The sequence below is a fragment of the Peromyscus californicus genome, unplaced genomic scaffold, assembly GCF_007827085.1.
Source record: "Peromyscus californicus insignis strain IS unplaced genomic scaffold, ASM782708v3 Scaffold_11__1_contigs__length_118956290, whole genome shotgun sequence".
NCBI classification, from domain to species: Eukaryota; Metazoa; Chordata; class Mammalia; order Rodentia; family Cricetidae; genus Peromyscus; species Peromyscus californicus.
Genome location: NW_026294402.1, coordinates 73,593,324 through 73,881,681, shown reverse-complemented (window position 1 = coordinate 73,881,681; position 288,358 = coordinate 73,593,324). Strand labels below are relative to the sequence as shown.

The following is a 288,358-nucleotide window of genomic DNA, read 5'->3' as shown; positions in this document are numbered from 1 at the left end:
CACCACAGAGAGCTAATCCTGTATGTAAAAGCAAAGTGCCTTTATTTTCAAGCTCAGAGCTTGGACTCTGTCCGAATGCAGTCATGAGAGCAGAGAGCCTAGAGCACAGACAGGGAGGGGTTTTTCATCTTATCAGAGGTTGAGGTGAGGGAATTTCCAGGGTTCAGGACTCTGATTGGCTGACATTTGTCTAGGTGGTATAGGGAATGTTTGGAATGTCAGGTATTTCCCCTTAGATGCAGATGTCTCTGAGTAACATCAGCATATGGCTTTTCCTGGGTCCAGGTATTGCCTGCCAGAAGCTGTGTCTGGGCTTCTAAGCCTACCATGGCAGATGTGTGGTCACCTTAATTCTTCACAGAAATTTAAAAAAAAAAATCAACCTTCAATTTCATCTAGAAACACACATAGACACACACACACACACACACACACACACACACACACACACACACAAACAAAAAAAAATCAAACAGGCTAGCTAAAACAATCATGAATAATAAAAGTACTGCTGGAGGTTTCACAATCCCAGATTTCAAGTTATACTGCAGAATTATAATTATAAAAATAGCATGGAATTGGCCTGAAAACATATACACTGATCAACGGACTAGAACTAAAGACCTAGATATAATTCCAGACAAATGATTTTTAACAAAGAAGCCAAAACAAAACAAAAAAACGCACTAGAGAAAAGACAGCATCTTCAACCAGTGGTCAATGGTGCTGGTCCAAGTTGATAGCTTCAAGTAAAAGAATGCAAACAGGTCCATATTTATCAGCCTGCAGAAAACTCAACTCCAAATGGATCAAGCAGCCCTCTTTTTAAATCTTTTAGACCATCAGTTTTTAAATTCTTTTGACAAGTATTTCCAGTACTTTTTTTAAATCAGCTTATCTTTTCAATTCCTTCTGTCATTTTTGATATTCTAAACAGAATTCTAAACATCTGAACTTGCAATCCTCGGAATAACCCCATCCACAAGTTCTATGAACCGCTATGATCCTCTGTGACAACAAGGAATGCACAGCTGAAGAACATGAAATGACTAGCCTGAGAGAAAGGAACAGATATTCACTGAAGACTTAGTCTCAGGACTCTGCAGGGCACTTTTTAAGTCAGTCATCTCCTGTAGTGAATGAAGATAGACACTACATAACATCCTGGATATAGAAGAGGAAATGACAGTTCCCTGTGGCTCAGCAGCCAGAGCAGAACTCAGGTTTGTCCACTTCCATTTTTTAGCAATTACTCACTGAGTGCCTTTGACCTTGGGCCAAGCATCATGCTAGCTACTGCACTTGAAAAAGCAAGATGAAGAAAAATGGATAAAACAGAACTTGGCTCCAGAGAACATCTTATTCTCATGTTCAGTAGAGCGATGTTGCATTCTGCGGGCTATGTTCATCCACAGGCCCGTGCATATATATGGACAATGGGATGAGAACCAGAGCCGACTCCAACTGTCCTTACTTAAGAGACTCTCAACCTTTAGAAAAAGGACAGGAAGGACAAGTGGGCTCAAGTGGAACAAGTACTGAACATAGAATAGAGTTGGTGCTGAGAAAACAGAAGGAACTGAGCCGATGGGATAAGTGTTGCAAAAAGAACTGCCTTTCTTTTTGGAGAAGGGACTTGGAATGTATCTAAAGAATTGTTTTCCTTCCTCATTCTCTTCTTCACTAGTCTTCATTCTCCCAAATAGCTATCTTTAGAATTTATCTCTGGAAAATGTTACATCCTAAAAATTCCAACAATTAATGTTGTCCTGACAAAACCATGAAAGCCTTCTAAATAGTCTGCTCATGATTTATAGTGAATTTGCCTTCTCTCTGGAAAAGCAAGAAGTGAAGTATTTGCACAGTAGCTGCTTTTCTCTTCATGTGGTTTGAATCAAACTAATCCGCTTTTGGATCAAAGTTATCATGGATTTGATGTTTATGATGCACAGTGGTATTTACTAGATATTACAAAACTTCATTCATCTCTGCTTTTGGCTATTTCTGCTCCTTTAAAATCAAAATAATATAAGAGTATTTCTGTCTATGAGGGGGAGAATTATAATAAATGAGTAAAGAGATAAGTAATTTCTGAACGGTAGCAGCCATTTCCTGCAAAGGGTGACCTCAACAGATGGATGACTGTCAATCCAAGGCTGCTGTGAGCTTCCCTTCCAGGGTGAGCCTGAGACTGCACAGAGCATCCTGTGTGCCTGCAGAAGCAGCTTCCAACTTCCACCTGCCAGGACTCATTCCTAACCCCACCAGTGCTGCTTCCTGGGCTTCATGAGCAATCAGAAGCCTGAACTTCCTACAGCACTCTCAGCGAATGTCTTTCTTAGGTACATCTTTTCTTAATCTATCCACACAATCAAACAATATTTTTTAAAAACTTGGAAAATGACAGAAACTGATAACCATCCACTAATGTCTTTATATGCATATATATATATATATATATATATATATATATATATATATATATATCCACACTGTTTCATGCTGTCTTCAAACAGAGATTTATAGCTATAGATATGGATCATAGTATTCTGTGTTTAAATATGAAGCAGTAGTGGCTACTAACCAAAGAAAATACTTTAGACAGAAAGATAATGCAATAATTCTTTCCTAAAATATTGAGTTCATTATTTATTGGTTCTGGTAAAGGCATGAAGCCAGGAAAAAGGATTTGTCAGCATCCTGCTTGGGACCTCAGATAAATATGGTCAGAACTGAGATGCAGCCCAGGCTGGATGTGATCTCAGCTGTTTTTGTTTTTCTTTTTGTTTTCTCTGCATTTTTGCTCCCTTATTCCTCTCTCAGTGAGATTATATCCAGAGGAAAATGAAACAAGGACAAGAACAGCATCAATTTAAAGTTCCTTCTCTAATTTCATCAATTTATTTTAAAATATACCATTTATTTCCAGGAATTCTATCGCTTTAAAGTTAAAAAAATTTACCTACTCTTCCTGCTGTTGCTCAAGAGTTCTGAAATTGTCAGTCATAATGAAAGTTGTTTATTTAAGCAAACCATCAAGCAAATGAAACAAAAACAAACAAACAAACAAAAAATACGATTCTGTTCTATGGACGTCACAGAAAACTGACAGCCTAAAATTGATCAGTCAAAAAGACTGACGGGGGCCTGAGGGTGTAGCAAAGTTCATAGAGTGTTTGTCTAGCATGCACAAAGCTGGGCTTGATCCCCAGCATCACATAAAAATATGGTGGTGCATGCCTATAATGGCATCATTTGGGAGATGGAGGCAGGAAGGTCAAAAGTTCATGATCATTCTTGTCTACACAGCAAACTTGAGAGTAGGTTGGGCTACATGAGACCCTGTATCCAAAAAAACAGTGACAGGGACCATTAAGAAATAAAATTCTTCATTTCTCTTTTCTTGTATTGAAATGAAAACATAAACACATAGAAAATTAATCATATTGCTATAATTCCTTACTTTCATTCTGCTGTATTCTTTGTATAATATTTCTGAGCTACTTTAAAACAGGTTTTTGTTTTTTGTTTTTTTTCCCTTTGTAGAAACACAAAAGTTGACAGGAGGAGACAAGGGTAGAACTATAAGTGCATACTGACCTCCATCTGCCACCCTGGGTAAAAGTAATCATGCTGTCTGGCTCCTGGCACTCCCGTCTTCCTGTCTAATGCCTGGCTTACCGGAATGCCAGGCTGCCTGCTTGTCACTCCTTGAGAACCCCTTCTGGTCTATGCTCCGGGCTGTATTGAACTTCATGATCTGGGCCACATCCTTTTTATTCAACCTCGGTTACTCATACTCTCCATTCTGAAAAGAATGAAGGACCTGATGTAGTAATCATCTCTTGCCACAGGTTACAGATCATCAGATTTGAATCCCGGCGCCCATCCACTAAGCTGCTGGTTTAACTTAATACGATGCTATCCTTTTGCCTCCACTTGACCCCCACAGCTGTGCTTATGAGAACTTGGGTTTATCTACAGACATAGGTTTGCTTCCAACTCAGTTCCTGGGTCACACTTTCTGTTCAAGAGTCACAGATGTTGCTCTGGATCTACACTGCTAGAGTCAGAGCCTCATCATCAATCCAAGCTCCATAACTCTGGCCCAACAACTAGACTTTCAGGTCAATATTCAACAAGTCATTGCTGAATCATGTCTAGAACCTCTGTCAATGATAACAGCTGTGAAGAAATATCTGTGATGGCCATTATTCTTTAATGGATGATCACAAAAATAACTGGTACATTAAATTAGGGAACTGACCAACAATAAAGAATAAAACTCACAATGTATGTAGTATTGCAGTAGAAAATGAGAAAAGTGCCTTAGAGAGCAATATGACCCAGCATGTGGTAATCGATCCCAGAATAGGGTACAGAGGACATCTATACAGTAGTGGCTTTGAAAGACTGCCTACATGCAGGAAATTTGCTGAATAATAAATATACTCAAGGTAATGATAGATTTCTTTCACTATGGGACAGGAGGGTGAAAATTGGGGAAGGGTGAAGGACAGGCTGAACTTTGTGTTGCTTGATGGCAATTGATGTGTCAGTGTAGAGGTACACATTTAAACATATCTGTAGGAGACGTAAGCGTAAATACTCCTCCAGCCACTAAGAGAGCCTGTAACTCTAACCCTAATCCAAACAGGAAGCTCACTCTCACAGCTCCATGTATAACCTCGACTCCTCAATGAAAGGAACCTTGGGGAAATGGCCAACTTCGTATTCAGCAAGAAAACACAAGACAGAGCATGTTGAACCTATAACTTACATAAGCAATAAGAATAATGTTATTGTGGTCAAAAGGAAAGAAAGTATTCAAAGAATGAACAAGATATGCTTAATTTTAATGTTTCACAGATGCCATTGATGACTTGAGCAATCAACGTAAATCAATACCAGTAATACCGAGCAAAATGGAAAAACATGAGCTCCTGCTGCTACAACAAAAAAGACTCACAGATTCATGAGGACTGGGATATTTGCAAGTTTTAAAGAATCTTCTGTAGAAATAACCAACCATCTTATTAAATAAGAAACACAGAGCCAATACAGAGATAAAAGCCAAGAGGTCAGAGCAATAGCTAAGAGCTAAAAACCTTACCCTTCACTATCTCGGTGTTCCTACCTCTCCGAAGGAGACCTACTTCCTGTGTGTTTGTCTTTATAAAGACTTTCTGTTCTGCCTTCTCATTGGTTGTAAACCCAACCACATGACTGCCTCATCACTGCCTGTCTGTACAGACCTCCAGGTCTTCTATGGTTGGTATTGAGATTAAAGGCGTGTGTCTCCATGCTGGCTGTATCCTTGAACACACAGAGATCCGCCTAGCTCTGCCTCCCAAGAGCTGGGATTAAAGGCATGTACCACCACCGCCCAGCTTCTGCGATGGCTTGCTATTAGCTCTGACCCCAGGCAACTTTATTTATTAACATACAAATAACATCACATTTCAGTACAAATAAAATATCACCATATTTCCCCTTTTCTATTTTAATAAAAAGAAAAAAGGAAAAAGGTTATAACTAACATAAGAAAAACTATATACAAAAGTACAATAACTATATACAATATATACAAGTAATAAATACCTAAACAATGTCTAGTCCATTTGTATTTGACAAATTCAGAGAAAATAATTCCATTGTCTATCCTATTTTGGTAAGTCCAAAATATACCTAATTCACTTTCTATCCTAACTAGTCTTCAACTATAACTAACTAATCTTCAACTATAACTAATTAATCTTCAATCTTCTTATAAAATGTTTATTAATTATGAAAATAGTAACTTTGTAGTAGGGAAGCCTGGCAGACACTACGTTAGTCAAGCAAAATTAATAGGATATTTTAAACTGTGGGTCCCATGACAGGATGCAGGAATAACATAACATCTGTCTTACACACACACACACACACACACACACACACACACACACACACATCACTGAAACATCTGGGAAACAGAAGAGTTCCAGAATTAGATGGCAGCAAAGCATCAATATTAAGTTTCCCACATCAATTTTTTTTGTTTTGTTTCTGAAACAGGGTCTCATGTAGCCCAGACTGGCATCAAACTCACTATGTAGCTAAAGCTGGCTTTGAATTCCAGATCTTCTTGACTCAACCTCCCAAGTATTGACACAAAATATTGTATGTGATAAGTTTTTCTGGAAAAAAATATGGAGTAAATTATTCAGAAGGAGGATAATAAAGAAATATCATATTCTTAATTAACAAATGACACTATAGAGACAGAAGATCTTTTCATGTTATACTTTTCTGTTTGAGGTTGTTCAAAAATTTTAAACTTTCTTAATTCTCTGTCTTTATCTAATTTAAATAAAGATTAGCAAATATGACAATTAAATACTAAAGGTAAATTTATTTTGTCCTTTAGAATTATTAAATTTTACCCATAAAATTACAAGAGCAAATAATGCCTATCTTTCTCAGCATATTTAGAATTTCCTCTCTAATAAATTAAACATGGTGCTAGGGTCATGCTGGATTGGACTAGCATGACATTTATCTCTTATTATGTCTCTGATGGCATGGTGTGCTTATTTTACTGTTGTCCACCTTTCATTCACAAATTAAAATACAGTAGACTTTTCTTCAAAATTCACTAAATACACAGAATGCAAAATGTAATGCATCTATAATGCAATGGATGAAGACGTTTCATCTTAAGAGTGAGCCACATATAGATATTAGGAAAACACAGAAATTGACACATCACAGCTTTCTTGTGTAAGAAAGAACAATTAATAACTTTTCCTGTTAGAAATAAGAAGTGGATTATTTGATAATACTCCCATTGTTCTCAGGAATTCTTGATCTGAGGTTAATGTAGAGTTCGCTCATTTGAACTGTTCAGCTGCATATATATTATGTAAGTACAGGATTTTCTTAAAAAATAAGAGTTCTTTGCTGACTGGGATGTCTGAAATGTAAAACTTAAACACATGAAAGACAGAATTATGATTCCACTAAAGGCAAAAGATGTGAGCTAATGTGAAGTTAGCACCAGCTTACTAGAGACTACATGTCACTTCTAGAAAGACAGTACACAGCTGAAGTACACAGTCACCAAGAGAATATTACAAATAGAGTTTCTTACTTGTGGGTAGGTTGTAGTCATTGAATCTTCTTTTAAAAATATATCCATTGTAGACGTTTCTTTAAACTTACGTCTTTGTTTTCAGCCTGTCAAGAATGGAACTGCTACTCTTCCTCTTCTCTTCCCATGAGGTTGAGGTCACATCTGCACCTCCCCTCTTCCACCCTTTCCTGTCTCTTCTCTCCCTTCTCTCCTCAGCCCCCCCCCCACCCACTTTCTCTCCCCTCCCCCAATAAAACTCTCCACAAAAAAAAAAAAGAAACTGCCAAATAATGGGGAGATAGAGTCCCATCTGATCATCTCTTGTCATCAAATGAAGCCTCTAGTTAGGGGAATAGGTTACATCTAATCAAGTTATTAGCCAAAACAGCCCCATGGGAACTCCCAAACAACTCAGACTGTTGCCGAAGCTATCGGCTGCTCTCCACAAACTGATGGTAAAGCTCTATTGCTGAAGATAACACCTACACAACTCATTAAACACGGAGAAGTTGAGCTGGTGCCTACCTGGAGCCTTGGCCCTTATGGACTAGTGTTAATGGTACTGGAAGCTATGCTGCACACTACCAAAGAAGAAAGAAAGGTGAGCACTAACCTAGCTACAAACTCTTAGGTCTACAATGGCAACCTGCCAGCAGATGTGCTAGTGCAATAGTGACACAAACTTGTGGGACTAACCAACCAATGTCTGATTGGATTTTAGGCCCACTCCATGAGATACACCTCATCCCTGACACTTCTTAGGTGGCTAAGAATCTGAGGATAGATAGGCCAGTGACCTAAGGGAAAACCAAATACTATTGTTCTACTTAAGGGACATAGAAATAAAATGGCTCCTAAGGACATCATTGATCAGTCTCTTGCTCATTCGCTTTCAGAGAAGCTTCCCCCTGCAGTAGATGGGAACTAGCACAGCGACCCACAACTGGACATTATGCAGAGAGTGAGAGACATCGGAACACCCAGTCCTAAACAGAATGTCTCTATTCTCTCCCCATCAAGGCTCAGAGAAGAACCCTGTAGAAGAGAAGGAGGAAAGATTGTAAGAGCCAAAGGGGATGGAGCACACCAGGGAAACAAGGTCTTCTAAGCACAGCAGGACCTATGAACAGATGAACTCACAGGACCTGCATTCACAGGGCCTACACAGGACTGGGCCTGATGAGGTCTCAGTGCTAAGCGAGGAAGTGAACCATAGCTAACCCAGAAGCAACGTCCATTTGATAACTGCTCGCAAATGAAACATTAGTTTTCTCCAGTGGTGTCTCAATGATTATACAAACCACTCTTAAGGCCGGGCCCCGTACCCAGCACTAGATGGCCAACACAAAATGAAGTCGCTGCCACTTTAGGAGGTTCTTTGTCTCGTAATGCTCTGCCAGGGCTTTATCTTTTCCTTACAAGTCCTTTGTGTGTGTGTGTGTGTGTGTGTGTGTGTGTGTGTGTGTGTGTGTGTGTGTGTGTGTGTATACATATATATATAGGCTTCTGGTTTTGTGTTTTCATGGGATTTCTGTATTGGCGAATGCATGTGTCTCTGTGTATATATGCCTTTCTTGAGCTTTTACTTTGGCTCTTTTTCTCCTGCTTGTTTGTTTTGTCCTATTCTGGTTTGCTTACTTTTATTTTTATCTCATGTTATTTTATTTTTATTTTCATTATTATTATTAATTATTTTAGATGACTATTTGTATTCTAATATATGAGAGAAAAGAAGGGGTGTGGATTTGGATGGGTGGGAAGGTAGGGAGGATCTGAAAGGAGTTAGGGGAGAGGAACCATAATCAGAATATATATTGTATTAAAAACCTATTTTCAATTTTTAAAAAATGAATAGGTCCTAAATTTAGACATTTGATTAGAAGAGAGATAAAATCTTGACTTCTATACTGAAAAAAAAAAGTGAAACTGCTTAGTCCAGACAGTTTCCCTAGAATTCTAGAATTCTTAGAGCTGGAGGCAGCTGCTATGGTTTGCAGGAAGGGTTGACTCTGGGAGATGGTTTGGAGGAGGGTACCTCTAGTTTTGTTTTAGCTACAACCTACTGACTGCAGTCTCTAAGACAGTTGATTGCCAAGGCGGGCCTGGAGTCCACTGAGTGCAGGAGGATGGCCCCAAAGGGTTGGTGTAAATCCATCACTGCTGTTGGACAAGCAGCCCCAAGGTCAGCCTCAGCGCAGCTGTGCATCAGCAGTGACATTTACCCAAAAGGAAACTGGGAGGAAAAAATAAATGCATTAACTTCTGTCCTGTTTTGTTCTAAATGAGCAAGAGAGAATATAAAAATAGGAAATTGGTTTCATGGAAAGTTTTAATTTTTTATTTTCTTTAGAGAATAGGAAAAATGCATGACTGACTAAGAAACTTTATGAAGTCAGATTTCAAAGTATTTTCAGATTTTTTTTCCTTTGAACTTCATATGGATCAAGGTATGTGTATTAACTATTATCTCAATAGTAACTCAATGTCTCTAATAATGGAATAGATGATATGCTAGATAATTATTTCTGAAGTATTCTTTAACTGAATTTTCCAGGTGAGTGTTTCTCTTTTAGTTTAGCTTAGTTTTTAAATGTTCACATGGTTGCTCTAATATACCTGTTTTTGTTGTATGTACTTAGACTTTCAGAAATAAATACATTACTCCTAATTCTACTTATTCTTATATAGCTTTCATGAGATAGGCACTCCTGTCCCAGTGTCTCCACAAGAAAGTGCCTGACTGTTTTAGCATTCTGTGCCCTGGCATGGGCTTGTCTAGGCTTTTGAAGTGATAATATCTTTTGATTATGAAGCATCATGTGCCCCTCAACTTCATGTACTTCAGTGCAATTCTAAATTTAAGTTGCATATACAACAGGAAATTTCCTTTTCTATGTGTTATGGCCTTATCAAGTTAACAGAATGAAATATATCTATACTGTGAAAGAGTGAAAATGAGAACCACAAAAAATCAAGTAATCACTAGCATACTTTATCAATCTATTATAATTTTAGCCATAATCTTATGCTGCTCATAAGTATTGCTATTTTAGGAGTGAGAAATTTGGAGCCATGGGAGTCTAAAAAAAATCTTACTAAAGAATTAGTAATTAAAATTAATGTATCATGTTAATTCTAAATAAGCATGTTTCCCACTAAATAAACTCACACACCAGGAGTTATAATTATCTTTGCAAGATATAAATATGATCTTCTATATTACAAATTGATATTGAAACACATTATACACCAGCAACTCTCTGAAAATCCCAGTGAAGACAACTGTAAAGACAAGGCCTGTCCCGATCTATGAATATAGCAGGATAATTGCCCAGCCTTGATGTGAGGGCTTTTGCCTTGTCTTATTGTATCTTGTTTTGTTGTATTTGGTTGTCATCTGTTGGAAGCCTGCTCTTTTCTGAAGGGAAAGGGGGCGTGAATCTGGAAAGAGGAGAGGTAGGGAGAGCTGGGAGGAGTGGAGGGAGGGGAAATTGTGGTCAGGATATATTGTATGAGAGAAGAATCAATTTTCAATTTAAAAAAAACAGAAAAAGAAAAAAAAGATAGAGCTTATAGTTTTAAATAAGTATCAAGCATACAGAATACCATATTTTCAGGACCTCAACTATGTGTCCATTTAGAAACCCAAAATAAGTTTAGTAGGAAAATAAATTCTGAGAGTTTATTGAATTCTTAACATGAGCCAAAAAAAAGCCTAGTGCACACACCAGAGCACTCATGGGACAGATTTGAAGAGACTAGGCATCTTTTTTACTAGAACACAACTATTTTCTTTATTTAAAATTGTTCCCACTGTTGGAGACTTTACTGATTTTGTTGCAATATATATTTAAGTTCCATTTTATTACTTAAATAACTTACATTCTTATTATTCTCACTTTAGATATTAAACACTTTTTCTAGATACCCAGAGAAGGTAAAACTATTGATCATTGTCTAAATAGATACAAGTATGAACCCCAAAGGAAATACTTTAATGACCCTTTGAAAGACTAAAACATATTAGAGTCTCCTTGTGTTTTTCTTAAGTCTGTTAGTACAAAGCAATTTATGCAGAACAGATAAAAATGTGTGGGCGGCTGGTGGCTTGCTCTTATGGTTTAATCCAGATCCTGCATTTCTCTACTTCTGGTCTCTAGGATACTGCGTGGACCTTGGCGAAATTGTACAATTCATGCTGTAGCAATACTCAACAAACGATTGAGAGGAACAAATGAACAATTAAGACTTTACTTTCTCAACTAGTTTCTGTCGACAAGGACCTTTTCCTCACCAACACTTCAGTTCTTGTGCGGCCATGTTTGTTGGCACCTAAGAGCACAGTGGAAGCTCTCCTGAGGGGCTGTGTATAAATTAAAGCTTAACCCTGCTATAATATCATTGCCAGAGGATAAGACCGGAAGAACCAGAGGGTGCTCCTATCTGCCAAGCAAAGCAGAGAAGCGCTAGGGCATTCCAGGGGAGATGAGAGAGTCCCACACATATTAACACACTTGCTAGTCCCCTGCTACCAATGTGAAGCCCAGATGACGCTCCAGAAAAGACAGGCTACTATGACTGTGCTGCTTAGCTTCAGCTCTGAAAAATCAAGCATGTCCCAATAAAGATGTAAGAAATCAGGTCCATTTCCACATGTAACAATGATTCCTATGTGTGAGAAGGTTTTGTTTTGTTTGGGGGGGGGGGGGGGTGGAGACATACTAAGTAAGCCCAAAATGTTGTTTCATTTGGAGTGTGAATTTGTGGGAGAGTCATTTAATCATTGGGTTACTGAGCCTTCCTCCTTTCGCTTTTGTAAGAGAGCCTGGGGATGAAGAAGAGGTGAAAACTGGTAACACTTGGTAAAAGCCTTGGGTAAGGTAGCCATAACTTAGGAGTGGGAATTCAGGCATGAGTAAGCATCCCCGCAGTAGAATTACCTTGTCTGACAGTAGTACATTTGTAAATGAAGGGCTCCTACCCAGGACTAATACTTCTATAATCCTGAGCACAAATATTTTTAAGTTCTTTAAGATATTTGTTTTAGAGGTGAAACATGTTCGAATGGCAGAATGGATGTATCTAAATGTCAAATAAAAATATTAATGAAACACATAAATGTAAGTCTTTTAAAGTTTTCTTAGGCTATCAGCTCAAGAGAGCATATTTTTTCTTGCTTTTTTTTAAAACCTATCTTCGAATACATCTTGAGTAATGGCATGAGTTTAATATTTTAATTTCTGAGTAAAAGGGTCAATGGGTTATTTTTTATCTTTATAAAAAAAAGCATACCAGATATTTTAATAATGGAAATAGCTTCTTCCTATAAAAAGCTTTAAAAATCTGCCTTGAGCAATAAAGGAAAAGGCTTCTTAGACCACATCTGGAGACAGACTTAATTTGAGGCAGACTTGGGCACTTTCTCACTTCTAGTCACCTGACCAGCCTCTGGAAAATTATTTGGGGTTTTTTTTTCATGTTTTAACAGTAAATAACCCCATGCTGTTAAGAAAACATTGCAAAAGTTTTATTCAAAGTGTGACCATTTCCCCAAACGCTCACTTGTCTGCATTAAATCAATCCGTTCTCCTCATGAAGCTTTTACAAAACACACATTGTAACGGTCACCAACTAGTAAATGTTCTTTTCATACCATAGACTGGTATATTTCTTTTTGGTACTATAAATCAAGAGAAATTTAATCAGCAGCCTATACACTGACTAGAACTCAAGAGCTTGCTAAAACTGATATTTGTGGGAATTTTCATTCTCACATTTGGCATGAACATTTGGATAGCTGTAACTTCACCCTGCTTGTTAGAAAGTCTACAATTTGAAAATTAATATGTTGGTCTCTATTTGAACTTACAGTTGGCTGGTTTCTACATCATTTTCCCTTAAACAAAAGGTTTTTCTGGAGGTGAGGAGAATTTTTATTTGAAAAACATGTTCAGTATTAATGACAAGATCAAATATTCAGTCATTTTTAAGTTTTGAGAAGGAGACACTGAACGTTTTAAAATTTTCACTTTTCTTTTATAGGTAAGTGGAACTTACTTCATATTCTGTTCAGAACAACAGTCATCTATATTCAATTTCATACCTAGAATCTCAGGCTGCACTATTAACTGCACTTGCTATTTTTGAAGCATTTAATATTTTAACCATTCACCCCTACATACTTCACCATTTTTGTCTTTAGACTCTCAGACACTTTGTTCCTCTTTGGGGCAGCCACAGACTTCCCCCAGGCTTCAGGGAAGTTAGCAATGTTCCCTGCTGGAAGACGAAATCCAAATGTCTGACAGCGCTGTGGAGGCAGACGGGAAATGACAAATCCAACTGTAAGATCTCAAGTCATATCTGTATTAGTCCTCTGCCGTCTTTCCAAGGTCTGAATTGTGGAGTCTCCCTTTCAAAGGCTGAGTGAAATTTTTATAGAATGTTTATGTCTGAAAAACTCAAAGCTAGACAATAGTAGATATTGCAAGTCTAAAAAGCTAACATCTCATAATTTTTTTTCTGTGTGTGCATGATAGCATGCCCACCTGTTTGTTGAAAAGTGAATGGAAATTAGTATTGATCTAATGAATGTTTTACAAGTAGAAAGACTGTTGACAAAACACAAGTCAACCTTGAAACTTTCTACTGCTTCTAATTACTATTAGATAAAGACTAAAATCCTAGCCCAAAGACCAAAAGTCAGCGGAATTCTTATCTCCTAATGTTCAGGTGCCACGCCCCAGCTCTTTTTCTGCTCATGAGCTGCTGCGTCTACTGGAGCAATACTCCATGCTCTTTACACTAGCCGACTCCAGCCAGTCATTGTCTCTTCAAGAAAACTGTTCCTTCATCACCTCCCCACATACACATTGATATAATCAAACTACCCGTTGGGTTATTCTGTAATGTCATTGAACTTCCTCTGGAAGCATCTACTACAATTGCAATGTACATCATTTATCTGAGTCTCTGCCTAATGCTACTTCCCCAACTAGACTGTAAATCCTGTGAAAGCGTGAACAGTGTCTGATGTTGACTTAGGTCAGTACCTGCTATGGGTTGAATTATCTAGTCCCCAAAGTCCATATGTAGCTGGACATCAGAATGTGACTATAAATGGGTAATTAATTTAAAATCAAGCCACTTGGGTGAGCAGGGGGGTGGTTCATGGCCTTCTAAGAAGTGGTTAGAACACAGACATGCACACGTGCTGAAGGAGCCTCAGAGGACATCACTTCCCCTGGAATCTTGATCCCAGACTTTTAGCCTCCAGAATTGTCACACAGAAACAAAAGTTCTGTTTTTTAAGTTATATGGTCTAATCTTCTTTGTTATAGTATCCCTAGAAAACTAGTATAATTACTAAGTTTATATAGCCTGATATATAGTAAGTAAACATTTCGAGGTGAATCAGTCAGTAAAGTAAACTTGGATTTGAATTCTAATTCTATCTGTTTTGTTGTACTATCTCAGTTACATTGGAAAGAAATTCTGTAATCCCAGTGTTCTTCAGCCATGACTCTCACACAGTAAAACATAGTTTAAAGCTTTGCTGAGAAACATTGAGGTGGAAAACGCCTAGCACTGTCTGCATCAGGACCATGTGTTTCCTTCCTTGAACTGCTTTCTTCTTGTCAGAGAAGGAGTACGATAAGACAGTCTCTTGACAAAATTAATGTAAATCAACCATCAATGCATAATGATAGTGCAAGCAACTTTATGTACAATTTTGCCTTCCAGACTCCAAATGTTTAAAAACTAATCAAATGTTCAAAGCCGTTTCATCCTTTATACCTGAGACAAGTCCATTTTGTTCAATTTCTCTGCTGATTGCAGCAATCAAACCATCACCAAAATTCAGAACAAACCTAACAGAATTTTTTTGTTTGTATGAACACATATTAATTGTACCACATGATGGGGCTTGTGGCCTTTTCACTCCTACATATGAAGAAGGACTTCGGTCATCTTCACTGTCTTACTACCCCCTCATTTCCTCCTCTCATTTGTACAGTTCCTCTTCCCTTCTTGGCAGTCCCTTCTATTTTCATGCCATCTTTTCCTCTTTTTTTTCTTTTCTAAGCTCTACAGAGGCAAGAAAACATGATACTTGTGTTTATGAGTTTGGTTTATTTCACTAAAAATGATGATCTGTAATTCTCATCATTTTCTTGCACATAACAATTTTGTTCTTCTTTGCGGCTAAATAACAGTCTATACTGTCTTCATCAGTTCATTCTGTCAGACATGTAGCTGATTAGTGTTGTGACCACTGTGGGCATACAAGTGTCTCTATTATATGGTCACTGAGTTCTTTGGGTATACATATGGGAGTAATGCAGCTTTTTCTAACATAGACCACATTCTAAACCACAAAACAAATATTAAGGTATACAAAAGAAGCAAAATAATTTATTGCATCTCATAAGATCATCGTGAAATAAATTAGGAATCAATAGCAAGAGAAACTACAAAAAATTATACAAAATACCCTCTTGGATAACAAGAAAGCCGAAAAGAAATCAGGAGGGAGATTAAATATTCATAGAATCAAATAAAAATTAAAAAGCCCTCAGGGTACAGCTAAAACAGTTTTGAGGAAAGTTTCTAGCTATGAGTTTTCACTTTTAAAATTCAGAAAGATCTTGAATAAATAATGTAACAGTGCACCTCAAACAAGGAGAACAAATGCTTGACAAATACTTAGGAAAAAATGTGTAACATTTTTATCCATTGTAGACATGTAAATTAAACTGAGATTCCATTCACCCAGATAGAATGGCTGTCATCAAGTAAATAAATGACAATTCATGTATATGAATTGTTAGCCAAGGAGGTCCCATTGGAATCCCCAAACAACAAGGCTGCTGTCAAGATAACAGGCTGCTCTCCACAAAATTACAGAAAGGCCCCATTGCTGAAGACAATGACTACACAACTCGTTGAACATGAAGAAGTTGAGCTGGTGCCTGTAATAGAGGCTTCACCCCTATGTTATCGGATCTTTGGTACAGGAAAATACTCAATACTCAGCACACTACCAAAGGAGAAATGTAAACACCAAGTCAGCAACAAACCCTTTTGATATGCAACAGTATCCTGCCTACAAACTAGCTAGGGCAGCGGTGCCACAAAGCTTGTGGGAGTAGCCAATCAACGTCTGATTTGACTTAAGGCCCACTCCATGAGATCAAACGTATACCCATCAATGCTTGACTGACCAAGTACTGGAGACTAGATAGCACAGAGATTTAGGTTAAATCCAAATACTACTGGTCTTAAAAAAAAAAAGTAATCATAATCATAAAATGACTCCAAATGATATTCTGCTACACTCATAGTAGTACCTTGTTCAGCTATCATCAGAGAAGCTTTCTCCTGCAGCAGATGGGAACAAGTATAGAGACCCATAGCCAGACATTATGCAGAAAGAGAGGGAGAGAGACCTTGGAACACTCAGCCCCAAATGGGATATCTCTATCAAATCCATTCCCTTCGATCCCTGGAAGGGGAGGAAGAAAGAATGCAAAGAGCCAGAGGGGATAGAGGACACCAAGAAAACAAGACCCTCTAAATCAAAATGATCGATGCTCATATGAACTCACAAAGACTGAGGCAGTATGCACAGGGCCTGCACAGATCTACATCAGGTCCTCAGTGTATGAAATATGGCTTCAAGTTTAATGTTTTTATGGAATTCCTGAGTGTGCAAACAAGTAGATCTCTGATTTTTGTGCCTTCTCTTGGGTTCTTTTCCTTCTGTTGGCTTGGCTTGTCCAACTTTGATGTGACAGTTTTGTCTTATCTTCTTATATTTTGTTTTGTTATATTTTCTTATCTCTTAGAAAGCTGGTTTTTTTTCTAATTTGAAACAGAAAAGTAATGTATTCAGATGGGAGGGAAGGTGGGGAGGACCTGGGAGGGGTCGAGGGAGGGGAAACTGTAATCAGGGTATATTATGTGAGAAAATAATCTATTTTTAATAAAAGGAAAAAAAAGAAAGTCAGACTTTCATGATGCCGATTTATGAATTGATTTAATACTTATGATAGCAAAGGGATTTACAATTTTTTCACATAAGTCAACACATGTAACAACAAACAAACAAAATATATCAAACACCTTAATGTAAAGGCAGACTTAGAGAAAAACACTTCCAAATAATAGCATAGGGAAGGACATTCTGAAGAGGATGCCAATTTCAAGGGAACTAATCAAAACGAGATTACAGGTGACTAAAAAGCTTCTGCCCAGTTAAAGAGATAATCATCAAGTGAGGAGACAACTGAGAAAAACATCTTTTTTTTTTTTTTTTTTGTTGGTTGGTTGGTTTTTTGGGGTTTTTTTTTGTTGTTGTTTTATTTTTTTTTAATATCTTCCTGGCCTTTCCTTTTCTCTAGAAATTAACTTCTCCCACATATTGAAGCTCTCTATCATGTTTATAGTTGATTATCCTTCCCCACTTGCTTATAGGCATGGGTTGGGAACCACTGTGAAAATCCAGAGTAGCTTTCAATATCAAACAAGCTAATTAATCTTAAGGGTTGAATTAGAAGCTCCATTTGTGACCATGTGACTAACAAAGCAAAGAGAAGGTTCAGAAGCAAACACAACAGAAAATTTTAAAAGAGAGAACATGAGGAATAAGGAAGGACCAGAAGAGAAGAAGCAGCTCTCTGGATACTGACTATTTCCAGTCCCAGTATCCGTGATTCATGAAGCCAAGCTTTGCTCTCCATTCTTGGTTTTCACACCAGAGTTAGTGTGTATGCATTTGACCATGTGTGTTAGCATATGTGTGCACATGTGCATGAGTGCACATTTATGAATATGTATATTCAAGTGTGTGGGCACACGTGTGTATATATGTGAGTCTGAGTGTGTATGCAGGGTCACTTGGCTCAGCCTGGGAGAAGGGGACTGGACCTGCCTGGACTGAGTCTACCAGGTTGATCTCAGTCAGCGGGGGAGGCTTTGCCCTGGAGGAGGTGGGAATAGGGGGTGGGCTGGGGAGAAGGTGAGGGGGGCGGAAGGGGGGAGAACAAGGGAATCCATGGCTGATATATAGAACTGAACTGTATTGCAAAGAGAAAAACATCTTTCCCAGCATATTTCAGACAGGGAATTAAGAACTGTAATCTGTCAAGAACAGTAAAAACCAACAAAACAAATATTCTCAAACAAGAAAAACAAATGCTTGACAAGTACTTAGGGAAAAAAATGTATAACATTCTTATCCATTGTGGACATGTAAATGAAAACTGCTTGAGATTCCTTTCACCAAGATAGAAAGGCTGTCATCAAGTGAATAAATGACAACTAATTCTGGTGAGGATATGGGGTGGGGTAGCTATTCTTGTGGAAGGTAGCCTGTATAGTAGCTATGGAGCTCAGCGTCAAAGTTCCTCAAAAACCAGAAGCTAAACTACCTTACAGCAGGCTAAATAACTCACAAATGTGCAGTAAAAGGACTCAAGTCAGCAATCCATAGAGATACTTCCACACCCATGTCTACTCGGGCTCATGTGCACAAAAGCTAAGAAATGGGACCAGCCTAGATGCCTATCAACAAATGAAAGGATAAAGAACATGTTACATATACAGAATTTTATTTAGGCAGAAAGAAAATCATGGAACGATGGCATCTATAGGAAAATGAACAGAACCTGAGCTCACTATGTTACATGAAATAGGCCAGATTCAGAAGACAAATGCTACAGTTGCCCTCATATGTGGAACTGAGAGTTCACTGTGTGTGTGTGTGTGTGTGTGTGTGTGTGTGTGTGTGTGTGTGTGTATGAGCACGTGTGTGTGTGTGTGTGTGTGTGTACATGCGCATGTGTGTGTGTGTGTGTGTACATGCGCATGTGTGTGTGTGTGTGTGTGTGCATGAGCACGTGTGTGTGTGTCTGTACATGCGCATGTGTGTGTGTGTGTGTGTGCATGAGCACGTGTGTGTGTGTGTGTGTGTGTGTGTGTGTGTCTGTACATGCGCATGTGTGTGTGTGTGTGTGTGTGTGTGTGTGTGTGTGTGTGTGTGCATGATGAAGACAGAAATGGGAGGAGTTCTTAAGAGAGTCCAGAGGGGAGGAAAAGAAAACCTAACAGAAAAAAAATGTGACATAAAAGCAGAAGAATGGACTGTTTGGGGTAAGAAGAAAAGCAGGAGGCAGGATGATGAAAGGGACAAAGTACAACAAAACCCAATGGTGTTGTGGCTCATATGCATGGGTATGCCTCAGTGAGACCCATTATTCTGTATGCTGACACCAAAATTAATTTGAACAAGACATGTAAGTGAGAACTTTATTATGTGTAGTTTTCTCTTCCCCACTCACATAGATCTGAAGTGACAAAATACTCTAAATATGTAACATGTAACTCCAAACAACAACAACAAAAATCAACTTAGCTCCTCCTTGCACCATCAGAATGTCAGTTCCTTGGAATGAGCATGGACCCCCATGGTGAACAAAGCTCTAATTGGAGCCCAAATTTTGTAATACACAAGATGCTGTCAGAATAATCACCACATGGGGAGCCTGACTAATTAGTTGAGGATGTTTTCTGATCTGGTCATCCCTTGGCAAAAAGAACAAAGAGAGTTAGTGAGGTCCATGGCCAGAACACAGAAGCATGGAGCTCTAGATCTGCCCACCATTTGTTGTAGGTCTCTAGGCAATTCTGAAACTTTACTATGTTGTATTTCTCTATAAATGTAACTATGACTCTGTGTACTTCCCTAAGATGCTTCCAGAAAATATTGTAAACATTATAAAGGTAAAACAGAAAACCTTAGAAAGAGAAACCCTTCTATATTGAAGTATCCTCTTCTGCAAAAGATTTGGTTAATTTGTTCCCATTTCCTTTCTAGTTGGCATGCAGAGTTACACACTGGTGTTTCCACTGAGATAAAAACCTTTTTTGGATTAAACAATTACTGCCAATCAAAATTTACAAACCAATGTATACAGCAGAGAGCATCCTCAGCTCTACTGCACACACTCAACACGCTATTTCCTCTCACTGATGCACAAGGTTGAAATGAAGTGAATATCTCGGAGTACAGACAGAACCACATTAGAACCCATGCTTGTGTGGGTTTTTCTAAAGTAACCAACACATCCATGAGTGTGTATGTGTTTTTTTTTTAAGTAACCAACAATAAAACTAGACAGAGATTTTCAACTTTTTTAAATATTTAAAATTAAACTTAAAAGGGACTAATTCTCTAATTGATGAGAGTCTGACATTATCATTAGTCTGTGAGCTCTATGGTGAATACATATCACCTGCCCTCCAAGCTTCTTCATTTCTAACATTGTTCACAGTGATCCAACTCTAGCTAGGGAAGAGGTCAACAGGTAGAAGTGAAGAGATGCAAATTGGAGCAGGCAGAAATCATGACTGTGTAACAGGAATACAGAGAAAAGATACAACCAGAGTCTGGAGAGAGCGGCAGAAGTATCACAAAATACTCATCTTTTTGGACCAGAAAAGAGGACTTAGTGACCACACAGAAATCAAGCATGGTGTGAGAAGTAGATGAAGTGGAAATGGATGCAATGGCAAGCACGCATATGATTACATCATGTCAGAGGTCTAGGGGAAAGTGTTCTGCTGAAGATCCTAGCAAGGTGCTTTTATAAGCCAAGTCCAGATTCCCAGTCCAGTTATTCCTGCTTCTTCAAACAATGTGGCTTATTCTTGCTAATGTGCAACTTAAATTATTTCAGCTACATTTTTAATGAGAGAAACCAAATAATCTGTCACAGCTGAGCAGGTTGTGGCTGGCCAAGGACAAAGGACACAAAGCAGCTAGTCAAAGGTGGGTACCAACTTTGAAAGAATCTCTGCCCAAAGTAGAGCTTGGAGAGCTTGGGCTGTTGTTGGATGATACTGACACCAGCAGCCTCATAGCCTTGTCCTCTCCTGAGCAGGTCCCTGTCCCACCTTACAGGTACAAATCAGTTTTAGAAGGAGAAAAGATTTTGTAGCAAAGCTATGATTTCTTGCTCTAGCCTAGAGGTCAATCTTTCAAAGCTCAATAAAAGTATATTAATTTCAAAATCTATTATACACACAAATATATATATATATATATATATATATATATATATATATATATATATATATATATAATTTAAGGTAAAATCTACCTCTTTATAAAAATGACTAAACTTTTTGGATGGTCCTTAAATCAAAATGTATACCTATATATCCTGTGCTATAGTAAATAGAAGATACATTTGATATGCTTCTGTCTGAATCTCTTGTATCTGTTTGCTTCCAAATAACATGGTATTATTAATAATCCCATCTCCCACATCAGAGAAAAACAAAATTAATCTACTTTTCAATGGATTTACATGATGTAACCAAGCCATGCTTTTAGCTGATGACTAATTCCATGACTAAAGTTACTTGAGAGCTGCTTGCTTCTCATCAAAATTTGGCCTTAAGAGGGATGGTAAGTGTCTTCTACAGGAAACAGTAGGTCAATGGACAAATGCCATTGGAGACAAACAGATGTTGCAATTACCCAAGTAAGAAGAGGGATATGTGAATTTAGTCCAGAATCTTATTGCTAGAAGTGCTATGAAGAGAAAAATCCGTAGTTGATCCTATTTGATGGAAAATATTCAGATGTATCTGTCTGGGTTCCTCAAAGAACCATGGCAACTGAGTCCTTTCAACAAATATAAACCAAAAAGAAACATAAATACTAATCCCTTTATCCATCCTCTTCACTATGCTGTTATAAAAATGTGTGTGAAAATGAAGGTAAATCTGACACATAAATAAAATTTTACCTTATAACCATATATAAGGGCATTCAAAAGAAGGGAGGAATCACTACATACCACTTGCTCTTCTGCAAGCCCATTCCAGACCATATAAGATGTGTGCTATACCTGGAAACACAATGGTCAAGTGATGAATATTAATTTAGTGAGTGTTTTTATCTATGCTTGAGAATTCTATCAGTGCATATTTCTGCACAAATTTCCAAGCCAGTGATCTTCATGAGAGTAGAAGATGTGAGCACATCATTTTAAGCTCCAGGGAAGTGAAGCCTCCATATCTTCCATGGATCTTGATTTGGAATTCAGTATAAGAATGAAGAACAGATGAGAATATTGAGCCTGGAATACTGGCACCATATGCAACAAGCCAAAATGACCAAGATGCCTATTTCCCAAAGAACTTCTAAGCTGAAAGTATAAATAAACTGATATAAAAATGGAGGGTATAACAAGGCAAACCAGAGCTCCCAACTGCAATTCAGAAGACAAGTTTCCTTGATATTTACAACCCTTCAGAATGCAAGTTGCAGTGGCTAGAATGTATTTGGATGTGTGGCAGGAAAAGTAGAAGGTAACTGCCCCTCGATGGTCCATAGTCTTGTAAACTCTCTCCTTGAATGTGAGCAGAGCCAGTAAGTAAGAGCAGACAACACTCCATGCCTGATCTAATAAGGTGGTCCTTTTCTGAGTAAAGCTGTGTCTGGATGGTTTGTCAGGAGAGTATGTCAGAGATTTGAAGAAATAAAGTCCATCTTCAACCAATAAGCATGAAAGAGAGCACTGAGCTCTACAAGTGAACTACAGCCATGGGCAATGCCTTGACTTTGTCTAGAGTCCCAGAGTTGATAATCCCATGACACTGCCGAGTTTCTTAGCCTACCCAGCTGTGACATAATGAATGGGTGCTGTGGCAGCTACCTAATGTTGTGACAATCTGTTACACAACAAAATAAAATTAAGACAAATCTATTACATACCTGCTGAATCAATTATGACTGGTAGAGCCTCCTAAGACACTAACTGCAAACCTCCTTAGAGCTTTTGAGCTCTTCCTGTTTCCTTAGCAGGCATCTCTGATAAGGTTTCATGTTTGAGCAGCCAGGAAAACTTGCATAAGAATCACCGTGTGAGTTAAGCCATGTCATATTTCACTATTTGTGAGGAGTTTCTCCCTAGAAACTGTTTAATTCATGAAAGAGATTCCAAAATTCTCTTTTAGTAAACAGTTTTTCTGTCTATAGGGAGATTGTGTTTAATTTTAGCAAATTTACAGTCTTTTACGGGAAACATTTTGACTTTGCTTATCCAAACCTGTGTCAAATTGTGGGTTGGTCAGATCACATGCTCGCTTAATGTCACCTCAGAGCATGCCCAACATGGGGATCTGATCCAATGTCCATAATTTCAAATGACATAAATCTGGTAAGCATAAAATCGCAATCCAACAAAGTCAAGTGTAAAACCATGTGCCGCAGAACACGCATGCTTTCATTTGGTCTATTTTTTTCATTCTTGAGAAAGTCTATTCCTTGCCCCCAAACAAATTCCTTTCCCCCCCTCATTTGCTTGTGCCTGCTTTATGGACTACACACAGTAAACTGCCACACGTGCTAATGAAGAGTCTATCAGTTACAAGCCATCTCCTGCTATAGAGCATTTTTAACTGAAGCAAATGAGTCAACTGACAATCCAGATAGCATCTACTGTGGGTAACAGTCCCTCAAATACATAAAAGAAGCTGATGGGTAAAGGGTTGTGCTCAGCAGAAACTCTTAGAAAATATCCTATAATTTCCCTAAGAAATGAGCTTAGAGGGCACTTGCTTTGAATAGGCTTCAGTCTTAGTTTTAGTGCAAATTGCAAGTATTATCAAAGATGACAATTCAAAAATATAGTTAGAAAAACCATACACTTCGAAAAGTAATGTAGTCCTCTAATAATGGCTACTTGCTAATTAAGTTAAATATGCACAGAACATTTTTACATGTTTAAATAAAACCAGATATGTTTAAATTTTGAGGAAATCTTTAATTCTACTAAGGCTAAGTAAATATAATCCAGTGAATGAATTAGCATATATAAACAGACTGGTGTGCTGTCTGTCTGTTGTGCTGAGGGCCACTAAAATGCTTTTAAAACTCAAACAATTATGGTTATATTTTCATCACCTTTTGGCTTTAGTCCATTATTTATCTATAAAGCTGGTTCCAGTTGGCATTTGAAATGCTGTGCATTTATGACAGGACACTGAAGGAATTGACAGAGTCTAGATAGTTTCTAAGCAGTGAATCGGAAATAGCCACAGTGCACCCACCATGGTCCCTAGCATCACTGCATGAACCACCTGCTTCCCCACTCCAACAACCTCTGCAAGATAAGACCTAACAAAGGATCTAGGAAAGGTCTAACGTGCCAGGACATCAGTTTCAAGACACTGTCCAAGAAACTTGCAAGCAACCTATAATACTGAGTGAGCATTCAAAGAGTATAAGAATGTATGTAACCTTTTTTATATCTTCTGCCAAACCTGTTCCATCATATTTTCTTTCCTTTGCCTCTCAGCCATATGTAAGACAGATTCCATAACCTTCTGACAACTTTAAAGCTTAACAACAATCTCTCCCATCGCCTTTCAGCTTAGGGTAAATCAAAGCATTCTATTCTCACTCAATTTCAGGTTTGTCTTCTCCAGCTCATGCAGATTTGACATCCAGTTTCACAGTCATTGGGAGCAAAAATGTGTCTCAATCTTTCATTCTTCCTGGTTCTTCCATTTCCAGCTCTCACTCACTGTGCTTCTCTGGATTCCTCCAGACTGTGATCAGGAAGAAGGATGGACTTTTAAAACCACTGCCTATGGCTAGGCCAATCATAGACCCTAGGAGAGAACTCACTGCTATTATTATATTAAATGGAGTTACACCATGACCAAGGAAATTTATGAATAAAAGCAATTAATCTAGGGTTCATGGTCCAGAGGATGGTAAACTCCATGACCATCATGGCAGGGAGCATGAGAACAGGCAGGCAGGAATGGCAGTGGAGCAGTAGCTAAGAGCTTACATATTATCTGTAACCACAAGAAAGAGGCCTAAGTGGCATTTATTTGGGCTTTTGAAATCTCAAGGCCCACCCCCAGTTACATACCTCCTCCAAGACCACACCTTCTAGTCCTTCCCAAGCTGTTCCACCAACCGGGGACCAAATATTCAACTATATGAGTCTATGGGGTCCATTCTCATTTAAAACACCACATAGACATAGAATTAAACTGACTCCTAAAGACTTATCATTATACCCATAGACTAGTGCACCACTCAACTCTCAACAAACAAGCTTCTTTTTGAAGTAGATAGTGCTTAACACAAAGACCCATAACTGGCCAAGGTGAAAAGAATAAGAAACTGCAAAATGATCAGCCCTAAATGGAACATATATCTGCACCCCATCACCTGAAGACTCAGAGATGATTGCAGAAGGCAGGCAAAAAGAGTATAAGAGTTAGAGGTGGCGGGTGACTGTAAGGAAACAATATCTTCTGCACGCAGCAGGACAGCTGCCCATATGAACTCATAGCAGTTATGATAGCATGCACCAAACCCATGAAAGCCAAAGCCATAACAAATCCCAGCACAGAGAGGAAAGGGAGTCAGACATGAAGTTCCGTCCCCTGTTGAGAAGCTATTAGCTGTTGTTGTCTGCTAGGAGAGGAAGAGATAGTTTTCTTTAAGAATATAGCCCCTGGAAAGTTGTCCGCACTCCAGTGGAAGGCCACACATCCAAAAGTATTTCAATAGTACAAACTGGCCTTGGTGAGGGAAAAAAAGGACACAAAGTTGGGTGGTAAGGGAAAGGGGGTCAGTTCTGGAAAGAGTTGGGGGTAGGTGGGTAAATATGATCAAAATACATTATACAAAATTCTCAAACAACTAATAAAAATATTTTAATCTATTTTAAATTATTTCATGTCTTCTTTGGCTCTTGCTTGGCTGCTGAAAGACCTGTCATGGAAGATGCCCAAATGTCAGCTCTTGTGCATATCCATATTTTGAGAGGAACATCTCTGGAGACTTCCCCAACAGAAATCCTCAATGCTATGCCATTTACCAATTTGGACAACATTCTTTCTTGATGACATTCTCAGTCCCCATTTTTATAAGTACTATTCACAATTTCCATTGGCTGGGTCACCTTGCTAAATTGGAATCCTCTCTAAAGGGTTCTATTTTGTTTATTTAAAGTGCCATCTCTAAATCTGAGCATGGTGTAGTAGACCCTTAATTCTGACACTCTGGAGGCAGCATCAGGGCAGAGATATATATATATGAGTTCAAGGCCAGCCTGGTCTACATAGGGAGTTCCTAGCCAGCCAAGGCTGCATAGGGAGACCTTGTATCAAACCTTAATAATTCACTTCAGTCTGGTTATAGCTATGAACAGAGACCTCTTATAAAACACTGCCAAGCTAAGGAGGTAACTTAGAAATTAATCTTACAATCCCAATCAAGTCTTCAGATAACTGTAGTCTGAGAAAGAAGACTTCTATACCAGAACCGCAGCTACTCTCAAAAATCAGTACCTGGCTGTAACTAGGATTTATTTTTGTTCTTCTAAGTCACCAGGTTTTAGAATTATTTGTGCTATAGCAACAGGAAAGAAATACAGTATTGTGTATCTTTGAACATTCAGTTAAATTTACAATTCCATTTCAAGTAGAGCCTGAAGATATCCATAATTAAAAGTATGCTTTTACACAAAATCAGATGTGAAGATGAACGGTGTAACAATGTACCTGAATGTGATTGCCAAATGTTCAAATGGATCAGCTAATAATCTCCTCTTACTCTTGGTGAAATCACTAGTTCTAACAAGTTATTTAGATGATGTACACAGGTTAGTATAATACTAATTATCCTTTTGAAGAAACATAATGAGTCCATGCCCAAATAGTCCACGTAGGTAATGATGAAAGTACCTCTGCCATTAATATTTGAAATACAAATAATACATCTTGCTCTTATTTGTTTGAGATAAGCACAGATGTTAAAATACAACTTATTTCATTAAAGATAGACTTTCATGTGTTTCTTTGAAGATGAATGGTGTGAGCCAACAAGGAAAACATACAGAAATGGAACCTGGAGAAATAGCCCAATGGTTAAGAGAGCATACTGCTTTTGCTGAGGACCCAGTTTCCTAGTACCCACATCAAGTGCATACCAATCTTGCAGAGAACCTGAGAGCCCACATCCCACTACCTATAACTCCATCTCCAGAGAACTTGATATTTCTAGCCTCTGAGGGTACCTGAACTCACATGCGCATATCCCCTCACACGACAGAGAAAGACACACAGACATACACATGCATGCAATTAAAAATAATACAAATTATTTTTAAAAGAAAGCAAGTAAAGAAATAAAATAAAAAGTAGCTTTCCAGATGCATATTAAGTAGCCCTGTATCTTTCCAAGCTCTATGAATTAACATTATCCCCCAGAAGGCAGAGACCAGGGTGTGTATTTGTGATGGATATCATCTAGCACAATGTAGTTAGTGGAGTTCTTAACCACAGCAGTCATGAGGCACCAGATAGTCATCTGTCTATCATAACAAGCATCTGCTAACCTTGGAACTGTCAACATTACACACAACCTTCTGGACAGCCTCATAAGGGTCACCTAGGAACCACATCAACAATAATAACAAGACAAAAATTTATCCAAAGAACAATGTCAGATGTTTGGAGTACACTAGTCCCAAGGCAATGCTTGCTGCCACTTGGCTAATCTGTTATATATATGTGACAGAGAGGGGACAGCTGAACCCTGAAGCAATTCAAACTGAAAAACCAAAGAGGGGAGCCACAAACAGAACAATCAGAAAAAAAACATCACTGCTGGATCTAAACAGTATCGCTGCTGGATGAGCAGCATCAAAGGACATCCATTTCCTATTGAAAACAAAGGTCAAGACCAAGGAGAACCTACATCAGTCAAAACATGGGGGTGTCTCCGAATGCAATGTCAGCGATAAACAGAGAAGGGATTGTGAGGAATAAACCCTTCTCAAACAAAGAGAATCCTCATCAATAATTTTAAAAAATCTCTGTTAAATATCTTGTCATGCACGTTTTCAAACAAGGAATTCAAGTCTTGTGTACTCCTATAGTCATCAGCTACCCCCACCTTAGAATCCAGATGTTGAGTAAATTGTCCACTGAGTTAGACCCCAAGGAATACAAGGATCTATTTCCTGTCAAACTATAACTGAAATTTTATATTATATTACTGCTAAAGCCTTCGTGGCTCTGAGATTTTCACATAAAGAACATTTGAGACCACATGAAAACAAAATATCATCATAAATTAAATTTAAAAAAAAACAAATTCCACCAAAGCTGTGTTCACTGTGAGAACACAAAACATTTAGAAACATGAGATGCATATTATTCTGACACTCCAGACTTTCTTTATAAACCAGATTGAAAGTTGGTACTATTGAAGAGTGGAGAAAGCCATTAAAGTTGATTTTTGTCAACTTTATGTTCAGTCACAGATGTTAGCATGACACTTAATATTTCTGGTTTATGGAAGAAATTAGAATAGAATGCTAACAATTCAAATGATATATAACCTGTCTGTAAAATTACTTCATTTCACTTGAAAACAATGTCAAGAATGACTTGGATAATTGTGAATACTCCAAAATAGATTATCTGACTCAGTAGCTTGACAGGCTGGGATTTTAAAATCAAAATTATTAAAATGTGAATTTATTGCTTTAAAGCTCAAATTATGTTCCCAACTTGGCATTATTCTTCTATGTGCATCCTATAAATTTAATTTGAATTTAGATTCAAATAAGGGAGGATACATAGTAACTCTTAAATTGTATACATAGAGTACGATCATCTAGGCAAGATGCTTTCTTGATCTTCTAAAATCACAAGGAAAAATGCTTTTATTACTCTAAATAAAAGCATCCTCAAATAATTGTAACATGAAACTCTAATCTTGTTTGAGTTTGTTAAACAAAGAGAATGTTAAATATGTTATAATGTAAAGTCTATTTTACAAAGAGAATGTTAAAAATGTGTTATAATATAAAATCTATTTTACAAAGACAGTGTTAAAACATGTTATAATGTAGAACCTATTTTCAGATTCACACATAAAGAACTGTTGTTTGCATGTAGTTCTAGAAACTAAATTTCAATAGAAGAAAAAAACAATTCTAATGTGGCAACAGCTTTAGACTGTAACTTTTATTTCTTTTATTGGGCATAATAATACTTGCAATACCATTAATTCCAGAAATAAAGTGTCCAACATATTGAAGCCATATTCATGAATCCATCACTGTCAAACCTCCTCTATTCAGCATGAGTCTAAACCCATATAGTCAGTCTAAACATACATATTTGAAATTCCCCTCACTCTGCTGGAACATAAAAGGTTATGGTGATACAGGACCCAAAGTAAAACTATTGAATAAGACATAAATAAACAAAACAGATCTGCGTGTAAGGAAACCTTGACTATAATGTATCATTCCCGAAATGAGTCTTGTTCTGTTGCCTTTAAAGAAATCATTGTTTGAGTATTCAAGACTATCTCATAATATCAACAACTTGAGTTACAATTCAATAAACTCTGGCAAATATTTATTTGCTTGTTTTTAACTTTTTATCTTATCTCTGACAATTTCAAACATGTAAGAAATGTACTGTGAAAATACACACCTCCATTACACTCTACTACCCACTCATACACCTGCAGAACACCTCCATTTTCTTCCAATCCCCTGCTACTTGTATGTCAGTTTCTGTAACGCTTTGAGCAGGCACCCACAGCTGCTATTTGTTCTGATTCCATCAGTCATGTCATATCCAGAAGCTAGCGTTTCACAGCACTCCTGCCTAGCCTCCAGATTGTACATTCTTTTACCCCCTTTTCTGCGATGTTTCCTGGACCTTGAAGGGGTGAACGTAGATGTCGTATTTAGGGCTGAGCAGCCACCAGTCACTTATCCTCAGTATTCTGTCTGATTATGAGTCTGTGTATCAAATTTAGCCCAATTCCAAAAGAAGCTTCTCTGGCCAAGGCTGAGACCAACACTAGTCTAAGGGTAAACACACAAATATTTAGAAGGTAGTGTGACTACATATTCATTTTGCATAGCATCAATAGTAAGCATCACCACCAGAGCCCATGACCCTCCCAATCAGAGACTTTGAACCATGTTATAGTACCAGGTATGTATTCCTTTCAGTGGACAGAGCCTCAAATACAAGCAGAAAGAGGTGAGCTGCCTTCAAAACATTCATGCCACTGTTGCATCAGTGAGCACATCTAGGTTTATTACATTTCACAGCTATTGTGAATAGAGCAGCAATGAGCATAGATATTCAGCTATCTCTGTCATGGGGTATGGCATCCTTGGGCATATGTCTAGGTGGCACGGGTAGGTCATATGGTAGTTCTATGTTTAGCTTTTTGAGAAAACTCCACACTAGTTTCCATAGTGGCTACACCAAGTTCTATCTATTTCATAGTGAATGAGGGTGCCCCTTGCCCTGAAATTCTCACCAGGGATGGTCCTCAACTGTTTTCTTGATGGTAGCCATTCTGGGGTAAGATGGAATTTCAAAGTCATTTAAATTTGCATTTCCGTAATGGCTAAGAATGTCGAATACTTTGCAAAGTCTTTATTGCTCTTATGTATTTCCCCTTTTCTTTACTTATTTATTACTATTTATTTTCTATTTTGAGGTTATAATACAATTATATCCTTTACCTTTTCCCTTTCCTTCTTCCAAGCCTTCCCATATACCACTCTCTTTCAAATTTATGCCCTTTTTTAAATTAACTGTTGTTAGTATCTGTTTGTAATATGTGTGTATTCCTAATACATAAATACAACCTAAGTCCCTATAATGGGCTGACCATTTGGTATTAGACAATCAATTGGTGTACTCTTCTCTGTGGAAGACTGTTTCTCTTGCTCCCAGCATTCCCTAGTTACCTGTGGTTTTTGTTTGTTTTTTGGGTTTTTTTTTTTTTTGAGGAGGGTTGAAATCTCATGAGTTTTCCCCCATACAAGTCAACATGCCTATTGGTGCCATCTTTGTTCAGCTCATGCTCAGGCAGCCATGTTGGTGAGACTTTCATAGATGTGGTTTCTGACATTCCGAAGAGTCTCACAGTGAACTCTTGGTTCCTCTGGCTCTTACAATATTTTTGCCTACTCTTCCAAAATGGTCTCTGAGCCTTAGGTTCAGTAGCCATGTTGCATATGTATCAGTTGAGGCTGGGGGTCACATCTCTGCATTTTGATTATGTATTTCTGTAATGGTCTCTGTCTGTTGCAAAAAAAAAAAAAGTTTCCTTGATGAGGGATGATGGCTACACTTATCTGTGGGCATAAGGACAAGTATTGAGAATGCAGTCATGAATTATGTTGATTTAGTAAATTGGTGCTTGTAGGTTCTCCTCCAAGATCCATGATTTCACTCTCCCTGGGTAGTTGCCTAGCAACAGGCCTGATTTTCCTCTTGTTGAGTGGTCTTAAGTACAATTAGAGATCTGGTAGTTATGTAGGCAGGGTATGTATTCAGCTACTGAACACTTAGGGTTATCTTGTCATGCTGGTGGTCATTGTTGTGATTCAGAGGTGTCATAGCTGTGTAGGACTTCTAGTTGCTTCCCTTCTTTAGAAGCTTATATGTCACTTCTTTGGGAAGAAGGCTTACAGGTCAGTTCCAGATCATGAGCTTCTGGGCCCTGTGTCTGAATCACATGGTGTCTTACCTTCTTCCTCTGGGAAGCAGCCCAGGGCAATAGCAATAACATATAATGCTTTGAAAATCTCTTAGATAAACCTGACCAAAAACTCAAAAGAGGGCTTCTCATGTCTAGCATTCAGGTTTTTGTTAGATGGTGTTTGGGTCCTACAGGAAGCTTTGTTAGCCCAGGTGAAATATGAATGTGTGTATTAACTTTGTGCCACTTTTCTGAAAGTGTTTATCAGCTCTGAGAGTTTTCTGGTAGAGTCTTCAATTTCTCTTGTGCATAGAATCAGGTCATCTGCAAGTGAGGATATTTTGATATCTTCCTTTCCTATTTATATCTTTTTGATTTTCTTTTTGTTTTATTGCCCTAACTAAGACTTTAAGCACTATATTTAAAAGGAGTGGAGAATGTGTTCCCAATTTTAGTTAAAATGTTCTGAGTTTTCTCTATTTAGTATAATGTTGGCCATGGATTTATTGAATAAACTCTTTAGCATATTGAGATGTGTTCTCTGTATCCCTAGGCTCTATATAGTTTATAACATGAAGGAATGGTGAATTTTGTTTGTTTGGTTTTTTATCATCTGTTGAAATGATGATAGGATTTTTGCCTTTGAGTCTATTTGTGTGGCAGATTCTTGTTGATTGATTTTTTACTCTTTTGGCTTTTGGGGAGGCCTGCCACCCAGCTCCCAAATAAATCATACATGAAGTCTTATTCTTACTTATAAATGTCCAGCCTTTGTTTGGCTTATTTCTTGCCAGCTTTTCTTAAATTATCCTGCCTACCTTTTGCCTCTTGGTTTTTACCTTTCTCATTTCTGTATATCTTTTCTTTCCTTCTTATTCCACATCTGGCTATGTGGCTAGGTGGCCTTCTTTTCTCTCTTCTCAGATTTCTCCTCCCATTTATTGTCTCTGTCTGCCAGCCCTGCCTATCCTTTCCTGATAAGCTATTAGCCATTCAGCTCTTTATTAGATCAATCAGGTGTTTTACACAGGCAAAGTAACACAGCTTCACAGAGTTAAACAAATGCAACATAAAAGAATGCAACACATCTTTTCATCATTAAAGCAAATGTTCCACAGCATAAACAAATATAATATATCTTAAAATAATAGTCTACAACAGCAGATTAAATTTATTAACTTATGTACATTAAACCATTCCTGCATATATGGAATGAAGGCAACTTGATCAAAGTAGATGATCTTTTCATGTGTTCTTGAATTTAGTTTGCAAGTATTTTATTAAGAATTTTTGTATCTCTATCAGAGATAAAAGCCTACAGTTTTCTCTTTTGTTCTTCTTACTGTTATGTCTCTACTGGATTTTGAAATCTATAAAATTATGGTGTCATAGAATAAGTAATATTACCCTGTGTATATCTGTCACTCATTCCAGGGCCTACCACAGGAATATATCCTTGACTCTTACTTCTCCAGCTCATTTTTTCTGAACTGTTTTAATGCTAATATTTTACTTCAGGGAGACACAACCAGCTTGAGATATTCTTTTACTTATTATGAAGGGACAGATCCCAGACAGCTTAGGCTGACCTGGAACTCCCAAAGCAACTGAGGATACCCTTGAACGCCTGATCCTCCTGCCTCTATCTGTCAAGTGCTAGGATTATAGACAAGTGCTACCACAGCCAGGCTTTTATCTATTTATCTATTTATTTATTTATTTATTTATTTATTTATTTATTTATTTATTTTTTATTTTTTACAATAAATGAATTTACTTTTTTACAACTTAACAGTTAGCAAGAAGTTGTGTCCAATAATCTTCCTCAGAATACTGACCAAATAAAAGATCTTGTATTATATAGGGTATAGTATTATTAGAAGGAGAATTTATTTGTAACAGGTTTATGTTGTTGTTGTTGTTTTGATTTTGTGTTTGTTTTTTAACTCTAAAATGTCTTTTAGAAGCAGAATGAGCTCAGTTCTGGTTTTGTGGTCGGTGAAAACTTCACTCCCTGAAAGAGTGGCATAAAACAGCCTAGGCTCAACTAGAAGGCTTGAAGGCCAAGATCTGGAATCACATGTGTGGCAGCTGATCTGAGCCGTCAGCTGAGGGGTCGGCAGTATGTGTTTAGCAGACGCAAGGCTCCATACACCATCCTCAACACCACAGGGAAAAGAAAGCAAACACAAGCTGCCAAGGCTGGATTCCAGCGAGAATGTCACGCATCAAAGAGAATCATTGCTAGGAAACAACAATATTTAACTAATATCAACAGGCTTACAGTAACAGTGTGATAAACATATATAAAGAAGATCAGCATCATTCTTGGCATTTCAAATATCATTTTTGCCATGCCCACAGTGGAAAAATGCATAATTACACAGTTTCACGTGGATAGTAAGTGAAAATAAAATTTGAAATAAAAATAATCCCAATTTGAAGAGGACATTCCAATAAGCCATTGTGTACACAAGCAAATAAACAGCTGCCCCTGTTGAGCTTGAGCAATAAACACTGAGATCACCATAGGGACGTGGAAGGGTGGGAGCTTCTGTTCCCAATTACCAAAACGAGGGATGTTCCTCAAGTGCAAGTGGGGCTTATTATAGACTCACATATGAAGGCAGCAAAGCATTTGTTAACATTTAAATGAACCACTGTATTCAGAAAACCACTGGATTGAAAGGATTCCAGTATTTTCTGCTTTACAAAAAAAATCACAGAAATTGATTTCATAGAAATTTGATCTTTTTTGTTTAACTTTGTTATGGTTAGGCACTAAAAATAATCCATAAAAATTAAAACTTTTTTCAAGTATGAAACAATTATTCTTTCCTCTAATGATACAGAATTTGTATAGGTGATTAAATACACAATACAGTTTGCTCCTGATACTAACTCAGATTACAGTGGAGAATGATTGCTTCAGGCTATCTTTTCCCTGGGTGCTTCTCTGAAAGTTTCACAGGTCCTTCATTCATCTATATGGTTTTTCTGGGAACTATGAAACTCTTAAAAGATTTCAAGACTCAGGCCAAACAACAGAAACCAACCTAAGGGATTTAGGAACCTGAATGGTTTTGGTTTTTGCTTTTAAATCTGGCTATGGAAAAAGGGACCCTTGAGAGCAACAGAGGCTCTCTTGCCTTAGGTGTATGTAGCTTGTAGAGTTCAGGTGCTGTACAAACCAATGGACACCAGAACAAACCCAAGTCAGTAGCTTCCAGTGGCTTTGTTCCATAAGCCCAAAGAATGAATTTTATAGATCTCAAAACCCAATAGAAATACAACAAGAACAAAAAAAGAAAACTATATCTCTGGTAAACAGAAATATAAAAATTTTCGATAAAACACTTGCAAACTAAATTCAAGAACACACGAGAGAAAGAAGGAAGACAGAGCAGAGCAGGAGTCTGTCCCAGAAATAGAGTACCATGGTGCCGCTAGTCTATGGTTTTGCCTAGGGTTTGTTGAAGGATGCTGTGGTGAAGTATGGAGGGATGAGGCCAATCAGTCAGTAGGTCTGAAGTTTTTTCCTAAGACCAGCTTTTATCTGCCCTTGATTCTGTAAAGAAAAGAAAGTATGTACATGAGTGTGTTTCCCGGTATGGTCAACATCTGTTCCCTGTAATGGCAGAAGAGAAGGATATGCTTGTGAGGAAACACTGGGGGTCTTGGCAGGCTATGAATCCTCAGAGTAATGAGGAAAAGGCTCAGCATCAACTCTTGGTTCCTGGCCACATACACAACAGAAAGGAAAGACCAAAGGATGAGCACTTACCTACGTATAAGGTCAAAAGGACAAGTTAGAACATCTTGTCCCTCCCTTCCACCAGGAAGTCCCCCGACTACTTTCCTGTTGCCCCCCTTCTGTGTGATTTCCAAGGGGAAGGGAGGCCTGATGGACTAGTCCACACTCACTGACATGGCTTTTAGCTCCCTGGGCTGTGATCTGGATGCATTTTTGCCTGGTTAACTTTTAATCCATGGTAGAAAAGGGTGGGATCTTTCTGAGGAAAATCAATCAGTCTGAGACTCAACAGTAGCATGCGCTGCTCAATTATGGAGTTAATTTGGTTGGTATAAACCAAAAGCATACTGGGAACTAGGGTAGCATGCTCAGTCCAATTCCAGAGACACCAGAGACAGTGGGGACTAAGTTTTCTGACCCATCGACCTTGAAAAAGAAATGCCTGATTGAGAGTTTTCAGCACTCAAGCCTGGCCTGAAAACAAACTAAAGAATGAAAAAAGATGGTCTCCATTTTAAACTACTAGTCTGAATGCCACTTTACAAGCACATTTGCTTTGCAGACAGAAAAATGAATGGTCTGAGATACCCTGTATGCAGGTCTCCTGCATGCTAAGAGACAGCTCAAACCTACTCAGGAGGTGCTGAATCGATACCGCTGGTCACCCTCACTCAGGGAGCCACTAAAAATTGTCTCCTATGCAGCCACCTCAGTACATAAAAGGGTATCTCAGCTGCTGGTCTGGAGGCTTCCCTAGGAGTTATCACAGAGAGACTGGGGTAGGCACAGAAGAGGTAGAATCAGTCCAGCTGACCTACCAGGACAGCATCGCAATTTGAGCCTTCCAGGTAGGGCTCACTTATGTTGTCTAAAAGAGAAAAAGGGTAAGAAGAAATCAGAGCCGAAATCACAGCCCCATTCTGGTATTTCTGGCCACTGGCCAGGGCAGAACCAAGGACATTCCTAGCTAAGGACAAGGGTCAAGGTCTCTGTCCTAAACTGCCTGACCCTTTTCTATCTTCTGTTTGCATCCGCTGCCAGAGCTGCTCACCACAAAGCTGGCAGGAGGGAGCCGCCATGTTTTCAATCACTGTTACCCCGCTGCAAGTGGAGAATGACACATGGACAGAGAGGATCCTGATTTCATTCGTCTCTTGATTTTCCTTGAAAACTGTTCTCATAATTGCTCTTAGATTAAAAATTACCCAGTAAGCTGCATAGAAAAGAAAAAAAAACTAGTAGTATTAGATTCTTTACAGGTTTTTGGTGGTGGCAGTGGCTTTGGTTTGGGTTCTGGTTGGATTGTTGTAGTGCTGGTCTGTTTATTCTTTTCTCTGTTCCAGTTGACATTTTGTTCAGATGACATGAAGTCCAGGAAAGGAGAAAGATGCCATCATATATGCAGGTTCCCTCTACCTTCCCAGAATCACCATGTCTATATCAGAGACTTTGCCATAAAGAGACCAGGCACCTCTTAGTTTGGTTAAGATTCTGTCAAGTGTCTGATTTTATACAGAGTGAAAAATAGGTATAGGCAAGGTTTAAAATCTTCTCCTTTTAATGTGAAGAGCTTTCTTGAGACTGTGCCTGGAACCTATGGTCACATCCAGTTCCAAAGAAACTGAGATTTCTCCTCCTCCTCCTCCTCCTCCTCCTCCTCCTCCTCCTCCTCCTCCTCCTCCTCCCTCTTCTTCTTTTTCTTTTCTAAATTTTTCATACAATGTATTTTGGTCATATTCTCTCTCCTAATTCTTCCCAGAGCCTGCACACCTCCCAGCTCCCTACCTATCCAGCTTCCCGTGTTCTCTCTCTCTTTCTCTTTCTCAAAAGCAAACAGGAAAAATAGCAAAACAAACTAAAAAGAGAAAATTAGAAAAATTACCAAAACAAAAAGCACACTCTTGTATGGACACACACACACACCAGATAAGAATAGAAGATATTCTCAGACCCCCTATGTCAGGAGGGATCCAGGCCTGCTAATTTCTGACAGTGTGTCCCCAGGTCATAGATACATAAATCTGCCCGCAAATGTAGAATGCATTCCAAAGTGAAAGGAGTGGGGTCCAACTGTGTCCTGTTGAGCTGCTGCATTCCTGACCTCACCCAGTAGTGACAATCACTGTTAGCAGAGAGTAGAAAGTGAACATGGATGTAAGGAAACAAATGGTCTAAGGAGCATACCCCCCTCTTTTTTTTTAATTTCATAGAGGACATAATCTTTCCCAAAATACTCACTTAGCAATGTTGGGACTTCTAGTCATTTATTGACTCATCACAGGTTGATTACCATTGTGTAAATTAAAAGCTAATTAAATAGAGTCTCTGGATTCTTTATAATGACAGAAAGACAGCTTTATGCTTCTGAAGAGGTGGGTCCTTGAAACTGGAGGTGGGCAGGGTCTCTGGCAGCAATGGAAGTCACTCCTGTGACAGCTGAGGGAAAACAGCAAAAGCAAAGACCATAAACAGCCCGTCCCATGTGCTGGACTCTGGCCTTCCTCTACCCCAGGAGAAGTCTGAGCGGTGAGTGACTGAGAGCCAAGAGCTGCTAGGTGGAGATGGTCCTGCAGTGCCAGAACATCTGCTTGGGAGACAGTCACAGCAAAAGGAATAAGGACAACTGAGCCAAAAGGACGCTAAATTTACCACAGCTGGGGGATCCAGGTATTAGTAAACAGAACTGCCCCCAGTGGCTTGTCTCAGGTCAGGAAACAATATGCATCCTTCCAGATTCTCTTTCATTTATTTTCTCTTAGGATGAAAAGTCAGTGTTGCACCCATGGGAACTGTTAAAAAAAAAAACCTAACTTGCCCTGAAAATGAACCTCGTGATGCACATACACTCACACACACAAAAGCATTTTGTGTCATTTAAATTAAAGTAAACTTTAATATTGACTGTCCATAAATGCTATTAGGAACATGCTCTTCCTTATTCTATCTCCCTGCCTGTTTTAAACTGACTAAAGAAAAAAACGTGTGAAGCATTGGGAGAAGGGACACAATCACTGAATTGAGAAAGCGAAGGCAGATTTCCCTTTTTCCCTTCTTGTGTCTCAGAAGGTCTTATTCATGTCAACAGTGAACATATTTAACAGCACAAGGAGGCCATGAGCAAAGCCACAACTCACAACACTAAAAACTCTCATCAGTCAGAATTATTTAGATTCGGTTGTTCAACTGAGAACAAGACTGTGTTTCTAATCAAAAGTGGAAGTTTGATAAAGAAGTCAAGGCGAGTAACCACATGATGTAATCTATCTCACCCATCAAGCTGTGTGCTTTGTATGTTTGTATGATCTGCTTCAGTTAAAGGCTAAAGAATAAACACCATGATGTTACAAAATACAGGAAGGCAGAGAAGGAGGTAAGAGTGAGGGAAGGGAAAGAAATTATGGGGAAAAGGAGAAGATTTTTGTCTCAACAAGGCTACTGGCAAAATTAACACACTTCCAGATTTTTGAGTAAAGATCAACAGTTCCATTGGAATACTAACAATGCTAACATTTTTGGGAAGTGGAGGTGGTAAGGACAAACTAGAGAGGAAGATAGAATTCCATAATATTACTTCAAAGATAAAACTACACACCGTTTGGAACACTTGTTAAGTCCATGTGGACCAGTACACAATGCCCATGGTGTGGAGTTTGGGACATGACAAAAAAAAAAAATGAGGCCATATCCAACATCATATCCTCACTCTTTAAAGGAGATCATCAAATATCACTTCTATTTCAGCTCTTTGACACGAAGACTAGACTTGCTGAGAGACACAATCTACACAATGGAAGGTGTTGAAAGGACTCTGGGAAGGCTAAAGAAAGACCTGTAATGTGACCATCGAAGGCAACAGGGAGGGTGGCCTTACCATGTTTAAAATTTTATTTCATTTTGCAGATTGTTGTGGTTTGACTAAAAAAGGCCCCCCATAGGCATGTGTCTGAACAGTGGCACTACTTTAAGTAACAGGACCTTTAGAAGGTGAGCAGGGCTTTGAGGTTCCTTAGACCGGCTCTACTTTCTGTTGTCTTATTCTGCTTCCGATAAAAAGAATGAAGTATGACCAATCTGCTTCCCGACCCCAAGCCAGCCCCACACATACAGGATGCCATGTCTTCCCGCCATAACACTGCATTCCCTGTGGAACTGTAAGCCAAAACAAGCCCTTTCATCCCTATGTTGCCTTTTGTCAAGGTGTTTTACCACAGCAACAAAATTTTTTTAAAAAAATGTAACCAACACAAAGACTAATTGTAGCAGTGCTTTGAGCCTCTGGCTGTGAACAGCTTCTAGCATGTCTAAGGGAAAGTAGGATGACTTTTTTTAAAAAAATTATAAAAAATTTCATGTCATTGCCAAATTTTAAAAACTGGAGGGTGCTTATGAAGTGCTTGAGAGACCACTAGACACAACTTTGTTACTCTTGTGGTTATGGCAACAGAGAAGAAGTCAGTAATTAATTTAGGGAGGCCCCAACAAGAGAGCCTTTCTGTGCAAATCTCTCTATATACAGAGTTGCACTTTTGTACTTTCCCGACTTTGCAAGACAACAACTGGGAAAGATGAGGAAATGGAGGCACATTAATTAGATCAAATGCTGCAACCCCAGGCTGATGTCATTACAGGCCTCACAGTGGCTCATCCAACAAGCCAGCATCAAGGTCAAGCCTAGAAACCAAATTCCTGATTCTAGATCTGAGTGCACTTTCCATAATATTACTTCAAAGTAATTTGATCTGTTAAGGGAAAACCAGCTTAAGAAGAAAAAATTTATAAATACGTATACATAAGTGTGTGTGTGTGTGTGTGTGTGTGTGTGTGTGTACAAATATACATCTGTGTGTATGTGTGTGTGTCTATCTGTGTGTGTACAAATATACATCTGTGTGGGGGGGGGGGGGCACCAGTATAAGCAGGATTATTATCTCTGAGTCTAGGATAAACCAACCAAGCTGCCACCATCCCTCCAACTCTGAGCATCAACTACACAATAAATTATGAAAGTGTAAAAGAAAACTCTATAAAATGGAGTGTTGCTGTACACCTTCTATATGCCAATCACAGTGTTTGGGATCACCACCATCAGGCCAATTATGGTTCCCAGGCTGCTAAAGACCAGTAAAGACAGAGTTTGACCTATGTAGAATCCACTTTGCAGTCACATTCCTACAGTGTCGTCTCTGCCTATGATAAGAACTCTCTGTCTTGAGTGTATTATGCGTCAGAACTAACACAGGTCATCAAGTGAAAGACAAGCTATGAAATCCTTAAGTAAATGTTTTATGAAAACTCTATTTTGTTGTTTGCTACAAATATAATTATATACATGGACTATAACTTAAATATACCTAGCAACTCATCATTTTGCAGATCAGATGACACAGTTGTCAAGTTGGGACAGTTCATGTAGAACTAGTCTTATTCTGTGATCATATTGCTTGCCCATCACATTTCTCAATGCAAACGTCCACTAAGTAACATGTACTTAGAAACCAAATGTCTGTGACAGCCCTGAAGCCACTGGAATGAGAACACATATAAGTTTCCTGTATTATCATCTCCTCAGCATCTCATTTTAATACCATGTTTCCCCCAAATAAATATTGATTTCTTTTAAAACTACAAAATGACTAGCTGGTGATTATTTTTTAAAAAACATACTTGGGCACCAGGAAAAACCAATCTAGTAATTTTCCATCAGGCAACTTTTTCCAAAGCTCTATTTGCTTTCAGATAACACAGTATGTTTTAGATTTTAAACTTCAGACTTGGCATGCCTGTTCCTCAATGAGAAACACATTCTTTAGGAAGAGAAAATTTTTTTTAAGAATGTGAACAAGAAGTATAACAAGGATGAGAAATTGTGTCCTCTTTCAGATACAGGCTGTGCTAAACTATAGTGCCCTTGAACGCATCCCACAGATGCCACTGGCCCTCACTGCATTAGATAAAAGGCAATTGTCAGACTCCAGAGTTGCCTTTGAGGGAAACAGTAGCTGCCAGAAACTAAGGCATTACAGGCGGCAATGCTGTCTCAGTAACCCACATGAGCAAAACATGTAGGATTTTGGAATCCTGGGGGAGGGATAACAGTGGCCATTGATGCCCTGATGCCTGGAAGCATAGTGAATCAATAAGCTGAAGAGAGTAAATTCTAACAGAAGAGGCTTAAAGGAAGTTCTGGCTGATGATTGCTGACTCCATTTTCAGTTATTCGTACCTTCACATGGCAGCCCAAATACCCTGTGAGGTCTTAACCAGAAGTCAATATTCAAAAAGAAAAATGCTCACAAGATAGCATAGTCTTTCTTATACCAATGGCTTTGCTACTAAGTTTATAATAGATTATTTGTGAATAAGTTTATAATAATCTTTGTTGGTTTAAATGTATGTCCTTCAAGACAAATGGTGAGTTAGGAATACTGACCGCACCCTGCCCCTTTGCCTGAACCTGCAAAGTCACAGTGCAGCACTCAAGATGAAGGGAATTCAGGATGGGCAGTCATGCTGATCCTGCCTCAGCCCTTTCTGTGGAGAACCTGATGGCCTGATCATTTTATAAGAATGGATGATTCTAGCATCAGAAAAGCAGTATGTCTTTTTTGAGAGTCAGAATTTCTTGGTAGAGCTATATTCTTAGGACACCAGCAAGACTTCAGAGCTCTTTCTGTGTTTGGTTGCTAATGAACTAGTCTTTAATGGGCACAGTTTTCTCATATCATACCATGACAGGAACTGGGTATCTTTACATCAATGTTTCATGTTATGATTAGCAGTGCGTTTGTAGCTTTCACCCTCTGTACTCAATAAAATCCTTGAGCATCTTATAAAAATGGCATCTCGGATCTGTAACACTTCACATTTCACATGATCTACTCTGAGAGCTCCATTCTGCATCATCTGGACACAGAGTTAATAGAAGGAAAAACGCATCATTCAACAACTTATAACTGCTAGAAGACCACCAGTATTTCCCCAGAGAGGTTTGCTGAATGTCCTAACTGGCTTTAGGTAACTTTGCACCATGATAAACTTTGGCATACTTTGGAAATTGTATCTAGAGACTACAACTAAATATGAAGCTCCTAGAAAGGTTTAAGTCCATGACTGAGTTTTGGAACTATCACTCTAGTTAAAGTTTTCGATGAAAGATACTAACAAGCAAGTTTCCTGACTTGACCAAGAGTACGCTGCAAATTCAATGGTACTTTGTGCTTATTGTATTCACATCTTTTCTGCTGTGCCTTCTACTGCTAGGTGATTTAAAAAAAAAACAGCACTTAGTCATTTTAAACAGTATCAAATCTCAGATCTGTGCATTGGGATTGCAGCTACAGCTTAACTCGATGTCTCTGCTCAGGATCTTTCAGAAAGTTGCACCCAGGCAACTACCAAGGGTGAGAGTTCATTTGAATGCTTGACTGAAGGAGAAAGCCAGTTTCCAAGATCACTCATGTAATTGTTGAAAAGAGTTATACAATATTGCAGACATTCCCAAAACCTAAGTATTTTTCAATGGCATTTAGTCTTGCTTACAATAGGCACTTGGTAACATTTCAGAATATGTTGATTTTTCTCAAATCAGGGACACAGACAAAATTATGGAAGGATGGAAATTATACATACTGCAGAATGTAAAATACATATGTAGGAAACACACAAAAGGACAACATACTCTTGCTTTGATTAATAAAACTACAAAAGTTTTCTTCTTTATCATATTCTAGTTGTATAATTTTCTATAAGTGAGTAAAATGCAAATTATTGTAATAAGTGAACTTTTAATTTTTGAAAACATTTTAGTAATTTAAAGTAAGTTGTGCTTTCATATTTTCTTTTTTTAAAAAAAAAAGCATTGCTGGCTGTATTTAGGACTTTTTTTTCATTTTAAATTCAGAATTATAGCTCCTTGGATTTTATTTTTCTTCCTGGCTATGTCTAAAACCAAAAAAAAAATTTTTTAAGTCTACTCCAAATTCACAACTCATGACAATTTGCAGAAGTAGGGGGAAAAATGTGGAAGACAAGGCCAAGTACCTCTGGTCTCTCAGACAGAATTGGTCAGAAGGGTCAGATGAAAATGTTTTTGAACCTCTGCCATTCAGAAGGGCTAGATCAATTTACAGTTCCTTGCTCTGTCTAGCCACTTCACATAGAAAAATAGGTGCTATCTAAAGTAATCCCTGTGAGGTGAGAGCACGTTGCTGTATCTCCAAAAGCAGCCGTTCGGATGCCCAGGTTCTCACTCCTGCCCGGCCTCTGGCACAGTGTCCGGTGTCTGGCTTCAGATGCTTTCTTTCCCCCACTGTGCTTCAGCCTCACTAGTCCCCAGGGTCCCACCAGTCTAAAGAAGAAGTCCTACTCCTTCAAGAGAAGCTCCAGGGCCAGAATCAACATAAACAAGAAGAGGAACTAGAAATGGTGCTGATTTAGCCGAGAGAGACTTTTGGGTGGAATGTAATTATCGACACTGAGACAGTAAAACAAATGTACACGTTTTCTCCTCTTTCTGAGAAAACACTGGGCCATGACCCCACACAAAGAACCTGATCATTTCGTCCCCAGCATATGATTTATTTTCATCAAATCAAGATGGTTTACTTTATTAACAGATCAGCAAAGCTTAATTTTGTCTTAAATGTTTCCAGAGAGTGATTCTTTCAGAGGATCCCACTGCAGTAATATAAACTGTGCATATGGTCACACACAATTATAAGCTTAGAAGAGACTGTAATTCCATGACTTCATCACAGTGGCTTTTGGGGCTGGAATAGTAATTACAGCTGTGCTCACTGCACTCATTATGCTCCTTCATATGAAATAATAGTCTCCTTCAAATTTTTTTGAGAAATGGGGTTTTCAGAAATAGGGGATCTCAGTCATCATTTGTGTTTATGTTATAATGAATTATTCTTATCAATTTATGATCATTTCCTTCCTTTCATTTAGCATTACCTAATAAAAATTAAAATCTTTATGGAAGGCATGGTAAAAGTCATTTCATATCATCAAATATAGACTTCAAGGAACCAGGAAAGCTAATTTTCATAATGAATTTAAGTAAATAGAAAAAAAAATGAGAGAACACATCAAGTACTTTACAGCTTGATAACTAGTATTATATATTACAAGTTCCCTTAAGATCTTGAAAATTTTCCAATGCATTTTCCATCCCTAAAATATTTTATATACAAAAAAAGGTGACTAAAACTGTCAAGAAGTGGTCTAACTAAACAGATTACAAATAAAAGTCAATCTTGATTTCTCCTTATTTCCCCAAAGCCACTTCTATGAAATCACACATTTAGCAAAATATGAGTATCATGATCACTATAACCAATATAAAAGAAAAGGTTAGTATGTTAGATTCTAATGCCTACTAACTAAGAAAAGTAAGAGAGGAATGTAGCAGGGAAATCCACAAATGCAGCAAAATTTACAAGCAGCTAGGAACTTCATAACTTGAAACTTCAGTTTATTTAAAAATATAAGGGGCCCATTACACATTCTTTCCAAGGAAGGGCTGAGGGGCACTGTGACATGAGCAAGGCAGCCGTTTCCTGAGAGCTTCCCTCAGGGTGGTCGATATGCATCACCATCAGCTTCCAGCTCAGAGTGACATGAGTATTAAATGGCAAGCCACTGCCATGCCCTCGTTCCCCAAATAAAACGTTACTAAAATCTATCTTCTATGAGTCTTTGCTTTCTTCACCTAAGAAATGGTTACTACCCCAGGGAGAGCTAAACCATTAGATTCTCCAAGAAAAAAATGTATATCATACTTACCCACTCTAAGCATTAAAACTGCCTGAAAAGGAACCCTAGTGCCTATATTTATTAGTGAAGACACCCAGAGGAATTACTACCAAAGAGTATTTATGGAGGTAACCATGGACTATCTCAAGAACAGCACTGTACATTGTAGTAAAAGTCCTCTTTGGTTCACAATACATATTGATGACTAGTTGTACATGAAAATAAGTTGGTTTTCATATCTTATGACCAAACTAGATATAGGTCTTCAATTGTCCCAAGGAAAGCAGAATCTAATCACAATCAAGACGAAAATTTCAGAAATGTATTCATAGTTCAGCAATATAGGAGAAATGTTTTTAAAAGAGTGTTATCACACATTTTTATCATGTCCTTCTGCTACAAACTAGACCCTTAGAGCCTAGACCATGGAGGAAATGTTCTCCTCAAGCTTTCTGTGAAGGTCTAGAATAGTAGGGGGATTTGCTTATACAGAACACAGGAGAAAGAAGATTGAAAGAGTTCCTTTGGCCTCCGTAGTAAACTAGAAGGCAGGCTGCCAGGGCCCTGAGCCCCAGTGGGCTTACATTCTAGAAGGAGGAGGAGGAAAAGAAGAGGAGGAGGAGGAGGAGGAGGAGGAGGAGGAGGAGGAGGAGGAGGAGGAGGAGGAGGAGGAAAAGGAAGAGGAAGAGGAAGAAGAAGAAGAAGAAGAAGAAGAAGAAGAAGAAGAAGAAGAAGAAGAAGAAGAAGAAGAAGAAGAAGAAGAAGAAGAAGAAGAAGAAGAAGAAGAAGTAGTCTCCCTGGAAAATGGAAATGGAAAGCAGGATAGCAACAGAGCCTGGTGTGAGCTGAGACAGGATCAGTAGATGTGGAGATGATACACAGCCAAAAGAAGCAGAATTCAAATAGAAGCAAACAAGGCATCTCAAATGCCCTTGACGGTCAGACAGTTCTCTCAAAACTGGAGATTAGATGATTTCTGAAGAAAGAGTTGGAGATACAGAGACACCTGAGTTAATTTGGAGAAACTCTTGAAGATATCTGAGGTAATCTGGAATTGTGTAATGTTTCTTACCATCAAGTGGACTGAATGTTAAGGAAGTGAGGTTAAAATTACTTGCAAGACAGAGTTACATTTGGACATACCTTTGTGAAAACAGGACCTACTAAACACTGGTATGCATAATATGTTCAGTAAGTTCTGAAATCACTCCCAAGTTCTTCTTCCAAGAAAACTGAACAGGGTCACCAAGACAAAGGACCTGGCCTCCTCAAGAACTTCTCTATCCATCTTACTCCCTGCAGTCAGCATGGATATGGCTGCTTCTGCATTTTCATTCCTAAGCAATCATCTTTCCCTGTTCTAAATTTAGTTGTAACTGTTCAGTCATCAACTGATCCCTATGAAAGCTAGAGCTGCCTTCCAATTTACTCAATAAAATACTGGCTACAAGCAGGCAAGGTTAAAAGTCTTCTCATCTAACTTCAAACAGTAATCTGTGTCTGTGAGTCTGGGGACTGTTTTCTATTCCCGTAGATACTTTGTGGATACAAAACAGACAGAAGTTGGAAAGGCCATTTATAGTGGGAAGAACCAGGTGCTCTCTGTCATGTCAGCACACTCAGCGAGTACTTTCGGGAGGCAAGGAGGAGTCTGGGGAACAAATAAAAGAATCTGAGCTGAAAAGTAGACCTTCCATTGCATACTTCCATGATCACTAAAATTTGTATGCAGAAATCTTTAACCCCAGAGGCAGAAGCTGAGAAACATCTAATACCAAACAGATCACACCAACTGCTAAAGATTATTACCACATTATCCTGTGATCAGAGATGACCTTGTGTTCTTTCTAAATAAGATTATGGTCTCCTTGAAAGCAAGAGTTAACATCTGTTCCCTGCTGTCATTACCAACCCCACAATGATGCCTGGCTCTAATATGTAGTAAATGCTGATGGAGGGAGATAAAGTATTGAAATAAATTTATAAGTATGACATTCATCCATCTGTCCAGTTTTGTGAAATATACAACCAAACCAGAGTTAATTATTCTTTCTCCTATCCTGCTCTATGTTTAAATGAGATCATTTCACCAAGAACTGCAATGTACTCCAGTCATTAGGAAAAAAAAAAAAAAAAAAAAAAAAAACCACAACCTCCAATTCAAGGTAAACAGGAAATCATGTCCTGGGATGTTGGTCAGCTAAGGAAATCTTTCCTTAGAAGGAAGATGCTCCCATAAAGACACAAGGTCACCAGTTTAAATTGAAACTAAGCTCTGACTCTATATTCAGTCAGTGATGTCACTACCAACTTTTAGATATTAAGTACCCTGCGCTTGGTGTTCACATATTAACTACTAACTGAAAGGAGGGGTCCTACAGGGTCTTTCTGTTTCTGGTAGACCACAACACTAAGTCCTTGTTTGCATAGCTATATAATGTTGGAAGGCTTTTTATTTGTACTCTATAATTTAGTCTTTACAAAATTCATATGCACTCTATGACTTACAGATTACCTATTCCTATTTAATATATGAGTACAGAGTAGCTAAGGAGCTAGTCAAGGTCATGTGGCTTTTTCTTTCTTTTTTTTTTCCCTTGAGCTCAGGATTCCCTGCTTCTACCCAACTTCCCCTTTGCCAGGATTACAGTCTACATCACCACGCCTGGTCTTCAGGTAGCTTTTAGAAGGCAAATCCGGGGCTTCTGACTCTATAGTGCCCTAGCTCTCTTCCATGTCATCTTGCTCTCTTTTTCTATAGAAAATTGGGTTGTTTGGTACTGCTTTTTCAGGAAAGTATGCAGGGAGGTATTTTGTCTCATGTAAAAGTATATAGGACAGTCTTAACTATGATTGTGAATCAGTGACACTACAGAAGAAGAGGAACCATGTACAACTGCTGTATGTCTACTAGAATATCTAGGACGTCTAGCGCCTAAACACAGATCTTAGGGTTATATATTTTCCTGAGGAGATAAATGAATTTGGAGATGCATTATCTCATTTCCTGTGGCAAAGCTTTCTTGTCCTGGCTCTGAGAGCAGTCTCAGACAAGGAGCCAGTTTAACTACTGATGGAATCCTGGCCCAAGGGTCCTGGCTCCACTACAGCTTCCTGTCACCCAGAGCCTTTGGGGAATACGCAAATGCTCCCTACAGAGCTGGCCTGAGAGGAGGATTCAATCATAAATACTTAATCTTTTTTTCTTTAATCACGCTACACTGACTTCCATTCCATGCATAACCTTGGCTTCCTACTAACTCTTCTACATAATTTGACTATAAATGCCCAAGGAAGAGGAAGGAGACACTGCCAGTTAACTGTTCCGGAGCATAGCTTAATGCCTGGTACAGAGTGTTTCACAGAGCATGATTTCCGTGAGTTGCACGTGTTAAGACGCTGATTAGGAAAAAGAAATGTTCTGCTTTCTTGCTTGCTTTCCTTCTAGGAAAAGTAGATTGATTATCAGTGTGGTTGATATAGAAATGCAAAAACAACAAAGAAAGGCAAATGTTTACGTAAAACCTCAGCAGAGTTGTTCAGCTGTTTCAGCTAGCTCCTTGTTTACTGGGTCTTTGTGTGTATGTGTTCATGGGCTTTTAGAATGAGAAGAAGCCTCCAATTTTCATCTAAACCTCTCTCTTCACAGAAGAGGGACCAAGCCCAGAGAAAGTAACCAACTTCATTTCCTTCTGCTTGACCAGACTTAGGTACCACTGTGAGATGCAACGTATTTTATACATTTCTAAGAAAGAAAACTGAGTGCTATAAATTAAACCTAGACACAATTTTTATCATTTAGAATTTAATGGCAATTCCATTATGAAACAAAACTCCTTTTTATCAAAAAAAGTAGCATTAGGAAGGAATTATCTATTATAGATAAAACAAATGGAAGGCATAGTCACTGAATACAACATGCAGATCTGTTGAAACCTGATTTCCACAAACCAACTCTGAAATTAACTTTTTTCAAACAAATAAAGTGAATATGAGTAGGGAACTGACTTCTACTGATGAACTATTATTAACAAGACTGAGTCTACTAGACATATTTTCAAAGTATTATAAGAAAAAAAGGAGGGGGTATTCAGACTGTTAAGGAGACTCGGCTAAAGTACCTGCTGAGGGCCCGAGTTCAGATTCCAGGACTCATATAAAAATCTGAGTATGGTGACACACACATTTTATCCCAGCACTAAGGTGATAGAGACAAGCAGACCTAAAGGACTCCCTAGCAAGCCAGTCAAGCAGAAATAGCAAATTCCAAGTTCATTAAAAGTCCTTGTCTTAAAAAGAAATTAGAGGAAAGCCATCTGATGTCAACCTGTGGCTTCCACATAAGCACATACGCAGACCCTCCTCCCACACACAAAGTGTTCAAAAGGTTTTCAACTTATTTATATTTGAGTTTTGTTATAATTATACATTGCAGTGGTTAGAATGAGATGACCCTTATAAGTCTCTCAAGCATTTGAAAACTTGGTCCCCAGTGGTAGACCTGTTTAGGAAGGATTAAGAGGTGTAGGCTTCTTGGAGGCCTGTTGTTAGAGGTGGGCGTTGAGGTTTCAAAAGACTCATGCCATTCCCAGTGTCCTATTGGCTTCCTGCTTGTGGATCAAGATCTGAGCTCTCAGCTGCTGCACCAGCTGCCTGATGCCTTTGTCCTGCCACCGTAAACTCTAACCCTCGGAACCCTAAGCCAAATTAAAGTCATTCTTTTATAAATTGCCATGATCACAGTCTTGCCACAGCAGCGAAAAAGAAACTAAGACATAAATTAAAGTATATATTCAGTATAAGAAAAATAGATTTTTAACATTTTCCTTGGATTCAAAGTCAAACCCTTTTGACCCCCATTTTGAAAATAAATTAAGTAATTTAGCATAACACCAAGTTCAGAGAGAAGGTGCAAAAATAGTAAGTACAGAATTTCCATATAGCCCACATGACTTTTCCCTTTCCTTCCATTAACACCTTTACATTAACATGGCATATTTGTAACCATGGTGTCTTGGCTAGGGTTAGTATTGCCAAGATGAAACACCATCACCAAAAGGATTGGAGAGGAAAGGGTTTGTTTGGCTTACAGGTTGCAGTCCACCTTTGAGGGAAACCAAGGCAGAAACATAAGGCAGTAATCTGGAGGCAGGAACTGAAGCAGAAATGAAAGAATGCTGCTTACTGGCTTGCTTCTAAGCTCAATTTTAGCTGTCTTTATTTTTTTAATTTACTTATTCTTTCTCATATATTATATTCTGACCACATTTTCTCCTTCCTCCTTTCCTCCCAGCCTCCCTACTTCCCTCTCTCCCAAATCCGTTCCTCCTCCTTTTCCTTTCAGAAAAGAGCAGGCTTCCCAGGGATATCAACCAAACATGGTATAATAAGTTACAATAAGACTAGGCACAAACTCTCATATCAAGGCTGGACTAGGCAACCCAGTAGGAGGAAAGGGGTTCCAAGAGCAGGCAAAAGAGTCAGAGATAAGCCACATTCCTACTGTCAGGATTCTCAAAAGAACACCAAGTTACACAGCCACAACATACGTGCACAGAATCTAGCTCAGACCTATAGAAACTCCTTGATTGTCACTTCAGTCTCTGAGAGCCCCTGTGAGCCTTGCTTTGTTGATTCTGTAGGCCATGTTCTTATGGTGGCCTTGACCTCTCTAGCTACTACAATCCTTCCTCCCCATCTTCCAAATGATGGGAGCAGATGCAGAGACCCACAGCCAAGCATTAGCCATCTCTATTATACAGTCCAATCCTACTTGCCCATGGATAGCACTGCCCAGAGTTGGCTGGGCCTTTTTGTATCAATTAACAATAAAGAAAAACCAAAAAAAAAAAAATTCTCATTAGACATGCCCACAGGCCAATCCAATCGGGGTAATTTTTCAGTTAGGGTTCTGACATATGAAATCCAAAAAAGGCTGAACTTGGAGCAAAGGAGAATGAGGTTCGGATATAATAAAATAGGGAATTCTGAAATGTTGATCATGGAACATAAACCAGATCAACAGGGGAGATAACTACAAAAGCTCTATTGTACAAAATGGTTATTATACTTAATAACAATGTGTTCTGTTTTATCTTCTGTAAGAAAGAAGATTTTACATGTTCTCATTTTTTTAAAATTATAAATACATGATAGAATGTATATGCTTAAGTGGCTCATTGAGGCATTTTAGAAAATAAACCTGTTTCACATCACTCTGTACATGGTAAGTAAATACAACTTAATTGTCAATTTAAGTAATTTGACTTAATTTTTAAAATACAAATAATAGATTACTAAGCTGGCAAATATACCTGTAGCAGACTGAACTCTGTAATGAATAAAATAAGGAAAAGCAGACAGAAGATAAATGAAGGCCTGCAGTCACAAGAAACTATTTGAATGCTGAATCACTTGGTAGTATTTGGATAGGGTTAATGCAAGTCTGATTTCTTCCTGAGCATGATGCCTGTGGTAATTGTTTTCAGTTTACTTTTCATACACAGACAGATGTAGAAATATACTTTAACCCCCTAAGAGTTCTCCAAGTTAAGAAACATACTTCACAACCAAAAATATATGTCAATGACTCCAGTCTTCTGATTTAGCATACCTCTCCCCCTGGAATACATTTAAATTCGTTCAGAAAACTTAGGTGTGTGAATAAAGCAACTATAGTATTTCCTGTTCTTTAGTAGCACAGGATCCAACCACTGAACTTGTCCTATCTTGTGAAACTGAGCTTATATGATGAGGCAATATAGAAAGAAAGATGAAATAGGAAGATAAAGGAGCAGTTTATCTGGTCTGGTTAAGGGTCTTTCAAAAACTGGGTCAATAATTTAATTCTCATGATATGAACATATATTCAAATAACAATGTTAAAAATAGCAATGCATTAAAACCTAAGCACGTATGCCCTTACTCCTTTCCCAAAAGTCATGCTGAAATCTTCTGGGAAATTCAAGAACATGTGTATAAATTTTTATTTACAGTAAAAACATCTGGACTCAAGTAGAAGACCCAAGAGAGTTGTAACAACCATGCAGAGTCTCTAGCAGAGGCAGTTGTAACATCCATGCAGAGTCTGCAGCAGAGGCAGTTGTAACATCCATGCAGGGTTTACAGCAGAGGCAGTTGTTACACCCATGCAGGGTTTTCAGCAGAGGCAGTTGCAACACCCATGCAGGGTCTGCAGCAGAGGCAGATCTAACAACCATGCATGGTCTGCAGCAGTGGCAGAAGATACCAGGAAAACTTTTTCCCCCAGGGCCCTTCACTAGAACAAAGGTAAAACATTATTTTTAAAAGACCTTTCTCCAGAATCAGTGGCTTGATAATGATAGACCCTTGATGGATGACACTCTCACAATACTAATCGTGTGTTGTACTAATAGATGTCATGGGACTGTACACTGAAACCTGATGACAAAATACCTCTAGACAGTCGGTAAGAAATTTTGAATGAGAACTGGGCAATGTGCACTTAGGAGGGAACCTGGTCAGAGACAGAGTCTTCAGTGAATCATAAACTAAAGATCCAGGTGGGATACCCTGTACCAGAAAGATAGCACAGGAGAGAGGCCAGCATTCATACCCAGACTGAAGTATCATTCAGAGATAGGACAAACATTTACGACTTATCCATGAAAGATCACCCACTGATGGGACGAGCATCTGTGACCCTGACTTTGACCTTGAAAAGGACATCAAAAGATAAGAACAACTTCTGAAGGACCATCCAGAGGTCAAATAGTGGCCTGGTCCTTGAAGAACTGCCCTCTGATGTGGCCAGCATGTGTGACCTGACCTTGCAAAGGACACCACAGAAAGGGGGTAGGTTCTGGGTTTCTAGGAAGAAATATTAAAGCTATAATGAGAAATAGGGTGAGACTGATCTCAAACAATATATCCGATCAAGGTTCTCTCTCTTCTTCAGGTATATTTATATATGACATGTCTGTTTATTTAACAGCTATAAATAAATAAAATTAAATATGCATGACATTATAAGAAGGAAAAACTCGTGTTAAAGGCATAGAAAACCTATTTTTTAAAAATAAATCAATGGAAAAAAATCACAAATCAATGGAGAGATATGATCATCATATAGAGGAGGCATTTAGAAGACCAAACAGGGAGAGCAATGAATGTCTCTGAGCCATATGATAGTGAGAATATTACATATATGAAAAAAAGAAAGTGTATTGAAGGTTGCAAGAAAAAAATTATCAAGTCACATACAAAGGCAGGCACTATAGAATAACACAAGATATCTAGAGAAACTTTAAAACATGGAGATAGGACTTGGAATAATATTTGCCAAGTAAAACTGTCATTATTAGACAAAAAGAAAAAAGTAATTGAATGATAAAAACATGGTAAAGAAATTCATGCCCATAGAGTCAACTCTACAGAAAATGCTTCAAGGAATCCTTCGGACTGGAGAAAGAGATAAACACATTCATAAAGCTACAGGAAAGAAATAGCCACACTAAAACAGTAGTACAACAAATGAAATATAGAAGCATACAAACCACATTTCAAAAACACTTTAAAAATAGACAGAATTGTGACCAGATGACTCAGTAGAAGCCTGAGGACCTGAGTTTGATACCCAGGACCCACACAGTAAAAGGAGAAACCCAGTCCCAAAAATAATCCTCTGACCTCCACATTCCAGCTTTGGCATGCATGCACATAACCACATATGCACAAAAAAATGGATATGATAAATAAATAGACAAGAATTAATATATGGCTTCTAATAGTAACTCTTACTATTAGTGTTCTCAGTACTCCAGTCAAATACATAGACAAGTAGATTGGTTAAGAAGAAAGATGTTTGGTTTCTAGTGATTTATTGCCTACTAGGAATGTACCTCACCATAAATGGCACAGCTTTAGCGTAAAAAGATTGAACAATGTACTACAAGAACATGGAACCAGGAAACAAGCAAGTGTTATTACCCTAATATCTGGTAAAATTTATTTCAAACTAAAATTAGTCAAAGAAACAAAGAAGGATAACTCATACTAGCTAAAGGAACAACGTACAGAAAATGGATGGACCCAATCTCATAAAACAAATATGACTAGCTATTAAGACAGAGATTAACTTCAACACAATAAAAGTTCATGACACCATAAATACAATCTCACCAAACAGACATGTCATCCTGACTAAATAAATAAATAAATAAATAAATAAATAAACATCCAAGTTAAGTGACAGTATAGGTCAAATGGAGCTAACAACCATTTGTAAAAAATTCCATCCAGACACTGCAAAACACAGTCTTCTCATCATCCATGGAACTTCCTCAAAAAGAGATGATAATATAATAGGACACAAAGCAAGTCTTAATAAATAGAATATTTGGAATCATTTCTTATATTTGACTGTTATAGAACAAAACTAGAGCTCAATAGCAAGAGAAATTATAGAGCATACACAAATTCTTGGAGATTGAACATCACACTGTTGCATAATGAATAGCTTATCATATAAATTAAGATGGAAATACAATCTTAGAAAAGACATTAATGTAAGAATTAAAAACTGATATTGTTAGAAAAAAGATATGAAAACCACTTTAAGATAGAGATTATATGCAGGACTGTCTGAATGGGATTCTATTAACTCAGGAAATAATGCCAACATTTTGGGACCTCATGAATTATATGGTTTTTACAGCAAAAGAAACAGTTGACTAAAGAGATATCCCACAGAAAATCTTTGCTATCTATAAAACTGGGAGAAGATCAATACCTAGACCATATCGGGAACTCAAACACCTAAACAAGAAATCAAACAACTCAAGCAATATGTAGACTAGTGAAATAGCTTTTAAATGACAAAATGCAAATGGTCAATAAACATGAAAACGTTTATTGACTTCACTAGCCATCAGAAAAATGCAAAATAAAACCCCACTGAAATTCTCTCTCACCTTAATTTCAATGACAGTGATTAAGAAAACAGATAATACCAAATGCTGGCATGGATGCATGTAGCTAGAGTTTTCCTGCCTGGCCCACAGTCAGGACAAATCTCTCTCACCTGCCAGTCCCACAGACGCTCAAACCCGACCAAGTAAACACAGAGACTTATACTGGTTACAAACTGTATGGCCGTGGCAGGCTTCTTGCTAACTGTTCTTATAGCTTAAATTAATCCATTTCCATTAATCTATACCTTGCCACATGGCTCGTGGCTTACCGGCATCTTCACATGCTGTTTGTCATCGTGGCGGCTGGCAGTGTCTCTGACTCAACCTTCCACTTCCCAGCTTTATTCTCCTCCTTGTCCCGCCTATACTTCCTGCCTAGCCACTGGCCAATCAGTGATTTATTTATTGACCAATCAGCAACACTCTTGACATACAGACCATCCCACAGCAGATGCATGCAAAACCTCTCATATACTGTTCAAAGGAATGTGCACTAGCACACTGTAACAGACAGCAAGACCTTGGCATGATGGATGCCATGTTAGAGGCACCATTCTGACCTTAAAACCCAGCACGTAGGTCCAACACCTGCAAAACGAGAACAAACACCTAGTCCATAGTTTCAGGGAATTCCCTGAGTAAAAAGTCCCTAAATATACTAACCCTGCTTTTTTTTTCTTTTTCTTATCTTCCATAGTTCCACTTCTTGCTAACTGAAGTGTGCCAACCAGGATATGGTTTTTGTGCATAAAGACAAAGAACTGTAAGTCTGGGGCTCCAGAATTTGGGTAAGTTCTCTGTGCAGCTGCTGGCCAGCAATAAAGATTTTCTTTTAGGCTTTAAGAATACCTATGTTGTGGTCTCTGGTGGGCTTGCCTCACAACATGCCACTATGGATATCAGTTTGAATATTTCTCAAAAAAAAAAAAAAAAACAGAAATGTATCTACTGTATTACTCAGGAAAGCTATTCCTGGCTATTTACCTGAGGGCCTCCAAGTCAGCATCTCAGTATTTGTACATTAGAGTTATTGTAACACTATTTAAAACAGCTAAACTATTGTTCAACCAAGGTGTCTAACAACAGAGGAATTGATAAATAAAATTATATATTTTTCATCATAAATAATAATAAAATTATCATTTGAAGAAAAATGGATTCAGCTAAACATTATCATGCTAAATGAATTAAACTAGTCTCAGAAAGACAAATATAACATGTTTTGCTCATTTATGGTTCCTAGAGGTTTTTATATAAAAGCATAAAATCACATGTGTTTGTATAAATGATATAAAAGTAGAAATTAAACTATATAGATGAGGAACAAAGGGTCTAATAGAAGGGATGGAAAATGAGGGGATGAATGGGGGAATATGCTGAGCATATAATAATACATGAAAATATCCTCATGTAACACAGTGCCATGTATAATGAATAAATACAATGACAAATAAAATTAATAAATAAAGATGTTCTCTTTCAATGTATCTCTTGTGACCTGATGTTTTACCTCAAAACTGAGAATTCTCTCCAATGCATCTCATGAACCTGAATATGATCTCATGTAAGTTTCTTAGTAATCCTTTGAAATGTGACTTCACGGGCCACCCAAATCCTAAGTAGAGCTTGTAAAGAAACCTGAGTTCCACTTTGTCTTGAAAAAGCTACATCCATACTTGGGCAAGACTGATCATTTTTCCCTGAGATCCTCTTTACCTATCAATCCCTGTGTATGAAAACTCAATAAAATCCACTCTGCGTCATACTGACTTGCCCTGAAATTCTTTTCTAAAATGAAATCAGGTATACCATATTTGTCTGAATAGAGGACTTTGAAAGGAATTCCTCAGGCTGTGGCACTGTGCAGCATCAGAGTGTGTTGTGTCTCTATTCTGTGCCTCCCTCTGGATGATGATGTTGATGATGATGATGATGATGATGATGAAGAAGAAGAAGATACAACTGGACAGCAGCAGAGTTTATGTTCTCTTTGAAATCTATTTTAAGTGTGACTTAGAGCTTATTTTAAAGAAGTTATTCTCTCCGAAATGGTTGTCAAATTTTGAATTTCATTTCTTTTTCTACATTAACCACCAACAGCTAATTAAAATCCATTCTTGAAAGTATTTCTGGCATTGAGTGGCAGCAAACTACATAATTATCATGTTTTAATAATTTTTGGTGAATATTTAGTAATGTGCATCTACATGCTTTTATATTCTGTATGCATGTTCATATCACTTACCTTTGGATGCCTTTCTTTTAATATTTTAATGTTTCTTTTAATATTTTTAATAGGTTAATATTAATATTTAATATCTTGTGAGAGTCGTCCAAAGGCGTTAATGCTATTGCCAGGCTAACTGTTAAGAGGTGGAATATCCCTACAGACTTGAAGTCTTTTTGTGCTATTGTATCTTACACTCTCAGAACGCATGCCAAAGGACTAGGCTGTTTACAGGCATGGTATACCTATACGAACTCAGCTGAGTAATTTTCTCCACAGATTGTATACTCAGAACAAGTACTGTATGTATAAAAACTCTCATTGGTTATAACACTAAACTAGTGAAAGAGGTTCAAACCCAAGTATTATAGTTAGCTTTTTCCTGAAACATGTATGTAAGCAGCAGCCCTTAATTCTGGACAGCTTGTCAGTGAATCTTGGCAAGAGTTGTGACTGAATCATTGTGAATCCATTCCCACAGTCAGCAAAGTTCAGAACATGTGCCCCCCAGATGGTGGTTCAGTGCCATATGCACATGTAAAATAGGACATATTTAAAATTATCTCCTCTACTTCAGAGAACTACATCCTAGAAGCCTACAAGTTTTATACCACATCTATCAGTTAGTGCCTGCTGATATCCAAACACAAGACCTAACCAGGGGAAAGATTATGTGGACTTCTAAAATGTCAGTAAAGAATTTAGTAAAGGAAATGTTAGATATACCTTATTCTTCACTATATAAACCTTTATGTTTTCATTCTAGAAGTTTAATAATTATTATAGATAGCTTATGATCGCTTTAAAGTGTTACATTTTAAAGTGACTATGTAAAAACTTTGTGAGCTGAATTATTATTGAATACACTTACTAGCATTTCTGAAATTTTCTCCTTATTTAACATAGAATAATTTTATTGCTTATGTAATTGCACTGAGACTACTGTGTATATTTTTACAGTGTCAAACTTAGTAGTGGCCATATGATTTTAAGTAAGATTGAATTAAGATAAAGTGGCTTATACTTAAATAGTTCAAATCCAAATTAATGGGAAGATTGCCAGTAAAATCAGTGACTCTCTTTCCTATATGTTCTAGAAAAACATGTTCTAATATTCTAGCACTCTATCAAAAATAAAGTATTTTATTTTCTATGTCTTCAAAACTGCTACTTTGCCAATATCATATTGGCATATTACATAAAGCAGAATATAAAAATACGTCATGTATTTGTTTTAAAGCTGGATATCAACAACAATGGAAACAACAGAAAGTCTAAAAATGAATGGAAACTAAAAAACTCCCTACTGAACAACTAACTACTGTGTCAAGGAAGGAATAAAGAAAGAAATTAAAGACTTTATAGAATTGAATGAAAATAAATGTACAGTATACCAAACTTATGGGACACAATGAAAGTGGTGCTAAGAGGAAAGTTCATAGCACAAAGCACCTTCATAAGAACTTGCAGAGATCTCAACTTAACAGCACACATGAGTGCTCTAGAAAAAAAAAAGAGGCAAACACACCCAAGAGGAATAAACAGCAGTAAACAATCAAGCTCAGGGTTGAAATAAAAAGATAGAAACAGAACAATACAAAGAATCAATGAAACACAGAATTGATTCTTTCAGAAAATCAACAAGCTAGACAAATCCTTGTCCAAACTAACTAAATGGCAGAGAGAAAATACCCAAATTAATGAAGTCAGAAATGAAAAGGGGGACATAATGACAGACACTGAGGATATCCAAAGAATCATTAGGTCATATTTCAAAAACCTGTACTCTAAAAAAATTGGTGAAGCTAAAGTAAATGAACAATTTTCTTGGTGGATACCACTTGCCAAAGTTAAATCAAGATCAGATAAACAATCAAAATAGAACTATAACCCCTAAGAAAACAGAGGCAGACATAAAAGTCTCCCAACCCAAAAAAAAGTCCAGGGCCAGAGGGTTTTAGTGCATAATTCTAACAGACATTCAAAGAAGACCTAATACCAATGCTCCTCAAATTATCCACAAAATAGAAACAGAAGGAACATTGTACAATTCATTTTATGAAGTCATAGTCACACTGATACTCAAGCCACATAAAGATTCAACAAAGAAAGAGAATTACAGACCAGTTTCCCTCATGAACATTGATGCAAAAATATTCAATAAAATATTCACAAACTGAAGCCAAGAACACATCAAAAAGATTATCTACCATGATTGAGTAGGCTTCATCCCAAATATGCAGGGATGGTTAAACATACAAAAATCTGTCAGTGTAACCTACCATATAAACAAACGGAAAAAAAAAACATGATCATTTCATTAGATGCTCAAAAAAACCATTGACAAGATCCAACACCCCTTCATGATAAAAGAGATCAGGAATAAAAAGGGACATACCTAATAACAGCAATATATGACAAGCTGATTGACAACATCAAATTAAATGGAGAAAAACTCAAAGCAATTCTACTAAAATTAGGAACAAGATAAGGCTGTCTATTCTCCTCACATATATTCAATATAGTACTTGAAGTTCTAGCTTGAGCAATAGGACAACTAAAGGAGATGTAGAGGATACAAATTGGAAAAGGAAAAGTCAAAGTATCACTATTTGCAGGTGATATGATAGTATACATGAGTGGCCCAAAAATCTACCAGGGAACTCCTACAACTGATAAACACCTTCATCAAAGTGGCTGGATACAAGATTCACACACACACACACACACACACACACACACACACACACACACACACGCACACACACACACATACACACACACACACACACACACAAAAAAAAAAAAAAAAAAAAAAAAAAAAAAAAAAACACCTCTGTAGACCTCCTGTATACAAACGACAAACTGGCTGAGAAAGAAATCAGGGAAACAATACCCTTCACAAGAGCCACAAATAATATAAAATATCTTGGGGTAACTCTAACCAAGCAAGTGAAAGAACTGTATTACAAGAACTTCAAGTCTTTGAAGAAGAAGATTGAAGAAGATATCAGAAAATGAAAAGAGCTCCCATGCTCATGGATCATTAGGATTAGCATAGTAAAAATGGCCATCTTACCAGAAGCAATCTACAGATTCAGTGCAATTCTCATCAAAATCTCAACACAATTCTTTACAGATCTTTAAAGAACAATACTCAACTTCAAATGGAAAAACAAAAAACCCATGGTAACTAAAACAACCCTATACAATAAAAGAATTTCCAGAGGTATCACCATCTCTGGTTTCAAGCTGTACTACAGAGCTGTAGTAATAAAAATGCATGGTACTGGCATAAAAACATTGATCAATGGAATTGAATCGAAGACCCAATCCACACACTTATGGACATTTTACTTTTTGATAAAGAAGCCAAAAACATATCCTGGAAGAAAGAAAGCATCTTCAACAAATGGCACTGATCTGCCTCAGTGTTGGCATATAGAAGAATGTAAATAGATCCATATTTATCACCCTGTGCAAAACCAAGTGGATCAAAGACCTCAATGTAAAACCAGTTACACTGAACCTGATAGAAGAGAAAGTGGGGAATAGCACTGAACGCATTGGCCCAGGAGACCACTTCCTGAACAGAACACCAATAGTGCAGGCACTGCGATTGACAATTAATAAATGGAACCTCATGAAACTGAAAAGCTTCTGTAAGGCAAAGGACACCTTCAATAGGACAAAAAAGGCAATCTACAGAATGAGAAAAGATCTTCATCAACTCCACATCTGACAGAGGGCTAATTTCCAAAATACATAAAAACTTTTAAGAAACTAGGCATCAACAAACTAAGTGATCCAAATAAAAAATGAAGTACAGATCTAAACAGAGAATTCTCAACAGAGGAAACTCAAATGGTAGAGAAACACTTAAAGAAATATTCAACATTCTTAGCCATCAGGAAAATGCAAATCAAAACAACTTTGAGATTCCCTCTTACATCTGTCAGAATGACTAAGATCAAAAACACAAGTAAGTAACAGCTCATGCTGGTAAGGATATGGAGAAGGGGAGCACTCCTCCACTCCTGGTAGAAATGCAAACTTGTACAGGCACTTTCAAAAACAATATGGCAGTTTCTCAGAAAATTAGGAACCAATCTACTTCAAGACCCAGCTATACCACTCCTGGGCATATACCCAAAGGATGTTCCATTCACAAGGACACTTGCTCAGCTATGCTCATAACAGCTTTAATCATAATAACCAGAACATGTAAACAACCTAGATGCCCCTTAACTGAAGAATGGATAAAGAAAATATGGCACGTTTACACAATGAAGTATTACTCATCTGTTAAAAACAATGACATCATGAAATTTGTAGGCAAATGAGTGGAACTTGAAAAAAATCATCTTGAGTGAGGTAACCCAGACTAAGAAAGACAAACATGGTATGTATTCACTTATAAGGGGATATCAGCTGTAAGGTAAAAGATAATCATACTACAGCCCACAGACCCAGAGAGGATAAACAACAAGGAAGGCTTAAGGGGGCATGAAAGGATCTCCCTGAGGAGAGGGAATAGAATAGATTTTGCTGGTGGACTGTGGTAGATGGGGTTGGAAGCAGGGGGGATCAACTAATGGGGAGGTAGAAAATACTGGGAGAAATTATTGGAATTGGCAGTCATTTCAGGAGCAAGGTAGATACCTAGTGCAATGGAAATTCCATGGAACCTATGAGAGTAGCCCTAGCAAATACTCCTAGTAATGCAGGACACAGAACCTGAATAGGCCATCTTCTGTAACCCGGCAAGGCCTCAAGTTGAGGGACTGGGATACCAACCCAGCCACCAAACCTTCAATCTACAGTTTGTCCTGCCTGCAGAATGTTCTGGGATAGGAGCCTATCAGAATCTTCATCAAAGAGATTTCATCCAGCAATCAATGGGAGCAGATGCAGAGTCCCACAGCCAAACATTAGGCAGAGTTCAGGGAGTCCTGTGAAGGAAGGGAAGGATTGGAGGAACCAGAGGGGTTATAGATACCGAGAGACCATGACCTACAGAATCAATTGACAGGGATTCATAGGGGCTCACAGAGATCAAGGAGCCTGTAGGGGTCTGGCCTGTGACCCTCTCTATATGTGTTATGGCTGAGTAGCTTGATGTTATTGTGGGATTCGTAAAAGTGGGAGCAAGGGCAATTGCTGACTCCTTTCCCTACAAATGGCACCCTTTTCTTCTTACTGTGTTGTGTGGTATATTCCTTTACTGTGTGAATATATGTCATTGTGATTGGGTTAATGAAGAAGCTGACTGTCCAGGAGTTGGACAGATAGCAGTTAGACAAGACTGGCAGACAAAAAGGGAGCACAAAGAAGAGGAGTCTCAGGAGTTGGAAGAGATGGAGAGGAAACAGGAGATGAACTTGCTGTACTGAGACAAGGTTCTGAGCCACATGGCAGAGCATAATTAAGAAATACTGGTTAATTTAAAATGTAAGAGTTAACTAGTAACAAGCCTGAACTATTGGCCAAGCATTTATAATTAATAAGTCTCTGTGTGGTTATTTGGGAATTGGCTGGTGGGACAAAAATCTCTGCTTATGCCAGGCGGTGGTGGTGCACGCCTTTAATCCCAGCACTCGGGAGGCAGAGGCAGGTGGATCTTTGTGAGTTCAAGGCCAGCCTGATCTACAGAGCGAGATCCAGGACAGGCACAAAGCTACACAGAGAAACCCTGTCTTGAAAAACCAAAAAAAAAAAAAAACCAAAAAAAAACCCTCTGCCTACAAGGTTGCCCTGTCCAGCCTTTGATGTAATGGTATGTGTCTGGTCTTATTGTAGCATATTATGATATGCCATGTTTGGTTGATGTCCCTGGAAGGCCTACTTTTTAATGAGGCGAGATAGAGGAGGGTGGATCTGGGGGAGAGGTGATATATAGGGAAGAGACTTGGGGGAAGCAGGGAGGGGAAACTGTGGTTGAAATGTATATATGGAAGAAGAAGAAAATTTTTAAAAGTACACAATATGTAATTCCATTTGGATGAAACTTTAGACCAAGAAAAACAGACTTAACAGTCTACAGTTCAGTAGGTATCCATAGCCAAAGGTCAGGGTGAAAAGAATAATTGCAAAGGCTGACAAGAAAATTTAGGGTCTCTTTGGTGCTATTTCCACAATTGTATACCACTAACAAAACCCAAGCAATTGTGAACTTAAAACAGATTAATTTAAATGGTTGTAAATTATTTTTCAATTAAGCTGAGACAAGTAGGTAGGAGAGAAATAGATGATAGACAGAGAGATAGTAGATATAGATGAGAGAGACAGAGAGAGGGAGAGATCAGAGAGAGAGAGAGAGAGAGAGAGATGAGAGAGACAGAGAGAGGGAGAGATCATAGATGAGAGATCATAGATGATCATAGAGATCATAGATGAGAGAGACAGAGAGAGGGGGAGATCATAGAGAGAGAGAAAGATAGAGAGATAGATAGATAGATAGATAGATAGATAGAGAGATAGAGAGATAGAGAGATAGAGAGATAGAGAGATAGAGAGATAGAGAGATAGAGAGATAGAGAGATAGATAGATAGATAGATAGATAGATAGATAGATAGATAGATAGATAGATAGATAGATAGATAGATAGATAGCAGACAGACAGACAGACAGACAGACATAATAGGAAATCAGAAGCTATGATGGCTATTTTTGGTTGTCAACTTGACTGTATCTGGAATGAATTACAAAGCCAGAAATGGAGGGCACACTTGAGATCCTGATCTTGAGGCAGGAAGACAACATGCCTTTTGATCTGGACCTTGAGGCTGGAAGACACATCTTTAATCTGGGCCACGCCTTCTGCTGGAAGCTTATATAGGGACAATGGAAGAAGGAAGAGTTCATTCTTCTCCTCCGTGCCCTCACCTTGTCAGCACATCCATTCCTTCACTGGCATTGGTAGAGCCTACTTCTTCAGGATTCCAGCATATACAGAAGATGAACTAAGATACCCAGCTTCATGGGAATGGGCAACTACTATATTCTTGGACTTTACATTCACAACTAGCCATTGTTGGACTGCAGCCTGTAAGTCATTCTAATAAATTCACATATATAATATATTTATATACATACATATGAGAGAGAGAGATTGATTCTGTAAGTTCTGTGAGAACCCTGACAAACTCCATTTAAGTGTTTTCTAATACTACTCTGATTTACAATCAGTAGTGGTTTATTCAAATGGGAGGCTTTTGTCAACCCTTTCCTTCTAGGTTGGCATCACCATGCCACCAAGTTTATACATGAAGCTGTTTGGTTGTGATCTATTCCCAACATGACAACATGTAACTTTCCGAAAACATCTCTCAAGTCAGTTGGGGTGTTGGGTGAATTCAGTCGAGCAGTTCTGTGCTTTTTCACTTTCACTGTGAGTCCTACTGCATAAAGACTGTTTTGTTATTCTGGTACCTTTGCGGACACTATAAAAACATAATACTTTCCATAGAAGGAGCTGAAATGTGCATCTGGTTTCTTTCTTTGTCTTTCTCTTGTTTGCTTCTTAAGTCTTTGATGATGTGTGGAACTTCTGACTCACATCTCTTTGCAAAGGCTGACTTTCTATTATCTTCATTTATTTGAATCTTGCAAGTACTTTAATTCATACGTGTGTGTACATATATATATATATATATATATATATATATATATGGATTTTTCCTATATTTTGAGTGATTTTTCTATTTTCACAGCTGTTAACACAAAGTGTTATCTTTAATTGGATGAGAAACTTCTGGTGGAAGTAAAGGTAATTCAAGGATATTTTACTCTCTAAATGACTACTTTGAATTAGGGTCATAATCATTATAAAATAAATAATGACATACAATTGTTAACAAAATTTTTAAATGCAAATGTAGAAAATGAAAAAGAAAAATTATTAGTGGTATATGTTGCAGATGACAAGTAGCATATGACCCAATAATTAGTAATTATGAGGCATTATGATGCACTTGGGAAACACTCCCCAGCTAAAAACAGGAAGGGTTTCTCATACCTGACCATGATTTTTAAAAACTCATGTGATTTCTGAACATCTTCCTGTCATTCAGAGCAAAAAACATTAGGGAAAAATTATAAACATCTGCCAAAAATAATTTTCATTCTGTTTAGCTTTCTTTTTCTTTTTGGTGTTGAAATTTTGGGATAACAAAACAGCACGAGGCATTTTGATCTCTGAATTTGTTTGTTAAAGGAAGCAAAATAAATAAATTAAAAGTTTACTACCAAATGAATTCCACTAGTAGATAAGTAGATATAACTATATATGCAAAAAACAGCCCTCATCTCTAAATGAATAAGAGATAGTTCATTCTAGAGTCACTTAGAGTGCCATTGCCCAGGAACACAGATTTGGGTTACTCCCAAATTCCATGGCCCAGTGTGGAAGCAGTTTCATGGAGCTTTATAGTGTAACAGAACAAAGAAAGTCATAAATCAAGGCAAGTTTAAAATGCATTTGGTCACTACACCAGAGAGGTGGCTACAGCAAGTTGAGGGAAGCTTTTCTATGAGCCTCAGATGTTATCTGATGACATTCTTAGCTTAGCTTTGGGGTTTGGGGAAGCTATCGGTCTGATAAATTATTAGATTTCAAAAAATTTTTATCTCTTAGTCACAGGATATTAGTTCAGACATGGAGATGGGCAAGGATTGGCTATTCAGGGGGCTAAAGCTAGCCCAAATAGGGTAATTAGGTTCTAGATCTGCAACATTCCAACCTCTCCATATCGCTGAAATTTTAATCAGCCAATCAGTCTTTGTAGACACAGCTTCTTTCCAGGATTTTAATTCACAAAACTAACCAATGTTAAGAAGATAATGAACTAGAGGCAACTCTGTGTGAGCCACTGAAGGAGAGAATTAAATAAGGAAAAAGGACTCTGTTATACATGCATCTGAGGTCAACTAGAGAACAGTCATGTGTCAGTGAGTCTTAGTTTCGTCTATCACAGCCCCTAGGAGGGGCAGTGGTGGAAGAAAAAGGTCAGACACTGGCAAGCCAGAAGTATAGATGGCAGGGGGCTTAGCTCAGGCTGGGAGGATATGGGATGGTAGGAACAGATCTTACCAACTGACAACAACCCTGAATTTTGATAGTACTGAGTATGACTCCTGCTGGTGGGTCAAATTCTGGAGCCCATCATGTTGAATCCTGTAGATCCTGACAACTCAGGAGTTTCAGGAATGTACTTGATACCCACAGGAGCATCCATACAGAAGACCGACCTTTAAAGGGCCTTGAAAGTACGACACAGGATCTCCAGCAGCACCCATCTCCTTGCCGAGGTGTGTCTCATCGTGCCTGGGAGACACTCTTTAGCTAAAGCATTAGACCACCTCAGGGCCATGATGAAACAAGTCTGATCAGGATGAGAAAACATTTCCAGCCTACGAACTGCAAAGCTCTATGTGGCCAGCAGAGGCCCCTCTGGCAGACATCAAATGCTTTCCCAATAGAGATTCAGCAACTAGAAACTCAGCAGAAGCAAGAGTCCATACATTTGACATACCCACCATCCTCTACATTTACATTTATATTTTTACTTTATCTCATTGCTTTTATCTTAAATGCTTATCTTTAAAAAGTATATTTTAATTTACCCTTCTTAATTTTATCTGATATAGTTTTGAACTTTATCATTATTGAGAAATCTTTTTTCTTTTGTTCTTCCTTTTGTCCTTGTCTCTGTCTTTTCTTTTGTAAACTCTTGATCCTTTCTCTTTGACTTCATAATATTCCTCTCCACCCCTCTTCCTCTTTTTCCCTTTTCATTTACTTGTATTTCTCCACTATTCTCGGCATCCTTCATTTATCTCATTTGTTTACATTTCCACATTTACCCAAACAACTTGGAACTTCATAGCACATTCTATATACAATAGTTTTAACTTTTTCACTGTCGTGATCAATGATGATCTATTATTGGGCTTCTCTCGATTTTGACTGTATTTCTGTATTTTGTATAATTTGATGCCTTTTTAATAAAGGTATCTGTTTTCTTTTTGTTGAGTGGTGCTGGAAACTGAGCTGTCAAGAGTAGACTGCATAGTAAATTCTAAAAACTGAAAAGATATCTAAGCCAACCGATACACAAATCAAACAGAAAATTAAGAAACATGAAAAACCAGAGCTCCTCAAATATTTTGAAACTCATCAACTAATGAATTCAAACATACTGGAGTAAGCAAAATGCAACATGAGAATTTTTAGTTTTCTGGTAAAAATGGGTCAATGACCTGAAAGAATATACAACCAGAAGAATTTGTTCCGGGATCTAGAAAGGAAAGTAGGTAACATAGAGGAAAACAAATCAGTTAAGAGGATGAGAAAATCATCAATAAAAATAAAACAGTAACATGAAAGAGAAATTTAGGAAGGAAATTGAGATGCGCCTTAAGAGCATAGACTCTGGTAGGTTGTTCATGCTCCAAAAGTCAACCCCCCACCCATGTGCATACAGACAGCACTAAATTGACTCAGTGGGTTACATTAAAAAGAAATAAGCAAATAAAAATGAAGGAAGGAAAGAAGGAAGAAAGAAAAGAGAGAGAGAGAGAGAGAGAGAGAGAGAGAGAGAGAGAGAGAGAGAGAGAAAGGATATGAAGTTGGAAGGGCATGGTTGGAGTTGAAGGGGGAGATTAGGGAGGATATAACCAAAACTTAGTGCATTCATATATAAAAATTTAAAAGAATAAAATTTTGAAAAGAAAACAAACATATAAAACATTAGAAAATGAAGAAACTCAATGAATCAAATGAAAAACATAGTGACACAACCTTGCAAGAGGAAAGAATTCAGAGATGGAGGATATAGTTGGTGAAATACTACATTTAAACTATAGTAAAGGAGAACAAGATAGTATGACCCCCAATATCCAAGAATTTTATATTAGAAGGATCCTAAACCTAAAACTCCATGAAGCAGAAGGATCTCAGCTAAACAGGAGAGGATCAGAGATTATGTCCATGACAGACTAGAACATTTTTCAAATATAGACAAAGAAACAGACATTAAAGAACACAAGAGGCATTTAGAATGCTAAATAAGTGCAGCTCAATAAGAACCTCTCTAAGATGTCAAATACACAAATCAAAGAAAAAATATTGAAAATTGTAAAGTCAATACTCCAATTCATCCACAAAGGCAGAAACATCCAGATAACATCAACTTTCTCCTCAACAATTTTAAAAGCCTCTGGCGAGCAAACATGGAATGACATATTTCAACATACAAAACGAATAACTGCTCACTCAGATTGCTGTAAACATCAAAGCTATATTTTTAATATAGAGGAGAAATAAAGGAAACACAAGACAAGCATAGACTATGCAGCGCATAACCAACAAGCCAGCATTGCAGAAGATAAGGGAAAATTAGAAACTAGAGATAAAGACAGTCTCAATCACAAGAGTATGAGGAAGACTAAATTTCATAAGAGGAATAAATAAACACAGCGGAGTTATGAAGGAATCCATTATATTCAGCACAATAAATGAGCAACTCCCATGGCTGTTATGGGGAAAGTGAATAACAAATATTAATCCAACAAGCAGAAAAACAACCAACAAAATTACAGGAATTAGTAAACATTGCCAATAATCACCATAAGGCAAATTAGTTTAACTCACCAATAAAGACAAACAGAAAGGTTCACTGGGCTAGAAAACAAGATATAACTACCTTTGCCTCTAAGAAAAACACCTCAGTGACTAAACAAACAAAAATTTCACCCATAAACTGAGAGTCAATCAGTGAAACACAGTCTATCATATGAATGGGAACCAAAGTCAAGCTGGCATAACTATTCTAATAACTGATAAAAGTTGTCTTCAAGAAAAGCACAGTGAACACTGTTTGCTCATAAAAGAAACTTCCCATCAAAAGACAGAACAATTGTAAATATATATGCACCAAACACTGTGGCTCCTGATTTTATTTTTTAAAAAATGCTAATAAACACAAAAGGTCAGGTAGGTACTGATAATAATGAAAGTGGACAATTTTAATGCCCCAGTTTCACTTCTGGTTAGGCCATCCAAACTAAAACAAAGAAAAATCAAGAGTTAAATCGAAGCATGGATCAAATGAATTTAACAGATAAATGCAAAATATTCCACCTGACAAAAACAGGATTTGTATTCTGCTCAGTAGCCCATGGAAGCTTCATAAAATAGAGCACTTTCTGGGCCACAAATCAGGGTAATCAAACAAAGAGAATTGAAATAATTTCCTATATCTATCAGATGACAGAGCAAAGAAACTATAATGTGGTGATATTGTGTCCCCCAATATATTTTGCACCTTAAAAACTTATCTGGGGTCAGAGAACAGAACAGCCACTAGATAGACATACAGGCCAGAAAATGGTGGCACACACACCTTTAATCCTAGCATTCCAAATGCAGAGATCTGTCTGGGTCTCTGTGAGTTCAAAGCCACACTGGAAATAGCCAGGCATGGTGACACACACCTTTAATCCCAGGAAGTGGTGGCAGGAAGCAGAAAGGTATAAAAGGCATGAGGACCAAGAACTAGAGCCTGGTTAACATTTTAGGCTTTTGAGCAGCTGAGATCCATTCAGATGAGGACACAGGCTTCCAGTTTGAGGAAATGAGATCAGCTGAGGAATTGTCAAGGTGAGGTTAGCTGTGGCTGGTTCTGTTTCTCTGATCTTTCAGCATTCACCCCAATACCTGGCTCCGGGTTTGTTTTTATTAATAAGATCTTTAGAGATTCATGCTACAACTATAAGTCAATGCACTGAAAACAGAAACTACACAAATACATGAATACTGACCAATATAATCTTGAACAATCAGACCACTGCCATTGAAAAAATGAGGGAGGAAATTAATGAGGGGAGAAAAGAGGGGATAAGGAAGGACATATGGGAAGAACAGCAAAAACCAAGCGCCATTTGAGGGTCATATGGTAATCTACTATAGTAGAAGCTTCTTAAAATATATACTTACATGAAAAATCTAAACTGGAAACACCGAACAGCAGGGCAGGCAAAGCCTCAGCTAGACATCCTTTATTCTCAATTAAAAACTTTAGTTCCAGGAATGGGTTATAGCTACTCAAGTTGTTGGCCAAAGAGGCCCCATGGAAACCCCCAAACAACCAAACAATAGGCTATTTCCAAGACTATTGGTGATCCTTCACAAACTGATGGTAAAGTCCTATCACCAAAGACAACACCTACATAACTCACTGAACATAGAGAAGTTGAGCTGGTGCCTATTTTATCCTACAGACTAGTAGTGTTCATGGTGCTGGAAGGTACTCTGTGTACTACCAAAAGAGAAAGGTATGTACCAACCTAGCTACAAACCCTGCTGTCTACAATGGTGACCTGCCTGCCAGATATGCTGGTGCAAGAGTGGTACAAATGTTGTAGGAGTAATCAACCATTATCAGAATGAAATTAAGACCCACTCCATGAGACGGAATGCATGCCCAGCACTGTTTAGATGGTCAACAACCTGAGACTAGATAGGCCACGAACCTAAGGAATGTAGCAATAAAAGGACTCCTGACCTCAGATCTATACTCACATATCAGTGTCTCACTCAGTCATCATCAGAGCAGCTTCCTCCTGCAGTAAATGGGAACAAATACAGAGAGCCATAGTTGGCCAATGTGCAGAAATTGAGAGACCTTGGGGCACTCAGTCCTAAATGTGATGTCTCCGTCAAATCCTTCCCCTCGGGGCTCAGGAAACTCTGAGGAAGAGGGGGTGGAAAGATTTTAAGAGAAAACGGTATTGTTTTACCGTGGTCCAACAGCTGCACCTGAATCTACTTCTGTTTCAGTCCCTGACTGTGGCTCTGCAGTCACTGCCCCACTGCTCAGTCCAAGGTCAGGCAGGACTCGTGCATTCTGCCTGAACCACCTCTGATGCTGCTGCTAAGTATAGTTTTTAACTAAGTCTCTATCATTCTATTTGCCAATAAAGACTCAGGAGTCAGATGCTGGGGTGAAAACCTGCTAGCTCAGAGAAGCTGAGGAGCAACCACCTGACCTTTCTCCTTAGCCATCGACCCAGAAAGGACTCTCTTCTGCTGCCCCAAACCAAAAAGATCAACACACTCAAAGTCCATCCCTATTACTTCCTGTGTGTTTCTCTATCCTGTTTTCTAGACTCCATTGAACTCTCTATGACTGCTTCCTATCAGCTAGTTGCTGGCTCTGCCTCTTGACCCAAGGTTTTATTTAATTAATGCAAACTCGGGGTTCACAGTGTGATCAAATATTCCACAACACAATGGAGATGGAAGACACCAAGGAAGCAAGGCTTTCTAGACACAGCACATGTAAACTTACAGACAGGGCCTGTGCAGGTCTGTGATAGAGGGGACTCTAGTGATGAGAGGAGTAGACACGAGCCCCCATCCCTCACCCAGAAGCTGTCTTCAGGTGATAAGCACTCACAAATGAAAAATTAGTTTTCTCCAAGGGAGTCTCACTGAGTATACAAACCAATCTTAAGGGTAGGCAACATGTTCAGAAAGTAGACGGCCAACATAAAATGAACTAAATGGTATTTGGGGAGGGTTTGTTTTTTCTCTCTTTCACGATGTTTTGTCTGGGGTTTTTTTGTTGTTGTTGTTGTTGTTTTGGTTTTTTGTCTTGTTTTGTCCTGGTTTGTCTGTTTCATTTTGTTTCTTATAGGTCTTTGTATCTATATCATAGTTTCTGATTTTTTTTTAATGGGCTTTCCGGTGGGGGGTGATGGATGTGTGTGTGTCTCAGCATCTGTGTTTCATGTGTCATTTCTTTGTTTTTTATTCCTGTTTGTCTGTTTTGTCCTATTCTGGTTTATTTGTTTTTATTTTATCTTATTTTATTTTATTAGATACCTGTTTATTTCTAATGAAAGAGAAAAAGATGGGTGTGGATTTGGGTGGGTGAGGATGTGGGGAAGAGGAGTTGAGGGAGGGAAAACTATAACCTGAACATATTGTATGAAAACAATCTATTTTCAATTTTAATGAAAGAGTGCAAAAAAAAAAGAGACAAACAGAAGTATCCTGACTAAATAATTTAATGAGCATCCCAAGGTCCTTTTATGGAAGGGGAAAGGGAATGAGCAGGATGGAAAGGGGGTCACAAGAGAGAACAGTGGCAGAAAGTAAGTTCCACAAGGACTTTGTACGTTGACATGTACATGTGAAAATGTCGCGATCAAATCCATTACTTTGTATTCTAGGCAAAAAATAGTAGTTTTAAAATAATACAAAAGGACTGTCTGGATAGCATATACAATAAATAATGACACAATCCATGCATAATAAGCATTTACACATCAGAGAAATTTACATTTTACTTTTGTTATAGGTGGTCCCAAAAATAGTACATAAAGGATAAATCATACCAAATGACTACAAGCAACAGAAAATGAGTCCTGGTTTAGTAGAGAAACAGCAAATCTTCCTTAAGCTCTCTTTGGATGTGGGGGAGCAGAAGTCACGCACAGCTCTGGCAAGGCCTGAGTTACAGAGGAGGAGGGGTGAGTCCGTGCTGCTGTGAACCTGTCGGATGACTTCGTTTGATCAGTCACCCTTGAAGTATGGTTGCTGTTCTTAAACTTTCAGAAAAGCTGCTATTGCTGTTCCCATTTGGTATGGGCCTTCATTCCATCTCCTCTGCGCTTGCGTGGGTACGCGGTTTGCTTTGGAAGCAGATTGACAGACAGCCGTCACCACCAGCAGGTCTCAGTGAGACACAGACAGAGGCCTCATCCAAAAAGTAATAAAGACCACATTTGTTAAAGTAAATGAGAAAAGGAGACTGAAGGAATGACAAGAAATCTCATTTCCTATTGCAAACTTTAGAAGCACTTTCCGAATTTCTAGGCGGGATGGAACTGGTTTTAGAAAACAATAAAAATAAAGAATAACTGGAAATATCTAGCTTATATCATAACAACCTGCCAAGAGAATCTTCCAAGTTCCTTAGATGGAAAGCCATCCTTCATTCTGGAAACTGCAAGCTGTGGTCCCGTCTAAGAAACAGCTGGAATCCACATGTCTTATTAACCACGCACAGCCTCAAAGAGAATTTGAGTCCTTTTCCTTCCTTTCCTCCTGGCTTGTTGGCCTCCTGCACTGTTTCTCGGGCTCACCTAGGAATCCCGTGACCCCATTTCTTTCCTTAATAAGCCTTTTGTCCCGAGAGATTAAAAGTCCCTTTCTTGAGTGTATGCGGAGAAGGAGGTGGGGGGAGGGGAGCGCTCTGCAGCCGCTTCAGGGGATGCACTTCAATCTGAAAGGCAAAATGAAAGCAGCTGGCACGCCCCAGAGGGCTCTTGGCCCAGAACACAAACATGTCACCCTGGGAAGCGGAAAGCCCTAGTTAGGTTAAAACGTTCTGTGTGCCTGTTTGACGGTCACCCACAGGCCACACGCTCCTCTGCCCCTCTGCACTTTCTCTAAATCATGGTTGTGCTCTGAGGCAGAAAAAAACAAAATTTTCCCATGCAACATTGAGTTTCCAAGAATCAGCCATTTGGACAGGAGGGAAATTTACAATGTTCTGTTTTATTTGATTTAGACGCTTATTTATACAAGGAAGGCACAGTCCACATTTCTAGCTGTGTAGAAATCCATAGAGTCCTGATCGCCATTACCCCAACAATGACCCAAATATGACTCTCACTGAATTACTACTACCTTATTGATAGAAGAAGTTGTGATTGAGTAGGAAGCATACTAAACTAAGGAACCTTGTCTCACATTGTCCCCAAGAGTTGCTGTTGTGACTTAAAATATTACATTAACTGTGCTCAAGTTTACAAAATAAAGCATGAGTGGTGTTCAGGGGTTTCTAACATTTCATTATATACACATTTCATCATTTTTACATAAACAAATTTAAGCAATAGAGAAATTAGAATGGAAGCTAATTTAGGCCATCTAAACAGAACTCACCTTCACCTTCACTGAAGCACTGGACTGAATCTCAGGTTCTACATGTCTAAGAAGGTTAAGAGCTAGATATGGCATCAATCCAAACACCACACTGTTGCTGTATCAAATTACATTTGGAAATAAAAGTTAGAACAATTAAGAAAATATATAGAATTCCAATATCATTCTTTTTTAAATGTAAAAAAATAAATAAATAAAGACAAAAGCCGAGTGTGGTAGTTACATGCCTTTAATCCTAGCACTTAGTAGGCAGAAGCAGGCAGAGTTCGGTGAGTTTGAGGCCAGCCTGGTCTAAATAGTGAGTTTTAAGACAACCAGGACTAAATAGAGAAACTGGCAGGTGGACTTTTCTTTCCCACCCACCAGTTCCCAAATAAAGAACATGGAAACTAAATATTAATTATAAATACTTGGCCAATAGCTCAGGCTTATTACTAAGTAGCTCTTATGTTTTAAATTAACCCATATTCCTTATTTATGCTCTGCCATGTGATGGTACCTTTATTCGCATGGCACATTCATCTCCTGCTCCCTCTGCATCTGGCTGGCAACTCCTCTGACTCCACCCTCCTTCCCTTCAGTGTCCAGTTTGGTTGTCCCATCTGTACTTCCTGCCTGGTTACCAGCCAATCAGCTTTTCATTAAACCAATCCAAGTGACAAATCTTCACAGTGTACAAAAGGATTATTCCACAGCAGAGATCTTGTCTCAAAAACAAACAAACAGTCTTAGGGTTTTTATTGCTGTGAAGAGACACCATGATCACAGCAACTCCTGTAAAGTAAAATGTTTAATTGAGGTAGTAGCTTATAATTTTAAAGGTCTAGTCCATTATCATCAAGGCAAGGAACATAGCAGCATACAGGCAAACACGGTGCTGGAGGAATAGCTGAGAGTCTTACATCTTGTAGGCAACAGGAATTCGACCAAGACACTGGCTAGTATCCTGAGCATAAGAAACCTCAAAGCCCACTCCCATAGTAACACACCTCCTCCAACAAGGCCATTCCTACTCCAACAAAGCCACACCTCCCAATAGTGCCACTCCCTATGAGATTATGGGGGAAAATTATATTCAAACTACCACATAAACAAACAACAAAAAGCAGGTTTGTAAGTAGGAAAAACACAAAGAAGCAGAAAAGGAGAAACAAAAACAGAATAGAGAAAATGAAACACTTAGGTCAATTATCAAACTACAGTGTGATTCAAATATTCTAGACTAGTAGCAGCTTTAAAATGTAGTTTTTCAACAAGCATCACCTAGCAATTTGTTAGAAGTGTGCATGTTTAGGGGATCTACAAGATGCCTCAGCGGGTAAAGGTTTTGGTCCCTGAGCCTGATGAGCTATGTTTAATGCCCAGGACCTACGTGATAAAAGGAAATAATTGACTCTTCCAAGTTGTACTCCAACCTCCACATCCATGCTGTGGCATGTGCGCGCACACACACACACACACACACACACACACACACACACACACACACACACACACGAACACACTCATGTGTACACATAGTTGCACAGATACACATAAATAAATGAATTTTACATTTTATATAAAAGAGAAATGTGCATTTTCAGATCCTGTTTTCTACCTGCAGTTTCAGAAGCTCTGACTGTGGAGCTGGATATCTGCCCTAACACAACACGGCATACAAAAGTCTAAGTATTCCTTTAGATAGCCTGGAATTGACTGCAGAGTCCCCAGCCCAGCTTGCAGCTGGTGGCATCTCCTCAAAAAGGATGTTTGGACTTCAGTAAAGCATTTATGGTTGGAAACAGGATTGGTCATCAAAATACACTGTAAATGCATGTAACAAAATAGTTGCAAACCTCAGACCAACAAATACATAGTGGGTAGACAGCGTTCCTGGAACATTGTAGACTGTATCCTTCCTGAAGACTGGGGAAATGGAGCACTTTCTAAAACAAGAAAGAGAAAAGGAAAGAAGAGAAATGTTTGCCTTGTTGGAGCTAACAGGAGACATAAACATGGACATAACTGCATGTGCCTTTATAAAAAAGATACAATCTGTGGAGCTGGGGATCAGTCTCAGTGAATAAAGCATTTGCTGTGCAAGCTCCAGCATGTGAGTTCAGAGTCTCAGAACCTACATAAAAGACAGATGCAAGGACTTGCATTTGCAGTCTCAGTAACTGTGGAGAAATGAAAGGTGGAGACATGAGGGACTCAGCAAGCTCATAGACCAGCTAGCCTGGCACACAGCAACTGATCAAATGTGACCTCAGATTGTGAACGTTGAGAAGCAACATCCAAGATTATCTTTTTCTGACCTCCACACATTCACCCATGGCACTAGTGTTCCTCACCCACCCCCGTGTGTGTGTGTGTGTGTGTGTGTGTGTGTGTGTGTGTGTGTGTGTGAATGTATGTCTGCCTGTTTTCTCTCTCTCTGTTTCTCTCTCTGTCTCTGCCTGTCTCTCACATGTACATACACACACCCTCCCTCAAAAAAAAAAAGAGAGAGAGAGAAAGGAATGATCTGTTGATCTGGAAATAAACCCTTGACAACACAGATCACTAGTTACAGACTGGGTTCTATGACAGGAGCATTTACTTATCTTGTCGTTAAACCCTTATAAGAAAGCCAACCAACTGGTCTCAGGACAAACTAACTGGTAGTAACATCTCAAATTGAATGTTTTCTGAAGAACCACAAACACATAGATGAAATAAATTTGCTAGAAGCATGTTATGTTTCAAATTTTTTTAGCAAAACATTTAATTGGCAAAATCCTCTTTGATGTTCATCATATATACATAAATAGCCATTACTCAAGTTCTTGGGAAATCTTGATAGATCCCCTGCCATCTTCATCACTCAGAGTCTGGAGGACTTAATCCTGTCTGTAAGCAGTTGGTATTCCCACTCTTTAGTCCATATCAGTTTAGAGCTAAATATGTGCAGAAATGACTACCTCCAACACCTCAGAGGAATGTGGTCTCAGTGTCTGTAGCCCCAGTGTGCAGGAGGCTGAGGCAGGAAAAGCAGAAGTTTGAAGCCAGTGCCATAGTGAGTTTTAGGCCAGCCTGAGTTAAATACTGAGACCTAATCTAAATTATGAAGAAAGTGGGTGAGTGAAAGAACTGTCAGAGACCTTAACTTTTCACAAACCCCAAAAGAAACTTTAAGAACTAAGTAAATAGAAATGCATATTTAAGTCTTTAGCTTTACATAAAACTACTTGTTTAAGTACTAATCTCTAATGTTGAATTCAGTCAAAACTAAGATTAAAATGATTCTGTTGTCTATATAAGGGAAGGGCCATGTCTTAAAACATTTAGAACTGTAAATTGTGTACAGATATTCTCCAAAAATAACTTGAATGGAAAACAGCATGATGCTTACTCAAAGCTCAGGACAAATCCTGGCGTAAATCATGCCTTGAATAAAAGTGAGTCCTGTTCATTGTAAATGCCAAGGCAAGCAGACAGGGCCTTTTCTTAAATGGAATCCATATTTACTTCATCCCTGACCTCAAGTTCATCAGAAAGTTAACTCATTTGTAATAAAAATAATCCATATGATTTTCTGGATGTTTTTAATTTCTATTTTTCAAACACCAATATATTGTATTTTTAAAGTCAATAGAGTTAAATATTTTGGATTTTTTTCTGTGTGCATTATGTATGTGTGCCTATGTGTGTGTGGTGTATGTGCTCATATGGGTATGTGCACAGGTGCACACGGATGTGCGTGGGTGCCTGTGTACACGTGAATAGAGGCCAAAGGTTAACATCAAATGTCTTTCTCTAATACTCGCCACCTTATTTTTTTGAGACAGAATATCTTACTAAGCAAATAGATTCAGCGAGGCTGGCAAATCAGTGAATCCAGGGATCCTTCTGACTCTTCCTGCTCCCGGCACTGGGTCACAAGAAGCGCACCGCCACTCTGGCTTTGAAACGGAAGCCAGGGTCTGAATTCACATTCTCATATTTGCACCGCAGGCATTTTACCCACTGAGCCATTTTCTCAGGCCCTAGACTGTTTCAAAGTCAATCCCGTCACCTTCTATGATCAGACCATGAAGACCAAAGAGACAAACGCTGCAACCAGCTTTGCAGACGTCAACGGTTCGGGGCTTACAAGAACGGTAGCCATGTCAACCTTATGTACTCCCTTAAGTCATAATAATCATGTTGCTAAATGGGCATTGTTGTGTTATTTATGTTACATTCTTAAGACAATAGCTAAAAAATAATAATAATGGTCTATTGCCTAGGAAATCTGGACTAGAGAGATGGCTCAGCCATTAAAGGCTAGGCTCACAATAAAAAATATAAGAAATCCACAATATCTACCTACTTGAATATATCAGAAAGGAGATCTTAAGTTCCACATGGAATTATAAATATTAAGAATTTGAATCAATGTAAGTATTTCATTAGTAACAAAAGATTTCATCAGTAACAAAAGATTTCATCAGTAAAATCAAATTACAACTATAAATACCCCTTTTTAAAAATTGAATCACCAATTAATGTAATTTGATGGATTAAGTAGCCTACAAGGAAAGTTTGAGCCATTTTGCCATGTCAGGAGGTTAACTAATACAAACCCACTTCCTGTTAAAACAGGGTATCTATTTGATGTAACATTCAGTATGAAGTTATTACTCCAATTAAATTGATGATTTTGTGATTAAATAAAAAAAACTCAAGGAAATTCTTCAATTCTGAGTATTTGGGTCTAATATTTTAGTCTTTTACTGATAGTTGTTTGAAATGTATCTGTTACTGTTACAACTCTAAGTCCATAAAGTGTCTCTCACAGACTTGCTCCAGGGCTGTTGGTACTGTTTGAGGGTCTGTGGAACCTTTAAAGTTGAGGGTGCTGGAGGAAGGTGGATATAGTCAAGCCCAGCTCCTATCCCACTCTCTTGCTTCCCGGTTGGTGACTGTGTGAACATGCCTCTGCCACATGCTTCCACTGCGATGCCTTCTCCACCATGATGGGCTGAAATCTCTCTGAAACCATGAGCCAAAATAAGTGTTTCCTTCCTAGGGGCTGTTTCTGCCTGGCATGGTAGCCTGGACAATGCAAAGTAACTCTACTAAAATGTATTGTAGCAGTGAGCCTGCACTTAAAGCCAGATTATTGTTATCAAAACACTTCATAGAGTAAACAACTTAGACACCGCAATCCAACAAAGCATGTCTACATTTTAAATAGGCTCCTTCAATTCCAGCATGGTATTCTCCTCTCTGGTCTCTCACATTAACTCATTCAGCAAGTGCTTGCCAGGCACTACACTTTGTACTCAGCAGACTGAAAGATAAATAGCACTACCCTGAAGTTGGTCCTGATTTGTGAGACTTAACACAGTACCTAAGGAAATAGTAACATTTAGAGTGAAAGGGGTAGCCTTAGTAGAAAAGCATCTTCATATGTAAATGGGTTGAGAGGCATTCTCAGGGAAAGGTATGGTTCATAATTTAACTAAACAAACATTTTAAAGGTATTATGATCAGAAACATCTGTGTTACATTGTACACTTTCCTTCAAAAACGTATCACAGTACACCAGAATTACAAATTTTCACAGATGTTTTTCCTAGGACACTAAATTATTTTGTTATTTTGCAATTCTTATCTGTTAATAAATTTTAGAAAGTATTTGCTGGGTGATACTTTTCATTATTGAGGGAGCTGTCAAAATGGTACTAATTCTTCCTTTTTAAATTTTCAATTACAGTCATATTTCTTTATTGTGTGTATGTGTGCATATATGTCACAAAGCACCCTTGAGGTCAGAGGACAACTGGCAGGAGCCAGTTCTCTCCTTCCACCTTATGAGTCCTGGGGATTAAACTGGTGCCACTGGGCTTGGCACCAAGCACCTTTATCTGCTGAGTCATCTCATCAGCACAGCGCTAATTCTTACAACAGAGTTGCTAAATTTTAATGAAGTTTGCTACTTAAACATTGCTCTTTTTCTATTCTTTGGTCCAAAATCACAAATAGAAAATAATCTTATAAATTAGATAATCACCATTATGATGAGACGGAGGTCACTGGAAATAAATATTTATGTTTTACAAAATGTCTGGAATTTGGAAATAATGCCAAAGCTTCTGTCATAGAAAAGGGGTGCTTCAAAATTTTCTAGTCTCTCTCTCCCTCTCTCTCTCCCTCTCCCTCTCCCTCTCCCCCTCTCTCTCTCCCTCCCTCTTGCCATTTAATTATATCTTTTTGAGAAAATCACTTACTCTCCCCTCCCTGTTTGTCTCCCCCCACAAATCCATTGAGTTTTTTTCCTCCTTTGCTCCCTGTTGTTGTGATAAAACACTGACAGCAGCAAGCTGGGGTGATAAGGATTATTGGCTTACAGTTTGTAGTTTGTAGTCCATTATCTAGGGAAACCAAATAAGAACTCAAACAGGAACCCAAGAAGCAGACACTGAAGCAGAGGCCATGGAGGAATGCCATTGACTGGCTTGCTCTCCCTGGCTTGCTCAGCTACCTTTCTTATACCAACCAGGGCCACTTGCTAAGGGATAACACCTCCCACAGTGGTCTGGGCCCTTCATCAATCCAGAAAATTCCCAATAGATGTGTCCACAATCCAGTATTATGGAGGCAATTTCTCAGTTGAGGTTCTCTCTTCCCAGTGTGTCTATGTTTATGTCAAGTTGACAAAATCTAACTAGGACAGTCCCTGAATGATGTCTTGGGACACTTGAACAAATGTCTGTGGAATAAGATTTGAGAAATTTAGTTTATCATCTGCCTTAGTTTATCATTTGCCATTTGCCTTGAAATCTATTTGTTTTTCTTATCCTTCACTCTTTATATGAAAACCAGAAGTTCTAAAATATCCTTGTCAGTCATTGAAAATTGAACCTGTTGTTTGTACTTGAGACACTCAGCGCTAGTCTGTGTTGTATTTGAGGGGCTGGCATTGGTCCATGCTGTATTTAAGGAACTCAGCATTTGTCTTTGTTGTGTTTGGGGTCTTGAACATTGTCTGTCTTGTATTTGAGGGCCTCGGTTTTGATCTGTGTTGTGTTAAAGGGCTCAGCATTGGTCTGTGTTGTATTTAGGGTCTTCATCATTGGTCTGTGTTGTATTTGAGAGACTTAGCATCAATCTGCATTGTGCCTGAGGGGCTCAGCACTGGTCTCTGTTGAAATTAAGGTGCTTAACATTGGTCTGTGTTGTGTTTGAGGGGCTCAGCATCGGTCTGTGTTGTACTGGTAGGAGTGACTTTGGCCTGTGTTGTATTTAGGGGACTCAGCACTGTATTTTAGGGCTTCACCGTTGGTCTGTGTTGTATTAGGAGGGTAGTGTTGGTCTGTGTTATATTAAAGGGGCCCAGCATTGATCTGTTGTACTTGGGGGCTTCTGCATTAGTCTATGTTGCATTGGGGGAAGGCTCAGTATTGGCCTATTTTGTCCCCATGCCCCCTAACACACAGGCTGTTTAGAATTAGTGAAGTACTATCAGTATCTTCTACAATCAGGAAAGTAATGCTTGGGTTCTAATCAGCTCACTGTTATGGCTCTTTATTGTTTCAAGGGTGTCAATGGTCTAAGCTAGGCCTTCTGGCAAAATGGATGCTACTAAGTTTTAAATGTGCTCTACTGTGTGGCTTTCTACTTCTATCACAGGCTTTTACTGTTCCCTTGGAGACAACAACCCATTCCTTTGCAGTCAGGGAAGTTGACCTCACATGGGTTCCAAGTCAGAACTCTTTTGTTATCTTTTAATTATTCTTGTGTAATCTTTTTCTGGGATCCAGCCATACCACAGTTAGTATCTTTGCCCCTTTCTATGGGGAACACATCCCTGCTAGATATTGGGCAATTTTCCCTCTTTCCTTTTCAAAGTTCCTTATACATCATTTTTAATACCATGCCTCGCCTTTGAGGATAGTTACCCAAATTATATTCAAGAGTGCTACATCTTGTTACATCTGTTTGAAATTTTCTTTTCTTCCTCTTTTTCTTCTGTTTTGATTTATGAGCTAGAGGTTCTCTGCTAGACTCTGTAGTTCTACACTGCTCAATCCTGTTCGTTTTCAAAAGTTCTCCAGGAAAGTGATCCTTTATGAAATATATAGATTGGATATGTTTGCCCTCTAGCTCTTTTTTAGCTGACCAATAGAAGGTATGACAACCTTTAAAATGTACCTATTGAAACTCCAGTGGCAGGAAATGTGATTTTCAGACAGCTCCCAGTTGGTACAATCTAAAATACATCACAACATCTCTGTTAATGCCACACTTCCACTGGACTACCCCCAGGCAGTCACTGAGTTCAGCAGGGAAGATCTAAGCCTTTTCTGGCAGATGGAAAGACTTAACATTTCTAAAATTCATTGAAACTGCACCACAGCTGGGCCTGTCCTGCCAAATCTTCTTTCCTCCTTTCCCTCCAGAAATGAGCCAGTAGTTGGCTGGTTCATGAAGACTCCACAGACCTCACTAATTTATATATCAAGTATTTCCAGAGTAGGTCCACTCCATGCCAGTGTGGGTATCTGCTTCTTAGAATGTCTTGTCTAACATGCAGGGTGAGAGAGAATAGTCTGGAAGGTCTTCCCGTCTGTCACGTGTTGTCCAAGCCCGAGTGCCTCTCTCTGTAGCTACAGTACTGTGGGGTTACCCTCTTTCCGAGTGCCTCTCTCTGTAGCTACAGTACTGTGGGGTTACCTCTTTCCAAGTGCCTCTCTCTGTAGCTACAGTACTGTGGGGTTACCCTCTTTAACGGTATTGCTTGGCTCTTGTGGCCTCTCAATCAACTTGTTCTCTCAAGTACAGGATTGGTAGGCCCTCCCTTCTATCACCATCACTTTTGCTTGTGCCAGGGACTCTTTTTAAAAACAAATAAACTTTTGCATGACCTTTTGCTACTGTAGTTTTTATTTTTAAATATTATAAATATATATAAAAGAAACGAAAACTATACAAAGAACTCTTCTAAGCTTTGTTCTTAATGCTGGACTTTTTACAACATTCTCTGTCTCTCTCTGTGTCTCTCTCTCTCTCTCTCTCTCTCTCTCTCTCTCTCTCTCTCTCTCTCTGTGTGTGTGTGTGTGTGTGTGTGTGTGTGTGTATAATTATGGATATTTTTCCTAAGTTATTTGGGAAATATTTATGCCAAATGCCTCTTACACATGAGTTAGTATATTTTTCCTAAACACAAGGACCAAGTGCACTCTCTAAAATGTCCTTGGCATTGGTTTGAAGATAAGAAAAACGATCATCAACACTATTACCCAATCCACAGATCTTACTTAACATTTCTCTAATAATGTCTTCTATAGACAACATTGCTCTAGTCTAGCTGCCAATCCAGAATAGCATACTGCATTTCATTCTAAAAATGATGTCATTGTCACCAGACCACACCCACAGAACGAAACTCAATGAGATTGCTACATATTTAATGATTACATAAATAACTTTACAACTTAGTTCAAGAGAGGATGGGACAATGGTAATCAATGGCATCCACTAGCATCATAATCATTAAAATTATCAGTGCATCACGAAAAGAATACAGGTGGAAAGTAAGACACTGAGAGGTCAAAGGACTGTGCTTTTTAATTGCTATAACAACTGTCATATAAATTTTATTATAGCAAAGCTTCTTCTGACAATCCTATAGAGAGCATTAGTACATAGATAGTGTGCATGTGTGTGTGCGTGTGTGCGTGTGTGCCTATGTGTGTGTGTGTGTGTGTGTGTGTGTGTGTGTGTGTGTGTGTGTGTGTATGAAAGCCTCAAATGCACAACACAGACAAGAGGAAAATCAGAGGACTATATAACAACTTTGAAAGACTCCTTTATTGCCAACCATCTCCCCCCCACACCCACAAGAGACAACACAGCCAGCCATCAAGCACAGGGATGCAACACTAATAAATGTGTAACCTTGTCATATCAGGCAAGAGTCTGCTGTACCAGAACTCTGAGACATTAGATGAGAACACAGAGAAGACAAGGTAAAGTTGGAAACTTTGAGTCTATGATGCCCTTAACTTTTCCTACCAGCAGAAGCAGCCCCCTACTACCACATCTGGCAGAGGAGAATGAACCTTTTGCTGTTACATCAGGGGCAGCTCACTAACAATACCTACTCCCTGACAACCTATCCCAACCATCCTCAGAGTCTCCAGCTCCTCAAAGAAAGTTGGATCCCAGCACAACCCAGTCAAAGAGAAGAAGAAAGCCTGGCCCAGGGAAAACAGCCCAAAAATCTAAACCATACTGCAGAACTTGGCAATAGGACTCGGGGACATGCATAAAGATGGATACGCTTTGATACTGGAGTACAATAGAGCAAATAAACTAACAGAGAATAACAACCTAGAATTCACAATTTAATGTTCTGCTTTAAGCAAATGTCAGTAATAATCTGCTAGTAGTTCCAATGAAGCTTGAATTTGACCATGGCTTCTAATCATTCATATTTAAATGAAAGAACTTAAATCCCTGTAAGACGAATTGCTAAATGGTATTATTAATAAAAAAAAAAAAAAACCTGGAGCAGGATATTGGGGTGAAAACTGAGAGACCAGAGGAATAGGACAAGCCACAGCCAACCTCATCTTATCAACTCCTCAGCCTCCAGAGAGACCTACTTCCCGTATACCCACGCCTATATGCCTTTCTGTCCCTGCCATCTCACTTCCTCTTTCTGCCCAGCTACATCATTTCCTCTTTCTGCCCAACTCTATCACTTCCTATCAGACCTCCAGACCTTTATGGTTAACTAGCGTTAGAATTAAAGGCATGTGCCACCATGCCTGGCTCTGTGTTCAGTGTGGCCTTGAATTCACAGAGATCCAGATGGATCTCTGCCTCCCAAATGCTAGAATTAAAGGCATGTGCTATCATTACCTGATTTCTATGTTTACTATGGTGGCTGGCTTTTTCCTCTGATCCTCAGATAAGTTTTATTGGGGTACACAGATAAAATATGATCACAAATCCCTTCTTCCATAGAGGAAGTTCAGATTCTCAGCAGCATGAGAATTTTAGTCTGCATTTACTATGCACAGCATACCCCTCTGTTCCCTAACAATCCCTGATAGCTTCAAGAGACACTTTTGTACAAGTAGTTGTTGATATACTAGTTAGTGAGGAGACAGTGGTAGGGTTGGAGAGTGCTGTGAAGTCTGTCTTCTGTAGACCACAGGAGATGTAGAACATTCTGCATCGTAAGGCTCTCTGATTTTAATGACAACCATGAGATCTCAGTGTACTAGAGGCCAGAAGGAACTGTCTGTCGAGTCATATAGGCTGTAAGCACAGGACTATAGTAATAATGCTTTTACCTACAAAAATTTGTGCTAATAGTTGGTTATTGTGCAACAACTAGTAATAAAATAGGTGCTGCTAAATATATACAAATGAGAATAAACAGAATCTAGTGCAGTAAACTGAGTCCAATCACTATAGTACTTGGAATTCTCAGACTCATTTTTAGTCAAGCTTGAACCAGGTCATTGGGATTCTTAAATGAGGACAGATCACATTGAGAAAGCATATCACAAATTAGACATAATAAGAATTATTATTCTAACCAACGACTTTCTACTTGGACTGTACTAGGATAACTTAGATTATATAGATAGAGAGATGATAGATAGACAGGTAGATTATAGATATAATTTGCATATTATAGATAGAGATGTAATATACATAGAAAAGTGTAGTCATCACCCCTCATCAAGGAACCTTCTCTGTGCAACACACAGAGACCAGTAAAGAAAACCACAACCAATCAAAACACAGAGCTGTAAAGCCTAGTCCCGATGGACACATCTACAAAACACTCCCACACCTAAAGCTCAGGGAACATTGCAGGAGAGGGAGCAGAAAGATTGTAAGAGCCAGAGGAGCAGAGAGTTGCTGTGAGACTGTGTCTCCTACTCACATCGGAAGCTACACCCATAAAGTCTCACCAACATAACTACACAAACGTGAGCTGAACAAAATGACGCCAATGAACACCCCAAACTGGACAGAGAAAAGCCTATGAGGCCTCGACCCGACACAAAGAACTATAGGCAACTGAGTAAAGCTGGGAGCAGAAGACATGATCCTCTGCATGGAATATTATACCAATTGGTTGTCCAATGCCCTGAAAACATACATACAAGTAACATTGTATGGACTAAGTAGGTTAAGTTTCAATATATATATATATATATATATATATATATATATATATGTGTGTGTGTGTGTGTGTGTGTGTGTGTGTGTGTGTGTGTGTGTGTGCATGTGTGTGTATATACATATATATACATATATAGATATATGTTATATGTGAACAATTAATGAAAAAAAGCTCATGGATTTGAAGGAGAGTAGGGCGGGGCATATGGGAGGATTTGGAGGGAGGAAAGAGAGGGAAGAAATGTTGTAATTATACAATAATTTCAAAAATGTGTTTTAAAGGCCTTGCTTTCCTACCTTACTATAGATGTGTATGCCACCTAAGGAATTGATGAGGGGCAGATTAAAATTGAAAGAAATAGAAGTAGAATTCAAAATCATCAGCTAAATCAGAAGTTACTAACACAATGCTCAATACAATAAAATCCTCAATTTCTCCTTTCTCTATAAGGAGCAGCATCCAGAAAATAAGAAGTAGGAAATGTAAATAAAAGCCTGAAAATATTAGCTCAACAGAAAAGAAGTGGGAAGAGCTAGAAACCAATTATTAGAGTCAATGTTGTGATTGCTACAAAATTTTTGTATTTAATAACTATAAATAAAGTGACAGAAGAATTTCCAAAATGGATATTCATAAGTTCTTATAATCCTGTAAATCATATTTCAAAATCATAAATGTGCTAAAGATTTAGGATAATAAAACAATTTTGAAAATACAATCTATAAAATATTATAATGGAAAAACATGCTAAACTTTCCAAATCTGTTTATTGCTCTTAAGATACGCTTGAATGGGTCTTAAGTACATTTATAATAGATTAAAATGTATTATAATTTGAGTTTTGTTAAGCTCAAAGTTTACTAATGCTATTATAAAAGTCAATTAAATTCCACAGAAATAAGAACTAACTTTGAATATCACCCCATAATTCAATAATAAAAGTCCTAGAGGATATAAGAATAGGGGGGACATACCTTAACATAATAGAGACTATATATGAGAAATCAATAGCCAACTTCATCCTAAATGGAGAAAACCTTGAAGCAATTCTGCTGAATCCCTATTTGCAGATGAAATGATATCATACATTCGAGATTCCCAAAATCTTGTCAGAAAAAATCCAAAGATGATAAATTCAGCAATGTAGCAGAACACAAAATCAACTTGCACAAATCAATAGCTTTTCCATACACCAACAACGAACATACAAAGAAAGAGATCATAGACACACTCCCATTCATAATAACCTCAATGAAAATAAAATATATAGAAATAAACCTAACCAAAGAGGTTAAGGACATTTGTAATGAAAGCTTTAAACCTCTGAGGAAAAAAAATAAAGATACTAGAAAGTGGAGAGACATGCTCATGAATTCATAGAATTACTATTGTGAAAATGACCATTTTACTAAAAGCTAGTTACAGATTCAATGCAATTCTAATCAAAATCTCCATCTCATTCCTCACAGAAACAGAAATAACTATCTGAAGATTCATATGGAAACACAAAAGACCCAGGATAGTCATAATAATCCTGATCAAAAAGAACAATGCTGCAAAGATTATCATTCCAGATGCTGTGGGATGTCATTCTGTATGCTGTGATTGGTTGATAAATAAAACACTGATTGGCCAGTAGCCAGGCAGGAAGTATAGGCAGGGCACCAGACAAGGAGAATTCTGGGAAGAGGAAGGGCTGAGTCAGGAGTCGCCAGCCAGACACAGAGGAACAAGATGACAAGGCAGAACTGAGAAAAGATACCAAGCCATGTGGCTAAACATAGATAAGAATTATGGGTTAATTTAAGTGTAAGAGCTAGTCAGTAAAAAGCTGAGCTAATGACCAAGCAGTTATAATCAATATAAGTTTCTGAGTGATTATTTTATAAGTGGGCCATGGGACTATGGGGGCCTGGTGGAACTGGAGAAATATCCAACTACATTCCAGATCTTAAGATATATTACAGAGACATGGAAATAAAAACAATATGGTACTGGCAAAAATAAAGAAAAATTCAAATGATTTCAAAAAATAAATATTTTTAAAATAGATTTACAAATTTTGTGACTTCAAATAGCACTAGCTAGTCTAAGCTTGTCACATGGAGATATTATCATTACTTATAACCTCAGGGTTTCCTTCATTCTATGATGTATTAGGCTGTGTTTAATAAGAGTAAATATTTCTAGGTATGTTATGGAAATAACTGTTCAACTCTGTTAAACTAATTCACAGTTACCTTTTAAACAATGTGCAGGGATTCCATACTTTCAGCCAAATGTTTTTATTCACACAGCATAGATGCAGTCAAGCCTATTTCTAAGTTCTGAGTATAATACTCATAGGTGGATAAGGATATAACAAAAAAAATGAGGAAGAAAGCAAAATATGGAATAGGCAAAGAGAATGTATATATGTTTGCTTATCCACATTGTGTTGACTCAACTCTATTAGCTATGTAAAACATAGGGAAAAAACTTGTTTTTCAAACAAGGAGCTAAAACTAAATAGATTTGACTTACCAAATACAGCAGGAAAACAATAGCAAAGTCAGAATTAAAAGAAGTAATGACAGAATTGAATGTGTGTGTGTGTGTGTGTGTGTGTGTGTGTGTGTGTGTGTGTGTGACCTTATAAACAATATTTTTTTACTATGAATGAGATTTAGGAATAAAAATTCATCTTAACCTTCCTGTGGAATATTGAAATTATAAAAACTTGAGAATTTATTTTTTTTAAATTCACTATTATCTATAATTATAGACTTTACAAATTCCATTTTTACAATACTCTGAATACATGCCACCCTTGGATATGTATGGAGTCAGCACAGAAGAGCCTGAGTCATGGTGCCTGAGTCAGAGTCCTTATCCCACTGTGCATAGGATGAGCTAATTGGCCTCTCTGAGTCTATTTCTCTGGATAGGTAAATGATCATAATTTCAATATCACAGGCTGTTTTACAGTTAAATGAGTTGTTCATATAAGTAATTCAGTATTTGCTTCAACACACAAGTGTTCTGAATGGCTGTGCATTCATCCCCATTAAAATATTTTTATCACATTCATTTGGTGTGGAGGAGGCATGCACCTGCCACGGTGAACCTGTGGAGGTCAGAAGACAACTTAAAGCAAGAGTCTGTTTTTCTCCTTCCAACAAACCTGGTTGTCACGCTGAGCCATCTTACCTGTCCCTACTTCTTCAAAAGCTACATGTTTTCATGGGTTTTGACTAGAAGAGACATTAAAAATTTCAGTAAACTGTAATTCCAAGGTATACCCTATTAACAGTCAGATTTCAGAGTCCAAAGTGCTCTGAAAACAAATAGGTGAGTTTTCCATCCTTCCTGTATCACAGTGGACCCCGCTCACACACATGGAGCATATTACCCGGGGCTATATTGGATTAGAGGCCTTGTGTTGTGCAAGCTCGTTTGTGTGTGTAGTTATAGACATTCCTTTGCTCTAATTCCATCTGCATTATAGTCTGGACAGTGTCATCAATGACATTGCTAAAACCGGATCCAGATGGAAATGAAAGCATTTACTAGCCTAGTACAGGAAATGCCACAACAGAAACTTGGAAGGTGACAGACGGCAGATAGGAGAGGGCCCCTGACACCAGGCCAGGCTTGCATGTCTTGCAGCATAGGTTCCACTGCTCTCTGCTTTATGCTCCACCTTTCCTGTTGTTGCAAAGCATCTCCTTGCTGGGCCTTACAATGACAGTATTGTCAAAAATAAATAAGGGGCAACTCTACATTATCATCTATGTCTCCAGCAACAGGACAGAAAAAGAAAGTAAATAGTTCTTAGGATGCTGTCTGTAAAAGCCCAAACTGGGTTAGGAATTTAGCTCAGTGGTAGAGTGCTTGCCTAGCAAGCACAAGGCCCTGGGTTCAGTCCTCAGCTCTGGGGAAAAAAAAAAAAAAAAAAAAAAAAAAAGCTCACAGTGAAACCAAATGCTCTGTAGGCTAATTTAAAAAAAAAAAAGAAATTAAAAAAAAAAAGCCCAAACTGGGATTTTATAAAGAAAAGCATACCATGAAAAGTAGGAAACCAATAAAAACATAGACCAATATTTTAAAGCATAAGAATATTTTACATAAAGAAGCAGTATGGCGGTTTCTCAGAAAATTGGGAATCAGTCTACCTCAAAACCCAGCAATACCACTCTTGGGCATATACCCAAAGGATGTTCAATCATACCACGAGGACACTTGCTCAACTATGTTCATAGCAGCATTATTTGTAATAACCAGAACCTGGGAACAACCTAGATGTCCTTCAACAGAAGAATGGATAAAGAAAATGGGGTACATTTACACAATGGAGTACTACTCAGCAGTAAAAAAACAATGACATAATGAAATTTGCAGGCAAATGGATGAAACTAGAAAATATCATCCTGAGTGAGGTAACGCAGACTCAGAAGGACAAACATGGTATGTACTCACTCATAGATAGATATTAGATGTAAAGCAAACAATAATCAGGCTATAATCCACAACCCCAGGGAAACTAGATAACAAGGAGGACCCTAAGAGGGACACACATGAAATGCCCCAGGAGGAGGAAATGGATAAGATCTCCTGGGTAAACTAAGAGGGGGCTGGGGGAGCGGAGGGGCTGGGTAATGAGAACATGAGGTAATTGGATGATTGAGTAGGGGGAGGGAGGGAGAGCAATGAAAGGGATATCTTAATAGAAAAAGCCATTATGGGATTAGGAAGAAACCTGGTACTAGGGAATTTCCAAGGAATCCACAAGGATGACTCCAGCTAAGACTCCTAGCAATAGTGGGTGCCTGACATGGGCCTTCCCCTGTAATCAGATCGATGACTACCCTAACTGTCATCATAGAACCTTCATCCGGTGACTGATTGAAGCAAATGCAGAGATCCACAGCTAGGCATGGGCCTGAGCACCTGGAGTCCAGTTAAAGAGAGGGAGGAGGGATCATATCAGCAACGTAGGGGGGGGGGGGTGTCAAGATCATGATGAGGGAAACCACAGAGACAGCTGACTTGAGCTAGTTTGAGCTCACGGACTCTGTACTGACAGCTGGGGAGCCTGCAGGGGACAAAACCAGGCCCTCTGAATGTGGGTGACAGTTACATGGCTTGGTCTGCTTGTGGGGCTCCTGGCAGTGGGGCCTGGATTATTCCCTGGTGCATGAACTGGCTTTTTGGAGCCCATTCCCTATGGTGGGACACCTTGCTCAGCCTTGATGCAGGCAGGAGGGGCTTGGGCCTGCCTCAGCTTGATGTACCAGACCTTGTTGACTCCCCATGGGAGGCCTTACCCTCTCTGAGGAGTAGAGGTGGAGGGGGGGTTGTGAGGGGAGGGGAGGGAAGGGGAACTGTGGTTGGTATGTAAAATGAAAAAAAATTTTAAATGAAAAAGAATATTTTATAAAACTTCACATTTTTATGTATTTTTGTTTTAAAGTATAACATTTTATTAATTTTTGGAAATTCTATACATGTATACAATGTGTTTTAACCATGTCCATCTCCCACTTTCCCCCAACTCCTGTCATATATTCTCCCACTCCTGTGTCCTCCTAACTCCACATCATCTGTTTTTAATAGCGCACTGATTTCAATTTGTCATATGTTTCTGGCTTCGAGGCCATCCCCAGGACCGTGGCTCACCTACCAGGATCCATACCTTAGGAAAAATTGCTTCTCCTTCCCCAAGAAGCTACTGACTGTTAACAGCTCCTCGGTGAGGATTCAGGACTCAGGAGCCTCTCTGTGCTGGAATGTTGATGGTTTGATCTTAAGCGGGACTTGTGCACGCAACCACAACTTCTGAGAGTTTATGAGTATAATGGGTTCTGTCATTGCCAAAAGATACTATTTCCTCCAGGTCCTCCCATACCTCTGGCTCTCACCATCGTCCTACCCCCCCTTTTTTTCTCCACCAGTCATTGAGCCTTGTGGGAACAAATGTAGTGTAGATAGATATCCCATTTATGGCTGAGCATTCCACAGACACTTGTTCTCTGAGCTTTGACCAGTTGTGAGTTTCTGCACTGACCACCATCTATGGCACAAAGAAATGTCTCTGGTGAGGTCTGAGAGCTGCACTAACCTATGAGTATAAAATAGGAATTTAGAGGGCAGTTTGACATTATGTCCATTTAGCAATATAATAATAGTAGGCCTATCCTGGGGCCTATTAGCTCCCCAACCATGGGGTTTGGGGCCATACCCAACAGAACGGGAAAGATATTTTTATCCTGCAGCATAGGCCTTAAATCCGATCATAAAGCTGTTAATTACTCCATGTCTTAGTTATTATTTTATTGCCTGAAGAGACAGTGTGACCAAGACATAGCCTTAAAAGAAAATATTTAATTAGGGGCTTGCTCACAGTTTTAGAGGGTTAGTCCATGATCATCATGGCAGGAAGCAGACAGTCACAGTGTGAGAGCAGTAGCTGAAATCTTTACACCCTGGTCCCCGGGCAACAAGCAGAAAGAAAGACATTGGTCCTGCCTGGCATGGGCACTGAAAACTTGCAACCCCACCCTCAGTGACACACCTCCTCCAACAAGGACACCCCTCCTAATCCTTTCAAACAGTTCATCATCTGGGGATCAAGTAGCCAAATAGATGAGCCTATGAGAGCCATTCTCATTCAAACCACCACACACCAGTAACATCTGTGACACTATTACAACCATGGATATATCTTACACTGTGATTATCGACTGTAATGCAGACTCCCAGAGTCCACAGCTGGGTAAGACTGTTGATGACTTTGTCCCCCAGTAGCCAGCATCGTGCATGGCACCCTCTAGTACTACAATAACCAACCAGTAGGAAAGAAGCTTCCTGATAAGTACCAGCTTGATTTCTCCATGTCCTGTGGCAAGAAAGTATGGTGTCCTCAGCAATAGAGGGATCCTACTATTAAGGGGGGCAACCTATGTATGGCTTCTTGAAGCAGCATTATCTACTGGGTAGAGTAATTGATTAAACTCTCTTATATAAATGTGCGTGTGTGTGTGTGTGTGTGTGTGTGTGTGTGTGTGTGTGTGTTTAGGAAGCCTATACAATAGTAAGTTTTCCATATAGCTTTTTGTTTGTTTGTTCATTTGTTTTTGTTGTTTGAGGCAGGATTTCTACCTCTTGCTGTCCCAGAACTCCCCTTGTAGCCCAGGCTGGCCTCAGACTCACAGAGATCTACCTGCCTGTGCCTCCCGAGTGCTGGGATTAAAGGCATGTGCCACCACTGCCTGGCCATATGGCTTTTTAAAATAACTTTACTGTTAATTTTTCCTCTTCTACCCCATCTTCCACCCTTCCTTCCCATCCCTCTCCCCACTTAAGCTTCCTTCCCAATTATTCCCCTCTTCTCCATATCACCTGTGTTCTGCTATACTTCAAAAGTACAAAAATATTTTAAAGTTTATTCTATAAGTAATATTACTTAATTTCAACTGCTCCTGAATGACAACTATGGCTTACCATTCTTCCTGAGTTCATGGAAGAAAACATGTGCTAGCACCCTACTAATTATTCACAGTCGTGGAACTATTCTGGCTAGTCAGTTGTAAACAGACGTGCTTCAAACCTTGACCAAAGCATTGAGTTGCAGGTGCAAGACTCTCTGTCCCTCTCTTCTTCATGAGTTTTGGAGGGGTCAGCTAAATTCTGGTGAGACAGTTAGCCCATCTCTCTGAGGTGGGGCCTCCAGAAAATGAAAAAGAGAATGCAGCATCCAGTTATAGTGAATCACTGAGATTTGAGGATCACAGTCACAGTACAACCCAAATATTCCTGCTCAGCACAGGCTAAAACCAATACATTTGCCAGATTATTGAAATGACCTATGACTTCTTCTCATTTTAGTATTTAGTTAGGAGTGAAGTGATTTAAGCTGAATCATCTGCTATCTTCAGTAATATGATATTATTCTTGGGTTCTCTTCATCAGGATGATGTTACTATCCCAGGAAATGTTTGCCTGAAGGGAAAAGGTACAAATAGCTGTATTCTTATATTGCCTTTTGGAGGCTTCCTCATAATTCATTTAAATATCAAAGTGCTCACTTCAATTGATGCTGCTGAGTCACTACTTACTTCCCAAGGCATTCTACACCCTTGCTTCAAAATCTTCTTTCTCCTTGCGATGACTGTCATTCCTAACCATCACATCCCTAACCTGGTCCAAGAAGAGCATTCATCAATGTAATTCTGGAAAGAACTGATGTGCCACCCAAATGGTAAGGCTGACATCCTAGTCCTGGTGTGGAAGGCTAAGGAAGTACATAGTTTGGGGTGTATTTTAAGACTACAAAGGCAGGACTAGCAATCTCAGGATGGGTTGGAAGCCACCAAGAAGAAAGCAACACCTAGATTGTCTCATTCAACTCTATGAGCAGGATTCTTCTCTGGAGACTTTGCAGAGTGGGCCATTTCTAGATATCTGGAACATTTCCTTTCTTAAATAATGTGTGGAAAAATGGGCCGTGGCAGTTCATGTTCCTGGAGTTGTATCCATGCCAGTGGATGCCCACACGATCCAGAAGAGAATTTGACATCGCTGCTGCCATTGTTGCTGTTATAGCAGTGGCGGCCACCGCTGCTACTGTTTCTGGGATTACCATTTCATAATTGGTTACTACAGCTAGCACAGTGGAGACCCTGGCAGCAAAAGTAGCTACCACAGTTAATTAATTTTTCATTCTATTGGGAATGATAAATTTAATTCAATAGTTATATACATTTCAATTGGCTTTGAAAGTTATAAATTAATAAACTCAAATTCCATTTGCTTTTGGGATACCATCTTACAAGGACTCCAATTTGCAGTAAGGCTTGTTAAGGAAGGGAATGGCTCAGTTTCCTTTAGCCCACTGGCTATGGGTGGGTTAGAATGTCTGTTGGTCTTTTCTGTGTTGAACACACAGATTGCAAGCCCAGCGCCACTTCGAGATCTTTGGCAACAGTTAACTCTGCAGCTCACACACGATTGAGCCTGTATGATAATGAATATTCAAAGATGGGTAATGCCTGGGGGGAGCTCACCAGCCTAAGACAGAGCACCTGTGTGGCCTGGGCAGGCATCTCCATGATGGGTAAGGTGACCTGCTGACGTCCCATGCAACCTAAGTCAGAAGCTCATTTATTAGTAAAAGGGGGACCTGTAGGTCCCTGGCCCCCATTTTGGTTAACTGTTGCCTTGCTTACTGACCATGACCTTGATATCCTCCCTATGCTAATTCCCTCCCAGGTTTCAACCTCCTGAATGCTTAAGGGAAGTTCCTTGTCTGTGTATCCTACATAATGGGTGTTAACAGCTTAGATGCAAGATTGCAAAACATTGATAGCAAACTTCTGCCTCCGGGGTTCTTCCATTGTGCTGTAAGCCTGTATTTAAGACCTCCTCCCAGCCAGACGGTGGTGGCGCACGCCTTTAATCCCAGCACTCGGGAGGCAGAGGCAGGTGGATCTCTGTGAGTTCGAGGCCAGCCTGGGCTACAGAGTGAGTTCCAGGAAAGGCACAAAGCTACACAGCGAAACCCTGTCTCAAAAAATAAATAAATAAATAAATAAATAAATAAATAAATAAATAAATAAATAAATAAATAAAAAGATTTACAGAAAAAAATACAAAAAAAAATAATGTGTGGAATTCTGGCAAAAAAGGATAATAGGGGTACGTGTGTGTGTGTGTGTGTGTGTGTGTGTGTGTGTGTGTGTGTGTGTGTATTAGAGAGAGAAAGAGAATTGAGAATACCTATAAAAAGAGAAATGAAAAGATGCACAGCACTTGTTACTGGCCAAGAGGAAAAAAAAAAGGCAGTTCAATGCTTATCAAACTCCTTATACTTTTAATTTAAAAGGTTTAAGCAACCCAGAATAAGAGCCTAAAGCTTGGGGAGATTCATTAAATTGTTCAGGAGCATATATCCAGTTTGTAGTTTAAAAACAGAATAATAACTTATCAGCTGCAGTGTCAACAGCAATGGATTTGAAGTTTTTCATCACATGCATACATGCCCTAAAATAAATATAATTTATGCACATATGTAATTCCACAAAAATGAACCACAGAATTGATCTTCTGATGACTGTGGTTAACTGATGACATAGCGCTCTTTCTACATCACTTTTATTGTGCCTGTTGTTCAGTGGTTTCAAAATCAATCTTTCTTTTTAATTGTATAATTCAATTTAATTTTACATATCAGCCACAGATTCCCCTGTCCTCCCTCCTCCCGCCCCCCCCTCTACTCCCAACCCACCCCCCATTCCCATCTCCTCCAGGGCAAGGACTCCCCTGGGGATTCAGCTCAGCCTGGTAGATTCAGTCCAGGCAGGTCCAGTCCCCTCGTCCCTACACCAAGGCTGAGTAAAGTGTCTCAGCATAGGCCCTAGGTTCCAAACAGCCAGCTCATGCACTAAGAACAGGTCCCTATCCCACTGCCTGGGTGGCTCCCAAACAGTTCAAGCTAATCAACTGTCTCACTTATCCAGAGGGCCTGATCCAGTTGGGGGCTCCTCAGCTATTGGTTCATAGTTCATGTGTTTTCACTAGTTTGGCTATTTGTCCCTGTGCTTTTTCCAGTCATGGTCTCAACAATTCCCACTCATATAATCCCTCCTCTTTCTCACCGATTGGACCCCTGGAGCTCCACCTGGGGCTTGGCAGTGGATCTCTGCATCCGCTTCCATCAGTCATTGGATGAGAGTTCTACCATGACAGTTAGGGTGTTTGGCTATCCGATCATCAGAGTAGGTCAGTTCAGGCTTTCTCTCAACCATTGCCAGTAGTCTATTGTGGAGGTATCTTTGTGGATTTCTGGGGACCTCTCTAGCACTTTGCTTCTTCCTATTCCCTTGGGGTCTTCATTTATCATGGTATCTCTTTCCTTGTTCTCCCTCTCTGTTCTTAATCCAGCTGGGATCTCCCGCTCTCCTAAGCTCTCTTTCCCCCGACCCTTGCCCTTCATTACCCCCCCTCACGTTCAGTTTGCTCATGTAGATCTCACACAATCAATCTTTCTCTGAAACTTATTCAAAATCTAGAACTGAGTGAGGAGAAAAGCAGACATATATGGACTCATCAATAAATAAGGGAAGTTATGAGCTCCCGGTGAATCGATAGATTAAAGCACAACCCAGTTACTTAGAAATCATAGACTTAGATTGAGAAGTGGAACAATTGGGTAAGTTCTTATGAGTTCAGTATCCTGTTACACCCCAGGTTGTGCTAACAATGCACCCTGCCTAAGCCACAAACCTGCACATTAAAAGAGCATGCACATAAGCCACAAACATGCTCATCCCTTGTTCACTCCATCTACTCAAAATGTATAAGGAACCATATCTAAATCCTCGTGTGCATACACAAGCCTCTCATTGGGGAAAATGTGACCTAGTGTTTGCAACTAGAAAGTCTAGCTCTTAAGGTGCTGTTTTTGGTTTTTTTGGTTTTAGTTTTTTTGTTTTAGCCTTTCATAAGCTTCTCTGTGACAGAATTCCATCTAGTCTGTTCTGAAGTAAAGAAAAAGGTGCTTAAATTTTCAAAGTCTTCAAACAGAAGTAGCCCTCTGATGCTACATAACAGTTACTGGTTTGTATCACAATATATTTCAGAGGCTGGATTTTCCTCCCCAGAGTATCATTTTAATGTGTCATGTTATGATGAAGAAGAAATCAGTGAAAAATATAATTCCATACAATTATGTTGCATCACTTTTTCATATGATAAATGTAACTTGTTTTTTATTAAAGGTTTTAATTTTTATGGTAGGAGCTTTGGCTTCATTGGAAAACACTCCACACTAATTTCTGGCAAATCAAGATGGAAATTTCAGCTGTTATGGATAATTTAGCCACTTTGAACGGTTTTTGAGACAAACAGACTGTATCCAAAGCATACAATAAGGCTAACATTAAAAATTTCCATTCTAGGGAAGGTGGAGTGCATGGCAGGAGCAGAGTCGGCTACAAATAAGCAGCGGAAGGGTGTGGAGCTGGTGAAGGTGCATAAGGTTACGGAGGGGCAGGAGGTGGCTAGCCCCTGAGCAGCTAAAGAATAGTTGACCACAAGCTGACCAAAAGCACCAGGTCGTGGAATGTGTCAAAGAAAGATGATTGCTCCATAAATCTCATGCCTCCCTATCTGTGTACTTCAGACACCTGATTGATGGGAATGGAAGGTGACCTTGTTGATGGGTGATGTCGTTCTGTATGCTGTGAATGTGTTGCTCTGATTGGTTGATAAATAAAGCTGTTTGGCCAATAGTGAGGTAAAATAAGGTTAGGCGGGACATTCTAACTAGAGAGAGAGGAAGGAGAAAAAGGGAACAGAGAAGAGGCTGCTGGCCACCGCCAGGAGAAGCAAGATGTAAAGTACCGGTAAGCCACAAGCCACGTGGTAAAGTATAGATTTATAGAAATGGGTTAATTTAAGATATAAAAGCTAACTAGCAAGAAGTCTGCCATGGCCATAGTTTAAAAATAGTATAAACCTGTGTATGTTTATTTGGGACCAAGCAGCTGCAGGATGGGTGGGAGAGATTCCACAGGACCGGAGAAAACTTCTGGCTACACCCTGTGAAGGTCTTGTAAGAGTTTGGACCCATCTGTTATGCAGCGGTGATGCCTAAGGAAAGACAAACCTTGGGGGAGTTTGAAGATATGTTGGACTGTGGTGCAGTAAACCAAGCATCCACCCACCTAATTTCCATTGCCTGCCACCAGCTCTTGTCAGTGGCTCTGTCAGATGGACTATCACCTGCCCTGGGACTCTGGTGACTCCAGAGACTACAGCAATGCTTCTAGGAACATCCTGAAACCTGTCTAGTCTATAACCATGGATGCCCTAGACACTATCTGCAATTCTTGTGGCTCTGGTCATGGTGGAACCAGACTCTGGAAAAAGCGCCCAGTGGGCCCAGGCCTCACTTGCTGAGGAAAGCCTCTATGCTGGCCGAAGACTGAATATAGAATCCTAGGAGGCTGTTTGTATTCAAGAATGAGCAGGATACTTGGAAGTACAGAAACCCCAATCTCAGTAAACCCTAACTGACAATAATCCCAACAAATGATAAAGGCAGCTTCCTCTCATGATATCCTCGGGGTAGGTACCAAGACCATCATTACCATGAAGGACACAAGCCTCCACCTCACTATGAAATGAGAAAGATGAGTCCATCTGTGGAAGGGTCACCATGGGGGGGGGGGGGGGATCTAAGCCATGATGATCCCCAGTATAACCATTCCTCTTCCTGAAATGTGTGACCACCGACCCCAATGTCCACAATCCTGTCCTTATTGTCCTCATGGTCTATGGCATGGATTGAGGCTTCAGAGTCTCCTGCTTTTATGTCAATGTGGCAAAGGTGAAGTTCTTAGAAAGCAAGCCTACCGTATGCCACCTTGGAAGATAGCTAACAGCTACACTTAGAACCTGGCCATGACTCATCTCAACAAACACAATATCTTCCAGAAAATGAATGCTTGTGTCTTCAAGAAGCTGACATGATGCCTGGCCAGCAATGTCAGAAAGAAGACAAATCCTGCAGGTGTGATGACCTCAAAGAGTCAAGGAGCAGGCAGCCAAGAACCACATCCAGCACCCCAGAAACTGACTGCACTTCAAAGCCCTTCAAGTTTACCCAGGAGAATTTCTCGGAAATCAGCCTGAGCTGGGAGTCAAGCCACCAACCTCTGTGAAAGTATTCACATGCAAGAGTAAGCATAGCATCCTCAGCTATTGAAGTGGAATCCAGGAGTGACGCTCTAGAGACTCTGGGCTTCCTGAAGCATTACCAGGTGAAAAACATAGTGTCAGGGTCCCCAATGACACTTACTACCTAGGTGCTGGGAAGGACCCGGTCCCTACTAGTAGGGAAACATTTCTCTTTCCTTTGTGCAGTTGGCTTTTGTTTGGCTTGGTTAGTTTGTTGGTTACCTATCTGCAAAACATCTTGAGTTCCCTCTGCATGCTCAGCAGAGGCTTAGGCCTGATGGAAGTGCTGGGAGTCTCAAGGGAAAGGAAGGGGGAACAGATAGCTTCCAAGATAAAATCTTCACTTGAAAAAAAAAAAGTGTACCTGTGGTTTCTTTCTTGTATATGCATTTATGCTGCTAGTGTTTAGAAAAAAAATTAACTATTCTAATTTTATTCCAAATATGCTAATTAACAAATTTGATCTTATTTAAATTTTTGCCAATAAAAAAGACTTTGAAAGACATAGCTACTCTTTCCTTCTCTATTTATAAGCATACTGTGACACACTTTCTTTGCAGACATGACTCACTACCAAACCCCACTGGAGCATTGAATAAATACTCAGTGGTAACATAGCAACAGCTGGCAGCAACACTGACCCATCAGATGGTGACCTCTCCTCTGTTCTGGATCCTCAGAGAGACTAGTCAACTTTGACTTTGATTCTGTGTGTGTATATTTTCTACTCTTGCTTTTGGAGTGATGCTAGAGAACACAGATATATCAATAGGCATAGCTCTGTATTGACCTCCATGTTTTAATTCCTGCAGATCTGGAAAGATGATTTACTAGTTTTGATAATTACTTGATAGACTTTTTCAGAATTTAGAAATGTACACCAAGAACCACAAGGAAGACATTTCCATGTGGAGGCACTCCCTAAGCCTGGCCTCAAGACTGACCTGGCCTGCTGTTCAGGCAGTGTGACATGACAGAGTTATCTGGAAGATCAGAAGCCCTCAGTTCTCCAGATGAGTATCCCCCAACCGTTATTAAGTTTCAGCTCACTCCCTAACTTTCCAGGTATTCTCCTTGCACAGCTTTAAAATTAGGGCTCTCTCTCAATTTAAACGAAGCTGAAGGTTTTTATCTGCATTTTACAGTTTTTACTATACCACTCCTGGATAAATTCACTTCATTTTATTAAACTTATTCCAAAAACTGTGCTCTCTCTCTCTTCTGATTATGGTGTTGTGAATCAAACTGCTTTCTTTTTACTGAAAATAGATTCTCCTCTCATATAATACATCCTAACCACAGTTTCCCCTCCCTCCACTCCTCCTAGCTCTCCGACCTACCTCCCCTCTCCCCCAGATCCACTGGGAAAGCTCCTTGTTAGTATACAGAAATGCATCTTAATTTTTAAAAATTGAGGCTTTTGAACAAGTGCTGGATGTTCCACACTATCCCCCTCGTACCTCCCACTCTCCTTCCTCTGACCTCTCTCCCTTTCTGCTTAGTCCCCTGCATCCTATGGAACAGCTTGACTCCTACTTTCGTGTCCTATACACATACATAATTCTATGTATCTGTATAAAATGGAGGGTTCACAAATAAGAGAAAACCTACAAAATTTATCTTTATGAGACTGACTTAATTCATTTAACATGATTATGTCCAGTTGCATGCAATTTCCTGCAAATGGCATGACTTCGTTTTCTTTATGGTAGGAAAAAATCCCATTGTGTATATACACTACATTTTCCCTGTCCATTCCCCTCTTGTTGGATACCTGTGTTGGTTTCATAACAACCGTTGTGAATAGTGCTGCAATAAACACTGATGAGCAATCATCTCTGTGATAGTTTAACTTGGAGTCTTTCGGATAAATACACAAAACCGACACAGCTGTGTTGCATAGTACGTGGACTACTTAGCAATCCCACCAGCAGTGTGTGAAGTTCCATTTTCATTTTTGTTCACATCCTTGCACCATTTATTGTTATTTGTTTTCTTAAAAACTGACATTCTGACTGGGGTGAGATAGAATCATAACGTAGTTTCGTATGTTATAGTGTGTGGGGAAGTGCACGAATGTGAGTGTGCAGGTAGGTGCACCCATGCACTCACATGCAGAGGACAGCAGTGTGTCAGATGTCTTCTTCCATCAGTCTCTGTTTTTTGTTTGTTTGCTTAATTGTTGAGTCATTTTTGCTCTTGCAAAGAACCCATATTTGACTCTCAGCACCCGTATGGGGACCCATAGCCATCTATAATCTATTATTGTAGTTTTTCTGTAGTCTTGTGGATTCCTTTCAGTATTTTCTAGCTTAGTGATCATGAATACTTTTAGCTGGTTTCTACCACAGAAAGCTTTTCATTCTTCAATTATGCCAGGTAGTTTTTCTGAATATAGTAGTCTGAGTTAGTGTTTGTTGTTTTTCAGAGCTTGAATTATGTGTAAAAGTATCTGCTGTTAACACGATGGGCCTACCTTTATGTGTGACTTGCTGTTTCTCCTGCAGCTTTCAATACTCTTTGTTCTGTAGTGTTTGTGCTTTAACTATAATATGACATAGGGAGTTTCTTGTACTGTCTTCTCTACTTAGTACTAAATGCCTCCTGTACTTGCACAGACATCTCTTCCTCTAGAAATGGGAAGTTGTCTACTATGATTTTATTGAAAATGTTTTCTAAAAAAGAAAGAAACCGGAAAAAGAAAGCAAGAAAGAAAATGTTTTCTATGCTTCTACCATGAAATTATTCTCCTTTTATGACAATGATTCATGGTTTTGTTCTTTTCAGGGTGATCCATAGGTCTAATGTGTTCCATTCATATACTTTAATTAATTATCATTTTCACTGACTGTTCCAATTTTTCTACCTCATCTTTACTCTGATAGTCAGTGCTTTCTGTATTCTACTCTGTTGGTGAGACTTTTCACAGAGCTTTGTATTTTACTTATTGAATTTTTATCTCCCTTATTTCTAGATGCTTTCCTATATTTCTATATCTTCATTGAATTCAATTTCCACATCCTGTGCTGATATCTGTATTTCTATCAGCTATTTGGATTCTTCTACAATTCATGAAATTTGGGTCTCTAATTTCTTTGAACATAGTCAGTGAAGACTGGTGAAAAAGCTCTGAGTTTCCCAATAGTGGCATCGTGGGATACGGAGACACTGAGATCACAGGTATCTTTCTGAAATCCCATCTTGCTGATGCTCCTTTGAATGTCATGTGCTAATGAGGAGTGCCAGTCTCCCAGCACCATGAAAAGAGGGTTTTCCCGGTGTCTCCTTCGGCCAATGCCGCTACTGCACTGACTCTGCCCTCGTTTTCCGTCTTTTAAAATATTTGTTATTGAACTTAGAGTGAAGATTTTTCTGAGCCTCTCTAGATCATACCAGGTGCTGCTGGCACTCCCTCTCACAGGTAATAAGGGTCATGTCCCCTATTTCACTTATCTATTTAAGCTAGAAGTATCCATGTCTCCCATATCTTCTTATAGCATTATCTAGCTTTGCCCAGTTTATTTCTTGAAGATTCTGGCAGATCATATCTAAGTGTCAGCCACCATCTTCCTAGAGTGGTAGTTATTATTTCTCCAGGGTACCATTTAATATGCTAAGGCAAGACGACTAAACTACGTGGATTGCTTGGTTTTCTGTTGCTGTGATAAAATACAATGATCAGTGCAACTTATAGAAGAAAAGAGATTGGTTTTGCTCATGGTTCCAGAGGGTTAGAGTCCATAATAGCAGGGCAGGGGCAGCAGGAGCAGGAAGCTGGGTGCTCAAATTTTGAACCACAAGAATGAATCAGAGAGAGAAACTGGAATAGTAACGGTCTTTAAACTCTCGAAGCCCTGCTCCAGTGACATACTTCTTCCAACAAGGCCATACCTCCCAAACCTCCTCAATCAATTCCACCAACTGGGAACCAAATGTTCAAAACCATGAGCCTATGGGAGAAATTATCATTCAAACCACAGAACTAAAGAAAAAAAAGGAATGTGTATAAAGTAGAAATACAGAGTTTAGAGGTAATTGTCATCTTAGGAAATAGTGTGTAAGAATTGGCTTTATCTAAATGATTTAAAACTTGGAATTTCATAATTTGTGGAGACATTCTCAGTGTTGTTAAGATAATACTGGCAATACATATGCTCTGTATGATGGAATGTTTTCAAAATGAGAAGTAACAGGTTTGTTCTTTATGAAGTTTATCAAGGCTGACATCAAGGGACAGACCATCTCCCAGGACTTATGGCAAAAAGAACAAATGACATGGCAGGTATGTTCACATAGTAGCCAACATTTCAGAACTGTAATATACAGGTATAGTTGTGAACGTTGTCAAAATCTGCAATAAAGTCAGTGCTCAGGGGAATGTAGCCATTAATTATTCAACTTGTCAGTAATTCATCAGATTAACACTGTCAAGTATGGTAGAACCAAATCACCAAGTGGATAGTGCTCTGCATCTGAATGTTCAGTCCAGGAAATGTAGAAAATGGAAGTCAATTTTTACAGTCATTCTATTGAATCAGACTAGATTAGGCTGCAGTAACAAATAATCTTCAACTCTCAGAGGAGTAAAGAAATAAATGGTATTTCTCTCTAAACCCATTAAATAGAAAAGCAATCCAAAGATCTGCCACAAAGATAGAGGCTATAAGTCATAATACCAGAAGGGGACAGAGAGTTCTGGGGTCTTTGCACTGACAATTAAATATTGCTTAGCAGAAGTGGCATGGTCAGTTTTGTTCCCCATGCACTGTGTACATTTGTCACATGACCAACTTACATGAAATGGGCCATTTTATAACTGCACAGTATCTTACCATATCATTGCAGTTTTTTTTTATAGTTCCCTAGTAATTAAAGGTTGTCAGCATATTTTTCAGCAAGTTTGTTGACCATTTGATAAATCTTTCCTGATGAATTGTTCAAATTTTTATACACTTCACTTTGATTATTGTGTTCTATATATTGTGATATTGTATACTACTATATATTCTGAACACAAGTTCCTTGTGGGAAAATATGTTCTATCAATACCTTATCCCAACCCCATTTGCCTTTCCATTTTCCTACAATGTGTTTTGGTAAGAAGGTGTCTTTTTCAGTTTGAAGAAGTGTAATTATTTCTGGATTTAATCACTGAGAATGGTTTGCCAGACTTAGATTACATAAATAATCTATTTATTTCTTTTTTAAAAAATTAGACATGCACAAACCTGTATTAGATCAAGCCAGCTGAAATCACACATGCGTGGGGGAGGGGCTCATGAAGTCACATCCCTATTGAGTAGCTGTTGGCAACTGATGGCTGCTGGCAGAGGAGGGGTCAGTTTACTTCAGCTCCCTGTTCCAGTAGATGGTCTTACAGCCATGCACACACAGGCAGCACTAGATGGGCTCTGTGTTTACCCGGGGGCAAATAAAGCACATGAAATTGGGAGGGAAGAGTAGTAAGGAATAAGGAAGGGATTGCAAGGGAAGGGATGGATTTTGTCGCAATACATATGCATGTACGAAATTCTCAAACAATAGAAACAGTCACATGTAGTTTTTATTTTGATATCTACTTCTATTCCCCATCAAGAATAAAACTATCCTAACTAAAGTTAGATTCATTTTGATTGAAAGTGTCCTCATTTTACCTTCCCTTTTCAAGGGTGGTTTCACCGGACACAAAACACCATGTTAACGAGCTTCTTGTCATTTGGTTTGCTTTGAACATGCTTCCTTTGTGATCAGCTATTGTCCCTTGCTTCTGATAGCAATTAAATATAAATGCCTCATTGTTACCCATACATATTGAGTGAATTTTCTCAAGTTGCCTTAGAAGGTTTCTCTCCATCCTTGATTTCAGCAGTTTGCAGTTTGCCTATGATATCCCTAGGTGTGGGTTCCCCCTCTCCATCTTTTTCCTGTTTGAGATGGGATGTCACTATGTTATCCAAGCTTGTCTCAAACGTATAGAAAAGTGATCCTCCTGCCTCAGTACAAGAGGCCACATATGCCAATCACTGTATGTGACTAAAACATGTTTCTCCTTGGAAATTTCTCAGTTTCTTGAACTCACAGTTTTTGTCTTTTACAATTTTAGAGAGGAAAAGCAATCAAATGGTCTCAAATACTTTTCTTCTTCATTTTTTTGTTTTTGCAACACCAGTTATGTGCACGGTGCAATGGTAAACTCTTCACTACCTCCCTACAGCCCACTAAGGCTGTCAGGTTTTTTGTGAGGTTGTTTGTAAATTATTTCCCTGCTCTGTTGATTTCTGCTCACTTAACCGACTCCTTCTTTTGTAGGTTATAATCCTACATTAAGCATATCCATTTCAAATAATTTATATCAGACAAAAAAAGTTCATATTTACAGGTTCTATTTGTTCCTTTTTTCCAGTCTCCATTTCTCTTCTGAGATTACTCATCTGTTCATTCATGATGAAACCTACTTCTTTTACTCATGAAAATAGGAAAAATAACTTCAAAATATTTTTCTGTTTATTCAGACATCTGAGTCATCGTATTGTCTTGTTCTCCCAAGCATCTTCAATTGGTTCTTGACCTGTGGACATTGTTTATAATAATCATCTTTTTCTTTTTCTTCCCACTGTGAAGAAATTAGAGTTGAATTCTCAGCCACCTCCAGCCAGTCTTTCTGGCCATCAACCTTGGTGCTGGTTTACTCATTCCTGGCCATGCTGTTCCCCTTGTCCAAATTTGTTCAATTATTTATGGGTTTTGATATCCACATATTTGTTGTATTAAAATCTTTTATACAATGGTCTGTACTGTTGATTAAGACCAATTTAAAAGAGAGAAGAAAAGAGCAAAAACCACTCTACCTAATACTTCTGCGTTGACGGCTTCATTTGTATTCTTGGCTGACTCTGGTCATAAGAAACTTGTTTTCCTGACCTCTGTCAGTCAGCTCTTCTGGGGGTATGTTCAGGCAGGCATTGCATGATGATTGAAAATGTTCCCCAAGTCCCACCACTGCAGACAAAGCCATATGAAGACATTTCCTGCATGACCAGAAAGCTGCTGTTGAAGACACTGCCTGTTATGTTCTTCAATAATAAAGTCAGAGAACTCAGTGTTTTCTTTTCATTGCTACCTGGGGAGTTTCTGTGAGAGTCTATTTCAAAAAAAAAAAAAAAAAAAAACCAGACTTCATCAAGTAGAAACTGTGTTTTCCTTGCCAGGAATCTTAATGCATACATCACCGAAATTGGATCTAAAGATAAGTGCAGGGCCCAGCTCCACAAGCCTCAATCTAAACATTCCCTATCTATCATAGGCTTCCAGTGTTGCTGCAAAGCCATTTTGGCAGCTCCAAAGTATGATCTGGGAATCGAACTCAACTTTTAAGAGAACTAATATATGGAAAGTCTTAGCTTTGTAGAAATTCAGCCTTCAAAATGATCATCACACAATGAAACCATAGAACTAAGAGAAATGTGCACACAACAAAAATTGATTTATAAACCCTTAGCTGGAACTTGGAAGCTGAATGTTACCATTGGATAAATAATCAAGAATGAGGTAATGAAGTTTCCTGTCTAGTGAGAAAAAAAAATTAACAAATCTACTCATGTGAATATCTACTAAAAAAAATGAGAATTCATCAAGTAGAAAAGCATAAAATATAAATACAATAGGCTACTTAATACAACATTAAGACATAATAGCAAATAAACTTCCTCTGTAATTGCAATATTTAAAATATTTAATTTAATTAATTATGAAATTAGTGGCTTTGGTAAATAAAGGACATGACCTTCAATGTGGACTCTGTCATTTACTAGGTATGTGAACTTGAACACATTTTTAGAGCAGCTTCTCTGTCTGGCATTTGTACTGACTACTACTGATACATGGTAGAATGGTTAGAATTTTAAATGACATAATGAGTGAAATTGCTTAGTCCAATGGCTAGAATTTGACATGTGCTTAATAAATGGTATTGTGAAAGCATTATATCTATCACTAAAAGATCACTATGGAATTTCAGGCTATTTATTTTCTTCTTAAACCCATAACTTCTTCTGTTTGGTAACTGGGCCAGAAATGGATATTGTTTCCATATTTCAAGCCACTCAAATGTGAGTCATAAAATCATGGACCACTGGAATTGAATATTGCAGAAAGTGAATACTCATGTAAGAGAAAAATGTCATAAAACACCTGTTTGGAGAAAAAAAAGAGGCAAGAAAAATCATGAGGACATAACAGATATTTACATAATACTTTGGTAGTATGTGATTATTTTATAAACATTTGAAAGGCACATGGGATTCCGTAACACTATGTACTTCAGCTGCCTGTGCAGTTTAGATATTCTTTGAAAATGGAAGATATGAGCTTTTATTTCCATACCACATGTTACTTTTCTCCTCATTTTGGGCAACATATCATTGCCAACACACACACACACACACACACACACACACACACATGCACACTCACACATGCACTCATACATACACACACATGCACACATACACCCACATATTCACACATACAACCACACTCTCACAAATGTACACATACACACTCACACACACACAAATGGCAATTTGTATCATGGGAGCTCAAGATGTTTGGGGCTGTTGGTAAAATTACCTAATCTAAGAGGTACTACAATGGCTGTAATTTTTCTTACATAATTGTGGCTTAGCAGGACCTCCAATTTCATCAATATTTTTTCTGAACAAGGATAATGTTATTCACTAAGAATGACAAAACTGAGTAGAAGAAGAAGTATCAATGTTAATCACAAATTCTGGATGTTGCTTTGAATAGATGTAGGAGATCCTCCTGCTTATCAGCCACATGAATCTCTCACTTGGGCAATTGTACACAGGCCCTACAGGCAGGTGAAAGGTCTGGGCAAGAGACAATAATTTTATAACTTTCAGAATATCATATTACCTAACATTTACTAAGTGCCTAGGACAAACAACACAGTATAATAGTATAATCCTCACAGTAACTCTACAAGAAAATCACCATTCCCTTCCTTCTATATATAAAGAAATAAACATAGAGGTCGAGTAAGCTGTTCAAGATTTCACGGAGAATAAGTGGCAGAGCCAAGATTTTATGCAGGAAGTCAGGCTTCCTGGGTCATGCTTCCCCCATCTTGCACTTTGTATGGATGCTTATACTCTCAGGCTTTTATACAGGTGCTTATACTCTCAGGCTTTTATACAGGTGCTTATATTCTCAGGCTTTTATACAGGTGCTTATATTCTCAGGCTTTTATACAGGTGCTTATACTCTAAGGCTTTTATACAGGTACTTATACTCTCAGGCTTTTGTACAGGTGCTTATACTCTCAGGCTTTTATACAGGTGCTTACATTCTCAGGCTTTTTATACAGGTACTTATATTCTCAGGCTTTTCATACAGGTACTTATATGCTTAGGCTTTTTATATAGGTACTTATATTCTCAGGCTTTTTATACAGGTACTTATATGCTCAGGCTTTTATGCAGGTACTTATATTCTCAGGCCTCTAATGAATGGTGTAAAGATAAACTCTGAATACATAAGTTAATACTGAATCCAAGGAGCTCTGAGTCACATAATTAAAACAGAAAATACTCCGAGAAGAGGGGCATGGCTTGCTCAGATTGAAGCCACGGACTCTGATAAGATGGCAAGGTGTGGGGCACTGAGTAGGGCCTGGGGACACACTGACTTGTTCAGAGTGATCTTGTTGTGATAAGTGATTTTGGTGGAGCTTCTGAACCAGATAAGAGGTCAGAAAGAGCTTCAAGCAAATGGGTAACAGCTATGAGGAGACAGTAATAGAGGAGTGCCATTTTAGTTTTACCATGGCTGAGACAGAGAGGGAGTTTTAAGGAGTTGTGTTCACCAGGGCTTTTGTTAGTGTGTTAATTCAATGGGAGGCCAAGCAGAGACCAAGAAAATATTAGATATGATGATGAAGAACCAAAGGATGGACTGTCATCCAAAGAAAGCCATTCCTCAATGAAACTAAAAAGGAGAGAGAGTGCAGATGCGCTGGGCGGAAATGATTTGGAAGGAAAGAAGAGAGCACTTCCAAGTCCATCTGTTTCATCTCAGTTAAGCGTGAGCCAAGATCACTTGCTCAGAGTGTCACCTTGAAAGGTGAGGACTGTAGGAGAGAAAGATAGTACAAGTAGATCAACTCTGCCCCAGAAGGGAGCAGTGCTGATTTCTGGGCAGGACTGAGGGTCAGTTCAGAGTATTCCAAATTCAAAGGAAACCAATTGTCCTGGCTGTGAGGTTTCCCCCAGCACTGTCTCCTTCCTCTGGTGAAAGCAGAAAAAAAAAAATAAACAGTGCCAAAGATGCCAATGCCCATCAGGGATTTAACATGTGCAAGTCTCCTTTTTTCTTCACATGATGATCTTAAACAACCCCAGACTAGAAGTGTTGTGCCCAGATCTCGACCCCCAGAGAGACCACCAAAGACGAGCATGCTGGAATGCAAAAGCAAGGTTTAATTTGGGGTATCCAAAAGCAATACAAGCCTAGGCAGGGACTTCGTCCAATACATCCAACCTAGTGGAGGCTGGAGGAAGTGCCCGCCTCTCTGCAAGCTCAGTTTTTAAAGGCAAAAGCCACAAGGTTACATCATTTAGGGGTGCTAGTACGGGTACAATTCTGATTGGCTCACTTCTAGGGACTTTCTAGAAATCATGGTCTCATTGGCTGCCCTCAGGTGGGGACATTTTTTTGGTCAGATGCCTAGGGAACCAGGGAGAGGACGTTCCATAGTCTGGCAGTCATTACCTCATGACTACCTTGTGACTCTGTACTTTTACACTTCCTGGTTTCTGGAATCTGGACTGACTGGTTTCAGCAACTCATGGCCTATTCCAGTAACTCATGGCCTGTACCTGAAAGAAGAAATCTTAGGCCTTAGTTTTAGGATGAAAGCATTTTGGTCTAATTTCTAAGATGGCTCATTTTGGTCTCACAGAAGGGTGAATCTCAGTTCTTAAAGGGCAGGGTGGGGGAAGTTGGATGGTCCCGAAACTAGATGGCTATGATTGTAAGTCAGCAGTGAGATGGGGAGGGCTATTGGCAGATAACAATCACTTCAAGAACCTAGAGGAATGACTTGAAGACCGCTGTGGGACAATGGACACCAAGGAAAGCACTGAGGTCCATGGCTCCAGAAGAGACAATTTCATTGAGGACAGCCAGGGGAGACGTTGAACACAGTAGAGCATGCTGGACTTGGCTGGAGAGTTGTAGAGAGTGCATAATGAGCTTAGGAGGAAGAAGGGAAAGAGGTTAAATTCAGTTTAATGATAGCCAGAGGAACGTAGGAAGGGAATCCTGGGTAATAATGTTCAGGAAGGATGCTTGGCAATTTGGGAAAAACTAAGCCAATATAAAGTACAATTCAGCAAAATCAGCTAAGTCTCTTACAAGACTCCTAGTAAAATTAAGAACTAGCATACTGGAATGTTCAGCTTGGTGGCTATAAGTCAGATTCCATAAGGAAAATAAGAATAATTTTAGGTATTTTGATCAGAAAAAGAATTTTGTATCATTTAATGACTAAAAAAAATCTTGCAAAGTATAGGAAGTAAAGAAATTACAGACCGACAAGGAATAATTCTTATGACTTAATTTCAAGAAACCCATCACCTATCACTTCCCCAGTCAAAAAAATCCCTTTGCCCTCCTGGACTTCTTGGTCTTGTCAATGTCTCTCACTGACTGAGTTAAAATAGGAACCTTGCGGGTGGGGAGTCTAGGAGATGTAGTCTAGGATGAGAGTGAATTAGCACCAATTCATAGTATCTATCTATCTACCTCCCTATCTCTCTCCCTTCTCCACTGGCCATAATCCTAATTTATTTTTCAGCATCCTATTCTCACATTCTCTTAGGTGATATCTCTAACTCAATCTCACACTTGATACCTCTGTCTTCTTAAGTCATCAGCCTCTTCTAGAGCTTTCCCTTGTGTCCCCTCAAGGGGCCAAGTTGTGACCACCCATAGCATCTCTTCATTAAAATTTGTGTGGCTCTTCATTAGTTTGCCAGCTTTGCTATCTCTATTCTCAAGTCTAGGACATTTTTAAAACACAGACTATCTGGAAATGTGTGTGTGTATGTGTGTGTGTGTGTGTGTGTGTGTGTGTGTGTGTGTGAGAGAGAGAGAGAGAGAGAGAGAGAGAGAGAGAGAGAGAGAGAGAGAGAGAGAGCTTCAGAACCTTCCATTCTATAAGTCCCCAATAGTTATGTTTGAAATGAAGGAAGGAGAGGAATGGAGGAAGGGGAAGACTATGAGAAATATAATGGTAAGACTTTAGTTTTATTTTGTAATTAGAGTTTGATTGACATCTAGAACAAGTCTTTTTCTCATTTGCAAAGAATTCTTGGTATATTTATTTAAACTGCTTTGTTTATATATCTACTAATGTAAAACTAAGCTGAGAAAATATACTGCCTGGAAGAAAAACTGGCATCTGTTTCCCCTCCGTGGAAAAGAAGTTTACAAAATTTTTTAAACCTTTGAAAGTTGAGGTATCCAATGAGTAGGATAAAATTAATTGCCTGTTTGAGTCTCCTTGTTTCCCTATCTATGGTGATATTTTATTTGTGCTGAAATGTCATTTTCTTTGTATGTTAATAAATAAAGTTGCCTAGGGATCAGAGCTAAAAGCAAGCCATTTAGCAGAAGTCCGGCAGTGGTGGCACATGTCCTTAATCCGATCACATGGCAGGCAGAGTCTCTGCGTAGTCAAGGACACAGCCAAGCAGTGACCCTAACCTTTAATCCCAGTACAATCCATAGAGACCTGCAGGTCTGTATAGATAGGCAGTGATGAGGAAATCATATGGTTGGGTTTAGAGCCAATGAGAAGGTAGAACAGAAAGGCAATAAAAAGACAGGTCACATAGGAGAAGGTCTCTCTCTCAGGGGAAGAGACGGCAGAGACTGGTAAGCTAAAGGTAGTCTTGGGCTTCGCTAGTGCTCTGATCTCTTAGGCTTTAACTCTGTATTTGGCTCTGAGTTTCTTATTTACTAAGACTGTTTAGAATTTCACCTATACCTGTCTATGTCAAAAGAGAAGTCATATTATCAAATACAATGCATCTGTGTTCTTCTCAACCCAAGTTTAAATATTCAAAGAAAAAGCATTTATACCTGATAGTAAAATTTGATGAGACTGGTTTCCAGAGACTGCCAAAGCATACTGTGCTCAAACAGCACAATATTTAATTATTTCTCAGTCTAAAAGTTGAAGCCAAAGCTTGGGTACCAGTAAAGTCAGGCTCTGGTGAGGGATCTCTTCCTGCCCTTCATGCATTACATTTTCGTCTTGACCTCACAGCACCTTTCCTCTCCCATTTTTTTTTTAAGGTCACCAATTTCATCCTGAACACCCCCCTCATCTCCAAGCAGCACCAAATTGAGGCTCGGGGTTTCAACAGATGAATTTTGAAGGAAGATATTCAAGCCACAGCAATCAATGTGCTAGTATTCTCTGTAATCTGTGTGTATACTACTAACTACAAGACACTACTTAAATTTAACCTTAAAGTGATTTTTAAAGTGAAATTTAAGATTTACTTCTGCAGGCTCAGTAGCACTTAAAGCACCCAAGAGATGTGACATGTGTCCAGTGCCGCCACCATGTAGTCCAATACAAGTCAGAACGTTCCTGTAAGTAGCAGTTCCACTGACCAACATTTAGCTTAATACTTATCAAAAGGGGATTGTCTGAGAGCTGGAACCCCAGAGAGGCAAAAGAGCAGAGAGAATTTGCCAATAAACAGGCAAAGTATCGGCCTCCATTTTCTTCTCTTCCAACCAACCCTTTTAGCAATAAAGGAAAATTTCACTGTTTACCAAAAAACTCAAATTGGAATATACAGTCAAGAACTTTGTTTGCATACATAATTTTAAAAGCAAAGGGGATTCAGACATTCCTTGATCAGGCTTCTTTTTTCCTGTTTCCTCTCTCAATTTCAAACTGGACCATTCGTTTAACCTTTAGTCCAACTTTTCTCCGTTTTTTACCAATGTCTACTGCTGTTTCAGCTCTCTCACGTGTACACCCAAAATCATTCGCGGGGGAAAAAGACGTTCTCTCCATCCTACCTGAGAATGAAACTCCTTTATTGCACATTGCGTGGGCCAATCAATCTTAAACACTGACAATTTCCCAGTCACAGTACTGGTCACCAGTCCAGTCGTCAGGGCAGGATGAGTCAAGTTGAAGTGATTGACGTGGACCTATGGGGACTCACTCTAGAATGAGGACTCATCCCTCTGAAACCCAAGAGAAACACCTGCCTAATTACTGCGCCAGCGGGAAGGGGGTGTCTGTGGGGAGGAGTGGGGGAGACATGACTTCTACAGAAGCATCTGTGCAATTGGAAGGAGGATGGGAAGACCACAGCCTCTGAGCCTTCTACAGCCAAAGACCAGCCCCGGTGTAAGAATCTTGTCCCACTGTAGCAGGCACTAGGCATTCTGATGACTCTAACCAGATGGCTAGAAGTTCCCTGGGCTGTGCTGAACTTGGCTCCCTTCACCCTCTCGGTTCACCTGGGAGTCACACTAACTCGTCTCAACCGCTGCTGCTCATTGTTGTTTGGGGATTTATACACAATTCCCTTGCAGCACACTTCTTGAGACAGGTTTCTAAGTACACCAGGGAGTTTAAAAGTAAGAAATACAAAGAAGGAGAAGTGATTTCAAAATAATTAACCAAACTTAAATGCCTTCTGAATACCAACATCAATAAACTGGAAAATATAATGTAATAACAGTTACTACATTCAGAATAACAGGAAACCTATACACCCCACCTCTCCATTTCCACTTCTTTCTGCCCTTAGGCAAGTTATTCAAGCCTTCTGCATGAAAATGTTCTCACCTGTAACATGGGATCTATAAAAAAATAATTGCTAGGATTAAATTAGAAATGGAATATAATGAACTTTTAAAATGTCTGGAAAAGAGTAATCATATGTAAATAACATTATGTGTTTTCTTTTAATTTGCCATTCTAATCTAAAGTGTTATGTCATGCTTAATTTTTATTTCTTTCTACATAAAAAAATTATTATTTTTCTTTTTTGTTAAACTGCCAACTTAAAAATCTTTGCCCATTCTTAATGTACAAATTGTCATATAGAATTCATTTATATAAAAATTGAAGTAATCTTTCCCTGAGATCACCTGAAAGTACTTTGTGAGACAAACACTGATCCATGCATGTTTTCCTCAGAAACATAACCCCAGAAATCAAGTTGAAGGGCAAGGAGTAGACTGAAGAACAAATCACCAATATAAAGACAAATTTACAAGCTGCAACTCTGCAAAACACACAGAATTTTCCTTAAAAGCCTCACAGTCTCAGCAAGAAAGATTTGTCTGGCCCCTGAATGCCCTTAGTCAAGAGTTGTCTTGTTTGCTATGTACTCATGGGCCTTTTGGGGCATTAAATGATTCTTACAGCCCACTAAACCCAAAGCAGGAAGAGGAAGGCTCACCAAACTGGCCGGGGTGAGCCTGTGTCAGGACACTTCTGCTCAGACTACAATACTCAGTTACTCCACAGTCAGCCACCATGGCCTAGTTCAGACTCCACCATAAGACTGAGAGTGCAAAACAGTGCACAGGAAGAGTCTTATTTACCCAGGATACCAGATGTACTCCTCAGATCTCCCAAATCCAGTGTATCACTGAGCCCCCTTTAAAACAGGCCCTTCCCACAGATGCCCTACTGATGAACTATCTGTACCCTAAATATTTCTTCTCTTACTCCAGAATGTCAATTAACATAGTTACCTAATCTCACATGCCATAAATTACCAGTAATTTCTCTGAAGTGCCAGAGTGGAAAGGTCTTCCTTTGTCTGTTCAGAATGCCACAGAAAAGTCCTATAAAGTTCGTAGATTATAAACAACAAAAATTTAATTCCCATAATTCTGAGAACTCCAAGATCAAGGCATGAACAGATTCAGTGCCCAGGAAGTGCTGCCTCTTACAGATGTAGCCCTGTAGGCATACATCATAGTGGAAAGGTCTGGTGAACAAACTCACATCTACAAGAGCAATATGCCCATCTATGAGAGAGCTGCACCCACATCATGCAGTCACCTCCTGAGAGTGCCTACCTCACCACATTAACATGTTGAGGAGGAAACAAATGTTCAAACAGCAGGAAGCTCTCACTCCACATTACAAGTAAATGTTGTAGGATATTTGTACACTGTGAAGATATACTTCTGTGATTTGGTGTAATAAAAAGCTGAATGGTCAATAGCTAGGCCAGAGGTATAGGCAGGACTTCCAGGCAGAGAGGAATACTGGGAGGAAGAAACATGGAGTTATCAGCCAGACACAGAGGAAGCCGGACATGCAGGAGGAGAGGTAACAGCCGAGCCACATGGCAGGATGTAGATTAACAGAAATGGGTTAATTTAAGTTATAAGACCTAGTTATGAACAAGTCTAAGCTATAAGTTGAGCTTTCATAATTAATAAGTAGTCTCCATGTCGTTATCTGGGAACTGGCCGGCAGAACAGAGAAAGACTAGTTACAGGTGAAGAATGACATTCAACTCTGATTTTCCAGTAAAGATTCCAACAGTTCCAGTGAGGCATTTCCAGGACATTACTACAATTAAAAAGTTTTAATGCTTTTTTCCTGAAGATTTCCTTATTTTTTAAATAACAATGCTGGATAGATTACCATTCTAGATCTCAAGATATATTACAAAACCAAAATAACAAAAACAATATGATACTAAAACAAAATAAACATGTAGAGCAATGGAACAAAATCAAAGACACAAACATGAGTGCATATAACTACAGCCATTTAATATTCAACAAAGATGCTGAAAAATGTGCTAGAGCAAAGAAATAATCTTCAACAAATGGTGCTAGGAAAACTGGATTGTCCACATGCAGAAGAATGAAATTAGACCTGTATCTATCACTTTTAATAAAAACTAACTCCAAATGGATCAAATATCCCAATCCCAAAACATTGAATCTGCTAGGAGAAAATATTAACCATACCTATGGGATATAGGTGTAAGAAATGACTTTCTGAACAGCACTCCACATACCCAAGAATTAAGGCCAACAATTGACAGGTGGGACCGCATAAAATAAAATAGTTCTACACAGCTAAAGAAACAATCAAGTGAAGAGAAAGCCCATAGGAGGGAATCTATGCTAGTTAAACATCTGACAGAGGATTGTTATTCTGAATATAAGGAATTCAAATAAAGATTTTTAAATGACTCATACAAAAAAAATGGAACTAGAATCTGAACAGAGTTATCAAAGGAAGAAATAAAAACAGCTAAGAAATATCTCAAAAACTGTTCATCATCCCCATCAATTAATGTAAATCAAGACAACTTTGATATTTCATCTTACTACAGTAAGAACGGCAAGATCAAATAGCCAATAATAAATACTGGAGGGGACGAGGGGGAAATGGACCCTTCATCTGCTGTTAGTGACATTGAAAACCAACCCAGCCACTATGTAACTCAGTATGGAGAATCCTCAGAAAGGTAAATAAATAGATAGATAGATAGATAGATAGATAGATAGATAGATAGATAGATAGATAGATAGATAGATAAAACCATCTTATGGCCCAGTTATACCACTCTTTGGCATATGTCTAAAGGACTCAGCATCCTACTCCACAGACAAATACTCAATCATGTTTATTGCTGCCCAATTCACAATAGCTAGGAAATGGAAACAACCTAAATGTCCCTCAACTAATGAATAAATTATGAAAATGTGGTACATATACACTATGGAATACTATTCAGCTGTGAAGAAAAATGATATCATGAATTTGCAAGTAAATGGATAGAACTAGAAAAAAATAACACTGCGTGGGCATAATTCAAACCCAAAAAAAACAAATGTTGCATGTTCTATCTTATCTGAGTTTCCAAGCCCCAAATCTTATGATGTAAGTATATAACCTGGAATAATTGCAGACATCAGGAAAGAAAGTAGGAACCACGGCTAGGGTGGAAGGTTGGGGTAGCGATAGAGAGGGATATAGGAGGAGGGATATAGCACGGTGCAAGTGATTTGAAAGGGGAAATGGGGAAAGCAGGGCAGAGGACTTTAACTATGGAGGAGGAGGGGAATAAATACAGAAGAAGAGTAAAAAGGATAAAATACTAAAGATGTCTGAAAAAGTCAAGGATTCATACTATTAACTATCTACCTAAAAGCACCTATATAATACATGTGCCTCTGTGTATACATATACATTTAAGGAAATGTCCCCATCTGGGCTAGCAATTCTCCCTACAAGAGCCATAGACTATCCTACATAAACCCCAGTCAGTACCAGGCATAAGAAGCTCTCTTTTGAGTTGTTGGTCCAAAAGACTCCCAAAACTTTATAGGCAATCGTTACAGCCCTTGGTTGCCCTCTGGAGGAACATTACAAGTATTGCTGACGACACCATGCACTTCAGATATATAGCCCAGAGAACCCAACCTGGATCTGACCTAAAAGCTTCCTCCCTGAGGACTAGCTTTCTTGGTACCAGAGGGTGCCATTCAAGCTTCCAAGGGAAGTAATCAAGCAATAGTCCTACACATATATGACACCTATGAACCACAACAATGACTAGAATGACATGATAACACAAAGGGTTCAGTAGTGGCACACATACCTTGGCAGTAACCATCAGTTCCCTAACTGAACTTATGGCCCATTCAACAAAAGAGAAGTCATGCCTGGTACTGGAAACAGAGCCAACTACCCAGGACTAGTGATGTGATAGATCTTGGTGGAGAACCTACAACTTCTTCCACTTTACTAAACCAGCATAATCCCTAACTATCATCTAAATATTTATCCTTATACCCACAGATAAGTATAGCTCTCCCTCCTCATCAAGGAAACTTCCCTTTGCAACAATTACCATTACATAATGCCATAACCAATCAAAATGTAGAATTGTGGTGCCCAGTCCCTGCTATTACATCTACAACACATCTTCTGTACCAAAGGTCAGAGATCATAGCAGATGATGGGGCAGAAAGGTTGTAAGAACCAGAGGAATTTGCTGTGAGACTGTGTTCCCTAAAAGTGTCAGAGAAGCTACACCCATGAAGTATCACCAACATGGCTGCTTAAACATGAGCTGAACAAGGACAATACCAATAGACATACTAATGTGTATGGGGAAAGGACCAAAAGACCTCAGCCCTACACAGAGAACCAAAGTCAACTAAGGAGTGCTAAGAGTGTCTTCTCCATAGGAGAGCAAAGCAATTGGCTATCCAATACCAAATGACCAACCCTGAAACATTATATAATATATATATATATATATATATATATATATATATATATATATATATATATATATATTTGTGTGTGTGTGTGTATACACATACATACCAAGTAATGATGTTATATGGACTGAGCAAGTTATATTTATAAATTTAGGAATAATATTGTATGTATAATATTGATGTAATTATATTATAATCTCAAAACAAGTTTTTAATGTTTTTTACTTCCTTATCTTTAGTTTATATGTACAAGTATTTACCTGCTTTTCTACACTATACATGTCCCTGTTGCCCTCAAAGGCCAAATGATGACATCAGATCCTCAAGATCTAGAGTTAAAGATGGTTGGAAGCCCCCATGTGGTCTTGTAGACATCGAGGTCTACAAGAGGAGAAAATGTTCTTAATCTCTGTGCCATCTCTCCAGCCCCTTGATGTCTTTTCTGTCTAGCCAATGGTCCGTATTTATTAAGGAGTATACTAAAATATTAATTTTTGGATATCACAAAGCACTTTCAGATACTAAACACTCCAAACAAATAAGTCTTTTAAAAGGGCAAGCATGTTGTTCCTACTCTATAAATTGGTTTTGACTTCTATCTTCAAGAAGATGAAGGATAAATACATAAGCAATTATCACTGACAAACATGTGTACCTTTAGAATAAATGTCTGTCTGTGTCCTAATTTTCTGCAAAAAAAAAATCCATTTTTAGGGGTGCCAGCTATTATAAAGACATCCAATCTCTAACAAAACGGAATACAGTTGGAAAAGTGGGTTATAGGTCCTACAGGAGAACCTCTTACTTTGCTAAATGAGCACAATATTAAACTGATGCCTAGTGATATGGTGATATTTTATTTGTACTGAAATGTGATTTTAATTGTATGTTAATAAATAAAGTTGCCTGAGGGTCAGAGCTAATAGCAAGCCATAGCAGAGCTAGGCATTCGTGGCACACGCCTTTAATCCCAGCACTTGGTAGGCAGAGCTAGGTAGATCTCTGTGCGGTCAAGGATACAGCCAGCATTGGAGACACACGCCTTTAATCTCAATACCAGCCATAGAAAATCTGGAGGTCTGTACAAACAGGCAGTGACGAGGCGGTCATGTGGTTGGGTTTACAACCAATGAGAAGGCAGAACAGAAAGTCTATATAAAGACTTTAACACAGGAAGTAGCTCTCTCTGTCTTGGCTGAAGTGGCTAGCTGCAGCAGACAGGTAAAGCTCTTAGCTCTGATCTCTTGGCTTCTTTGCATTAGTTCTGTGTTTCTTATTATAATAAGATGGTTGGTTACATCTACATAGTGATTTATTTTTATAGCCATAGATCAGTACATCTCTCAATCCTCATCAGAGAAGTTCCCTTTTTTTGGTAGATATAAAATAACACAGAGTCACAACTCATCAAGATGCAGAGAATGAGAAACTGTAGAATGCTCAGCACTAAATGGGACATACATATCAGACCTTTTCCTCCCAAGGTTCAGAGAACAATGCAGAAGAGAAAGATAAGATTGTAAGAGCCAGAGGTGATGGATGACTACAAGGAAAACAGTATTTTCAGGATACAACATTGAATTCATGAATTTACCTCAGCAAAACAGGCTATCTGGGCCTGAATTCAAGAAAGCCCCCATGATCCTCGTGGAAACATGTTTTCCTCATTGAACTGCAATCAGCAGAGTTTAGTGAGAATCAGGAACACACTGGTTCTTGAATCTTTTGTTAGATGTTGTCTCAGCCCTGCAACAGCCGAAGCAGACATGGTTGTTTTCTATTAGTATTTTGTGAGCTCACTTTCCCTATATTGGCATTTATGATGTAGTTTATGGGTCCAAAAGAGCATCCTGAAGTTTTATATAAATATAATGTCTACCCACAATCTAAGCAACATCTTCTGAGACCTACCCTTGATGCATATTCCAAGGACAAATTGAACTAAAGCTCCATGTATGACCAGATTCAGATTCAGACATGATAAATTCCATCTTTTTTTTCTTTTTGACCTGATTATGAATTTGACCAGAGCTTACTTCTTAGGTTTTCCCTGTTTGCCCACTCCTACTATACCAGAGGGTTACCCAATGCCTACAGTTAGACCACAGCTAAACTCCTCCTAACTCAGTGGCAGCTCCATTATTTTCCAGGCTACTGCTTATTACTCCTTTTACTTCTTACACACACACACACACACACACACACACACACACACACACACACACAGATTCCCACCCAAGCTGTATTGAATATATTTTTTAAAAATATAAAACACGCCGGGCGGTGGTGGCGCACGCCTTTAATCCCAGCACTCGGGAGGCAGAGCCAGGCGGATCTCTGTGAGTTCGAGGCCAGCCTGGTCTCCAAAGCGAGTTCCAGGAAAGGCGCAAAGTTACACAGAGAAACCCTGTCTCGAAAAACCAAAAAAAAAAAAAAAAAAAAAAAAAAAAAAAAAAAAATATAAAACACAAACAGTTGTCAAAAGCAAAAGATGTGGGTTATTCTTCATTCTTCCTGTGGGCTAAACTTCACTGCTGCTTCCATAAATGCCCAGATGCCCAGGTGTTAATTATATTTTATGTGATTATTTATATTATGATGAAAAGAGCTGGGTATATGGTTGGTATTAAATACAACTTCTATTCATTTGAACTAACACAAAAAAAATCATACCACTTTTAAATAAAGTATGTCATCACTTACAATGGAATGTCATTAGTCTCTAAATAACATGCTTACTAGTTCTTTGAGAATTTCTTAGGACTCATTTTTACTATATTTACCTATGACTCCTCCTGTGTTTACTATCACCTCCCTACCCACCCAGCTTTGACTTTTCTTCTGTTTTGTTTCCTTCTTGAATCTGGCTTGTGTTTCCCAACTATTTTTGAGAGTGGGGCCTGCCCTGGAATGTGGTTGACCTACCAGGAGTCCTGCTGTTAAATAACTCTGACTTTCCCTCTCCCAGAAGCTATCAAATGCCAATGGCTCCTCAGCTACTGGTGGAATTTTGCCCACCTCCCCACTCCATGCTGAGATTTCATCTGGCTTGAGCTTGTGCAAGTTTTGTGCATAGCATGATAATCACTGTGAGTTCACACACGCACATTATCTGTGTATCCAAAAAGACTGTTCCAGTCAACCACTGTCTCTGCCTCTTAAAATCTTTCCATGCCCTCTTCCAGAAAGTTCCCTAAGGCTTGGGGAGAAAGGGTATGATGCAAACAGCCTCCGTAGGGCTTTTATTCTCTGTACTTTGACCAGTTGAGGATTATGGTGGAACAATCTTTTTGAACAGTATGAATGTGTATTACTCTCATTGGTTAATAAAGAGCTGATGTGATGGTAGCTAGGCAAGATTTTGGGGGCAGAGGAATGCTGGGAAGAAGAAGGGTGGAGCCTTGGGAGCCGAGAGAGATGGGAAAAGAAGCAAGATGAAAGTGCCATGTTGAAAAGAAGTATCACCATGTGGAAGAAAGTAGATAAGAAATATGGGTTAATTTAAAATGTAAATGTTAGCTAGTAACCAGCCTGAGCTATCAGCCAAGCATTTATAATTAATAATAAGTATCTGTGTGGTTATTTGAGAGTGACTATTGAGACACAGAGAAACTTCACCTATATATGAAGGATGCCAGTGCCCCCAGACAAACAGGAAGCAGTCTAGAGAAAACAATGCTCACATTCCCAAAAGATGGGCTATGGATGTTTGTTATCATTTAAGGGGAGGTGGTTACAAGTTGTTATTGGTCATAGTCAGAAAAAAAAGCTAGACAAAAGAGTTAAATTCAAAGACCTCTTTCTAAAGAAAAAAGGGGGATATAATATAGAAATGACGAGATAAAAGGGGAGATTATTCAATCTACTTTAATCCAAAAAACAACTATTACTCTCAAAATATTTCACATTGGTATGGATTTTGGTTTATTGATACAAATTAAATGTCATTTTTATTATACAGTATGTATGTTTCTACTCTTGTTTAGGGTATTGTGTTTATGTAACTCATTTAAAAATGTAATGCATAATTTAAAAATATAGATTATAGTACCTATAATAGTCAAACTTACAGTCATGTTAGGTATATTTTCAAGGTCATACACATATATTTAGATAGATAGATGGTCTTCAAACACTTCAAAGACCTATAGAATATGACATTTAATATGATTAATAACCTAAGGTTTTTTTTCGTGACAGTGAGACACATCTGCTCCTGGCAGCACCAATCTACTTCGGAGCAGATGATGGGCATTGAAGAAATTCTGTATGGAGTTTTTCTTTATGGTAAAAGCTAGCCATTTGGGCAAAAAAAAAAGAAAGAAAAGGAAAAAAAACAACAACAAAAAAACTGTCCTTGCCTCAATTGCTGACAGTATACTGTCCAAACTGGACCAGCAGGACAAGAAAAAAGTAACTGCTAAACTTTGCCAAGACAGGGTAGGACAGTCCAAAATTCCCTGCTTCTCAAAAAAAAGTCTGTCAGATATATTAGGCATGTAGGCCAAAAATGGATGCCCCAACATTGCAGAAAAACTTTGAGTGACTGTCCAGGCATGCAGATATGCCTGTCATTAGGTAACATTACACCCTTCTGGAGTCTTTGATGGACTTAAAGACTAAATAATTAGACTTAAAGTTTTCCTTAGTTATGATAAAAAGTAAATAAGGTATAAAACTTCAGACTCACAAAAATAAAATGGATAATAAAGTATTTTTCTAATTTTGCCAAATACAAATGAACTGAATATTGTAACTGTAATTCTTACTTGATAACTGTTTTAGTTGTATATAATTTTACTATGTTAAAGTTAAAACCTTCCTTTTAAGTTAGACAAAAAAGGGGAAATTCTGTGGAATAATCTTTTTGTACAATATGAATATATATACTACCCTCATTGGTTAATAAAGAGCTAATGGCATATAGCTAGGCAAGATTTTCAGGGCAAAGGAATACTAGGAAGAAGAAGATCAGAGTCTCAGGAGTCGAGAGAGATATGGAAAGAAGGAAGATGAAAATGCCATGTGGAAAGAAGTTACCGCCACATGGCAGAAGGTAGATAAGAAATATGGGTTAATTTAAAATGTAAGAGTTAGCTAGTAACCAGTCTGAGTTATCGGCCAAGCATTTATAATTAATAATAAGTATCTGTGTGGTTATTTGGGAGCAACTGCCAAGACACAGAGAAACTCTACCTACAAAAGAACTCTGTGTTGATCTCTGTGTTAATCATCATCTACTGCAAGAATAAGCTTCTTTGATGAGAATTGGGAGATACAATGATCTATGCGTATACCAATAAGTCATTAGGAGTTGTTTTAATACTGTGTCTATCTGGCAGAATAGCATTGGGTTCTCCCCTAGATCTATGACCTATCTGGCCATATATTCTTAGTCCTATTAATAGTACCAGAAATGGGTTTCATCTAGAGTAGGCCTTAGATCATAAAGTGATTGGTTACTCCCATAACATTCATAACACTATTGAAGCCATGGGCATATCTATCTTGTCAGGCCAATCATTGTAACTTTCAGTGCTCAAAGCTGGGTGAGATTGATGATTCCTTTTCTCCTCTGGTAGCATGGAGCATTTAGCATTATGAAAGCTAGCCACTAAGAATGCAGCTTCCAAGAAAGTACTTGTTTGGTTTCTCTATATTCCATTAATCCATTATGTGGTAACTTCAATAAATATTGTCTTACTTTTAAGTTCTGGATTACTCAGATAAGCATATGAAACTAGAAACAACTATCTAAATTAGGTAATCCAGGCACAGAAAAGCATGGCACCTTTTCTCTCATATGTGGCTGTAGCTCTGATTTTCAAGATATGCATGTTGTGTTTGGAGTACCCACAGAGGAAATTAGCAGAGGTTTCTGAGAGGATTTCAGGGGAGGGGAGACAAAACACAGTGGCATACAGGGCTAAAGAAGAATAATGGGGAAAGAAGGGATAGATTGGAGACGCAAAATGGAAGGCAGGGTAGACAAGGAATTATGAAAAGGGGTAACTAACACTAAGGGACTTTTGAAAAATCCATATGGAAACCTTCTGCTAAAGAAACTTCCTAAAATATATACATATAAACATACATAAAGAGAATTTTAGTGGAACTACTTTCCAATAGGGGACAATACCCCAATTAGATAGCTCACACAAGCAAAGAAAGGCTCCAGTGCCAGGAATGGGTTACTCTTTTCTTGGGTTGTTGGCCAATGGGACCAGTAGACCTCTAAGCTTTACCAGCTAGTGCCACTACTCTTAGTCATCCTTCAGAACTTAATAGTGTCATCGGTTTTTAATGTTTTCTCAATACAATTGTATGTCTTTGAGTGATAAAGTTGTCTTTCTTATATAGATAATTAAATGCTTACCCACTTTCCATAAGATTTTCTCACACTCAGGTCTATTGTGTATTACCCCAGTGTCAGATACTAGACAACTCAGGACTGTCCATGTGCCTCAGCACCAACTAAAATTATTCAAAATAGCCAATCCACAGCCATCCCCAGAAATCTAGCTATTTCTACCTTGCTTGTCTCACAAGCAGCCTATGACTCCAGACTGTCATCACCTTATCCCCAAGTACTATCCCCTTGTGTGGCCGCCTAGCATCCTCTCTTCTGGAAATATAACTGGGAACCCTGCCTTTTATCTGTCCAGTGGAAGTGTTAGGGTCTAGTTTTTTTGACATGAGAAGAATCCCTAACTCACAATGAGCTTCTCTGTAGTATAGCACAAGTCAGAAACAAATACCTTTTCCTAGCACATCACATAAACCAAAGCCTCCTTTTTATGAAAAAAATCACAGCCTGTTCCCTCTAAAGCATTATCAAGCAGGACACCACAGAGGAGCAAGTTGAGCCTTCAGACCTAAAATGGCTACAGTATTCACACCTCAACTCTCAAGAGACATATCTGTTTATTAATAAAAAAAAGTCATCATTATGTCACCTTCTTCACCTGGAGTTTGTATGATAGCATAAGGTCTTCCTGTGCCCTTTTAATTCATTAAGTAATGTTTGCATTCTGCTAGTAAAATTAAACAGTACATGCAGCCACAAGCCCACGCCATTACTCCTTCCAGGAACAGCTTCTCCCACTCTTGGCAAAAAACATCCCAGATTACATGGAATACCTGACACAGTCAGTAGTGAGCCTTCCCACTTCCCTTGGAACTTGTGGTCTTTCCACACACTAACTTCTGTTCGGACTGAAGCAGTTGGAATATGAACTTTTTAAAGGCCACATCCCATAATAAAGTGTATTAGCTCATTTCTACCTTTGGACACCAGCCACACATGAAACATGAAATGACATCCTGCAGACTCCCCCAAGTGGGGTTGGCAGCCTGTGTGCCTCACCATATGAGAAAGAGACCAAATCACCTTCCCAGGACCACAGAGACTAAACACAGCAGAGCCAAAGTCCAGAGGCACAGACAGCACAGTCTCCTCACACTATGAGGAACACCTTCTCCCTTCAATCTCCTCTCCTAGACACCGCCTAGATTGGACAACAGATGGCCGCTTCTACGGGGCATTTTCCCTTATAAAATTCCCACTATCCCACTGAAAATTTCTTCATTACTCCTATGTAAATGTTAGGTACAGAACTGCTCCGATAACCATAACTGCTCTGCCATTGCTAATGTTTTTAAAACTCTTAAACACAGAGTTTGGAAAAGTTTCTGTAGGAGTGATGACATGAAAATAGTAAGGGGCAAAATTCAAAGGGATAATCGTAAGGACTAAATCTTTTGATTCTTTAACTTGCCCATGTGGTTAGAAGAAAATTGGGGATAATTTAAATGATTTCATTAGAGGAATGTCCTACCATTCTTGCCACCCTGATTTCATTAGCGTAGGTATAAGGTCAGTTAAGGACTGTGACAGTGTTCCTGTAAATAGTGGGTACAAAGTGTTAAGAAAATCTACCTGGAATATAAGTTCTCTCCTATCAATCATCATGTCTTCTCAATGCTTTCCTAATCCACATAAATTTCTGTAAATGCTTTCTTAGGTCCAATTACATCACTACATCAATCCTATCAAACTATCTCTAGTTTAAAACCCTTAGGTTTTGAGTAGTGATCTTAATGGAATAATTGTGGAAAATAATTGCCATGATGTCTTACTCTATTATTCTGGAATGAAAAATCATTCTTCTGGCCAAAAATGAAGTGTTATATAGACTTATATGCATTATTTGTAATTTTAGGTAAATAGATAATCATGTGATTCCTTATGAATTTTTCAGACAACCTTAACTGATGTTAACTCTCCTCCTTTTATAACTACCTCTGTTCTCTTCGTTAAAGCCCCCTCATCTTCCCATTTTCCTATTTCTCCCTTCAAATCACTTTGTACCCTCTTATTCCCCTCTGTTCCTTGTAACCTAATATATAAAGATCATAAGTTTTAATGTTAAACCTTCTTCATCTCTGTTCACACTCATCAGGCTCTCTTTTTTTATTTTATTTTATTTTATTTTACAATACAATTCAGTTTACATATCAGCCACGGATTCCCTTGTTCTCCCCCCTCCCGCCCCCCTCACCTTCCCCCCAGCCCACCCCCATTCCCACCTCCTCCAGGGCAAAGCCTCTCCCGAGGACTGAGATCAACCTGGTAGACTCAGTCCAGGCAGGTCCAGTCCCCTCCTCCCAGGCCGAGCCAAGCGACCCTGCATAGGCCCCAGGTTTCAAACAGCCAACTCATGCAATGAGCACAGGATCCGGTCCCACTGCCTGGATGCCTCCCAAACAGATCAAGTCAATCAACTGTCTCACCCATTCAGAGGGCCTGATCCAGTTGGGGGCCCCTCAGCCACTGGTTCATAGTTCATGTGTTTCCATTCATTTGGCTATTTGTCCCTGTGCTTTATCCAACCTTGGTCTCAACAATTCTTGCTCATATAAACCCTCCTCTTTCTTGCTAATTGGACTCCTGGAGCTCCACCCGGGGCCTAGCCCATGGATCTCTGCATCCAGATCCCTCAGTCATTGGATGGGGTTTCTAGCATGACAATTAGGGTGTTTGGCCATCCCATCACCAGAGTAGGTCAGTTCGGGCTGTCTCTCAACCATTGCCAGCAGTCTGTTGTGGGGGTATCTTTGTGGATTTCTGTAGGCCTCTCTAGCACTTTGCTTCTTCCTATTCTCATGTGGTCTTCATTTACCATGGTCTCCTATTCCTTGTTCTCCCTCTCTGTTCTTGATCCAGCTGGGATCTCCTGCTCCCCCAAGGATCTCTCTTTCCCTCGACCCTCACCCGTTATTTCCCCCACTCATGTCCAGGCTGTTCATGTAGATCTCATCCATTTCTCCATCATTGGGCGATCCCCGTGTCTTTCTTGGGGTCCTCATCAGGCTCTCTTAAATTGGAAATGGATAACTCCAAGAGCCCTAAATGAAGACAAATCAGGAAGCCTGGTCCACACTCTCCCTGATGACATAGTTGGTGTGGGTATTGATGAAAGACCGGCTATGGACAGGCTGCAGTGTAGGGACATCAGTGCTCTTTCATTCCAGCTTTCTCTGAAAATGTTTCACCAAAGAGATGGAGTTGGGTATCTCAAAGTTGAGATGAGAGGACATAAAGGGAAAAGTTAATAAAATGCGTTTCATTATAGATCTCAATCTCATATCCACGAATTCTTGTGCAGTGGCATTTTATGAATACACAGCACTGATATAAACCTTATCTTATTTTAGAGTTAGTTAAGAACACATATGTGCCGGGTGGTGGTAGCGTACGCCTTTAATCCCAGCACTCGGGAGGCAGAGCCAGGCGGATCTCTGTGAGTTCGAGGCCAGCCTGGTCTCCAAAGCGAGTTCCAGGAAAGGCGCAAAGTTACACAGAGAAACCCTGTCTCGAAAAACCAAAAAAAAAAAAAAAAAAGAACACATATGTATTGGGCTGGGGAGATGACTCAGTGGTTAAGAGCACTGGCTACTCTTCCAAAGGTCCTGAGTTCAATTCCCAACAATCACATGGTGGCTCATAACCATCTATAATGGGATCTAATGCCCTCTTCCGACATGCAGGCATGCACAGAGATAGAGCACTCCTACACACACAAAAAAAAACCTAATTATTTAATTTTAAAAAAGGAATACGTATGTATCAATAAGAACTCAAGAGGGCACATCTGAGATAATTCCTTACTCTATGTCAAAAGGCAGGACAGTCGTATAACACAGAATTACAAACTTTGTGCAAAATGTGGAGTCAGCAGTAATGTTTGCCTTAGATTTTAGCCCAACAATTTCTCCCCATTATTCTGAACACTTTTTGGTTTTGCTGCTGCTGCTGCTGTTTGGGTTAGACTACAGATGTGGAAATTTGGGCTAAAAAAAATCTATGACTGTTTTATTATAAAATTAATCAATGCCAAGATGTTAGAAAAAGTAATACGTTTCCCAAACTTAAGAGTAAATAAGAAAAGATATAAATATCTTTTATGTGTAATATCATTGCCCATGGCAAAAAAATTATATTAAACAAAATGACTGTGAGGATAAGGAAATGAGTGTCCAGGGGAGAAACATGTGTTTTCTTTAAACATTTTGTAGCTCCTGAGTATATAAGGATAATATGGCAAATTTCTAGAAGGAAGGAGTTGTGGCAGGAATGGCTAGCTCTTCACCAAAAGAGAAGAAGGCTCTTCCCTCCTACCGTAACACAAAGGTGGTTGTGATGTGGCTGCCCAGGTGGAGCTAATCAAGCCAGCCACCCTGGCCTGAGCACAGCCTGTGGTTAATAGCTTCACTGTTGGACAGGAACAGGAAGTATGTGTTGAACTTGGATATCACTTGACGAAGCGGAATTTGCTGGCTCTAGTTCCTGCTCTCTCTGTACAGCTGAGGAACCTTGAACATGGCCTGCTGACTTCTGCAGTGACACTTGTCACCTGACTCCTAAGATACTTCCTTGGAAACAAGCCAGCTGCCAACTTAGAGCACATGTCCTGGACCAAATGAGGCAGGAATAAACCAGCATCTCTTAGCTACTGCATTTTAAATGTTGTTTGTTCAAATGGCTTTGTTGACCCTAAATTAATACACAACAAAATGGAACGTGGTAACTAGTAAGAAAAGACAAACATTAAAAGAAAAAAAAAACTAAAGGAATCAAATATTTTAAGACATTATTACTTAGGAAGTTGATTTACAAATGGGAGGTAAAAATTCCTCTGTCCCTTTGATGGACCCATTCAAGAACACTTAACTAGAAGATGAGTGGGGATGTGGGAGTCACCTAAAACACATTTTACTTGAAAATGCCACAGTGATGCCTAGTACTTTGTAGGCTAATTTAAAATAGACCTAAAGGATAATAAAGGCACAGGAAATACAACGCTATTATTCACTGTATACAGCTTTGGGTAAGAGATCCAGAGAAATGAAAATGAAAAGATAAAACATGCCCCCTTAAGATGCTGCTTTGAAGGTGAGGAGCATGGCAGTATGGGGGAGAAGCGGGGAAGGGCTCCTCTCCTCCTTTATCTTCCCTTCAGCTCCCTTTCTCACAGAAATCAAACAGCTTATCTATCTGACTTGGAGGAGGGAAGGGAAAGCACAGATTTCTTGGAGATGATGGCATTAGGATTTTTATTTCCCATCTTGATAAAAAAAATTTAAGTATTTGCCCTGCTAAAAATGAAGCTACAATTAGTGTTTGACAGCATGACTAATCTTGTGAATTTTTGAAATTTAGATAATATATCTGACTTCTTAGAAATGAGATATTCTCTTCTGGGATGTTGTTGACAGTATGTTTACATTTCTCATAAATTTCTAAAACTTTTTATAGATAATGACTTTCAAAGCAGATGTGTATGCCCGTGGGACTGTTTATCTTGGACTCTGCAGCCTAAAAAGCAGAAGTCTCTATGCTCATTACTCACCTTGCACACATGAAACAATGTTAGAAACACAAGCAGGTGACTCACATTAGCCTTGTGTTAGAGGAGATGAAGGAGCTGAACAGTCCACACCCACAGAAACAGTGTCTCTGTGCTCTTAACACAGCACCTTACAGCATTTGCTGCATGATGGTGTGCAGCCTTGGGAATCTAACTGCTCAGTGTCAGATGTCAGTCTGTAGTTAATAAAAAACAAATACATCTAAATACTTAATTGGCTCATTCTAGCTAATTGCTGTTTAAAAATTTAGCTAAATATATAGTTAAATGTGAAAATATCATGACTATAGTAAAATTGAACCTCAAAATAAACTCCATCTTTTTGAGTTATGAAAGGAATATTAGAAGTGAGTAATTAGTGACTTTTTGCAAGGTTAAAAAGGAATATATGAAGAGCAGATTGTAGTTGGGAGAAATGTCCTCAAGCTATGTCTTCATTTAATTAAATATGGTTACTTAGGGTGCGCCATTTGTGATTATTTTCTTATTATTCCATCCCAGGAGAAAATTATTGCTTCTGACATTGATAAAAGATGGAAAGGGCTGATATGTAGTAGGTGATTGAAAGTAAAAGAGTAAAATGAAACCAGGCATTGAATATGTAGTTTTAGGGATATATGTACTTATTGTCTGAGAAACTATGTAATAGACAAGTGCTAACAGCGTCAAACACATTGAAAAATACTTCAAAGACTTGATCTTTTTATCTAAGATAAAAAGTAAAGGCACATGTGTGAAGTGAAGTAAAAAAAATGTAAACTATATATAGATATATATTATACACACATATACACTTGTGTTTCTATTCATGCGTACACATACAAATATGAGCATACTCAAAATAAAAGTGAGTATGTAAGTAGAAGATACATGGATAGAAAATAAATGATTTACTTCCAAATAAGGTAACTACATTATGGAAAACTAAAAGAAACAAGTTGTATAGAAAATTAGTAAGGGATTTCTTTGGCCATGTTGGGAAGTACTGTAGCTGGAGTTTTCTCCAGTCCTTCCCAGCCCCACGGACCCCACAACTGCTTATAAAATAATCACTCAGAAGCTCATATTAATTAAACTGTTCGGCCATTAGCTCAGGCCTACCACGGTCTAGCTCTTACACTTAAACTCAGCCCATTTCTATTAATCTATACATTGCCACATGGCTCGTGGCTTAGCGGTAACTTACATCTTGCTACTCTTTATGGAGGCTGGCAGCATCTCCTCACTCAGCCTTCTTCCACCCAGCATTCTCCTCTCTCCTTGTCCCACCTACACTATCCTTCCTGCCTGTCTACTGGCCAATCAGTGTTTTTACTTATCAATCAATCATAGCAACATATATTCACAGCATACAGGACATCCCACAGCAAAGTACCAAGTGGTAAAGTGGATTAGATGGTGATATAAAGTAGAAACTGAAGCCCTACCTCAATTCTTTACACATGCCATTACTTAATAATGGAAAACAAACTAAGTTCCAAGGGAGGGCCTGGGGAGACAAATGACTCAGTGGTTAAATGTTTTCTGCATTGAACATGAAGATCTGAGTTCAGATCCCTTGCACCCACATAGAAATCCACACATGGTGGCACATATTGCAACACCAGGGCTGGGTTCAAGAGATAGCCAGACCCCCAAAGTTCATTGGCCACCTAATGTCATCAAATCAATGAGTTCCAGGTTTTTTGGAAACATACTATCTCAAAAACTAGTGCGGAAGACCAGTGAGATGGCTCATCAGGTCAAAGCGCTTGCTTCACAAGATTGCTGGCCTAAATTCAATCCCCCAAACCCACAGCAGATGGAGAGAGCTGACTCTAACCTCCACACGAGAGTCACAATTGTGCATACACAGTTTAAATAAGTAAGTTTTCAGAAAACATTAAGGTGGAAAGCAGTAAATAGCATAAGATGCCCTACATTAATTTTGGGCTTCCACACAAACATGCATACATATACCCACACATTCACATGCACATATACATACATACATACATACATACATACATACATACATACATACACACATACATACATATCACACACAAAATAAAGAGGAAAAGGGAATAAAGTAGAAAAGTAATACTTGGGATTGGGATATAGGGTAGTAGCAGTGTGCTTTCCCAGCATGCATTTTCCTAGGTTCAATCCTTAGTACCACAAAATAAAAATAAAAATGGTTCTTGCAGGATCCTTTCCAACTATGAGTAAAGCTCTGCAATGTCCGACTCAGAGGTGTTGAGACTCAATATAGAGACTGGACTGGAAACCAGAATGCCTACATAAAAGTGATTCTGTGGACATGGAAAGAAAGGGAAGATGCATGAATTATTCCAGAAGAAAATCCAGAAGGATTTGGCATATAATAATGTTCCTGTGCCAAAGAAGAATAAATAATAATAGCTCTCTTGTTATGACACAGGAAAGTGTATTTTCATTGCTATAGCATCAGAAACAAACAGACATTGACTTTTCTCTTGATCTTTTCAAAGAAAAATTGAAGCATGCATGATCATAGATAATTTTCCACCATTATTTTCTTTTTTCCTGTGGGATAAGATATAGCTATAACATTTCTGTTGTAGTCAACTTACTTCATCTTATTATATTTACACACACACACACACACACACACACACACACACTTTTTCAAATAACATATTTGAGATGTTATATACAGTTAGCAAAATCTTATTTTATACAAAGTTAACTCATCTTTTCTCATCATCATCATCTTATATTTCTCAAACTTCCAAAGCATAGTTAAGTTCTAGTCAGTAGAAATTACTTGATGCTTCCTGAATACTTGGTCATATATCTGTTCTTAGAGAATCATTTTTGATGATGGACTTTTATCAAATAATCTTTCCTCTTGTTCGCCTAGAAAATATCTCATCATTTTAAAACTGGAGTACTTATTCTTCCCCTGTGATATATGCCATGACATTTCATCCATTCTTCAACAACCTTTTGGGGTACTACCAAGCAAGCTAAAGAAATACGAGTAAACACAATAAAATTTCCTTCTTTTAGAGGAATAGGAGATGTTCTGTATTAAAGTCAGAGCCGTGCAAGGTAGAATAGACCAAGAATGCAAAGGAAACATCTTCCAAGTCTTTGTGAAAGGCAATAGACATTTTCTGTAAAGCTTGCGCATACTCTCAACTGCTAGTACATTTTAAAATAATCATCTATGTGCTGTCAGTTCAGGTAGGCTGACAGACAGATGCCAAGGCAGAATAAAAGAAATGTATTGTGGGTGAAGAAATTATGGCTAAAATTTATGAAACATAAAGAAAGAAAGAGGGAGCAGTTGGAGGTGAGAGAAGCCTCTATACCATGACACAGGTCCAACACATTGAGCAGACAAGGAACAACACTAAGAAAGTCTCAGCTAGGCAAGTGGGAAGCCAGCACAAAGATGGCCTGGAAGCAGTCCTACTCTGGGTGAAAATGACCAAGCCTGGTGTCTCCACAGTGCTCAGTAACTGGCCAAGAGCTGTTTGGGGTGCTCTTGAGAGTGGTTGAGGAACTGCAATGAACAGGAAGTTATTTCCTGAAGGGGAAATTTAGAATGCACCTTTGTGACTACTCCAGACTGGCTCCTATGATGACCTCCTCCAAGTACAGACCAATTGGAAAACCCTGACAAATTCCAGTACAGACCAAGCCGTACTATATTTGCATTTCTAGAACTTTCCACAATGTCCACAATTCAGCAAGTATTTTCCAAAGTGTAATAAAGTGTCAGTAAATACAAGGTTGTAAATTAGACACTATGGATGCAAAAAACTTATTATTGATTTTATTATATAACTCTTGTGAAAAATACTACAACAAAATCTGAGTAACAAATGAAACAGGGCAAACAGATAATGCTACTAGACTATAATTCTCACAGAGAATCATTCTTAGAGCAATTGGAAAAGCCTGCCAAATTCCAATTTCCCCAAGACATTTTGGTAATAGAGCCTTGTTAATCTCCACAGAAATTAACGTGGGGATGTGTTTAGCTCATGATAGAACATCTTTGGAGTCTATAAATTATAGAGAGGCTACTTAGGGCTAAGCATACTGAGTGTGTAGTGCTCTGTACCTTTGAAATCACTTTTTACATTATGCAGTTCAGAAATGGGATTTGAGAATGCTTTGTTGATCTTCCATAGCTCAAAGTGATTCATATCTCAATATATATGATGCAATATAAATTCTTCCATTGACAGTGAGTTTCCAAGGATAACTGGAATTCAAATGTCCAACTGGTCCTTAGAATAAAATTAATTAAAATGTGTACTCCTGGTGACCTGGTAATTACTGAACACAGTAACAAGGAATTCGCTAAACTTTGGGGGAATGATTGGCAAAGGTTGCAATTAATATAAACATTTGTACTTTATTAAGTTAATTTTAATCTTAGTGCATGCAGGCATATAGGAAATGGGCAATGTATATAATCATTGTGTCAAAATAAATAAATAGTTCTTCCAACTGATTTTGGAGATGTCAATAAGACACACTGGGGAAAGGACAATCTTCAGGAAATGGTGCTGGGGAAAATGGACATCAGCATGCAAATTAAAGGAACAAGGCTCCTCTCTCCAGTTACAGAAATCAACCCAAAATGTATTAAAGGTTTAAATTAAAACTGAAATGACTATGGAAAATGTGGTGATATTGTGTTCCCCAAAATATTGTGCACCCTAATAAACTTATCTGGGGTCAGAGAACAGAACAACAGAACTAGACACAGAGGTCAGAAAATGGTGGCACACATGCCTTTAATCCTATCACTTGGGAGGCAGAGATCCGTCCAGATCTCTGTGAGTTTAAAGACACACTGGAAACAGCCAGGCATGGTGACTCACACCTTTAATCCCAGGAAGTGAGCCTTTAATCCCAGAAAATCATGGCAGAAAGGCATATAAGGTGTGAAGACCAGAAACTAGAAGCTTTTGGCCTGGTTAAGCTTTTAGGATTTCAAGCAGCAGTTCAGGTGAGACCCATTTGGATGAGGACTCAGAGACTTCCAGTCTGAAGAAACGAGATCAGCTGAGGAATTGGCAAGGTGAGGTGGCTATGGCTTGTTCTGCTTCTCTGATCTTCCAGCATTCATCCCAGTAACTGGTACCAGGTTTGTTTTTATTAATAAGAACTTTTAAGATTCCTGCTACAGGAAAACATTCTAGGAAATTTCAATGAGCAAGGGCTATTTTTAGACAATACTATAAATGTGTAAGAAATAAAAGAACCACCACCTAAAACAAAAAGAAGAAAAAAGAAATAAAAGCAGAAGATAAAATAGTGTAAAGAATACTAAAAAAAATGAAAAAAGAAAATAGCAAACAGTGGGTTAATATCCAGACTATATAAGACCCCAAACAACTCAACTATGCAGAACAATCTGATTTTAATGTATTTTTATTTATTTTTTGAGAATTTCATACATAAATACAATATTCAATGTACTTTGATATCTGTCCCTAGATTACTACCTCAAATTCCTCCAAGACCAGCCTCCATTGGTCTCTTAACCATCTTCATGTCCTCCTTTTGGGGGGCCACTGAGGCCAGTTGATGTTGCTAGTATGTACATGGATGTAAGGTCATTCACTGAAATATCAGCAACCTACCAGGAGCCACAATCCAGATGAAAACGGATTCTTCTTCCCCCAGCAGCCAATCACAGCCATACCTCCTCTGCTAGGATTGGGATTTCATGAGCCCCACCCCATCCATACTGGAATTTTGCCTGGCTTGTGATCAGTCTTGTGCCAGAAACAATAAACACTCAGAGTTCATGTGTACAATTGTGGTGATATATTATGTACCCTGATAAAGCTTGCCGTGAGTATCAGAGGACAGAGCCAGCCACTAGATTAGACATAGAAGCCAAACAGTGGTGACACACACCTTTAATCCTATCACTTGGGAGTCAGAGATCCAGACGGATCTCTATGAGTTCAAGGCCACACTGGAAAAGAGCCAGGCAATGGTGGCACACACCTTTAATCCCAGTACTGAGAAGCACACAGGCCTTTAATCCCAGGAAATGACAGCAGGGCAGAGAAAGGTATATGAGGCATGAGGAAACAGGAACTAAAGTAGTTCAGCTGAGATCCTTTCGGGTGAAGACTCAGAGGATTTCAGTCAGAGCATTTGTGGAGTTGGTGAGGTAATAGGTGGTGGCTGTGGCCTGCTCTGCTTCTCTGATCTTTCAGCTTTTACCCCAATATCTCACTCTGGGTTTTTTATTACAAGACCATCTAAGATTCAAACAACATGCAACAGCCTTTTAATGTCTGGAAAACACTGTTTTACAGCAGTCCTCCCCAACATCTGACTCTTGAAACTTTTCTGCATCTTCCTCTGCAATGGGCCCTGAGGCGTAAGGAGAGGAGTTGTGACATAGATATCCTATTTAGTGTTGAGCATTCTGCATTCCCTTTCTCTGCGTATTCATAGTTGTAAGTCTGTATTAACTGCCATCCACTGAAAAGTAGGCTTTTTGATGAGGGTTAAGAATGTCAGTAAGCTACTGATATGAAAATATTTATAAGGGAGTTTGATACTATGGTCATTCAGCAAAATAATAGAAATATGTTCTCCTTTGGGTCTATGACCTACCTAGTCACAGGTTTTGACCAAGTTTAGAGTGCTGGGCATGAGTTGTGTCATATGGAGTGGCCTTAAATCCCAATAGAGAGTGGTTGATCACTGGAATAACCTTCACAGTTGTATTGTATTAATGGGGATATCTTGCTAATTCAATTGTTATTGTTATGGTAGTGTTCACAGTTGAGTAGAATTGTCAATAACTTTTGTCCCCAACAGCCCACATACAACCTGTGGAAGTTAGCCAGTGGGAAACTTTCAGGTCAGTACTGCCTTGATTTTTCTGTGCCTTCTGACCTAAGTATGTGGTGGTTTCAGCAATAGTCTTACCAACCTGATGGTCTTACTATCAAGTTCTGGTCAGTAATCAATAGCAATGTCAATAGACTTATTGGGGGTTTTTTTTGGGGGGGTCCATGGCACCTCCTAGACCAACAGCTCAAAAAGAAGGTACCCTACACCTGATAGTGGGCTTTTTGTTTGATAACCTACCCTCCACCTCAAATATAGGTTAACAATACTTAAATTTCACATATATATGAGTGGATAGGTGATTAGACAGATAGATAGATAGATAGATAGATAGATAGATAGATAGATAGATAGACAGATAGATGACAGATGTATATACAAAGGAAGCTTCAAAAATAGCAAATTTATATATGGCTTTTTCAAACATCTTTACTGTTAATTATCCCTCCATGTGTCCCTTCCTAAGAACAATAGACCTGTCTTAGGGTTTCTATTGCTATAACAAAGTACCAGGACCAAAGCAACTTATAAAAGAAAATGTTTAATTGAACTTACAGTTTCAGAGGGTTAGAGTCCATGGTAGTGGAGAAAAGGCATGTGGTAGGAACTCTCAGCTGCTCCTGACCACATCTTGATGCTCAAATCTTGATCTACACAAGCAGGAGGCAGAGAAGGCACATTGGGAATTTCATGAGTCTTTTGAAACCTCAAAGCCTTCCCACAGTCACACACTTTCTCCAACAAGACTGCATCTCCTAATCCTTCCCAAATAGCTCCAGCAACTGGGGACCAAGTTTTCAAACAAATGTGCCTATGGGATCCATTCTCATTCAGATCACAAGATCTAAATAAACATTTCTCAAAAAGAGGCACACAAGATCTTGGTCAGCAGGCACATTTAAAAGAAAAGGTTCAATGTCATAAATGACCAGGGAAATGCAAATCAAAACCACACAGGATAGCACTTCTCCTCAGGAGGGCTGGTTATAGATTAAAGATAATAGATATTGAGAAAAGTGAACCTTCCTACTCTATTGATGAGAATATAAATGAGTACAGCTATAGAGATAACAGTATAAAAGTTCCTACAAAAAAATTAAAAAGAGAACTACACTATGATTCTTTAATTTCACTGTAGGTCACAGATCCAAAGGAAAGTACATTGAAGATACACCTGTACTTATTGTATACTGCATAACTGTCCATAATAGCCAAGAGATGAAAACACTTCATAAATGGAAAAGGAAACCATAGCATACGTATGTGATGGAATACTACATAATACACAACCACAGAGAAGATGAAACCCCATTGTTTGAAATGAAAAGAACAGGAGATCATTGTGCCAAGTGAAATAAGCCAGGTAGAAAAAGACAAACGTCACATGATTCATTCATAGGTAGAATATAAAATTTGATGTCACTGAAATTGAAGGAGCAGATTGAAATATCCCTGGAGAGTAGAAGCAGTAATGTGGGGAGGCTCACCAAGGGGTACAGAATCAGACAAAGGAATAAGAAGGTGTGCTACAGTGTTGCATTATACAGTGACTTCCAGCTATGTATGTTTCAAAAAAAGAAAGAAATTGTTGTAAATGTTTCTGTCAACAGATGATAGATGCTTGAGGGAATAAATGTTTGCCTTGACTTTAAAGCTGAACAATGTATCCTTATATCAAAACCACATGTGGTGCCCCAATAGTACAAACAGTTCTATATTTTTATGCATCGACTTAAAATAACTCACTTTAAACTAACAGATGTAAAAGTAGAAAAGGGGCCGGGCGGTGGTGGCGCACGCCTTTAATCCCAGCACTCGGGAGGCAGAGCCAGGCGGATCTCTGTGAGTTCGAGGCCAGCCTGGGCTACCAAGTGAGTCCCAGGAAAGGCGCAAAGCTACACAGAGAAACCCTGTCTCGAAAAACCAAAAAAAAAAAAGTAGAAAAGGGCCTACTGTGTTATTCGGTATGGTAAGGAGACTTCAAAAACATGCTGATAAAATGATTTTGGCAATTTATTGGAATATTAGAATCAAGTAGTGTAGAACTTTTAATTTTTTTTCTTCTAGATAATCCCTCTATTATTCCATGAAGAATGAAGAGTCACCACCAGAACTAAGATTTCAAACATTCGACCCACAACAGGGAGCCTAAGTGAGACAAAGGAGACCTCTGGGAACCATACCCATGAACAACCATGGAAACATACCTTTCTATGTCCCTCATAATCCACTGTCCCTACACGAATAGTGTCTTCTGTGCCTTTCACGCCTTAGAAACAAGTAACTAGAATGTATAATGCCATCATTGTCACTGTGAGATCCAGTCACACTGAAGCAATCCAATAGAAAAACTAATGCCAAGTAACCAGAGAAATGTGAATGAGTGGGGGTGAGGAGAGGTGGTATCAGAAATACAAAAACCTTCCAGGAAATATCGTGAGGAGTTGGTAGAATCTTTTGGCTAAATAGCCATGAGAATTTTGGGAGAAGTAGAAGACCAACAGTTTTCAATGCTGTTAATCATAGAATGACTATGCTTTTGACAGGGGGTGGGATGACAGGGACTATTAATTACTAGATTGTATGTAACCTGTGAGAAAAAACGAAAGCAGAAAAACGTGAGATAAGAGACTTTCAGATTTGACCTAGAAGTCTGGCATATAAGTAGTGACAGAAGTAGATACAAATCTCTGGGAACCAAGTTCAGGAGGATTTTTTTCTCTCCTAATATAGTGTTCAACGTACATGTGCAGGCAACTGGTATGGTCGCTAGAAATGGAAATAAGAATACAAGACAAGAGAAAGGGAAAGAAACAAGTGGGCAGGAGTGGCACCAGGAGAAAGTACTCAGAGAAATTAAACAGCAGTACCCATCAGAAGGACACAGGGCGGTGCAGCCCATCAGGAGCAAAGTGAAGAGAGTGCCGCAGTACTAACAGAGCAAATGCTAAACAAAGCAAAAAACAAAAAACGCTTGAGAAAGGGACACTGGCTATTCATTAAGAGATCAAATGGAACCCTTGAAGGAAACACTTTTTGTTGGTTTTAGAAAACAAAAAGGGAATAGTTTTATTAAAAAAAAAAAAAAAAACCTCAGACCATTCATTTGAGAACTTTGGTGAAGAAATGGATAATTCAGTGAGTGTAGAGCTAAAAAGCTGTGGGGAAATGCAGGTATCTTCAGGGGAGAGAAAGACACCAAGAAAAAAGGCAGTACGGACAGAACTGAAAAAAAACAGCATGATTGCTGAAGTGAGGCATGAAGAGATCAGAAAGAATTTGACAGCCAAGCATAGGATTAGTCCTGCAATCTGGAGGCACAGGTCACTTCTGAAAAACAACAAAAAGATGATTCATTTAAAAGAAATCCTGAGATATTTTAAGAAACGAGGTAACTTCAAACTTAGTCCAAATTACCCCAGCATCTGTATGAACGGCATTTTTGGTGAATCAACTATGTCAAGAATAAATTAGACACAGCAATCTTCTGCTTCACTTGAATTCTTCATTTCATTGGTTCTGCTTGAGTTCAGCTTTGTGTCTGAGGTTCTGTGTCTCTGCTCTATTTGTATTGGGTTGAGAAACACAATATATTTAAACTTTAAACTGAAAGGCCAGAGTCACACCGATGAAGGGACAGAGCTGCAAGATTGAGGGGATTACCAAGGGCAGTTCACAAAGTCCTGGGAGTAAAGGTCTTGTTTTGACCAAAATAAACAATCCAGGATGGAGGGGAAATTTATGTTCATGGTCTCAGCACTGCAGACCTGACCTGTATTTTTTGGAAAGGCAAGACAAAAATCTCCCAGATGGTGCTGGCTGGAACAGACAGAAAACTGAAGTAGGGTGGCAAGGAGGATGGTGCACACAATAAACAGGATTGTTCCACACCGGGCCTGCTTTGCTCAGAACCAGATTTCATTTCCATGTGCTCAAAACTAGAAAGCTAAAGCTGTTTCACAGACCCCAGGCAGCTGCCGCGTGAGCTGTGGCTGCCCGTCGGATACTCATGCATGGAACGTCAACACAGGGTGGAACCGAATGGAGAGAGAAGCATTTGAGAGGCAATTAGCTGGTACCTCTGAGAAGATGTTGTGTGGCTCTCCCAACAGAATGAAGATGATAAAATGTATTTCTGGAACCAACAGGTTTCCCTGGGACTAAGCAGCAGAGTACTAGATGCTGACGCTGGGATGGCTGTGTCCTTGGCAGGACAGTTTTGGCATGTGGTTTGGGGCTTGTTACTGGAGACACAGTGTAAAAAGTCTCCTCCTCCAGCTGTTCCAAGGATTTAACAAGCACTAAATCCCTACATCCTATCCCTATTCGAAGGTAGCTTCTAGCTACTGAAACCAAACTGAGTAATACAAGAAGACACATCAACAAACTACAGTCCTGGGCCCAAGATGACAGCCAGATGATTTTTGTAGCATGAGATCTAAGAACAATTTTCAAGTAGCTGTATTTTAAATGATTCTATAGGGTAGCTGACATATTTCTATGCATACATGATGCTAAGTTAAAGGTAAACTTTAGATCAACAATAATTCCTAACTACAAGTGTATCCCAAATAACATGTGGGAGGTGTGTGTGTGTGTGTGTGTGTGTGTGTGTGTGTGTGTGTGTGTGTCTGTCTGTCTGTCTGTCTGTCTGTCTGTCTGTGTCTGTGTATATCAAACAAAGCTTTATTGGCCAACCATAACATAAATACACCCTTAATAAACTCAACTTTTCTTCTGGGTCTGAAAAGACTAAAATGTTTACTATCTGACCCTTTAAGAGGAAGGTTTGTTAAACCCAGCAGTAAACACACAACACACAGCCCTATAGTCCTGAGCTGCTGAATCTATTTCCTCAACCCAAGCAATAGTGAACTTACCCTATGTGGGGTATCCTGGGGAGAATTCAGGCCATGTGTTCCTGGTACTTTCTTGGAGCCTAGAAAACTGAGATGGCCAGATCAGCTGAAAGAGACTCCTTGGTAAACTTCACCCAGAGAGCTGGACAGGAGCAGCCTCAGAAACAGGACTCAGTAACAGGAACCATGAGCCAAAAGAAAGAGGAGCCCACCTCTGTAAGGAGGTAGCAGTGTTCAATTCTGGGACACCCAGAAGCAAAGTTATCAAGGTATCACTGTCTCAGCCCTAATCCCATCCTTCTTTATCTGCCATGGGTCGCTACAAACCACAGTTAGGTTTCAGGACCCTCAGGCAAGGGTTTTTGTCCCATCTGAGTCCAGTTGGCTTCAGATCATGACAGTTCTTATGAAGCAATGCTTCACTAGGGCATCTGAATCTAAATTGCTGTGTTTCCAGCACTCTGCACTGGCCCTGTCACCCTGACTCAGAGATGCCATCATCAGTCAGAAGATTCATCCATAAAGGTTTGCTCCAGCCTAGCAGGGTCCCTTCTCTAAGTGACTGCAAGCATATCAAGCCCAGACTCTTCTAACAAAACTGGCTATGAGGATCTTCATTGAGTTAAAAAAATGAGCTACGGATTTTTGGAGCCCGCTGCCTATAGAGGGACACCTTGCACAGCCTTGAGGCAGTGGGAGGGACTTGGACCTGCCTCAACTGAATGTACTAGGCTCTGCTGACTCCCCATGGAAGGCCTTACCTTGCCGGAGGAAGGAATGGGGGTGGTTTGGGAGGAAAGGCTAGGAGGGATGGGAGGAGGGAAGAGAGGGGGATCTGTGGTTGGTACATAAAATGAATAAAATTTTCTTAATAACAAATAAAAGAATGAGCTACAACTGAGCTGGAGGATGACTCACCCACCCCATCAACTCCTCTCCCCTGAATCTCCAATCCGTTTCTGCCAATGTCTCAGTATGGTGTGGTACTTCTGCTGTCCCTTTATTTGGGGATTTGGGACTCCTTGCAAAGGTAACTTTGAGGACTTACTACCATTCTGGTCAAAACTTTCTTGGAGCTAACCCATGTTATAAGAATTTTCTGCACTCCCTCCTTCGGCACAGGTATCAAAACTGACTGAGAGTCTTCAGCTTTTCTGCCTACTTGTGCTCCTTATATCTCACAGGTGTCTGCAATCTCTTAAACACTGACTCTTGTCTTGATAGATGCTTCTCCAATGCAATAACACAGGAGTAGATGTTGCAGCCCAGGCAAGGGATGACACCAGACTGAAGGAGGATACTAGCAGTAGATATGGACAACAGGCGGGTCACACAAGTATTAATGTGTTTCATATCATCTAATACAAGGAAACAGAGATTTAAAGTTACGTCAAATGATATTGAAGTGAAACCTCTGAATATAACTTTGAATATAACTATTTTATAAAGCAAGGCTCCTTATGAGATTCTGAAGTCAATGTTTCTGCAGTATTTAAATCATGATTACAATGTTGTAGAGAGAATTTGCATGGCGATATGAAGCAGTCATTATCCAAATACATTAATTTTTCTGTCCTTCACTATTCAATATGTGTTCTCTCTTCCTGACAGATCTCACTTCCCATTCAGATGATTTTAAATCATTTCGCAGGACTCCTCTCCCTCCCAGCAGCACTTGGGATGAATGTTCATTCTGTTTTTAGCCATTTAGTTTGTAGAACACCATATACTCACAGTTCTTGCACCACATCAGCCATGCCTGCCTGGGTCTATTCTCTGTATGACCTGAAAATGTTGGGGTGACCCTGACCTGTCCTCAGCCTTCTCCTTTTCCCCTCGTTCTCGCTTCCCAGCTTATCTCATCCAACCCTGTAACTTGGAATGCTATGTAATATGCCTGTAACTCCCAAATTTTATAGGAAACCCTGATTTTTCCCAGTGTTCCAAGCTTGCTGTCCAACGGCCCCCTAGTAAACCCATCTTAATATCTAACAGACATTTCCAACTTAAAATAGCCAACGTGAACTTTCGATTTCCCACCAACATTTCTCCTGCTGCCCCCACGATCCCTCAGTTTATCTCATCCAGGAACACGCAATCCCCACTAAGACACTATCTTCCTACCATTGCTGTTTTCCTTCCTACACTCATGATCCATCAAACGTGAAACATGTCCTGACATACCTTGTCAGGCATGGCCTCTCATATCACTTCCTGTTCCTTTTGGTATCCTACTTCTCATTATGTGACTGCTATGTGTGTGTGCATACAGACCTTCAGTTTATTTGTTTGTTTTTTAAGTTAGCTGTCTGTTTACAGCCAGCTGTTTCTCCCGGACCTACAACTGTTACCTGACCATAGTTAGCATCAAGAAATACCTGTCAGATTAACAAATGCCAAACAGAACAAATAAATGAATTAAATCAAGGAAGTGACCTGATTTTATCTCTTACTCTTTTCTTGTCTGCATATGGAAGTATTCACTAGTAGAGTCTTGGGTCATTTAAGCTCTCATTCCAACAGTCATGATTTTTACTAACATTTTTAACTCCCATTTGTTTATAGCTTTAACCTCATAGACATTATCTGAACACTGACTGTGTGAACAGACACATCCCAGTTTTTAGAATTCCTAAATACTTACCAGAATGCATCATCTCTCAGCCAGCAATCAGCTCATTTCCAATAAAATTAAAATTCAGAAAAAAAATCGGACATGTTCTTTTCCTTTGCATTGCTGTTAGTTTTATTCTCAAATGAATCATCTTCCCCATATCTGGTGTAATGGATAATTGGACCATTCCTAACCCTACAGTGTAGGACTGGCAAGTCACCACTGTTTTTTAACCAGGAAACATGCATCACTTATCTCCTCTTAGTTCCACCCAGAAGTTCATGAATTATAACCTTTGAAGATCTTCCTCTTGCCTGTGCGTTTAGTGGACGCCAGTGCAAATTCCACCTTCAACAGCAAAACTAGCTTTTCTAATCCTCTGAGAGGTCAAGCCCAATAGTTATGACATGGACAATTGTTCCAAGGATATTTTAAGGTAAGGAAGCCTGAATACAGCATGTAGAAAGGTCAGCATGGGTTCCTGGCAAATGGATTTCCTGAGATCACTTTCCGTTCCAGGCTTATGGGACTTTCTGAGGGAAATGGTCTTTACCACCAAACTGTCAGACAGTCACGGCGCTTCATGAGAAAGGAACCAGACCTAATCTTTCAAGTCCACAGTCATTATCTACAGAGTCAGCAAGTAAATGGATGCCTCCTTACTTTTCAAACTGTCTAAACATGTAACCAAAGAGATCTGTTTCCCGGCCAGCAGTCAGCTGGTTTCCAATGAATGTATCTTTAAAGGATCTGCAATTCAGTGGTTGACAGGGGAAGCATTCTGAGATCAACAGAAAGTAATTTATGTTTGGTTTCAGCAGAAAATGATGGATGCCACCTGGAGCTGAGCAACTGAGAACTAATTAATTAGCAAGGTCTAACCTTCTAATCACTTGTAAGCAAAATATGCTAAACGAAGAGGTAAGGGTTGTTTTCATAAAATAGTTTCTCCTGTTCATCTCATGCTTACTACAGAATATCAACTCCCTTAAAGTAAATGCAGCCCAATATTGCAAAGACCAAATAAATTCCAAAGTAATTGAATTCAACAAGATGAAATTAAAATTTTCTTCCTAAAAATTTGTGTATATACTTTCAACGATACTGTATTTCAGTTGCTACCAAGATGTTCTACAAAATGTGGGCTATGTCATTACAGAGGATGAATATCATGAGTTCACTGAAGGTAAGGTAATAATTGAAGATATTTATTTTTTAATTGTATGCAAATGTGCTTTATAGTCTTGCATGCACTAACCTGTGGTTTCTCTGATATTGTTACATTTCTTCCCTATGGTGGTATAAAGTTTGACCATTTTTTCCTTTGCTCATTCAACAGTCGTTTATTGAGCTCCTACTACCTAATAATAGTGCTGGAAATTGAAATTGCACCATGAATAGTAATAAATCCTGGAACTCTTAAAGTTGAGCATCTGTACCAGGCTTCTTCTTTTGGGTCATCACCCAGAGCCCAAATCATGGCACAGAGAATTATTATTAGTTTTGAATGCTCAGCCTTATCTTAGCTCTTTTCTGGCTACCTCTTTTAGCTTAAATTAACTCGTTTCTCTTCATCTACCTTTTGCCTCAGGGATTTTTACTTTTCTTTCTGTATATCTTACTTTCTCTGCTTCTGGCTGGCTGGCAGCGGCTGCCTGGCTTCTGGCCCCGGGCATCTCCCTTGCTCTTTCCTCCTCCTCTCAGTTCTTCTCTTCTCAAGCCTAGATCTCCTCCTACTTATTCTCTCTGCCTAGCATCCCCACCTATCCCTCTCCTGCCTAGCTATTGGCTATTTCGATTTTTATTAGACCAATCAGGTGCCTTAGGCAGGCAAGGTGAAACAGAAGCAACACATCTTTACATAATTAAGCACACATCCTTACATCGTTAAACAAATGCAGCACAAAAAAAAAAAAGAACACACCCTTACACAGTTAAAGTAATATTCCACAGCATAAACAAATGTAGCACATCTTTGCCTGGTTAAAATAATATTTCGAGCAAGCATCTTTGAGGAATAGTTCAATGAAACACACATACTATGTTAATTATTTATTGACCTGCTTATTTCCCCCCACAAGACTGGCAATTCCTGAGGACATACATCATATAGTAGTTCTGCTGTTTCCCCATTCTTTATCACACTGCCAGGTGTATAGTAAGTGCTCAGTAAATACAGACCACAAATGGCATCAATTCCAAATGCCTTGAGAATATATTAGACCCACTTCCTGCCTCCAGGTTCCTGCCTCAAATTCCTGCCTTGACTTCCCTTCATGGTGGACTAAAACCTGGAAGCAAAATAAACCCTTTGCTCTCCAAGCTGCCTTTGGTCATGGTGTTTTATCACAGCAACAGAAAGCCAACTAGGACACTTCCTAAACTTAATTTTCTACAAACCAGTAAGACATTCTATTAAAATGCAAATTACATTGCCCTTCTTCTCAGAACCTCTCAGTGTCTTTCTATAATTATAAATCCATTATCTCCAACAAAGATCATGGCATTTGGCATGACCTACAAGATCCAATGCCATCCGCACCATTTTCCACTGACACTCTCTTTACTCACTCTACTTCCTTAGTGTCTGTAGACTCCTAGCTATCCCCAGACTATACAGTGTGCCAATGTGTGAGCATTTGCATTTAGAGCTTTTCTATCAGTAACACATTTCCTAGTTATTACCATAAAGAAAATAATAATATATCAGATAAATTTAAAAAGCTGAAATCAACTATATTTCCCCTAGTGATATCTAGCTGTTTCCAAAGAATTCTAGATTTCATTGTAATTCATCAAGGTCATTCTAAAATAAATATAAATGTTCAGTGGAATTACAGCTTGATTTACCCTAGAATCTCACAATATACCAGACTCACCAGAATATCTATTCAACTAGGTTTGTAGAAATATGTCAATACATATGTTGTAGATTTTTTTTAGGACTAGATTGTTGTCAGTTGTATAGAAACTTAGTTAGAAGTCCAAATACTCAAGTCCTCAGCCAATCATAGTGCAGGGAATATCACTCATCTATCTTGTAACCAGATACTTACTGAGTACTTAGCATGTTCTAGAAAAGCAACTAATTCCTACAAGTAAATGCTAGGTACTATACTCAATACTTTGTAAATTCCTCCAAAAATTTGCCTTGTACTTAAAAAGTGGCCTATTGGACCTCATAGCATAGGATGCCAAAGGAAGTAGCCATGCAGCTACTCTAGCTCTTCTCTTCCACTAGAGCAGTAACCTAACTGGGACCCAGGCAAGAGACTGCATCTAGACCAATTAAGTCAGTATAAGTGACCAAGTAAGATTATCCCCTACATAGCTAAGAACACTTCCCCCAAAAAAGACATAAAGGCTGATGTTTACCCTCATGCATGATGGCAAAGGACAAATAAAAAACATGCTAATCACTGGAAAGCTTTTAGAAAACAATTTTGCTGAAAAATGTCTTACTCTTACCACAAAATTCTTCATATTATTTCATGGAGGCCTTCATTCTAATTCCTTCTGTGGCACTAGAACAGAGGTTTTTACTTCTAATACTCATACACTATTGACACGAGAGAGTATTCTTCGCACCAGTCCAAGCCTGGCGATGGTTCAAGTTGGCTGAAGTTGGGCCATGTTGACATGAGTACATACATGAGCACACTGTGCCTTTCCCTACCTATGCTCTTCCTGTGAATTTCATTGTACTTTCACTGTAGAACAAGCCAGGACATTTGCTGCTATCATAACTTACCTCTATGGTTATGGTTCCATTAAGAACATGGCATTTATCTACATAGATAATGTATCCCTGTATTTATAAATGAGCCAGTGACCATTCCTTGCTGTTAGGAAAGACAGAATCTTCATCTGTTTCTGCAATATGCTTCACCTTTTCCCCTACCTATTACTCACTAGCCATGATGCTACCTGCCCTGTCAATGTCCTCTACTCAATACTCCCTCCATTTCTACATGAAACTGGTCCATGGTTAACAATGAATGACCATGTCTGATTCAGGTCTAGAGTGAGTTGTGTGGTTTGGTATTCAGCAGCATTGGTTTTTGCTCTTTGTCTTCCTTCTTACTCTTGCTCTTTCAAATGCTTTGTATGTATATTTGGAGCAAAAGATACAAAACTTTCAGGTGTTCTACTGCCTTGAAGCTCATAACAATAGCTCTCAAAGAAAATAATCCCATCAGTATTCACTACACTATTTATCACATCAAATAACTTTGTGGCTACCCTGCCATGGTGACCTTTGAAAACTTTATCACTGAAGACCTAATTTGTAGTAATTTAGCCATTAAAAAATCTTAACTAGGTTAACCAAATATTCAAAGCTCATGCAAATCTTCAGAATATATATCCTAGTATTTTCTATTACAAAAAGTTTTCTAGAAACCTGTGATCTTGAAGAACTGCACAAAAGTCTGAAGTGTTTTTTCCTCAGACACTGCTGGAGTCTCCCCACTCCTTCAAGCAAGTAGGTCTGACATGCACTCAGTACACGTAACCTTCCTTTACCTGTATTCTTTGGAAACCCACAGATATTTCAGACTGGATTCAATCCTAACAGGACTTACTTCTCAATGTGAAAGTACAAGAATAGTAACACAGAGGAAGAACTCATGTGAGATGCTTCTCATAACTTTTTAACATTTTTCTCCTCAAAAAAAATCACTTTCTTCTTTTATTAAAATTGTTTTGAAAACAATCATGAACACTTCACAGGATTACAAAGTTTGAACCTGCCTTTTTCATCAGAAAAATGTTAATACTCCATCTTCAAAGCTGGCATTATTATCCACTGATTTCTCAACCTCTCTGATTCCTTACTCTATTTTCCAAGACATAGGGCAAACCTAGACAATGCAGGATAATATCCTATTGTAATGCCAGATGATTAGGAACCCATCATTAGCAAATAAATTCCTTAGCATATTAGCAAACTCCAGGAAATAGGTTGTATTTCATGAGGTGGCCATTCGTCTACTTAACACATTTGTTCTGTTTTCATGTATTACACATATACCAAAAGTAACGTTTGTGAACATATGTCTATATCTGCATTAAGGGAGGTATATAGATGTAGTCTCTTAAATTTCTATGACACAAAAACATGAGACTTTTTTTCTGCTAGGATTCTGTCTGAGGGAGAGAACAGTGTCTACAAGAACAACTTGTCACCTGTTCTCTTCTGTTCAAAAGACTGCAAAACCATATTACCCTTCCCTTAGTCTCAGAGATGCTCTGAACCAAATTCCCTAACATTTTCCAATCCCAGATAATCAGTATATCTATGCATCACCTTTTAGGTGAATAGAACTGAATTCAAATGGTTGTCTGTAATTGTGCTATATTGTATTTATTTTCTATTGGACAAACATTCAAATGCTTTTTTAGAAATAGTAGGTCAATTACACATTTTAAACAAGAACTTGAAGGAAATCCCAGAAAGGCAAAATGATAATTACATGTTTTTTATTTCCAGGTGGGCCACAACATTAAAAATCAAATTATGGAGGGCAGCGAATATTCAGTAATAAGAGTCCACATCACTGAAAGGGAAGTAATGTCCACACTAGCTCTCCAGTTTTCACAGTTCTGAGCTCTGAGCCATTCCAAGAAAATCAAAACGTGATAATACCAGTCATATAGAATATCCCAAAGAGAGAAGAAAGAAAACGTTCCAGGAAGAAATTGAGCCTGAGTGGTTGGATGTTCTCCCTACACGGAAAGCTTTGAGTCGCCCTAAGCCTGCCACTCCCCTGACATTTATCCTTGCCTAATCCCTCAACTCTTTCATAGCCTAAACCACAGCCCACATCCATTCCTGTCAACAGTAGTGTCCCTCAACTAATTCACTCCACCTAGGAAAATATTTCTCAGGTTACAGGCCTGGTCCTACATGAAGAGTGGGCATGCAAGTCCTCCAGGCACTTGCTTCATGTGGGGGATACTGTGCTTCCATAGTGAGCGTCACAAAAGTCAGGAAATAGCTCATGCTGCACACACACACACCGGCTCTGTCTCTCCTCACAAATGTCCCACAGTGTTGTGGCACAGAAGGAAGGCAGGCCCTCACCATGTTCTGGCACCTCCATAGTGATTTTCCATCCTTTAGATCTATGAGCTAAGTTGAAGAGCCTCATACACTATTGGGCCACATGCACAGAAAAGAAAAGCTCACAGCAGTATTGCCTGACCTGAGAGACTAGTCAGTTCACAGAAAACATTTCCCTTCAAACTTAAAAGAAACAACTAAGCTCAAAACCTGGCACTCAGATTTACTAGAATGTGACACCGAAGGAGCATCCTCTCTAAAATAGAAGTAATAATTATGCCTACCTTGTAGATTTGTGATCAGAATAAAATGTTAGCTATGCATAAAAACTGTTTAACACTCTCTCTGATGTAGTAAGCTCTTCATAAATATTGGCTGCAGTCATTGATAAAGACTAATCAGATTCCATCCATCATGCCACAACATGTTGAACATTAGATAGTCATGGCTTGCTCAGCCTGCTCTCTTGTACAACCCAGGACCACCTGTCCATTGGTGGCACCACCCACAGTGTGCTGGGCCCTCACACATCAATCATGAATAAAGAAAATGCCCCACAGGCCAATCTGATGGGAACATTTTCTCAGTTGAAGGTCCCTCCTCCCAAATGACTCAAGCATGTATAAAATCGACAAACACTACCCAGCACACCTTGAGTAAGTAATTTCATTCCTATGCCTCAGCATGGTCAGTAATAAAAATGATAATAACTTAAAGTGCTTTTGTGAAGAAAGGAATTAAAACACAGCCTAAAATACAATTGGCATGAACTAAATATAAATTGTATTCTTTTCTCTGCCTCTCCAAATTGAATTCACAACCCTTACATTGGTACTGAAGGCCTTGATTGTGTCAACTCATGTCAAATATGCTATCCTCCAGTTGACCTCTACCACAAGCTATTCTCCAAACTTAAGCTGCATGTCTTCAGTCTTGTCTCCCCAGGTAGTTATCCATCGAGGTCCCACGCACCTCAGTGTCAGCACACTCAGGATTTTTCTGATGCCTTGGAACAGATGTGGTTCTTCCAGCTCTGAGCCTCATGGCACCTTGTCTATGCTGTCGTGGTTGTCTTTCTCCTGGTCCATCCTCATTCCAACCTTCTTGAACCTCCTTCAGAACAGCCACACAACACAGTCTGAAATAATGTAAGTGTTCAGAAAAAAAATCCATTGAAATGAAACTTTAGCATTAATGCATGTGGTTGTAAGATATTATACCTAGTAATATTTTCAGTACATCAGACCTCAGGTAGTTTCAAGTAGATTTTTATTATTCTAAAAGGTAGTTTTTGTCCAGTATTAATTCTTTTCAATATTCTAAAAGGTAGTTTTTGTCAAGTATTAATTTTTTCCAACCTCTATTTTATATTCAACTTACAAATCTGAAAACAAATGCATAAAGAAAAGATAAAATCAATTCACTACTTATAGCTGGTGCTGTAGCATTAGTTAAAATGGAACTCAATACAGAGATGCTTGGCTATTCTGGGAAGTAGATATCATCTGATTTCATACGTACTAAAATAACCGTCTCAGACTTCCTGAATAAGCCAAAGCTGTGGCCACAACATTTAGAAGCTACGTACGTGTTCTTGCTATTAAAAATAGAAATGTCTTCATTAGACTTACTTATTCAATATAAATGGTGTTTCAAGGGACCAGATAATAATATGTATGCATCCAAATAAAATCACACAGATACAGAATGATTTTACAAGGGGAAATACAAACAAAATAAGGCAAAGGAATAGGTATAAAGGATTATTTACCCTATGGTTCTTCAGGCTAGCCTCTTTTCTGAAATATATTTTAGTACATCCTCAACTCCCATCTAAGTGTCTAAGGAAAACTGTATCCACAGCATCACACTAGGAAAATCAAATCCATATCCACTACAAGTTTTACTAGAAAAGTTATAAGATGTTTATTGAAATCGTTTTCACTAAATTGTATAAAGCCATGTGAATTATTTCTTCCTTTTTGTCTATAATATTTAATTCAATATATAAAATCCAATTCTCAATTAATCTTTGTTAGATCATCTCCATAAGCCATATATGTAAGAAAAAGTCATGTATCTTAAAGTACAAATTAATTAGGTGAATTTTTAAGAACTATGAAATTTTCTAAGGGAAGTTTTATTGTTTATATTAATTATGGAATTCCACTTAAGCCTGAAAAATGTTCCTAAAGAGCATTTAATATAGTTTCATAAAATCAAAAATTACTTGAGCATAAATAAAGGAGGCATAAATAAATAAATAAAATTCCATTTTGGAATGGTCATAGGATCTTTAAAACCATAAATTTCTTAGACTGGGAAAGTAGTTTGATAGTAGAGGACTTGTCTATCAGATGTGAACTTCTGGATTTAATCACCAGTGTACACACACACACACACACAAATCTCCATGGTATCTTAACTATTTCTCACAAAGAAGGAAACTCACATTAGTTTATTATTTCTTGGTCATAACTTACATTATTAGAGGATCATTTAACTCCAATCACTCAATGAACAATCATTTGCCAGGTATTGCAGACATAAAGATGACTTTGTTAACGTTTTTAAATATTCAGAATCTGTTTTTCCAAACTATAAAGCAGAAATTAGCTCCTTCAGTCATTTTAGAAAAGAGTGAATACTGGTAAAAATGTCTGTCATGACAGCCAAGTTCAAGCTAAGGAATCATGTCTACCATTTAAAGTAAGGTTGGATAGACTAATAGACAATGCCTTTCAAAACAGATTTTCTTCAAAATGTTCACTAAACCTCTTATCCACATGTAGGACACCCCATGTAGTAGAAGTCTCTGTTTACAACCCTAAGGCCAAATACATGGGTCAGGGAAAGGAGTCTGGGTAATATAAGATATTAACATAAAGACATGGAATTACATTTTGGGGTGTATTTGAATTTAAAGTCAGATTAAGATCAGAACACTTAAGGTCAAAAATAATGACAAGGCTCATCTCTGAATTAATAATACCATGTATATGGCAGTCACCTGATGGGTATTCTGTCAGCGAGTGACTGAGATACAGTTTTACTGCCCATTTTTAATCTTTCCCAAAAATATCAAATGGATAAGTCTGTAATCCCATTTTCAAAGCAATAAAGAAACAAGTAAACAATCACACTGTACAAGTATGAATTTCAATTTAAATTTAACATGCTGCTTGCTATACAGAGACATTGTCATAGCTTTGTTATACTGTAGTTATGCAAAAGAAAATGGGAGTTCCCTTTTACATCACTTTGATATAGGAGGTGATGACCAAAACAAACAAACAAACAAAACAAAAACAAAAACAAAAACAAAAAACTCTTTTTAAAGTTCTCCTCTAACAGAAATGCTAAAGAGACAGAAGTAAGGGCTGGGGTACTGCTGTGGGATGTTCTGTATGTCAAATATGTTGCTCTGATTGGTTAGTAAATAAAACACTGATTGGCCAGTAGCCAGGCAGGAAGGATAGGCGGGACAAGCAGAGAAGAGAATTCTGGGAAGTGGAAGGCTGAGTCAGAGAGACACTGCCAGCCGCCACCAGGACAAGCAGCATGTGAAGATGCCAGTAAGCCACGAGCCATGTGGCAAGGTACAGATTTATAGAAATGGATTAGTTTAAGATATAAGAACAGTTAGCAAGCCTGCCATGGCCATACAGTTTGTAAGCAATATAAGTCTCTGTGTTTACTTGGTTGAGTCTGAGCGGCTGTGGGACTGGCAGGTGAGAGAGATTTGTCCTGACTATGGGCCAGGCAGGAAAACTCTAGCTACAGGGGTACAGCTGAGTGGCCGACCCATAGCTTAATGTGCATGAAGCCCTTAATGAGAAAGAAAGAGAACAGAACGGGTTTGGGGTCATACATATTCTATATGATCTATGTCTAAATAGATAGGAATATTTGCCCTAATAACCAACCAACTCAACATGGAGAATGGCTAAGTCCACTGGTTCAAGAATGGGAAAGTATAAATTTGAATGAAAAATCACTACAAAATTCAGATAACTACTCATAAGTGAGTTATGAATAGAGATTCAATAAAATATTTTAAAAGACATTTCATCATTTTTAACAGCGTGAAACAATTTTGGCTCCTTCTTCACTCTAAAGGTCTTTCTAGAACTAGATGTGGGCTGTTTCCTTAGTTATTTAGAGCTGATTAAGAATGTTTCTGACATTCTGTGTGTGGGTGTGGGTGTGGGTGTGGGTGTGGGTGTGGGTGTGGGTGTGTGTGTGTATGATCCCAAAGTGCCAGATTTCTGGACTTTGAATTGCTGAACGATGTCACATCTCTGAACGATCATGCTAATGAGCTGATTGTTTTACTTTTAATGTCCCATGTGTCATATACAATCAGACTTGCTTATTTGCAGATCTTGATATCATAAAAACACCATGTATCCAAATGTTCCATTTTGAAATGAACATTTGGTTCATATGATATGGAAAAATATGAGGGAAAAATAAGGAAAGCCCAAGAAAGAAAATGCACTCAGAATTACAGAAAATATTATCAACAGAATAATGTAATACTCGATTACTAACCATCTTAACTAAAATACTCTACCTAGCAATGTCACAAATACACATCACTTTGGTATTTCTATGTACACAGATGCACATGAAAATAGACGACATAGACAAGTAATTCATGACCAGGACAAGAAGTTAGAGATACCCTAACCAACATGTACAGTAGAACAAATTGCTTAAACTCTTCATACTCAGTTTTCTTACTTGCTAAATAAAAGAATAAAGTCACATACCTTGATAGCAAGATTCAATAAGATAACGCACATGAGAAACCATGTACATACAGCCAGGCCTGGTGGTGAAAGCCTCTCTATTCTTAGCACTCAGGAGTCAGAAGCAGTTGATCGTGAGTTTGATCACAGCCCAAGCTGTAAGACTCTGTCTCTAAAACCAAACCAAAACAAACAACAAAATGTACAGTGAATTTCCTTAGGAAACTATTTACTAATAAGAAAGTTGAAAATTAGGATTTATACAAAGCAATTGTATTGTTAAAGTAAAAATTTTAGCCGGGCGGTGGTGGCGCACGCCTTTAATCCCAGCACTCGGGAGGCAGAGCCAGGCGGATCTTTGTGAGTTCGAGGCCAGCCTGGTCTCCAAAGCGAGTTCCAGGAAAGGCGCAAAGCTACACAGAGAAACCCTGTCTCGAAAAACCAAAAAAAAAAAAAAAAAAAAAAAAATTAGAACAAGTTGCCAAGGTTAGAAAAAAATCTAACCAAGCGATATAAATATTTCAGGCTGTGCCAAGAGCAATACATATATCCAGAAGTTGAAGTCAGGGAACATCCATCAGAAAATAAATCTAAGGACAAGAACCGCAGCTCGGTGACATTCTGTGCACGTCCAGCACATGCAAGGCTCTGAGTTTGACTCTCAGCACCAGGAAAAATGTACAGATCCCACTGCAAGAGCAGAAACATAAAGGATACAGATTTAATACAATCTCTGACAAAATCTCAATGACATTCTTTACAGAACTGGAAATCGACTCTCAAATTCAGATGAAAGCATAAGACCCAAATAGACAAAGGAATCCTTACTAGAAGGAGAATGCTGGAGGAATCACAATACTCAATCTCAGATCCTATGGCAGGGCTTCATAACATAAGCAGTGTGTTCCTGGCACAAAAGTAGACATGGAGAAAAAAATGGAATAGAGCAGACGACCCAGGAAAAAATACACACAGTTACAACCACGTCGCTTTTCAGAAAGCCATCAAAAACATACACCACAGAAAAGAATACAGCTTTAACAAATGGTGCTGGGGGAACTGAGTTCCCACATGCAAAAGAAAAAAACTGCACCCTCACCTCTCAGTCCGCATGAAAATCAATTTAAAATGGATCAGAAACCTGAATGTAAGACATAGCATTTAAAACTGCTGGGAAAAGTTTAAGAAAAACACTTCAAGGCCAGGCGGTGGTGGTGCACGCCTTTAATCCCAGCACTCGGGAGGCAGAGGCAGACAGATCTCTGTGAGTTTGAGGCCAGCCTGGTCTCTAAAGCAAGTTCCAGGAAAGGTGTAAAGCTACAACGAGAAACCCTGTCTCAGAAAAAAAAAAAGAAAGAAAGAAGGAAAGAAAGAAAGAAAGAAAGAAAGAAAGAAAGAAAGAAAGAAAGAAAGAAAGAAAGAAAGAAAGAAAGAAAAACACTTCAAGGTACAAGAACAGACCAGGGTTTTCTGACATGGACTCCAATCAGAAAGGTTTATTCATTACTATGAGAATATAAACTTACATATCCAGTATGGAAAGCAATATGGAGGGTCCTCAGAATACTGAAAATAGAACCACCATATGACCCAGTTATACCACTCTGGAGTATATACCTGAAGAGATCTAAGTTCACATGCCACAAACATACCTGGACATCCATGTTTATTGCTACATAATTCATAATGGCCAGAAAATAGAATAAACCTAGATACCCATCAATAGATGGATGGGTAAAATGTTTTATGTTCATATTAATATAATCTATTATACACAATGGAATTATGTAACCATAAAAAAATCAAGTCATGATATTTGCAAAAAAAAAAGATGCAAATGGAAATTGCTGTTAAATGAAATAGGCCAGAGTCAAAAAGATCAATAACACATTTTCTCTTACTTGAAATTAAAAGTGTATGTGTGTGTGTGTGTGTGTGTGTGTGTGTGTGTGTGTGTGTGTGTGTGCATGTGCGTGTGTTGCAAAACTTGAAAGGGTATCAAGAGAAGGATGGAGGAGATTTTAAAGGAGCTGGGAAATCAATGTGGCAATGGAACATGTGACAAGAAGGTTGAAGTTGGGATTTACTGAGAGAAGAAAGAGAACCAACCGAAAGAGGAGACGAGGCCAGTGGGAATGCAGAGCAGATCAGGACAAAGTGCAAGGAAGGACATACACGTGTGAAAACAGCATGACGAAACCCACAACTTCGTATTCTTACCTAAATTATTACATAATAAAAATAATGTTAATCCACCTCACAGTGCTGGCAGGGAGCTGTTGTGTACTGTGGGTGGGAATGTAAATTAGCACAGCTATTATGCAGAACAGTATGGAGTACACAACACAGATGAATTCAGCATGCCAAAACATGCCTCCTTGCCCATGTGCAATACAGCACTATTCACCATAGCTATCAAATCATTGCATAAAGATAATGTAACAGATATACACAGCTGAATATTATTTAGCCATAAACAACATCATTTGCAACAAAACTGGCAGGATTGGAAGGCCTCTACCAAGTGAAATAAGCCAGATTCAAAAAAGATCAGTACCACACGTTCTCTCCTACGAAGTTCCTAAAAAAAATAAAATACGGTGTTGGCCTGAAGTAAAGCAGTGATGAATAGAGGTAGGAAGGATGAGACACTTGGGTACGGTTTGGGCATGCTATGTGCCTGCATAAAGCCAGTGCTGGATTCCATCAGTATCCGTTATTAGTGTAGCTAACACATGCTGATACAAAGAGTCCAAGCTAAAAAGAAGCCTCTCAAATACGGATTCCAGGGGCTTTAGTCATAAATAGCCGAAGCCTTGATGGGCTTTTGTTCCATTCCTGGTCTCACCTCTTGATCTTTTGCTTCCTTTTCCCTGGGCTTCCAGTGAGGAATCGTTCTGGGTCTTCTCCCACATTGCTGGTGATTTTTCTCTTCTGAACCGTAGATTTTTTATGACCCACGATTTCGCCCTGAATACTTTCACTCCTTTCTCAGCTGCCTCATTCCTCTGAACAATTTATTTGCTCCCCTGTCTTCAGTCAACACTTCTATGACCTCCACATCTGAAACCCAAGCCAAGTTCTCTCTTAGGTTTTCGTCCTCTGCTGCCGGCTGCATCCTGAAGCTTTGCACCTGTCCCATCTCCTTTCCACACTCTGTATCTCTCCCCTTTCTCACCGATTCTCCTCTAGACAATTCCGTCCCATCTGCCCAGGACTTAAGGTTTATGGTTTTGTCGTTTCTCATTCTTTTATCTCATCTTCTACCTCTAAATTGTAGCTAAGTCCTACAGATTCTAAGCATTCTGCAACGTCTCTCTAAGTAATTCATCTGTTAGCATTTCCTCCATGCTCAGACCTAGAACCTGTGATAATGCAAACACCTCCCACAGGTCTCTCTGACCTCAGAATAACCTCCATCCTTAATTAACTTGACCATAGATTCTCTCTGTTCCCAGTTTTGATTACATCATTTACTCGAATATAGGTATTCAATAACATTCAATATACCTCCTTTCCCTAACTTTCTCGCCCCCCCCCCCCCCCACACCCATAGTATGGCCTGGAACTTCTTCACAGCATGACCTCTCGCTGAACTTTCTCAATGATTGTTCTAATCTGTCCCACTTGAGTAACATTCCCATTGCAATACACAATCTAAGGTGTGTGTGTGTGTGTGTGTGTGTGTGTGTGTGCACATGTGTGTGCATGTGTGTATACCTGTGTGTGCATTCACAAGTAGAGACAAGAGGTCAAACTCAGATGTTATTCCTCAGCACAGTCATCCATCTTGTCTTCTGAGTAAAGATAGATATCTCATTGAGACCTGGGGCTTTTCACTAAGCTGTCCTGGCTAGCCGGTAAGCCCCAGGGATTTGCCTGTCTGCCTGGACAGCACTGGAATTACATCAATGTGTCACTATTTAATGTGCGTGCTGGGGACAGAACTTGGGTCCTCACATTTGCATAGCAAGAACTCTGTCTACCAAGTGAGCCGTCATCCTAGTGCCCACGTTCTAAGATTTTGACCACACACACACAGTCTCTTCAGGCTTTCTTCTTGAATTCCCTCCCTCATCTCTAGTGAGGGCCTCACTTGCCCACGTACGCCAGCAATCTCTCACCTCTTTTACATAGCTTAAACCATTTGGAGTCCTTTGTAATACTTTTCATTCTATATTTTCTAAGATAATCATTTAGGGATAGGTCATCTTCCATATGAAATCCAAGTCATTAAGGGCACGATCTATAAATGGCACCACCTTAAATCCACCATCTAACCAATAGTACAGGGTTTTACATGTGCTACACAGTCTGCAATCTATTTTAATTGTAAAAGTACTTATCAAATAGCCTGCTTGACTTTTATTGAATATGCATAAATGTAATTACCAATTCAGGATACTATTCACCTTGATGAGAGAACAGCACAATTAGAGCATATTGTATGCCCTTGCATAGTCTAATTAGGGTTCTCTTAATGTAAACAGAGAGAAGATATTTCAAAAATAGTCAACAATACTAGTACACATAAGCGCAAACTTGGTAGCAAATCTTTGGAAAAATCTCCCCAGCATAGCTTTCAATTCTAGATGCAGTTAATTGGTAGCATGGAAAACATTGACAAATCTCTCCAGAGCTTGTTGACATAAGTTCTCAATGGTGCTGGTAGGTTTTAACATCTTTAATTACAGTTATGTGCTGATGTGTTGAATCATTTTCAGTTCTGTTTAACCCCCGACTTTAAAAGCTTTCATTTCAATGCTAAAATCTAGCTGGCCTGCAAAGCCGTGAATGGAGGAGACTGTACTCAGTCCTTCCAGCTGCATTTGTCAAGTCAGAATCTGAGGCTATAAAATTCCCAAGTGGGAGAAGTTAAGAAGAAGTCCCACCCACGCACCTCTCCGGGCCTGAAGATCTGAACTCCCAGTCCCCCTGTCTTGATAAATTACCTTACAAATTAGCCCAATCATCTCACCATTATACTTGCAGGTTTTATTTCTTTCCTGGAACTTACCAAGATTAAAAATAAATTTTAGTTTCTTCCAACATAGTTTCCAAATTTGCAGCTCTTCTTTCCTTCACATCTGAGTCTACACCAAGCCAAATGCAGGATACTCCCTGCCCGGTGATGTCCCTGCTCATCCATCACGCCTTGCTGATGCGATCCAGTGCTGTAAGTTTTCTTCAGGGAGCATGGGTGGCCAGCAGACGTGAGCCCATGAGTGAATGGAAGAACTGTGTAAGAGTGTGTCTTGGGTAAGGAACAAGTACAGGCATGGTTGCCAGATCTCCTGATGTAGATGGTGTGTGTAGATAGTTTTAGTCTCTTCAAAAGGAAGAACCCAATTTCTGCTTTCATCCTTCCATGACATTTATTTTAATGGGTTTTTTTTCTATTTTCTGCATGCCAATTTAATTTACATGTGATTTTTAAGACCATGTAAACTCTCCTCAAAAATATCTGACATACATTAGGGATATGTGGGTACTGAAATGAAAAATTACCTCCAAGTTTGATTAACCTCTTTCTTTCAATGTATTCACTTTTTATTTTTTAGCAACAAAACTTAGAGCCAAAATTACTTTCTAATTGGTTCACCTGTATAATCTCTTTAACTTTTCTAGTAAAAACTTGATCCTGCTATGAATTGTCTTAAAATTCAGACAAATGGATGTTTCTATGTTACTTGTTCACTATATTCATTTTCAAGTTGACATTTTGATAATATGAAATAAAAAGCCATTTGGAGAGGACTTTTTATAAGGTTTTATCTGCACATTTGGTTAAGTGCTAACTTTGTTACTGTTTTCAGTTTGCTTCGAACAGACTATGAGCCATACAGCTAGAGCCTGTGAGAGGTGATATCACTTCCAATAGGCACAAAAAGCCGCTGGATGATCTCTTCAGGTACTCAAAATGTCATCTGAGGCATCCTTGAAGAGCCTCTATTACTTCTTCAGATTTTGTCACAGGGAACCTCAGGCTTGATCAGAAGGAGTCGGGGGCCTTTACTTTATTTCTCCAAGCAGTGCCTGCTCTGATTTGCAGAGCTCTTGGAAGGGGATCCGTCCATGTGCATTAGCAGTCAAAGAATTTCTGGAACAGAAAGTCTATGCCCTTCTCTGCTGTCAACTTTCTCTCAAGGAAGTCAAGGCAGGCTGGAGTGCTGGAGGGGACTAAAGGGACTCTAGGCAGTCTGAGCATGGCAAACATGGCTCTGGCAGGCCTAGCCCTTCCCCCCCTCATTCCCTTTGCCTTACTAAAAACCAGTAGATTACATTCCTAAACTACCCACCCAAGTCTATTCCCTTATTTGGCCATGTCCTCCTCCTGAGGCTGACTACCAAAGTCCAGCTTTCAAAGTATTGAAGCCCAACAATCAAAAGCCCCCTTTGGCTCACCTAATTAAAATGCCCAATTAAAATTAAACACCTCATCCTAACACCAGGTTTCCCCTTTTACCTTTATAAACCGCCATTTGCCTATGGGCCATGTCTGTCTCCTCTTTATCCAGAGGCAGTCCTTTCTCATTCCCCATCCCCCATTAGACTAATACCCCTTCCTCCTCTTCCTTCTGCCCTTCCTCCTTCCCCCTCTATCTCCTGTGTTTGTCTCTTATTCCCTGCCCTCTGTGCGTCTGGGGCAAAGAAATTTCCTTCGTGCTGAGAACTTGGTCTTGGGACGTCCTGAGTCTATAGTGATCCCTACATGAGCAGTTGTGAACTAAAGTGCTGATGTAGAATTAAATATAGAATGTAAAAGGAGATCAAGAAAGAGCCTGGCTGGATCAAGGTGTCATCTGCCCTCTGAATCTACGAAAGCAACCGCCATGCAAATGTGCCCAGTGGCCTTTCCCTCATAAGAACCATATTGGGATCGAGGCCCTGTTGTTCCCTGAAGCTCATCCTTGCATTTGTACCAAGGCCACACCTCCCCCAAACTTCTTGCTGCCAAGGGTTTGCTTTCTTTCTTTTTTCATTGACTTTGGCTTCAGAACACTGATGGAACTTCAAAAAACCTTTCTCAGACCACCCTGCAATTTGGGAGTGTACCAAATCCCGCGTACATCTCTCTTTTGCTTGAGGTTGGACTGGCAATGCCTTCTGACTCTGCTCTCTTCCCTCTGCTTCCTATATAGGCATTCCTTGTAATAGGATCCTTCATATTTAATTCTATCTTGGCATTTGCTTCTTGGAGGACTCAGACTAACGTACAAAACGCTCTTGTAATAGGCATGATGGTGACTGGCTAGAGGGTGGCTGAGTTTGTTCTCTGACATGGACAAAGAATTAAACATCCAGAAAAGGCAGAAGACCAAGCCGCAGAGACAAGAAAAGTAGCCGCTTTATACACTCTGGATGAAAGAGGCCTAAGGCTGGGAGTCTGTTAAATGGTACCTAGCTTGGGTACTTTATAGGGACCCTGGGTCCTCCCCTCCGCACACTGGTCTTGTTTAGACACCCACCTCATGCCTTCCTTCCAATTCTCCTCTCAGTGTTTTCTAGGAACAGGAAGCCACCATCACAGGAAACCCACTTTTTGCTTTTCTAATTTACCAATGTCCCTCTCACTCTCCTTCACTTTGAACCTGTCTTTGTGACCCCAAAACTTATTTCTAATCATGGTAGCACAGAATGTTTACAGAGATGAAACACTGGAGAATCTGCCTTCTAATTCTAATGCTGAGAATTTTGGTGAACTTGAATTGGACTATGCTCCCATTCCTGGGAGGGTTGTAGCTGGAGAAGACAGTCCAACCCCTGGATTTAGAAAGCTTGAGCCCAAGGAATGTCTTCCATTCTTTTGACCATGCTTCTTTCAGGAGACAGCTTGGCTACTCCTAATTACCCTGACTCACAAGCACGCGTCCATTCATCCTTGCTCACCTGTTAGTGATGGGCAGCGAAGCCTGTCCTGATGACTCCTAGGCAACCTTGTCCCGATAAAAATGCCTCAGCTCAGAAATGGAAAGAACTCTGACACTGAAGACACCAGTCAGTTTAGGGGGCATTGCTTTTAAAATCAATTGTATGATATTCTAGAAAGTGGGAGCCCCCTCTAAGAAACAGGCAAGATACATTAAGGAGTCAGGAGGGCTGTAACAACAGGACTCCACCTCCCTTCTCTGCTTCCCATTTAACTCCCAAGGCAACTTTAACTCAAAAAACATGTGGAACCTTCTAGATAGCCAACAGACTAAGATGGAATCAGAATTTTTTTAAATTCTCTCCAGACTATGGATATATAGTATTAGGTAGGTAGTTAGCAATTAGTAGGCTTGAAGATCATCCATGATGGATCCCTCCCTCATAATGTAATGGGCTTTAGATCCCACCTCCTCGGTTCCTCGTAAAAACATTAATTTGCAAATGAAAAACAGTAATCAGTAAAGAGAGAAGGAAATATCGGCATTGACCCTCCTTTGGATTTGAATTATCTTAACCATCAGTAACCCCTTCTACTTGGCATGTCTGCTGTTGATAAGCACCCTTTGACAAAGACAGCCAAGTCATCCAAGACCTTCTGTAACAAGAAGCAAATCCTCATGAAGCCTAATTTATAACCTCGGGAGAACAGCCTGAAGGCAAAGGAGAACACAGATATAATACTGAGGAAGACATGTCCGGATGGAAAGGGTAACTCCACCTTCACATGATATGTGCTTTATACCCCAGAAGCCTCCTCCTGGATGCAGATATTTACAGACCTTCACTGCTAAGCCTGCCCGTTTTCTGAGTTTTAACCCAGTAAGTGTAATTTTTGTCTTTTATACCTCTCTTTTGGACACTGGCCAAAATCCTAAATCTACTTGCCTGGACACCTCCCCCACACAGCTGTTTGAAGGTTTCCAAGGTTCCCAGCAACTTTCCTGCCGTCTAACGCAGAAAGCTCAAACATCAAAGTTTTCTCTTTTCCTCGCCCCAGTTCCCACCTCCCAGCAGCAGCCAAGACCCCCAGCTTCCGTGCTCTTTTTTCTCTCAAACTCCAAATGCGTTTATCCTCGTATTTCTTTTTGAATTTATTTTAAAATATTCCAAGACTTATTCCAAGACTAAGAACCTACAAAAAGGAGCCTGTGTGGCCTGGTAGTGAAAAGAGAAGTATAAAAGGGAGAATCGTGCAGACCGTGCAGACCCGTTCAGCATCATCACTTGCCACGTCAGTGTCTACGAGCCCCTGTGAGCCCTGCGCATGCTCTCTTGGGGGCCTGCTCTTTTCTGAAGAGGAAACAGATAGAGAACAGATCTGGGGGAGAGAGGAGATAGGGGCAGCAGCTGGGAGGAGTGGAGTGAGGGGAAACTGTGATTGAGATGTATTGTATGACAGAAGAATCTATTTTCAATATTTTTTAATTAAATAAGTAACTTTTTTTTAAATAGGAGAATGGCCTGGGGAGAAAGGCTTCCTCTATTGACAAAAAGCTGCCTGGCCTCGTTAGGGTCAGCATCCTTCTCAAATTCAGTGTTCTAACAATATACTGTAAAACTGATAATGATTTAAAAAAATAATTTTTGCTGGAGAAATTGGTTTTTGTAATGATTAATCCTAACTGAAATTTTAACCTAGAACATGAACCTATTTTCTACTCAAAAAGATTTACGTTTCTAAAGGTAATCAGATATCTTTTATCTTAAGCACTATATGAGAAAGCCTGGCTCCTTTTGTTAGCTTCATAGTTAGCCTTTATTAAGGAAGAAAATCAAGTTTGTGTGTAATTAATTTGATAGGTGCAATATGAAAAAAATGGTCCCTATTTTCCCATATGCTAAAATAAAATCAGAAAAATATTCCACTTCATCTAGCCAAGAGGTGGATAATCAATCCAAGTTTTTAAAAAGGGGGAAAAAGAAAATACTTGAGTTCTACAAGCAAGATCCACTCAATGCCAAGAAAACAGTAAAGTAAAATCATTATTACTTTTTTCATTGCTTTACATAGATCATATTTCTTCTACTCAATTCAAAATGTTGATCCATAGCATTTTGTATTTTGCTTTACCTAAAATGTTTTCTAATTTGTTATGAGCTTTTCACCAACATTTCATTTATTTATTATTTGTGTGTGTGGTGGTGTGCATTGAACCCAGGGCCTCACACATGCTCAACTCTGCCTCTGAACTGTGTCCCCAGCCCCATCAACATCTTTAACGTTGTATAGTTTTCTGTTCTGTGGCTTTCATAATATGATTAAACCTTCGCTATTTGAAGATGTTTACATTACTTCAATTTTTGCATTAATTAACGTTTAAGAGTGTGTGTGTGTGTGTGTGTGTGTGTGTGTGTGTGTTTAGGATCATTCTCAAGATTGTAATTGGTAGATTTAAGATTATTGACATTTGAGGCTATTAATATCCATTGATTTGTATCTTCACTGGTAAATTATGAATGAGTTCATTGGAGACCTTGAGTAACATGGAGGAAAAATATGGAGGATCATAAAATATTTATTTGAAACATCTTTTCTGATGTGAAGTTAAGTGGCATCTCGTTTAACCTTGCATTTCTGTACCAGAAATATTTAACATCTTTTACCAGATTTGTTAAATAATCTATATTTTTCTCTTTGGGATAACTTCAGACTTCTTATTTTCAAGCTCTCAGACATGGTTTCTACACTCTTCCTAAAAATTATCATCTTCAATTACTTTAGGTAAACAGATCTCAACAAGACTCTTGGGCGTTCTGGGTCAGTCAGCATATTTGTCTCAGTTGCTGTTGAGAATTTTACAGGAATGTATGACCAGCAATATTGGCATAACCCTGTGAATGTGGGTGTATGAGTGACATCAATGAACATCAGCTTAGCTTCAGTCTCTCCCAAAACAAAAGAATCACTGACTTATACCACAGTAACAAGATAACTAATTAATGAAATATATTTTCTTCCTTAAATTTGTATTCTATTATCTCATGTTTTCCTAAAAGTTTCCTTAACCGTTATTGCCATCCATAGAGTAAACTCCCCAAATTAAGAAGTAATTATCTGATGGACGGTGGTGGCACATGCCTTTAATCCCAGCACTCGGGAGGCAGAGCCAGGCGGATCTCTGTGAGTTCGAGGCCAACCTAAGCTACAGAGTGAGTTCCAGGACAGGTACCAAAGCTACGCAGAAAAACTCTGTCTCGGAAAAAAAAAAAAAGCAATAATCCATTTGCATCACTGGTTTATATTTTCCCTGATATATGTCTAGATGTAGAGAATTTGATACAGTGGTTTGGTTTTTTTAATTATTATTATTATTATTATTATTATTATTATTATTAACTAAACCAATTCATCCTCCCAGATTGTGGTTTGAAAGTTGGATAGAGCACTATAAATCAGTGTAGAAAATAATTTTGCCAAATTTCAGTCTCAATCAACCTCATTGAAGTTCACCCTTTTGTTGGCCTAAATATATTGACATGACATTTTTTAACTTCTTAAGAGTTTATTTTAAAGGCTCAATGGGCTTCCTGGGTGCCAAACTACTTTATAAGATACTTCTGATGATATATACTAAAATAAATTAACAACATATGGAATCAATGTTCCCTAAAAATATATGTGTTTTTAAAGTTAGAGAGGGGGCAAGAAGAGGTGGTGGGCAGAATGATTGGAGTTTAGCAAATCCAAAATTTTTTGAAAACTTGTTCCAGATGCCTGATGAGCCCCCTGGTGTCCCTAAGTTTCACCCAAGCCTGCTATAAATAAAGATAATTATAAACAGCAATAAAGTAAGGTTAAGGAGGTATGCAATGGCTCTTACAGGAATCAGAATTAACTCTGGACTGAACTGCACCACAGACAACAGAGGATGTTGTCAATCATGAGTAGAAGTATATTTTTTTTAATATGCCAACATGGAAGAAATGGGAAAATAACAGAACAACTTCACACACAAACATCATGACAGCCTGCACTTCATCCTACCATCCAGAAGCGCCATTGTGTAGCCAGCGGCTCTTAAGATAGGGTGATAAATCTCCCATTCAAGATGTCTGGAAACCATGTTTGGCTATCACCACGGCTGAGAAGAACTTCTACCTTTTATAGGCCAGCAGCCAAGGATAGTTACCATCCTGGAGTTCTGTTTCTCTAAATAGCTATGGTATTTCTAGTACTTCGCCATCCCTCATGGGTCCTAAAGTACCCTGCCAGCTTTCTTTCCACCCCTCCCAAACTCCAGATATCTTACCTTTGTGTCGTCTCTCTACAATTTCCCTACTTAGAATTAGTTATCTCTCCTCTTCAGTTACCCACTCCTCATCTTCCCCTCCAAAAAGACGTTTTTCCAAATCTTTCCTCAAGGACCAACCTCCAGAGTGAAGTTTTTAATCTCCTCTCAATATCATTTAATAGCCTCACCCACATTATTTCATATTTCTTTGATCATATAGAGGATATTCTATCTTAAGAAAATCTGCACGATTAAATTCTGCTGATTATTTTTATCAGGGTTGTGATTGGGTAGACTCAGCTATAGCTGAACACTTTATTTGGCTTTATGAAGATAGTTTTGCCATGTGTGCTCACACACACTCATATGTGTGGATATAAATGTGGACAGGTGGGAGTTAATAGAGACACATTTGTACAGACACACCAACGCCATCTTCATTTGAGGATGCTGCTGCCTGAGGCCCTTGCTGCCAGGGCTGCTTCTTACTTACCTCCTATTAAGGTTTAAAGTGCACCCAGAAAGAGTCAACATGGAAAAATATCATCAATGCTTCTTCAGGGAAATAATTCCCAGACTCATTGGCTGGAAGACATAAACTGTACATCTGGACCACAGCAAGCTTCAGAGTGACTATGGAGAGTTTCAGCTTTCAAGGCAGCAAGAGTTATACTAGAAAACATGCTTCAGAAGAGCCCATTATGGGCTTCATAGGAAAAGACATAGGGATTTAGTTGAAAAATAAATAGCTTTTACCAAAGGCAAATACACATTCCCAACATCCTCATTGTCTGCCATGTTGGAGCTGTGATATGTGCAGAGGGCCCTGAGGTCCTGTCACTGTCCTAAACAATCTTGACCTGTGTGTAATACTTCCGGGGTCCATATGTGTTTGTGTAAGTGCTTCTAAGAGAAACAGCTCCACGTCATTCATGTTCCCACTTTAAATTTTTAGAGAGTGCTTTTAATTCTTGAAAAAAAAATACATCTTGTTTTGTATATACTAGAGTTTTTTAATGAATTAAAAAGCACTACTCACAATAAATAAATAAATAGCTTTAATTTAATTTAGGGTTGATATCGCTTTGTGGTAATGTCTAGTACTCAGCCTTTGCCTGAAGAACACTCAGCCGATGAACGTCGATGTCTCCCTCTCTGAGGGTTTCTCTGGATGTCTGCCAGAGTACTGTGCACTGAGGTGGCTGCCACCATGATCAGACTCATAGTCTCTCAGCCATTCCTTCCAGCCTTATCATTGGTGCAAGATTAAAAGCCCAAGCTACCCAAAACTTAACCTCAGAACAAAGAGGAAGTACACCCTCAGGGACAGGTGAGAGCTTTTGCTGACACTTTCTCCATATCTGTAGACTGATGATGAAAATTAGCAATAAAATGATCTCTTGTCAGTAGAAGTAATGGAATCAATGCCAGTGCTTTCTCTAGCTGGAAATCCATAGCTATTACATGAAGATAACAAATGCAAAAACTGGCAAGGGATCTTGAAAACCATCTCCAATTCTATCACATAGAAACCATCACTGAGAATCTTGGTTCACAGTCACCCAGAGTCCGCATGTGTGTATTCACGCAGAGATACATATATGGCCTCCAAGATAAAACTAAAAAGCACATACAGCCTTCAATCCATTTTGTTATTTAATTTGTTAGGACATTTCTATGCTCAGCAGAAATTGAAAATAAATTTCCACTTTTTTAATTTTCTTAATATTCCACTAAATAATGTCTCAAGATTTGCACAAACATGGTGCTACTTGGTGTCTAGACTTTTCTCAATGATTCACTCTTTCCTGGAATCCTTTAGCTGGCGCATTTGTACATACACTGTAGACATTTCAGTGCTGCGTGTGTGTGTGTGTGTGTGTGTGTGTGTGTGTGTGTGTGTGTGTGTGTGTGCAAAGTCCAAGACTGAAATCACTGTCTCTTACTACAGTGGCAAAATCATTTTAATTTACATTGCCAAGTGCATGCCCCCAGAAGCCATAGCAATCACTGTCCAATCAGAAACTGCTTACGGAGAAATCACTTATGAGTTTAAAAATGTTATTAACATAGTTTTGGGAATATAGTCCAATCCCAGTTTTGAGACCACTTATGTGAATATGTAAGTTGTTTAAAATTGTAACGTTAGCACTGTGGCTCTCTCTCTTTCTCTCTCTCCCTCTCTCTCTTTCAAGGGCTAAGGATCCTGAGGGAGGAGCTTGTGACAGATTAAGAAGAGGGGGAAAAGGAAGGTTTGTTCTTTTCCTTTAAGATGAGAACTAAAATAGAGTTTCTGTCTCTAGTCATTTATACAGTATTCATTCTGAACCAGCTCTAATAAAAAGGCTCAGAACTTTCCTCACAGAGTCAAGGAGAAAAAGCAGTTTTATCTCAGGTTTTAAGCAGTTCTCAAAAACACATCACTGAATTATGTTTTAAGGTGAAATTTAATTTCTGTATCAGTGTCTGACGGTACACATAACTGGGAATCTTGGATAGGTTGTCCATTATGATGATAGTTGGGGGTGGATGGACTGGGAAGATGGCTCAGCAGGTAACATGTTAATGGTAATCATGAAGGTCTAAGTCCAGGTCTGCAACACCCATGTAAAACCTAAGTGTGGCAGTGCCCCAACCTGTGCCCCTAGTAACGGGGGAGGTGCAGATGGGTATCTGAAACTCTTTGGCCAGTCAGCCGAGTTGGACAAATGAGCTTCCGTTAGAGACTGTGTCTCAAAAAGAGAGGAAAGCTGCCCAGAGTCAGCCTCTGTCCTGCACATGCACAAGTAGAGATGTGTATGTGTGGCTGCACACAGAAATGCACACACCCACATTAGCAAGTATAACACACACACACACACATACTACGGTTGGATATATTTAAAAAGAAAAATCAACAATTTAACCACTAAATAAATTTATTTGGGTTATAAATTTAAAACAGCAGAAACCATATAGGTTCATAGACCAAGCAAATAAGATTATTTTGGCAATTCTCATCAATGCCATTTTGATAACATTAACAAGATAACGTTAACTGTGATGTCCAATTATTTCATTGCAAGCGCCTAAGACTCTCTCATGGTAAAGCATTTTAAGGAATAAGTTGCATAAAAGTCAAGACAAGGGAAGAACGCATTCCTTCTCCCTTCCCACAGAACAGGAAAGAGCGTGCTGAGAAAGCAGACGCAGCAGGAAAAACAAGCAAACCGAACACACAGGACTGCAGCCCACAAGACATGAGGTCATCCCTTGAGGTCTCATAGAAAACTAAGTGATGCTTTTGTGGAACAGACTCATACCACAGCTCAGTCTGCCATCCGCGTGCTGGCCTGCTTCTGAGAGGCCCTATGCGGTCACTCTGGAACAGTACTGAAAGAATGAGAGAAACACATTTCAGGAACTACTTGCTATCTGCAGCAATGGAAAGTTTATGTGAAGAGAGGACAAAAAAAAGTGGTTCTGTTGTTAGAAGTGGATGCCCTGAGCAAATGGCTCCTGGACTCTGTGAAAATGCCCCAAGAATAATATTCTCTTTGCATTTGACAAGCAGAACATGTACATAGCAAAAAACGTAACATTATAACAAAAATAACACGATAAAAAAATCAGATTTCCTATGTTGGGCAAATTAAGACTTTTATTTAAAGGCCCATTCAAAAGTCAACATAGACAAAATCATCCACCCCTATGCAAATTATCTTTCATAATCACTGGTGGTTCATTATTCTATTTAGTTTTCATTTTCGTCCTGACAAAAACAGAAAGTTGGACATCTAAGAAACCTTCTAGTTTAATGAGCCTTAAAATTTGTCAAATAAAGTAAAATTATAAACTTTATCCCTCATTTAATTACTTGAAATCCTGAAACAAACGAGCATGCAAAAGGCACACACCCCTTACAGCTGCTGGAAGTAAAAAGCAGAGGATCCCAACTCTTGTGTCCAGCCCCACAGGCTCAGCAACTGCAGAAGCTGTGAAGATGGCCTCGTTCCAAAGTGATCTTTTCCTTCTAAGGCAGGAGTGAGGCTATTCAGGAGCATCTGGAGAATCTGGGAAATGTCTCAGTCACCTCCCAAGGTCCTGAACACTTCCTAGACAGCTAATGATAGCAACAAGTAAGCACCAGGACATCCCCCATCTCACATCCTGTGCCTCACCTGGTCTGAGGACAGGACAGGAAATGATTGCTTTGGGATGTAAGTGGTAGGTGATGAATAGTAATGCTGATAACCACCTACACATCTGTAAACAGCTTTTTTTAAAAAAAATGATGCCTGACTCAAATTCAAGGAGAAAAGGTCTAGGCTAGCACTTCCCTTAAGAAACCAACAAATGTTTGGAAAGCAGTTGAGTTATAAACATGATGTAAAATCATAACCATGCTGTATCCAGGTGCTTGGAGACATGGGCGGCAAGCCAGTCTCTTTAGAATCTTTGTGTAGACTGCTGGAAAGACCTACTTCCCTGAAAACATACAGCCCATTGACTCAGGAGTTATCCGTCCACTACATAGATGAATGGGAACAAAGTTAAAGACATCAAAGTATCTGAAAAACACATTTTACTGATTTGGAAAGAAGTTAGCCAACACTGGCCCACCCGTTTCCATCTACCGAGGAAAGCGACAGTGGGGCGTGGGTTAGATGCAGAAAGGGTTTCCTGCTGGTCTTCTCATTACTTCTGCAAAGCTGGTTATGAACACATAAAATGACTTTTCAACACGCTCAGGAAATCAGCAATGTGATAATGAGCACCTCTCTACCCCACTTTCCTGGGCTACATTCCCTTTCTCCGCTATACTCACGATAGCTTTTATATTCCACCCTCTTTTTTTTTTCTGAAATTTAAGTATTTTATCAGCTCCCTTACTGAGAGGTGACAGGACAAGCTCCGGGCGTTTCACTACTCTGGAGTTATTTGTCTCTCAGTAGAAGAAAAGACTTAGCCAGTGAGATGAAGGACAGTGGAGGGAAGCTAAGCCTCAGCCAAACGAAAGCAGAGATATATGGAAATGAGCACTCTCAAGAGTCTACAAACACTGACTATATAAGTCACCCCCCCACTTCTCCTAAGCTTAAAATGGGTGTCTCGCTATTAGTGTTTCTAATGTCTCCTTATCACCACCATACTAAGTTAACAAGTAACAGTGACAAAAATAACTTTAAAACCCGGGAGGAAAAAACACTTTTCACTGAGACATTCAAAAGATTCACCCACGGAAGATCTTAAACCATTAAGAGGAAAAAGAAAAAAATCTTATCTACCCATTATACCAACAAAGTCCTAAGTCCACTAAGAAATCTTTTGAGTTTAGTAAGTTCCCTTAAACCTCCAAAACAGTGATGTGATGACGAATCTTGGTGGTCACCTTGAATGCATCTGGAATTACTAAAAGCCCACACCATTCCCAGTTAGCTCTCTCAGTCTTGGGCTTGTGGATCAAGATGTGAGCTCTCCCACCTGCCTGCCAGCTGCCATGACCCACTATGATGGCCATGGACTCTAATCCTCTGAAGCCATTAGAGTCCAAATTAAATATTTTATTTTATAAGTTGCCTTGGTCATGGTGTTCTGTCACAGTGTTAGAAAAGCAACTGAGAGAAACAGTAGATCTGCAGAATGAAACGTTTATTAAATTATAGTAGTCACCTATTTGACTAATATGATCTTTATTCATCTCACAAATTTTAATTGAATGTAATGGCTGAAAACTTACTTTTAATACAAGACTTTTCAGAATGACTTCTTCATGGAAACAGTTGCCAAACACCTCACTGAGAGGCAGCTGCGCAGTCTGCCCTCCAGAGAGCAACAAATAAACAGTACTCACGAACACAGCTGTCAAGTCACACGTCAAAGCTTGTTTTTCCCAGGACATTTTTTAAATCATACAGCCTTAAGAAGCTGTTTAATTTTAGTTATTTATAGTCTTCTTGTCATTGCTTTTCATACTTTACTCGCAAGTCTCTTAGTGAGCGCTCAATAATTGTTTGCACTACAGTTGGAGGAGATGAAAGTAATTACTGTTTAATAAAGAAATTTTAAAAGAACAAACCTCATCATTTCCCTCCCATGTTTTAATCAAATGTTTTGTATTTTTCATAACCACTTCCATAAACAATTGTTCCTATGCCAACTCCCACACACCTGCCTGTATTCTTCTAAAGGGACGTTTTCATTACCCACAATCCACACTATAAGATGACATCTTAAAACCATTCCATGTTGATTTTCCTCTGCAAATGAATTCATAATAATTTTTCAAACTTAATGATGCTAAATTGACTGTGTTCCCCTTTGATTCACACCATCATGCTAGAGCTTCTTTCTCATGGGGATGGAAGGAGTCTCAGACTTACACAATATTTAAATCAAGAAATACATTTCCATAATAATGTGTCAAGTCATTGTTCTGGGAAAGCAAGTTTTGTTGGTTTTTTGTTGTTGTTGTTGTTGTTTTTCAGTAAATAGCACTGTAATGCTGCTGTGCAACAGCACAGGCTAATATGGGAAACTTGAATGAACACAAAAGAAAAGCTTTGTTGAAGAAGCAAAGAGCAATCTCTACAGCTAATACAAAAGTCTTCCCTGCAGTTTCCGGAAACTACCACTTTTGTCCCTACTTTTCCTTCATTGAAAATACACTATGTTCTTATTACAGATTCTCCACCCCAGCTCTTCTGAGATCCTCCCCTCCCCTCCTCCCTCTCCTTAGAAAACAAACAAGCATCTACAGCATAAGAATAAAATAAGATAAAAAAAACAAAGACAGCCAAACTGGGATAGAACAACACAAACAAACAGAAGGGAAAAGAACTAAAAAAAAGGTCAAGAAACACACATAGATAGACACAGAGACATGCACGTTCAAACACACTCAAATCCCATAAAAACAAAAAACCAGAAGCCATGAAAGGACCTGAAAGATTGAAAAAGAAAAATGTCCTGGGTGAAGGGTGGGGGGGACATGCCATTAGATTGTTTTGTGTTGACCATCTACTGCTGGGTATGGGGCCTGGCCTTAAGAGTGGTTTGTATTCCAAGTGAGACTCCATTGGAGAGAACTGAATTTTCATTTACAAGCAGTCATCAGTTGGAGATAGCTTCTGGGTTAGGGATGGGAGCTTGTGTCCACTTCCTTCAGCACTGGGACCCCATCTGGCACAGACCTGTACAATCCCTGGGCATGCTGCCACAGTCTCTGTGAGCTCATATGTGCACTGGTCCTGCTGAGTTTAGAAAGCCTTGTTTCCCTGGGGTCCTTCCTTCTCTCTGGCTCTTAAAATCTTTCCACCTCCTCTTCATCAGGGTTCCCTGAGCCCTCAGGGAAGAGATTTGGTGGAGAAATCCCACTTAGGATTAAGTGTTCCAAGGTCTCTCACTCTATGCACTGTCTGGCTTTGTTCCCATCGACTGCAGGAAGAAGGAAGCTTCTCTGATGATGACTGAGTGAGAGACAGTATTAGAATACAGCAGAATGTTATTAGGAGTCATTTTATTGCTACATTCCTTTATCAGAATAACAGTATTTGTCTTATCCCCTGGGTCCCCAGTCTATTTGGTTCTCAGGTTCTTGACCACCTGGGCAGTACTGGGTATAGGCTTTACCTCATGGAGCGGGCCTGAATTCCAATCAGATACTGGTTGGTTACGCCCCCAAGCTTTGGGCCACCATTGCACTAGCTCATAGTGCAAGCAGGTCATCATTGTAGATCACAGGATCTGTAGCTGGGCTGGTGTTTACCTTTCCCCTCTGATAGTCTGTAGAGTACCTTCCAGTGTCATTTACACTAGTCCATAAAGGAGAAGGCTCTAGGCAAGCACCAGCCCAAATTCTTTGTGTTCAGTGAGTTGTGTAAGTGTTGTCTTCAGCAACAGGGCCTTACCATCAGTTAGTGGAGAGCAAACAATAGCCTTGGCAGTAGCCTTGTTTGGCATTCTCATGGGAACCTTTTGGCCAACTACTCGATTAGATGTAACCCATTCCTGGTACAGGGAGCTTCATTTGGCAATGACCTACATCCAGAAAGGGCTCTGTCCCCCATGTAATTTAGATTGTATATAAATATATTTTCCTTATATACATATTAGGAAACTTTATATTTTCAGACCAGTAGTATTTAGTTTTACTCTAGGTCTCTGGACTATCTGGTCTCTGGTTTTTGGTCACCCAAGCAATGTTGAGTATGGGTTCCATCTCATGGAGTGAGCCTTATGTCAAATGAGACAAAGGTTGGCTATCCCCACAAGTTTTGTGCCACCATTGCCCTGGCATATTTTGGAGGCAGAATTGATTGTAGATCAAAGGTTTTGTGCCTACATTGGTGTTTATTTTCTCTTTGGGTAGCATGCAAAGTACATTCCCATATCAAGGACATCAGAACATAGAGGAAAAGGTTTGATGCAGGCACCAGCTCGACCTCTCCTTGTTCAGTGGGATGTGTGGGTGTTGTCTTCAGCAATGGGACTTTGCCATCCATTTGCAGAGAGCAACCTAATTATCTTGGCAACAGCCTGAGTTGTTTGAAAGTTTGCATGGGACCCCTTTGGCCAACAACTCAATTGGATGTAACCCAGTCCTGGTACTGGAAGCTTTGGTGACAAAAGATAGACAATTGGGACTCCATCTTCCTAATTATTTGGAAACTTCATTAGGATCACCTTCATTTATTTTAGAAAGTTTCCATTGCATTAGGTTTCCATAACACCCCTCAAATCCAGCTGACCTCCCTACATTTCCTCACTCAACCCCACTTTCCCCTTCCCATCTGATTCTCCCATCCCTGTCCTCTCTGCTCCCAGTCCACCCATAAAAATATATTCTATCCACCCCCAGATACTTCTTCTGTATTTGACCTCTCTGGGACTACAGATTGTAGGTTGGCTATCATCTATTTAATGACTAATATCCACATATAAACAAATACACACCATATCTATCTTTCTGGGTCTGGGTTACCTCACTCAGGATGAATTTTTCTAGTCCCATCCATTTGCCTACAAATTTCATGTCATTTTGTTTAACAGCTGAGTAATGATTGTTGTGTAAATGTAACACATTTTGTTTATCCATTCTTTGTTTGGTGGACATCTAGGTTGTTTTCATTATCTGGCTATTATAAATAGAACAACAATGAACATGGTTTAGCAAGTGTTGGTGTAGTACATTGAAGCATCTTTTGGGCATATACCATCTAGAATGGTATAGCTGGATCTGAGGTAGATCAATTACCAACTTTCTGAGGGCCACCATACTGATATCCACAGTGGCTGTACAAGTCTGCACTCCCACCAGCAATGGACAAGTGTTCCCCTTGCTCCACAACCTTGCCAGTATGCAATATCACTTGCGTTACTGATCTTAGCCATTCTGACAGGTGTAAGATGGAATCTCAAAGTAGTTTTGATTTACATTTCCCTGATGGCTAAGGATTTTGAACATTTAAGTGTTTCTTGGCCATTTGAGTTTCCTCTATTGAAAACTGTCTAGATCTCTACCCCATCTTTTGATTGGATTATTTGTTTTTTTTTTATTTCAGTGTCTTGAATTCTACTCCTCTTGAGTGTACTTACTTCTTTTTGTTCTAGAGCCTTTAGGTGTGCTGTTAAGTTGCTAGTGTAAGATCTCTCCAATTTTTTTTTTAATGTAGGCACTTTAGTGTTATGAACTTTCCTCTTAGCATGTCCCATAAGTTTGGATATGTTATATATTCATTTTCATTCAATTCTAGAAAGTCTTTAATTTCTTTCTGTCTGTCTTGACCCATTCTTTCATTTAGTAGGGAGTTGTTCAGCTTCCATTAGTCTGTAAGTTTTCTGTTGTTTCTGTTGTTAATATCCAGCTTTAATCTGTGATGGTCTGATAAGATGCAAGGGTCATTTCAAGTTTCTTGTGTCTGTTGAGACTCTTTTGTGTTTGCATGAAATGTTCTGTAAATATCTGTTAGGTCCATTTGGTTTATGACATCTGTTAGCTCCAACATTTCTCTGTTTAGTTTTTGTCTAGATGACCTGACCATTAGTGAGTCTGGGGTATTGAAGTCTCCCACTATCAATGTGTGAGGGTCAATATGTGATTTAAACTGTAGTAGTGTTTCTTTTACAAATGTGGCTGCCTTTGTGTTTGGGGCATAGATGCTGAAAATTGAGACATCATCTTGGTGGATTTTTCCTTTGATGAGTGTATAGTGTCCTTCCTCATCTCTTTTGATTAGTTTTGGGTTAAAGTCTATTTTGTAAGATGTTGAAATGTCTACACCAGCTTGCTTCTTATGTCCATTTGCTTGGTATATCTTTTTCCAACCCTTTACCCTCAGGTAATATCTATCCTTGATGTTGAGGTATGTTTCTTTTATGCAGCAGAAGGATGGATCCTGTTTTTGCATAAATTCTGTTAGTCTGTGTCTTTTTATTGGGGAATGGAGACCAATAATGTTGAAAGATATTAATGACCAATAATTGTTGATTCCTGTTGTTTTGTTGTTGCTGGTGGTGGTGGTGGTGGTGGTGTGGGAGTGTGTGAATGTGTGAGTGTGTGTGTGTGTGTGTGTGTGTGTGTGTGTGTGTGTGTGTGTGTGTGTGTGTCCCTTCTTTCAATTTTTCTGGTCTGAGATTATTTATTCCCTGTGTTTCCATGGTTGTAGTTAACCTCCTTAGGTTGAGGTTTTCCTACTAAGACCTCCTGTAGGGCTAGATTATAGATATTGTTTAAATTTGGCTTTATCATACAATATCTTACTTTCTCCATCTATGGTGATTAAGGGTTTTGCTGAGTATAGTAGTTGGAGCTGGCATATGTATTCTCTTAGAGTCTGCAGCACATCAGCTCAGGCTCTTATGGATTTTAGGGTCGCTATTGGGAAGTCAGGTGTGATTCTAGTAGGTCTGCCATTGTATGTTACTTGGTCTTTTTCCCTTGCATCTTTTAAAATTCTTTGTTCTCTGTTTAGTGTTTTGATTATTATGTGGCCAGGGAACTTTGTTTTCTGGTCAAATCTATCTGGTGCACTGTATGCTTCTTGTGCCTTTTCAGGCATCTCCTTATTTAGGTTTCAACAATTTTGTTGAAAATATTTTCTTGGCCTTTGAACTGAGATTCTTCTCCTTCCTCTATTGCTATTATTATTAAATTTGGTCTTTTCATAGTGTCCCCAATGTCTTAGATGTTTTGTGCCAAGAGTTTTTTAGGTTTAACACTTTCTTTGACAATGTATCCATTTCCTCTATCATCTATATTATATCACAGGGCCTACTGTGGTAGAGTTGCTGTGCTCTAATGGAGACACGTTTTTCCGGTTGTTATTGATTGTGGTTTTACGCTGGTATCTAGACATCTGGAATTGGGATGATTATAGGTCTAGGTACTGGTTTCTGGTTTTGTCTTTGTTGGGTGGGTGTTTTGTTCCTTAATTTCTGTTTCCTTTCTGGTTTTTTAGGAAAGTGTGGAGTCTGCGTGTTGCCTGGTAGGAAATTTTCTGTGGGCCTGATAGGTGTGGCCACTGGGGATTCCAGGTAAAATGTGTTTCTGGGTATTGGGAGCTGATAATTAGGAATGAGGATAGGCTGGGGATCTGAAGAGGGTTCACAGGAAGGAGGAGAGCAGAGTGCTCAACCAGGATCTGCTTATTTTGTCTCCTTGGTATCGGGGGAGAGGGTAGAGAAAGGTCACCCCTAGAAGGTCTGTTATAGCACTAGGGATGAGTGTCCTGCTTAGCTGATGTGTCCGTAAGGAATGCCTGATGGTGTTGGAGGCTGTAATACTGGGATGAGTTGGGGGAAAGAAGGTTGAAGGAAAAGATAATTTGTGCTCCATTGGAGATGGGGATGTGGTGGGTAGGGATGAGACTGGGGAGACTGGGATGGAAGAGCCAAAGGAGAGGTGAAAATCTACAGTCAACCTACCTGTTTCCTGGGCAGGTGTGGGCTTTGGGTTAGCAGGGGGCCTGCTGGATTTGGAGGCTGGGATAAAACAAGTGAGGGAGGGTGCTGGGAGGGGGAGATCTGTGGAATCCATGGGTGATGTGAGCAGAGGGGAAGGGAATGCAGCAGGCATTCTGTTGCAGAACTGGGGGTGAGACTCAGGAAGCTTCTACAGTATTTGATTTCTATAAGACCCCTCAAATGGCCTTTAATTTTAGCTGTCCCTTCTCACATTCCTTCCCTCCTTTCTCTTTTCCCTCCCCATCCCCATTTGATCCTCCTGTTTCAGTTGCCCCCATCCATCCTTATCGATTATATTTCCCCTCCCTAGAGAGATCCATCCCTCCCCCAAGTCCTGCACTCTATAACTAATCCCTATGGTTATATGGATTGTAGCTTGCTTATCGAAGACTTAATAGGTAACACAAACATATATACAAATACAGATCATATTTGTCTCTTTGGGTCTGGGTTACCTTGCTCAGGATGATTTTTATTAGCTCCATCCATTTAACTGCAAATTTCATAATTTCATATTTTTAACAGCTGAGTAATATTCCCTGTGTAAATGTACCACATTCTCTCTATCCATTAATCTGCTGATGTCAGAGAAATGAACATGGTTGAGCAAGTGTCTCTCTAGTAGGGTTAAGAGCCTTTGGGTATACTCCCAAGTGGTATAGCTGATCTTGAGATAGATATATTCCCAGCTTCCTGTGGAACTGCCACAGTGATTTCCATAGTGGCTGTACAAGTTTTTATTCCCACCAGCAAGGAATGAGTGTTCCCCTTACTCCACATCCTTGCCAGCATGAGCTGCCATTTGTTTTATTGATCTTAGCCATTCTGGTGGGTGTAAGATGAAATCTCAAAGTAGTTCTGATTTGCATTTCCCTGGTAACTAAGGATGGGAGCATTTCTTAAGTGGTTCTCAGCCATTTGTGTTTCCTCTTTGGAGAATTCTCTGTTTAGATCTATACCCCATTTTTAATTGAGTTATTGATGCCAAGTCTTTTGAGTTTTTATATATTTTAAATATTAACCCTATATTGGATGTATAGTTGGTTAAAAACAAACATCTTTTCCCATTCTTCAGCCTGCCACTTTGTCTGAATGACAGTGTCCTTTGCCATACAGAAGCTTTTTGGTTCATGAGGTCCCATTTACTAATTGTTGTTCTTAGTGCCTGTGCTGCTGGTGGTCTGTTCAGAAAGTCCTTTCTTGTGTCAATGGCTTTGAGGCTGTTCCTCACTTTCTCCTCTATCATCCTCAGTGTATCTGACTGTATGCTGAGGTCTTTGATTCATTTGGAGTTGAGCTTTGTCCAGAGTGGTAATTATAGATCTATTTTCATTCTTATACATGTAGATATCCAGTTTGCCCAGCACCATTTTTTGAAGATTCTCTTTTCCGGTGTGTACTTCTAACTTCTTTGTCAAAAATCAGGTGTCAATAGGTGTGTGGACTTATGACTGGATCTTTAATTCAATTCCATTTATTACTGTGTCTGGTTTTGTGCCGGTACCATGCTGTTTTTATTACTATAGCTCTGTAGTACAGTTTAAGATCAGGCATGGTGATACCTCCCCCAGTTCTTTCATTATTCAGGATTATTTCACCTGTCCTCCCTACATTTTTTGTTTTTCCATATGAAGCTGAAAATTATCCTTTCAAATTCTGTGAAGTATTGTACTGGAATTTTGATAAGGATTTCATTGAATCTATAGATTGCTTCTGGTAAAAATGGACATTTATACTATATTAATCCTACCAATCCATGAGCATGGGAGACCTTTCAATCTTCTAATATCTTCTTCAATCTCTTTCTTCAATGTCTGAAAGTTTTTTAATCTATAAATCTTTCACTTGCTTGGTTGGAATTATAAAGATAGTTTATTTTCTCTTACATGAATTGCCCACCTCAGAAAGGTACTTTAAAAACTGGTGTTCTTAAACCAGTGAAATGGTTCAGTAGTAAAGGTGCATTCCACCAAGCCTGACAGCTTAAGTTTCACCCAGAGGACCCAGGTGGTAGAACCAGTTCCCACAAGTTGTCCTCTGACTTCCACAAATGTGCCAGGGCATATGCACTCCCCTTCCTACTGCAGACATAAAATCAACAAATGTAATGGAATATTTGTAAGATTTTAATTTATATGCAAAATTTTTGAGCCAATTACCTAATATACATTATATTCAACAATACTGGCTAGGTCCTATTTCATGTGTCAAAAATAGGATTGGGTTGGGAACTGTTGGTTTGCAATTTACAAAAGAGTTGTGTGAGTGTTCATTGTTGTATTCATAATTACTATGTCCTGCCAATCATTTTCACTAATGAAATCATCTCTAAGCTCAGACATTAAACAAAACTGATTGTTTTTATAATATGAAGCTAATTGTTTAGTTTAATAAATAATCAAGTATCCAGAGTTACAGAATGGTAATAAAGCAAATATGTGTGTTTAAATTCCTCTAACAGTGCAAAAAATATGTTACCATTTAACAAGGGGAAAAAATGACATAATAAAGATTTATTTTAAAATACACTAAAAGACTATTTGGATGCAATATAGTTTTTACAAACCAGAATTTTGATGACATAGCCAAATGAGTCCAAAACATGTGAATTAAATTTTCCTTTAAAAATTGCATATGGTGTAAAAACAAATAAAAAAAGAAAGTACTGAGTACAATGATCTTGGATTATATTAAATGTCAAATATTTTAAAATAATTAGTGACATTTGTAAGTGTAAAAGGTCAGACATTCATTAAGTAGTATTTTCTTGTGTGTTCACATACATTTTTTCATTTTTTTACTTTGATCTCAATAATTTCCACTTGACTTTAAAATTGATGCAATATAATTTTATAAATTTTGAATTAGCCTATACATTAAATTTGACCATAGTATTGTGAAATTAATCCTGCCTACATCCCAATTTTAGTAACTAAATGTAATAAAACTCATCACACAAGAAAGTACTACTAAAATAAGGTCACATGACAACAGACAAAACACATTGGCTTACAAAGGTTTTTGACTACGTGAAAAAAATCTAACTACATAGCTTAGACTTTTGGTTGACTTTATTATTTACATGGCATCTCTTGTGTACTTCTCCTAGGGAGATGTGAACAAACACCTGTTTGCCCCATGATGGTCATATAGAATGCAGGGATTAACTCAATTTTTATATCTATTTACACTTGCTTTGTGTCTAAGTCAATATTGGAGAAAGTTATATGAGCTGCTGAGAAGAAAGTATATTCCTTTGTGTTTGGGTGAAGTGTTCTGTATTTACATTACATCTGTTATAGCCATTTGATTTACGACATTATTTAACTCTGGCATTTCTCTGTTTAGGTTTTGTCTAGATGACCTGTATATTGGTTGAGAGTGGGATACCTAAGTCACCCATTATCACTGTGTGAGGGTCAATACATGAATTTAGCTGTGGTAAATTTCTTTTAGTAATGTGTCTTGGGTGCATCAATGTTTACGATTACAATATGCTCTTGGTGGGTTCTTCCATTGGTGAGCATGTAGTGTCCTTTCCTATCTTTTCTGGTTTGTTTTAAAGTCTGTTTTGTCATACATTAAAATGACTATACTGGCGTTTTCCATGGGTCCTTTTGCTTAGAATACCTTTTTCCATCCTTTCATCCTGAGGTGACCTATCCTTAATGGTGATGTATGTGTTTCTTGGATGCAGCAGAAAGATGAATCTTGTTTTCTAATACAATCTATTGATCTGTGGCTTTTTATTGGAGAGTTAAGACCATTAACATGGAGAGTTATCAATGAACAGTGCTTATAGATTCCGGATATTTTGTTCTTATGGTACTTGTTTTTCCCCAGTTGTACTTACTGTTCTGGGATTATTTGTTCCTTGTGTCTCCTTGAGTGTTGCTAACTCTTCAGAGTGAAGTTTTCCTTTGGGGGCCTCCTGTTAATATGGGTTGGTAGATAGGTATGGCTTAAATTTGGTTTTATTATGGAATTTTTTTTCTCCTTTGATTGTGTTAACAGTTTTGCTGAGTGTAGTAGTCTGGTCTGGTACATCAGAGTTTGCTTTCTGGCTTTCAGAGTCTCCAGTAAGAAGTCAGGTGTTAGGAAGGATGGCTTTTTCTCCTGTCCCCAAGTGGAAACCATGGGTCTGGGTTAGAGAAAGTTGCATGTAAGAGTCTTTTTGCTCTATATTTCCCCATTACTGAAATGATCAAGATATTACAGTCAATGTATAAATTCAAGGTGACAATGTGTTTTTTCTTTGACAAACTGTTACTAAACTGTGTACCTTAAGGAGGAGGAGGAGGAGAAGAAGAGGAAGAGGAAGAAGAAGAAGAAGGAGGAGGAGGAGGAGGAGGAGGAGGAGGAGGAGGAGGAGGAGGAGAAGAAGAAGAAGAAGAAGAAGAAGAAGAAGAAGAAGAAGAAGAAGAAGAAGAAGAAGAAGAAGAAGAAGAAGGTGTTGGTTGTTACCCTGATGGGCTTGCCTCTATGTGTGACTTGGTATTTTTCCCTTGCAGTTTTTAGTATTCTATCTTTGTTCTATCCATTTAGGATTTTGATCATTATGTATCAAAGGGAAATTCTTTTCTGGCCCTGTCTGTATGTGCTCTGTACACTTCCTGTACCTTGATAGATACCTCCTTCTTTAGACTGAGTAATTTTTTACTAATTTTATTAAAAATATTCTCTGTGAGATGGGGGCATAGCTCAATGATTAAGAACACTTACTGCTCTTTCAGAGGACCCAAATTTGATTCTCAGTACCAACATGGTAACTCACCATTGCCTGTAATTCCAGTTCGTGGGGATCCTTTGCCTGTGGCCTCCCAGAACAATGCACTCATACCCCCACACAGACAGACATACAGACAGACAGACACACACACACACACACACACACACACACACACACACACACACACACGTACATATAATTAAAAATAATAAAAGTAATCTTTAAATATATTTTATGTGCCTTTGACCTGGATTATTATTTCTTCTTCTTCTTCTTCTTCTTCTTCTTCTTCTTCTTCTTCTTCTTCTTCTTCTTCTTCTTCTCCTCCTCCTCCTCCTCCTCCTCCTCCTCCTCCTCCTCCTCCTCCTCCTTCTCCTCTATTTTTTATTGATTATGTCTTTTTATAATGTCCCAAATTTTCTGGATATTTTGTGCCTGGGTGTTTTGTTTTGTTTTAGATTTAACATCTTCTTTGATGAGCTTCCTTGACTAAGCTCTCTTTTTTTTCTACCTTGTCTTCAATGCCTGATATTCTCCCTCTGATGTCTTATAATCTGTTCATGAGGCTTATCTCTGAGGTTTGTGTTGGACATCCTAAACTTTTTTAATTTCCAGTTTTATTTCAGTTTGAGTTTTCTTTAGTCATTGTATTTCTTTGTTTAATTCTATTTTCATGCCTGGAATCATTTTCAATGTGTCATTCAATTGGTTGTTTTTTCACAGACTTACAGAATTTGTTCGTATCTTTTTAGGGTCCTTGAACGTATTCATAATTGTAATTTTGAAGCCCTTGTGCTTTCCACTATACTGCATTTCTTGGGACCTACTATAATAGGGTTACTGGTGGAGTCATATTGTCTTGGCTGTTCATGCTTATGTTTTTGAGCTAGGATCTAGGCATCTGGAGTTATGATGTTTGGGGTATTTCTTGGTGTTGATCCTTAGTCTTGTCTTTGTAGGGTGGATGTTCCATTGTTTGGTTGTGTCTCTCTGAATGTTAAGCAAGTGTGGTGGCTGTAGAGTCTCTGGTAGAGAGTTATTCTGCGGGTCAATGGGTAGCAGAAAGGAATGGAAATAGGCTAGGACTAAAGGCTGAGAGGGGCTCTGGAAAAAAGCTAGGGGGACCTGAGTCCATACCAGGAAGACTTTTCCCCAAAAACAAAGGTGGGCTGGCGGGAGGTGTTTCTGCTAGTAGGCTGATATAAGATTAAGCTTAAGTGTGGAGATAGAATAATGGAGGATAGGAAGACAATAGAAATTGCCTACCTGAGTTCCAGCCCAGTGTAGCCCCTGGGAGTCCCTGGTAGAAAGTGTTTCTGTGGGTTGATAGTTGACACAATGGAATAAAGATGAGTTAGTTGACTCATTTATAATAATTTATACCTTTAAAACATTACATGTTAGTACATTGTATAAATAACTGATGACAATTGTTTTTTGGCTCAGAAATGGCTATAAATCTCCCATCAGGGATTATAACAGGATGTTGAATAAACTTTTTCTTACATTCCTGAAACCAAGGCCAAGGCCCATAGCTAAGGATAATAAATGCTAAGTTCTACAAAACTATGGCCTCCCACAAGGCTTACTATGACAGACTAATTCAGAAATTTGGCTTTACAGTAAATCCCCAGTCCCCACACACACAACCAGAAACAGAAGGTGACTTAAGTATAAAGGACAACATATGAAGAAGGGAGAGGTCTTTAGAGAGATCTTTGTGGAAAGCCAAGAGCATCCCTTACTCATATGTGAAGACCACAGAGCACCAGCTAAATAGTAATTTGTGTTGTTGAATTCTGACTTTAAGGCATGGTGGTCTGATATAATATAGGAGGTTATTCTAATTTTTTTGTATCTGTTGAGATTTGCCTTGTGATTGAGTATGTGGTCAATTTTAGAGAAGGTTCCATGGAGTGCTGAGAAGAAGGTATATTCTCTTGTGTTTGGGTAGAATGCTGTGTAGATGTTTATTAAGTCTATTTGAGTCATAACGTCTGTTAGGTCCCTTATTTCTCTGGTAAGTTTCTGTCTGGCAGACCTGTCCATTGGTGAGAATGGGTAGTTAAAGTTTCCCCCTATTAGTGTGTGGGGTTTGATGTGTGGTTTAAGATTTAGTAATGTTTCTTTTATGTATGTTGTTGCCCTTGTATTTGGGGCATAAATGTTCAGAATTAAGACTTCATCTTGATGGATTTTTCCTGTGATGAATATGTAATGTCCTTCTCGATCTCTTTTATTGATTTTAGTTTGAAGTCTATTTTGTTAGATATTAGGATAGCGACACCAGCTTGCTTCTTAAGTCCATTTGATTGGAAAGACTTTTCCCAGCCCTTTACTATAAGGTAGTGTCTGTCTTTGAAGTTGAGGTGTGTTTCTTGTATGCAACAGAAGGATGGATTCTGTTTTCGTATCCATTCTGTTAGCTTGTGTCTTTTTATATGCGAATTGAGTCCATTGATATTAATGACCAGTGATTGTTAATTCCTGTTATTTTTGGTGGTAGTGTTATGTTTCCCTTCTTTGGTATTTGTTGGTGTGGGATTATCTATTCCCTGTGGTTTCATGGGTGCATCTAACTTCCTTGTGTTAGATTTTTCCTTCTAGTGCTTTCTGTAGGGCTGGATTTGTGGATAGATACTGTTTAAATCTGGTTTTATCATGGAATATTTTGTTTACTCTGTCTATGGTGACTGAGAATTTTGCTGAGTATAATGATCTTGGCCAACATCCATGGTCTCTTAGTGTCTGCATAACATCTGTCCAGGACCTTCTGGCTTTCAGAGTCTCCACTGAGAAGTCAGATGTTATTCTTATGGGTCTGCCTTTATATGTTACTTGGCCTTTTTTCCTTTACAGCTCTTAATATTTTTTCTTTATTCTATATATTTAGTGGTTTGATTATTATGTGGTGAGGGGATTTCTTTTTTGGGTCCAGTCTATTTGGTGTTATATGTTTCTGGGGGTCTGAGAACAGAACAGCTGCTAGACAGACAGACATAGAGGCCAGAAAATGGTGGCACATACACCTTTAATCCTAGCATTTCTGGAGGCAGAGATGCATCTGGATATCTGTGAGTTCAAAGCCACACTGGAAACAGCCAGGCATGATGACACATGCCTTTAATCCCAGGAAGTGATGGCAGGAAGCAGAAAGGTATATAAGGCATGAGGACCAGGAACTAGAGCCTTGTTAATCTTTTAGGCTTTTGAGCATTAGTTCAGCTGAGATCCATTCAGATGAGGACACAGAGGCTTCCAGTTTGAGGAAACGAGATCAGCTGAGGAATTGGAGAGGCGTGGTTAGCTGTGGCTGGCTCTGTTCTCTGATCTTTCAGTGTTCACCCCAATACCTAACTCCGGGTTTGTTTTTATTAACAAGATCTTTTAAGATTCATTTTATAGGAGCTCATGAACTTTAGACCGATAGCTATGGAACCTGATGGGACCAGACTAGACCCTCTGCATACAGGAGACAGTTGTGTGGCTGGGTCTGTTTGAGGGGCCCCTGGCAGTGTGATCAGGATCTATCCCCGATGTATGAGCTGGCTTTCTGGTTCCCATTACCTATGGTTGGACACCTTGCTCACCGTTGATGCAGCAAGGAGGAGCTTGGTCCTGCCTCAACTGAATGTACCAGGCTTAACTGTCCCACCATGGGAGGACTTACCCTTTTTTACCCTTTTGGAAGAAGGGATGGATGTGCGTCAGGGGGAAGGCAGGGGGGTGGGGAGCAAGAGGAGGGATGAGAGGGAGATCTGTGGTTGGTATGTAAAATGAATTAAAAAAATTTTAAAAATCTTTGTCTCAGAGAGATGCTTGTATTTAAGGCACTAAATACTCCCAGGTCTGAATGATGACCTGAGAAGGTAGGAGGAAGTAGGAACTTCCTTCTTGTTGAGATCGCTGAGTGTATATAAGGTGACAATGAAAGATGCCAATGCTGTCTCTAAATGGGGCAATGTCGACATTGACAAATCACACCAGGAACACCAGGTGCCTGGGTAGTGTTTACAGATGTTCATTGAAACCATCCCAGTCAACCTTTGGGCAACCATTTCAACAGCATCCAACCAGAGGATAACTTGGTGTCATCACAGAATCTTCAGTTTTCATCAGCTCTTCTCATGCTCTCTTCTTCCCTGGTCCCACCTCAGCCTGCAACAGGTCCCCAAAGAGAAGATTTAAACAGACAATCAAAGTTTTTAAATAAAAATGTAACTGAGTGAGGTCATTCAGGCCAAGAAAGACAAACATTGCTGTAGCACGAATCTTAAAAGGTCTTGCCAACTTCTCAGTCGATCCTGTTTCCATGAATCCTCAGACCGGAAGCCTCTGAGTCCTCACCCAAATGGATCTCAGCTGAACTGCTGCTAAAAGCCTGAAAGCTTAAAAAGCTTCTAGTTCCTGGTCCTCATGCCTTGTATACCTTTCTGCTTCCTGCCATAACTTCCTGGGATTAAAAGTGTGTGTCTTTCCCAAGTAAGACATGAGATCTCAAGTGCTGGCATTAAAGGTGTGTGTCACCATGCCTGGCAGTTTCCAGTGTGGCCTTGAACTCACAGAGATCCAGATGGATCTCTGCCTCTGGAATGCTAGGATTAAAGGAGTGTGCTACCACTGCCTAACCTTTATGTTTAACAAAGTGACTGTTCTGTTCTCTGACCCCCAGATAAGTTTATTGGGGTGCACAATATGTCAACCACAGGTAACTCCCAAGAAGCAGTAATGACTCAAAAGCAGGTGTATCACCAGCAAACCCACCCCAACATGGATGATGGCTGTAATTGGACTTTCTTTGGAACACCAGATCCCAAATAATGACATGGAGACTTCTGATTAATTATGAAAGCTTGGCCTTAGCTTAGACTTGTTCCCAACTATCTCTTAAAACTAAAATTAACCCATTTATATTAATCTATGTTCTGCCACTTGGCTCATTACTCATCCTCAGTACAGTACGTCCAACTTCCTGAACGTCTCGCTGGTGAATTCCACCTCAGATTCTTCCCAGGTTCCTATCTCCCTCCAGAAATCCCACCTATCCTCTCTTGCCTAGCTATTGGCTGTTCAGCACTTTATTAAACCAATCAGAAGGTGTCTTAGGCAGGTGAGGAAGGACAGAGTCACATCTTCACACAATGTGATCAAATATCCTGCAACAGATGATTCCTGAAAACTGCAGCCCGGAAGCTCTCCATGCAGCTCACAGGCAGCACCACAGTCTAAACGCATCTTTCCTTTCACATTTTTGCTGTCTGGAGTGTCAACCCCCGGCAACTGTTTAGTTACTTTAGCATCACTGGGTAATCACCTTGAGGAAGTTTCCAAGTTCCCATTCTCCCTGCCATTTTACCTTCTGTTTAGTTCATAGGACTCAAGCATCTCCACTTCCTTCTTGGAGTAAAGGTTTCAATTTGGAAGGAATGTTGCAATCCTGAGGAAGAGGTCATACAATATGTGACAGGAAAAAAACAAAGAAAATGCTGAGGGTTCAATATATTGGGATTGGTGTCAGAGGGGTGGGAAAGAGAAGTGGGTAAATAAAAAATAATGATCTAGGAAGAAACCTTATGAAGCCCTCTAGTTAGGAAGCTAAACCAAAGAAATATAATTCTTAAAGGAGTCTGAACAGAGGGACCCTGCGTGAATGGAGAATACTGCTCCCAGAGGACATGTGCTATTAAATGAAAACCTCAGTGCCAGACATGGAAAATGTCCCTACAAGTTATTGATCATGGAGGCCCCAGAGGCTATTGCCATTGCTCTTGGTTGCACACCATAAATAGAAAGAAGGAAGACCCTAATGCTGAAGACACAATATACTTTGGTTATATAACTTTGAGAACGCAGTCTCAACCTGACCACTTACTTTTCTATCTGCTGGAGAGCTTTCCTAGCACTGAAAGGTACTATGAAGGCTTCTGGGGGTAGAGGGAGGAGATATCAGTAGTTTTGCCCCACCAATAGACCCTGAATGTTACAATACAACTGTGCCAGTCAAGACATACCCACTGGTACAATGGTGGCATGGTGGTTATAGGAATAAGGTGTGTGGCATAATCCACAGGAGGGATTTCATGCCTGGTTCTGTAAAGCTGACCAAAACTCCATGTTTATGGAAACCATAGGCCCAAGAAAGGAACCTGCTGTTGGTGTTTATCAAACTGCCTTCTAAATATTTGTTTATACTCATAGATTAGTGCTGCTCTCAACATTTGTTAGAGAAGCTTCTTCTTGCAGTGGATAGTGGTTAGTGCCGACACTCATAACTGCTCTAAGTGCTAAGAATATGTGACTCTAAGTGATCAGCCATAAATGGGTTATCTCTATCAACCTACCCCCACTCAAAGCTCCTGGAATATCACCAAAGAGGAGGCAAAAGGAATGTAAGAGCCAAAGGATAGGGAGGAGAGAATAAAATGTTTCAGAACATGGTATGGTCACTGCGCACGTGAACTCACAGGAGTTAGAGTGGCCTGTGTAAAACCTACACAAGAGCAAGTCACTCAAAATTGTGGTGATATACTGTGTGTCAAATAAAGCTTGCCTGAGGATCAGAGGACAGAGCCAGCCACGAGATTAACTGTAGAAGCCAGGCAGTGGTGGCACATACCTTTAATCCTAGCACTCGGGATGCAGAAATCTTTCTGGATCTCTGTGAGTTCAAAACCACCCTGGACTACATGAGATTAATCTAGTCTAAAAGAAACAGAGCCAGGCTGTGGTGTCACATTCCTTTAATCACAGCACTTGAGATTGCGTGCCTTTGCTACCAATATTTGGGAAGCACAAACACACCTTTAATCCCAGCACTAGGGAGGTTGAGATAGGAAGTGAAATGGCTGGGTGGAGAAAGGCATATAAGGTGTGAGGAGACAGGAACTCAAAAGACCTTTCCGCTGATGACTCGGAGGCATTCAGTCTGAGGATTCACAGAGATAGGATCTGACCTTCCATTCGGCCTGAGGATCCAGTAGTGATGAGAATTTCCTCTAGTGGCTTGTTCCTTTGTCTCGCTGATCTTTCAGCACTTACCCCAATATCTGGCTCTAGGTTTTTATTAGAAACCAATTAGGATTTGAGCAACACAAAATTCTAACATGGATAGCAAAGGGGCTCCTGAGGTCCTACCTCTACATGAGGAGTCACTGGCAATTGGTGATGAATGAAGGAAGAATCATTCTTCTTTAGGGGTATGCCCACTGGTAGCTTGTCAATGCTCCAGCAGTTTGCCCCAAATGTATGCATACATAAGCAACACTAATGAGACTCAGTGGGTTATTAATGTTTTAAAGAAATGAAGTTGAGAGGAAAAGGTATTGAAGGACACTAGGAGGAGCTGGAGGAAGGTAGTAAGGGTGGCTGTGACCAAACTATGGTGTACACATTATGAAATTTTCAAAGAATAAATTAAAATATTATTTTAAGTGTGAATAATAAACATCAGTATAAGACTTAGCTAATGTATAAAGGGGCTGAGAAATCCCAGAATCTACTAAGGAGTCTTAATGATCATAGTGAAAGTGTTTTAAGAGAGTTTCTAGCCAGGAAGGAGTGGATATTTAAATACCAAGGGGTAACACACAGTTATTGAAAGAAAGAAAAATGTTTATACTAAATTAACTGCAAGGTTATTGTCTTCATCTTCAGGATTAAATTAATTGAAAACAAGAAGTTTTATCCAGGAACTCTCAACATTTAGAATATTCTAAACTAAGTTGCCATTCCCATGTTCCACCTTACCCAATGCATCTCTGCCAAAAGCACAGCATTCACACTTTGAATGACTTAATTATTGACTCAGTTAATCAATATTCAGCATATAAATGCCCTCCAGTGCTACTTCCACTGTTAACAAAAACCTTAATAGATTGCATTTCATTTCCATTTAGTTCAAAATGATTTTTACTTTCTTTTAAGATTTATTCTCTGGTCCATGTGTTATTTACAAGTGTGTTGGGAAGTGTCTAAATATTTGGAGATATTTCCAACTGTCCATCTGTTATTGACTTCTTGGTCCAAGGCCAGAGACTGCATCACTTCTCTTCTTTTGCTGTGTTAAGATGTGTTTTATGGCCCACAATGTGGTATGTCTTGGTATGCCCTATGTGAGTATTCTACTGTTGTCTATGGTATCCATTATACCCAGTTAACTGATCACTCTCCTGAGTTCAGCTACCTCTTGGATTTTCTGACGTCCAGATCTATCCATTTCTGATATAGGATCACTGAGGACTCCAGCTCTGATGCATTCACCCTTTTTCTCTTCAGCTTTTGTCTCACACGTTTTGATCTTTCCCTGCTAGATACATACACTGTTTTCTTGCAGAGCTGACTCCTGCCTCAGTAAGTAGCACACCTCTTTAGCCATAATTTTAGTTTCTTTAAAGACTATTTTATTGCAATGTAGCTCATCCAGGAGCCCTTTCTCACTCCTCCAAGTTGTCCTATCACCTCTATATGTGCGTGCACACACACACACACACAAATAAATAAATAAATGTAATAAAGTATTTAAATAGAACAATATGCTCAATAAGATGCTACTATACCCATACTTTGCATACATTTTGTAACACTGCTCAAATAGGTTCATAAGGTCAGAACTTCATGAAAATTGCAAAAACACTGAATCCATTCTATAGACTATGAATTGTGTACAATGTAGTATGTAGTAGTTTATTTCTAAAGAAAAGCAACAGTTGCAAAGAATACAGAGGAAATTCTGATATTCATCCCTCTTGAGGATGTGGAAATCATCACCAGTGTACAAAAGATGTCATTTCTGACATAGTCCAACTGCATGCTTCATTAAGTTTCTTATGGAGCTAATCTTGAGGTTTAGTTTTGTCCCATCCTTGCTTTGAGTGCTGTTTACACAAAGCCTTTAGCATGCACCTGCAAATTCTTAGTCTTCACTTTAAATATCAGATCTTTACCAAGAATAGCTTCTTTGTCGTTGGCTTGTGCCACACTGGCCACTGTTTTTCTTTTGTTCAGTATTAAATGGATTATCTGTCTGCTTCAGCCTCTTTCCCAACACCTGTGACCTCTAAGTCCAGTCAGTGCCCTTTGCCATAATCGATGGCTTCTACTGAGTTTCTCTGATAGGGAAAGTTATAACATCCACTATTTTCTGTCAGAGCAATCAGTCGCAGATAGTGGTGTAAGCTAAAGCCTGAATTCTCTTCATTGTCCATCCTTACACATTGTGTAACAAGAGAGAGTCTTCACCTGAGACAGTGGGAGCAACTGTTTCAAGAGAAGCCTCACATAGGCTCTGCCAGCAGTGGACAACCAGGAATCCTATAACTTAACTCCTACAGCAACCCTCACTGCCAGCAGCCAGTTTCTTCCCGAGGCTTTGAAAGAAAGTAAATCTTATTTTGTCCCTATTCTCTATTTTTAAAAGGAGTACTATTTATGGGGGCTGGAGAAATGGCTTGGTTGTTAAGAACACTGGCTACTCTTATAGAGGACTGAGGTTCTGTTCCCAGAATCCATGTGGTGATTCATAACCATCTGTAACTACAACTCCTAAAGAGCCAGTACCCTGTTCTCACCTCAGCAGGAACCAGGCACAGACATGGGGCATGCACACACATGAGCCAAATAATCATACACATAAAGTAAATAATCAAAAAACATTTTTAAGTACCATTATATGGTAGAAAAAAAAGGAGTGGTCAGTCACTCATGCCTCATACCCAGAACTCTTTTTGCCTCCAATTTCATAAGTCGATGGATTTCTCCCTAACTTTACAGTATTGAGAGTCTATATTGGTATTATAAGTATATTCCACCTTATAAAACTCCATATTAAGCCACTGTAGACAAGCTTTCCCTTGAACCAATGCACAATTAATCCTGAAGTTCACTTTACAATAAGAAAGATTATCTTCTTTAAGTCATAACTTGTAGCTCATTTAAGTCTGTTCTTCAGATACAAAGAGAAACAGATGGCTGAATATGATCTTTCAGAACAAATAAACGTCAAGAACATTCTTCAGCTGTACTTGATACCTAGGGGAATTTGGAGAGTACAATGTGTGATGCACTCTTAATCCATATATGTGTGAGCTGTCACCTTTGCCAAAGTCATTGCTGGATTTATATTGGTGAATTGCAGCGATGCATTATGTCACCCTGCAAATTTCTCAACTTTCTCATCTTCAAAGACTAGAGAAACTTTATTGGATCCTTGATGATTTTTCTTGTGTAGAACTACAAAATCAAATGTTGTCTGTGCTTCACAGAATGAAACTCGGCTTCTTTTTTAAAAAAATCAAAGAAAAAGTATAAACTCAGAGCAAAATTGAGTTGAAATTGGTCATAGCATAGCATTGTGTACATCTTGACTTCTTATCCAGCATACCTCAACTTCACACCTGACAGAAAACATTTACCTAAAAGAGAAAAAGTCAAAACAGTACAATTTGTTTTTCATTTATATTATGGACATTTTCATAGAAAGAGGAGAACTTGGGACTCCATAAAGGACATAAAGGGTTCCTGAACAGAGCAACAAAGCAAACAAGTGAGGCAAAGAATAAGCTGAATACAGTTCAATAACACTTTGAGGACTTTCTAAAAGGGATTCTAACTGCACAGAGTAGGATGGATGTATGGATGATAGATAGATAGATAGATAGATAGATAGATAGATAGATAGATAGATAGATAGATAGATGAGATAGACAGACAGACAGACAGACAGACAGACAGACAGACAGACAGACAGACAGATAGATAGATAGATAGATAGATAGATAGATAGATAGATAGATAGATAGATAGATAGATAAACAGACAGATAGACAGACAGACAGATCTGGGACCCAGCAGAGAAGTTAAGAAATGAGCAATAAACTGGAAATTAGTCAGTTGGATATAAAGCTTTAAAGCCTGGTAGCAAGTAAACTTAACTAGGGAGGAAAGTAAAGAAAAGAAGTGGTCAAGGACCAATGAAGTTTCTCCAGTCTTTGAAGACAACAAAGTCGAGGAGGCTCCCATACTTTCAGGTCAAAAGCAATAGCTAGTGAAGTAGAGATGGGCTGGAAAAAGCCTACAGCAGAAGGTTCTGCTACAGCCTAAGAAAGCATTTCAAATCCAAAGTGCCCAATTCTGTCACATTCTTCTAGTAAGAACTGACAGGTGAGAAGTGACCACTATGTTGGCAACTGTGGAAAGCACTCCTGTCCCTGAAGAAAAATGCTAGAGACAAAATAATCTGGATAAGTTCAAGAGAAGACTGTCTACATTAGCACTGTGTTAATCTTATTCACACTGGAGATTTAGAATTAATCTAAGATCACCTTCTTCTTCTTCTTCTTCTTCTTCTTCTTCTTCTTCTTCTTCTTCTTCTTCTTCTTCTTCTTCTTCTTCTTCTTCTTCTTCTTCTTCACATTCTATAACTGATGACTCCACAACATTGATTAATTGTGCTTCTGAGATTTTTCCCTGTCGACTTCTTTCCTCAGCCAATGTGACCATTGAGGACTTTAAACAATCCCTCATCTCCATCTGCACTGCCTTAGGAATTTCCTAGGTAGCCCCAGCACATCTATTCTTGTCACCTTCTGGTCAAAAACCAGAGCCAACTTTGCCATATTACTGCTTAAATTTTTTCAGTTTCCAGCAATTTGGGAATAAAGTTTACAGTTCTTCAATTAAACCCCAGTGGGGTACCTGTACAACCTCCAGAATTTTCTTCTAATTTCCATGCCTATTTCACATGGCCAGATCCTTGAATGATTCTCTTTCCAACGACTTTTAAAGTTGAGTAAGAAGACATAGTCAGTTTTTCAGTCTACTCAATAAAGAGCCCTAAACCAGACCCAACCCTGATATTTACATAGCTTAGGGTAAAAAGCATAAATAGGTTCCCATATAACAAATGTCAAAATGTTAAAGAGTTACTTATCAAGCTTGTAGCCCATTAAATAGAATATATTCTGTCCTCTGCCCTTTGTAATAAGATGGAAGGTTGTCTAAATTTAGATTTACAGATTTTCATTCCATATCCTGGTTCCATCTGACTCTGTAAGGATTCTGTATGTGTGCTGGCACACCCCTCTGACTGAGTCTTGCTCATTCATTGATAATTAATGGAATAAGTACCTTCAGTGTGTTAGAGAGCAAACATCCCTTCCCTGCATTGCCTACATTTCCTGCCTCCAAACAGAAGCTCCTTAGATGGATATTTCAGCTGTGCCTGTGGTAAAGGTTTTGCTGTTGGATAAAAAAGAGATCTACACAAATCCCAAAAGAACACATGGGGCTATGAGGGTAGGAGAGTCTGAAAGCCAAGCACTCGAACATAGTTAATAGCAAAGTTTCTTAATGTGCAGTTCTGACAGTCCAACAACTGATTATGGAGGTCACAAGGAATTTGACAATGAAAAGTTTCTGAACATGCAATGACCAAAAATTAATCATATATACATATACATGTATATAGATATAGATATGTATATAAACAATAAAAAATAAGGTGTCTTATCTAGGATTTCTATTGCTGTGATAAAACACCATGACCTTAAACAGCTTGGGGAAGAAAGAGTTTATTTCCGTTTACAGCTCTCGGCATTGGTATGGTTCATTATCTTATCAATAAAGACTCTTTCTCAGGCTATTTCTGAATTCTCCTGTTGTATGACACATGATATAAGTAAATATTAGTAAATAAGATTAAAATTTTGAAATCTACATTTGCCCCAGCCGGGCTACCAAGGTCAGTAGATTTTTCTCACGAATTGTTACTATTGGAACCACAAAACCTTGTTAATTTATTGTTATTTGATAAACTCTGACATTGTAGAAAGACACAACACATTCATATATATGTTTCTGGCATGTTTCACAATAAATTTCAGGAATAATTTTTTGTTTCACATCTTTTAAATGTTTTATACTGATTTTTAGGTGCTGTTTCTACATATTTTGAAGTTTCAAAGCTAAGGGCTTACAAATGAAAAACTCTCCTGTGTTCATCACTGATAATTACTGCCCTCTGCCCTATAAATAAGGAACTGTCCTTTTATGTATTAATTAGGATTGGGGACTAAAAGTACTATTTCAAAGTAGGAATTGAAAGAAACAAATTTGTTTCAAAATGAAACAAAACACCATTTGCTAATGGGTTAAGTAAGAAAATGACGTTTTGTCCTGTGTACCTGTAAAGCAGGGAAGGTCTTGCCCTGGCATGGCATTATAAAGGAATACAGAGAGAAAACCATACCTGTACTCTATCCTAGGACAGGCCTGACGCCTGTGTGAAGTCTTAACTTTCCACACAGCCTGTCTCTCCCAGCATCAAGTGCCCAGCAGAAGCCATAGTTAAATCTGCCTAAGGTTCAAACTCCACAGACAAAAGAAATCTAGGCCCCAAACACACTCAGCGAAACTGAGCTTAGGTTGCTTAGGTCATGAGTCTCAACTCTTTCTATCAAGCATAAGGAAATATATATATTAAAATGTAGGGTCTTTAAAGCATATTTAACTTATGTTAACAAAGGATATAGCTTGAGGGTTACAAAATACAGAAAATATGACTCATACATAGACACAATGCAAAATATGGCCCTTAAACTGTGGAACCAAAGCAGCAAAAAGACTTTGCCCTTTTTCTGTTCATATCCTCAACCCAGTGTGAGCTGCTCTCACTCCCAAGCAAGAAAGGCTAATACAGAGTAAAGTGTGGTCAGCCTCGTCAGCATTTGCTCATACTCAGAGCAGTGGGAGCTGGGGTAGCAGTTTGGGATCAGAACAGCTCTTGAGTAACGAGAGTCCCTGAGGGAGCTGGACTCCAGGACAGAGGCAAACTTCACCCAGCCCTGTGTGCACTAATCACCATCAGTGAACTGTACAAAGAGTTCTGCTTCAGGGTCAGGATCAAGGGTGCTGTTCTGGATCATTCTTGATCAAAAAAAAACAAGGAAAACAGTCCACACCTGCTCAAAGCCAAGTCCACGTTTACTTCATACACAATATTTCTCTTAGATACTAGCTGGTTGACAAGGTCACCTTTTAAAATACAGTTTGGGGGACTATTACGTATTCAGCCTGATTAAATATAGCACCTTTCATTTTAGAATTAATTTGAGTTAAACTAGTATTGATGGTGGCCAGGATTCTAGAGGATGACCGATGATTTGAGTCTGGTAAAAACATTATTAGCATTGAGAAGCCAACTGACAAAATGCATCAGATCAGATGGGACTCTGAGTGCCTCATGAAATAACATCTTTAAGTGATTTTCCATACACAATAGCCCAATCGCGAACATTGTTGTGAAAAGAAAAGAAAAAACAGTGTCAGAAGCCTAGGCAGATGCTTCAGATTTTCTTTGGGAAGATAGCCAAACTATTAATTACAAGACTTGTTTAGGTTCTGTGAACACTGTTCAATAGCGTTACTTATCTCTGTACTTGATTGGCTCTCCTGTGAGACATACCCTTCACAGTGCTGAGATGGTTGCTTTGTTTTAATCACTTCATGTCTGAAAAAAAAAGGCTATTGATAAAATAACAGATTATCTATGGACTGTGTGACTCCATTGCCCCATCAAGTATATATTTAAGAAATCTTCTGTAATGATTTTCTGTAAGAATTTCATGAACACAAAAAGTAATAATATATGTGAAAGTACTAGCAGTCATTTAACCCAGCAGCCAAAGCTATGAAGCAAACAGAAAGACAAGCTTCTGCTGCTTGGAGCTATGTGGTTACCATTACCTGAATTACGGAAAGCTAAAGTTAGAAGATGTGAGTGTGTGTGTGTGTGTGTGTGTGTGTGTGTGTGTGTGTGTGTGTGTGTCTGTGTGTCTGTGTGTGTGTCTGTGTGTGTCTGTGTGTGTCTGTGTGTGTTGTGTGCACATACATGTGTATGTGTTGTATATATGTAAGCACATGTAAAGACCACAGATGAATATTAGGCACCTTCCTCAATCACTCTGTACCTCACTGCTGTACCTGGAGCCTTACCAACTTGGCTAGCATGGCTGGTCAGTAGCATCTGCCTGTTTCCAACTCCCCAATGCTGTGATTGAGTGTTCACTGACATGCCTAGCTTTTTACTTAAGTTCTGACAATCCAAACTGAAATCTTTGTGCATATGTAGCAAACAATTTCTTAACTGAGCCCTCTCCTTAGTCCCACATTATGGGATTTTAATATAAGACACACACCAAAAGATGCCATGGCCAACTGAGTTTGGAAATTTTATAACATGTTTTGTCATTCTTTAGAGGTAAATAAAAATGTTCATAATGTTTAACTAGAACCATTTTTATTGAGCAGATTAGAATAATCATTTAGACCCAATGGCCTTTACAATCGATTCAGGAGGGGTCACCTGGAAAGACCACTCAGCTACTTAGAGAGAATCTGCCAAGAAAGAAGAGAAGGAAGGAAAGAAGGAAGGAAGGAAGGAAGGAAGGAAGGAAGGAAGGAAGGAAGGAAGGAAGGGTTCCTTACTTGCTTCTCTGTTGCTATGATGAACATTATGACCAAAAGCAACTTTGGAAGAGTTATTTAACTTACAGGTTACAGTTCATCATCAAGGAAAACAAGAGCAGGAGCTCAAGTGAGGAGCCTGGAACAAGGAACTGGAATAGAGACCCGAGGAATACTGCTTACTAGCTTGTTTTCTTAAAAACCTAGGACCACCTGTCCAGGGGTGGCACCACTCACCTTATGCTGGGTCCTCCCAATCACTAATCAAGAAAATTCCCCACAGACATCCCCACAGGTCAATCTTATGGGGGTAACTCGTCAACTGGTGTTCCTTCTTTCCTGGTGACTCTGTATGTTAAGATGGCAAAACTAACTCTCACAGAAGGCGGGGGGAGGAAGGAAGGAAAGAAGGAAAGAAGAAAGGAAGGAAGGAAGGAAGGAAGGAAGGAAGGAAGGAAGGAAGGAAGGAAGGAAGGAAGGAAAGAACAAACAACAGTTAAGCTTTGATGGTGATGGTGGTTCTTAATTAAGTCTGTTTTGAACTAATATGCAGCAACATAAAATTATACAGGTTAATAGGGCAACAGGTAATGCACTGGTACATATAGACATTGTATAATGTTTTAAGCAGTTTAAACTTACCTATCTCCTCAAATATTTGTTACTTAAAATGCATACATTATATATAATTTATACAAAATTTTATCAGGATGAAAATGCAGCCCCCAAGAGCCATAGACTATAGAACAAGATCCCCCAGTGAGAAGCCTTGGAACCTCCTTTTGTGTTGTTAGACAGGAGAGTCCAAGAGACTCTCCAAAACAATGCAGGCCTTTGCTATTGCCATCGGTGGCCTTCTAGAACTGGAAGGTAAGAACCCTAGTGGTGTCCAAAGATACCACATATTTCAAACACAGGACTTATAGGAACTGAACTGGAATTGACCTAGGAATCTCCTCAAGGGCTAGCTCTCTAGTATCCAAAGCTGCTGTGCAGGTTTCCAAGAGAGAAAAGAAATTAATAGTTATATGCATTATAATGTCTATGAACCACAACAATGGTAAAAAAAAAAAAAAAAAGGCAAGAAAGCTCAAGGGCACAACAGTGACACCTTATATCCAACTAATAACCAAGAACCATCTAACCGGACTTAAGGCCCACTCAGTCAGAAGGAACTCATAACGAAGACTGTAAATCTAGCCAACTACCTGTGACTGATGAAGAGGAGAACCTCCTACTGAGACTTTCTTAAGCCAGTATAATTTCCAGCTGCATTCTAAATACCCATCCTTATTTCCACGGCTGAATGTAGTTCTCACCCCTCATTTAAAAAAAAAAAAAAAAAGCAGACCACCACAGAAACTCACAACTGGTCGAAATGCAGAGAACTGATGGAGCAGTGCTCATCACCAATTGATACGTCGGTAACAGAACCCTACGCTTAGGGCACAGGGAACATTGCAGATGAGGGGCCAGGAAGATTTTAAGAGCCAAAGGACCAGGATGTGATGAGATGGTGTCTTCTACAAATGATAGGAAAATGCATTGATGAAATCTCCATTATACAATCACCTCCACAAGACCTACACAATGACAACACCAGCTGACTTCCCAGCGTGGATGGGAGAAATCTGACAACGTTCTTCCTATACATGAAGAGCTACAGGCAATTACTAGCTCCTAAAAGTGGAAAAATCTGTTCTCTGTAGACTAGCCCTGCTCCATAGGTCATCCAATCCCAAGTGGTCATCTCTAAACACATATGCATATAAGCAACACTAAATGAACTCAACAAGGGGTGTGGGTGTGTGTGTGTGTGTATGTGTGTGTGTGTGTGTGTGTGTGTGTGTGTGTGTGTAACAATAATTTTTTAAAAAGAGGTCATGAATTTTGAGAAGGGGTACATGGTAGGAGTTGAAGCAGGAAGACGATAGGGAAGAAAGGATGTAAATACAGAACTCATGTATGAAATTCTCCAAAAAAAGTGTAAAAAGAAAGGGGGAAACCCTTGAAATCTTCTCTTCTGGCTTTTTTGAAGTATTCAGCACATTGTTGTTAACCCTCATCACTCCACTGTGCAGCACCACACTGGAACTTCTTATTCCTATCTAATTTTGTAACCACTAATCAGTCTTTGCCCATTCCTTGGTCCCCCATTCTTCCCAGCCTCTATAATCACCATTCTGCTCTCAACTTCTATTTAGTCTTATTTTACATTCCATACATGAGTGGGTCACATAGTGCTTATGTTTCTGATTCACTCAACATGAGACTTACAGCTCCAGACACACTGTCATAAATGACATGACTTTAGAATGTTTGCCACTGCATAGTACTCCACGGTTTCTGTGCCACATTTTCTTTATCTACTCGCCAGTTCATTAACATCTTCCTTTTTCAATTCCTTCTTATTGTGAATAGTGCTGCAATGTGGATAGAAGCATAGATGACTCCTCAGCATACTGACATCATCTTTTGTACTAGTTCCCACTTCTGGGCATGCTAGGTTACTTGGCAGTTTTGGTTTACTTTTTTGAGGAGCCTCCATACAATTTCTATAACTAATAATGAGCAAGGGGTTCCTTTTCTCTGCATCCTTGTGAGCACTTGTTACAAAATTACATAGGAACAAGAAGTTGCAGTATGCTATTGTACAATGGGGTGAGGAGAGTTAGCAATAATGTGCTGATACTTCAAAACTCTGGGTTACCAAAAAGTTTGTTACCTTATTGCTTGTTTGTCTCTTTAGAAGAACTACTTTTACTGGGGTAATATGACATTTCACTACGGTCTAGATTTGGGTTTCCCTGATGATTAGTGATGTTGACCAAGATATTACATAACTATTCAGCATTCACATTGTCCTTTAAGAACTGCCTACCTAAGTCTGTCGCCCATTTTTTAATGAGTCTGATTTTCTGCTATTGAGCTTTTGGATTTCTTTAGATATCCTGGGTATCAGTGCCCAGGTGGCTGTATAACAGTTTGTAAATGTTTTTCACATCCTGCAAGTTGTCTCTCCACGCCACTGTTTGTTTACTACGCAGAAACTTTTACGTTTAGTGCAATCCCATTTACCTAATTTTGGTTTTATGTCTTGTGATTTTGAGATCTTTTCTAAAAACCAAAATTTCCTGTTTCAATGTCCTAAAGCATTTTCCTACATTTTCTTCAAGTTCTTAAATTTAAGTCTTTAATCCATTTTGAGTAGTTTGTTTCACAGCTGAAAAAACAGAAACATACTTTTATTTTTCTACATATGGCTATTCAGTTTTCCCAGCACTACTTATTAGCCCTTCTCTGATGTGTGGTCCTAGCGCCTTTGTCAATAATAAGCTGGCTAGATAGATGCATGGTTTTAATTCTATGCCCTGTATTCTACTCCACTGGTGTGTCTATTTGTGCTTATTACAATACCATAATACATCGGCTGCTATGACTTTGTTGTATATTTTATATGCTTCCTATTGTGGTTTTTGTGCAAGATATCTTTAATTATTCAGTTCCATTTATGGTTGAGTAAACATTTGGGATTTTTTTTCAGAAGAGTATAATTGGTGTTTTGATGGGGATTACATGGAGCCTTGGGTAGAACATACATTTTAACAATCTTGATTCAACAAATCCATGAGTCGCAATATCTTTCTTTTTACCCCTTTCGATTTCTTTCATCATTGTTTTATGTCTTCCACTATAGGTGTCTTTCACTTATTTAAATAAATTTATTCATAGAAATACAGGTGAGATTATTTTCTTGATAAGTACAACCAAGCTTAAAGAATTTGCTCAAAAATGTGACTTTATCAAGCATCTATTTATAGTTATTGATCCCCCACATCAATTGTTAAACCACTAATTACAATATTCTCTGCTATCTATAAGATAAAAATTTTTTGCAAATATACTATTAACACATAGCATATGCCAATGTGGTATGTCAGAAAATACTCACATCTTAAATGTACAGGCAAACCTACCCCAAACCAAATACACTTTTAGAAGACATGGAATGTGTGCAGTAACATCCCTGTTTCGTGGGTGAATACATTAAATGCCAAAAACATTTAACATTTTCCCAAGGGTATACAGCTGGTAAGCAGAGCATACAGAAGTCTGAATTAAGGCCGTGTCTCTTGAGACCCCTTGAGCTACTTGATAAAAACTTCAAGACCAACATTACTAGAAAAAGAAGCCTAAAATACTATGCATTTTCTAGTTCAAGTTTTACTACACTCACTCACTTATGCTGTCAGGTTTGAACTTCTGAATTTCTGATCTTTCCTCCTTCACCGCCTGGGCCTGATTTCCCATCCCTCTCCCACCTCTGTCCTAGATGACTGACTTCTGTCTTGTTCGTGGCCACATTGAATCACTAATTCCCTCATCTCCATTCCTTGGCTCTGAAATCATTGGCTGAATTTAGACCTGGATGTCAGTCTAGTTCTCTCTTCACCCATTTCTGGCCCAGCCCAACCCTGCTGTTGCCCACAGAAGTGCATCACAGACACTCCTAGGGAAAGAATTGACATTTCTCATTGAAGTCATTTCAGTTATTCACAATATTTGCCAATCAGGCAACTGTTTTGATGCCAGCTTTCAGGGTCACTGCAGGATTAAGCAATGCATTTTGTTTGCCAAGAGAGAAGCCCCTTCTAATACTTGGTTACATGCCAATTCTTTCTTAGCCACAGCAGCAGCAATTACTTCCAGCATGACCTGTTCAGCTTGCTTAAGGCAGTATTTAGAGGTACAAGGTGAAAAATCATTATCTTATTCTCCCTCCTACCCTCTATTTTGAAGTCTCAAATTATTTGAACTAATTAATCTTAGCATAATTTAATTGACTTCTTGAAGATGTTTAAATTTCTTCAAGCAAAAGAACTAGACCGATCTTCTTAATATCATTAATCTAATGAGGCATGGAGTCCTTTATCATACTGTCATTATAATACTATTAACCCGAAATAATCAATTAAATTAAAATGTTTGAGGTTCCTAGCTCTATCAAGACTACCCACCTGTGAGAAGAGGCCAACACTGGCGTCTACAAACCCATGGTATCCCTGAAGAGTACCACTGTAGCATAAGGGTTGCGGTCACTGAATCAATACATAACCCCAATTATCATTACTCCAAACATATGTTTTAATCTCTACACTGTATAATGAAAAATATTCTAACTGGAATACAAAATAGATAATTTGTGTTAAGCACAGATTAAAAAAAATCTAGATACAAACAGCAAACAGGTTTAACAAAGAAAATATACAACAGAAAAAAATCATTGTGTATATGAACTACACATACTCTTCTAGATTAAAAAAAACTGAAGGTGATTATGCTATGTTTCCTATGTTTTACACAGGTTGTATTTGGTGCCATGAGTGACCATTCATGGTCAAAACATTTTTCTCCACATGGGACCTACTGCTTTCTTCCTTTATACTGTCCGAAGACTTTACCTAGAACTCACTAATCAAATAACGATGATAGCCCAAGCATTGAATAATACAGGACACTAAGTTCACTCCCTGTAGTTGTAATTGAAAACCACTGAGCCCTAAATTTTCAGGACACTGCTCAAGGTGGAACCTGTAAAGAAGGAATGCTGCTTTATGTCAACAAATCAGGACAAGTGAAAAATATCTCCAAATTATCAAACATGCCAGTGATTTTCAGAACAAGGAACAAGAGGAGGGTTTGACTGGAGGAGTTTTAAGACAAGTGTCTGGTCTTGATTTTTCTAGTAACCTCACTTTCTGGAACTACTCAGGGTTATCTGTTTACTTCTTGTATTTGGTCTTTGCATTTTTAAAGTAATATTTTTATTAATTCTTTGACAAATCCATATAATGTATTTTGATCACATTCCCTTTCCTTGCCCCCAACTCCTCCCGGATCTGCCTTCATCTCCCTGTCCACATAACTTCGAGTTCTCTCTCTTTTCTGTAAACCTGTAGTGTTCAGTTTGTGTTCCCCAACTGCTCTCGGGTTTGGGGCCTGTCTTGGAGCGTGATCAACCTGCTAGAGGTCGCATGCTTAAAGAAAACTGGTTCTCCTTCTCCTGAAGCTATCAAATGCCAACAGCTCCTCAACTATGGGTGGAACTTTATACCCACCCCACCTCCTGTGCGCTGCTTTGTGTCTGGCTTGAGTTTTCACAGATATTGTGTATGCTGTGGGATCATAGCTATACCCTGCTACGTCCAGAAAACAGTTTCCACAAAGTCATCCACCTTCTCTGTCTCTTATAATCTTCCTGTCCCTCTTCTGTAGAGATTGCTGAACCTTGGGGGTCGGGCTGTGATAGAGGCATACCATAGGGCCGAGCACTCTGCAATCTCTTTTTCTCTGTATATTGACCAGTTGAGAGTCTCTGTTAATCACCATCTACTTCAAGACTAATCTTCTCTGGTGAGGGTTGAGAGATGAACTGACATATGGAGATAAAAATAAGTCACTAGAGTCACCTTAATACTATGCCCATTTAGCAGAATAATAGCTACAGGTTCTCCTCTCGTCTATCTGTGACCTATCTAGCCACAAGTTCTTGTCTCTGTTGAGAGTGCCAGGTATAGGTTTCATCTCATGGAATGAGCCTTTGATCCAATCAAAAATGGCAGGTAAGTCCCATAACTTTTGTGCCACGATTGCGCTAGTGGGCATATCTTGTCAGGCCAGGCGTTATTGTAACTCCCAGGGCTCACAGAAGGACGATATTGATGAATAACTTTTCATAGTATGCTTAGCACATTCTAGCACTATTAAAATCGGCCTGTAGGGATAAAGTTTCCAGGTGCCAACTTGACCCCTGCATTCTTGTTTGTCATGAATGTGTCTTCTAGGGTTTAACAGTTCTATCTTTGGATAATGATTCAGCAAAGATTTCAACACCTACTAATGTAATATGCACTTCTCTTAAGCCCCTTGACAATGCAACAAGGACCTTCTATTCAAACCATTTCCTAAGTATGGCTACCTTTTTTTATGGTGCCTAATAGAACTCCTGCCAGAGTAGCAAACAATTTAGTTGGCAGGGCCAGCATGTCACCCTGTACAGCTTGAAGCAGGTACAAGAGCAGATCTCCAACCAACTTTTTTGCTCTGACCAGAAGGACTACTATAAAAGACTAGAATACGGAGCAGATCTCTTTTAGGTAATTTTCACACACACATTGTCCAGAAATCAAAAACTTTTGTATCTGTCATGACAGAGCTGCAACCCTATGGCCTGTGCCCTATGACCAAAGCTTTTGACCAGGACTGAACTTTGATAACCACAAAATGTGCCTAATTTGCATAGCCTGTACTTGTACATGAGAGAGTCTATCACCGAAAACTATGTATGCAACAACTCACACTAACTTCCTCAAACTCTACAGTGGTCAAATGTACATGATATAAATCACCTGCTGAGAAACTGCACAGCGAAGTTAATTCTAAACAAACATATCCTTCTCCAAAACTGAGATACCTTGTTTGTCTATTATCCATTGCACTATGCTGCTGCCTAACATCTTGCAATATTCTTCCAGAATCCATTCAGCTACCCAATCTTTCCCCTTCAATCACAGTGGCCAGTCAGCTATATTTTCTTCAGTATATCTTCTCATTACTCCAAGTACTTCAGTTCTTAGAATATTCAGACCATAAGAAAAGGCAGAAAGAGCTAGTAGCTAAACAAGATAGAAAATGAGGTGCTATGCCAATAAAATACAGTAATACATTGTAAGCTGGAAGAATAAAAAATAATGACTATCATACTAGTTGGCACACATAGCTGTCTGTGTGTGGACTGTTGTATGAGAATATTTTAGCCAGTTTTTAATTCTATTTTCTGCATTTTCTGTAATAGATACACAAAACTTTTAAGAACTCTAAGCACATACAGCAAAAGGAATTTTGTCTTAAACAAAAAAGGGATACCTACTTTGCTCCCTAGTTATCAGAACCCAGACCAGTAATGACAAATACATTTTAGGAGATAAATAATTTCAATCTTTGTGATGGCTATTCTTGGTTGTCAACTTGACTACATCTGAAATTAACTAAAATCCAAAAATGGAGGGCACATCTATGATTGATTTTTGCTTAATTTGAAGTAGGTAGATCCACTTCTAATCTAGATCTCTGAGGTAGAAAGACACATGCCTTTAATCCAGATCTTGAGGTGGGGGAAGACACACCTTTAATCTGGGCCATACCTTCTCCTCTAAGCCTCCATAAGGACATAGAAAAAGGAAGCTTTTTCTCTTTGCTTGATTGCTCTCACCTTGCTAACAAATCCATTCCTTCACTGTCATTAGAACCTACACCCTCAGTATTTCCAGGTATACTAAAGACCAGTGAACACATCCTGCCTTATAGAGTGAACTACTGTGTTTTTGGACTTTCCATTCACCACCAGCCATTGTTGGACCACAACCTATAAGTCATTCTAATATCCCCTTTATATAAAGAGAAAGATTTGTTCTCTAAGTTCTGCTACCATAAAGGAGTCTCCTAATACAGTCTTCTTCAACTACTCAAAAGCATCCAGCATTTGTTCTTAGAGCAAAATTGGAGTTGCCCAGCCAAATGTTTTGCATATTTCAGCCAGTGGGATTCTTTCATTCTTTAAGATGATGCATTAAATTTATTGGTCTAAAGTCTCCCTGAAACCATAGTCATAAATACATACATAATAAATAGCAACAGTGAGAGCTCCGCGTCATTTAGTTCACCTTCTGAATGTTTGCTATTAATTACAATCAGCAGTTGCCCATAAATCTTGAGAACAGAGTTTAACAGCTAACAGAATGCCAGCTTCTGGGGCATTACCATGAGGTTTTATTTTATACTTTTTATTTTCCCAAAGGAATTTGTTTATAAGAAAAAGGATCCAGATTATAAGAGGCAACAAACAAATGCCCTACCAGACTGAGTCTATCACTTACCAGTTCCTGAACTGAAAAACTTCTTTGAAAATCCTCAGGCACTATGAATTTCATTCAGTTCTGCTTCACCTTTAGCAACAAGAATGATGGTGTCTGGAAGAGAAAAGGAAGACAATATGCTCTGGACAGGTCAAAGCTCATGTGCAGCTGGACATGTGAGGCAAGGCTAAAATAACAAGAACTTTCTATGCACTGCTTTGAGAACTCCATTAGTTTTAGACTTCCACCATTTATAATCACCAGAGCAGAGCACCATCAATTGAAAAGATGTTAAGTAACTGAAGACTAGTAGCCATCAGCTTTGTGTTGACACAAAACCCTGAAGACTCTATAAATAACATGATGCCTTACCTCCTAATACTCTGAAATAGAATTCACTATAGATTTTTCACTGAAAACTTTTATCTCTCCATCATGTATCCTGGAGTTATAGGATTAGTTAGGGAATGTAGCCTCCTTGCAAGTAAAACTACAAATGTATGATTTTTGAATGATTAGAAATGGTTTCAATGTAATCCAGAAAGAAATATTTTCCAAAACATTCATCTATATGTCTCATTGGATGTGTCCTTCCAGTACAGGGCATAGCCCTAATCGAAAGTAGAGCTCTCCTGAGATATTGACAGCAGCAAGAGCTAGAGCCTCTTCTGGGTGGTAGTTTTCTGCTTGTAGTAATGTGACATTTTCCTTCCCAGATAAATAAGTCTTTTTAAATCAAGTTTTCATTCTCATGGTTACCAATTGAGTATAGTTTCCAGATTTTCCAAATTAGACTATCAAAGGTGAGACTCAGATAATCTGTAAGAGCTTCTTTGAATAATTCTAATAATCAATAAGGTTTGCTGACACTTCCTTGAACTATGTTATGTAATTCCTAGTATTAAACACTTACTCAATAAAAAGTTTATAACAGCATGAAAGGAGTGGAAAGAATACAGCTCCTAAAAATATCTCTAATGGCCTTCCCTGCTGTAATCCCATCCTATGTAATCCCTTCTTCCATGTGCATGGGCTGGACATGGTGATTTGTTTCTAGTGAACAGAATAAGACAACGTCTTATTGTAGAGATTTAGATGAGACAACAAAAGCTGTAACTTCCATCTTACTTGTATTCTCACTTTCTGTCTGACTCCTCTTGTGTACCTGATCTTATGAAACGATTTTCCACAAGCTGTCATGTGGAAAAACCATAAAGCAGGGAAGTGTGGGTAACCTCTAGCTAATACTGAGTATGAAAACAGAGGTTCTCAAACTAGCATCCCTCAAAGAACTGATTTTGCCAGGATGATGGATGAGTAGGGAAACAAAGAAACTGAATTTTTTGTTAGAAATGTTTTTTAATTCAAGAACTATAAACTATTTCATTTTCAGGAACCTATAACTAAACTAATCTCACTTAAAAATTGGTTCAATTCGGGCTGGAGGGATGGCTCAGAGGTTAAGAGCACTGACTGCTCTTCCAGAGGTCCTGAGTTCAATTCCCAGCAACCACATGGTGGCTCACAACCATCTGTAACGTGATCTGGTGCCCTCTTCTGGCCAGCAGTCATACATGCTGTATACGAAATAAATAAATCTTTAAAAAAAAAAATTGGTTCAATTCAACTTGTAGGCGGTCTTGGAGTATCTAACACAGCACAGTCCAATTCTGAGTAGTAAGTCCAGCAGTAAAAACAAGGAAGTCAGAAGAGGAACCACTTCTCAGCATGTTTGACTGTAGTAGATAGTAGAAAACAAGTCAACAAGAAATAATTTCAGGTAGTAGTACAAAGAGTTTAAAATGGGAAAATAGAATTAAAAATCAAGTAACATGGAATGACATTGGGAGTTCTTAAGAAGGGAAATGATATAATCATTATAGTCATGGGCTACATGACGCTGTTTTGGTCAATGAAGAATCAGTGGGCCCAAAGACTATGTTAACCTGATTTTGTAGCCATTTTATACATCGTATTATACATAATATAATACACTATGGTGTTCACACAATAACAAAATCATCCAGAGATACTTTTTCAGAATACAGAACTCATTGATCTATGAATAATAATGTATGCAGTAATTTAAGGAGGTCTATTTTCATCTTTTTTCAAAAACCAATAAGAAATTAATTTAGATATCAGACCTAAAAATATTAAACTACTAGAATTAAACACAGAGGAAGGGCTTCAGTACATAGTCGAACTAGAGGCTTTTTTTCAGACTATATGACCCCAAAAGCATGAGCAACAAAAGCAAAAACTGGAAAACAACATTCCCTCAGGCTCATCAGCTTCTTTATAGCATGTCTTGACAAATTGAAGAGCCAATCTGAGGAATTTAAGAACATACTTGCCAACTATTCACCCAAGAAGAAAGTAATATTCATAATCCATGAAGAAACAAAAAAAACTAAACAGCAAAGAAACAATGGGTTTGAAATTATCTAAATAGATATTTATTATAAGAAGACATTTCACACGCCCTTCTGAATCTGCTTGCCCTGGCTGGGGAGAAGAAACCATGAGCCTGCCTGGCACCATTAGGACTGGGCAGGTGAAGGACACACACACACACACACACACACACACACACACACACACACACACACACACACACCTAGGGCCACTTGCCCTGGGTAGGGATAAGAAATCAAGGGTCTGCTCAACCAGGTGAGCAAATATATGGTGGGTCATGGGAAAGAGAGAGAAGAAGAATTGTTCATGTCCTGTGGAAAGAGGCAGATCTAAAGAGGCAAAGGCTATGAGGAATGGGTTGATGTGGGTTACCCGATTGCCCCCAGAACCATGATGATGTCCAGGCGTGGGCTGCTACCAAGAGCCATGTCTGGGTGGCTCTGTCCGTGGCCCTGCTGTAGCTAGTCTGTGTCGATGTCAGTGGCTCCTGTTAGCACCAAAGACCATGCAAATACCTGGGGTCTGTGCTGCCACATGTGGCTACACTGATGTCTGAGGCCCATGCCACTGGAGGGGCCATCCTGATCTGAGTGGCCTGCACTGCCACCCAGGGCTGTGGTGACATCTGGGCCAAGCTGCAGTATAGGATCATGTATGGGTATGTGACCCTGCCACAGCCAGGGTCTGTGTTGATATCCATGCTGCATGTTACCCTTGAAGACTGTGCAGATGTCTGGGCCTGGGCCACCACCTGGGGCCAAGTTGGTGTCCTAGGGCCACCATGCAGCAGGGTGATGCTGATCTGAGTGGCCTGCACTGCCTCCTGGGGCCATGGTGACATTCAGGCCCAGGCTACTGTCAAAGACCATGTCTGGGTTCATGGTCCTACCACAGCCAGGGTCTATATTGATGTCCTTGGCCCATGTTGCCACCAAAGGCTACAAGGATGTTCAGGTTCTGGGCTACCACTTGTGGCCATGTTGGGGTCTGAGGGATGAGCCACTGCCACAGAACACCAATCTAAGTGGCCTGTGCTGCCACCCATTGCTTTAGTGAAATCTGGGCCAAAGCTGCTACTAATAGCCATGTCTGGGGCTGTAGTCTTGCTGCAGCTGGGGTCTGTGTTGATGTCCATTGCCCATGCTACCACAGGGACTCGTTCAAACCATGTGTTGGACCAGGTGTTGAAGTATGAGGATTGTGCTGAGCTGACTCCACCCATCACCTGCCATGGGATATCAGACCTTGGCACAGGAGAGCTGCCTACACACACACACTTGAGAAAGCTGGCTCCACCCCTCACCATGGGCATTGGAGAGTTGGCTCCACCCCTCACCTGAGGGGGTGGTTCCAGCAGCCTGAATTGACCAATTCTGCTACCACCCAGGCATATATCCAGGGCTTTGAGTTAACGCTCCCCAACATCTACCCCATCTATGACCTGCTGGAGCTCATGAAGGGACTGGGCCTTTGGAACCATAACCTCAGGGTCTCCATGACTCAGGACAATAGCAGGATATCCGAGAGGAGTCTCAGCAAGGGTCCAGCATTGATGGTGAATCTGACTGTGGTGGTTTGAAAGAAAATGGCCCCCAAAGGGAGTGGCACTATTAGGAGGTATGGCTTTTGTTGGAGGAAGTGTGTCACTGTGGGGGTGGGCTTTGAAGTTTCTTTTTCTGAAGCTTCCCTCAGTGTGACAGTCAGTCAACTTTCCTGTTGACTGCAAGATGTAGGACTCTCAGCTACCAGCACCACATCTTCCTGCATGCTACCATGCTCTCCTTCATGGTGATAATGGACTGAACCTCTGAAACTGTACGTGAGCCTTCCACCCAATTAAATGTTTCTTTATAAGAGTTTCCATGGTCATGGTGTCTCTTCACAGCAATGAAAACCCTAAGACACTAACTGGCAATACATCACCCAATAAACATTTACAAGAAAAGCTGTTTGGACAAAAGAGTATACTGGATGGTACACAGCAACTCCCAATGCCACAAAAATGATGAAGAGGCCATGGAGATGTGGGAAAGATAGAGGATTGAAGAGTATTTGTTTGTTTGTTTGTTTGTTTGTTTGGCTTTTGGTTTGGTTTGGGGGTTGTTTGTTGCTTATTTGTTTTTAATTAATATTTTTATTTGCTTTTTTATTATTTCCTTTTAAGTTTTCCTTTGTCAGGAAAATGCTACAAGGGTAAAGGGTAGCTATGGAGGGACTGGGAAATGAGAGAGACTGGGGTGCATGATGTGAAATTCCCAAAGGAAAAAAATTATGTTTAAAAAAAAAAAGAAGACATTCAAATGCAAGGGCTGGAGATGTTAGGTCAGCAGCGGAGCACTTGTCTAGCATGTACACGGCCCTGGGTTCAATCTCCAGCACTAGGGTATTACGTGATATCTGATTGCACTGTGAAACCTGAGACTGTGTTAATAAAATCAACCTTGGATCAGGGGGCAGAGCCAGCAACTAACAGGAATTAGTCAGAGAGAGGACAGAGTTGACAGGAAGACCAATAGAGAGATGCATAGGGAAGAGTAGGGAGACTTGGAGTTTGGGCGGTCTTTTTGGTTTGGGATGGCTGGAGGGACACTCTCTTGCTGGGTCTCCAGTCAAAAACAAAAGTCAGCTGGTTGCTTCCCAGCCTCTCTGAGCTAACAGGTTTTCACCCCAACATCTGACTCCCAAGTCTCTATTGGTAAATAGAACATAGAGACTTAATTAAAAACTACATTTGGAGGCAGCAGCAGAGCCTGTGGGTGCCATCACAACTGGAAGTCCTGCCAGACCATGGCCTGAGTAGTGTGGGCAATGGCTGTGGGGGTGTGGGGCCACAGAAGGTAGGTAAAATATCAGTAGATTCAGGTGCAGCTGCTAAGCTAAACCAATGGGAAAAAAAACACTGGAGGGTGGATTACAGTCAAAGGACCCAAAATATTATGTGGAGAAATGCTTACTATCACTCACCATCAGGTAAAGGCAAATCAAAACCAAAATAAGAAAACATTTCATCCTCATTAGAGCAAAAAAGGCAAAAACAATTGCTGGCCCTGGTGTGGTACAAAGGAATTATCACACACTGTGGGTGGGCATGCAGATTTAGTCTAGTCATGGTAGTAAAAAGCAAGCAGGATCTTTTAAAAATTAAAAATGGAACTACTATATGATGAAACTCCTACCCAGGATATACATCCAAAAGAAAGGAACCTAGCATGTCAAACAGACATTTGCACAACTTACTGAAGTACAATTCACAACATCCAAGATACAGAATCAACCTAAGTGTTCATCAATAGATGAATGGTGAAAAAATCAATAACACACACACACACACACACACACACACACACACACACACACACACACACACGACTATTGTTCAGCCATGAAAATAAGGAAATCACATTATAAAGTGAATAAATTGTAGGACATTAAGAGAAATAAATCAGGCACAGCAAAGCAACTTGCTCATATTGTCACTTTTATCTGAAAGTTTTAAAGAGTTGAGCTCCTAGGAGATGAATGAATAGTTGTTATCAGAGTTTGAGAAGGCAGAAGGAGGTGGTAATCTTATGTTAGTATTTCCTGGGAGATGTGAGCAAGTATCTATTCACCCCAGATAGGGCACCAATGATAGACCAATTTCACCAAAAGCAAGGACTTCACCAATGTGAAATTTGTGAGCCAATGTTCATTTTGTGAACTGATAGCATTATGAGCTTGTTTAAAAGCACATGGGTGACTTAAAGGAGTGTAGATGATTCCAAAACAGCTCTATTAGCACAGCCGCACCCAGTCTTGGGTGATGACCTCACAAAGTCCTCCTTCTGGTTAGCTTTCTGCTTCCGGTACATTCTAGCCTCCCTGGATATGCATAGCTAAGCAGATCTGGTCAAGGAGTGGTCATTGACCTATAATTGTGTCAGCTCCAGTCTCTCCTGCAAGTTGGTCCAACAAGACAAGTTACCTGGAGAGATGGCTCAGTTATTAAGAGCACTGTTGCTCTTGCAGAGGACCTGGGTTCAATACCCAGCACCTAGAGGGGCAGCTTGTAACCATCTACCACTCCAGTTACAGGGAATCCAACACCCTCTTCTGACTTCCACAAGCACCAGGCTCCCATATGGTACACAGACATAAATGGAAGCAAAACATTCGTATATATAAAATAAATCTAAAGACAAGAAAAGTTAACTTGTCAGAACTCTGTGAGACGTTCCTCCTCTGGCTGGCTTCAGATTTTTCCTTCTCCTAGCATAATATCCATGGGGAAATGCCAATTCCTTGGGAAACAGTTTAAATCAGCTGATCGGCAAAGTTAGGGGCCACTAGTTTCTCTCTTTAAAATATCATTGTCCTTGCCAGAATGGCTCCACTAGTTTATCTCACTCTCCATAATCTTGCATCCTTAGATACCACCATGGGGCTGCCATGCATCTCCCGTTTCCAAAGTGCTCAGTGGTCAGCTCAAGCTGCTCAGCCCAGCCCAGGGGCACCTCAGCTGGTGATAACCAAGTGTTCCCAGTGGCTCATAGGCACCAGTCAGCAAGGACTGCTTTCCTCCATGTTGTCTCGGAATAGTCAATGGTTTCAGCAAGGGATGAGTGGATACATTGCTCCATTTTTATGGTTCCACTTCACTCACAGTGGCCCCACCCACCTCCATGTCCCACAGCTTCAAGGCAAGAGAATGGGGCAGAAAGTGAGGTTTGGAGAGGCCTTCCACAAAAGATACAAAATTAGGATATGAAAAACAAAAACAAAAAAAGTCTGATGGCAAAGAGAAGGACTGGAAAGTCCTCAGCCTTGCAACGTGTAACAGATGCTGCATGCTTGAGAAAGCCCATGCTATGCAAATGACCCATAAAGGTTCCAATCCTCTGTGCATGAGACCACTAAACTTCTGAACTTCTTCTCTCCTCTGTCCTACTTACTCCCTTGAAAGTGAATTCTTTTTAATAAATTCTCTTGCTTTGCTGACTACTGTCCATGTGGCTCTGTCTACATAACCCCAATACCCACCAAGAACAGTTGGCATGCCAGACAGCCAAGTGGTATGGTTTATTTCTCTAATCTCTTAAGCTTTCTACTGATTCCAGACATGCCTGAGAGAAGCCTCTCCAAATAGCAGACACAGGTCAGTCTTTGCACGCTATAAAATCTCACCACCCATATCCTATAGCAGTTCCCCAGGACAGACTACTAACCTCAAAGAATCCTGAACTGCTGTCTTGCTCTCCCCTCCCCTCCCCCTGCAAACAGGCATGGTCTCAGTAGCCATTCCCTCCCTTTGCCATGTCAGCCTAAAACATTATTTTTTTTTTTACCATACGTGAAACCTCTGCGCAACCTGTTACCACTGATTCCTTACATGTCACTCTATAGACTGCAAAGTTGGTTCTAAACTTTTAGCCTTTTTAGGACATCTCTTTACTCCCTCATTGTACCCCACTCATCAGCCATGCTCTCTACCCTATCCGGTATAGAGGAAGACAGACTTTCCCTGTGATAGAGAACTCAGTACCGGCTCCATGTCTCAGCATCCACTGTAGGGGCTTCTGTTCAATTCTTTGTTCTGGGACAGAAGAACCTGGAAACCCCAATAGCTGCCACCAAACTCCAATATCTGTGCATACCAACTTCATAACGCTGGCTAGAAGATGCCCTTTCATTCCTTGTTTAACAGTCCTTCCCAACTGAAGAATCCAGATGCAGAATATTTCCCTTTTAACATGGTTGCTTCCATCATAGTTTTATTTGGGTCTCCAGCCTTACGTTGAATCATGGATTCTCTCTTCCTCTGCATTAAAAGTTGGACCTGAGGGGTGTCTTTAATCACTTCACCTCACTGTCTACCTCTTCAGTATCTGATTTTGACTGTAGGTTCCAATTTTTTTGTTCCCAAGAGGGGCTCCTTAACATAGACCTAATTTGTATTCTGTTGCCTTTCAGCCTGGTCCCCCACTGTAGTAAATGACAAGCCAGCATTTCTATCTCATCCTCTCTTTTACATAATCTCCCTGCCAAAACACAGTCTGATATGGAGGATTCTGCCCACATGCCCCTTTTTTCCATTACAGTTCTTCCTTTAGATAAGCAAGATTCCTCTGGACAGGCATTTTGGCCTTAATCACATGTCTTATTACACACAGTAGCAGACACACAGCCACTGCAATAACTTACCAGGAACCCCATTCCATTTGCACTACTCTTGGGGACTGTAATGTATATATACTCTAGTCCTTCAGCAATTTACAGAACATCCCCTGAGGGCTACTCATATGGCAAACCCCACTCATCAGGTAGGCATGTGTAAGCAGAGGCTTTTCTCTGTCCTGCTCCGTCCCACAGCTGCTTTGAAATAATCACTCAGAGGCTTATATTAATTGCAGAATGTTTGGTCTGTAGTTCAGGCTTATTACTAACTAGCTCTTACATTTAGATTAACCCATTTCTATTGATCTATGTATCTCCATGTGGCCTGTGGCTTACCAATTCTCTGACATCTTGTTCCTTGGGCAGCTGGATCGTGTCTGCTGGCTCCACCCTTCCTTCTCCCTGTAACAACCCTTTCATCATGCTCCTGTAAGTAAGTCAATAAATTCCATTTGGCTTTCCTGTCCAGCCTTATTCTGCCTGGCTATAGGCCAAATCAGCTTTTATTATCAATCATTGAGAGCAACACACAGTCACAGCACACAGAAGGGTCCTCCCATAGCAGGTATGCCACCATACAGAGGAATATGGCCACTATCATGGTATTCCCTCCACATACATTCCACTTACAAATGGCTTCACCATGGTCACATGTCTTAATACCCACAGAAGGTCCAAGCAAACATTACTATGGCAAAAAAAAAAAAATGTGACACCACATATCACATGAGGAATGATGGCCATGGTGAGATTGCCTCTAAATATTCTTCATTCTAAGGTGGTTCAGTCTCACATTCAGTTTGATGCCGTATATAGCAAGACCCTTGCAATCACCATTCCTAATCTCATTTTTCATCCTGTCATATCCCAAATTTGATATCAATTTCTGTGTCAGTGTTCCTGAAGAGATATGAAAGAAAATGTCCATTTCCCTTAGGCAGGGCCTTGATGACAGTAAGGGTTCCATTAAATTCCATTTTGGTGAATTTATTGGCTTACTTACAGGAGCGTGATGAAAGGTTTGTTATAGGAATGTGGGTTCCCAAACAGCTACATCATTGCAAAGTCCCACGCCATCATGGACAACACCACGGAAGCTATATTGTGGGGCTACTTTCCAGCTAATCTTTCACTCCCCACACACTCTAGCACTCCCAAAATCGCATGTAACTGGAAGGTAGAGGAGAGAAGGGAGGATGACTTGAATCCTAGGTGAGGGTTCTGGGATTCTACCCTTCTGCTGAAGAAGGTTAACAGTTCCATTATGACCGCCATAGACCTAGCCATCCATCACTGTATCACTTTGCTTGCTTCATCATCATGACTTCTGGGTCAAGATAATCTCTATTCCAAGATGGAAATGGCATAACCATGTCATGCCCAGAGGAAATAGCCATGCTACTACAAGGAAAAAGGTGATGGATAGAGTATGGTGAGTGGATCCCAGAGAGGAGTTGGGTATGAGCAGTAGCTTCGGTGTTCTAAAGCGTACTAAGATAACTATGATGGGCTACAATTAATTGTATATTTTAAAACAGCAACTGAAGAAATCTTTTCACATTCCCAACACAAAGAAATGATAAATGTTAGAGATGATGAGAAACCAATTACCTTAATCAGCTTAATACACTTGTGAACATACATCAACATGAAATATCACACTCTAGCGCCACATGGTAGCTCACATCTATAATCTACCACCTAGGAGACTCATTTTGGAGAACTGTGAGTTCAGTGCCAGTCTGGGCAACACAGTTCCAGGCCAGCCTTGGCTACATACCAACATCCTGTCTCAAAAAGACGAAAGAAAATAAGCAAAAGAAAGAAGATCACATTCTACTCTCTAAATGTGCTGCAAATGCAATGTGCCAAATTAAATAGAGAAATGTTTAAGTTTTTTTAAAGATTTCTCTTTGATGGCAGAATTTGAGAGGGAAAGCATGGAAATAAGAAAACATCTAGGAAGCTATTAAAGCCATCGAGTTAGGGGAGGTGGTAACTCGGACTTGTGGCTTGATGCTGGCTATGATAGCAAATTGCCTACTTTGAACAAGTTCCTGTTTTTATTGAACATGTAACCTGACAAAAGCATAGGAATCAAGATGATTTCTAACATTTTTGACCTAAGAGTAGACAGGGGTGTTCACTGTGAACCCATCAAACTTCAGAATTTCAAACACTGTTTCCACTGACCATGTACCACCTTCACACCATGGTAACATTAAAACATAGCAACCAACTCGAAGTCAACTGTGTCTGCAACTGTCTCTGGGTGCAAAGGTGGGAGAGAAGAGGTGAAGGATCAAAGGTCCTCATACTGGACACATAATACACAAAACGTTCATCAACGTCTACGTCAAAATATCAAGATATCAGCTGGACTTGAAGACTAACTGGTACGGTAAGAATGCACATCTGTTGAGTGCTTCTGGGGTACAGGAAAGCTAATGCTCGTGCAAACTTGAGTTGATGTTGAGAATGTGGCCTTTCATTTGGAGGAATGAGAAGCCAAGTGTTGGTGTTGGTGCCTCTAAATATTCTTAGAGTGTACACATACTGCCATAGGTGTTTGGGAAAGTTAATACAGCTTCAGGGTACAGGTTTAGGAGGGACCAACACCATCCAGAGCTGCCCACAAGAGATAACTTGGGCTATCCACAGTTAAGAGATTTAATTTATTTTCCATAGAATCAATTTAGAGGGGGAAAAAAAGGAAAAAATTTTGAAAAATCCTTTTTCTGGCTATGACCTTTAGAAGGCTATAAAGTTTAGGTTTTTTTCCTCATAATTTTTTAGGCATATGCTACTATTTTTCATCAAGTAGACTATAAACATGACAATTTGTACAGGCACAGCTGATTTACCCATCACGGTAATAAAAATCCATATAAAACCATCTCAGCCTGTCAAACAACCCATTGTCTTCAATGTGTTTTGCCCAAATTTTTACAACTGACCTGACTAGAGTGTTATTTCCATATGTCCCAGCCAAACCCATATGAAAGAACACAGAGAAGTCACTCCACTGGTGCAGAGGCTATTCCAGCCACATCTTCAACATATATCTAGAAGTCCAGCGTAGATCCTGTCCTGAGGTCTATATACTCTGAATTTTTACATCTTTCCTTCTGTTCCCTTGCATTCCGCCCATCCTATTCTCTAAGCTTCTAATGTGAGCAGAAATAGAATGCAGAAGATTCCTTCCTGGGCAAATTTGTTTTTTCCAGGGATATTGTAACAGGATATCTTTGTGATATTCTAACTACAAGTAAGAAGGTAGCCTACACTGAGATACTGCTGTACTTGTATACCCCATAAGCATTCACAACAGAAATATTCCCCAATCTACTGCAACCCTCTTCCAAGCCACAGCCACTAGAATGGCTGGGGAATTCTAAATAAAAGAAGTCACTTCTCTATATGTATATTGTTTTCTACCCATGTAGACAAAAGACTGTTAGGTCTAAATGATGCCAATCTCAACTAAAAAATGACTATATTAACTGCTCCTTCATGAAGTTTTGAAAGATATGACTACTTCTATGCCTTAAAAATGATGGAATATAATCCCAGCACTCGGGAGGCAGAGCCAGGCGGATCTCTGTGAGTTCGAGGCCAGCCTGGACTACCAAGTGAGTTCCAGGAAAGGCGCAAAGCTACACAGAGAAACCCTGTCTCAAAAAACCAAAAAAAAAAAAAATGATGGAATAAAAAAAAAGAGTATCATTAAAATACTAAAGAGAAACAGTGGGCCAGTAAGATGGCCAAGAAGGTAACGGCTTTTGTCAAACAAGTGAGGTGATGTGAGTTCAATACTCCAAGCCCACATGACGGTGGAAGGAGAGAACTGATTCTAGAAAGTCACCCACTGACCTTCATACATGCATACTGCCAAGCATGTACCTGTATACACACACACACACACACACACACACACACACACACACACACACACACACACACACACACAATTAAGAAATTTTAGAGGAAAATAGTTTGTTAAACATATGCTTTCCTAAAAAACTCCTCAAGTACTAACCTACCTTGAGAATCATTCAGTTAAACAAGTAGAATTAGCACAAGGCCCACCATTTGTGTGGAAGGAAGCTTCTGAATGACTCTCAATGATGTTCCTTTCCTGCTTCTTGTATTGGGACTGGACCTTGGAGTTCACATTGACATGTAACGAAGTGATGATGTTCACTGCCAAGATCAGTCTGCAAAGACTCTGGCTTCTATCCTGCCTGCTCTCTTCTCTTGCTGTCTAACTTCCTGACTCCAGTGGAAGTCACCGCCATCTTGAAAGCCGCTCTATGGAAAGCAACTGCCAGCAAAGAATGAGTCCTCCCATCATCCACAGTCAGGAAGCTGTAAAGCCTTGGGACACAGCCCCTGCCCACACGGGAGCTGCAAACACTGCTAGACCTAGACTGCCCCTCCATTCTTGTTCCACAGAAACTAAGGTGAATATGTGTTATTTGAACCAAGCTATTGTGAGATGATTTTTATGAAGCAATGAATAACTAATATAACAGAGAGTGAACTTGGTGTGTGGAAAAAGGGAAATAATTAGGGGTATTTTGATGCTTGTAAATGATGGGTTATAATTAACTATCAATTTCCAGGAGTCTTTGACTGAAGGTCTCTGCCCATAGAAGAACAAAAGCAAACAGAGTCCACGGAATGAAACCGACTCTAAAACAGGCCACTATACCTTTTAAAAAGGAAATATATTAGCATCCCCTTCGTCTGTACATGGTAATTCATAAAACTGTACCTACTTTGTAAAACAGTATCTCTAAGATCTCTTTTACTTAGATAAAAACCTTCGTTTGTCAACATGGTACATACCTTCAAGATACCCAAGTGTTTCCTGTAAACCACAGCTAATGATTTAATCTTTTCTTTGTGGAATGTATAGTATACTTCTTTATATACATATATAAACATGACATCTTCGTTTGTTCTGTTAAAAAGTGTGGAGTTTATGACATATATATCCAAAGACAAATATTTTTTTAACTACCCGGTTGGGGACTGGCGAAACAGCTCAGCAGTTAAGAACATTCGTTGTTGTTGAGGATCTGGGTTCAATTCCCAGCACCCACATTGTGACTCACAACCATCAATGACTCTAGTTCCGGGGGATCCAACACCCTCTTCCAACCTCCATGGGTATAAAGACATACATGTGAACAAACCATTCCTACACATAAAATTAAATCTTCTTTTTAATTTAATTTTTTTTCATTTTACATACCAACCACAGTTCCCCCTCCCTCCCCTCCTCCCACTCTCCCCTCACCTCCCTCCCACCACACCCCCCACCCACTCCTCAAAGAGGGTAAGGCCTCCATGGGGAGTCAGCAAAGCCTGGCATATCAAGTTGAGGCAGGACCAAGCCCTTCCCCCTGCATCAAAACTGAGCAAGGTATCCCATGGCAGAGAATGGGCTGCAAAAAGCTAGTTCACACACCAGGGATAAATCCTAGTCTCACTACCAGGGGCCCCACAAACAGACCAAAAAATATTCTAAATTAATAGAAAATATATTTAAACTATCTCATTGGTTTTGCTAGAAAGGCATGAAAATATATTTTACCTCCTTTTTTCTTCTGGTAATTAGACCATAGTTTATCAGAAATACTTTTTAAATAAATTATATTTCTTCTGTAGTACAAAACAAAGTTAATGCTCAGCTTTTGTTTCCCACTTTCAAGGCATAGGAACTCATTAAAAGTGAATCTGAAGTTCAAAAACACAACTGGGGAATAGAAAAAATAAAATAAAATAAATAAAAGCACTGTCCATGCTGTGCTTATGCCTGGGACTTAAATCTCCTGGCCTGCCAATGTCAGCCTCCTAGACTACAGTTACCTAGGAATTCAGCAGCATCCAAGGAGCTATGTGGGGGACCAAAGTAATGCAGGAATCAGAGATGACCTTAACTGAGCATGGAGAGAGAGTTTTACCAGGCAACTGAACCAACTGCTGAATTTCTAAATTATATCCAAGCTGGTATTTTTCTAGACAGCATATTTTAATGTAAGGTATTCCCACATTTAAGAACTAGATCTAGTGGCAGTCCTTGTTCATAAGTGTTCACGAGGTTCTAGATGAAATCTAGACCCAAACCAAACAGGATCTCCATGCTGCTCTAACACACCTTACCTCCCACTCTCCAGCATACAACTTCTGTTCTACTTTTCTCAATATATTTTGTTTGAGGTATATCTGTGGAGAAAGATGTAGGTGACAAATTCTAGGAACATAAATGACCATGGTTAATTCCTTTCTCCATTGCAATGATCAGAACCTATGAGTTGTCCTATTCTGTTAGAAATAACTTGTGTTCTCTGTTTGGTAATGAAAGTTTGCATTCCAAATTCTGCTGAAAGATGAAGATTATTCTGTATCACTAAGCTGACAGCTTTTATCTGCTTCTGAGGTCAATGTGTGATCACACAAAGGTGATCAGATGATACAGAAGGGTACAATCTCCTACTAAGTTTACTATATGCCTTAAGAGACATGAAAATTGCTGTCACTTTGAACAAAGTACTGATATTGGTGTTGTTGAGGTTCTTGTCGCAGAATCAGATCATCATGATGTCATAACAGTTAAGGGAAAATTCCATTCAATACCTAGCACTAGGGTTCACTAGATTATTTCCGTTTGCTAGTGCTACTGTCACAAAGGACCACAAACTAAGTGGCTGAGACAGCAGAGACTTAATGTCTCACAGTTCCAGAAGCTGAAATTTCAAGATCAAGATCTCATTGAGCCACAGTCCTTTGAAACGTTAAATATGTGTCCCAGCTCTCCTCTAGTAGTTTTCTTGGTTTATAATATCATCACTGCAGCCCTCACACAGTGTTCTCCTGGGTGTGTATCTAGATGCAAAGTCCTTTTTCTAAGGACACTAGACATATTGAGCTAGTAGCCTAATCTACTATGGTGAAATGTCAACTTAACTATCACATTTATGAAGACCCTATTTCCAAATGAGGTCACATTGAGAACTACATTCAACATGTTCATTTGGGGCATGCCACAATTCAACCCACAACAAGGGTCAATAAGTCAAGACTGAATTACTGATTTTCTTCACACATTATAATAGGCCAGAATGAGTGCCTTGGAATGGTAATGTAATTAGAAAGTCATTGTGGAAAAGAAGCCTGAGCTGGTAGCCAAGAGACATGGGAGATGTATCTCTGGAAAGAGTACCTTGTTATATCACTTAAAATACCAGTGGTAAAAATTGTGATGAGCCCTTAGCATGAAACTAAGTATAACTAAGACTTGGGGAGATTGGAGGGGGGACAACTAGCTTGCTCAGACATTTGAGAAAAGATGTCATCAAACTACTTAGTTTCTCAGTTAAAGTCCGAAGACCTAAGGGTACACAGTTCCTTTGTTGTGGAGAATGGGAGCCCAGATGTGCTGATACCCCATCTAGTATCCTTTCTCTACACCACAAAGATTAGAACTCTGAAATGAGTCCAAGACATCCCTGCTCAAAATACCAACACTGTACATGGTCCTTATTCCTGAATGTAGAGCTCCAGGAGGTGTGGCTATCCAAGACAACTCAGCTTGCTTTACCCGACTCAGCCTCATGCTGGTTCTTAACAACTGTAAGTTAACACTGCCCTCTAGAGGTCTGTCTAACTCAGTTTCACCCCTGCTGAGCAGCCTTTCTTTTCCTAAGTGGAGTGTGTCCAGTCAATTTCTCTCAACAGCACATTCAGTGCATAATTAGGTGGACACCGTCAGTCACCAACAAGAAGACAAAGAGATGTTTTCAGCATGTGGCATAGTTACCCCTCACTTCACAGAAACTTTGCATAATTCATTTGATCTCATTTATGTGGTCTCATCTTCACAAAATGACAGAAAACAAAACCCAATATCTAAATCCAATGGCAGCATCCATCTCTGTGTAGAACATTCAAAGGAGTCAAGTATTAAACTAAGAACACGGAGAAAAAGCTACTGCAGAGCCGTATGAGAGAAGGTTAATAAATTGAAAGGAACTGAGTGAAATCCCTTTTATGTGTTCTGTCTCTCAGCTCCATCACCAGAAATCCATACAAAGGCACCAAGGCAACAGTGCAGTAGTCCATGTTTCTCACATTTGGTTTTAATCCTTTCCAACAGATGCCAAAGTCAAACTGAGTCTTGGGAGTCTTAAATTCTATGATCACTTCTGCTAAAAAGATGTGTGACCCTGACTGACTAACCTAACCTCCTGAGTTTTAATTCCTTCATCTTTAAAATGCGGGTCTGTGTTTAATTAGCTCAAAAGACCCTTTCCGCCTTAATCTCCTGTAACTCTCTGCAATCAGTTCTACTCTACTGAGCACTAAATCTGGAGTCCAGAAAATCCATGTTCCAGAAGAGTTCTATTTTATATCACTAAGAGTCTACGTTAGAATTAAGGTTTCTTTGGCAATAAGTCCAAGAGTAGGACAATCATAAGTAATACTTACATGGCTATTTCAAATATCAAAATATTCACTGAATACATGTCACTGGGAACAATTAATAACTTCCACAAGAACTTTCAAACACCCAAATATATCCTATGATTTTTTTACTATACCTTTTACTCTGATAGCTAAGCTGTTAAGAAACTGCATTTAATATGACAAACTTAAATGAATGCAAGTAGTACACACCTGCAATACCAGCAATTGCAAGGCTAAGGATGGAAGACCCTGTAGTCAGCCTTGGCTGCATAGAGAGACCTTGTCTTGAAAACTAAACAGAGGCCTAAAGCTGTAGCTTGGTTGCTAGAGTGCTTGCCTCATTATACACAAAGTCCTGGGTTTGATCCCCAGCACTACATAAATTGAGTACAGTGGCATATGCCTCTAGTCTCAACACTCAGGAGGTAGAAGCAAGGAGATCGGAAGTTGAAGGTCATCTTTAGCTACATATTAAGTTCAAGGCCAGCCTAAGATAAATGAGACCAACTTTGTGTGTGTGTGTGAGTGTCTGTGTCTGTGTGTGTCTGTGTCAAACTTGCCGCATTCACAGTGAGTAATTGTGGCCATTAATAAGAATCAAAAGCCTTTTGGAATCAAAATCAAATATTACTCCTCTCCTAAAACAAATTGAGTAATTGAGTACATAAAATGTAATCTGATATCTTTATTTCCACTTACCTCTACACAAATTGTTCCTGACTTAATAATTTAGTAACTAATTAATGAACTAAATTAATATCAATTCCTACCATAGTAGCTAAAAACTATAAAATATATACAAAATCTAATGTATTACTCATTTGAGGGGATATTTTTAGACAAACTAATTGAAGACACTCAGAAACAATTCCATGTCTTTCAAACAGGCAACCAATCAACTCCCCGACTCGTTCTGATGAGGTGATTTTTCTATGCAATTATTACCTATTAATAAAAACCCTGTAAGCATTTCATTCCTGTAATTGACTCTAGTTCTAAGATATTTCACTCGTTAAATTCTCATATTTACAGGGAAAATATGTGCCAAACAACTAATATCCTTGAACAATTTCTCTACATGACCTACAATTGTCAGTGCCATGAGAACGTATTTTCTTGTTTGTCAATCTCTACAGGGATCCTTAGTAGAAACTCAAAGATTTAAATGATCAACTGAAGGATGAGGTTATGCCTCTGTTATTAGCAAAGAGAGCTAGAATCTGAACTGCTGAGGATGTGCAAACCTTGTGCTCAAACAAGACTGTCCAGATACCAAAGGTCAACAAGGGGGAAAAGTCAACAGCTGGAGTCAGAAGAGCACATTCTGTACATTGAGTATGGTTGGAGAAAGCACTGCGTGTCCACTGAAGCCCACTCCCTCTGCAGTCAGGTGGCAGAGTGACTGAAGGTGTGGGGACGAGGAGAGAGAACAGCATGTGAGTGATGCTTTTAATGTGCCACCACGTTCAGATTGCCAATGTTTTTCAAGACTTTTTGCAAACATATTTGTCATGGAGATTGACATTCCTAGACACTGATGGAAGTAAAGAAGATACAAATACTTGTCAACCACCACTCCTCCCCCATCCACAGTTTCTGCCCAAGTTCCTTGAATTCCAACAACCAAAGACCACAATTATCAGGTGGTGGGGACATTTGTATTACACACACATGGGCTTTTATTTTGTGTCACTATTTCCCTGAAGAGTACAATATAATGGCTATATATACACATAGTGCTTGTACTATATTAAATAATATAAGCTCAGAGATTATGTGAAGAAAGTAACAATATATGTACAGGTTATATATAAATACTATGAAATTTTATATAAATAATATGAGTATCCAGAGATTCTGTTAAGTGTAGGGTCCTGAAACCAATCGCTCGTGAATACTAAGGACTAATTATATATAGAAAGATATCCTATGTTCACACACTGGAGTGGTCAATATTGTTAAAATGTACATACAATCCAAAGCAAGCTGTACTCAACACAATCTCAAAGTGTCTAGGACATTTTTCACAGAAATAGAGCAATTTCCCTAAAATTCAAATATAATCACTGAGGCTCCCAAATAGCCAAACCCATCTCAAGCAAAAAGAACAAAACTGAAGGAGGCATCATGTTTCTTGACTTCAAATTTGACTATAAAGCCTCAGTAATCAAAGCACCACAGTACTGACTCAGAAACTTGCAAGAAGGAAGTCTGAAGTGTTCCTACCAATCAATCAATCAATTGGCAAGATGGCTAGCTACAAAAGCCTGACAATCAGAGTTGCATCTGTGAAATTCATGTAAGAATGAAGGAGAGGACTAGCTCCACAGAGCTGTCATCTGGCCTTCATGGACACTATAACATGTGTGAACCTCCCTCTCCCACATACACTAAGAATAACAATAATAATGATGAATTTTAAATAGTAGATATGAGGCAGATCATATGCTAACATGCTTGATTTAACCATTTCATAAGTATCGCAGAATATCATGTTGTAGCTAATGTATGTAAATTTTTCAATTTTAAAAATTTATATTTTTACACTTCAACTTCTGCAGAAATAAATAAGTAATGGATATATCTGGATCTAATATGCCTATGGTACCACCACCACCCCTGTAGGGAAATATCGTGAAGTCAACAGAGGAATCCCAGAACTGTGTCAGAGAGGACATATTGCCAGACACTCTTAAGACAAGGAACTTGAAGGGCACCATCTGAGAAACCCTTATCCAGATGCAGTTTCCATAAACCTAACAAAAGTACTTGTTCCTGGAACAATCTGCCATTATTCCAATTCCCAAATGAAATGCTAAGACTTGGCAAAAATAAAACAGGTAGCACATGTTGGGATGGATCCAGTATGCTTGGTTAGATGAGGGTAAAGTAAGTTTCCAGTTTTGCAAGTGAAAGACCCTACACCAGGCAGGATATGGTGGCACTCTATAGACAGGGATAGAAAAACTCTTTCTTTCCCCTGCCAGGTCAATCTGACTGTGTCAGGACACCCCGGGCAAACTCTCAATAAGCTTCTGCTGCCTCTCAGGAGTTCCCATGGTGCATCAACTGCCTGCCCAGACAAGGTCTTTAATGCTTGCTATGCAAGATGTACACACACCAATGAAAAGTTCTTGAAAAATGAAACAATACTGAATCTACCAGTGGGTTTATTATAGCTCATCTGTTCTGCAATAATTAATGGAACTTGGTATATTAAGAGCATTGAACACTTGAAAGTAAATGTTATGTTGAAGCCCTTCCACTGGAGTAGGGTCTATTGTCATTGTTGATGATGAAGATGGTGATGATGACGACGATGATGATGATGATGATGATGATGCTTGCTGTTGTTCCTGCTGCTTCTGTTTAAAGGGAGTACCTTAAGCCTGAGAAACCTAGTGCCCCATTTGTAGGGGGAAAAAAAGACAATACAAAAGTGTATTTCATGCCTTGGCTGTGCAATGCTGAATCCTGAGAAGTGAATTCTTTTGATCTCTACTCTCTGGAACATAGGGCACCTGTAAGGCAGATTCAGCCACAAATAAAAGCCACGTAAATGTGAGGCAAATGTGGAAAGAGTTAGTACTCACAATTCATAACATGTGTTGGTTGGGTGGGGGCCTCGCTCCTCTTGTGGCCAGGACTAGAATCCACTGCCCTCTAAGGAGCACCCTGCCCCTGTCCTCTTACAGCTTTTGATCTGGCTTTGAGGGGATTTTTCTTCTCTCCCCATCTTTTTTCTTGGCTGGAACTGCAGTGAGTGTAGGAGACTTTTCACTTACTCACCGGTTCAGAGATTGTAATCTGCCTCCTTGAACTTCACTCATTCTTGCCAAATCTTTTGGCAATGGAAAAATGTCTCACAAGCGTGCAGAGACTTGCTGCAAGAGCTGGAGTTCATTAGCTTCTATTCAATGTTCTTATTATCAACGCACTTGGAGGTTAAACGCAATCAGCTCTCCATGTGGTATTTCTAAAATGGAAATGGGTCTTTGAAAACAAAGTCTCTCTAACTATATAGAGAGTCGAAGACTCCCTTGAAGGATCTGAAAGATCTGGGTCCCACCTCCAGAGTTCTGATCCTGCAGGTCTGGAATAGAGGATGAAAACATTCACTGAAGCAAATCCCCAGGTCAACTTGACAAGGTGGAACTAGAGACCGTATTTTGATATCCACCATTTCAGAATATCTTGCCATACTCTTCCTAGCATGCAAATCAACTCAAAGGAGCTTATATCAGGATACTGGATTGTATGTGATGATTGATGTCAAACTTGTTTTATGCAAATTGTAGCTATGACCTCGGGGCTATTAGAATTTCTCATGCTTTAACTAAATTTGAACAGGGTTTATCTCCTGTGTCTGTGTACTAGCATTGCATAACTAAACATCCTATGAATCATTTGTGAGCTGGCACTCCAGACTTCAGAGAAAAGCTAGACAAGCCAGGTGTCCTCATACTAGCAATCTGGAGCTCCACTGTGGATCTCTCCTCATACCAAGAACCTAGTCCAAGAGAAAGCGACTAGTTGAATAAAGAAAAGACTAATTAAGAAACTTGATATTTGTCCTTAATCTGGGCAGGATACCCAAACTAAGTATATTCCAAATGCTGATGAAACAAGACAAAACCTTCCTTATGCCAACAGACAAGGAACTTTAGATACCTACTTGGGAGAAGAGTACAGTCGTGGTCATGGGGTAGGGAAGAAAGCAATGTAAAGCACAACCCAGCGCTTATTTTTATGGTATGGCTACTTCCCCAGGGCTTTTCCTATCTGGATTATCACTGATCATTGTATTAGAAAGAAGCCCAGTTTCTTTCAGCTATGCATAACATAAGTTTTGTATTTAAGGCACAAATAGAGGAAAACAGAATTCTAAGAATACGGAAATGTAATGAAAAGCTAAGTCTACAGGAAAGAACACTAGAACCTCACATTGGCACAATCCTTATTGGTTTCTTTACTCAATCTTTAGAGGGGTTTGTGTTTTTACACAGACAGTCCAATTACTTAGTGCTCCAGGCTTCTGCTGCTGTTGTTTCAGATCATGGGTTTCTGGGTTGTGGTGCATGCATGCATGTGTGTGTGCATGTGTGCATATGCAGGAACTAAACACAGTGTTTTGAACATATTAGGCAAGTGTCCTCCACTAGACTATATCCCCAACTGTGGGTTCCTTAAGCTCAGAAGAGTTCTTTTTTTGCCTTAAATCTTAATGCATGTCAGGAAGTGTTTAATGGTTACTTGTTAGAAAGACTGAATGTATTCAGAGGGGCATACCATTCCCCTGCATGCAAAAAGCTTTAAATTTGGTGTTACATAGAGAGAATTGAATCAATAAGCAAATACATGGTGAGGTGAAGTTTTACAGATCCAGATCAATACAAAATGACATCTGAAGTATAAATTAGGAAAAAGGAGGACTACTACTCAGATACATCTTCAAAAAACATTGTTAAGCAATGATGTAAGACATGACAAATCATATCACATATCTCATTAAAAACTAATTCTTAGTAAATATGTTTTTACAAAACATGATAATAAGAAAACACACCAATAAAAGGACAGACTGAACAAACATTTTGCCTAATTCTACATGCCTGACAATAATGGAGACAAAAAAATGGTCAATGTCATTAACTGTAAGGAAAATGCAAATTAAAACTACAAATTAAGATAATTTCAGCTGTATTACAATATCTATAAGTTTTAGGATGCCTGGCTGTATCTGGTGTTGGCATCCTATATCAGGATGAGAGGCAATGTCACCTATTTATGTGAGGGACAGGAATGCAAACACTAGAACCAGCTTGAAAAACAGTTCAGTAATTTCCCAAGTTAAATAAAATCTGGCCATACAAGCTAACAGTTCCACCCATAGGGATTTACCTAAAGAAATGAGAACACTTCTCCAGGAAAGAACACATATGTGAATGCCCATACCTGCTTTACTTCTGAAACTTGAGAGCTGGAAACAACACAGTGACCACCCACATATGGTTGGGTAAGGGAACTGAAATGTCTTCATAGTGGGCTGGTGCTACATACCACAGAGGACTGAACTATTGATACAACCAATAAGGAAGACCCTCAGAGAATTCAACCCCTCCAAAATAATAATATACCACATGATCTTATTTATGCACAATTTTGGAAAATACAAATTAATCTACTGTGGCAACAGTAGGTTGGATGCCTTCATAATAAAACATCCTGAATAAATTAGTAATGAATAAGACATATCACAAAATAATAAAAACTATACACAACAAACCTATGTCTAACATTATCAAAAGGAAAAATCTGATAATGAAATAACCTCCAGAACCTGGTATGAGATAATGGTACCCACGGTCTCTCCCCTCTTACTCAAGATAGTGTCTGAAGTCATAGATAGAGCAATAAGGCAAGAGAAAGATACAAAATGATGAAAATAAGAAAGGAGGAAGTCAAATTATTCTTATTCATAGGTGATGTGATTCTATACTCAAAAGACCCCATAGACTCCACCAGAAGCTCTTAGATTTAATAAATACCTTTAAATAAAGTTACAGGATATAAATTAACATGCAAAATTCAGTAGCTTTCACATATAACAATAGTTAACTTGCTGAGAAATAAAGTAAGAAAAATAGCCCATTCACAATAGTTCCAAAGGACCTAGGAATAAACGTTACCAAGCTGTGAAAAAAAACACTACAATGAAAACTTTAACATGCTGAAAAAAGAAACTAAAGAAAGTACCAGATGACAAAAGCACCTTACATCTCCTGAGCTGGTACAATCAACATTATAAAATGGTTATCCTGCCCAAAGGAAACTGTAGATTCAATGCAATCCCCAAGAAAATCCCAATGTCATTCTTCACAGACCTAGAAAAATCAATCCTAAAATGCATATGGAACACCTGACCTCAAATTATACTCCAGAGGGGCTGGAAAGGAGGTTCAGTGGGCAAGACCATTTTCTGCACAAGCCTGAGAATCTGAGTTCTAATCTTACCACATGACCTAGCACACCTGTAATCCCAGTGTTAGGGGTGGAGACAGATGCATTCTGGGGGCTTGCCGAACAGCCATCCTAGCCCCAGAAGAATTTCCCATTGAGTGAACCTGTCTCAAGAGAACAAGAGTGATAGAGAAGGACACCCACTGGCCACCCAATATTTTTTACAAGGGAATCAAAAAATACACTGGAAAAGAAGTAACCTATTCAAAAAATGATCTTGCAAAACTAGATATCTATATGAAAAATAATGAAATTAGATTCATATGTATTTCTCAACTGCACAGAAAAAATCAAAGTGGATTTAAAGACCCTAATTTAAAACTGAAACCTGAAGTTGCTAGAGGAGAACATAAGGAGTACACGTCAAATACAGATACTGCAAGAACTCTCTGACCAAGATTCTAATGCACGGGAAATAGCACTTAGAATTAACCAACTGGACTACATGAAATTAATTCTTTCTACGCAGGAAAGAAAACTATCCACAGAGCAAAGAGACAACCTAAACAACGGAAAAAGCTTTGCCAGTCACACATCAGACAGGTGGTTATATGTATACTATATAAAGAACTGGAAAAATTAAACACCAAAATCAATTCTTTCAATTAACAAACAGCCTAATGAAATGAATAGACAGTTCTCAAAAGAAGAAAAACAAACAGCATATAAGTACCTTAAAACTGTTCAACATTCTTAGTAACTAAGGAAATGCAAGTCATGACTGCTTTAAGATTCCATCTCACCCCAGTCAGAATGGTTATCTTAAAGAAACAGCACATGCTGGCCAGGATATTGGGAAACAGGAATACTTACTCACTGCTGGTGGGAGTGGAAATTGGCACAACCACTATAGAAATAAGCATTGGAAGTGTCTCACAAAATTAAAAATAGGACTTCTTCTATATGACCCAGCTATTCTACTCTTGGATATATACCCAAAGGACTCTATATCTTACCAAAGAATTCCTGCATATCCATGTTTATTACTGCATTTTTCCCAACAGCAAGGAAATGGAACAAGCCTAGATGTCTGCCCCAGATGAATGGATCATGAAAATGTGGCATATATGTATATGTGTCTGTGTGTCTGTGTGTGTGCCTGTGTGTGTGTCTCTGTGTGTGTCTGTATGTATCTGTGTCTGTGAGTCTGTGTCTGTGTGTGTCTCTCTGTATGTGTCTATGTGTCTGTGTGGGTGCCTGTGTGTCCCTGTGTGTGCCTGTGTGTGTGTGTGTCTGTGTGTGTCTGTGTGTGTGCCTGTGTGTGTGTCTCTGTGTGTGTCTGTATGTATCTGTGTCTGTGAGTCTGTGTCTGTGTATGTCTCTCTGTGTCTATGTGTCTGTCTGTGTGTGCCTGTGTGTGTCTGTGTGTGTGTGTCTGTGTGTGTTTGTGTGTGTCTGTGTGTGTGCCTGTTTGTGTGCCTGTGTGTGTGTGTCTGTGTGTGTGCCTCTGTGTGTGTGTGTGTGTGTGTGTGTGTGTGTAAAGGAATTTTATCCATCTGTAAAGAAAAATAAAATTGCATGACAACAGATGAATCTGGAAAGTATTACATTAAGTGAGGTAACTCTTACTCAAACAAAAATCACATGTTCTCTCTCATATACACGTTCTTGCTTCTGATGTTTATCTCTACCTAGTGTTGGAGTGTGTGCGGGTAGAGGCTAGGAAATAGGAAGGAGACCATGAGTGATGTCGAAGAACGAAGACTGGGCAACACAGGAGCCATTGAAGCTGGAAAGAGGGTTATGGGTGGAGGGCAGAAGAGGAGGATGAAGAATCAACAAAAACTATGTTTTTCAAAAATACCCTAATGAAACCTAGTGCTGTGTGGATTAATTTTTTTAAATGTTTAAATAAAATGTGGGGGTTAAGGGGGAAATAGGCTGGAGTTGCCTGAGGCTATGAGAAGAGACGCCGGGAAACATATTCTTGGGAGGTTCACGGTCTTGAAGTGCAGCACCAATCTTAAAGGTATTATTAATAAAAGCAAACCTAGAGCCAGGTATTGGGGTGAATGCTGGAAGATCAGAGAAGCAGAACAAGCCACAGCTTCCTCACCTTGCCAATTCCTCAGCTGATCCCCTTTCCTCAGATTGGAAGCCTCTGAGTCCTCATCCAAACAGATCTCAGCTGAACTGTTGCTCAAAAGCCTAAAAGCCTAACCAGCTCTAGTTCCTGGTCCCCATGCCTTATATACCTTTCTGCTTTATGCCATCACTTCCTGGGATTAAAGGCTCACTTCCTATGATTAAAGGCGTCAAACAAAAACTCTGAATCTAATCTCCTTGTTCAGTTTTTTTCCAGACCATTAACAATTAACACCATGCCTGGCTGTTTCTAGTGTGGCTTTAAACTCACAGAGATCCAAATGGATCTCTGCCTTAGGAATGCTAGGATTAAAGGCGTGTGTGCCACCATTTTCTGGCCTCTTTATCTAGTGGCTGTTCTGTTCTCTGACCCAGATAAATTTATTAGGGTGCACAATATTTTGGGGAACACAATATCACCACATTGAAGTGTGTGTGTGTGTGTGTGTGTGTGTGTGTGTGTGTGTGTGTGTCACACTGTATCAATATGCACATTTTAAACTTGTACAATGTTACATGTATTATACAATTATACTTCAATAAGACCATTTTTAAATGGAAAGAAGTCAATTACTTATCATGCTAAGAATCCCTAATGAGTTAGTACGAAAAAAAATCTGTAGCAGATCATTGCCCATTTTAAAATTGATTATCTAAATTTACTTATCCTCAAATACAAAGAGAAAGTGTAGGAAAAATGCTGGCCAGGGGTGGGCAATTGTGTAGGACAATCTTCCATGCCCTTGTGCAGGACAGTTTCAGTTTACACCTGTTGCCTGGTGTCCTTATTCCATTCTCAAAGGTATCCTAACTTGGAAATAACCCGTTATATGCTCATGCTCAGTGTGTGCTTAGCCAATCTAAGAAGATTGTGCTGTCTTCCCCTTAGTAACTACAGAAAAAACAAACTGAAAATCCACGAAGCCCCAATAACAAACAGCCAGGGAGGTTTGCTGTGGGATGTTCTGTATGGCAAATGTGTTGCTAATTAGTCAATAAATAAAACACTGATTGGCCATTGGCTAGGCAGGAAGTGTAGGCGGGACAAGGAGGAGAATAAAGCTGGGAAGTGGAAGGCTGAGTCAGAGAGACACTGCCAGCCGCCATGATGAGAAACAACGTGTAAAGATGCCGGTAAGCCATGAGCCATGTGGCAAGGTATAGATTAATGGAAATGGATTAAATTAAGCTGTAAGAACAGTTAGCAAGAAGCCTGCCACGGCCATACAGTTTGTAACCAATATAAGTCTCTGTGTTTACTTGATCGGGTTTGAGCGGCTTGGGACTGGCGGGTGAGAGAGATTTGTCCTGACTGTGGGCCAGTCAGGAAAACTCTAGCAACAGAGGTTTGTCAGCCAAGACGAGATCAACTTCCAAACTAAGAACATAACAAATGAAGCAAAATCTACCTGACCATCCATCAAAGCTCCAAGTAAGAGCACAGGGGCTACATCCGCTTCAAAGACAGTAGCTTCCACTCTCAATTAGCACCCACAAGGTGACAGGACTCTGCTGACTGCTGGGAAAACACAGCTTCAAAAGCAGCTATAATGAACATATGGTTGTGAAGCAAGACAACTGTGGCCGGGCCTGGGACAGGGCAAGCTCACTCTAATGACATCATTTCTTTAGTGTCAAGTAAGTCTTTAGGATAAGAACAGAAATTTAGTCCAAGAACTTAGAGCTTCCTGCTTTCTATTTTCTTCAATGTACAGATAAATGACATATGTATTTATTTTTGGTTTTGTTTGTGTGGCACTGGGGGTTGTAAATTAGGCATGACATGAATATTTGTTAAATAATAACTGAATTCACTGCCATTCAATTATTCCAATTTCCCCTTATACAAAATTAACAGTGTTTGTCATAGGCTATTGCTGTTGGAACATGGGTTGCTACAGGGACAAAGCCTCTTTCCTGAGTCTCTGTTCAAACACAGTGAGAGATGGAGTCATCCATCTGTTTTATACCAGAGACCACTGATTTCAAAGGAAAGTTGATGCAGTTAAGGGAATTGAGTTCTAAGTGCAGGAAAATCAAATAGTGTTTTTTAATATGGAATGGGGGTCATGGAAAGTCCAATTTGAAGACCCTGTGCTTTCATCTCTAAACAGATGAGGGATGGGAAGGGTCAGGCTCTGCCCTTTAATAAGTAACTCCTTTGACCCTCATTTATTTTTTCTTTGCTCCCCATTTGATGCTCAGCAGCCAGAAATGAACCTCAGGCCACAGGTGTACAGTGCACGTGCTGTTAATCTATCCTGCTGAATTTCTAAGTTTTCCGGACAAAAAGACTTAAGTGGTCTTTCTGTCAAGTTTTGTTAACTTAAATGTAATGGTCCCTCCTTAGAGCTTCATTTTCAGTTAACTAAATTAGATATAGATGCCAAGGTTAAAGGCAGCAGATGCAAAGCTCATAATGCACCCATATGTAATAGCATCTGCTTTTAATAGAATACGCATGCATGCTAAGAGATAAGTTTGAATACCATAAATTAATTGGGTGGCCTTCTACCTCAAGTGTCATTCATAGCAATGAGAAAATACAGAACTCTAAATATGACAGGGCTCCCTTATGCGGTCTATTTTGTTTAATTTAGGCATACAAGTAAGCTCATATTTGAACCTTATTGGCATCCCTCCAAGACAGAGCACATATGAACAATGTAGCAAAGAAAGAAGATCCTTAGCTATAATAGAGGGAGCTTAGCCAGTCCCCCCGAAAGATCACAAGCCCTGAACTATCTTTCTGACCGCTTCTAGAATAAATGCACAGAAATGGAGATGGCACGGACATGGTTTCAATCTCAAACATTCATCAGCCATGTTGAGTGCAAGCGTTAACAAACGTGAGCCAGTACTCACCACGTTCACTCAGAGTGCTGGCACACTAGTGAGCAGAACTGTATTTAGGCTCCATTGTTTCAAAAGAAATCACTCCTAGACACGTTTAAATTGCAGTGTTCACATAAATAAAAAACCGTGTGTTCTCCATTTACTCAAATAATGCATTTTCCTCATTGTTGTATTTTGATTTCCATGTTAGATCAGGACAATATCATGGTCTAAGAAAATTACGGTGTATAAAAGGTCAGCCTAGGGTTAGGTGTGGTAGTGGAAAATACTCTGGCAGGTACAGTTAGTGGAGTGTGTTGCAATCACTTTTTAAAACTCTGGAAAGCTAATCCTGGGAGACTTTATAGAAATTAAGGTGCTGTTAGCAAAGCCTGTTGACCGAGACAACTGGGTGGAAACAAGCCAATCCCCTGAAATGCCTTGGGCTCTCCTCCTCCAGCAGCCGCCTGCCATCTAGTGGATGTATTGCAATCTAGCCAGGAGTTGCTTTACTTAAAATCAATGTACCGATTGAATAATGCAATATTGTCTTTTGAATAAAAACAGAGGCATTTATTCTAGTTGACATGCCTCAAAATAAAGCCTATCTGGTTTACAAAGAACCATGATATAGTCTGTCCTTGTTTGCTTCTCTGTTGCTGTGACTAAACACTGACCCAAGTCAACTTTGAAGAAGGAAGGATTTATTTCATTTTACAGCCGCTAGGCCACAACCATCACTGAGGGAAGTCAGAGAAGGACCTCAAGGCAGGAGCCTAGCATCAGGAATTGAAGCAAAGACCATGGAGGAGCAGTGCTTTCTGACTTGCTTGTGTGCTCATATGCAACTGTCTTATACAACCCAGGACACCATAGCCTGGTATCGCCACCTATAGTGAGTAAGGCCCTCTTCCCTCAGCCATCGAGAAAATGCTCCTCCTAGATGCCCATACACCAATACAATGGGGGAAATTACTCAGTTGAGATTCCCTCTTCCTGAGTGTCCGTAGTTTTTGGCAAGTCCACAAAAACTACCCAGCCCAGTCCTTACTGAGAAAACATCATTTTTGGACTTATACTCACCAAAAAACCAAGTCTTATTAAATCCAAGCCAAAATAAATAAAAGAGAATTATTAATATTCATTCTATTTATGTTTCTTCTGTGCCAATTCCATAAATTATTTCGCTATATCATATTTTAATTGGATTATTTGTAACCCCCCCAAAAAAATCATTGAATAAGCAATTACCTATTAACCAACTTTCACGACAGACATTAAAGAGATCTAAAATGTAAGAGACACAGTCTTGGATTTTTGTAGTGTAGTCAGAGAGGGAAAAAAGTCCAAACGAAGTAAATAGTGAGTAGCTATGCCTCCTGGTATGGTCCAAAAGAAGGAACTCTGTCCCAGGAAATGTCAGTGTTTAAGAGTGATGCTTAGGCTATGTTTGACAATAATGAAACCCGCATCCTGAAAACAACGAAGATGTCTTTTTCCAGGTGGGATAATTAATATCTTAATATAAAGGGGAGGCGGAAATGAATGTACAATGAAAAGACACAGGAGTGGCGTCCCAAGTAACCCTGGGCCATGGTGTAGGCTGATGGGTGGTGAGCTGAACACGATCTGCAGCACCAGGAAGGTCTTTGGGAAAATGTTAAATTATATTGTAAATAGCATCTCAGTGCTTGGGCTCTCCTTATTTGCCCTGTGTTGAGCAACCATTGGCAGGCTGTAAGTGGAAATAAATGCTTGTAACTGGGTTTTGAAGAGTGAGGCAGGTTAATGAATTCCACTCATCCTCTTGTGGCATGCAGGCAGAACACTGTATACATAATAAATAAATCAATCTTTAAAAAAAAGATTGATTGATTTATTTATTATGTATACAGCATGTATGACTGCAGGTCAGAAGAGGGTACCAGATCTCATTACAGATGGTTGTGAGCCACCATGTGGTTGCTGGGAACTGAACTCAGGACCCCTGGAAGAGCAGTCAGTGCTCTTAACCTCTGAGCCATCTCTCCAGTCCCCAAATAAATCTTTAAAAAAAAAAATTCTGTTCCTATCTCCCTGTCCTCTGACTTTGAGGCCCCATCTTCAATAATAATTAAGTAATAACTAAAATCACCATTTGTTTTATATATAATACATACATATGTATTATTTCTTTCTTTTGGGTAGTCTTAAAGCCCTGTAAGAGACTTGTTATCTCACATTTATAGACAAAAATGTTGCTGTCCAGAGCAAGTGTACACTTGCCTTATGCACAAAGTAGCAAGAAGAATAACTTTAGACCTTTCATATTTCAAATTTTGTACACAGTTGCTTGTTTTCTTTGGACTCTATTGCCTTCTCTTGAGGAAGATCAGCTAAGGTAGTAACAGTTGCCTCTTACTGAAGCTGTAGTGATACTGAACTTGGCATTCACAGTCTGTGAGCCAATTCAGGTCCAGCTGCCCATAAGCCAATTAAAAGTGGAAAGCAGAAAGAAAAAAAATATTTATACAACGTGACTGAGAAGAGTAACAAAGAGATCCAGCAAATCCCTCAAGTCTGGTTTGGTCTTTAGGGTCCTGAAATGAGATCAAAATTTAAATAGAGTGCAAAGGATTGCATATCTCAGCAGTCCTGGTCAAGATGAGGCCCCGCCCACCATTAACCATCATTGGCTGGGCTTCAGTTTCATCCTGTGAGGTAATCTGACAAGTAGTTAGAACTGTGTGAAATCTCTTTCTGGGAAACAAGATCCCCTCTGGCTGGAGCCTTGTCCTTCTCCCGCCAGGAGATTCCTGGGGAGATCCTCACTTCTTTGTGGTCCATCGTCTTAATAGTCTAACAATCAGACTGAGACATGGTGTCTCTTTAGAATATCTTCATCTGCCAAGTCGATTACAGTGGTGTCTATGTATGTTTGCTCATGACTCAGAACCTTGACTTAATCAAATGAATTAGATATGGAAAAAGACCTTTTTGGTCAGAGAATGCATCTCCCTGCCAAGAATAGGACTTTTTGCCTATAAAGCCTTCATTACTTCAGACATATTTATAACAAATATCACATTTTCCTATTTTAGACCCTCTATGAAACCATCCTCACCAATATTCAAGATTGCCACATAATTCTATAAGATATTTCCCATCTCCCACTTCGCCCCCCCAACTATATTTTCTTACCCTCCAACTTCCCTACTTACCACATGAGGGCATTCTGCCGTTCGCATTTGTGGGCAATCGTCCTCAGCAAGCACAGTGGAGGCACAAGGTTAACCCAGACACTTTGCCACCGGTGAGAGACCTTGGCAAACATCTAAAGCTGACGAAGCGCCGGGAGCCTCTGCTTAGCGTTCATGTTTCTTTCACGTATTCCTAAAGTTCTTTAGGGAGAAGATCCGTGTGGTCCCCCAGTTTCTTGTGAGTTTTCTTCTGTTTCTTTTGTTCTATTCTGGTACGTCTCATTTCTTTTTTATCTTATTTTATTTTACTAGTATTACTTAGATGCCGGTTTTTTTCTAATGAGAGACAGAAAAGGTGTGGATCTGAATGGGAAGGGAGATGGGGAGGACCTGGGAGGCATAAGGGGAGGAGAAACCACAATCAATATATTGTATTAAAAAAAAAAAAGTCAATTTTCAGTAAAAGAAAAAATTAACAAAATCACAAAAAAAGAAAGGCTTTTGATGTCTCACTAATCTGTTGCCCCCAGAATCACGTCAAATAGGCCTTTCTAATTTATTCATGTACAGTCAGTTTCAAATCAGTAAAAGGGATCAGTATCCAGCAGACACTCTACCTACACAAGACACTATCACCCAACCCAGCAATGGCCACCAAGGAGACACCAGCAGCCTACAAACTCAAGCCTGTCAGTAAATTACAACAAGGGAGGGCATCCAAGGCAGTCACAGAACTCTGCCCAGCCGGTGAGGTTTAGAAACACCCTGTGATTCTAAAGCTGGAGTCCTACGTGAGGTTCTGAGGGAGATCTGAGGAAAACAGAATCATCTGGAACTGGGTGCTACCATGAGTAAGTTGAGGATTTAACAGTAGACTTAGAGGCATCATTCCCAGGAATTTAATAGTCACTTACAAATTAGGGCCACTGAGGCATTTTGCAGCCATTATCTGACTTTGGTTAACTTTGCATCTGACTTATCCGTTTGAGCCTAACAAAGGGCAGGAATGGATATTGTCACTTCATTCTGAAGCAATGTTCACTCTATGGGTCCTGGATAGGTTTTAACTCTTTCAGAGTGGCTCCTAAAATCTGTGTTAGGGGGAAAGAGCTCTGTACTATCCCTGCCGCATTTCAGTGAGTCTGTATAATCACTACGCTCTTTCAATTATCATCGCTTTAACCTAAGGGTCTTCACAAGAGGGTGTGCTCCCCTCCATGCCTGCTCACTGACCTCTGCTCTACACATTGACTTACCAGTGACTAGGGAAGTAAGACCCTCTGTTGGGAGAGTTTAGTGGGATTTGTGAGTTGTATGTTTTATGAACCAATTTTTGGGTTACTAACAGGAATATGGGTGAGGGGTTAACTTGCAAAGAGCACTTCTGATATGGTTTGACCTCCTTGTGTTGATCCATTTCCCATCACTCTCTCTGTTGGCTTAAGCTGTACTCATGGAAAATTTAAATCCACAACATCTTTTTCATATAAACTAAGTTCAAACCAGCTGCCCCGTCCAACTTCCCAGCCAACCTATATTCAGTTTATTTTTTAAGCTAATCATAGAACTCCCCTGGTAATGGTTAACTTGTACATTTCTCCTCACAGTCAGCACTGTGACTGAATGGAAGAAAACTAAGACTCAAAAGCCCCAGGTGTAAACTCCAGCTCGCCAACTAACTGCAGAACTCCAAGCAAGTCATTCACTCCTCAGGGTCTCGTTTCCTTGTAAAATAAAGTCAGTGTCTTAGTTTCTCAGAACCTTCAGCTCTAATACCTTTTCATGTGTCCCCAGGCTGCTATCATGCTTAAAATCTGTTGTACTTGTGTGATCTTTATTGATGAAAACAAATTATTCAGGGAAGTCAATTAACTTGGCCAACATCATAAATGAACTGATTCTGGCAGATACAGTTGGGGTCTCAATTCTGTGCTTCTGTCTAGTAGAGCCAGCTTCTATTTAATCTCACCCATTTCTGTCCATCGATCTATCCTTCTCTACATTTGCCCACAAAGCTACCAAGTACCTTCTTAGACTGGACAATCATTTTCTGTAGCCTCCAATAGTTACTCCAGTATCTTTCTTCCCATGTGCCATACAACTTCTCAAAGAGGCCATGTACAACTTGTTATTTACTTCATACCATGAAGGCTGGGCTTCTTTTTCAATGATTCCGAAAACAATTCCTGGACCAGTACACTCGGAGTCTTATCCCGGGTGTCATCAACCTCCCTCACTACAGCGTCTCTGCCCCCAGTTCCTTCTCCCTAAGTTTTCCTTGAGGTTTTCTTCAAACAATTGTCTTTTGTGGGAAACCCCAGTATTCATCTCTATACAAGTCCCTACACATAACCTCTGACCTTCAGATGTTAGTGACAGTCATTCACTGGGACACCGTCTTTGAGTGGTCTCTCTCCTTATATTCCTCCTTATAATCAAGGGATTATGCTTCACTAAAATCTGAATGCCTTCAGGCCCTGCTCAGATTCTAAATGTATTTACCAATGTGCCCCCCTAGACAGAAATCCTATCCAAATAGCTTGACCTGTGGAAGCCTTGGCTGGAGAGCACTAACAGTGACTAAAAGGTAAAACTGCAGGTAAGAGCCCCCAGCAAAGCCTAACATGAGGTCAGAGAACTAACAAGCATGCTGCCAGCAACTCATAAAAGTGCAAAATAGTCTCTTTTCAGCTCAAGAAGAACTGATAAACTTTAAGAGAAGGGTGGTTACCCAGATGTGTAAATAAATATAGTTCGTTTTAGTACCAAGGACATTCTTTAAGTCCTTGTCCCTTTTTATGCCTTAGAAACAGTCAAAACAATCCATATGATGACCTTCAGAGCAAACAAAACTAGACTGTACTCATTGGAGAAACAAAACAGGACTATTCAGAGATGTATGAGGACAGCGAAAGTGCAGCCTGGGTACATCAGAAAGAGAGGGGAAGTTGTTCAAAGACATGTTTATGAGGATTAATTAAATGACTTTCAATGCCAACAGGTGGGCACTGTACTCGGGGGATTTAGAGATGATGTGGAATTGAAGGTCAGCGCTTAGCAATGTCCCACCCCGGTTCCCTTACCCACCACCCAAACTAATATCCAATTTTAAAAACTCAGTTTAGACATTTTTAAATACCATATTATTTTCTTCTATAGTAAAACAAAATCTAAACATTAAATTAGTTCTAGGTATTCTCCATAAATTCTGACATAAATCTTAGACTAATTTTTGAGGTTTCTCCAACTTCCATTCTCTATAACGTCCATACCTGTGTGAAGAAAAGGTTGTTGTAAACTCAGTGCCACGAATCATAATGGAACAGAGCCCAGCCATGTACAGATTATTAAAGACAGTTTGATTTTCTATTGCCTCTTGAATTTACTTTCTTATGAAAGCATGCCCGTGTTAACAGTTCAACTGCAGTGTGTTGCTAGAGTTTCCCTGCCTGGCCCACAGTCAGGACAAATCTCTCTCACCCGCCAGTCCCAAGCCGCTCAAACCCGATCAAGTAAACACAGAGACTTATATTGCTTATAAACTGTATGGTCGTGGCAGGCTTCTTGCTAACTGTTCTTACAGCTTAAATTAATCCATTTCTATTAGTCTATACCTTGCCACGTGGCTTGTGGCTTACCGGTACTTTACATCTTCCTTATCCTGATGGCGGCTCGCAGTGTCTCTCCCTCCAGCTTCCTGTTCTCTCAATTTTCCTCTGTTAGTCCCGCCTATACTTCCTGCCTGGCCACTGCCAATCAGTGATTTATTCATTGACCAATCAGCAACACATTTGACATACAGACCATCCCACAGCACCTCCCCTTTTCTTTTCTTAAAAAGGAAGGTTTTAACCTTTACACATCTCCAAAGTCAGCTTGGTATATTTGGGAATTTGGGCGTAGCTTCTCTTACTACTTCCTGCTGGAGGGGGGCGCTGTTTCTTCTGGGGAAACAAAGAAAATTTTAGGATCATGGAGTAGTCCGTGAGGCTGTATCGTCTGAGCCAGTTGCCTTGAAACGGTTCTGGATGTTGGATCATCTGGGCCATGGTGTCATCGGAGACCTTTCAGGTGGTCTTGGCTGGTCAAACCTGATGTGTCTTAATCTGGAACAAATCCATAGCCTCTTGCTTTCTGTGGAAACAAAAGAGACTCTTTTCCAAAGCAACATATCCTTACATCCAAATTTTGAAGTCAAAGTATCTTTAAAATATACGTACTGGTTTAACTCAGTTTCCTTTACAATCAAACATCTCTCTGTAGTTAAGAATCCCAAAGACAACACAATCCAGACTCTCTGTGTAATAGTCATCTCTACGTGGCTTATTTTTTATATTAATTTTACTGTCTCTTTAAAGACTTTATTTTTTAAAACCATGTATTTGTTTATATAACTGTATATATCACCTTTTTTGTCTCTTTCAAGCCTATGTATATTTTACACACATTTTACACTATTACATCTAAATCTGTCTTATTGTAAACCTGTTGCTTTAAATTGCAGCCTTCTAAGCCTGAAACGGCACTGTGGCTGCTGGCTCCGCCCACTTTAGCTTCCCAACATGGCGGTTCCGCCAGCTCTGGGAACCATCAAGTCTCAGAAATAGTGGGTCTACGCTTTTATCAAAGCAGTGTGTAGCCCAGAAACCTCTTTTTTTTTTTGTTTTGTTTTGTTTTGTACTAGCAAAGGCTAAATTCACCACACAGCTTAATGTGCCACTTGCAGAGGCCTCATTCCCGCCATACTGCAGGTTGAGCGCGCACGCCAGCAACTCGCCAGTAGCTCAAACCGGCAGCTGCCGCTCATTTGAGAGAGACAATTAGGAAGCTGTTTTTAGCTCCGTTTTAGAATCTTTTTTCTCAGGTTTTAGGTGGAAACTCTTGCCACCACGTTGGACGCCATTTGTTGCTAGAGTTTCCCTGCCTGGCCCACAGTCAGGACAAATCTCTCTCACCCGCCAGTCCCAAGCCGCTCAAACCCGATCAAGTAAACACAGAGACTTATATTGCTTATAAACTGTATGGTCGTGGCAGGCTTCTTGCTAACTGTTCTTACAGCTTAAATTAATCCATTTCTATTAGTCTATACCTTGCCATGTGGCTTGTGGCTTACCGGTACTTTACATCTTCCTTATCCTGATGGCGGCTCGCAGTGTCTCTCCCTCCAGCTTCCTGTTCTCTCAATTTTCCTCTGTTAGTCCCGCCTATACTTCCTGCCTGGCCACTGCCAATCAGTGATTTATTCATTGACCAATCAGCAACACATTTGACATACAGACCATCCCACAGCAGCAGTGAGTAACCCCCACGTCACTCTGCTGTATTGTCAATCTTACCACCTGTCCTAGCGAGGCTTCTGTCTCTAGGATAAAACTATAACCAAAAGTAACTTGGGGAGGAAAGGGTTTCATTTAGCTTATGTCCAGGGATGCCAAGACAGGAACTGAAGGGAGGAAGTGAAGCAGAGACCGTGGGGGAAAGTGGCTTGCCTCCTCAGGCTAGCTCAGCTATCTTTCTTGGACATCCTAGGCCACCTACCTGGGGATGGCCCTGCTTACAATGAGCTGGGCACTCTTACATCAACTAGCAATTAAGAGACTGTCCCACGGACATGCCCACAGGTCAATCTGATGGCAATCCTCAACTGAAGTTTCCTCTTCCCAGGTGACTCGATAATTGTGTCAACTTGACAAGAACTAACCAGCACACAACCTGAGGTTGGCCTCAGTTCTCAGTCCTGAGAATACATTTCAAGATATCAGACTGGAAGGGGAGGTGACATGAAGTATAGCCTTTGAAAATATTTTTAAGCCAACCAAGTAACAACAGACAATGAAGATTATAAAATGTGATTTTGACCATGCTGGAGGAAGAAAAATATGAGATGTGGTAAAGCCAAGTTAGAAATGTGAGAAAGAGTTTTACCATACTCGAGTGAAAAGAGATGATGAAAATGAGAAAATCAGACAGGACCAGTTGTTACTGATGTCCATTTTCTCTTTCCTTTACAGCCATCCACCTTTTAGCCCTACACATGTCTACCTAGAATAAGCACTGCATCTTCAAGAAGCTGGGTCTAGTTTTGTCATTGGGAGGTAGAGGGTCTCTCCTGCAGGTTTTTGGTCTTATACACAAAAGCATTTTTAAACATACTCAGAAAGGAACACAGGAACAATTTTACTGGGATTAGAGTAAACAACAAGGTAGGCAAGTGTGGAATCTCAGCAACTGCTAGGAGAAAATAGAAAGAAAGTCACTCTTTCTGAATGAGAACTGGAGAAGGCAATGTGGGCAGGCTCAGCAATACCATTTACAAATAGCTTCAGTGAAGTGGGAATTTCAGGGAAAGTGAGGCTAAGCTAAAAGTCAAGATGGGAAGGCTTGGGGTTTCTACAGGTCTTGGGAGACAGAAGCTGGAAAGAGGAATGTTCCACTTTCTGAGTTCTAATTCAGAAAGGGGTCAAGCTTGGCAGTGAATCTACAAGCAAGTACAGCAAGAGATGGGCTTTGAGGCTACTTCTCATTAAGGCAGTAGTAACTCCTGAGCTCTTATCTCGTCCTCCTCAGGCAGGTCATATTTCTGTTGTACCTTCTGATTTTGGACTGGTGTCTGAGAGGCCAGGTAGCACCATGGTGGGCTTCTCCTGGCCCCAGCCTCTACTAGGCCTGAGTTTCAGTTAAGTTTCAGTTTCTGTTTAGTTCTCAGTTTGTTTCAATTTCAGTTTCTGATAAGGCAGGTGAAGGAGATAGTGCAAACCAGGCATGATTCAGCACTTACAGCCCCAGCCAAACAGAAACATATTAGTGCGGCTGATGCTCGCTTGGCAATCATGTGTAGGGTGACCTAATCCCTACCTGGTTGTCTATAAAAGGAATCTGCAAGCTTCTCTGGGGGTCATCACCATTTTGTCGTGTGGCTGATCCCTGCATGCAGGAATTCTTTTCTCAAGAAATAAACACTCTTGCCTTTGCATATATGAGTGGTGGTCTTTTGTGGGGTGATCTGCTGGCCCTAACAGTGTCCTCTGCTTATAAAACAGTATTTCCTCCTTGAGGCAGCTGGCCTCCAGCCCTGCATGAGAAAGGAAAACATTTGCTGTCTACTGGAAGGACTAAGCAGATGCCATAACAGGCTGCTTAGTCTTCTGTCAGAGATCAGGCCTCAATTTCAGTCTCCTGAGATTGAGTAAGCAGTTTCTGAGGAAGCCACAAACAAAGGACAATCAATCTTCAATGCCCCTGAGAGCAGGGAGGAGGGAGATAGTGTATACCAGGCCTGAGCCAGCCCCACAGTCAATAGCTCAAATAGCTCAAATAAGGACAGAGCCTGGGACTCTCCAGCCCCTGACTAGCTCTAGCCAATTAGAATGTACTAATATGATTGCCACTTGCTTAAGCCAATCATATCTGAGATGACCTAACTGCCCTGGGAACTCTCCTAAGCTATGCTTAAAAGGAGCCTGTGAGCTTCTCTCAGGGTCATCGCCATTTTGCCTCTGTATAGGATGGGCAGCCCCAGCATGCTGGAATAATAAATGCTCTTGTTGACTGCATATATGAATGGTAGTCTTTTGTGGGACTTCTCCAGGACCCTAACATCTACCTCTAGAGGATATTATCAACCACTAACCAAACCATTTATAAAAGGGATGACAGACCATTAACTATATACTATTTGTGTCAAGGTTGTCAACATATTAGGGTTCATATGTCCCAAAGGGGGTCCCAACACAGGGGGTCCCCAGTAAAGGAGGTACCTGCTATCCACATCCTAATGAATGTTATTGAACATGGGTCGTGCCATTTGTGCCAGATAATGACAGTATATTGGCATTCATATTTTTCAGATGATGCCTTGGAAGCAGCTGGCTACAAATGGCTCTTTTCATTCCCTTTCTTCTGATCAGCTGCTATTTTAGACTCTACCCCATGGAGTTGTTCTATGATGACGCTCAAGGACCTTCCTTGAGAAAAGATTGATACTAGCCTTTGCACTCTTCCTACAGCCTCCTCCATCCTGTAGCTTGGATTCAGATATACCCTGATCTCCATTTCTAACCATTAGGACAAAGAGGATGCCTAGTAAAGACAAAACATAAGGCAGGAGAAACCTCAGTTCTTATAGACTTTGTGGTGCTGAGCTGGTATGCAAGACCTGAATTGTTGTGTCACTTCCCTAAATCTGCTGTAACAAATTACCACAAATGGGTAATGGATTTAAAAAGACAGACAATTGTCCTGTCATTGTTCTGGGGGAGGTAAGTTCAAAAATCAAGGTGTAAGTAGGCCCATGACCCCTCTGAGGTGCACAGAGGTGAGTCTGCCCTTATACCATCCCTGTTTCCAGTAGCTGCTGGTTTAGGGAAAACTCAAAGAAATATTTTATTATACCATGGAAAATTTTTCAACAGAGGTTGAAGTTATAGAAAACAATGCTATTATTCAATAAGCATTAAGTAAGAATGTGACATGCATCACCTGTTGATTTTATCTAAGTTGTTCTACTACCAATAAAGACTCAGAAGTCAGATGTTGGGATGAGAACCTGATAGATCAAAGAAGCAGAAAAGGAGCAACCAGCTAACCTTCCCTTTTTTACCAGAGATCTAGCAAGTGCCTCTCTCTCCACATGTCCCACACCAAAAAGACAACCAATCTCTAAGTCCCTCCCCACTCCTTCCTGAGCCTCTCTATCTGTGCCCCAGGTCCTCTGCACTCTCTGTGGCTAATTCTTGTTAACTAGTCACTGGCTCCACCCCCTGATCCAATGTTAATTTTATTAACACAGTCTTGGAGTTTCACAGTACAATCAAATATCCCACAACAATCACTGGCAGTCCATAAAGAGACAGAAGAAGAAAAATAAATCATGCTTTGACACACCTAGCTAGCACAACTCATTCCACTCATGTTCCTGAGATAAGTCCTCAAGTAAGAGGATTTAACATCACCTTTGGTCACATATCCTACACTCACCTAGTACCTGGGATGGACATCTATGTTTGCTAATTTGAGTTACCCAAATTAAAAATAAATGTATATCTTCATGACATGAGTGGTGGTTCTTCAGCAAAGTGTCTGCTGACCAGTTTCGTGTGATGTCTTTTTCTGCACAGACTGTGTAGTCAGAGCCTGGGAAGAGCTCATCTTCCACTGATGCCACCTTCTTTCATGTGTTAACCTCTGGAGTCATGTCTTCCACCCCTTTTCTGTTCTGCCTCAATACCCTACTCAAATTTGGTCTAATTTCCATGTAAAACCTGTGTTATTTCCATGTAACGTTACAATCTCCAGTAGGAAGGGGAGCGAAGGACATACCTTCAGAGAGACACAATTCAACTCATAGCAATTACCTATCCATGTCTTATGTAGGAGGAACCCTAATTTGTTTAAGCTACCATTATTTGGGGTGTTTGTTAAATCACAGCCAGCTAGTCGTAACTCTGGCAGAATCTGACGACAAAATAAAAACCCCAACGTCTTTCACTAACCAAGTGCACTGCTGCCCCCTAGTGTCCACTAAAATCACTTACCCTTTCTACCTGATCCACATCTGGCCCTTGAGGTCTTTGTTTATATTTTACCTCTTTTCCTGCCTGATTGGAAAAGTTGCCTTGAAAGGAAAAATAAAAACAGATATTTTAATTAAATATAAAAGTTATTTTAATATATTTAATTAAAGATAAAAGTTCTGACCAAAATTTGCCAGATGTTGTAACTTAAAATGAATGTTTCCTTCAAAATGTAATCAAGTTCTCAATGAAGAGATCAATGTTATTGAGGTTAAATTCTTGGATCTTTTTCTAGGAAGAAACAATTGAGATAAGAAGTCTTTTGTTTTTCAAAGATCATATCCAGAACATCACTAATATAAAAGCAATTTTAGAAACAAGATGAACCCATATCCACCAGCACATGAGCACACAGACTAGACACAATGAGGTACGAAGAGGAAAAGGATCGGAAAGTCGGGAGGGCGTGGGAAGGTGGGGTTGATCTGGGAGGAGCGGAGGGGAGATAGGACTTAAATATGATCAAAATACATGGAGTGCATGTGTGCAATTGCTAAACAATTACTAAAAATATTATATCAAAACACAAAATGGAAACTCGATTTAAACTCCTAAAATATTTAAATTTGCTAGACTCTATTACTAAGTCAAATAGCAAAATCTTGAACATGCCATAACAGTACCACAGAAAGCCCCTTTGTTTCAACCCTGAGATAATTCCAAACTGCCTGAGGCAGACTTGGTTTTCTTTGCTACCACTGTAAGGCTGTTGAACAAAACACATGCCCGGACAGAAGAGAGAAGAAAAAGTAGATCTGCAGACATAAAACACATTTGCAAGATGTCCTCGAGGGGATCATCTACTTAGCCAAAATCTTCTATGCTTAAGGAATGTCCTTCAAAAGGTCCAAAGCATTATATAAAATAATTTTTAAAAAAAACTCAGATACTGGATTTGCATTAGGTGTGCCTGTGTTAGAATCAAACTGGCATAAGTGATTAAATTTGATATTTTCTCCAGAAACCACATATCCAAAATGCTCTCGGATATTAGTCAACAGCACATGAGCAAGAACACTGCACACAGTTTGAGCAGAGATGGAGAAAGCAGGTACCCCCCAGGCAGACTTAATCTATCTACAGATATTTGCCTACAGATGCCTCCTGACCTCTTCACTTTCTAAGCAACCACATTAACACATTATTAACATGACTGGATGTTGTACTGAAAAAAATAGTTTAAGATTGCTTTAAGCAAAGTAATGTCATTTTAAATGTATTAACTTTGTCACTTAGAGAATAAATATTCTAAATCATTTTGGAGTACAAACAGCACTGTGTGGTGATATTTTATTTGCATTGAAATGTGGTGATATTTTATTTGTACATTAATAAATAAAGCTTGCCTGGAGATCAAGGGGGAAAGGCCAGCCACTTTAAGTAAACAGAGAAGTCAAGCAGCACATGCCTTTAATCCCTTAGCAGGCAGGATCACTGTGTGGTCAAGGCCACACTGGAGAACAGAGCCAAGCGTGGTGACATACGCCTTTAATCCCAGTACCAACCATAGAGACCTGGAGGTCTGCACAGACAGACAGACAGTGACAAATGTTCAAATGTCCATGAAAATACTCAACTTTGACTTTAGAGCGTGAAGAAGCCCAAATTCTGCAGAAGAGAACAGTATATTCTAAAGTTTAAACTCATGAGTATTAAAAAGAATCAACAGCAAAGCTTTGAGATTTTGATTCATCTTTGAAGAATTAACAGAACTGGGTTGCTGTATACTTCTGCTTAGCACAGTAAATGAGACCATATACTCTCTAACAAGGAAATACTTAGAGACAGAATACCTAGAAACTTAATCTTTGAATTTGCTAATACTTATACTACAATACCTACCATGGAACATATTAATAAAATAAAAAGTCTCATTGACCATATAGATTTAAGTAATACTAAACTTGAAGATACTTCCATATGCTAATGTTCCAAGCATGTTCCTAATAAGTCTTAGGGACACAGAGACAAGCCACAATGTAGACTGAGGAATGAGAATAAAGAGTGTGCAGAACAGGAAGGTGTGGTTGTAGGCTACTTTTCTGTCTTTCTACAAAGTGTTCCAAAGGCACAGGAAACAAGTGCAGCCATCACCTGCCATCTAGACAGTAACAGGGTTGGGGAGTAGGTTCCAGCCTCTAAAGTTCAGGGAGGTGGGAGTTACTACATCTGGATGATCATCTACATCCAGAAACCATGCATGCGGGAGAGGGACCCAGTCCTGCTTCAACTGAATGTACCAGGCTTTGCTGATTCCCCATGGGAGGCCTTACCCTTTTGGAGGAGGGGATGGGAGGGGGTAGGGATGAGGCTGGAGGGAGCAGGAGGAGGGATGACAGGAGCATCTATGAAAAAAGAAACCATTCATAGGTTCAAAAGGTAAGTCCTGGCCACCCAATGACTATGCTTCAGACCTAGCTTGAATACCATCATCCAACAGGGGTTAGTGGACAATAACTCAGGCAGAAGACAACAGCAAAAATATAAACAATGACACTCCCTCCCTTTATAGATACCACTGTCCCTTGCCACTGCTTGATGAAGCCATGGTCAGCCCTACCGTGTTCTTTGACATCAGGATAATGTCGAACCCTTGGGCCATGTCTCCTTCAAGCTGTTTGCAGACAAATTTCCAGAGAAAGAAAATTTTCCATGCTCTGAGCACTGGAGAGAAAGGATTTGGATATAAGTTTCACTTTCACAGAATTATTCCAGGACTCATGTGCCAGGGTGGTGACTACACACATCCTGCAGGTATGTAGTCACGGCAGGTCCATCTATGGGGAAAATTTTGAGGATAAGAACTTCATCCCTAAAGCATGCAGGTCATGGCAGCCCGTCCAGAGCAAATTCTGAGCCAAACACAAATGGTTCCCAGTTTTTCACCTGCACTGTAAGATCTGAGTGATTGGATGGTGAACATGTAATCACTGGGAAAAGTGAAAGAAGGCATGAGCATCATGGAAGCCATGGAGTGTTTGGGGTCCAGGGACGGCAAGACCGTTAAGATGATCACCATTGCCTACTGTGGACAACTCTATACCCACCTTTGACTTGAGGGCATCCTACCCACCTTTGACTTGAGGGCATCCTACCCACCTTTGACTTGAGGGCATCCTACCCACCTTTGACTTGAGGGCATCCTACCCACCTTTGACTTGAGGGCATCCTACCCACCTTTGACTTGAGGGCATCCTACCCACCTTTGACTTGAGGGCATCCTACCCACCTTTGACTTGAGGGCATCCTACCCACCTACCTTTGACTTGAGGGCATCCTACCCACCTTTGACTTGAGGGCATCCTACCCACCTTTGACTTGAGGGCATCCTACCCACCTTTGACTTGAGGGCATCCTACCCACCTTTGACTTGAGGGCATCCTACCCACCTACCTTTGACTTGAGGGCATCCTACCCACCTTTGACTTGAGGGCATCCTACCCACCTTTGACTTGAGGGCATCCTACCCACCTTTGACTTGAGGGCATCCTACCCACCTTTGACTTGAGGGCATCCTACCCACCTTTGACTTGAGGGCATCCTACCCACTTTTGACTTGAGGGCATCCTACCCACCTACCTTTGACTTGAGGGCATCCTACCCACCTTTGACTTGAGGGCATCCTACCCACCTTTGACTTGAGGGCATCCTACCCACCTTTGACTTGAGGGCATCCTACCCACCTTTGACTTGAGGGCATCCTACCCACCTTTGACTTGAGGGCATCCTACCCACCTTTGACTTGAGGGCATCCTACCCACCTTTGACTTGAGGGCATCCTACCCACCTACCTTTGACTTGAGGGCATCCTACCCACCTTTGACTTGAGGGCATCCTACCCACCGGACCCTTCCTTCTTTAGCTCAGGAGAGTGCCCCCATCCCATCTGTTTTCAAAACCCAGCAACCTCTGCTCTCACTGAAGTCCTTGGGTTCCATATTTTCCTCATTCTCCTCTAAGTCTAGCTGGATTTCAGAGTCGTGTTTATAATTGTGAATTAAAAACCAAATAAGAAGTATCTATACATAATATAGTTATACAATGACAGACACCACACAAAACTGACAAACTGGTAGGACCAGACAAAACCAAACCCTGGATGCCACCAGTGGCTTTTAATGCTTGGAACTGGCTTTTAGTCCATCCACATAGTCACACTTGTGCCCACAGATTCACATAGACATATCTGTAGTCTCGGGCACATAACTGCACAAAGCACCATGAAGCCACAAATGCACACACACAGGGAAAGCCAGAGCTACAAATGCATACAAAGTGGCATTCAGGCACATGTACTCACACCAGCATCACCGTATCAGACAGCAGGTAGGACACAAAAAAGAGAGAGGATAGCATAAATGTCTTGTGAACTGGACTCTAAGAAAGTAATCATGAATTTGAAGGAAAATCCATGGATTAGATCAGATTAGACTGAACTGGATTTAAGAAAGTATTATTAGTGAAAAATTAGTTAAGGATCTAGTATAATTACAATCAACAACATTTGTGTTCACATTAAACAGAGAGCATAGCAAATTTATATCTATTAAGTGAGGAAATTGTGTGCTAAATTCAATTTTCTTTACAGAGGAGATTGGGGAGGTAAATCAAAAACTATGACTCTTCAGTAATGGGATTTAAAAATTATAAAGTCATCATTCCTCAAGTATGTTAGTGAAAAATCTCAATATATTAAATTAAAAGTTACATTGGCAAGATATTTTTAAGCTCTAAAGTTATAAAAACTTATCAAATTGTAAAAAGTTTTAAAATTAATTCATTAAAATCTACTTCCTAACCCAGAACATTTATTGTATTGATAAACTATGCTGTTCATGATGTGGAGAGGTGTAGTCATATGTTTCTCTGGTCCTGCCCAGCCCTACAGTCAGGACAAATCTCTCCCTGCCACATCCTGCAGCCACTTGATCCCAGGTAAACACACAGAGGCTTATATTAATTACCAATTGCATGGCATATGGCAGGCTTCTTGCTAACTAGCTCTTATAAACCTAAATTAACCCATTTCTATTAGTCTATGTTTTACTGTGTGTTCCATGGCTTACCAGTAGCTGGCATGTTGCTCCTTGGTTAGCAACTGGTATCTCCCTGCCTCTCCTTTCTCTTCCTATCTATCTGCTTGGATTTCTGCCTGCCTCTAAGCTACCTTGCCATGGGCCAATGCAGCTTTATTTATCAACCAACACATATTCACAGCATACAAAAAGACATCACACAGCATATAGGTAAGACAAGTCTCTAAATTTAATGATGTCATATTCTATTTTGAATTGCAAGCATGTATGACAATTGTCCAAAAATGATATGTGAAGTGGAAGAATCATTTTTTAAACATAACTTCAAAAAATAAGTAAATATGAAAAATGGAAATAAATGTTATGTTCTCAGAACAAAATGTTCACAAGAAAGAATTATACTCTGATGAAAATCAAGGGGCCAAAAATCAATCTCTCTCTCTCTCTCTCTCTCTCTCTCTCTCTCTCTCTCTCTCTCTCTCTCTCTCTTTCTCTTCCTCTCTCTCCCTTCCTCCCTTTCTCCCCTTCTAGTCTGGGGGGAAATGAACTTCCAAAAGCAGTTCTGCCTTACATGTTGTCCACAAATGTCTCATCTAGGATCAGATTAGGAGTGATGTGAAGTTTAAAGATTAAACCATGAAGAAGGTAGCAAACAAACAAATATTACAGGGACTGTTATCACTGCCAATAAAAGCTCCAGATAAGTATATATATATATATATATATATATATATATATATATATGACAGTGTGACCTCATGGCATAATTGACCCTGAGACTATTCTATAATACATGATAAAGAATTATTTTATGTATGACCCTAAATAATCATATCTAGCTCTGCTAGCATTTAGGCATCTGTACTGGCCTACCCTTTGGGTCCTGACAGGATATATCCTCAGCTGTAGCCACTAAGAGCACCCCCTCTGCACATTCTCTATGTTCCCTTATAAAAGGCGGGCCTTGTCCACCTCCCGTCTCTTTCTCTTTCTCTTCCTTCACTCTCATCCCCAGGAACCGGTCTCTGTCCCCCTTCTCTGCCCCTTCTCTCCCCTCCCTTCAATAAACCTCCCATGTGGGCTTTGTTGTATGGTGTGACTCTCTGCCATAGTCTTTAAAATACAACACTCACAACTGCCATAACATCTAAACAGGAATTGGTTGTCTTTGCCAATGGGGGCAATTTGTCGCCCTAGGTTCAGAAGACTAGCTATCTCTTAAGGGTCATGTGCTATCTCACCTGAGATATATGTCTTGTGCAGAATGGCCATTCTCATCAAGACACTCTAATTCCCTTTTGCTGCCATTACACTCCTTATTGGGTCAAAGCTTGAACCAGGAAGTGACAGCTTATATACCAGATGGACTGTGAGATTTTATTCAGATATGAAGACAAAGAGAACAGACTATTACTGTTAAGTTTATTTATATGGCTATATGTCCCAGACATTTGGGATATAATGCTCTAGGCACACACAACTAGAAATGGATCCTACAACTTGTTTTGCTACTAGCTAAAATTTTGTGTTTAACCTTTGCCCTACATTTGAAGAGGCTAGAGTTGCAGAACATCCTGGACACTGTGCAGAGAACGGAAACCAGAGGCTGGGGAGGTGCGGATGCTAAGGTGGATTTACCATATGTGGTTCATGCTCCTATCCACCTTTACAAAGGCATGAGAAATACATTCATGAGAGGAACACTGCCATCTGTACAGTGACCTGCCACTGCCCCTCCTTGTTGACCAAGTATAATGACAGGAGATGACACCATCAATGGGATTGCCACATTTCAGTAGAGGCAGCAGGATTCTGTCAGAAAAAGCCCCAGTGACAGTCCATGTATGTCCGAAACAAGGGAGATAAACTCGCCATAAAAAGCAGTAGGGCAACATGGCAATCAGAATTAGTCAAAAGTGAAGGACTCTTTGGCATGACTAAGTCACAGTGGTCTTAGGAATGAAACAGCTGGACAGCCTTCCAAAATCATCCTAAAAACATCTCCAGAAAATCTCCAGCTTGATGACTAGTGATCTGACATGCAGGGGAGAGTGTTGACGATCATGTGTAGCTAGAGAATTTTTCTCCAGCTCCCACCGCCAAGTCCCGCCAGTCCCGGAGCCCACTTATAAAATAAACACACAGACTCTTACATTATTTAAACTGATTGGCCATTAGCTCAGGCCTGTCATTGTCTAGCTCTCACTCTTATATTGAGCCCATTTCTATTCATCTTTACTTTGCCACGTGGCTCGTGGCTTACCAGTACTTTACATCTTCCTTGTCTTGGCGGTGGCTCCAGCCGGTCTCCCTCTCCTTCCTCCTTCCTCAATTCTCCTCTCTCCTTGTCCCGCCTATACTTCCTGCCTGGTCACTGACCAATCAGTACTTTATTTATATAGAGTGATATCCACAGCACTCAAGCTTTTTCCAGACCTGGTGAGTCTGCAGACCTAGTGCTCTTGACTGATGGACAAACCAAGTCCTTTTGAGAAGGAATTCTTCAGCACTGTCACAAGTATAATTATAAATGATAGTTTTTACCAAATATGTCCCCAAATGATCAATGTCATTTGGTAGAGCAACAGCATATTTGAGGAAACTAAATACTTGCCATTTTTCAGAAATTGTTAGACATGGGAAAATGGCGTTACATAAAGCAAATGAAATAAACTTAATAATATGTCCAGTCTTCTCATTTTTACAAATAGAGAAATTAAATTAGTGAGGAGGCTAAATGCCTTGTCCATGATGAGCAAATGTCAGAGCCAGAACTGAAAACTACTTTGCTAGAACAGCATATATGACCTTGTTTAGAATGAAAATAAGAAAGTGAATAAAGATTGGGGCTTTCAAATGAGTGATTAATCAATAGACAAAAAATAAAATAAAAAAGCAAGTCTCTTTCTTCTCTTACTTCATCCCATGTATGTCAGTTCTTGAAAACTCAACATACACACCACCCTAATATATTAAATTTGTTGATCTAGCCAATCACCATGTGTTTATTTCATTTGACTTTTGCCTTTAAACTAACAAAAGTGGTATATTTACTCCTCTCTCTCTCTCTCTCTCTCTCTCTCTCTCTCTCTCTCTCTCTCTCTCTCTCTCTCTCTCTCTCAGTAGGAATTGGATACCAGATGTAGCAGGAATTCTAAAAGGTCTTGTAATAAAAAACTCAAAACCAGATATTGGGGTAAATGCTGAAAGATCAGAGAGACAAAGGAAGAACCCACAGCCATCTCGTACCTCTAGGACTCCTCAGCCTGAAAAAACTCTCTAGCTGAAAGAGCTTACTCAGCTGAAAAGTCTTTAGTTCCTGTCTCCTCACTCCTTATATACCTTTCTCCACCCATCCATCACTTCCTGGAATTAAAGGCATGTGTACTTCTCAAGCAAAGAAATGAGATCTCAAGTGCTGGGTTTGTGCCACCACTGCCTGGCCCTGTTTCTCTCCTAGACTGAGTCAATCTCATGTAGTCCAGGGTGGCTTTGAACTCAAAGAGATCCAGATAGATCTTTGCCTCCTGAGTGCTAGGATTAAAGGTGTGTGCCACCACTTTCTGGTATCTATGTTTAATCTAGTGACTTGTTCTGTTCTCTGATCTTCAGGCAATTTTTATTATTATTATATAATATATCACCTCTCTTTCTCTCTTTCTCTCTCTCTCTCTCTCTCTCTCTCTCTCTCTCTCTCTCTCTCTCTCTCTCTCTCTGACATTAGAAACCAAAAGAGATCTATTTCTTGCCTTCACCATTATTACCTTGAGTGTTAAGGAAAATGGGCAAGGCATCATAAGGTACAGAATTTCCAACTGGATATTTAGAAAAATGACAAGTGGCATGAATAGTGAATGATTCAGTGAGAGGACAGGAGGATTTTCATATATTGAATGATCCCAATCCCTGGCTACACTATTCCACTGGAAGAAACCCAATACAGCCTAAAAATGCACATTTTAAAGAGCATGGGAATGAAAAGCTTGTTTGAATAGGGAAATTAGAAAAATCAGAAAACTGAACTACTTTAATCAAGTGTATAAGTAGGCTTTGAATCTCTTGGTCATGCTCGAAGTCCCATGCACTATCCACTGTGCAACATATCCCACCTGTAAGTCAGCTTTGAAAACAACACACCATAGCGCAATGTGAATTTTGCGCATGTCTCCATAATAAGTGCTCTGAAGGATGTAGCCCTCTTGAAATGGCTGGAAATTTTAGATATCAGATCAAGCCACCATGACTGAATTTGATTTTGACATAGCTAATTCCAAGACTAAAATCAAAGCTTTAAAACAAACAACCACAATAAAACGAGCAGGGCTTCAGCGGTAATAAAGAAAATAAAGACTTAGACACAAGTTCTTAGGCAGCTCTTCTTCAATCACGGGATAGATATAGACACTCTCAGAGGCAGGACAAGATGGTCAACTAGGAACAAAACCATACAAGCCCCTAATAAAACTCTGCCTTAGGAGACCAAACAGAATTGTATTTACATTAATTACTCCCTTTTGTAGGCCAATAGCTTGGAAAATGAGGAGATGTAAGAAAAAAACTTGGAGTTCAGTTCCAAACAACTGATCATTAGTTATGTAAACTTAGCTCATCTTCTCCAAACCCATCTGGACAATGGAGGAAAGACATCACCAACCTTCTCTCCTGCAATTATGAGCATAAAATAATCCACCTCGATGTCTCAGAAAAGGTGTGGTGTCTCATGCCTATCTGATGAACGGCAGTCCCTGTTAGCAAGCAGACTGGAAATGAAGACTTCCATCAGAAGTGGCTGTCAGCACACCATGAGGCAGCAAGAGCGTGGAGTGACAGGACATCCACTGTTATTCTGATGGGCTTCCCTCTGTATGTGACATGTGGTTTTTCTCTCTCAGCCTTCACTATCCCCACTTGGTCCTGACACTTAGTGTTTCAACTATAACATGCCGTAGGGAACTTCTTTCCTGGTCTTGTCTATCTGGTGTTCTGCGTGCTGCTGGCAGCTGCAATCTTCCCTTCATTGGGGGGAAGTTTTCCTGTATGATCTGTTGAAGATCTTGCCTACGCCATTGATCTGCAATTCTCCTACTTCATCTATGCCTAGAATTAGAAGGTTTGGTATTTCCATGGTACCCCATAACTCCCGCATGTCTCTGTCATGTGCTTTTTTAAATGTTTCATATTCTTTGCTTGAATGGTTCAGTTCCTCTCACTTACTGAGACTTAAGTTTCATGTTCAGAGTATGACACAGCACAGATAAATAGATGTTTTACTTCCAAAATTGCAATATGCTGTTTTGTACGTTTCGGTAGTGGAAATAACCATCAGGGTAGCCGGTCACCCACAAAGCTCTAATGAGAGCATCACTTAAGAGTCCTGCTGACTCAGCTTACTCTCACCAAGATTCTTTTTCACCATCACAGAAACTGAAAATGAGAGACCTTTCTCGTCTTTGTAGAACACTGTAATTTTTGCACCTGACCTCATGCAAAGGAGATATGAGGACTTTAAAGGGCTCTAAGAAAGCATCAACTCCTTCCCAGTTCAGAAATAATGGATTTTGAGAAATAACAGAGCTGTCTCTCTCCAGCAAAACCCCAAAAAGCCAAGTTGAGAGGACCACAGATCCACAGTGACCAATATTTACTAAGTGCCTCTTTTATATCAAATGCTAAGTAGTGATTACTATGAACCTAGATTCCACATGGTTGAGCCAAGGATGTTCACCTCACCTAAGAAAACCCTAACAGATAGTATGCCCAATCTCAGGTCAAGCAGTTAGACAATTTTAGATTGGGGGCGGGGAGAGTGGTTGTTGTTTTTTTTTTTTAACTGTTAAGCCATGTGGTGATATATTGTGTCCCCAATAAATTGTGTGCCCTAATAAAACTTATCTGAGGGTCAGAGAACAGAACAGCCACTAGATTAGACATAGAGGCCAGAAAATGGAGGCACACATGCCTTTAATCCTATCACTTGGGATCTCTGAGTTCAAGGCCACACTAGAAACAGCCAGGCATGGTGACACACACCTTTAATCCCAGCACTTGAGATCTCATGTCTTGCTTGGGAAAGACACACACTTTTAATTCTAGGAAGTGATGGCAGGAAGCAGAAAGGTATGTAAGGCATGAGGACCAGGAACTAGAGGCTTTTAAGCTTTTAGGCTCTTAGCAGCAGTTCAACTGAGACCCATTTGGATGAGGACTCAAGAGGCTTCCAATTTGAGGAAACAGGATCGGCTGAGAAGTTGGCGAGGTGAGGTTGGCTGTGGCTTTTCCTATTTCTCTGATCTTTCAGCGTTCACCCCAATACCTGGCTCCAGGTTTTCTACGAATAAGACCATCTAAGGTTCGTGTGACAAAGTCATTCATATTTCACAATATCACAGTGTTTTTAAAACTTAAATGGCTACGTAGGATCACCCCACCCACCCACTCCCCAGAGAGTGCTGTGACAGAACCAGACATCTCTCCTCTTAGTGCCAGTATATTCTGTTTGTTATGAGGGCATGATTTTTTTCTTTTCAAAATACTTTCAAAATTTGAAACAAAACATTTGTAAGGGATTCTCCAGTGTTCTCATTTTCTTTACTGTGGTTGAAAGTCACACCAGGCATTTTGTTTAAAAAACAAGAGAGGGGCAGGAAGATGGCTCCAGAGGTCAGTGTGCTTCTCTTCAAGTGTGAGGACCTGAATTCAGATCTAGTTCTCAGCACCCACATAGAAAGCGAGACATGTCTGAGGGTACCTAACCCCAGCAATGGGGGATCAGAGACAGAGCCCAAGAGCTCACTGACCATTCAGTCTTGCAAAAAATTGTAAGCTTCGTTTTAGAGAGAGACCCTGTCTCAAGGCAATAAGGTGGAGAGTGACTGGGAAAGACACCTGAAGTCCTGCTCTGGGCCCCATATGCATGTGTGTGGGTGCAACACCACACTTGAACACACACCCACACCCACACCCACACCCACACCCCACACACACACACACACACACACACACACACACACACACGGACTCCACACCCTACCACATACACAACACAAAAGTAAAGAAACCAAGAGACTCATAAAAACATTCTGCCAAACATTTTAATCTAATTATGTGTATTACCAACCCAATTGTATTATTTCCTGTGGGAGCCCATTTTGGTTTCCTAGTGGGTTTACCCAGCAGGTCTGCATAGAGAGGATGATTGGACCACAAGCCTGAGTGCAGTTGTCTGAGATGGTCTGCACTTGGCTGTGCTGGTGGGAGGTCTTTTCCTCCAGCCCCTTGTAGCTAGAGTTTTCCTTCCTGGCCCACAGTCAGGACAAATCTCTCTCACCTGCCAGTCCCACAGCCTCTCAGACCCGACCAAGTAAACACAGAGACTTAGATTGGTTACAAACTGTATGGCCGTGGCAGGCTTCTTGCTAACTGTTCTTACAGCTTAAATTAATCCATTTCCATTAATCTATACCTTGCCACATGGCTCGTGGCTTACCGGCATCTTCACATGCTGTTTGTCATCATGGCGGCTGGCAGTGTCTCTCTGACTCAGCCTTCCACTTCCCAGCTTTATTCTCCTCCTTGTCCCGCCTGTACTTCCTGCCTAGCCAATGGCCAATCAGTGTTTTATTTATTGACTAATCAGCAACACACTTGACATACAGAACATCCCACAGCAGCCCTTGGCATTCCTTTATATTCCCTAGGGCAGAGACAGTCGGGGCTCTTTGGATTAGGATCCAGGCCCTCTCGAGACTAGCCTGTATTTTCTATCTTTATCTCATCCCTCTATCCTTCTAACTAATATTTCCTTCTGCTCCTACTCAAGAGAACTCTGGGGAAATGTGGGTGTGGTGGGTAGCCCCTTCACAATTTCCTAGTCAAAATAATTGTCCACCAATAAATAACCCTTTTGTCTTTACCCTGAAGTAAGTTTCATGAAACTGTGTGACATCATGGAGCAAGTTCAGCACAGCCAGAAAAACAAGGGTTTTTTTTTGCTGTTTACTGGTTAACAATGAAGTTTGCCTATTAGACCAGTAATCAATGTTCCTTTGTCTTCCAGTCAACCCAGAGAAAGCTGCTGGCTGATGGACATCATCAAAGCAATGTCTTATCTCTCTACTAATCATTTACTTCAACTGATAACTGAATAGGAAAAAGTCTTGTTTTCCTTACTCATTCTCATCATAGAACTCATCGTAGACCAGATGTGAGGGAAGGGATGCCCAAAAAAACCATTCTCTGATTTTCTGTGGGTATTAACTGCCTATAATGTAAATGGCATTCTACAACTAGGCAAAATTTGAGCCTCCATCTACAGGTTAAGGGATGAATCCTACAAGACTTCCCTTTCCCATTGTGGATGCCCAATTATAGATAGTAGGTTTCCATGTTACCCACAGCTTCTATCCAACTTGGTTATAAATCAAAGATTCCTGTGACCCTTTTCTTAGATTTCATCATTTGATAAAAGGCTCTGGAAGAAACATTTGGTTACTAGTGCTGACTTATGGATATTCAATGGGGAAAGTTGAGAATAAGGTGTGGAGGAAGGCCTGCGTTCTGTGTGACCTGTCTGTGTGTTCTGCTCTCCCAGCACCTTCCCATTGAGAAACTAGTTGCCTCTCCAGACCCAGCCCTTCGGGGGTTCTGCAGAGGCTTCCTTAAACAAACACAATCAAATTTACATTATTGCCCACTGGGGGTAAATCTTTGAGAAAGCCTTCTCTTCTCTGGATGTGCAGAAGTGGGGCTGAAACTTCCAGCCCTCCATCATGTGATAGTGTCCCTTGATAACATCCTCATGGAGCTTCCTAGAAAGCCCAGCTATCAGTCAATTACCTCCTTAGCATGCAAAAAAAAAATATATACACACACACACACACACACACACACACACACACACACATCTTAGCACCTCAGAGATTAAAAGTTTCTTTAAAAAAAAACCTAGGATGAAGGCTAAATTCGCTTATTCAGAGATAGGGTCTCACTATGTATCCCAGGCTGGTCTCAAACTCAAGATCCTCCTGCCTCAACCTACCAAATGCTGGGATTACAGGCATGAGCCACCACATCTGGCTATGTATTTGTTTTTACTACCACAATCAGCAAGACAGATGAGGGAAACAGCATGGGCAGCACATTATATCACTGTCTTGGAATGACTGTCATGTGGTGACGGAGTCATCAAAAGTACATTTTCATCTGGACATTGCTTTATATATATTTGACTTCTCAGCCTATTGGTAGGATGTCTTAGGGTTTCTACTGCTATGAAGAGACACCATGACCACAGCAACTATTATAATTGAGGTAGTGACTTACATTTCAGAGGTTCAGTCCATTATCATCATGACAGGCAGCATGGCAGTCTGTAGGCAGACATGGTGCTGAAGAAGCAGCTGAGAGTCCTACATCTTGCAGGCAACAGGAAGTCAATTGAGTGTCACGCTGAGTGAAGATGGAGCAAAAGAGACCTCAAAGCCCACCCCACAGTGACACACTTCCTCCAACAAGACCACACCTTCTCCAACAAGGCCACACCTCCTAAAAGTTCCACTCCCTAGAAGATTATGGGGCCCAAATTCATTCAACCTACCACAGTAGGTATGTGTAAAAAGTAACAACATAATTCAAATTATTAATATATTTTTAAAATAGTCTACCACACAGAATCAACCCTTATCTTCTTAAACACTTTTAGTACTCTGCAGAAACTATTCCAAACAAGAGCTTAATATTCAGGAACCTTGGGTCATTTATTTCTTTGCCTAAGCAGACAACTTGGTACATAGTTAGATTCAGGAAAATTGAGCAACATGATAGCAGTATTTAATGTACCTGAGTTTTAAATGTATGGACACTGTAAAAAAAGAAAGAATGGAAAAGAAAAGAATAAGGATGGGATATCCATTATACAGTAAGCAACTCCTCAATTACTCTAAACAAAGCCACGTCTTTGTCTGAGAAACAGAGAGATGAAAGAGATAGAATTCTGAATCTGAAATAAGTATGAAATTGCCTTAACTCATTCTTCCCAGGTCCTCACACTCTCTCGAGATAAGTCAAAGTTGGTGATTTTATTCTTGAAATAGCAAAGCTAAATTTGTCATCTATTGCTCAACTTAAAATAAGGGGGAAAAACAGTTTTTCTGTTCCCTCACCAGAACCACCCTGGTTGTACAGAACTTTCCACCACACTCCTCCCCCACCCCCTGCCACCACCAACCCCACCAACCCCATCCCCACCCGCGCCCAGGGTTGGCTGCTGAGCCTTTCCATCCATCAATCCTCTTCATTACAGTCTTTCTGCTGAAGGACCTAGAGTGGTGACAGTGCAACCTAGCACAGTAGAACCCCCACCACACACTGTTGGAGAATATTATTTTAAGATGTGTTACATTTGTTTATACTGTGGAATATTTGTTTTAATGATGCAAAGATGCATTGCATTCTTTTATGTTGCACTTGTTTAACTCTGTGAAGCTGTGTTACTGTGCCTGTCCAAAACACTGATTGGTCTAATGAAGAGCTGAACAGCCAGTAGCTAGGCAGGGGAAATGATAAGTGGGGCTGGCAGGCAGACAGAATAAAAAGGAGGAAAAATCTAGGAAGAGGAGATCGAGGGGCGAGAGAAGAAGGACTCCAGGGTCCAGCCACCCAGCTACACAGCCAGCCATGGAGTAAGAAGTAAAAAAAGATACACAGAAATAGTGAAAGGTAAAAGCTTAGAGGCAAAAGGTAGATGGGCTAATTTAAGTTAAGGAAAGCTGGCTAGAAATAAGCCAAGCTAAGGCCGGGCACTCATAAGAAATAATAAGCATCCATGTGTGGTTTATTTGGGAGATGGGTGGCAGGCTCCCCAAAAGTGCAAAAACAACCAACAGCAGCATACAAGATGAGACTTTGCTGCAACTTCCACTCCTTGTGACAATGACTTATAAGCAACTGTGAAACAAGAAACCTCAGTACCAGAGCAGAATTTAATATATGAGCACTAACACAGGAAGAGGGAGCCTGTCCCCTCCTGAAATCCATACTGAATTTACCTAGAACCCACATTTTCTCCAACGTGAGGATGGCAAATATGTAATCTTTGCTGTTTGTGTGTATTTTAATATATGTGGTGTTATATATAGGACGTATTTTACATTTTCAATTATTTATAAAACATACATTTAATGTTATATAATGAATGTCAGTTGAATTGAAGACAATTGCAGGCTTCCTCCCACTTGGAAACTGTATGATTTTATTCTGAAATAATATTACTCAGCATTTCAGAGATTCCGTCCCCAAAATATAAAACCCAAGAGAGTTAGGATAGATAAGTGATTTTTTTAAATTTCTTGGGACATCAACTCATTTGAGAATACAGTGAGGGTATAAACTTTTTTCCCACATAAAGGATTTGGTTACTAATGTTGCAGACAATTTCAGGGATGCTAGTCCCTTCCAACTTTCCCTACGGTCCTTACAAGTGCTCATGGGCTGAGGATCATGAGGCCCTGGGCTAACACTAGAAATTAACAAAAGTGCACTTACTGTGTTTTCTGAGTCTCCCCATATAAGTAAGAAGTCAGCATACGAAAATTGCTGAGACTGCTATGATTACCACTGCTATTGCCCAACAGAATGAACTGACAAAGATTTTCCCAGTCACAGGACACTTACGTTTGCCAAGTGCCTGAGATGACATCAGTTTCTTGGAGCTATCTGTCCTCTTGCTGGCATGATTCAGGAGTCCCTGGGAATGACGGTGGAATGGGCTGCTTGCCATTTCCCCAGTCTGTAAAAGAGCAGCAGAGACACCTAAGGGAACTGCAGGATGCTAATTTCCACATTCTGGAACCCACACTGGAAAGCGGATTGAAGCTTAGGCTTGACTCAGCTCTTCCTACATCACTCCTTTGGAGGACCTCCTCTGCCTCCTCCTCCTCCTCCTCCTCCTCCTCCTCCTCCTCCTCCTCCTCCTCCTCCTCCTCCTCCTCCTCCACACTCCTCACTCCCAACTGCAAACTTCCTGATCTCCTTCTGTTTCTAAGTCAAATTCTGCCTCCATAGACAATGCCAAAACCTAATGGTCACACTTTCCTGTCAGGAAAACCAGGCCCAGCTCTGATCAAACAAAAATATTCATGACCTGGTGAGTGTTTCTCAGATAACAGAGTGAAGAGATGAAGCATCCATTTTATGAATCAAGCTGAAATCCAGGCTTTCTTTTGGCACATTAAACATATGTGATTTCCAAGCTTGACTTTGAATAGGTTTAACAATAATGGTACACAGTCACTGTATTAGACTTCAGAAGCCTGAACTGTAACTTTCAGCTCTGGATAACTCCAAATCTCCAGGTTAAGGTAGGTCACCAGATCTCATCCCTCGAAGATCTGAAGATCCTGTGACTCTTCCTTGCATTTCTCAAAATATATTTGGGGGAATTTTAATCTCTGAAGATTCCTCAAAAAGTGTGTATATGCAAAGAACTTTGGGAGATCCCAATAATTTCAATTTCCTTTTTATCCCTTAGAGTGGTATGATAAACATGAGCATCATAAGAATGATCAGGAATCCTAGGGAGAAGGAGGAGGGAGAGACATGGTCAGCTGTTTCATTTTCTACTTCTTAAATGTATTTGGATATCTTTCATCAAATAGTGTTTTTCAGACACTCCATGACACATACTTTGAGAGATATTTATTATTGTTTTAGTAAAAATGTTCCCAAGAAAATTAATCTCAAGAAAGAAAAGCAGTTACTAAAAATTTGAGTATAGCCAAGCACCATGGTATGGGCCTGTAATGCTAAGGCAGGAAAATTGTGAGTCTGGGGCCAGCCTGGGCTATATAATGAGATTTGTCTTTAAAATAATAATAATAATAATAAAATTAAAAGAGTAGATGTTATGAAGTAATATATATTTTGTGACCTAAACTTAATGCTAATCAAGTTCAGTCTTACCTAGATCCCTTAATGAAGTATGGACCCATTAATTGGGAATATTCTGCTGTAGAACAATCCTTCTGTGCACTGTGAATATGTATTACTCTCATTGATTAATAAGGAAGCTGACTGGCCAGTATTGAACAGGATAAGGTTAGGTAACAGGAGAAGGAGAGCCAAACTGAGAATGCTAGGAGGAACAGGGGCGGAGTTGGGTGTTGCCAGCCAGAAGCAGAGGGAGAAGGAGATGAACGTGACATGCTAATAGAGGTACTACCATGTGGCAGAGCATAAATAAGGAATATGGGTTAACTTAAAATGTAAGAGCTAGTTAGTAATAAACCTAAGCTATTGGCTGATCATTTATAATATATATTATGTCTAAGTCATTTATTTGAGAACAGCTGCTGGTTATTTGGGAGCAGGTGGTAGGAACAGGAAAACTCCACCTACAATACTCTTCCTTGAAATGGAAGAGTTGGCTTGAGAAGATTTACACTTCAAAGTGACAATCTTGCTGCTTTTTGAACACTGCGGTGTGACTGGCCTCTCCCATACAGGCAGGTGTAAGTGGTTGAGTCTTAAGTCAGTAAAAGCATTCATAGGTGTATTAGTTTCTTAGGAGTACGGAAAATTCCACAAACTCAGGGAATCCAAACCACAGAAATTATTGCTGGGATTAGAGCCTTTCTACTGGATGTTACAAGGAAATCCTTCATAGTTTCTGATGGTCTTGTGGCACCAGTATTTATAGTTTCATGGGTTGTAGCTGCATTACACCTGTCTTTACATACAATTCTCCCTGCTTGCCTGTCTTTACATGGCTCCTTGATCAGAACACCAGTTACATTGGATTAGTGGCCTACCAACTGCTCACCTTAACTAAAGAGATTTGTAAGGAACCTATGTCCAATCACAGTCACATTTTGAGGAACTAGGGACTAGTGCTTCAATACATCTTTTAGGGTGTACATAATTAGCCTACGTCTTAGTTGGGGTTTCTATTGCTGTGAAGGGACACCATGACCACAGCAATTCTTATAAAGGAAAACATTAACTGGAGCTGGCTTACAGTCCAGAGGTTTAGTCCATTGTCATCATGGTAGGATGCATGGTGGCATGCACACAGACATGGTACTGGAGCAGGAACCAAGAGCTATACATCTGGATTGGCAGGCAGCAGGAAGAGAAAATGACACTGGGCCTGGCTTGAGTTTCTGAGACTTCAAAGCCCACCCCAGTGACACATTTCCTTCAAGAAGCCCACACCTCCTAATAGTGCCACTGCCTATGGGATTTTTTTATCCAGTCAAATGCTATTCAAAATTAAGATGACTGGTCTCCAGCATATGATGCCTAAAAAGTTTGAACCACCAAAGGATTGACATTGCCAACTGTTTTAGAGAAAACACTCAAAGGAAAGAGGGGAGATGGCCAAAGGGCTCTGAGAAATAAGCTAAGGGGGTGATCTAACAAAAACTCTACACCAAGAAAAGGGAAAAGGGAAAGCATAAAAGTAAAAGACTAAAATTCTAGAAAACAGCAACATGATGGAGAGAAAAGAAGATAATAAAATAGTAACTTAAAAAATGGTTAAACGTACCCTCTAAATAGAACTCTCAGGTTGAACTACCTAAATCCTGCATTGTTGTATATTTTTTAAAAATAAAAAACTATTTAACATGGAATTATACAGAAAAACTGAAAAGCAAGGGTTTACAAAGATATACAGATTTGTATGAATTGGAATTCTTGTATGAATTGGAATAATGTCTTCTGCAGGAGAGATAATCACTCTCTGTGGCCATGGGTTAGCCAGGTTACATAGCGAGACTCTATCTCCAAAAAAAAAAAAAAAAAAAAAAAAAAAAGGAAAACTACTTTATAGTAGAACAAATGTAATGTGAGTAACCAAACACTTTCTGACTGGATTCAAGGCCCACTCCACATGACAGAAGCCATACTGGCATCATTATTAGGGCTTAGTAACTGTGAATATACAGGGCACAGGCCTAAGTGAGAACCTAATACTGTTATTCCACTAAATGGACACAGTGTTAACTGACTCCTAATGACTTACCTTTGTACCCACAGATCATCTCAACTCTCATTAGAGATGCTTCTTTGTGCAGCAGATGGTGATTGACACAGAGATCCACAAGTATTCAAAGTGAAGAGAGTAAGAGATTACCAAGTGCTCAGCCATAAATGGGACATCTATATCGTACCCCTCCTTCCAAGGCTCAGGGATCATCATGGGAGAGAAGGTAGAAAGATGATAAGAGCCCAAGGTGATTTGTGACTACAAAGACAGTTTCTTTGGGATGCATTAGGGTTGTTGCCCATATGGACTCACAGTGGTTGTGAAAACTTACACAAGATTTGTGAAAACTCAAGCCAGACAAAATCTCAGCATGGAGAGGAAGGTAGGTACAAAGTCCCTAGCTGAAGAACTACTGGCAATTGATAGCTGCTAGTCTAAAGAGAGTCAGTGTTCTTCAATGGTATGATTCCTGGTAGGTCAACCACACACTTGGGGTTGGTCCCACACCAAGAGTATTTGAACAACACAATTGAATTCAATGAGTGAAGAGGAGAAGGGAGAGGAAGAGGAAGAAGAAGAGGAGGAGGAAAAGAAAACATGAAGTCGGGTGGGGAGGGTAGATCTTTGAGGAGAGGTTGAGGGGGTGGGGAATATGATCAAATTATATTATATGAAATTTTCAAGCAACTAATAAAAACATTTTTAAAAAGAAAAAGAAAAAAATCTCATCACTATGAGCATTCTAGACCCAGCAGAAATAATCAAAACCTTGTAGAAAGGAAAAAAACAAAACAAAACAAAAGCAATGCCCCAGAAATTTTAAAAGCCTCTCAAAAGCTTTTGTCTAGTGATTAAGTTCTATTCGTTTAAGGAAGACATCAGCAAATGAAAGCATCCGTAGTCATTCACATCTATAGGAAAATCATACAGCTATATTGCTTTGATTTAATGAGTATTAAAATGTATAAGAAATATATCCCCGTCACAGGTGAAGTTCTAGATAAACATAAGTAAAGCCTGTTGCTTCATAGATTAGCACACAGCTAACGGACAGGTGTGAAAAGGTGGGTTGAATTACACACATTCCACTTATCCCAATACTACTTCATGGTTAGGAGCCAAGGGATACAATATGGAGGGCAAAGGAGAGGGGTAGACTTTGTGACCAGCGAGGATGGGGGCTGCAGCAAGGTCAGCAGACCTGTGCTGGATCCCTGGAGCCTGGCCCTGTGTGCATCCCAGAAATAATTAGCCTAGAAAACTTGTCCTCCACCTTCTCAGTGAGCCCAAAAGCACTTAAACGCCAGGCTCCAAGTTTATTTGGTTTGGGTACTACTGGGTTTTTTTCATTTTGTTCTAATTTGCCTGAATAATACTAGTTTTAAGAAGGAGAGAAGGCACTTGTATAAGAAATCTTTCCATAACAAAAGAAGTATTATAATAATTTTCCTGTGTTCAGAGGAAAAGAAAAAAAAAAAAACAGAGCATGTGTTTAGACTGAATACCAGACCACATCCTGTGTCACATGACTTGTATGGAGTAATGACTGATTTCTGGCACCGAATGAAGTTCTTTGGAAGAAAGCCCGTGTTCCCTTATCCTTTTCAGGAGCCGTACTTGAGACATTTAATGAGGCAGATTCGTCAATAAAGTCCAAAGCTACTGTATCATGCCAAGCAAACAAAAGTGGAATTCTCAAGCCTCCAGCACATACCCTCTGAACCCGCAAGCACGAGCAATCTTGAGTGCATGTGCAGGCATGCACCCACACACACAAGCACACAAGCAACAGCCCTGGACACAGTCCCCACCCCTATGCAGCAGGTTGGGGGCTGTCAAGTCACTCAGGGTTTCCCAGTTCACTCTCTCGTTTCTTTCCTCCATCCAGGTGGAGGCCAAGAGAAACGGCATCTTGAGTTGAATGGTCTTTCCAACCAGAAGCACTATTGCTGGGAGAAATCAACTCTGCCCTCATCAGCAAAGGAATTTTCCCCTTGAAGCTTAAAGGGGGGGTGTGTTCCCTTGCAAAGAGATGAGAGAAGAATAAGGAAAATCTTAATAAAAAAAAAAGTCAATAGCATCATCAAATCATTATTACCAATCTAGTTAAGATTTCCTCAAGTTTAATTTTTTCAAAGTTCAATATGATTTCTTTTGCATAAATTTTAAAATTCCTAGGTTTGTACCGCTGGAAAAAGTCAGACTAGAATATTTCATAAAGCAAGAAACGGTTGGAAGTTTCATGAGAGCTCCACATAGGGAACAGAGCCAAGATATAAACCCAGGTATTGTAAACACCTGTCCAGAATTCTTTCTAATGTTCCAAGTTGCTTTTCTGATAATGATGCATATACATATCTCTAAATATAAATCTGAAAGGAAATATCACTAAAATCATCATGATTTTATCCATAGCCAAGTAACTTTGCTGCACAATCAGAGCACATTTGTGTCTCTCTAGAAAACTATCATTCATATTTACAACCTTACTCAAATCCCACAGGAACAAGTGACAATTAAGATTGCTTGCCTAGGATCTCCACTGCACAAGTCTTTGTTTGTTTGTTTGTTTGCTTATTCACTTGATTAAAATCACCTGAACGCTCATTAACATTGAAAAGAAAAGGAAAAATTCACTTTCTTACACAGTGGATGCATTCTGTTAGGGAGACGGGAGGGAAGATCTGGTACCTAATGAAAGCAAGTGAAGAGACCCTCGGATCTTTGTGCATCTGCTGCCACAGCCACAATGGGGCCTCTGTAGGAGCCGTCCGGTGGCCGCGGTCACGAAGCATTGCCGTCACTCTGTTTATTCATTTGTAATGAGTTTAAAGAGGGAAAGGGGAGTGTTCCAAATTCTTCACAATGAGCATTGACCTTTTACTGCCTTCTAATTCAAAAGCTTCTGTTAGCTCATACACCAAGTTAGTCCCAAGATAACAATCTTCGAGAACTAAAAGCAACAGCCGGCAGCTAGAAAGGAGAGCCACGGCACATTATTCTCTGAGTTGGAACGCGAGTTCTGATTAAAACTAAGGACTGAAAAAAATAATAGCCTTCAAGTTCGGCTATAAACTTCCCAGGATGCACAGCCTAGCCAATTTATGTCATCAGTGAGGGCCTAAATTAAAGGAAAATTCCTGTGTTGACTACACAGCTGTCTGTTCAGCAACGAAAGTGATTGGAAATTATTTCCTGATTGGAAATTATTTCTCTCCCTACGCTCTTCCCACATCACAGTTTATCAGTTGACATGCTTTACAATGCTGAAAACGTCTCATTTTCTTCAAATGGAATGTTTTAACATGTCAATTCAATTTGCATGCACATATTTAAAACTCTCCTTGTATTTCCTCTTACAAAATGAGCACAGAACTACAGAGAACTCTGAAACCTTCACTGACCCAAGCCTGGATCTGGCAAGGGGGGCGGGGGCGGTGGTAAAAAGAGCCTCACTCCTGGCCTGCTGTTTATTCCCTTGGTTGTAATAGATTTTTTTTTTCCGTATTCATTACTAACCAAAATATTGTTAAAACAATAAGAGTTCAGGTTTCACTGCCTTGTGAGAATTGTGCTTAAATGGTCCCAATCCTTATCCAAATGGAACATTAAGTTTTTAAATTTGGGGCAATAAAATTTCGGCTCAGCAAAATAATTGAAAGTCTCTTTATGGCTAATTTTGACTGAATAAAAGTCATTTACTTATTCAACGACCACCTCTTGCGTACCAAGCCATTCTAAGATCAAACAGGAGAAAGATCTGGAAGCTGGAGAGATGGTTCAATGACTAAGAGTGCTTACTGCTCTTACAGGGGACCTGGGCTCAGTGCCCAGCACCCACATCAAGCTGCTTTACAACCATCTGGGACTCCAGATCCAGGGTATCTATCACCTTCTGTCGTCTCTGCAGACACCTAGACACATGCAGTGCACACCAGCTCATAGAGGAACACACAGACATCAATGAAAATAAACAAAAAAACTAAAAGAAGATCAGGAAACAGACGGTAAATTGTGATCTACTGGATAGAAAAGCACTAAATAGGTAAATTTATAGAGTTGGTGTTATTTTAACTAATGACGAACTCCATAGAGACGAGACCAGAAGTGAAAAGAAACTAGTTATTTCAGTGGATCTTAAGACAGAGTGGTCATGAAAAGACATATACACTCAACATTTGCAGGGCAAGATGGAGGCAGATGGGGATCTCAGCAAAGGCAGCCAGGCAGGGCTGGGCCCATGAAAGCAGGATTGTCTTTCTCTCCAAATAGCTCTTTTCAGAGAGGCTGGACACAGGTAACCTCTACCTCTGAGCCTACCTCTGAGCAAAATGCGGTCTCATAGAAATGTGTCCTGGAAGGAAGTCTTGAAGGCCACTGTTTTGTTCAGTCTCTTCCTAAGTTTGACTCCTTGAACTACCCATCATCTTCCTCTTTCCACCATCCCCCTAGCCTTGCAGGCAAAGCGACACCATGACAGGTGGCTCTCCCTGTTGCCCTTAAACCTTGCTACAGGAGGCACAACCCCACCGATATGGAAGCCTATATGAGCTGATCTGTGTTGTTCTCTACAAGTAGAATACGGGGAACACAGGTTATAAGTTAGGCCCATCCAAGATGTGCTGTGGTGGTATTTTACTTGTACTGAAATGTGATTTTAATTGTATGTTAATAAATAAAGTTGCCTGGGGGTCAGAGCTATTAGAGCCATAGCAAGAGTGTGGTGGTGGTGGTGGCGGCGGCGGCGGATGCCTTTAATCCCAGCACTTGGTAGACAGAGCTAGGTAGATCTCTGTGTGTAAAAAGATACAGCCAGCATTGGAGACACACGCCTTTAATCTCAATCCCAACCATAGAAGACCTGGAAGTCTTTACAGACAGGCAGTGACGAGGCATGGGTTTACAACCAATGAGAAGGCAGAACCAAAAGTCTTTATAAAGACAAACACACAGGAAGTACCTCTTTTTCAGAGAGCTCTCTTGGCTGAAGCAGGAAGGGTAAGACTCTTAGTTCTGACCTCTTGGCTTTCTTCTCTGAATCGGCTCTGTGTTTCTTATTTAATAAGACGGTTGGTTACATCTACAATGTGCAGTCTGATTAGAAAGATTAAATAGATCAATACCCATCAGAGATTGCTCAAGTGTGATGAAGTGGAGATCAGCCACACAGCTAATGCACATTAAAGGGAAATACCATCGAGAACATATAAATGGCTGTGTTCATCTCTGTACATTATTTTGACTATATATTCTTCAGCTTTGCCTTCTTTCCTCAAAAATGAGAAATCTCATCTACTATTTCTGCATATCTTCAAGGATTAGGAAATAATATAGTGATGTTAGCATTTATCCATAAAGTATTTTCTTATAGTTACCTCATGACTCCTAGAAGATCTTAGGCAGTCATTACAGAGGAGAAAAATGGGGGCCAGAGAAATCCTATGGTGGCCCGTGGAAAGGCAAACTCGGGCCTTCTTGCTTTGAGATAATTCTTTCCAGACTGAAGCTTGATTTCTTGTGATGTATCTTCGGGAAGAATACATGCAGAGTTGGCACATGATCAGACAACCTTCAGAAGGCCTAAGGTAGAAAAACTAAATGGGATTTCAGAGGCAGAGCCACGAGAAACAGCCAGCAGCATACGGCTCACGATGTCACTTGAACAAGCCATTTTAGGTCAACTTTAGAGCCTTGCAGATTTAAAGTATGGGAATTCCCAGGCCCATGAGCAGAATGATAACAAACACAGCTACAGGAAGTAGTGTGAGCAGAAATGAAGCACTCACCCACCCCAGAGAACTTTATTAGAAGATAAAAGAAGACTGACCCATCACTGAATTCAAATTTAATCCAGTAATTGTACAGTTAATTGATTTAGCACGACTGAACACAAGAATATTTCCTTTGGAACTCACCAACTTTAGACCAACAGCTGTGGAACCTGCATGGGACCAGACTAGACCACCCTCTGCATACGGGAGACAGTTGTGTAGCTAGGTCTGTCTGAGGGGCCCTTGGCAGTGTGATCAGGATCTATCCCTGGTGCATGAGCCAGCTTTCTGGATCCCATTACCTATGGTCGGATACCTTGCTCACCCCTGATAAAGTGGGGAGGGGCTTGGTCCTGCCTCAACTGAATGTACCAGGCTTCGCTGTCCCCCCATGGGAGAACTTACCCTGTTGGGGGGGGGGGGACGGGAGGAGGGATGAGAGGGGGGTCTGTGGTTAGTATGTAAAATGAATAAAAAAAAATTAAAAAAATGTTTCCTTTGAAAAGAGAAGCATAAAATATGTGTCAAATGCTTTGATGTACCAGAAACTGAGACACCAACCAATAGGCTTTAATGGATGGGATTATACATAGTCTTTTCTTTCTCTTCATTTTTATTCTTTCTCCATAATGTTACTGATTTTCTAAATGTTGTTATGCTTTTATTATCTTCATACTACAGAAATCTTTTGATAGCTAACGCTTAGACGATCATAACCCTCAAGATTGCCCGTTCTCTGCACTATGTGAATCCTAGCATCTTGGAGGAGCAACGTCTACTTACTTCATCGAGGAAATTTGCTAACCTCAGCTCCAGCTTCCATGGGGCACTTACAACTGACTTGCTACTCACAGTGTTTCAAAGCTTTTTGTGGTATTGCTGCTAAAGTCAGCATACGGAAAACGCAGTACGTCAAAAGCATGTCAGTGAACAGCTTACATAGAGAGCGTGAAGTGAAATCGTCAAAGCTAGTTGTCGGGGAGGGAGTTGAGGAAGCTGGAAACTAAAGCTGAGTGCAGGTTATTCCCACAGGAAGATGGCCAGGGCTCTGGGTCCTTACATTCCAAATGCAAACCACATACTCCAAGCAGAGTGTTGAAATGTTTACAAATGCCTGGTAGGAAGCTGAACTTTGAAAGAGTCTTTGATGAAACCTGGCTTGGCTTTCTCAGGTCTGAGAGTGGCATCTGGGCTTGTTTATAACAACTCGGGTAAGAGCTACTCACGTTTCAAATTCGTATCTGCTTTTCCAAGAATCAACCTCAGATGATTCAGAGGTTCTATTTGGAGCCCTAGCCAAAGACTTCAGTCTTCAAGCAAGGGTAATACCATCCTATGCACTTGTATTTCTACAGCCATCTAGTGCCTAAGAGAAACCCAAAAAAGCCACATCCCATGCAAGCAATGGTCAGAATTGTCCACCCACCCAAAAATTATCCTACTTAAACTGCCAATGATCAAAATGAAAAGAGCTGGTCACAAAATAATCAGCAAAAGAAAAGCTGGTGATTCCACTTCCATGGGGCTGCGAGAGTAGTTATATTCACAGAGATACAAAATAAAGTGGGGGTGTCTGGGAGTGAAACAGGGGAGCTGTGGTTTCAGGTTTGCAAAGGGAAAAGATTCTGGAGATGGAAAGCAGCCAGGTTACATGGCATAAATGTAAGTAAATGTAATTAACATGACAATTATATTGAGTAAATCTTGTTAAGATGACAAATTTTATGCTCTTGGTCACATTTATACAATATTTTTAAATATAAAGCGCTGCCTCCAATTGAAAAGCTCTGAATCGGAATTTAATTCTGAATCAGCCCATTTGGACTTCCAAGCCAATGAACAGGTTGCCTTCATGAGCATTAAGCAACAGTAGAGTTGTAGAAGTTAGCCAGAACACAGTACCCATGCTGAGCACTCTAGAGGCCCATGAAACAGACATAGTAAACTGCTGGACTTCAAACCCTTTTGACAGAGATGAAAAGACTTTGTTCTGTTTGGCCTGAGATCTCAGAGAACACCAGTTGGGTTCTAAATGTGACTGTGTGCTTAAATGTTTTTTGAGTTGTAAAATAATATATGGATAAGGTAACTATCATGCTTACTCATTGTAAACCCCACATCCTATTTCTAAACAAGAAATACTTTAAACACTCTGTTCCCTAAATCAAAACATGTATCCTACCACAAATAAAAGTTGAAGAGTTTCATCTGGCCTAAAATTCTCAGAACATGATAGTCGCTGCTTATGATGAGGGGGAAAAAAACATTGATTTTACAGAATGGAATACACTGTCAAGTCTGGTATTTGCACTCTTACAGAGTAAACATGATATGCCGGAGGGAATATGAGCAAGCAGTTTTCCAGGGATACAAAAGTAGGTAGATAAATATATGAAAATATTCAAGTTCATTCCTAACCAGGGGGTGCTAATTAAATAAGCTATGTATGTGTATTGGGAATGCGAGATTAAGAATGCCGTCACCAGCCCAGTAACCACTGTCCTTGCTTTCCCCAAAGGAGAATAAGCATCTTGACCAAGAGAAGTCCTGCTAGAACTGTCATCTGTGACTTGTCTATGTACAGACAGAAGTACAGACAGAAGCACACAGAAGAGGTCATCTAGACCCTTTCCTGTCCCCACAGTCCCTAAGGTGCATGATCTAAAGACAGGGATAAAAAGCACACGAGAGAAAGCAGCCTGCAAAGTATAAGACAGAAAACCATTGACTCTCCTGGGATTAAGTAAAGCTTGGACTTGGGACACAGGAGTGCAGTTGCCGGGTCAAAGGGGAGTGTGGTCCAGAGTGAGGCAGCCTGCTGCTCGTGGTGAACGCTGTGAAGACAAGCAGAGTGGAGAGGGGCCAGGAGCTCTGCTCCAAGACCTCACAGAAGGAAGGCCTTGCTTTTCTTGCCCACTTGGACTTTGGACTTTGGAGATAGTCTCCCCAAGTACAGATTACTTCTTCCTCGTTGGCTGACAACCCCCTTTTCTGAATTACAGAGGTTCTTCAGTGAAGAAACTTCCAAACACTGGAACAGTAATGTGGCAGTTTTGGAAAATGAGGACACAGCTACCAGCGAAGTGTCTCCACTAACGCCTTTGGGGCAGGATGGGGTGATGCTCAAGAGGACCCAATTCTACCAGCCCAGCCTGTCTCTGAGTAGGGAGGCTTATCTTTACAAACTCCCTGTTAACTGATATGGATCCTCTTAATTTTTGAACCTTTTTTAGCATTAGGCCCAACACCTTAGTCATAAGCAATACTCAATTTTTCCTTGGACCCATTTTGGTGGTAACTGTCAAGTAGCTTTTTTTCTTCAAACAAACAAACAACAAAAAAAAGCAAAATTTTATTTCTCCAGCTGTTTTACTTCCAACTAGAAGTTCAGTTAAAAATAATAGTAAAAACTAAAATCTTTCAGTGATGAGTTACAAATGGTTGAAGAGACAGAAGCAATAAAACCTCCTGAGACAAAAATATCCCACCCGCATTTCCTCTGGGGTGAATGGCGTGGGGCAGAGTTTCTTCAGACAGACAGACATCTGTACTTCTCTGGCGAGTTGGCAGGCTGTGGCTGTTAGGCGATCACTGGGAACTTCTACCATCTGGACTCTGGCCAGCTCCCAGAAGCTAAGTGCTGATGGTGGGTGAGACTGAGAAGAGGAACAAATAAAGGGATCCAGTGACACCCCACCCTCACCCCAAGTTTGTCTTCAGGGGACTAATCCTAACCCGATGGCTGGAAGAGCCTCCCAAACCCTCATATCCACTCCAAAAGCCAACCTTCCCTTTACCCATAATCAGATTGTATGCTACGTATTCTTAAAAAAAAAAAAAAAAAAAAAAAAAAAAAAAAACACTTTATTCAGCCCATTTGGCACTCCCCCATGAATAAATGAAAAGACAGCAATGAAGAGGTCTCCTGTGTGGTTCAAATCCTCGCCACAACATGAAGTCTAGCCCTAACCCGTCCTATTTTAAATGATTGCCCAGGAGATATTAGGCTACACCACTAAATAGAGCTCACCTCAGTGCAGCGAAACACAACCTAAAATGGAACTGGATTCACGTGGGCCGCAGGCTCACCAAAAGTGACCTTAGGCAAAAACGGGAGAAGCAGCGTAATGAAAGCCAGCCAAGTATGGGCTTCGGCCTTGATTCTCTCATTTGCGACTGAGATATATGTAAGGTGGGCTGACCCAAACAATTAGGGGACCCCCTCCTCCCACTCCACTCCCACTCCACCCCCCACCTCACCCCGACACAGACAGTGTCAAGAAAGAGATGTGAGGCTTTAACGCCGAGCTCCCGTATCTTTCAGGGAACACTCTGCAGGAGCTGTGTTGGGCCTTGGGCATCCTGATAGAAGCCGTGGTGGTAAAGGCAGACTCGATCTCAGTTTTTTCAGGCTACCCTGTTTCCTCATCCAGGTCTGCAAAGCAAATAAGCTCCTCCAATGTGACTGCAAACCCTGAAGGTGCCAGAGTTAGCCTCATAGTGCCAGCGTTAACAGAAGTCACAGGTCAAAAGGCCGAATTCTGGCAACCCCTCAACACTAGGCTCAACTACCCACCCCAATATGCCCATGAGAGAGACAAGAAATAATGAGAAGCGGAGAAAGAGAGATTGATTGAGTGTGGCCCCACTGGGAAGGGGAAGAATGAAGGGATCTGATGTCCTGCCCCTTCCCCAGAGTCTGCAATTAATGGCCTAAGATGACATTTGGATTTAAATAGGTCAGAAGTATGCACAGAAATAGTTCTTGTCAAGCTTTGGTCCCGCCCATCATTGGCCCATCATTCTCTCAGCTCTCTCTGTCCTACAAGGTCCTTCAATAAGTTGCTGGAGCTGTCGGAAAACCCTTCCTGGGAGGTGGCTTCTTCCTCTGGCTTACACGGGGCCTCAGCCTCTTTGTCTTCCCCCAGCATTGCACTCCTAGGGAAATTTTAATTCTTTACTGTCCGTTGCTTCAATAGCCTGATACTTAGGGGGAGGGTCAAGGTCTCCTTGTCATATCTCCCCGTGTTACACGTGGACTAGACACATCACCAGCTCTGGACTGGCTGCACAGTTTATTTTGCCTTTCTAAGGAGAGAGCTGATATGGCATCCAAGCTCACAGTTTGTCAACATGTCTAAAGTCACTCACTAGCACAGAGCATAAATTGGGATGGATAAGGATTGGAAAGGGTTTTTTTTTTTTTTTAACCTTTGAAACAAAATGGTCTTTGAGTCAATGTAGTCAGCGTGCATTTTGACTACCTCTGTACCTGACAGAATAGCACTGCTCACACTGGGAAGAGATGAAGCAAGATCAGCCTTAACAGAGAGCTTGGTCCCTGGGCTAGCAGGTCTCGCCTAGAGCTCAAGGAAACTAATGGTTTTTATGTCCCTCTGTTGGGCTACAGGACATAGACTCTATTTCTACCCTAGCTGGCAATAAATATTACAATGAGTTTTACAAGAGCCATGCATATGGTGTACAGACGCATGTAGACAAAACAGCATACACATGAAAATAAAAATAATGTTTTTAAATACATTGATAAAAAGAAAAGCCATTACTCTAAGTAAAGCAAATTATGCCATCCATTACCTCACAGTCACCTCTTTTTTATATCTGCATAAGCAGGTTATTGTTGATTCTGATCCTTTTATTAGATGGTGCCATCTTCTTTGAAAATACAGCTCTCTTATTTCCCAGTTCTCAAAGGAGTGGCAATTCCACAGATGACATCTGAAATAACTCTATTATCTGTGCCCCATCAAGTTGCTGTTCTACCACTTATAATAACACAGAGCTATTTCATCTGGCTTCCTTATTTTCCCAGAATGTTCAGTGTAGCAGGCTTTTCTTATGGTCCACCAACCAGCTCCCATACCATGACGCGGAGACTTATTAGTTATGAATGCTTGGCCTCGCTTAGGCTTATTTCTGCGTAGCTCTCCTAACTTAACCTGTTTCACTTTGTCTACCTTTGGTTCAGGCTTATTACCTCTCTGCTGCATACCTTACTTTCCCTGCTTCTCTATGTCTGCCTGGCTGGCGGCTGCCTGGCTTCTTGCCCAGGGCATGTCTCTCGTTCTCTCCTCGTTCTCTCCTCGTTCTCTCATTCTTCTCTTCTCCCTTCTTCTCTCATTCCTTTTGAGCCTGGAGTTCTCTTCCTATTTATTCTCTCTCTGCTGGCCAGCCCCCCCATCCTTTCTCTGCCCAGCTATTGGCCATTCAGCTCTTTATTAGACCAATCAGGTGCCTTAGGTAGGCAAGGTGAAGCAAATGCAACACATCTTTTATAATTAAACAGATGCAGCATAAACAAATGTAACACACCTTTACAAAGTTAAAGTAATATTCCACAATTTAAACAAATTTAGCACATCTTTACATAGTTAAAATAATATACCACAATAGTTCAGTTCCTAGGAAACTGTATTCTTGACATTCATTTGTAATAGCCCTACCTGTATGGCACCAGAACCAGGATGTGCTTGTTAGCAGTGTGGATAAGTTATTTTTTTAAAAATCAAAGACTTTGTCTGCATTTCTTTAATACTTGGAATTATTATAAGGAACTCTAGTATTAAAATGGATTTTACTTGTAATAGAAAGTTTCTATAGGCCTAGAAAAATTCTTAATCTCTCTTTTATATAAACGTCTTGTGAAATCTGGCACAGGAATTCTACTCATTCCAGTATGAGTGAAAAATAAACAAAAAGGAGGCATTGGATAGTTGTCACCCAAATATCACTAGAAAGTGTGTGTGTGTGTGTGTGTGTGTGTGTGTGTGTGTGTGTGTGTGTGATAAAGGGTAATTAAAGAGAAAGAGAAGGGGAAAAGAGGAACAGACTAGGAAAACAAATGACAAAAGAAAATATTTTTCATGAAACAGGGCCGTCCTCATTAAATCAAATGATTTCTTTTGCATAAATAGAAAAATCTATCCCAGAATTCATATAGAACTACAGACAACCAAGGAAGATGGGAATGAGAGAGGTGATCTTCCCCAGGAACGAGCACACCAATTAGTTGTCCAGTGCCAAATGATCATCCCTGAAAACATACAAACAAGCAACCTTATTTGTACTAAACACATCATATTTAGGAATATAAATATATATATAAATACATATAGGCATGCAATAACAGTTAGTGAAAAAAGAGGCATGAATTTAAAGGAGAGCAGAGAGAGATATATGAGAAGGTTTGGAGAGAGGAAAGGGAAGAGAGAAATGTAAATTAAATTATAATCTTAAACATTAAAAATTATAGTAATTAAAACAGTATAATGTTGGCATTAAGACAGATATATAGACCAAGATAATAAACTGGAAAAGCCAGAAATAAATCCACAAATATATGATCAAATTATTTTTTACATGGTCCAAGACCATTCAGTGGAAAAGGGGCTGTGTTTCACACGATGCCCTTGGGAAAACTAGTATCTACATGCATAGGAATCAAATTGAGTCCTTACATCGTGAAAGAGAAGTTTAATGGATCAAAGACCTAAATCTAAGAGTTAAAACCCTTTGGAGAAAATCAAGGAAAGCTTCATGACATGAGCTTTTGGAATAATTTCTTGGATATGACACCAAAAGTAAAGCAACAAAAAAAGAACACAATCAACAATACAAAAAAAACTATATGAGAAAAAATATTTATTGTGCATCTCATAAGACACTGATAATCCAGAATATAGTAGTATAATTTTGATAACAGCAATAAAGATGAACGGTACAATGCTTGCACTGACATTTCTCTGACGACAATATACAAATGGTCAGTAGCCATAAGAAAGCTCACGGAACTTCACTTCTCAAGAAATGCAATCAAGCTAGGCATGGTGAAGCACACCTTTAATCCCAGCATGGAAGCAGGTGGGTCTCGAGTTCAAAGCTAGCCTGGTCTACAGAGGTAGTCCCAGGACAGCCAGGGCTACACAGAGAAAACTGTCTCAAACAACAAACAAACAACCGAAAGAGAACGCAAATCAAAACCACAATGAAAACTGTAAACCCATGTGGGTGGCTGTTGTCAAAAGACAGACGATAACAAGCATTGGCAACGATCTGAAAAATGTAAACAGATTCGGCCACTGCTGACGGGAATGGAAAATGCTGATGTTTCTATGACAGGAGGGTGATTCCTCAAAAAACGTCACCTGCAGGTCTGAGAATGCAGCTCACTTAGTTGAGCGATGTTTAGCAGGACTCAAGCCCTGAGTTCCACCCCCGCATGGCATAAACCACCTGTGGAGGTTCACGCCCAAATCCCAGCATTCACAGAGATGGAGGCAGATGGTTCAGGAGCGGATCTTCTGCTGCAGTGTGCTCAGGGTCGCCCTGGCCTACATGAAACCTGTCTCAAATAGACAGAACAGAGCTACGTTAAACACAAACATAGTATTAAGCAATGGCACCCCTTGGTACATGCCCCAAATAACAGAAAGCAGGCACTCAAATATGTGCACAACCATGTTTCTTGCAGCATTATTCACAACAGCCAAAAGGGAGAAGCCATCCAAATGATAGATAAATGAACAAACAAAACACACAACATGCATCAATAGAAGGAAATTCTGACACGTTCCCATGAATGAATCTCGAAGCTACTATGCTAAACAAAGTAAGTCAGTACAGAGACTGTAATTCTACTCCCTCAAGGTACCTTTCAGCGGAAGGTTGCATGGTGATTTCTGGGGATGTGGAGAGGAGAGAATGGGAAACTGTCATTTGGTAGGTGTAGAGTTTCAGTTTGAGGAAATGAAGAAAGCTCTGGAGATGTGTGGCGATAACAGCTGCACAGTGGCGTAGATCTGCTCCTTACAACTGGAATATACACTCAGAAAAGTCAAATGGTACCTCTGTGTGTGCACATGCTTGATCACAATAAAATGGTGATTCATTAAACACAGGTGAAGTTCAAAACAATAATTTACGTGAAAAGGAAGATGTGTTATAAACCAGAGATAGTCAAGGCAAAAGGCAGAATTACAAATGGTCTTTGGGAAGAGGTCAGGAAAAGCAGGAGGTAGATGGCAGAAGAGACTAAAAACCTGGGTCTCAACCTCATCTCTGCCATTGGCCAACATCTGCCTCATTTCGCCCATTCACATCCAGCCCCATATCATTATGTTTGGGAGAACAGAGGAACAACTAGAAGGTCTTGGGTTCTCAGCTAAATCCGAGTGGGACCATTTCAACCACACTTACCTGTCAACTGTGAAGACAGAGATGCGTTGTGTAGACCTGGCTGTCCCCACTGTGGTTACATGATAAGGACCAGCAAGAGATGAGAAGGGACAAAGAAGGGCAGCTGACGCTGAGCTGACTCAGCCACTGCACAGATGACCACCACATGTCCATGAATGCATTGCACTTTTGCACACTTTTAAAACACTTTTTAAAAACTATCTCCTGCTGCCACCCACTTCCTCCAAGGTTCTCACACCCTCCCAGTTTGCTGGCCAACCCACACACGCCATGACCACAAGGCCCTGTATTAAAAGGGAATCTTTCTGTCCTAAACCCTTTCACCAAGGTCCCCCACCTCCCTCTGGAACTCCTAACAAACCATTTAAGTCTTAAGCTAATGCCTTGTTCATCTTAAATGATCTTGTTTGAATTTTCATAGAGATTTCTGGGTATTATACTTGATCTTTGCCATTAAATATCTTAGACAAAAACTTGTCCTTACTATATTAAATTATACCATATGTAAAAGGTGGCATCAGCAAGTACATTTTAGAGAATTTTTTACAAGCTGTTTAACAAGTAACTCATAAGGACAACTGGACGATTCAGATAATAAGAGCTAAAGTTTCGTAGCTTAAAATTACATGTAGTGTTACATTTAGATTTTACTAAAAATACCAGTTACTTTGCTCTATAAATGTCTTTACCATCATGTAAGTGTAAGACTTCAAAGTGATAAAAACGAGTATTATTAAACTAACTACAAAAGGTTTCCACATAAAACAAGAAATTGAAACACAGAGAAATATGCACAGAGAAATGAGTTTGAGCAAATCAAAGCCAGATGATAGAAGTTGAATACTAAAGAAAGTGAATGAATGGCTCACAGATGGTTCAAGAGCAGAACAGAGTCAGCAAAACAAAATGTAGAAACACAGAGATCAAATCTGTACCATGCCCGGGTTTACAGTAAGACTAGCTGGTTAGAAAGATGTTCTGAATTGTAAGCCAGCAAACTAGGACACTGATATGACGCTAATGAAGAGTGTGAGCACTGGCACTGGGTTCAAATCTCACTTCTTCCTCTTAAGAAGTTCTATAATACTGGAAAATAACTACCAGCCCTAAACTCATCCCTAAAATTGGGAGAACGATAGTACTCACTCTATTTGTCACTGGGTAGAGCAAGAGGTAATAAATATAAAGTATTTAATTAATAACAAAATAACCCAGTAGACATAAGCTTTATCATAATATGAAAATAATATTGAGTCAAATACAGGGAATAGCATTCCAGGTTGGACTATTGCTGAAATGGCACTGGAATGGTTTTTAATCATCCGACTCCAGTTTTTACTCTACATTGCTTTCCCCATACCAAACAGACACTGGGGGATTGTAGATAAACTGCAAGATTAATGCTTAGTCCCTTGAGCTCATGGAAGGCAGGTGAAAGGAGAGGTGATGGTGTGCCTGCTGGAGTGAACCAGAGCTTTCCACTTCAGATCACGTGGTAGATACTTAACCTCATTCCCTCAGCACCTTCGTCTCTGCTAAGACACTGTCTCAGTCAGGGTTTCTAGTGCTGATAAAAACACCCACAGTCACAACAACTTAGGAAGGAAGTGCTACTTCCACACTTCCATATCACTGTCCACCAATGAAAGAAGTCAAGGCAGGAATTAATGCAGAGGCCATGGAGGAATGCTGCCTACAGCCTGCTTTCTTATACCATCTAAGACCACCTGCCCAGGGGTGGCACCACCCACACTAGACTGGGCCCTCTCC

The 288,358-nt window shown here is 39.6% G+C and overlaps 1 long non-coding RNA gene and 1 pseudogene across 4 annotated transcripts; one reads left to right on the top strand and one right to left on the bottom strand.

Annotated features, from left to right (window-relative positions):
* Window positions 1-138,900: 138,900 nt before the first annotated feature.
* Window positions 138,901-247,289, bottom strand: LOC128096031 (uncharacterized). Of its 4 annotated transcripts, XR_008213507.1 has the most exons (6): window positions 245,283-247,289; window positions 242,032-242,400; window positions 209,867-209,959; window positions 156,657-156,807; window positions 152,854-153,019; window positions 138,901-138,994 (listed from the first exon to the last, which is right to left on the bottom strand). It is a non-coding gene; the product is annotated as an uncharacterized LOC128096031 (long non-coding RNA). The 4 variants fall into 4 exon arrangements; XR_008213506.1 differs by lacking the exon at window positions 138,901-138,994 and having other exon boundaries at window positions 151,282-153,019; XR_008213511.1 differs by lacking the exon at window positions 138,901-138,994 and having other exon boundaries at window positions 151,282-153,019; window positions 245,649-247,289.
* Window positions 247,290-254,128: 6,839 nt separating this feature from the next.
* Window positions 254,129-254,635, top strand: LOC128105273 (peptidyl-prolyl cis-trans isomerase A-like; annotated as a pseudogene).
* The last annotated feature ends 33,723 nt before the right edge of the window (window positions 254,636-288,358 follow it).